General features: G+C 39.2%; 4 protein-coding genes and 2 long non-coding RNA genes across 22 annotated transcripts, besides 12 other annotated features; 2 read left to right on the top strand and 4 right to left on the bottom strand.

Moving 5' to 3' along the window:
- SERPINB8 (serpin family B member 8) lies at positions 17,549-67,247 on the bottom strand. Of its 10 annotated transcripts, NM_001348367.2 has the most exons (8): positions 67,158-67,247; positions 58,852-59,029; positions 57,390-57,527; positions 55,490-55,607; positions 53,607-53,749; positions 52,083-52,235; positions 32,448-32,509; positions 17,549-18,418 (listed from the first exon to the last, which is right to left on the bottom strand). In NM_001348367.2, the coding sequence occupies exons 2-7, from the start codon at positions 59,017-59,019 to the stop codon at positions 32,450-32,452; spliced, it is 780 nt and encodes a 259-aa protein (NP_001335296.1). In that variant the 5' UTR covers positions 59,020-59,029; positions 67,158-67,247; the 3' UTR covers positions 17,549-18,418; positions 32,448-32,449. The 10 variants fall into 10 exon arrangements, 9 of the variants coding, with proteins under 9 accessions (NP_001335296.1, NP_001353127.1, NP_942130.1 ...); NM_001366198.1 differs by lacking the exons at positions 17,549-18,418; positions 32,448-32,509 and adding an exon at positions 47,954-50,454 and having other exon boundaries at positions 67,080-67,247; NM_198833.2 differs by lacking the exons at positions 17,549-18,418; positions 32,448-32,509 and adding an exon at positions 47,954-50,454 and having other exon boundaries at positions 67,141-67,247.
- Positions 66,546-66,765: a silencer, noted in NCBI's record as "silent region_9534". NCBI's record gives its function as "represses an Ori minimal core promoter by ATAC-STARR-seq in GM12878 lymphoblastoid cells {active_cell/tissue: GM12878}" and the evidence as "EXISTENCE:reporter gene assay evidence [ECO:0000049][PMID:35858748]".
- Positions 66,546-66,895: a biological region, named in NCBI's record as "Sharpr-MPRA regulatory region 9998".
- Positions 66,579-66,873: an enhancer, noted in NCBI's record as "tiled region #9998; HepG2 Activating DNase matched - State 4:PromP, and K562 Activating non-DNase unmatched - State 3:PromF". NCBI's record gives its function as "activates a minimal TATA promoter and a strong SV40 promoter by Sharpr-MPRA in HepG2 and K562 cells {active_cell/tissue: HepG2 | K562}" and the evidence as "EXISTENCE:reporter gene assay evidence [ECO:0000049][PMID:27701403]".
- Positions 66,824-70,963, top strand: LOC105372165 (uncharacterized). The gene is made up of 3 exons (XR_935576.3): positions 66,824-68,005; positions 69,055-69,341; positions 70,460-70,963. It is a non-coding gene; the product is annotated as an uncharacterized LOC105372165 (long non-coding RNA).
- Positions 66,836-66,895: a silencer, noted in NCBI's record as "silent region_9533". NCBI's record gives its function as "represses an Ori minimal core promoter by ATAC-STARR-seq in GM12878 lymphoblastoid cells {active_cell/tissue: GM12878}" and the evidence as "EXISTENCE:reporter gene assay evidence [ECO:0000049][PMID:35858748]".
- Positions 66,906-67,105: a silencer, noted in NCBI's record as "silent region_9532". NCBI's record gives its function as "represses an Ori minimal core promoter by ATAC-STARR-seq in GM12878 lymphoblastoid cells {active_cell/tissue: GM12878}" and the evidence as "EXISTENCE:reporter gene assay evidence [ECO:0000049][PMID:35858748]".
- Positions 67,166-67,335: an enhancer, noted in NCBI's record as "active region_13472". NCBI's record gives its function as "activates an Ori minimal core promoter by ATAC-STARR-seq in GM12878 lymphoblastoid cells {active_cell/tissue: GM12878}" and the evidence as "EXISTENCE:reporter gene assay evidence [ECO:0000049][PMID:35858748]".
- Positions 67,366-67,415: an enhancer, noted in NCBI's record as "active region_13471". NCBI's record gives its function as "activates an Ori minimal core promoter by ATAC-STARR-seq in GM12878 lymphoblastoid cells {active_cell/tissue: GM12878}" and the evidence as "EXISTENCE:reporter gene assay evidence [ECO:0000049][PMID:35858748]".
- On the bottom strand, positions 67,680-88,027 carry HMSD (histocompatibility minor serpin domain containing). Of its 3 annotated transcripts, none has more exons than XM_017025710.2 (5): positions 87,928-88,027; positions 83,801-83,974; positions 82,771-82,920; positions 77,053-77,170; positions 67,680-68,990 (listed from the first exon to the last, which is right to left on the bottom strand). In XM_017025710.2, exons 2-5 carry the CDS (start codon positions 83,870-83,872, stop codon positions 68,677-68,679), a joined length of 654 nt encoding a protein of 217 aa, XP_016881199.1. In that variant the 5' UTR covers positions 83,873-83,974; positions 87,928-88,027; the 3' UTR covers positions 67,680-68,676. The 3 variants fall into 3 exon arrangements, with proteins under 3 accessions (XP_016881199.1, XP_011524232.1, NP_001116838.1); XM_011525930.3 differs by lacking the exon at positions 67,680-68,990 and adding an exon at positions 75,493-75,692; NM_001123366.2 differs by lacking the exon at positions 67,680-68,990 and having other exon boundaries at positions 75,493-77,170.
- Positions 85,738-85,827: an enhancer, noted in NCBI's record as "active region_13470". NCBI's record gives its function as "activates an Ori minimal core promoter by ATAC-STARR-seq in GM12878 lymphoblastoid cells {active_cell/tissue: GM12878}" and the evidence as "EXISTENCE:reporter gene assay evidence [ECO:0000049][PMID:35858748]".
- Positions 87,960-88,189: a silencer, noted in NCBI's record as "silent region_9531". NCBI's record gives its function as "represses an Ori minimal core promoter by ATAC-STARR-seq in GM12878 lymphoblastoid cells {active_cell/tissue: GM12878}" and the evidence as "EXISTENCE:reporter gene assay evidence [ECO:0000049][PMID:35858748]".
- Positions 96,632-97,132: an enhancer, noted in NCBI's record as "H3K27ac-H3K4me1 hESC enhancer chr18:61607430-61607930 (GRCh37/hg19 assembly coordinates)". NCBI's record gives its function as "activates a minimal SCP1, AML or CMV promoter by ChIP-STARR-seq in naive H9 embryonic stem cells {active_cell/tissue: H9 hESC(naive)}" and the evidence as "EXISTENCE:reporter gene assay evidence [ECO:0000049][PMID:30033119]".
- Positions 101,217-129,370, bottom strand: SERPINB10 (serpin family B member 10). 4 transcript variants are annotated; one of them, XM_011526027.2, is made up of 9 exons: positions 129,288-129,370; positions 127,058-127,131; positions 121,650-121,826; positions 119,807-119,872; positions 119,226-119,363; positions 117,423-117,540; positions 107,141-107,283; positions 104,125-104,280; positions 101,217-102,490 (listed from the first exon to the last, which is right to left on the bottom strand). In XM_011526027.2, the coding sequence occupies exons 3-9, from the start codon at positions 121,815-121,817 to the stop codon at positions 102,086-102,088; spliced, it is 1,194 nt and encodes a 397-aa protein (XP_011524329.1). In that variant the 5' UTR covers positions 121,818-121,826; positions 127,058-127,131; positions 129,288-129,370; the 3' UTR covers positions 101,217-102,085. The 4 variants fall into 4 exon arrangements, with proteins under 4 accessions (XP_011524329.1, NP_005015.1, XP_016881282.1 ...); NM_005024.3 differs by lacking the exon at positions 127,058-127,131; XM_017025793.2 differs by lacking the exon at positions 127,058-127,131 and having other exon boundaries at positions 107,225-107,283.
- A 4,069-nt stretch (positions 129,371-133,439) lies between these two features.
- On the bottom strand, positions 133,440-149,623 carry SERPINB2 (serpin family B member 2). 3 transcript variants are annotated; one of them, NM_001143818.2, is made up of 9 exons: positions 149,558-149,623; positions 147,233-147,490; positions 145,716-145,892; positions 141,945-142,064; positions 140,109-140,237; positions 139,484-139,601; positions 135,446-135,588; positions 134,760-134,924; positions 133,440-134,427 (listed from the first exon to the last, which is right to left on the bottom strand). In NM_001143818.2, the coding sequence occupies exons 3-9, from the start codon at positions 145,881-145,883 to the stop codon at positions 134,023-134,025; spliced, it is 1,248 nt and encodes a 415-aa protein (NP_001137290.1). In that variant the 5' UTR covers positions 145,884-145,892; positions 147,233-147,490; positions 149,558-149,623; the 3' UTR covers positions 133,440-134,022. The 3 variants fall into 3 exon arrangements, with proteins under 3 accessions (NP_001137290.1, XP_024306960.1, NP_002566.1); XM_024451192.2 differs by having other exon boundaries at positions 146,428-149,623; NM_002575.3 differs by lacking the exon at positions 147,233-147,490.
- On the top strand, positions 142,792-152,042 carry LOC124904356 (uncharacterized). Its single transcript, XR_007066466.1, has 3 exons — positions 142,792-142,875; positions 144,609-144,707; positions 151,871-152,042. It is a non-coding gene; the product is annotated as an uncharacterized LOC124904356 (long non-coding RNA).
- Positions 166,978-168,177: an enhancer, noted in NCBI's record as "BRD4-independent group 4 enhancer chr18:61536385-61537584 (GRCh37/hg19 assembly coordinates)". NCBI's record gives its function as "activates an origin of replication core promoter dependent on BRD2, P300/CBP, MED14 and CDK7 cofactors, and independent of BRD4, by STARR-seq in HCT116 cells {active_cell/tissue: HCT116}" and the evidence as "EXISTENCE:reporter gene assay evidence [ECO:0000049][PMID:35650434]".
- Positions 188,992-189,101: an enhancer, noted in NCBI's record as "active region_13469". NCBI's record gives its function as "activates an Ori minimal core promoter by ATAC-STARR-seq in GM12878 lymphoblastoid cells {active_cell/tissue: GM12878}" and the evidence as "EXISTENCE:reporter gene assay evidence [ECO:0000049][PMID:35858748]".

The following is a 217,843-nucleotide window of genomic DNA, read 5'->3' as shown; positions in this document are numbered from 1 at the left end:
AAACCCGGAGGAAGTGGGTACTTCTTATATTACAAAGATACAATGGCAATCTGTCTGCATGTGATTTTTTTAAAAAACATGGGACCTCTGGATTCTAATTTCTAAAGTTTGAGTAACTTTGGACAAGTCACTATCAGTCACTAAATGTCTGCAAATCTTAGCATAAGAGACACAAAGTTCTTGGAAGTAAAGAGAGGTATTGTGTAGACAGGGACTATCTCTCTGATATATGGCCAGAGACAAAAAATGATGAAAAGCCCAGCCCTGGGAAGGTCTGAGGGAAAAACCAAGCAGAAAGAACAATACAGAACAAGCTCATTTCTTGGAAGATCAGCAGGTTAGTGGGCCCCAGAATAGAGGGATGGAAATGATCAGATGGGACACTGAAGAAGTAAGCAGCTCAGACCACACAGTTCTTATAGACCATACAAAGAATTGGAATTTGATTCTAAGTTTAAAATGGGAGCCATTGGAAGGTTGGAAGCAGGAGAATCATGTGATTTGATTTCAGCTTTTAAATTTTCACTCTGGAGGCAGGGAAGCTGGTCAGGAGACTATTGCAGTAGGACAATATTGCAGAACATGAAAGTGGCTTGGTCTTAGCTGCCGTGGCATAATGAATAACCAAGTATGAGGTGCACAGTTAAAAACAAATTTGAAATGTGTTTTGAAATGAAATGTGTTTTGAATTAAGTTGCATGCTATGACAAATATTATCATTTAATTCTCATTTTTTAGATTACAGAAGCTTAGCATTTTTTTTTTTTTTTAGACGGAGTCTCGCTCTGTCACCCAAGCTGGAGTGCAGTGGTGTGATCTCGGGTCACTGCAACCTCTGTCTTCCAGGTTCAAGTGATTCTCCTGCCTCAGCCTCTCAAGTAGCTGAGACTACAGGTGCGAGCCCCCACACGCGGCTAATTTTTGTATTTTTATTAGAGACGGGGTTTCATCATGTTGGCCAGGCTGGTCTTGAACTCCTGACCTCAGGTGATCTGCTTGCCTCAGTCTCCCAAAGTGTTGGGATTACAGGCGTGAGCCACTGCACCCAGCCTGAAGCTTAGATATTAAGTGATTTGTCCAATGTCACACAACCATTTGGTTGCAGATTTAGAATACAAACCTAGTTGCCGTGGCTTCATATCTGTTATACCTGTTACTCTAGAATAACACTTAATAGCACCAACTTAACATTATTATGAGACCATGGGCCACTTTTAAGAGTTACAGAATTTTTGAGTTGGTAGGAACTTCAAAGATTATCTCCTTCCACACTCTCGCTTTACAGATAAGGAAACCAAGGGAAGTTTTGTATGTTTGTTTTTTGTTTTGTTTTTGTTTTTTCCAAGTTAACTGACTTTCTAAAGCTTGCTCAACAAGTAACGGACAGGGATGGCAACAAGTTCAAGTATCTTGATTCTTAGAGGGATGTTATTTCCACAACAGCATAGCAAGTCCATTATTTGGTGCTTTCTATGACAGGAAATAAAGACATATTTTGAAAGTATGGAGAGAATTTTGCCTACTTCACAGTTATATCCAAATTTATCTTGTTCTTCAAAATAATGGCATTTGCGGCAACCTGAATGGAATTGGAGACTATCATTCTAAGTGAAGTAACTCAGTAATGGAAATCCAAACATATGTTCTCACTCATAAGCAGATGCTAATCCATAAAGACGCAAAGACATAAAAATGATACAATGGGCTTTGGGGACTCGGGGGAAAGGGTGAGATGGGGGTAAGGGATAAAAGCCTACAAACTGGGTTACAGTGTATCCTGCTCGGGCGATGACTGCACCAAAATCTCACAAATTACCACTGAAGAACTTACTCATGTAACCAAACACCACCTGTTCCCCAAAAACCTATGGAAATAAATAATAAAATAAAATAAAATAAAATAAAATAGAGAAGTTGATTTGGCTCACAGAAAAAAATGGATATTTTACATGGTTTCTATGTATATAATTAGACATTTGTTCCTTAAAAAATAAAGATATTTAAGACACTAAAACAAATAAATAAATTTATCTGGTTCTTTATTAAATATCTATTGAACATCTATTTTCGGGCACTATAATAGATTATAAAGATTTCAAAATTAATGTTATAGCCCTCTAGGAGATTGTAATCAAGTGGGAAAGACAAAAATAATGCAAAAATATATTTCAATATAACATGGTAAAAGCCAAAACACAGAAATAAAGATAGTCATGAAAACACAGAGAATGGAGCGATAACTAATCGTATCTAGAAGAGTGAGGAAAGATCCAAAAGTGAAATTTTTTCCAAACCTTGGCCAATAAGCTAGGTGATGATTGGCTTTGATTTTACCCCACGAGTAATGGATGCTAGGCAGACAAGAATGAGATTTTCCCTCTTCTTGATATTTTCAAGATATAAAAAAGGGAGAAAGTATTTCCCAAAAATTAAGGAAGTAGAAGAACTGAGCTTGTCCGTGAAGGCTCTCCTCTCTGATCATATTGGAAGAAGGTCATAACAACATTCTCAGGTTATGTGATGGTAGCTCATTCTAAATCTTTATCAAAAAATGCATTACATTTGTGGTTCGCATCTCCAAAGCTGTGTCATTTCACAGCCGCTACATGCTTTCATGCTATGCATGGAAAAGAAACTCAAGGGTATCCATGGAGCAGTGCTACTATTACTGTTTGGTTTCTTTTCTCCATCTACCTCCTCTCCCAGGATAAGCTCACCCTCCTCTCATTACTCCAACCACTATCTACATGGCTAAATCTCAAATTCATGTCTTCAGGCTAGACCTACCAGAGCAAGAAGGACAATTTCCATGTGGATGGTGTTGAGGGATGTCTCTTTTTCTTGATTGCAATTTACAAAGCAGATATCCAGAGCTGGTTCAGAAGAAAAACCTAGCGGCTGAGTCAGAATGTTCAAAATTAAGAGATTAGATCAAAATAACAAAAAAAAAGTACTAAATGTAAAATAAAGAGCACTGATGACCTCTGCTTTGTGGATCCCATTATACCACATACAGTCTTCTAATATAACACCAGCCATATTTTACTGGGTTTTCTATTTCACATATGTCTCTTTCTTGTTAGAAAATTAGCTCATTAAGAGGAAGGAATATCTCTTGCTCATTTTACATTTCTGGTGCTTAGACCAGGGCCTGGTACAGAAGCACTCAACAACAACAAAAAAACTACATGAATGAGTAAATAAATTAAAAACCATCCTGAGGTATTTGGGGCCTTCATGGTATCTATTACATCTTAGCAGAATAATAGAATCTCTGAAGCATAGCAAGAGAGGGTTGTTAAAGCCCTCCAGGTGTAACCCCACTCATCAAACAACCCTCTTCTTATCTGTGTCATCTGAAGACTTAGGGTGATAGAAGACTCACTGTCTTCTAAGGCCATTTACTAATCTTTGAAAGGCTTAAATGAGAAAGTTGTTTGTTTTAACAAGCTGACAACTCTGGCTTCCTCCCATACATTCTAGCTGCATCCTTAGGGCTTTCAGTGAGTAAATACAATCCCTCAGAAGATGCTTTGCTATCGATTTGAGAGCCTTGTCTAGGCCATATTTGATTTCAGACTGAACTTGTTACAAGCTTTAAGTCTTTTCATTCACAAATCCTAATAAAAGATTATTAAAAAACCAATTGAAATTGCTCAGCACAGCAATATCGAAGTGATGGGTTCTTTCTTGAGGTCTTACCTTCTTTTAATCAAGAAGAAAGAAAAGAACTATAGACTGTTGACAGTAACCATGTGTTATCTACTTTCCGCACACTTCTTTTCTTCATCTAATTTAATTCTTCTAATCAAATCATGGTATTATCATTTTCCCTTTACAGGGAAGCTAATAGGCATTGTTTAAAAGCCAACTGTTCCTGGTTCAAAGATATAATGACCTACATTTGATGTTATGTTGACTCAACTGAAGGACTGTCATAAATTAATGTATGAATTTTAAAACTAAATACATTCTTTAAATTGCAGAGAAATTACCTCCCTCTAGGTAGGTACCATAGATTTTGGAATTAAAGGAATCATGGCTTTATTTCCTGGCTTTACTTCTTCATAGCTAGGTAACCTAAAGCAGGCCTCGTAACTTCTCTGGGATTCAGTGTTCTAATTTGTGAAATTATAGTAGTAACATAGACTATGTAAGGCTAAAGTGAGGATAAAATGGAATCACATATGTCAAGGTGGCAGCACTATGCCCAGCACATGACAGTGGTGATGATGATGAAGAGAACATTGAGATTCAATTAAATTGAAAATATTGCTGCTGGGAGGACCTTTAACAGTTCCCTAATCAAACTCAAACTGACATCAGATCCAGAGGGAGCAAGGGTTTTATTCAAGATCATAGAGCAAGTTAGCTTCCTGCCACCATTCCTAGGTCTACTCTCCTCTCTGCAGTCCAGACAAAGCCCTCCAGGTCTAGCATTTCCTCGACAGGATAGGACAGAAATGAGCAGCCCAGGCATCCTTGGTGTTCAGCTTTCCTCTAGCCCGTGTGAGGGGTGCAGGAGAGAGAGAGAGCACAGTCTAGTTCTCTGCACAGGCTCTTTCTCTGGGGTTTCTTCCCTTCACATTTAATTGCTAAGGACAGTCACATAAAAAATAAATAAATCTTCATTTCTGTGGGGTCCATCTGCTCCCACCACTCACCTGCACATGAAAGATGCCTGCTCGTGAATGCATCTCAATTTCAAATGAACAGTCAAAAAAAATGCTCCCGTCAAGGCTGCCTCACAGTGGGTACAAACCTCTGCAACAGCGCTCCTCCTGAGGCAGCAAGTTCATCCTGTCCATTAGTGAGGAGGATAAGAAGGGCCTGTCAGGGCTGCCTCCCCAGGACACAGGGCCCTCGGGCAGACAGATGCGCTGAGTGTGAAAAGAAATTTTCAAAAGCCTTCCTCGCTCCCAGCCTGGGGCAGAGCAAACAGGGCTGGGACCATCAAAGCCAGCTGCTTGCCTACAGGCTGACACCCCAGCTACTGGGGTTTAATTTCACATTCTTACTCTCTCCCGCTCCAGTTACTTTTGGTGATTATTTTTATCGTGGTATATTTGTAAAATTATTTTTCTTGGATCTTCCCTCTAACACCCATGTGCTGTGGTGATACAGGATCAAAAAGATAGGTTCCTATCTAATCAGGAAAGAGTAAGGAATTATTAAAATTGTCAGGGGAGGGCTAGGGACACTGAATTCTATTTCTTAGATGTTTCCACTTTTCATGATCCCTCTGTCCAATTTTTCCAATCTAAAGAGCAGAGTGATGGGTGCAAATCATTTCTCTATCCTCCCCTCTTTCTTCCCTCAGAAGTGGAGGACAATAATAAGAGGTGGAGAGGGTGATGTAATTTTAGATTCAAAAGAGGGTGGTTTTTAAGTCTTCATAGCCAGTACTACACAGATTGCTGCCATATAATGGAATTCTTCCAAGTATTTTGGGAGGAATCAGCCTTCTGTTCACACGTCAACACATATTTGATATTATCAAATTATTTTATAACTTTCAATGTGCTTCCATGTTTATCTCATTTTAAATCTTACAATGACAGCATCAGATGGGTGTAATTATTCGTTACTTGTTAACAACAGATAAGCCAGAGTATTCAGGGAAAAGGAAGGAGAACAGTTTGCATCGCTCCATTAAGCCTTGGGACATTGTCAGAATAATTGTCAAATAATTCTTTTCAACTAGATTCTCTGTCAAACTGCCTGATACCTGAGCCCAAGGATGGGAGTGAGGGAGGGGAGTGCAGAGAAGGGAGGAGGAACAAGAACCTGCTTGTGGCCCCCAGCTCACAAAAATGAACTCAACTCCAGAGGAAGCTAAATGACTAAATGTGATCCTCCTTAGAGCAATTATCACTCAGACCAAGGAGAGACCAGAAATGGGGAACCGGGGCTTCCAGAGAGTTGATGTCCCCAAGATCATGGCATAAACACTTATGTCGCCATCAAGATCCGATCTCATCAGCAACCCTAGCAGGCCTCCCTGTGAGCCAAATCTCCTCAGCCTTTCTAGGAATCAGTTTTCTCATCTATAATATGAGATGCTTAGACCTCACTGTCTTTCAAATCCTTTTTGACACCAATGTTAAGTGGTTCTAGGACAAATCACAGCATCTACTCAGAATGTATTATTTTAGAGATTTAAATGGACACATAAGCCGTAAAGGGAGTTCTTCATGTTGCTTTTCACTAGTCACATTTTTGACTAGCACTGGGGTTAATATCTCAGTTTTAACCTTTTTTGCACTCCAAGCAGAAAATGCCTTAGATTGGAGGAATGGGTATTATGAGGGGGACTGTCACTTTCCACCATCAGCAGCAGATCTGGGGAAGGAGTCACGCATTATTTGCAGAATAATGGACCTTTCTGATTCACACACCCTCTAGTCAGCTGGTCTGCTCACCAGGGAAAGCAGATCAATGCAGATTTGGGAAATCAAGGAAAAACAAGATGGTGACACTGGAAAGAAAATGAATAAATGACAAGTAAAAAGAGAAAAGAAAGGATATTCCAATATTGGCACCATGCTTCTCCGCATATGTAATGCCTTCAGTGCACCCTCCAAGAAAGGTATGGATATCTCTCCTTTACACATAAAAGAACTAAAGTTCAGAGAGTTTATGTCACCTGCCTAAGGCCATTCAGTGAGCAAATGGGTGAAGTAGAACTTAAAACCAATCTGTCTGACTAAATCCAAAACATCACACTGTGTTCCTGTCAGTCATAGTCAGCTTTGTAAATTTGTGTTGTGTTGGATAAAATATATGTTAATGGTTATGCTTTGTTTTACACTGTAATTCATTAAAATACTTTGCAATTGAAATAAGCTAAAGACCTTGAAGTTTCAAAGTCTACTAAGTAACATCATTAACATGGAGGTAGGTGATAAAAATCTTTCCCAAGTTCCATTATAAAATAGACTTCCCTCCTAATCACAGGTAGCAAAAATGATCTTAAATCATGTTATACTTTATATTTGGGAGAGTTTTATTATTTTGTATTGAATATTTATGGGGTTTTTTAAATTTTCACTTGGGGAGGTGGGCAGTTCCCAGCATCCATTTCTCTTTATTTTTCTTATTACACCTATGCCATTTCCAATCTTTAGTGTTACGGTGGACATGTGACCCATGGCCCACCTATCAGGACAGAGGATTCACCCATCTATATAGATAGGTTTAGGGATTGGTGTTTGATTCAGTCACGAACAATTGGCTGCATACGGCTTTTTCTGAGACTATTGGAAAAGAAGCATGTTCTCAAATCTGTAGACTTTAACCTGTAAATACATGAGCCCAGAACGGTTAGGGGCCACCAGATAATATCTGAGAATAAAGCTACTCAATGTAAGGCAGAGCGAAAAAATGGAGAAGCACCCAACTCTGAAAAAATCAATAGCAACGACTGAAACTATCAATTTTCCTTTTTGCCAGTGTCTGTTTTCTGTTATTAGTGAGTAAAAGAGAACTCACTGGTCCAATTTCATTGTATAGTCCAGATTAATAAAGATTTTTAGCAAAGCAGATTTAGTGTGAAGATAAATGAATGTTTTAGCACAAAACATCACAATTAAAACCTCATGGATTTTACTTCATCACATAATTTCGTCTCTTTGGTAAGCATCACACAAGAAAGAAAATGTCAGGAACAACATTATTTTCATTATTTTGCCACTGATAAGTCTTAAGTAATACCAAGGTAGGAGACTGGCAGGACTTGTTTTCTGGTCACAACCCTGCTGACCAAAACAGGATCTGGTCCACCCAGGATGATGTGAAGAAACTGGCAGGAACCAGCAGATCGTGACAAAAGCCATCCCTAGCTGCCCTCACAGCTCATTAGTGTAAGATACTCTCACCAGCACCATAAGAGTTTACAAATGCCATGACAATGCCCCGAAAGTTACCACCCCTTTCCATGGCAATGGCCCAGAAGTTACTGACTGCTTTCCCTGAAAGTTCTACATAACCCACTCCTCAATTTGCATTAACCCACTCCTTAATTTGCATGTAATTATAAGAGGGTATAAATGAGTATAAACACAGTTGCCAAGAGCCCATACATTGCCAACTCTGGGTGCACTGACTGTGAGTTAGCCCTGCCCTGCAAGAAGCAGTACCATTCCAAAGAAGATTAGGCTTGCCCTTGAATTCTTTCCTGGGTGAAAATAAGAACCCTTCCAGGGTAATCCCCAATTTTGGGGCTCACCTGTCTTACACCAGTACCACAAAGTGCCAACCTTTTTTACCAATCAGATTAAATTTTTCCTCAATTCCCTCTTTGTGAGAATGCCTTTCTTCACTAGGAAATGGGGACCTTCTCTACATTTCTTCAAATCCAAAGCATCAGTTTGGCTGGTATCCGTCCAAGAAGGGAAAATGAAAAGCGTGTTCAGTGCCTGAGGATCCTGTGCTCATTGAAGCACATGCTGCTAGCAGTTTTTTCAGGTGTTAGAGTGACTGAAGACCTCACTATAATTTCTGGACTGAAAATGGTTTCTCTAGATGCTAGAGAGAAAGAGTGGCCTTTCTTCCTCAGTATGATGCTCAAATATTGTCACTCCATGCCCAGATAGGCAGAGCTTCAAATGCCAAAGCATTCTGGAAGCTCAGTGTCCTTCACTTAGGCACACACAGCCATTCCTTGAGGCATGCCCAAGCTGCCAGGGTGACTGGGCTAGGGGGAATCTGACCATGAGCCACAGATTGTGTCCAGAGCTAAGCCTTCCCTATGACCATGGAAAGCCAGAGAGTGCAAGAGAGGGGGAGTTATTAAGGTAAAGAGGTCAGTTCCAGTTACCATCATTGATCAAAGACACAGCTGGGATTTTCCAGCGACCTGAGGCTGTGAGTGTGTGGGTGGGGGAAGGCTCAGAGGTGCTGAACAATCAAAAGACCCTCCTTCCCAGTAGTCCCTGATAGACTACCACACATTCTCGTACTAGTCTAACATATATATTTTTCTAAAGTAATAGGTTTTAGGACTAATTCAAGTTTTTCTTATAACATCCAGAGCAGGATCTATTTTCTGTGTAGAGTTTGCTTTCTATTTCATTCTACTTTGGTTCTCCCCAGCATTAACCTCTGCATCTTGTACTACTTTGTTCTTGTCACCAATCACACTTCCCTGTTTTAGAACAGCATTGACATTTTGTGTGTGCACGGTGCATAAAAGAGTACCTAACCCACTTTCTGCCCTGTGGTATCTCCAGAAATAATACATCTGCCAACCACTCTAAGATATTAATAGCACTCAAAAATGTTTCCCTGTATGCAACTCCAGCCTTGCTATTTATTGTCAGATAGGTATTCAAAATTTCACAGGCCACACAGTCTTTCCTCACTGTCAGGGAAGGACTGGCCCGCCATGAATTGCTCCGATTCTGAATGAGAAGCAGTGAGACCCAAAGCAGCAAGCCCCAGGAACAGGTGACCTTGATCAGAATAATAGAAAATCCACATGCTATAGAATAGGGCAGGGAAAGCAACTCCTCCACACCAAGGTTCTATTGGGCCCCGAGACAAATGCCTCTGCTGTGACATAAACAGTTGTAAAATATCATGCAGAACTTCTAGTTCCACATTTTGGGAGCACACTGAGAAAGAAGGACATGACAGCCGGGTAGTACCCACCAGTCGGAGGCAATCAGACACCCCGGAGCGTCAGGAGGAACTGTAGGGCACTGAAAACGGGAAGAAAATGAAAACTTGGGAGGGCTGGGCACACACACGAGAAAGCGAGGAAGGAAAATGGGTTTCACAAGGAAACCTAGGAGGAGAACTGGCTATCACCCTGGACCCCATTTCTCCAGCTGCTGCACGGAAGTGACAGAATGGCAAGAGTGACCTGGGTGACATGCAGGGATGGGTGCAAAAGCCACCCTCGGTTCAGATGAATGGATCTCGGGTCCCACATGCTGTCAGGACTCTGTGACTCAGTGACGAGTGCCCTCAGGATGATGCCTCCCCAAGCAGCTGGCACTGAGGGGTGACTGTGGTGACATGAAAAGGGGGAGGGAGGGGGGCATGTTTAAGTCACATCAAAAGTTGAGCCTGGGGCTGGGCGCGTGGCTCACGCCTGTAATCCCAGAATTTCGGGAGGCGGAGGTGGGCGGATCACTTGAGGTCAGGAGTTCAAAACCAGTCTGGCCAACATGGTGAGACCCCCGCCCCTCCATCTCCACTAAAAAAAAAAAAAAAATAGCTGTGTGTGTGTGTGTGGTGGTGCAGGCCTGTAATCTTAGCTACTCGGGAGGCTAAGTGGGGCAGGAGACTCGCTTGAACCCAGGAGGCGGAGGTTGCAGTGAGCCGAGATCGTGCCATTGCACTCCAGCCTGGGTGACTCTGTCAAAAAAAAAAAAAAAAAAAAAAAAAAGTTGGGCCTGGAAGAGCTGTTGAGTGAATGTGTTGGGAGAATGAGAAGGAAATGAGGTGTGGCAGGCCTGGCTGACGCCAGGTGGTGGGACACGCCAGTGCCTCCCGTGCTGCCTGAGGGAGAGGCTCTGGCCCCTGGGAGAAGCGCTAGGCCCGGCTGGGATGTCTGGGGCTGTCCCTGAAAGGAGATAGTAACTGTTTGGTTTGTTTGTTTGTTTTGTTTTTAGTGTGGGGCGTTTTTTGTTTGTTTTTAGTGAAACTGTCAATTCTGAGAGAAGCCGTGAGGGAAGCGGAATCTGCTCCTCCAGATGGAAGCGGAGCCGGAGGGACCGCGCGGTGGGAAGCCAGGGTGGGCACCGCGGGCAGAGGCGGGGGTGAGCTGAACCACCGCAAAAGCGGGAGGAGACCCGGGCACCTCGTCTGCCGGCCGGTGCACCGGGGGTCTGCCTTTGACTTGAAGCCTAAAAGGGGGTGAATTTGGGACTCCAAGAGCGGAGATATTTTGTCCAGTCATGCAGGGCGGTCAGCTTAGGCTTGAAATTGGAAGACTGGGGCAGGAGGGAGAGTGGCCCCAAACTCCTTACTCATAAGGGATGAGAGTTAAAAATGGACACGGCGTCAGGATCCCCGTGGCTTAATGCTCATATCCTAGTGAGCCGTCTGTAATGACATTTTTGACGTGGATTATGGCAGTGTTACAACCCTGCTCAGAGGCCGCTTACTGAGTACACCTGGGCTTAACGGGCTCTTCCGGAGACATTAATTCAGACGTGAGAATTAGACTCACGTGTTCATCGCTTCCCCGCTTTTCTGCTAACATCAAATGCAGACTCATGTATTCAGACCCTGCCTTCTACAGCACTCAGACTTAGAAAGTAAACGCATACTTCTGCAGATATATAACAATTTAAAATATCTTATTTTACATTTTTTATATTAAAATTCATTTGGATGCAAACATTAAAATTAACAAATAGAGACAGAAGTGACATGGAACAGCTTAAAATACAAAGATATAAACACTTTTCATCAAGATAAACATTGCCTTAGTGAAACTGGCCCGATTGTCCGTCAGAACTAATGTTTACCGGGTTTTTTTTTGAATAAACATAAAAATTAAACGTCCCATTCTTAAAACTTGAGAAAGCTGTATCTCCATCTGTCTTACCTAAGTTTCTTTCTCGGGAAAACAAACATCAGGCCTCCCAGATAGTATCAAGGAGCTGAAACTCACCAGATCTCTGAACAATGAGAGGCCAGACCCTTCACCCACCGTGACTCTGAAACAGACCACCTGTTTCCTGTTGAGCAGCCCCTCTTCCTTATCCCTTCCCAATTTCTTTTCCTACACATAGGTACATTTCTTCCCTACTATATAAAACCCTGATTTTCGTTGGTCAGGTGGATGGATTTAAGACTGATCTTCCATCCTCTAGGTCGCAGCACCCAAAGCCTTTTTCCCTAACAATACTCATTGTCTCAGTGATTGGCTTTTGGTGCAGAAAGCAATGAGACCTCTACCGACGGGATCTGTACTGAGCCCCTAGCGTCTGGGTAATATATAATAAGTAACTTCCAAGGAATTAAAATGTCATTGCTTAGTACCTGATTTTGGAGGGTTGGGGGTCAGTGGCAAGGGAGATTTCTAGTGAGGATACCAGAGTAAACCATGTTGGTTTGATTGGCAGTAACATACGTTTAAAATGAGAGCTGAGTGAGCTACAAGCTTCAGCAGCATGTTTAACGCATTCTTTATTTACATGTTGTAAATGAAAAGTTACTGCATAACACTTTTTAAAAAGAAAAAAAAAACTTTTATTCTTGAAATGCCCAATTTTAGTTATGGATCATACTAAGTACAAGCAAAGGCTATTTTAGCTGTTCTTAAAACCAAATGCAAAATATACTGGAATAATTTAAATCCTGTTATAAACAAAAGAGATAAGATATAATGACAACTCTAAAATAGCAGGAAAAATTAACTCATTTTAAAATTAGTTGTTAGCAGGTATAATGAAAGAAGATAAATTTAAACAATTAGGAACTGATGAAGACTGTAAAAATTGCTATTTAGAAAGAATAAGTGAGAAAATGCTTGGGAAACATGGATATATATCAAGCAATAGATCTGAATGACAAATACCCTAGGCTATTAAGGAAATTAGTCAAGCAACTTAATTAACTTACAATGATTTTTTCAAAGCTCATGGTAGTTTGGATACTGGCAACATGGTACCCACCTTCAGTAAAAGGTTAGGAGAAATTAACTCAAATATTACCAGTGGTAATTTTCCCACTAATCATAGTCATCATTAGTAAAATTATAAGGTTAGAAACTCAGCACAAGATAAAAAGATTATGGCACCAGAGCCGTAATAACCCTGAGCATGTTAAAATGAAATAAAGCACTCAGTGTGGTGATTCCTCAGGGATCTAGAACTAGAAATACCATTTGACCCAGCCGTCCCATTACTGGGTATATACCCAAAGGACTATAAATCATGCTGCTATAAAGACACATGCACACGTATGTTTACTGCAGCACTATTCACAATAGCAAAGACTTGGAACCAACCCAAATGTCCAACAATGATAGACTGGATTAAGAAAATGTGACACATATACACCATGGAATACTATACAGCCATAAAAAATGATGAGTTCATGTCCTTTGTAGGGACGTGGATGAAATTGGAAATCATCATTCTCAGTAAACTATCGCAAGGACAAAAAACCAAACACCGCATATTCTCACTCATAGGTGGGAATTGAACAATGAGAACACATGGACACAGGAAGGGGAACATCACACTCTGGGGACTGTTGTGGGGTGGGGGGAGGGGGGAGGGATAGCATTAGGTTATATACCTAATGCTAAATGACGAGTTAATGGGTGCAGCACACCAGCATGACACATGTATACATATGTAACTAACCTGCACATTGTGCACATGTACCCTAAAACTTAAAGTATAATAATAATAAAATTTAAAAAAAAGCACACATAACAAAACAATATTCAATATTCCCTCAACATCATTAAGATAGAGGGAAGGAAAATAAAATTTACACTGGCTAGTGAATATGTATTTTTTATAATTTTAGAATGTAAGCACTCAAACATTTACTTACCAAATCACTCTTAATTTGTTTAGAAGTTCAGCTATGTAAATTGAAATGTGTCCTTGGCAAGGGAAGACTAATCATTACCTTCATGTAAAAGAAGTCTCTAGTGAAGGGTCACAATAGTTGACCAGAGAGCTAATTTCCATTAGTGTATACCATTCACTAATGATATCAAGACTGAACATTGTGACATTTGGTTATACCTCAATAGTGAGAGCAATTTTAGGATTTAAAGTTTCATTGCACTGGGAATTTGTGGTTAACATTGGTATGAGTACAAAAAGGGTGTATCTAAAACCTCACAGCCAGGGAAAAACAGCTTTAAATAGGAAAATTGGAAACAAGTATTTGAAAGGAAATAAAATCTTTAATGAAGATAAATGGGTAGATAAAAGCAAGTAATCAGTGGAAGGATATTCCTGAGCAATGCTAATGAATTATTCACTAGAATGGAGCCCACGGGCTGCTGGGAGCTGTCCTCTCCCCACTCCACGGTTCCCGGCAAAGGCAATGACTATACCAGAACTGTCTTCATGCACACTGGGCCAGGCCTTGAGGGGACTCTGACTGTGGCGGATTTGGGATAACTACCTTAATATTGTTGAAAACGACAGCAGCTAGTATTAACATTCTTGGGCAGAATATAAAATAGACACAGACGCCATGGAGGAATAAAGACAGAGCCACCTTGTATAATAGTAAATCACATTCTTGTGAGGTTTTTGTCAGATTCAAGACTAAGAGTAGCTTTCTTCTCACTTCCAAACAATTAAAGGAAAAAGACCATTTCTCTATCAAAAAAAAAAAATCTAAATGTATCGATACCTCTAATATCAGACAAACATTTTAGTTTCATTGAGTTTCTGTTTTGTTTTTCAGTTGTAAAATACATATGGTTTCCTAAAAGATCTACTTATCAAGATGAGTGTAAAGGTTAAATTACCTGAGCTATCCCATGGTAAAGTTGTTCACAGACTTTGAAGTTATATGCACCAGTTATCATCCCCATCATTCTCATTAGATCATGTTTGTACAACTCTCCCCCAAAGTATTAACATATACATGGACCATTTAAGAAACATTTACCTCCCAATAGTGTACTACTGTAGTGAGTCAGGAATACGGTGATAAATAAAACAGTTCTCTGCCCTGAGAATTTATACTCTTGGGTAGAAGGTGATATTTTAGTGCAATGTGACAATGATTCTGATTTTTTTAAAATATGGTTGTACATGGGAAATACACTTATTCCATTCCTGGGTCAAAGAAGTCTTCCTGGAGGAGGTGATATCTAGGACAAGAACTAAAGGATGTGTAAAACTTAGGAAAGTAAGAGAAGGTTTTGATGGGCGAGGACAACTAGGCAGAATAAATGACATGTTCAAACACCTGGAAGAGACATTTATACCAGATTTTTGGAACTCAGCACAGTTCAGTTTAGGTAAAATTTTAAAATGTCATCCTGTGTTTACAGAGAGATGAAACTGGAGGGCTTGATAGAAACCACGTTTTCAATGACTTTATACAACCTGCAACAGAATTTGGACTTTTGCTGGTGGTCAACAGCAGCTGTTAAGGATTTTAAGCAGACCATACTATGATCATATTAGCATTATTAAGGCTTGTATTGAGGATTTAGAATAAGATTATTGATTACTATAGTAATCAATATTGACCACTGCAGCAATCCAGATGAAATATACTAGTAAAATGATCTAAGGGAGAAGGAGTCTGCAAACTTTCACTGCCCATGAAGTTTTACTATAACACAGACACATCCATTTCTGTATTATCTGTGGCTGTTTTAGTGAGACAATGACAGAGCCAAGGAGTCACAGCAGAGACTGGCCTGCAAAGCCTTAAACATTTACTATATGGCACTGACCAGAAACATTGCCACCCCTTGATCTAAAAAAAAAAATTATAGAGAAGGAGAAAGTATTTCAGAAATATCAAGCAGTTAAAATGAATCATTTGTGGCTGGTTAAATGTGGAGTAGGAAGAAAGATAAGTCTAAGATGTCTACTATGGATTGAATGAACAGGTGATTAATAAGCTAGATCTGATATGCCTTCTTTAAAAATGCTCAACTAATATGAAATAATCATGCTACTTGTGATCGCAGCTTAGTGGAATACAAGTAACAACATACTGCAATGTATTAAACCTACAAAATTGTCAGTCTATATGGTTCAACACGTAGATGAAATAGGCCACATTTTATCTGGAATCAAAATTGAAATGAAGATTATCTTCCAAGTAAAGTTAAACTTGCCCCTTCAAATCTGATTTTTTTTTCTTGAATGACTTCCATACTTGTTTCTCTGTGCCATTAACTATGCATGTTGGACAAACTCAAGTCTCACTTTTCTCATTTGCAAAATAACTGCTTTTATTATATCTAATATCTAAAAGTTCAAACATTAATAAATCCAGATAGTATGATTTTCAATTAATTTACAACAAAGTAAAAATATAGTTGAGGTGGCTGTAAATTTGAGTAATAAAACGTCAAGAGACAGAACCCTCTTGTTAGGGAATTATTACTGGGCTTAAAAGGAAGGTTCCAGACTAGATGCTTGGGAGGCATGTATCCAGTCAAGTCCAAAACTGGACTAGATACACACTATGTTTAGTTAGTTATAACTTTTAAAAGTCAACAAGGTAAAAATCTCCTTAATGGCCAACTTTCTGTAATTTCTAATACTTCTGATGCCGTGATGATTCACCTCTATTGAGAAACTCAGTGCAATTACTGATTTGTTTGTCTTTCTTTAATATATAGAACCAATCAGTCTGGTTGGCCTGTCAGTTGACTAATGAGTATATTGGAAAGATTGAGATGGGTCAACTGAAATATATGCCTAAGTCAGCTGCTTTGATTTTTGGTGTCTAGAGATACAGCTTTCTGAACGTTCCTTTTGTCCTGCCTTTTTCTTCTCATATCCTGGTATAATGAGGGGGAAAGAGAGGATCTTTTGTGGTATCACACATTTGGTTGATTATAAGAACACTATACGTCATATAAAAGAAGAAATCGGGAGAACGAAAGTTGTATATATAGTATGTAGTATCAGTGTTGCATTGTCTATTACTTCAGTATTTAGGCATTTGTATTTAAGATCGAAAGTATAAATATTGTGAGTCACGATCAATTTTGCTTTAAATCATTTGGGCAGGTCCAGGGCCCAGGCACATTGGCAGCTAAGGCACCTGTTAAGGGAGATGATAAATTGAGTCCTTAAGTCCTTGGCAGAGGAGCTGACTTAGAGATAAGAGATAAGAAAATTAGTTTGCAATAGAATCTCTAATGATTAGTTGGGATGGAAATCAGAAGGTCTTCTCACAGTCTGATTACATTGTTTTTTATTATCTTGGCAACTTATTTGGAACAGCAGCATATTTTGCAACTTTCTCCCCTCAGTCCCTTCAGTAACATATTTTGGTTGAGTGAACAGTAAATAACAAGAAGAACTAGGGACAATTAACTATTATTGTAGCCCTATGACTAATGAAAATCCGTACATTGCACTTTGGGGAAGAATGTACTTATTAACATGCCTGTGGGGGGTAGGTTAATGTTGCTATTTTAACTTTGCTTGAAAGAAACTAGAGTAACTTACCCAAGGTTATCCAGCTGTCAGAATTACAAAAGCAGAGTTCTTCCCAGCAAAGGCCCCAAGCCACCTTGTGAAGCAAGTCAGGAATACCTGCAGCACCCTCTGGCCATGCCCCAGATTCTAAACACAGAATCCATCTCTGCACAATGAAGATCCTTAGTTAGCTAACTGTTGTACATAGTTACTAGGAAAGCTGAATACTCCCAAAGCTTTTCACATTTTCTTTCTTTCTTTCTTTCTTTCTTTCTTTCCTTTTCTTTCTTGCTTTCTTTTTTCCTTCCTTCCTTCCTTCCTTTCTTTCTTTCTTTATTTATTTATTTCTTCTTTCTTTCTTTCTTTCTTTCTTTCTTTCTTTCTTTCTTTCTTTCTTACTTTTTTAGGAATTTTGAACCCAATAAAACCTTCAGGACTGGAAGGAGATAGTTTTAATGGTGAGGTGACAATTGATGAGGTTGATACGGGAGTTCATGGGCCATCAAATCACACTGTCACTTATCTTTATTAATTCAACTAAAATGTACTGACCACTTACTGGGTAGATCAGTGTTGCTGTGGCATAAATCTTAACAGCGTAGTGTAGTATTAAACATGGGGTAGATACTGAAGGCTTTTCTTATATAACGTGAAAGAGAGTGGTTTATCCTATAGCTACTGGTTAGCTACTGGAAAGTTGTGAACAGATGTATTGTTCAATTAGATTTCTGTGATTGGTTCTGGCAATAATCTGGAGGATGGAGTCGAGGAGAAGTGGGAGCAAGAATGAAGAAGTAACAGCCTTTTTCCAGGAGAGAAATGATGAGGACTTGAATTAGAGCACTGGCCCTAGGTACAGAGAGATGAAGACAGATTATGAGATGTATCAGTACACACAGTACAAGTAGGCAAGGAAGACAGAAGTGACTGGATGCAGGAGGCAAGAGTAAGGAGAAGTCTAAGATGACTGCTGGGCTTCTGGCTTGGAGAACTGACTGGATGATGGTGCTGTTCAGACAGACTGGAATCACAGGAGGTAAATCAGATGAAGGCTGTATGGGGTGCAGCAGATGCAGGAATGGAAAATGTCTTTATTTTGAAAGAAAGTTAAGTGTGAAATGCCTGCAGACATCTGAAGGACAATTTCCAGTAGGCAGTTTTCTATACAGCTCCAGACCTGAAGATGAAATCTGTACCAGCACAAAGATTGTGACAGTCATGATGTAGTTGGCACTCATGCATCTGGGCCGCCCTTGATCTTCACCCAGCTGGTGTTTGATCATAAATGGAGGTTAGAATCCTTAGAACTAAAAAAAAATGAGAGACATTCATTTTCTCTTTGACTTTGTTTGTTTTTAATATTTTTCTTAAAGCCCTGAAGTATTCTGATGATCTTAGCAAGAACCAGGAAAATATGCACTTCAATATCAAGGTGTGTCTAATAAACGTTGGAACGCTTTCATAAAACCAGAAAAATAGGAAGTGTAATTCATAGATGTTTTCCCTGTATTCCCTTTGTTTCCAATGGTTTCTCTGAGTATTTTTAATATTTGCCCTCTGCCTCATAAGAGTCGTTAAAATTTATCTGCAAAACAGTAAACAAAAGTAAAGAATTAAAATGGTCATAATGATGATGAGACTTTATATGTGTAAATCACTAAACACAATGTCTTTAGCTCATAATTATTCAATAAATATTTTTTCTACCCACTTTAATAGATCTACATGTTTACAAAATCTTCTGCAGAATAAAACTAGATGAGTAATATTAATCAAATTACTAGTTGTAAAAAATCAATTCTAAGCATTCCAATTCACTTTGCATTGATTTGCTCTTGAAAACACTTTTAAGGGTTTCCTTCTGGTTCTTTTGTTTCCATTCAAAGCACCAAGAGACTTGCATGCAATAACTGAGGCTTTTTATTTTTAATTACAGAAGATTTGTTTGTTCAGGAATGTGTCTTCTGAAATAAACCTAAAGTTGATCATTGTTACATTGTGAAAAAATAAAATTAAAAACCAAGAATGTTAGCTGAATTCTGATAGATCCATTCCAAGTTAACCTGAAAGTACTTCTTTAAAATAAAAAAGTTGTCATTTGTCTAGAATATATGAGAAGGAAAGCTCACTCATTCAATTCATACAGGCTAATGGCGACACCAAGTGGTATCATATTGGAAATGTTTTTAGTCTGTTTTTGAACTTCTGAAAGAAATTCTAACCTGGGACAATTGTGATTGTGACCAGCATGGTTTGTAATGTAGCTCTAAATAGGGTGGAGTTTTAAAATTATTATTATAACTAGTATTTCTCTAATAAAATTTTTGTCTCCAGCCAAAATAAGAGTCAAAAAAATTCCATATGCACAGTCATGATTAGTAGATAAATGAGCAAAAGTCATTTTACTTATCCTTTTTGGAAAGAAGGTAGGAGGCTGATGGTGTGCAATGTGATTCAGCACTCTGCAGAGGCTGCTGCTATCTCTAATGATCAGGGTTTCCATAGGGAAGTTCAATCCAGTGAGTTCAAATCTTTCTTTGCTCCTTATTAGGTGTTTGATTTGGGGTCCATTATCTCAAATCTCTCAGTAATAAGTTTTTTTCCATATATAAAATGGAGGGTGATATTAACACATTGGGGCTTTGTGAAGATTCAACTAGTTCATGTACAGGAAGTATTAATACAGTGCCTAGCATTGTAGAACATACTGAAAAATTGTGCTTCTTTTTGTTAACTTCATCATCATCATCAAGTCAATCAGATTGACCTATGGATCTCTATACACAAAGTTTGTCTCTCTTCCTTGATGGAATACAATAAAATTTATACCTGATTCCTACCCTCATAGGAAACGCTTGTTTTAGAATCAGTATTTTTGTACCTGAGTATTTTTAAAGCAGTTTTAAAATTACACTAGAATTCATATAGAAAGAAATCATCCTTGGCCTAATCCTGACTCTATTCCTGGAGGTCTATTTGTAACCAAGTCAAGAGAAGAGCAGGGGAACAGGAAGCTTCTGCTCAAATGTCCTCACGTCACCGAAAAATGGAGTGTGATATAACTGTATTTACTTTGTAAAATGATGAGCCTAATATCAATTTAAAGAATAGGTTCAGGAAGGGACAGTCTAGTCTTCAGACTAAAGCAGTAGAGCTAGTTAGGCCTTGGGAAGAGGGAAAATGTGTGTGGAGCTGTGAACAGACAGGTTTTTTATTGGCTATGGGAACACCAGAGAGGTGGAAATCAAGGATGATGCTGCTATTTCTCTTTTCATACCTTGGCAGAAGAAGATCTACAAATCTAGAAGGAAGTGCAAAAACAATTCTCTGTTACTACTTCTAATAATGCAAATCTTAGGGCTTAGAGCAAGGTTTAGAACATATCATGGAAAATGAGGGATTTGAAACTTCAGCAGCTCTTCAACAGTGGTCTCACAGTTCCCATTTGTCTTCCATACCCATAATTCAGGACTTCCACCAACAAGATGTATGCTCCTGGATGAAATCTGAAAATATTAACTGCTGTCATGTTTAAGGACCTGTGCTTAGTGTTGAGCAAGCCATATAAACTCTCTGAGTTTCGATTCCATAAAATAAGGGAGGCATTTAGCATATTCCTAAACTGTCTCCCTATTCAAATATTGAATCTTTGTGACTTTCCCATAAACCGCTTTTTAATCACTGACTTCCCTTAGAATAAAAAAGTTTATCTCTTCCTCCCATGTTGATTTTTCTCTCTACCTAAACAAAAACAAAAATAAACAAATAAAAAACAAACAAAAAACAAAAATGAAAAACCTTACTGCAATCTACCCTGCATTGAAGAATTATATCATAGGTAGGTCCTGGGTTTTATGGAATAAACATAATTTTAAACCTGTTGTCTCCCAAAACACACTTGTGTTGTGCCCTAATTTGGGATTTGGGAAAAACGGTCTCAGTAGAGATAGCTAGAAAGCTTTCTTTCTGCACCTGCTGAAAACCATGTGAACCATTGGATAAGCAAAGCCTTTCCCAGATGAAGGACTTGACTGAGCACTTCAGTCACCAGTGTGCTTCTCAGAAAGGGATACTGGGTCAGCTCTCCCCTCAGCCCTCAGGCCCAGACTCCCAGCCCTCTTTCTGGGAAGGAATTGTCAGGTCATGGACACTTTCCAGGGGGGAAAAGTGTCTAGGGTCTGTCTAGTATAAATAAGCTTTCTAACATACAGTAGCAGCAAAGCAACTTGAGCCACTGAGCCCTGTGGCAGGCGTTTCCTCCAAGCCTTGGTTCTCTAATTGAATGTCACTCTTTTTATTAGGAGGAGAAGGAGATTGCCTAGAGACATTGCTTAACACTTAAGTAGGCTCGCCTAAACCCCTTTCTCTGACACAAGCAGCAGCCCTGGAGAACTGTTAGCAAAGGGCTTCATTCTAATGAGAGAAACTTCAAAGGCCCCAAATGAGGAAAGAAGTGTCGCTGGAAAATGTTGAAATGACAAATAGCGGTATTTCCACTGACAAAAGATGAAGATGAAACAAATGTTAGAACAGAAAACATGATTTTATTTTGCCATGCTCTCACTGGAAACTATCATCAAAGCCCTTAACTGAAATGAAAAAGGTATCGACATAACAAGCACACCAGAGTGAAGTTAGATTTCTAACAACGAAAGTCATCTTTGAAATAAGAAAAGCTTACAAAGTAATGAAAAATCTCAATGCAGAAAGGAAAGCATATGGCCCAAAATAGTGTTGTGCTGCGGATTTGTTAGGAACGTCAAGCTGGAAGCCACTTAGGGATCATCTAGGCAAACCCTTTTATGTTTCAAAGGAGAATTTGAGCCCAAAGGATTTTAAGTAACTTGCTCAAGGTCATATAACTAGTTAGTGACTTCGGAATTGTTAGCAACTGCCTTCCCTACCTCCGTGGAGCCAGTTCCTGAAGTCTATCTACAAATCCACCCTTGCCCGGTTACTGAGACAGCCCTGGTCAGGGCTGAAGTTGAAGTTCACCAAATGCTGGACCCTGGTATTTGTCCACCCCCACAACTGGGCAGGCCGATGCTCTCTGAAGTTAGGTCTGTCTGACACATGACAACAGCCACAGGGACAAAAACTTTTTGCCCATTATGCTTCTAGAATATGGTATGTTCTGGAAGAATAATGGGCAAAAAGAATGGAGGGCTGGCGAAGGCATGGTGCATCCTAAAACCTGGAGCCTACAGAATTAAACATTATAGATAGGAGAAAAGATAAAAAGGCCCAAAAGGTAAAATTTATTATTTTAAAAAAATGTGCTTAATAGGAGAGGGCCTGAGGCTGACTCAAGAGGCGAGATATTCAGATTGCTAGCCTTTCAGAAACTGGCTAAAGGATTTGAATCTGGGTAGCTCAATTTGCCTTCCAGATATACAGGTCTCACATTTTTTCAAGAATAAGTAGGAATTTTTAAAAACGGCATGGAGCCTGAAGAGATGAACAATCTTCGATCAAAGGAAAAGAAGCAGCATGCAAAATACTCAGAAAAAAGATAATCTGAAAATGATGTCCCGTAGAATCCAAAGATAATGTGTGGAAACTGTTTGGAATATGCAACAAAAACAAGATATATTATTTATGAAACAGGATGATCACAGTGAAAGGAGTCTGGCATGAAAAGACTGAGAGAGTTGGCATGAGGAAGGATTGCTGATAGGATGCTCAGCCCACACTCTCTCTTCTGAGGTCTTCAGCGTTCCCAGCCATTCCCAGGGCCCTTTCATCCATCTAGAATTCTCTCCCAAGCTTCATACCCAGCTATGAGGCTACCTTTGTGAAATTTAAATGTATACATTGCAGGAACCTCAATTGTAACAGGTTCAAAATGGAACCCTTGGTCCCCATCTCACCCAAAGCCTTCAGCAAGAAAGGCACCTCTTTTCAGTCCTTTGCTTATCCCAAATCCTTGTATAATTTATCTGCCCTCACTATTCCCATACCTATCCTGGTACATTCTGTCCAACATGAGAACCTATGATTCCTCCTTGAAATATGTCTCTAACAATTTCCTTTTCTGCATACACTACTCCACTACTTTCAATTAATATCCCTCATCTCTTGCCAAGAACTATTAAAATGATATTCTCACTGGGCTTCTTGTTTCTATTTTTGCCTCCTTTTATTTTATTCTCCATATAGTAGTCCAAATTACCTTTAGACACTGCAAATTTAAGTGTTTCTCTCCTGAACTCAAAACTCTTTAAAAGGTGCCAATAGCATGAATTATGAATATAAGTCTTTTTCCTGGCCTAACTTAACAACTTTGATGTTCCAAATCTACCGGCCTCATTAGTTTCTTTTGCTACCATTCCCCTTCTGTTTCATAACTCTGCTTCCACATAGACACTGTTTCTGTTCTCCTTCAATAAGCATCATCTTTCACCATCAGGATTTTGCACATGCTCTTCCTTCTTTCCGGAACACCTTTCCCCATTAACATAGCCTTACCCAAAATTTAGATCTTAAATGGTACTTTCTCAAAGAGGGTTTCCCTCACTGCCAATCTAAATATGTCTCCCAGGTTACCTTTTCATGGCATTCTTTGCTTCCTTTCTTAACACTTAGTTAGGACAGTTAATAATTATATTGTTTTGCATCTCTTTTGCTTATTATTATAACCTACACTACCACAATAGGAAATGGCACAAGGAGACAATCCATAAATAGCAATCTGTTGGCATGTGAAATTAGATAAAGAACATAAGCTTGCCTCCTTTACCTCTAAATATCCTATTGTAATGACTGTAAGAATGGAAAAGGAAACATACCAAAGAAAATTGGAGAGATAGGAGGGTATTCCATGGTAGCTGGAAGGTTTGGAGATAGGAGGGTATTCCATGGTAGCTGGAAGGTTTTGGGTTGATTTCCGAAAGTAATAATGTATATGGCTATTGATGGATAAATCAGGGTGGAGGAACTTGCTCAGTACACATAAAGAAGAATGCCAGGCACTGGGGGGAATCAGAATTCTCAGAGAGGCTCATGAGCCAGTGGACACTGACTGGAGCGGGGGGAAGAAAGAGACAGAACCACAATGGATCCATGGCTCCCATCTTTCTGTTGGCAGAGTAATCGGCAACCCAGAATTACTCCCTAAAGAAAAAAAAAATTGTGAACTTCTTTGGAAAGTAATTCTTAAAAGCTGCCCTGAGAGAAAAGGAGATTTGAATGTGGCTGATAGAGCCCAATAGTAGAACTCTTCTAATTCTGAAATTCAAGGGAGTGAAGGCAGAGGAAGGGGAGTGGAAGTAGCTAGAAGGGGCCACCCCTCCGGGCTTCTTTGCCTGCGCAACATGCAGGTCGACATATTTGTCCATAAAAAGCAGGCTGCCCAATTAGTCACACTTTCTGAGACACGTGTCCCATGTATTCAGCAGTAGAGATTACGTAAACCAGCTACCTACCTCAATAATCAAAATTATCATTACTAGATATGAATGGACAATCAAAATTTACAAGGAGCTGTGGAGAACATCATTAGTTTGCAATGCAAGAACCAAGATTGACACTCAGAAGAGCTGACTCCGAAAGAAACATTTCAGACAGGAATATTAAAAATTTTGATAGGATTTTTAGCTAACTCAAGAAGTCATTACACACACACGCACACACACACACACACACATACATACACAGATATTAAAAAGGAATAACCAAAAGGCAAGATAGTGTTCGTGAAGTTTAGAACATTGTTGAAAAAAATAAACCAGAAGAGCTACGAGAAAAAGTTCAGAAAATATCTCAGGATTTAAGAATGGAAAACAGAAAAGTTGAGATGTAAAAGATCAATTCAGAGGGCCCAGCATTTGATGTGTATACTTTCTAGACAGTAAGATGGGAAGGAAATAAATAATTAAATAAATTGTACCATATTTCATAAATGCTAAAATGACCTCATCTCTAAAATGCATTATTATTTCACATATTACTAAGGAAATAAAAGCTCTGGCAATTGAATTATGATGCCACATTTTCATCCACTTGAATTGTTATTTTAAAATATGTAAAGAGTTCTTTTAGATATGTTCAGACATATATTTTATTATATATTAGTCTTGATCATATATAAAATTAAATATTTGTAAAATAATTTCAAAACATATTCAGTCTGACTCTTTTAAATAGTTACGGGTCTTAAGGTCATATATGCTCATTTTTCACCCCAATATTGCTTATTGTACCATCAGGAACTTTAGGACATGGGCATTATGAAACACTTCTAACTGTCACCAAACATAATACTATTAACTCAGATTTTCTTCCAAGCTTCTGAAACCATTTCTGCAAGTTTTGATGTTGGCATTATTTCATATGGTATGTATAGTTAATACAATAGCCCAGCTTCCACTTGTAAGGAGGGTGGCTGCCTTTCTTAGTCCCTATAAAGCATGGGCATTGCTTTGCAAGAAAACAGTAAATTTCACTCATTCATCCAAATATAAGTATTTGCTTCCCTAATATCAACTATTGCATCACCATTCCATTTCAGTAATTTTCAGCATTCACAATAAATTTTCGACTTCAAATAACAATACATTGTTTCAAAATTAATGGCAGCTCTACTCAACAAATACAGCACCAACATGAACTTGCGGTGACAACAATATAGGCACCAATGATGAAATACACACTTGTATGGACACTGATAATTACATCAAGATCTTAATTTCAGAAGCATGAAGATATACAAAAATAGATCTTAATATGGGCCTTAAGCACAGTGGAATATTCAGCTTTTTATTAAATTTCTATTTTTTATGTTCATCTGTCCAACATTGAAAGAGGCATATTAAAGTTTGAATTTTATCTTCACTATGAATCATACCCTTTTCTATACCAAATGACAGCATTTCTGCTTTTTTATTTATTTCATTGAAGTCTACTTTTTTATATTAATAGCTTGACACCTGATGTCTTTTTGTTTAAATTTACTTGATACATCTTTGCCTATCATTTCACATTTATATTTCTTGTCACTTTATTTGAGATAAGCTAACTGAAAACCACATTTGGCAAAACACTGCTGTTCATTTCCAATCTAAAAGATTTTTGTCTTTTAGTAGGGAAATTACACTTAGTTTGATTATAAAATTTACATAATTTAGATTCATCTCCCTTAGCTGATTTTAGTTCTTGTCACATCATTTTATACCATGATTTCTTCATTCTTTTGTTAAATTTCTTTTTATTGTGAAATATATCATGCTCATAAAACAATGTGTGTGTGTATATATACATATATATATATATATGTTAATAGTAAGTTGAATAAACATCTAATACCCACTACCCAGCTTAAGAAACAGAAGATCATAAATGACTTTGAAGTTCTTATTGATCTAATGGATCACATTCATTCCTTCCCCCAGATTTAATACTATCTTGTATTTTGTGTTAATAATTATTTTTTATGCCTTTGCCATATATATGCACCTTAAAAAAACATAATGATCAGTTTACCTATTCCTGGATTTTATACAAAGGGAATTGACACCTGCTATTTTTGCTCTGCATGATGTTTTGTGTTGGTAGCTGTTATTAATTAATTTTCCATAATGTGTGGTATTCCATCCAAAGCTGTACAACCTCCCAACAGTATTAGTAACATTGTGTTCTATATGAATAGTGCTGACCATGGGAACAGCGCACCAGAACTGAGCAAGATGATGACTGTGATTCTACTGTATGAGTGCAATATCATTTGTTCCTTTGAATAATTCATTATTTATTATTTCTATTTATTTTTCTTGCTATGAGTATGATTTTGCATGTCTTCTGAACATATATGCAAGAGCTTCTTTAGGGTTTCTAACTAGGAGTAGAATATCTTAGCTTTACTAAGTAATGCGAGATCATTTTCCTAAGTGGTTTTACCAATGCCTGTTCCCACCAGCCATGTGCAAGGACTGTTATTGATGTTTGCCAAGATTTGGTATCAACAGACTTTTAAAATTTAGAGTCCGTTCTCTAATTTCTATTTTAGTTTGTTTTCTCTTATTAATGAGATTGAACATCTTTTCATATGTTTATTGGCCTTTTATTATTTTATCTTTTGTGAAGTAGCTGTTCAGATCTTTGTCTATTTTTCAATGTGGTTGTTTGCCTTTTTCTCACAGATTCTTTCATGGAAATACTTCATATTTAAGATAATTATCTTTTTATGGTTAAATGTGCTAAACTATCATCTCTTAGTTTCTGTTTGTATTTTTATAATTTTTATGATATATTTTTAAAGTAATTTAAATACATGTATTTTAATGTTGATTTTTTCAATTGTTTCCTCTTATTGTTTTGTCACAAATATATGACAAAAATCCTTCACTTCACTAAGGTTATAAATTATTTTGCCATACTTTCTGGTAGAACTTTAATTTTTTCAACAGTTAACTTATTAGCCCATTTATACCTAGTGTCCCATTATCGGAATGCTAAGCTTGTGGGCATTATTGATATCCAACTGCTCAAGGTCATCATCAAGGTCTGATTCTTCACAAAAAAACTTTTGCAGCTTCCGGCATAAATGGGTTGTCAGCAATTCTTTGGTTTTCATCTTTTACATAAGAAAAATCAGTTTTCCCAGCACACTACACTGGGCGATCATTTCCCTGCGGATCTCTAATGCCAGTTCTTTATCATCTCACATTTCCACATATGAAGAGAACTATGCTTCTGAGCTCAGCTCTCTATTCTGTGCCATTGATCTGTTTGTCTATCCCTGTGTACACACCATGCTACATCACTAGAGTTTTATAATAAGTTTTAATGTCTGCTAAAGCAAATCTTCTCAACTTGATCTTTTTCTTTAGAAGTGTCTTGGTTATTTTGGCCCTTTGCTTATTTATGTAAATTTTTAAATACATTTTTCAAGTTCCACAGAACACATTGCTAGGATTTGGACTAGAATTACATTGCATCAATAAGACAAGTGAGGGAGAACTGACAACTTTTCAACTCAAGGTCTTTCTATGAATGACATGAAATAGCTCCATTTATTTTGGTCATCTTTAATGACATTCTATAGCATTTGATAATTTTCAACATAACAATCTTGCTTATTTTTTGTTAATTATCATTCCTAAGAATCTTAAGGTTTTTGAGCTAGTGCAAATTTAATGACATTCTCTAACTATTGCTATTTAGATGCATAAAAATGCAAATTGCTCTTGTATAATAATGATAGTTACTAACTGTATGCTGCGTTCTACTGTACCAGGTCCTGAGCTAACCTCTTTATATACTGATTAAATCCTCTCGACAACTCTATGAGCTAGGTCCTGTTATTATAACCACGTCTCAGATTAGGAGACTGAAGCACTGAGAGGGTTCGTTAATTCACCCTTCTACGAGCTCTAGCAAGTGCAAGACTGGAGTTTGAACCCCAGAATCTGACCAGTGTTTAGGCTCTAGTGTATGGCCTATCGTGATTTGCATCTGCTATGCTCAAATTGTTTTTGAATTATATTTGAATAACTTAAATTTTAAATAATTATATTTGAATAATAGAGAATTTAATAATTCTCTATTATTTGTGATGCAGTCCTATAATCATATAATCTAGGAATACGGTTTTGTTTTGTTATTCAAATTATTATGCTTTTGTATATTGTTCTGGCCAAAACCTAGGGTTCACTACTGAATAAGAGTAATGGGCCAGGCATGGTGGCTCACATCTGCAATCCTAGCACTTTGGGAGGCCAAGGCAGACAGATCACCTGAGCTCAGGAGTTCGAGACCAGCCTGGCCAACATAGTAAAACCCTGTCTCTAGTAAAAATTAAAAAAAAAAAAATTAGCCCGCGTGGTGGCAGGGGCCTGTAATCCCAGCTACTCAAGAGGTTGAGGCAGGAGAATCACTTGAACCTGGGAGGTGGAAGTTGCAGTGAGCCGAGATCATGCCATTGCACTCCAGCCTGAGTGACAGAGCGAGACTCTGTGTCAAAAAAATAAAAAGGTACTGGAAATCCCCTCTCTCCTTTGTTTATTAAGAATTTTTCTCCTGAATACGTGTTAAAGCTTAATGAATGTTTTTTCCACACCTCTTGAAGTAATTGAGCAATTCTTTCATTTTGTTTAACCTGTCAACTTGGTAAAGCATAAAAATTCATTTTTAAATGTTGCACCAACCTTACATTTTATGATACAAAATACTTTTCATATAATAGTCTTATAATAACTTTGGGTTTGATTTGTCATAATTAATTAATTAATTAAAAATTAAGTAACAAAATATTAAGAACATACCTATTATCCAACAGTTTAGACTGGCTTTTGATGTTCTGTTCTTGTACAGTTCATATCTGATTTTGGTATTGATATGGGTTGGGTCTGTGTTCCCGCCCAAATCTCATGTCAACTTGTAATCCCCAGTGTTGGAGGTGGGGCCTGGTGGGAGGTGATTGGATCACAAGGACAGATTTCCTTCTTGGTGCTGTTCTCATGAGAGTGAGTGACTTACCATGAGATCTGATTGTATAAAAGGGCATAGCACCTCTCCCTTTCTCTCTTCCTCCTGCTCCAACCATGTAAGACATGCCTGCTTCCTCTTCACCTTTCGCCATGATTTTAAGTTTCTGGAAGCCTCCCCAGAAGCAGAATCCTGTACAACCTGTAGAACCATGAGCCAATTAAGCCTCTTTTCTTTATAAATTGCCAGTCTCAGGTATTTATAATACCAGTGAGAGAACGGACTAATACAGGTATCAAAGTTATATTAGCTTTATAAAATTAGTTGAAGAGTACGCTTTTATTTTTAAAATAATGGCAAGATATTCTTTTTGTAAATGTAGATCATCTCTTTCTTTTCGTTTGCTGAAATTTACTTGTAAAATCATCTGAAACTGGTGTTTTCTCTATGGGAGAACGTTAAATTTTTGATTTAATTTTTTAAATGTTTATAGGCTCATTCAGGTTGTTTTTTTCCTTACAAATTTGGTTTTGTAAATTATACATCTTCTTGAAGACTTTTCTGTTTCTCTTAGGTTTTCAAATATATTGACATAAAGTTGTTTATGGTATTATTTTATTATATTGTAATCTCTGCTGCATCTATAATTATGTCTCCTTTTTCATTTTTACTCTTTTTTATCTGTGCCATCTTGTATTTTTTTCATTGCAGTTAATCTTTCTGGAGGTTATTTTACTTTTTCAAAGAATCAAGTTTTCATTTTTTAGATCCTCTCTATTATATTGTTTGTCTGCTGTTTCATAAGTATCTTCTTTTATTTTTAGTATTTTCTTTCCTCTGAGTCATTTGGGTTTATTCTACTTACACATTTCTAATTAAGTTGGATGCATAGGTTTTTTTCAGCCTTGTTTTTTCTAATACAGACATCAAAATCTACAAATTCCCATGAAGTTCCATTTTAGCTGTACCCCAAAAGTTTTTATTTTACTTTATTTTGTCATTGAATTAGAACTTATACAAAGTACTCTAGTCATAAGTATATACCTAGTGATTTTCAAAATAATAGCTAATAATTTTAATCCATGTAACTATCACCAGATCAAGACATAGAGTATTTCCAGACTCCTAGTCAATTACCCCACGCTACTTCCATCGTCTCTGACTGCCATAATACAATACCACAGACTGGGTGGCTTAAATAAGAGAAATTTGGTTTGCATTCTTGAGGCTGGCAGTTTGCAATTAGGGTGCCAGCATGTCTGGGTTCTAGAGAGGACCCTCTTCCTGGGTTGTGGACAGCTGCCATCTCTGTGTCCTCATGTGGCATTTCCTCGGTGTGTTAGTCTCTCTTCTTTTAAGGGCATTAATCCCACATGAGGGTTCCCATTCTCAAGACCTCATATAACTCAAATTACCTCCCAAAGGCCCCATCTCTGAAAAACATCAAATTGGGGGTTAGAGCTTCAACATATGAATTTGAAACAAAAACATTCAATCCATAACACTTGGCCACAGAATATACCTATGTACTAAGGCAGCCTTAACTTTCCCTCAGCTTGACTATCTTTAAATAGGTTTCTTCTTGCCTCTAGGTGCCTGATCTCCCTCTCATCCCAGCACTCACGGAATCCAGATGACATAACCACATGGCCATTTTATCAGAGCACTGACTTTAGAAAACTTGTCATTGTCGATGATTTCTCTGTTCCTTGGACATGTAAATCTTTTTAAAAGCCTCTTGACAATTTTTCAATGCAGGACTCTTTCCTAAGGACCTGGGAGCTGTTTCAAAAATCATCAAGGAAGATAGCATCTTATTTCCCTGTTTCTGTGGGAGGGTGGGAGAATAATATCAGCGGGCACCTTGCTTGAAGTTGTAAAATTACCTCCTGCCATGAAGATATGAGAAAATTTATTTTTCCTTTAGGTAAGGCCAAGTAGAAAACCCACATGTCCTAATACCTCTCCCCACCCCAGTTCTCAAAAACTCTCCAGCCCTTTGTTTTAGTGAAGTTGAGCACAGACTGAGATCTGATCTCTCTCCCCTATAGTAATAGCATTGAATAAACACTTCCTTACAGGCTATCTTAGTCTGTTCAGGCTGCTAAACAAAAGACCATAAATTTGGTGGCTTATAAACAACATAAATTTATTTCGTACAATTTTAGAGGCTGGGAAGTCCAAAATCAAAGTACCATTATATTTGATGTCTGGTAAGGGCTTATTCTCTGCTTTATAGATGGCACCTTCTCACTGTGTACTCACATGGCAGAGGGGCAAGGTAGTTCTCTGGGGCCCCTTTTATGAGGACATCAATCCCATTTATGAGGGCTTTTTCCTCAGGACCTAATCACCTCCCAAAGGTCCCACCTCTTAATACTGATACATTGGATGTTGGGTTTCAACATATAAATTTTGGTGGAAGACGGCATTCAGGTTATAGGACATGCTTAACTTTGCTTAGTGCAACGTTTGCTTCAACACTATTAGGCTTTTGTAGATATGGCCAATTTTTTGAGTGTCTTTACTAATTTATTCCCAAGAAAAATGTAGGAGAATTCCAGTTGTTCTACATCGTTGCCCACTCTTGATGTTGTCAGTGGTTTTAATTTTACCTACTTTGGTAGAGTTGTGGTGGTATTTCACTGTGCATTTCATATGAATGTCTTGATAACTACCATAACCAAATCCTTTTATATTTCCTTCTTGGACATTTGAATGTCTTCTTTTGTATTTATTCAGGTGTTTTGTGGGACCCAAAGAAGCTCGCAGGTTGCAATTAGTTATCACACATCCTCCTGTGGCACTTCCACAGTGCTTGTCTTTTATGACATTGCCTCTTTTAGAGAGTTTCAGCCAATTATTTGGTAGAATATCCCTCAATTCAATGCCGTCTGATGTTTCTGTACTTACACTCAGGTGCTGATAATGTTGGCAAGAATGTCACAGAAGAAGCTTGTGCTTCTCAGTGTATCCTGTTAGGAGGCACAAGATGAGAGTTTGTTACATTCTTGGAGATAATGACACTAAACAACAGAAGCATTCCTTTAAAGTTTCTGTAGAGAAAAATGTTCAGTGTGGCACCATTGCTAGATAAAATGAATGTAAATAAATAAGTGAAGTAAAAATAAATAAAAATCAGCAAGCTTTCAAATTTCCAAATATTCTGAAATATTAAAATATACTTTTTATTTAAAATAATATACATAGCTCTTAAAAGTGATCTTATCATAATCTTTTAAATGTTAAAATATCACAGTTTATAAATAGGTATATGCCAAACCATGAATAACCACAGATTAGTAAGTGAATTTTAGAAGTAGCCAATTTGGAAATAATTCAAAATATAGTTATTGTAATTATTTAATTGCCATAAATTTCTCAAGTTCTCTAGGGCTTTTTTCCTCTTCTCTATACCGCTTTTATTTTATATCAATTCAACTTACTGAGAGGAATTTTCAAGGCTTTTTTTCTTTTCAGCAAGCCTGTTAGCCATGCTAAGCAAATACTGAGTGCCAGGTTTTTTAACTTAATGACAAGTGGCTGGAAACTCTGGTGAATGTCTTCCTCTATATTTAAGAAAATTTATCTGTTGAGAAAAACACTTTAAAATTACCACTATTGTCTTCCGGTCTCCAAAAAAGATATAGGCAAAACAGTTTTCTCAAATACTCCATAAAATTTTTCCTTTAAAAAGAGATTATTTTATTTTAAACAAGAAATCAATACCCACTAGGAAAGCAATACCATGTCAGAGTGAGAAAGAGAGTGTGTATATCCTCCAGAGGCCAAATAGAATGTAATTTTAAAATGTGCAATGGTTAATTCTGTTTATCAATTTTTCTGGGCCACAGGATGCCCAGACATTTGGAACATCATTATGCTAGGTATGTCTGTGAGGGTGTTTCTGGGTGAGACTGACATTTTGCAATGGTACACCAAGTAAAGCTGACTGCCCTCCTTAATGTGGGTGGCCCCCCTCCAGTCAACCAAAGGCCTGCATACAACAAAATGTCTGAGTAAGAGGAAATTTCACCTGCCTGACACTGGAATTGGAGCATCAGTCTCCTCCTGCCCTCTGACTGGAACTTACACCACCAGCTCTCCAGGTTCTCAGGCCTTCACATTCAGGCTGGAACTACTCCACCAGCTTTCTTGAATCTCCAGCTTGCTTACTGCAGATCTTAGCACTTCTCAGTTTCCGTAATTGCATGAGCCAATTTCTCATAACAAATACACACACACACACACACACACACACACACACACACACATTTGTCCCTCAATATCCAATGGAGTTTGGTTCTAGGACCTCCCACAGATACTAATACCCCCCGGTGCTCAAGTCTCTGATATAAAATGCCATGGAATTTGCACATAATCTATGCCTTTACTTCAACATCACTGCCTCAGCGGCTTCCCCAGTCCCTACCCTGGAGATGGTCCCCACTTCACTCTTTCCCACCTGCACTTCCTCAGACTAACCCATCAATCACTGCATTGTCATTACTCCTGTGATTGGCAGCTCCTCTACCAGGCAAACTCTCTAAAATCAGTCCCGGTGGCCCCAACTCAGCATCAGGAACAGTGCTGGGTAAAAGGGGGCTCGACAACGTGGAACTGAATAAAAGAATTAGGAGGGACAAGAAGTGCTTGCACTTAGAAGTGGATTTGGAGCGCTAGTTTTAGCAGGACCTTTCCTGAGAAGACTGAGGCCAGGTGTCAGTAGGCAGGTGCCTGAGAAGAGAATGCGAGGAGAGGAGATGGAAATGCGGTCAGACGGCCAAGAACGCAGGACTCCCGGGCACTGGTGGCTGAGCGTGCCGGGGGCTTCCATTCGGGCCTGCAGACACCCACAGACCTTATTATCCCGGCCCCGCCGGCTTGGGGGCCTTCTGCCTTCCTTCTCAAAGGGCACGACCGCAGGCGGCGGCGACCACAGACGGCGGCGACTGCAGGCGGCGGTGGGGCACGAGTCGGCACCGAGGGCGGACCCGCGGTCGGGGTGAGTCCCTACCTCCTGGGAGAGGCTGGGGCCGCGTGGGGGACCCGGGGCGGGGTCGGCCGACGCCCCTTCCCCAGCACCCGCCCTCCCCGGCTTCTCCAAGGCCTCACCCCGCCGCGGGAAGAGCAGGTGACCGCACGCGAGGGCCCCGCGGGGGACCCAGGGCTGGCTTGAGCGCACTGGCCTCCTGCTCTTGCAAGGAGGACTCCAAAACGATTCTGAAAGGGAAAGTGTCTTGAAATTAACTGGAGGCCGAAACCCAGGGGAAGCTGGTGGTGCAAAGGACTCATCCACGCTTTGGGCTGTTACATAGAGAGGATTTTGGAGGAGGGGCAAGAGAAGTTGGGACCCTGGGCTTTTCTGTTTCAAGCAAGCAAAGGGAGGGTGGCGGACTCCTATTTCAGAGTAGGGAGGAGCCTTGGGTCTTTATTTCTTACATGTATCAGGGACTCACCTGAAAAGAAAATGATGTGTGCCACAAGTAATTAGTAGCATTCCTGACCCCATATACAGAGCCAGGCGTCCTAACTCCTGACACCTAAGCTCTTTTCCACCCCTGGCGCTGGAGCCACGGTGCTAAGTGTGAGTGGTTCTGTCCCTGGGCTGCACATGACAGAAACACGTGCAGACTGCGTGGCTCAGACACAGAGTGGCTGGGGACACTGCTACGTCCTCTATCGGGGGGTTCAGAGGCAGGGCGGGCTTCAGGCTGACTCAGCAGCCCGTGATGTCATCAGAGACTCACATTCTCCCTCACTCACTGCCCCAACTTCATCCTCAGGTTGGTCACAAGGGGCCTCCGCAACTGGAAGCATTTCACGTCCAGGACAAGATGTCCAGAGGAAGAGAACAGAACAAATGACTTACTGAAGTAGAAAGCGTTTCCCAGACCTGTCCCCCAGTAGATGCCCTTCAAAGTAGCCAGAATCCGTGCATTCTAACTTGAGCCTGGATTAGGGTGGGGCAAGCAGGTGTCTAGGGTACAAAAGTTGAGAAAGCACGGGTCGGGCGCGGTGGCTCACGCCTGTAACCCCAGCACTTTCGGAGGCTGAGGCAGGCGGATCACCTGAGGTCAGGGGTTCGAGACCAGCCTGGACAACGTGATTAAACCCTGTCTCTACTAAAAATACAAAAATTAGCGACTGTGGTGGGCGCCTATAATCGCAGCTACTTGGGAGGCTGAGGCATGAGAATTGCTTGAACCCAGGAGGCGGAGGTTGCAGTGAGCAGAGATTGCTCCATTGCACTCCAGCCTGGGCAACAAGAGCAGAACTCTGTCTCTAAGTAAATAAATAAATAAATAAATAAATAAACAAACAAACAAACAGAAAAGAAAAGAAAGCAGAATCCTTAAATCGAGTGCCTCCTTACAGTAGTGCCTTAGGTCCCCACTCTGATTTTTTAAATGATGGTTTCATTGAGATATAATTCACATACTAAAAAGCACCCTTTTAATACGTGCAATGCAGTGATTTTTAGTATATTCACAGACTCGTGACACTATCACCACTAATTCTAGGACATTATAAAAAAATTCACTTCCTTAGTACTCATTCTTGATTCCGTTAAAAAACAGAGATTGTCAGACTGGTTAAAAGTAAGACCCAAACATATACTGTCTACAAGAAATTCACCTTGCATTTACACAAATAGGTTAAAAGTAAATGAAGGTAAAATGTGCAACATACTATTCTAATCAAAAGAAAGCTGGGGTGACTATAATAACATCTAACAAAGTATATCTCAGAGTGGAGAATATTACTGGAGATGAAGAAGGTTATTTCATCATGATAAAGGAGGTCAAATCCTACATAGCAATCCTACATTTTTATTCCTCTGCTAGTAAGAGAGATTCGAAATACATGAAGTAAAACCAAATGTAACCATGAAGATAAAAAGTCCACAATTGTTAGAGAGAGCTGCCAGGTGTTGAGGTGGTCCATTAAGACACTGAGCCAAATGGGAGAGTGACAGTCAGGCTTTTATTCATTTGTGGGGGCAGGGGAGAGAGGGAGATTGGAGCTGGAGTCTGGAGGAAGGGGAAGAGCTAGTAATGGAAAAGCACCGAGTATTGAGTCAGAGTGGAGAAAAGTATCTCCAGGCCCCCTAATAAGGAGGTCTTGGCAGTGTCCCAACAGAGCCCCTGCCCCATAAGGAGGCCTCTGAATGGAGGGGCCAGAGCTAGAAATGCAGGTAGGCACAGGGCATGGCTGGCCCAGGGGGTCCTAAGCCTTTGATGGTGCCTCCCTCCCGAGATCACAAAGCACTAGCTATGAAGTCTGGTGGGAGAAGGGCAGATTTCACCCAAGAGTAGAATATCTGTAATTGCATATGGTTGGGCCTGAAAGATTCCATTTAGGATTTTGTCCTGAAGTTGTACTCTTCAACTTCACCTCTTAATTTTTCAGGATCCTTGAAAGAAGCAAAGACTACCCTATCATGGTCCTAAATAAATGGAATTTGCGGGATTATGACAATAACCCGGTAATTAGTCTGAGCCAGCAATGGACCAAGTTCATCATTGAAATGTTTCCAAATAGGATGATAAGGACTTCTTGGAAGATTAAACATAGCCATGAGCCCCCAACAATGCCAATCCAGGATAAGATGTTTCAAAGGTCAGCAGAGTCTGCTTTAGAGAGCCGGACTCTTCCACTTTGTCAGATTCATTGATCCAGGTGCACCACGAGGTGTTGACAGTGGCACAGACTCTCCTTGGCTGGCCAGCTGGAAGTCCAGGGCTATGCAGCTGCTCAAATACTCAAACCAAAGAGCTGAGGCTGATCTGTTGTGTCTCCAAAACTAAGGTAGTGTTGTTAATGACCTCAGTGATGGTAAGAGACAGGTGCACAACCTTTTCTCACTGAGGGACCTGAGCAGTGGGAAAAACCACCCAGAGCATACACATGAGCAAAGAGGGTCAGCAGTGCTTCTCACCCGGTAAGCCCTCCAAGTAACCAGGGTAGGCTTGGTTCTGGAGCTCATGCCTTACTCAGCCTGGTGCAACATGCTCCTTGGGAGAGGTTGCTTGGAATATTTGAAAAACTCTTATTAATGCCCCATTCGTGCAGATTACAAGGCTATCAAAAAGGAAGGTAAAGGCCTGGTGTTTAGAAAAGAAAGAATACTCTAAAGGTATACATCGGGTTGGGAGTGTAAGAGTCATTGACTACCATAAGGTTCAACCCCCTAGAAGTCCTTCTTGGTAGGCAGTAGGCAGAGTCCCTGAGTGGAACTGAAGAGTCTGTACAAGGAGGGGACAAGTGGAGGAGAGGAGAAGGTCACCACCATCAAGGCCAAAATAGCCCAGTAACAGACCCAGGCTCCTCTTCCCAGTTGCTCCCATGTGGAACAGCATTGAGTTGACAACTAGGAAGTCATTTCGTTCCTACAGTACCAGGGTCCACATATCAGGTAACACATTGGGTCCGGGTGTGTTAGGGCACCTGAGATGCCAGAAAGCTCCATAGTTGAAGAAATGTCCACTCATGCTATTCAGTGGCATGGCAGCCAAAGATTTACATATGGGGTCAAGGAGTGAGTGGCATATCCAACTACTAGTCAAGTTCAGCATGATGGCAGCTGCCTGAGTCAGGCCTACGAATGAATTTTGTAAGGCCAGAGTCACACAGACTACCCATGAGAGAGAGGAGAGAGGTTAGATCCCACTTCTTGCCCCGTATCTGAGTTCACAGGACCAAAGGTTCTCATGTCTTATTAGTTCAGGAGACTCCTCATTGACTGTGACATGGGCAGTCTGTCCCGTGCCATGAGCAAGAATAGTGCTCTTAATTCATTCTTAGAATGGTGAACCTAAATATTCTGGCTTGGCTTCTCCTGGGGTTCCATCAAAGTTTCTATTTGATATTTGATATGTATCCCATGGGGCTACACGGAGTAAAGCAGCAGGGCCACCTTAGGGAAAATGTTGAGACATTGAATTGATGGTTATTATCTTTGAAGTCCTTGTAGGCAAAATTCAGGCACTGCAACCAGGGAGTAAATGGAGAAGCAAGTTCATGCCTCCCAATCTGTGCTGTTTAGTAGCCTTCCTGATCTCCCACTGATTTTGGTCTTCAGGAAGGGCTCAAAAAGGATGGAGGGAACTTGCATGATCCACCATGGAAACTGATTTGCCAATAATTTTAAAAGAGGGGTGTGCAACTGAGGGAAAGAGACAGATAGCCCAATCAATCACACAGCACAAATGAGAAGTGCACTTAGAGAATTGCCGCAGTGAGACCCCAAATTGCACACCTGAGACATGTAGCCAGGCTGGGATTATATTGTCCATTTCCATCAGCCACTTCAACCTGTTCTTTTCCTGTTAAAATATGCGATCATTGCTGTGGCTTGTAGATGATACAGAGCATGGAGAATCCATCATGCCTCATAATTTGACCCATGTATAGTTTGGGCTGCAAATGTATCGTTTGGGCCATTATTAGATACAATGTATTCAGGAAGCCAGAGAAATAAACAAATATGGTTTTGGAGGGACTGAAGAGTGTTGCCTGAGTCAGGGAAACACATGGGGATGACTAGTCCAAATACAGAGAACTCATCAACTACATTTAGGATCCAGCAGAATGCTCTGGATGGGATGAGGGGACTAGTGTGATCAACCTGCAAAGAACATCCTGGCCTTTTTGACCAGAAGGATCTGTCCCTGAGCAGAATGTTTAGCCTTGCTCAGGGTCTGGCGGGTGGATTATCTTTTTCATGCTGTGTTGGCATCTTTTGAAGATAATAGTTCATGCATACAGATCCAGGCTAGGATGGCATCTTGATTCCCAGGGCCCTTCCTCTCATGGATCAGAGGCAATGAGTTGAATATCTGTTATCTCTGGGGCAGATGACAAATCATTCTCCATGTTTAGCTGACATGCACGGTCTGCTCATTGCCTTGATTGGCTCATTGCCTTTGTCAGCATAGGGAGCTCTCTGGTGAGCACCCACAAGGATAACAAAGAGCTTATTAGGAGTAGAATTGAATTTTATCCGAATGTCTCATCCCAAGAGAGGGATGTGTTTTACATGTCAGCACAATTTTGCCAGTAGCTCAATCAAATGTTCAGACCATTAACTACAGCCCATGAGTCAGTGAAAATATAGCAGGGCTCCTTTGTTGAGGGAGCCTGGGTAGCCAACCATACTTTATAAAGCTTTGCACATTTATGCTGAACTTGCCAAGGGATAGATCTATCTCAGGTTGTATGACAGCTGCACCTCATTCCAGCATAGTAAATGTTAATCAAGAGACACCGTCAGTGAACCAGGCTTATGTGTGGCCCAGAAGGTCCTTGTATCTGAGTTCCCATTGGCCAAGTGAAGGCAGTGGCTCATTGGACGACATGCCTGGGAGGGGGACAACACTCCTGAGTCCTTGCCATTGAGTTGAAGGCCCCAGCTGGGCTGGGTTTTACCTGCTTCTGTGTAGAACATTTTCATTCACTAGAGAATACTCTTAAGCCACACCCACCTGGATATTTGAGGCCTCTGCTCACTCATAACATGATTGGAATTTGGGATCATAAAACTATGTCACAGCCGTGAGTCACGTACTCATGCATATCTACCTAGGCCCAATAACAGGACAATAATTGTTTCTCAAAGTGTATGTGCCTTTTGGCTGACTCCCTTTCAGCTGACTCCAGGATCTTATAAGTTGAAAAACCCAACAAGTGTCTGATGTTATTTTTCTACTATGAGCGATAGTAAAGGAACTGAAATGTTGTTGAGACCTGTAAGTCGAATGGCAAATGTGGATCCATGGGGTCCAGGGGAAGGGAGGGTACTTGGATGGCTGTGGTAGCCTGTTGAATGGGCCCCATTGAAACATAGCAGCCTTTTCTAGTAACCTCTTAGTTGGGTCCCATCAAAATCCCCACAAGGGAAATGTGACAGTAACAGTAGATGAATAAGCCCACAAATCACTGGGCATCCTTTTTATTTGCTGGGGCAGAGACAGCCAAAAGCTTGGCAGTCATCTCCTCTAAACGAGATGTTGTGCCACTTGCCCAGATTACAACCAGGAAATTCACTTGGGGTCTCTGTCTGTTAATGGTGTAGTTGGGTTGCTGCGTGAAAGTCATCAGTCCTCAAGCACCTAGTCCTTATTTGGCAATGTCTTTGTTTGGGTTCACAAGGAGGATGTCATCAATAGAGTGCAAGGCTAGTGCTTCCTCCAGGCAAGCAACTCTCCCCAGAGCATAACCTATTCATTGATGGCAGCTATGTGGGGAATTTAGGTCACTTTGTGAAAGGACATTAAAGGTGGATTGCAACCCATTCCACATAAAGGCAAGTTGATCCTGGACTTCTCCGTGTGGGAGGATGCTGAAAAAGGCATTGATGATATCAACTGTCCCATACCAAGTTCCCTCCAGTAGCCTCTGTAAGAATCAAAATGTCAGATACTGCCAATGCAAAGAATGGCACCACAGGCTTGAGCCACCTGTAATAGACAGAGGATCACCAGGTACCTGAGGCCATGTGCGCAGGCCAGACAGAGCTACTGTATGGAGGAACAGTTTCTCAGGAACTTTGCCTCAAGCTTAGCAATTGAAACCAGCCCAATTGTCCCATAAAACTAATATTTATGGTTTATTTTGAAAAAGCATATAAATTAACCCTCATAGTCTTAAAACTCAAGAAAATTACAGTTATCTGAGTTCCTTTCTCAGGAAGCCAACCATCAGTGCTTGCAGATATTATCAAGCAGCTAAAACCCACCAGGTCTACACATCTGGACAATGAGAAACCCGACCCCTCACCCATCATGATGGCCTACGCAACCACCTGCTTCCTGTTGACCAATTCCTCTTCCTTACTTCTCCCTAATTCCTGTTTCCCCACACATGGTTACATTTCTTCCCTGCTATATAAATTCCTAATTTTAGCTGGTCAGGGAGATGGATTTGAGACTTATCTCCCATCTCCTCAGCTGTAGCACCCAATTAAAGTTTTCATTCGTCTTTGCAATACTCATTGTCTCACTGATTGGCTTTCTGTGCAGTGAACAGAAGGACCTAGATGGAATTCCTGATGTTTTAGTGACATAATGACAGCAGTTATTTTTTTCCTCTCTAAAGCAGGTGGGGATACAATGGCCTAGGCGACAGTAATTGGGTACACTCACAGCCTTTCCCATGTCCCACTAAGATGACCCTAAGTGCAGCAATTTCCATCAGGGATTGAGGGTGAAGGCCAGTAGGGGCACATATAGACAATACATCTATACCAAGAACACATGCAGTCATGGGAGCCATAACGTAAAGGCCTCTAGGGGCCCAAAGGTCCCTTCCCAGAGACAGAGCAGGTGGTGGTGGTCTCAGACCCTAAACCAGAGAACATTATCTGTTTCCCCCTCATCCTGGTGCCAGGGATTGTGGGGATCAGAGGTAGCAGTGCACAGATGTTCAGCATGGCCAAGAAGGACATTTCCTCCCACCTCCTCACTGAACTCTGACATTGGCTAGGGCTTCTAGTCATCCCTGGGGACAGAGGGACCTCAGCCTAACCCCTAGTCTTGTTAATTTGTAAAAGTCTAGCTGTCTGGGGAGAGGATCGTGAGGCTCTTCAAGTCATCTCCAGAGTCACTGGGAGGGATGACAACAAGCATAATGCTTGAATCAGTCATAGGGGCTATCACCATGCAAACCCTCGTGAGCTGCCTGCTGGGCCCCCCATGGTCTGGTATCTTGGTGAGGAACTCTTCAGTCTCCTCCTTTGAGAGCCCCTTTATTGAATCATCAGGCTCAGAGAGCAATTTGGGAATGTCATTGCCTAGATCGTCCAGTAGAGGGCGCCGGATAGTCATCTTTGCCTCCCTGCTTCTGCAATCTGTTTTCTTGGAAGCAGCCACTCTTTCCATGCCTTAGGCATTTGTTAAAATAGCTGGATTGTGTCTGGGACGGACTGAGCTGGCCTTATGAGGTTTACCTGGGCTTGATAACCAGCAGTAGTGGCATAAAAATTCTTGAAATCTGAGTCTGGTGAACAGTCTTATCCTCTGCTTCCCCCAGCCCCTCATTGTAGACCCAGAGGACCCCCAGGGTGACTTGCGGGGCTACTATAGCCTCTGCGAAGGGCATCCAGAAGTGTTTTTCAATGGCATGGGTCTTGTTACAGTGTACCAAACCTGCCAGATCTGTCGGAGCCCAAGTAGTACCCAGCTGAGGACCAATGATCCCCCTCGGAACCGAAAAGCTTCTGTAAACAACACATTAGCACACTCTAAGGGTGCCCTGCGGGGTCCACTGGCACCTCCCAGACACCCCGTGGCATGGCTGGCAAGTGTTCTGCGGTACCCTCAGACTCTTGCAGATGAACCACCAGCACCTCTACTGTGCCCTGAAGGACTTTTAGGCTTTTTGTTTTTCCAAAAAGGCATTGTGCTTAATTGACCACTCAGCTCCTTTGTCAAATTGAGAGAGAGAGAGAGAGAGAAAGAGAGAGGGGGCATGTATGTGAGTACTTTCAGGTGTTAAGGTGTTGAATTAGGACAACTAGCCCCACTGAAAGTAACAGTCAAGCTTTTATTTGCTTACTGTGATAAGAAGAGGCTACCCAGGACATGGTGCCATTATTTTCCCCATGGAACAGCACCAGGAAGGGTCAGATGACAAGCAGCAGAGGTGGGAGAATTGTCTCATTGCCTAGAAGTCCCAAACGCAAGGTTCCTGCCATTTTGTGGACCCAGGAGCCAAGGGGAGGGACAGGAGGGATGGGATGGGGGAAGGATGGACTAGAAGTGGAAAAGTACTGAGTGCTGAGCTTGAGTGCAAGAGAGTGTCTTCAAGGCTCCTGATAAGAAAGTCTCTTCAGAGGCTCCTGAACAGTGTCTCAGCGAAGGCCTCTGCTCCCCTCATAAGGAGGGCTCTGAGTGAAGCTGTCTGAGCTCGGAATGTAGAGATGCATAAAGGCATGGCCTGGCTCAAGGGCCTGAGTCCTTGACTGCAGCTCCCACTGGACACTTCAATGCCCTGGCTGTGCACCAAATCTGTGAGCAGGGCAGCTTCCCCCCACCTCCCCCATGCAGCCTGCCTTGTAGTTGCCTATGGTCAGGCCTATGGGATCACATATGGGATTTTGACCTAGAGCTGGACCTGTCAACAATTATAGTTGGACATGTCAACACTCATCTCTCAACAATTGCTAGAACAGGCAGACACAACATTGGTAATTATATAGAAGACCTGAACAACACTATCACCAACTTCATGGAATTCACATTTACAGAGCACTACACCCCAAAACAGCAGAATATACATTCTTTTCAAGTGATCATGGAGCATTTCCTGAGATAGACCATATTTAGGGGCATAAAATAAATCTCAATATCTTAAAAGAATACAAGTCATTAAAAACATGTTATCTGACTATGGTGAGATTCAATTAGAAGTCAATAACATAAAATCTTTGGAAATCATCAAAACTGGAAACTAAAAATTACACTTTCAAATAATTCATGAGTCAAAAAAGAAATCAAAAGGAAAATCAGAATGTATTTTGAACTGAATAAAAATGCAAAGGATATCAAAATTTATTGATGCCACTAAATCAATACTTAGGGAAATTTTTTATGGTGGTAAACACCTATATTAAAAACCAAGAAAAGTTTCAAGTCAATTACCTGTTTCACCTTAAAAAAACTAAAAAAATACCCAAAATGTAGAGAGCCAGCAAAGGGATCATGACCAACTCAGCATTCCACTGGAGGCTATATGATCAAACAGCAAACTGTTTATCATGAATGCAGGATGTGGGTAAACTCACACTGCACCTGCCGCCAAGAGGTTTGCTGAGGGTCATCACTCCCTGGCACCAGGCTCCTTGAAGTTATCTACTGGAAAATCTAGCGCCTATTGTTCAAAGGATGCAGTGTCACAAGCCTGCTGTGAACCAAACGGCCGACTGACAATTACCCGACAATCACCCCCACTTTTTTTGCTATCTCTTTTACCTAATAAATACGGAGGACTGAAAAAGTTTAGGGCCCTTGCCTACTAGAGGCAAGGTGCCCCCGACCCCTTCTTCCAAATATACTCTTTTGTCTTTGTCTTTTATTCCCGCGTTCATCCTACTTTGTTCAGTGCATCAGGGATCGTGGTCGGTTACATCAAAAAGTGAAAAAATTAAATGTGAAGTAATCAGAAAAAGGAAATAATAAAGATCAGAGCAGAAATCAATGTTGTGGACAGAAAAACAATAGTGAAAATCAATGAAACCAAAAGCTGGTTCTGAGAAACAGCAATAAAATTTATCAACACCTAGTCATACTGATCAGAAAAGAGAAAAAGGCACAAGCTACTAATCTCAGAAATGAGAGCGATGGTATTACTACAGATTTTACAGCTATTAAAAGAAAAATAAGAGACTATTATAAACAACTTTACAACAGTAAATTTGATGACTAGAAAATGAACAAATTCCTTGAAAGACACAAGCTACCAAAGCTAACTCAAGAAGAAATATGTAATTTGAATAGTTCACTATCTATTAATGAAAATAGAGTTGCAATATAAAGCCACTCCAGTCTCGGATGGTTTCACCAAACATTAAAGGAAGAAATAATACCAATTATACAACATCTGTTCCAGAAAATTGCAAAGGTAGGTATGTTTCTCAACTCATTCTTTGAGACCAGAATTACCTAAAACCAAAGTGAGACAAAGATATTACAAAATAGGAATAGTACAGACTAATGTCTCTCATGAATGGAGATGAGCAATTCTAAAAATATTTTAACAAATTGCATCCAATACTAGACAAAATAGGAAATACATCATGACCAAGTGGAGTTTCTCCCAGTAACGCAAGATTGTTTCAACATTCAAAAATTAATCCCAATATTAACAAAACCATATGATCATCTAAAAGAAACAAAAAAGCATTTGACAGAATCCAACATCTATTCCTGATATAAACACAACAAACTACGAATAAAAGAGACCTTCTTCACCTGTTAAAGGGCACCTATGAAAAGCCTACAGCTAATATCACGTTTAATGATGGGAGCCTTCGTGCTTTCCCCTAAGATCAGGAACCAGACAAGGATGTCTGTTTTCACTACTTCTAATCAAGTCAGTGCAATAAGGCAAAGAAAAAAAAAAAGCTATCTAAATGTGAAAGAAAGAGGAAATTTTGTCTTTATTAGCAGACATGGAACTAGAAACACAGCTACTAGAACTAAGTGATTTTAGCAAGTTTGCAAGATATAAGGCTGAGATACAAAAAAAAACCTGTATTATATTTCCATATACTAGCAACAATTAATCAGAAATTGAAATTAAAAAGCAACACCACTTATAATAGCACAAAATAGAATATACTTAAGGATAAATCTGACAAAATTTGTGCCAGACTTGTATACTGAAAACTACAAAACTATGCTGAGATTAATCAATAAAAACCTAAAAGAATGAGAAACATGCCTTGTTCACGGGTTGGAAGACTCAATATTGCTAGTATGTCTATTCTCTCCAAATTGATATTTAGAATTCACACAGTCCTAATCAAAATTGCAGCAGGCTTTGTACAAGTCAACAAGCAAATTATAAAATTCACAGGGAAAGATAGAGGACTGAAAGCAGATAAAACAACTTTGAAAAATAAAGTTGGAAAACTTATGTCACTTAAGTGTTTTCAAAACTTATTATTAAGCTACAGTAATTCAGACAATGTGGAATTGACATCAAGATAGACAAGCAGATCAATGGAATCCAATAGAATCCAGAAATAGAACCACATATCCATGATCAACTGATTTTTGACAAAGATGCAAAGGCAATTCAGTGGAAAATGGATAGCATTTTCATCATATGCAAAACATGAACTCAAAATTGATCATAGGCCAAAAAGGAAAATTAAATCCGGTAACACTTCTGGAAGAAACATAGGAGATCCTTGTGACTTTGGATTAGGCAAAGCATTCCTTCAATATGACAACAAAAGCATTAAGCATAAACAAAGAAACAAAATGATAAAATGGACTTCATCAAAATTAAGAACTGCTTTTTAAAGGCACTGTTATAGAAATGGTGGGAATTGAACAATGAGAACACATGGACACAGGAAGGGGAACATCACACCCGGGGCCTGTTGTGGGGTGGGGGGGAGGGATGAGGGATAGCATTAGGAGATACACCTAAAGTTAAATGACGAGTTAATGGGTGCAGCACACCAACATGGCACATGTATACATATGTAACAAACCTGCACATTGTGCACATGTACCCTAAAACTTAAAGTATAGTAAAAAAATAAAGTGTGCAAAATAAAGATTGAAAAAAAAAAGAAATGAAAATTGAAGCCATGAGCTGGGAGAAAAATGTTTTCAGATCACATATATGATAAAAGATTTGGTAGCCATATCACGAGATTTCTCAAAATACAATAAGAAAACAAAAGGCCAGGTGCGGTGGCTCATACCTGTAATCCCAGAATTTTGGGAGGCCAAGGAGGGCAGATGACCTGAGGTCAGGAGTTCAAAACCAGCCTGGCCAACATGGGGAAACCCTGTATCTACTAAAAATACAAAAATTAGCCGGCTGTGGTGGCACACGCCTGTAGTCCCAGCTACTCAGGGGTCTGAGGCACGAGAATTGCTTGAACCCAGGAGGCGGAGGTTGCAGTGAGCCGAGATCGTGCCCCTGCCCTGCAGCCTGGCAACAGAGAAATACTCTGTCTCAAAAAGAAAAAAAAAAAAAAAAACACGAAAACAAAATAAAGCAAGAAGCAATAAAATATCGATGAGACATTTAAAAAGACATTTCATCAAAGAACATATATGGATAGCAAATAAGCACATTTTGGTTTTTTTTTTTTTTTTTTTTTTTTTTTGAGACAGAGTCTCGCTCTGTCGCCCAGGCTGGAGTGCAGTGGCGGGATCTCGGCTCACTGCAAGCTCCGCCTCCCGGGTTCACGCCATTCTCCTGCCTCAGCCTCCCGAGTAGCTGGGACTACAGGCGCCCACCACTACGCCCAGCTAATTTTTTGTATTTTTAGTAGAGACGGGGTTTCACCGTTTTAGCCGGGATGGTCTCGATCTCCTTACCTCGTGATCCGCCCGCCTCGGCCTCCCAAAGTGCTGGGATTACAGGCGTGAGCCACCGCGCCCGGCCTAAGCACATTTTTTTAAATGCTGAACATAATTAGGCATTAGGGAAATGCAACCAAAAGCCGGTACACGCTGAAAGTAACAACACTGGTAGTACCAAGTATTGGTGAGAAGAGAGAAAAACCAGAACTCTCCTAGGCTTTACTGGGAATGTTAAATGATACAACCACTTTCAAAGGCAATTTGGCAGATCCTTAAAAAGTTAAACTTACACCTTCCATATGACCCAGCCATTCTACTTCTATGTATCTATATACAAAAGAAATGAAGACATATGTCCATACAAAGATGTATATATATAAATATTCATAAAAACTTTATTTTCAATAGCAAAAATCTTGGTAACAACGTAAATGTTCATCAACAGGTAAATTTGTTCATCAACAAATCATGGTATACCTATACAAAAAAATGTTACTTACCAATAAAAGGGATGAACTATTGATACATACAATAACATAAATGAATCTCAAAATAATTGTACTGAGTGACAGGAGTCATACTACAAAGCATAGATGATGTATGGTTCCATGTATGTAAATTTCTTTAAAAATGCAAATTAATCTATAGTGACAGAAAGAAGATTGGTAGTTGCCTGAGCAGATCAGTGGTTGGGATGGGACGGGGAGAGGGAGAAGGAAGAGTGAGAAATTACAAAGATGCAAGAAGGAATTTGGGAGTATGATAGATAGGTTCATTATCTTGAATATAGCGATGGTTTGTTTCATGGAAAATGTGTCAGAACTTATTGTAGAGGTTAAATATGTGAAATGTATTCTGTGTCAATTAAAGTGTTCTTCAAATTAGAGGTGGAAGTGAGAACAAAACTCACAGATGTATACCTTTCAGTCCTGTGGATTAATTTTGCCCAAACCTGCTTTGGAAAACATGATCCCTAAATGAATGTGGCCTAACAGATATATCCTGGCTTGGTCAAATTTAAGTAAGAGCTGTAATATGAATGGTTCATGTAACTGTTAACTGTCAGTCAAAAACAGAGTCAGGATTAACCACTGTTCAGTCCAACTCATTAAAGAAATAATAAAGCAGGCAGCAGTCAGTGGTGGTATAAACAGTGACATAAGTGAGAGTACAAACCAGTGTAACTTTCTAGGGACCAATTTGGAAGAAGTCTCAAAATGTGCTCAACTTTTATCTCAACAGTACTATTGTTAGGAATTTTAAAAAATATATTAAGGATGTGAGCAAATATTTAGTATATCCAAAACAGCATAATATATATTATTAGCAATCTATTATTTGTTAATAGAAATAATTTTAATTACTCAAACTGTCTAAAATTAGATTCAATTATAGAAATCCAGCCACACAGTGGAATACTATGCACATCAAATTGATGACCTGGAAAGATCTTAAGGGAGGTTTTTCATAAGGGAAGAAATAAGCTACTGAAGGATATGATTAACTTGTAGTAAAATGCTTATAAATTTCTATTTGCATACACATAATAGGGAAGGATGTATATCACTATTAACAGCAGTGATTGCTGTGTGTTGGAATTGTGGGTGACTTCAATTTTTTTGGAGACTTTGCTGTAGTTTCCAAATTGCTGCCACAACGCAATTTTATTTTTAGGCAGAAAAAAATTAATGTATATGGAGGTTCTTTCTTAACTAAGGGGTGTGCTTGAGCTGTGTCTGAGCACATATGATTAGTTAGAGGACTCAGTGGTGTGTTGCGTAAGTTCCTTTGGTATTTTGTGTGTTTCAGAGGGAAAAGGAATGGAAAGAACAGCATAGCAAGCTTCAGATATTTGCCTCCTAGCTCAGTCCTAAAGTGCATTGCTGAGTCCCTGAACTTGTATCTCAGGCTTATGGAAAGATGAGAAGGAGCTGTCTTCATTACAAACTGTGTGAGACAGGGGGCATGCAGGGCTGTCTATGTGACAGTGACAGAAGCAGATCACTATTTCAGCTGCACATGAGACACAGGGTGGCTGCAGCTTTACTCTATAGGGTTTGCCCTTGGCTTTGTGTGCAGTGTCACCTGGGCACTAGTCCCCTGTTCAGCCTGGCAGTGGTGGTGGGCAGAGCCGGGCGGATGGAAGAGGGCTGGCTCCTGAAGCCCTGAGATGCTCCATAAGATCCCCTGAAACAATGGGCACAGACTTAGGTGAAGGCAGAGGCAATGGCAGGCACCCCAAACACTCCAAAACCAGCATAGCCTTCCCAGGCCCAAATTTCATGCATCTGCGGCCTCAGTTATTCTCAATGGCTCTGGAACTTTCAGCAAAGACTTTCACACACTATCCAGTGCACACGCTTTATTTTGGCATTCAAGCCACTGCACCAACTAGGTCACAGGGAATGTTAATTAAGGCAAGATAGGTAGAAGGAAAGGAGGGTATGTACAGCAATTGCTCCTCTTTACGGAGAAGAGAACCTGCCACAGAACAAGATGCAGTTGGTTTTGTGGTGCCTGATGAAGAAAAGAAAAGGGTGGTCTGCACAGAATCTTGGCTCCATTCTGCTGCACCGGGAATTCCTGACCACAGCAGTGGCTGCGGCAGCCTCTGTGCCTTCCTCATTGACCTCCACGAAGCACTTGTGGGCAACCTTGGACAGAGGCACATTCTTCTCAGTTGACATTCCAGAAAAGTCTGCCTTGGCTTCGTCAAAAGCATCGATCATTCCTAATCTTCGAAGGAAAGGCTCCAAGTCATAACTCTCCTCCAGCTTTAATCTGGGAAGGAAAACTTGAACCTTACTTTTTGTCAACTTTTCTGAATTTGTCCAGGCTTTGAATTTCTCATATGTAAGTGCTTTTTCCACCTAGGATAAGAAAGACTCAAACCTTAAAATTTAGATGACAATAGCCTGATACCCACACACCCATTTATTACCCCTCCCCCAATGACATGCAATTAGATGGTGAGTTCTGGTCCAAGAAAATCTACAGATATTTTCTTTTATAAACACACCAAGATTTTCTCCCAAATTTTCATCTTTTCACAGTTTTATGGAGACAAGTGTAAAAGAGCTAGTAAACACCTGAGACAGGCAGAAATTTTTAATAAAAACAATTTGTACCTAACTCCTTTCAAATGTTAAAAACATTTTTTAACAGTTTAGAAAATTCTAACCAATTCATTACATTAATCTTCATGCAATACATACTACTGTGAGTGGGAGAGATTGTTTGACAAAAGACAAAGAGCATGGCTCAGAACTCTGCTTCTGAGTCTAATGAGGGGACTATTCAGGGTTAAATCAGAGGGCAACTCAGAGTAAAAGAGAGGGAATTGTGTTTCATCTGAAGATGAAGGGAGGCATGAGAAGGGAGCATGAGACGAGAAATGGGGAATGCAAGAAGACTTCATCAGCATCCTTGTTTGTCCTCTGCCTGTCCTGGAGTTAGCTTCAAATTCTTCAAGATCCATCACTCTTTCTATTTATCAATAAGGTAGAAAGAAAAAAGGGAGAAAGGCCTTCCACTAGCATCTCCCCTTCCCTTTAACAACTGGAGCCCAGGTGGGTACTCCTCTCCAACGAGCATTGTTTTGATTTTGACTCTATTTCTAGACTCTCCTAATTTTCTCATAAGTGGCCACAACAGATGTCATCCCTGACTTAGGGCAGTAGCTTTCTGATTCCAAAGGGAAGCCAGGAAAATCAAGCAGCCCACCCTCAACATCCTGTGCATTGGTGTGCCAGAGCTGACCCCTATCAATTGTTAAACCCTCAGTAGACTAAAGTCGGCCATGGTGGGAGTATTTACCATGTCATGAGAATCAGCAAACTTTATAAATGAAGGCTTCTCCCACCTCCCAGAGCTGGTTTACAAGTGCACTATTAGTCTTGCACCTCCTACCTTGCAAGTTTACCACTTCCCTTCCTGGACTCTGTTCCTTTTCTGTCACAGTAAGACTTTTCTCTCCTCTTGTATAAGGTAAATTTCCCACCTGTACTTTAGACTTTTGCTATTCATAGTGTGGTTCCAAGCATCTGTATCACTTGGAATCTTGTTACAAATGCAACATCTCAGGCCACACTCCATTGAATCAAAATCTGCACTTTAACAAGATCACTAGAATCATATATGTGCATTAGTGTTTGAGAATCACTGCCAAGATTGATCCCTACCCTTCTTCCAGGACTTTTGTGCAATAATCATTGGGCTTTCAAATAGACCTTCCATGCAGAATAAAGAATAATATTCCAAATAATAATATATTTAGAACTCTCTCTTCTTAGCTTCATCAAAACTTGTCCACTCATATATGTATACACTCAACAGAAATGCATGAACATGTTCATCAAAAGACACACAATGATGTTCACCCAGCACTGCCTGTAATAACCCCAACTGGAAACTCCTCAAATGCCAATTGGTAGATGAACATAAAGAAATGAGCTCAGCTGGACTCCACAGATACTCAGGCTCATTGCCTGGAGCTTACCACGGCGAGGTCCGTGTTGTCATCGGGAAGCAGAATGACCATGCTCAGCTCCTCTTCCACATAGGGCAGCTCCAGGACCTGGGTGTGTACCTCATCCGCATACCCCATTTTAAACTTAGCTTCCTTAAACATCATCTGCACTGTCTTTTTTTCCTAACGGAAAAATTAAAGTTCGATTACTGAAAAGTGGGTATAATTTACTAAAAATAGGATATATCTAACTCACAGAAACTCTAGGTGTGTATAATTACTGTTTCTGCACATTTATGCTGATAGATATAAAATCTTCATTAGTACATCTTAGTATTGAATAGAACAAGCTATTGTTCCAGCAGATCAAATATTACCAGGTGAGAAAAAAAAAACAGTTTGGTAAATGGAGAAGGACACAAAAATTGACATTATCCTTGGAAGAAGCTGTGTTTGCTTTTTTGAGAACATTCACAGAGAAGCTTTCTCATGGAAGCTTCCAACTAAAAATTCTTTATCGAAGTTAAGATAAATATTCAGGCCCTTGGGCTGAAGGATCTGGTTAGAAAAGATGTACGGTCCAAACTCTGGAAAGTTGCCTTGTTGTAGAATTGGTTTTATGGCCTTGGCTTTCTTAGGAAGGGGACCTTGAAGAGATGTGTAAGGTCTGCTGTTTTTAAAGCCTGCATCAAATATATTTTTAACTTTCATATCTTTGTGCAATATGAGAGTATCATATTTGATGGATGTCAAATCCCAAGCTAACAACTATTGATACCAGCCATTTTAATATTCAAAAGGGAAGGTAAAGTTAGGCTTTACATCTGCTAACTTTTTTTTCTTGTGCTCAGGATTGTATAACTTTGACTTTTAAGGCAATAAATAGGCATAGTTGCCACTGATATTGCAAAAAGGTATCTAACTAAATACAGAGAGTAATAGCATCATGCAAACATAATTCCAAGGCTTAGAAGAAATTCTCCTCCAATCCAAATCATATGACCAGAGATGGAAGGTAGATTTGATCAAAGATGGAAAAACAAAACTATCAATACCAAAATTATTTTTGTTTCTCTCTTCCTTCCGCCATTAAAGATACACAGGAGGCATTAAATTCATTCAGAAAAGAAGCCAGGCACAGTGGCTCCTGCCTGTAATTCCAGAACTTTGGGAGGATAAGGCAGGTGTATCACTTGAGGCCAGGAGTTTGAGACCAACCTGGGCAATATGACAAAACCTTATCTCTACAAAAAATACAAAAATTAGCCAGGCCTGGTGGTGTGCACCTGTAGTCACAGCTACTTGGGAAGCTAAGGTTGGGGAATCATTTGAGCCTGGGAGGTCGAGGCTGCAGTGAGCTGAGATTACACCACTGCACTCCAGCCTGGGTGACAAAAAGAGACCCTGTCTCAAAGAAAATAAAATAATATAATATAATTCAGAAATAGATTAAAATCAAGATCATGTCAAATAAATTATTCATTTTTCCAAGAGAATATTTCCTGTAATATTACTTTAAGAAAGTAGCAGTATATCTGAAAAATCTTTCCCTACCTCGTTGGTTTTAAAGAGCATTCCCCTTGTGTACTTTCTGTCAAATTGCTCATTCCACTTTCCCTTGAAATAAATGGCATTCACAAGGACCAGCTTTGTCAGGGGATCGACTGTCCCAGCATCCAGTACCTCTGAAATCTTACCTATAAAGAATATGAGAGTTTATTGCAATTTGTGGGGAAATAAGCATTCTTTTACAAAAATCCCTTTGACACATAAGGCAGAGGCTTGGTTGAGAGACAGGCTGGAGTTCTGTCTTTCTGGGCCCCTGATGAATTAGGCGATGGTGTTTAGCAGTGTGGCATACACAGTGTAACATTTGTGCTTAAGAAAAAAATCTTGAAGTAGGAAGGGCAACTATCATTTTGCCCTCAATTTATGGATGTAGAAATTCAGGACCAGAGCATTTGCCAGACTTTTGCTGAGTGCACACAGGTGACAAGTGGCTGAGTTGAGAACATCACCCCAGAGTCTTGATTCTGACTATGGGGCAGTCAACCTTGGCACTATCATATCCAAGCCTCACCGCTATTGTCATTTTAAGCCAGATAATTCTTTGTTATGGGGGCTGTCTTGTGCATTGTAGGATGTTTAGCCAGCAGCATTTCTTCCCATTTTGACAACCAAGATTGTCTTCAGCCATTATCCAATGGCACCTGGAGGGCAAAGCTACCCCTGGTTGAGGATCATTGCTCTATGCATATATTCAAACCTCATCAGACAAGGAAAGCTTTCCAAAGGATGAGAGAACACAGATCTGTCAATGGGAGAAGGCAGCCTCTCTGAAGGGGGTGAATGGGGCAAAGGAATTAGGGGGGTAGAATAGAGGGGCCCAAATTGAGTTGTCCAATGAGAGGGTAACAAGGTCATCTCCAAGGTCCCCTTCAGCTCTAATATTCTGGGGGAAATGTGGGTGGTCAGCCTAAGGGAAGGAAGGGCATAAGCAGCCCTGGAAGAGCAGTGACAGGTATAGGGCAGTGGGGGGAAGGTGTGGAGAAACTTCTAGGTTCCTCAGGTGACAGTACTGTTGAACAACTGGAAAGACCACTAGGCAGATGATGTATGAAAACACAAAAGGCTCTTCCCTTCCCATGGTAATTATTGTATTGGCTTTCAGTAGAATCAGGGGCATTACTTCTGCTGGACACACAGTGGTTGCGACATAGGATGGAATGGATGCAATAATGAGTGCTAGGTTGGCCCTTGAAATAAGTGACTTAATTCCTCCACCGTTTACAAGTATCGAAATTACTTGTTAGGTATTTAGGATGCTTTAAAGTATGACTCCCCCTTTTTCCTACTGAAGTAAAGAACTGGCAGAAATATTTCTGGTGGGATGGAATGTGGTCTGGGCAGGGAACACTGCAGGCTCCATGTCGCTGCACCTCCAGAATAGGGAACAAATTCAGAAAAGGCCACACTCTGAGAGCAAATGTAGCCATGGCCAAGTTAAAAAGGAAGGAGAAGGCTGCAGATCAAACTACTGAGCTGTCCCATTACCACGCGGAGGAGATAACATGAGAGCATGAAATGTTGCCCTCTCTAAGCCGCAACTTAATTGAATGCCATTCTGTCTCCGAGCATGGAAGGGCCTCTCAGATAGAAGATTAACAGAATTCCAAGGAGGAGCCATTTTCCAGGGATTTTCCAGCACGGTCCACAGGGGAGGAGGTCAGAGATTCAACATTAGTTTTAGAAATCAGTACTTCATGATCTGATAAGAAATGACAGAGTTGCATTGCTGGCCTGTAAACTCAGCAAACACATACAAACAGGCCTGTGGTATGCAGGTCACAGTGGCAACACCCTGGGAAGTCCCATCCCAGTCAATCTAAGCCTCGTTGTATAGTAATTCCAAATCAACAGAAATGAAACTGTCTCACCTTCAGTCTTCTCTGCCACCCAGTCATTTATATGCTTCCTGCACTCTTCAGTGTCTTCAGCAAAGGACAACTCCTCCAGCTCTGCCTGATAGAACTTCTGACAGTATTCTTTAAAGTCCTGCAAACACAAAACACTGAGTTTAGTCTCATTTGGTAAAGGTTCCCACAAATGCAAAAGCATTTTGTTTTCTCTTACTGCATTTCTACAATAAGTGCTTGGACAGGTCACACTCCACTTCAAGGTGCATGCGTGCAATTAACAAAAATGTATGGGCCACCTATTCTTGCCTGGTACTGGGCAAGGTGCTTGGCTTGAGGAGGTCCACAGCCTGAGAAGAGGCAGCTGAGACACCCAGACACTTACAGGACATCATGAGCTGCCACTATCCACAAAACATCACAGGAGCATCCTTGTCAAACGCTCTCCACTGACTTTAATATTGCTTCCCTCACTAGGCAGTCTAACACACTTTTACTCATTTTGCATCACCAGCACCAACTACAGTATTGTGGTTTTGGTTAAACGAGAGGCTTTATAAGGGAACTAGATTGTTAAGAAATCGTGTTGAACTGCAAAGAAGGAAATAGCATTTTAGATCTGGGTCATATGGTTGGTTGGAAGAATACAGAGCAAGGAAGGCCCCATGGGAATGGAGCGTGATAGGCCTGGATCATAGGGTGTGTGTGCAACTGGGTTCATACGTGTGCATGCGTGTGAACATCTGTGTGCATGAGTGCACATGTGTACATGTGAGTGCTTGGGCACCTGCATGTGTGTGGATTGCATGCATGTTTGTGTGTGTGTGTACATGTGTATGTGTGTTTGTGTGTATCAGGGAGGGGATTAAGGGAAACAGTGGCAGGGGAAGAGCCTTGAAATGTAAGTTGGGGTCCAATCAGAAAAGTCCTGTACCCAACACATTAAAACCCAGATAACTTACCTCACAAAAACCTGGCTTTGGATATAATAGGCCTGGAAACTGGCTCCCAGCCTCTGTCCATTCCCTGTTCTCAAATATTTTAATTTCAGCCAAAGAAAGAGGATATAGAGGGAAGGAGGAGCCAAGCCACCAGGAAAAGTAGAGGTTGGCTCCCTGTGTCCCAAGTATTACAACAGTAGTAGATCAGGCTGATGTTCAAAAATGAAATGGATTCATCAGGAGATTCCTGGGATCCAGAGTCACCTTCTGAGGTAGATAAACCCAGAGCAGGCAAATTCCGGGAACAGCACCCAGCAGCTACCAGGACAGGGATGTATTTGAGCCTTAGAGGAGTCCTCTCAGAACCTCCAGCCAATAGGATGGCCAAGCTTGCTGCAATCAGTTCACTAATTTTAAGACAACATCACCCTGCATATCAGGTGGCATGATTTTTGAACCTCACTGATTGCATTATGCCAGGCTGGACTAGGGAACCTTGGAATTATATGCTGAAGTAAATAGAAACTGCTTAGATTTAAAACCTCAATTTTATGAACAGATTTTCATTTTAGAAAGACGATTGTGTCAGTTGTAGGTGCAATTCAGAAGAGGGCGGGCAAATTTAAGAGAATTTGAGAGGCTACCTCAGCAGGAGGCAGCCGAATAACCACACTTGGGACTGGGGAGGAGCTCTGTACAGCGTGTTGAATGATGTGGTCACTCAGGGACAGGGAATTAAGGGGGAGAAGCAGGGCTGCGTGCAGGAGAATTGACATATTGGGATTGATAACAGGGATGGGTGTATCAGTAACAATTTACAAAGGACGTAATTCAGAAGTCATCATAAAATCTAAAATTGTAATTTCAGAAGTGTAATTCCAAGCACGTTTTAAGTCAGTACAGTTATACTTTATTATCTGCTCTTCTGTAGTCTAACTTACTTTCAATTTCTTTGTCATCAATATGTGAATACTACTTACTGGAAGGAAATCACACGTCTTTTCTCCAAAGAGTCTGTTGGCAGTTCTAAGCAAGTACTGAGTGCCAGTTCTGTTAACTTCACTGAGAAGTGACTGGAAACCTCGGTGAATATCTCCGTCTTTGTATAAACAAAGTGCCTGGGAACAGAAACCAACACTGACTTTTAACGCTGCCATTATACTCTCCCAAAGAGCTTTCTCCAAACAAACCTCTGTACTAAAAAAACCACACAGGATCCTACTTTAAAAAGGTTTGGCCTAATTGTCTAGCACAGGGTTTCTCAACGTGGGCAATGCAGCATTGACATTTGGGGCCAGGACACTTCCTTGTCTCATATAAGCATTGTAGGATTTTTGCAGCACTTCTGGCTTCCATCCACTAGATGTCAGTAGCACCTCTCAGTTATGGGATCTAAAACTCCAGGTCTTCGCAAGGGTCCCCAGGAAGGAAAAATTCACCCACCGACCCCTACCTCCCACCCACCAGGTGAGAACCACTAGTCTAGCAAATTTATTCATGCCAGCAAGGCAGTGTGCGATAATTCAGGGGGAAGGCAGAACAGAAAAAAGTAAGTAACTGGGATGAATTACAACTCGGGTAATACAAACAAAAGCAGCAATAAAACTAAAAATGTTTCATCTGCAATTTTACAGAAGTTCTCCAGACCATATTATAAATTAAATGTCAAGTCAGAGTGAGAATTAAGGTTATTCCTATATCTCTCGATCACCCCCAGTCCAAAGCCTCACTCCTCCAATCAGTTGAAAGAAACAACCACAGAAGGATGTCAACTGGGGTCCCTGGGTGCATTTTAGGAGACTGTCTATACACTCCTGATATTGGTGGCAAAATGATATCCATTTGGCAATTATCTGGGACATCTTCACCAATAGTCAGAGAACTGTTCCTAAAGCATTATCCCACACCTCGTTTGTAGATAAGGTCATACATCACCATTTTGAATCAAACAGATTATATATTCCTCAAATCACTCCAGAAGATATAAGTCCACACTTGTGTTACATTCCTCTTCTAGGATGCATAATCATGCACTAAAATAACCCACTTAACAAAAAGTTAATCTACGCACCCACATGTCTATTAAAAATATAATGTTAGCAAAAGTTTAAAATGTAACAAAATTGGAATATTTTGCTTTCTTGTGGGACAGAATTATACTTTATCCTACTTATCAAAGATGTGAATTTGCCAGACTGTATTGATGATCTGATCTAGAGAAAATAACTCTATGGCTTGACTTCTCCCATAAACATCAGAGGAGATGATCTGTCCAACACATTTCACCTTTCTACCCCTTTCTGCTCTTCTCCACTGCCGAGCTGCTCCTCCTTCTACCTCCAGCTCCACAGGCCTCAGCTAGAGCAAAAGTACAGAAAGACAGCTGTATGGAAGCACAAGGGAAACACACTGTTCTCCTTCCTTTGTGACAAGCACACATACCTGGGACATCTGGGCTGCAGTGCTTCCCTTTGCCCCCATGAAGACCATGGCCAGGGCAGAGGAGATGCTCATGGGAGAGAAGAATACGTTTCTTGAGTTGTCCTCTTCCCCCAATATTTTAAATAAGCTGATGGCAAAAGTGCCATTTGCTTCACAGAGGTCATCCATCAGAGAAGGTCTGCATCAAAGGCACAGCAGGGAAAAGCACATAAGCCAATGACTCCGGTAGCCACGCAGTCATTCATCCCCCAGTCAGTGGACGCTGAGGTGGTAGGTGGAAGAACCACCCTCCAAAGACTTCCACTCCTAATTCCCAAAACCTGTGACTACATGATCTGCCCTGGCAATAAGGACTTTGCAAATGGTATTCAGTTAAGTATTTTGAGATCTGAGATTATCCTGAGTTATCCCAGTGGGCTTAATGGAATCACGAGCGTCCTTAAAAGAGAGAGGCAGGAGGGGCAGAGTCAGAGACAGAGACATGAGGACGGAAGCAGAGGTCAGAGGGATAGGGGCCACTGATGAAGGAATGCAACCTCCTCGAGAAGCCAGAAAAGGCAAGGAACAGATTTTCTTCTAGAGACTCCAGAAAATAACATTGCTATGCTGTACCATTTTGGACTTAGGACTTCCAGAACCATAAGATAATAAATGTGTGTCATTTTTCAGCCACTAAATTTGTGGTAAAGTGTTATCACACCAATAGGAAACAAAAACACTGGTTTATTCATAAAATAGCCAATCTCAGGGCCTATGACTTGTATCCCTCTTAGCAACAGGGGCACAGACACCCTGCAACACCTGCTTACTTCCTCCCTTGGTATAGCAGCAGCCAAAAGGTCTTTGTGCGGACGGGTGTGGTGCCTCACACCTGTAATCCCAGCACTTTGGAAAGCCAAGGCAGGCAGATCACTTGAGGTCAGCAGTTCGAGACCAGCCTGGCCAACAAGGTGAAACCCCATCTCTATTGAAAATTCAAAAATTATCCAGGCATGGTGGCGGGCACCTGTAATCCCAGCTACTTGGAAGGCTGAGGCAGGAGAATCACTTGAGCCCCAGGAGGTGGAGGCTGCAGAGAGCCGAGATCACGCCACTGCACTCCAGCCTGGGCAACAGAGTGAGACTCCATCTCAGGAAAAAAAAAAAAAGATCTTGGTGCCAGGCACTGTTTTCAGCACTTTCCATTATCACCCAATAACACATTGAGGTCAGTATAGTTATTGCCCCACTTTAGAGATGAGAAGACTGAGTGAGGTTTAGTAACTCATTCCAGAACCCTCAGGTAGTCATAAACGCCTGGCACCCACAGTTTGATTCCAGAGCCTGAATTCTTAATCATTACACAAAATCCCCCTATTGCTGCTAATTATCTTTCAGTTTAATGTCTCCAATATAATCTATAAAGAATGTTCTAAAACTTATATATGTAATTCTTTATCAATAAAAACTGTATTTCTGTCATCACTTCCTGTGAAAACAGCTAGATACATTTCACCAAATTTGGAGGGTTTGTTTGAGATAGGCTGGCCTGAAATATGAGGCTACTGGAAAGACAAAAAAAAAAAAAATTACTTTTTAAAGTGACTCCAAAAAGATGCCCCATTTTCCCCAAGAGTTGCTGAAACTGGGTTACGGAGTTGCAAAGAAAGTCCATAGGCATGGATATAAAATATGAAGCCCTAATCTTGTCATCGAGGGAGCACTTTTAATTAGATGCATTGATTTTTGGATCCTCCTGGCTAAGAGGGTCTTAACATTCCCCTCAGCTTGAATTAACTTTAGACAACCTAAACTTGACTAAATAAACAAACTAAACAGGCTTCCTCCTGCCTCTAGGCCCTTTCTTCCTTTTTCTTAAAGCATTTTATTTAGAGAACTTGTCATTGTAAATTCTTTATCAGCCCCTTTGAGATGTAAATCTTTTAAAAAAGCTTCTTGCTAGTTTTACATCCCAGGACAGTCTCTCAAAGACCTGGAAGCCATCCTTTTGAAATGTAATCATCAAGAAAGATAGCATCCCTATCAACCAGTTCTGTGGAAGGTAGGAGCCTAATCTAGGGGGGCACCTTGCTTAAAGTGCTAAAAAGCTATTACAGTTTACTATTATTATAATTTTAGTGCATTATTATAAGTCCTACATTGTTGTTTATATCTATTAAACCCTATAAAAACGTGGGCTATTTCATAAAATATTGCAGTTCACCAACTCATCTCAATTTCCCTCAGCCTTTTTGTTCTTACAATTGAGAACATTTGGGAAAATAAAAGGACAAATCATTATCTATAATCTCATGATCCTACAGATATTTTTTCTATTATATTATCCTTTTTTTCATAAACATGTATAATTTTAACTGAAAAATGTAGTCAAACAAGAAAAATATGCTCCAGTTTGGAAAATTAGCAAATGAGCAAAATGAAAAGTCCTGGAAACTCTATCTAGAGATATAAATTATCGTGCATGTGTTCATTTCTATAAACAGATGGAGCCTCATCCAGTTTCCCAGCGGCCTACAAAGTGCCTGTTGCAGCAGCTCTGAAACTGTATGCCCTTAGTGGGGGTCTTGGACAGGTCTTCTGGGTCTCTTAGAGCACAGGAGGAAAGGGGAATTGAGTGGCTGAGACAAGGAAGTGGGGAACAACTGTATTAACCAAAGTATCTTCACTGTTGGATGTTTTGCTTCCTCCTAAGATATTTCGCTTCCTCCTAAGATATTTTTCAACAGAAGGGTGTCTCTTACTTAAACAAAAAAGTGAGCTTATATATTTTTTTAAAGTGTAAAGGCAACACTCTAAATATAGAACAACAGTCTAAAGCAGTGCAAATTCTTTAAAGTTTAAAATAAATGTTAGTGCAGTTCAGAAAAAAACAAGTAGGGTTAGGGTTATGGTTAGGGTTCAGAAAACTAAGTAAAATAAATGTGAACCAAGAAAACACAATCATGACATAATTTGCACAACAGTACTCTATACTTAAGAGGTTGTTTATTATGGAACAAAATATTCCTGTTTCTCACTATCCTCACATCATAAGACCTCTCCAGAGCTTATACTAGGGTCTGCAGATGTTGGAAGGCAGAGTAGTATGTGCAGGCAAGTCCCGGGGTCCTCCACAACCTCATCTTTCACTCGAGGACATTTCAGAGACTGGGAGGCAGGAAGGAATATTCAGACTTCATAGAACTGGGCCAACCAGAAGGTGGCACCAAAGAAACTTAAAGATGGAGAGAATTGGGTAAACTGGGTAAGACAGAGACACAAATAAATTTGGATTTGATCCAACCTTAGCATAAGAGCTTTGGACTCAGGGTGAAGCAAGCATGAACTTAGGTTGGGGTGTGTGTGTGTGTGTGTGTGTGTGTGTAGGTGTGTTTAATCATCCTGTCTGAACTATTGAATCAATAGTTTCAATAGTTCTGAATGAACTGAACTATTGCATCAATCTCATCTTTACATTTTAACTGCTCTTAGTTGCAAACTGCTACTTCTGATTTCTTCCATCTTTCCTCTTCCTTCATCTCATGTCCCCACTTCCATTCCTTTTCAACACTCAGGTGCTGGTCAGTATGTGGTATTTCCCATCAATATCTACCCTGCAGCCACAATACATGTGCACACACTCACACACAAGTGCACCCCCTTGGCCTCTGCTCAGGTCAGAAGTCAGGCAGGGGAGAAAACCAGGTAACAGAATGACTCTTCCCCCTGTCTTCCTGGTGTTCCAATCTCATTTGGACTTTATAGCTTTTGAAAGGGTTGGAACTTTAAACAAAATGGACTTTACCCAATATTTCTAAAAAGCAATTAATTTTAATACAAAATAATACTTTAGGTGCCAATGCCACAATTAGATTGTGTTATAAAAACACAGGAATCAGAAGTTTTTATTTCCAGCCAACCAAATAAATTGGCATTAAACTAGTTTTTCCTTTTCAGGCAAACAAACAAAGACAGAGGCAATTAAATACTGTCCACAGGACTCACAGAAAAAGTGAGAGTCAGCCTCAAAAGCAAGCCTTACGTTTCCAAGTATATGATATTGTCCTCCTCCTGGGAGCCCCAAATACCTACGAACTACCTCCTCCACTCCCCCATCCCCATACAACATCCAAAAGTGAGTTTATTCAAAGAGCATTTATGTAGAATGTTCACTACCTGTTTTGGGAGGAGAAAATGAAAAATAAATGCGTTAATCACTGCCCAGAAGCTTACACCCTAAAGAAGACACACATATGGAAATGCGTAGTTTCAAGCCAGTCAGGTGCTCTATAACAGGATAATTTTGAAAGTGCTATGGAAATCCTCAGAAAAAAACAAGTAAATAAATAAATAATAAGAAGAAAACCTCTACAGAATCCTGGAAAGACTTTCCAGAGAAGCTGGCTTTAAAAGCTGGGCAGGCCAAGGTAATTTATAGATTCAATGCCATCCCCATCAAGCTACCAATGACTTTCTTCACAGAATTGGAAAAAACTACTTTAAAGTTCATATGGAACCAAAAAAGAGCCCACATTGCCAAGACAATCCTAAGCAAAAAGAACAAAGCTGGAGGCATCACATTACCTGACTTCAAACTACACTACAAGGCTTCAGTAACCAAAACAGCATGGTACTGGTACCAAAACAGAGATATAGACCAATGGAGCAGAACAGAGGCCTCAGAAATAATACCACACATCTACAACCATCTGATCTTTGACAAACCGGACAAAAACAAGAAATGGAGAACGGATTCCCTATTTAATAAATGGTGCTGGGAAAACTGGCATATGTAGAAAGCTGAAACTGGATCCCTTCCTTACACCTTATACAAAAATTAATTCAAGATGGATTGAAGACTTAAATGTTAGACCTAAAACCATAAAAACCCTAGAAGAAAACCTAGGCAATACCATTCAGGACATAGCCATGGGCAAGGACTTCATGACTAAAACACCAAAAGCAATGGCAACAAAAGCCAAAGTAGACAAATGGGATCTAATTAAACTAAAGAGCTTCTGCACAGCAAAAGAAACTACCATCAGAGTAAACAGGCAACCTACAGAATGGGAGAAAATTTTTGCAATCTACCCATCTGACAAAGGGCTAATATCCAGAATCTACAAAGAACTCAAACAAATTTACAAGAAAAAAACAAACAACCCCATCAAAAAGTGGGCAATGGATATGAACAGACACTTCTCAAAGGAAGACATTTATGCAGGCAACAGACACGTGAAAAAACGTTCATCATCACTGGTCATCAGAGAAATGCAAATCAAAACCACAATGAGATACCATCTCACACCAGTTAGAATGGTGATCATTAAAAAGTCAGGAAACAACAGGTGCTGGAGAGGATGTGGAGAAAAAGGAACACTTTTAAACTCTTGGTAGGACTGTAAACTAGTTCAACCATTATGGAAGACAGTGTGGCGATTCCTCAAGGATCTAGAACTAGAAATACCATTTGACCCAGCCACCCCATTACTGGGTATACACCCAAAGGATTATAAATCATGCTACTACAAAGACACATGCACATGTATGTTTATTGCGGCACTATTCACAATAGCAAAGACTTGGAACCAACCCAAATGTCCATCAATGATAGACTGGATTAAGAAAATGTGGCATATATACACCATGGAATACTATGCAGCCATAAAAAAACGATGAGTTCATGTCCTTTGTAGGGACATGGATGAAGCTGGAAACCATCATTCTCAGCAAACTACCACAAAGACAGAAACCCAAACACCACATGTTCTCACTCATAGGTGGGAACTGAACAATGAAAACACTTGGACATAGGGTGGGGAAAATCACACACCGGGGCCTGTGGGGTGGGCGGGGGGGATGTGAGAGGAATAGCATTAGGAGAAATACCTAATGTAAATGACTAGTTGATGGGTGCGGCAAACCAACATGGCTCATGTATACCTATGTATCAAACTTGCATATTGTGCACTTTTACCCTAGAGCTTAAAGTATAATAATAAAAAAGAAACAACCCAAATGTCCATCAAAAACAGAATGGATAAATGGATTGTAGTATATTAGTATAATGGAATACAGAACAATAAAAACTGAAAGAACCATATCTATAAGTTCTTTAGTTTTTGACATGGACAATTCCCACAAATAATGTATTAAAGGATTAAGCCACAGAGTAATACAGTATTATTCCATATACGTAAAGTTCAAAACCAGGCTAAACTAAATCATTCTGGATGCATGTGTAGACAGTAAAACTATGTCGTTATTATCATGAAACTCAGGAAGGTGGTGATACAGAGGGGAGGGAAGCGGATGTGATGAGGGAGGAGGGTGTGATCAGTAGGGAAACACGGCCTCCAGCGATGACAATATTCCAGTTATTAAACTGGGTGATGGGTTGTACTGCTGTTCTTTATAATTCAATACACATTTTAAATGTTCTTTTGTATTTATTCAATAGGTAATGAAACTTATTAAAACCACATATCAAAAAAAAAAAGAAAAAAGAAAAGCCGGGCAGGCATTCCGTAGGTGGTGAAATGGGGGATGCAAATAATAGGCTGAGGAATTAGCAGGTGCCAAGAATGTGGCAGGAAGACAAAGGGCATGGTTTGTGTGGTGCCCCTGGGGTGGGTTTCTATGGTTTCCTGTGAGCCACGTGGTAGTGAGATAGGACGGACCCTTATGCCACATTTAGGAGTTTGAACTTGAGATTATGGTCTGGAAAGCCATGCATGGTTTTTAAACAAACGTCTCATATGAGTGCATTGGGGCTTTAGAAAGATAACCCGGCTCAGTATTTGGTATGAAAAGAGGCTGGGGAGCTGGCGCGTAGGCCACCACCATGGGCCAGGGACTGCTGAAAGCAGAGGGATTGTCTGCAATAGAGAAGTGGGGGCTGGAATTGCCAGGCAGTGACTGCTCACATAGGGACAGAGCACAGGAGGGCCCAGTCCCGAGGCGCCTAGCTGTTATAAATTCATACTCAGGGTGGGTCGTGAACCACTGGAATTTTAAATGAGGAGTCAGGCTGGAATGGGGAATATGACTTGTTCCATTTGAGATGCGTGGAACACACCATACCAGGTGAACCTGTAACAAAGACAGCCAAGGATGTTTGTAAACAGTTAGGGACGGGGATGAGTAGACTGTCTAGAGCCAGAGACCTGGAGCCATCAGCATCCCGATTCCGAGAGGTTCCATGAGAATGGATGAAACTACACAGAACATCTAGTGGAGGCACAAGGGAAGAAATCCACCTATTTCTGTGGAATTTCCAATATCTGGAGGTAGTAAAAGGAAGAGACAGAGGAGGGCGAGGGGAGAGCGCGCGCGCGAAACGGAGACTGAGACCCAGCCATCAGGGTGTGCTGGGAGAACTGGGGAGACGAGTCTGCCCCTGCGAGTGGACCCAGGGAAGAGGGCGCGGTCTACGCAGAGCCCGAGGCAGGGAAGCGGGAGGGGCCCGGAGAGCAGCCCTGGGTGAGGCCCTTTGGAATGGAGAGGTCTCAGGAGTGAAGCAGCAGCCAGAGGACTGAGAGTGTCTGGAAAGTGAGGAATTGGTTAAAGTAACGCCGGTGGCTGCAACAGAGAGGGGCGTAGGTGAAGAAGCACCCCCAACCCCATCCCATTTGAGAGGAAGCAGACAATGAAGAAGAGAATATGAAAGATACAGAAAGATGAAGGCAGGGGTGGAAAGAACGGAGGGGGGGGACAGGAAGGGAAGGAGAAGGTGCAACCAATAGGCTGTAAGCACAGGGGCAAGCTTGGGCGCCAGGGGAGCAGGGACTCGGCGCCTCCCCGATCTGCCCCAGGCGCCACGGAAATTCCAGGCCCCGCCACCCGCACTCCCGGAGCCTCCTCCGCAGCGGCGGCTCCTCCCACTCGCCCTCCCGGGGCTCCCGCCCAAGCTTCCGGCGCTTCCAAACTCACTGCTCGCGTCACCCCCCGCTCCCATCCGGCAGCAAATCACAGCGCAGCAAATCGCAAGCCTAGAAACAGACGCTCCCTCTCCAGGGGCAGCTTCCTATTCAGGGCGGGTCTGGGCGCACCTGTTCTCGGGACCCGGCCCTCGGCCTTCGCCGGGTCTCGCGGTGGGGCTTGGGACCCCGGCTGGTGCCAGGGCGACCCCCACAGCCCCGCGACTCTCTTTCCCGGCCGCCTCCCGCCGTCATTCTCCTAGTTCCTGCCCGCCTTTGCCTCGCTCTGATTCCTGCTCTGGCCTTCCTCCCTTCCCCTCTCTCACGCACTCCAGGGAAGAGGTGGCCTCCGCGGGAACCTGGGCACCTCCGTGCCTGCCCCGCCCGGTACCTGGCAGAGGCCCCCACCTCCTGCTGCTGCTGCTGCTGCCGCCGCCGCCGCCGCCGCTGCTGCTTTGACTATTCCTCCTTTGTAGATGCTTCACGTCCGCCTTGATTGAGGGCAAGGCTTCCGGCAGATGACTCAGAACCGTTCGATTGCTCTGGCTTGTGCAATCCCTGATTCTTTGGGCCTGTGTGGATGTCTGTGGGCACCGGAGAGAGGGCCAGTGCCTGGTCCTTGGAGGGTGGTTTTTATAAAAAGTGTACACATTGGCTATTGTCCTTTTTTCACCGTTGATTCACGTTTGACTCCACTGTAGTTAGACGTCCACCCAAACATTCTCTGAAATTGCTCCTGATAAGGATACTAATCATTTTCTAATTGCCTTGGCCAAAAAATACATCCCAGGTCTTATTTCATTTTGTTTGTTGGCGACATTTAGCCCTTTCTTCTTTGACCTTCCCAGGATTTCCAGAGCACCCTTCCCTTCTTTCCTGACTCCTTTGCTTGGTATCCTGATTCCTTTCCTACCATTCTAAGCCCTCTTCTTTTCATTATAATATGATCTTCTTGTATGACCTCCACTATATCCATAGGTTCATGTTTCAACTTTTAACTTATTTCTTCAAAATCTCTAACCTGTCTCGAGCCGTAGATGTTACCTGTGTACTACTGGACATCTCTCAGAAACCTGGGTGTGTCCCTCCGCAGTTCTTTTAACTAAATGATCAACAGTCCTGTTACTTCTATCACTTTTGTGTTCCTCCTGTCCATACTCTGTCACCTCTATCATGTCTCATGTCTCTCCTAAACAATTAATTTTCCTACCTACAGTTCTGATCCATGCCAACCTATTGCCTACTCTGAAGTTCAGGTAAACATTCCAATTCTAATTATTTTATACCTCAGTTTAAAATCCTTTATAACATCCTCTTATCCAAAAAGATAAATTAGAAACTATTGAGCAAGGAGTGTAAGCCTCTTCACGTCTTGATTTCTCCCTTCTTTTCTTTAGAGCCATAGCAAATTATTTACATTCCTTCATATCCTCTGTTCATATACATGGGGTTCCTGGCATGCAAGCTTGTCTTTCAAAATTCAGTTCAAATAATGTCTCCTGCAGGAAGCTCTCACAGAGCTCTCCAGTTTGGGAATTCTGCTTTTAAAGATGCACATTCCCACTCTGCACCCCAAACCAATTAAGTAAAGATCTCTTGGAGGAGGGAACCCAGCAGCAGTATTTTGTAAAACTCGCTCAGTGATTTCCCTGTGGAATCCTAAAAGTAACTGTTCCCAAGAACTCTCCTCAATAAGTCTTGGTGCAGGATTCACCCCCATCTTTTCTCCATGACTTTGAAACCCCTCTCTCTAGTGGCTACAGACTCACATTTGAACTGTGCCCAAACTTACCGGCTCTGCCAGTTGAAAATGCCAAGGTCACTTCCCCATTGTGCATCAATTTCTCCTTGTTGGTCAGAACTAGATCCAGACTTTGGGCCCCACTTTGTCCATCCACTCCTTTTCCTCTTTGACCAGCAAAACAGATTAAAAGATGAAAAATGCTTGTTTTCCTCCGTGAAACTTCCAGCAAATGCCTGGTGGTTTGAAGTCCTTTACAAAGGATATAATTTGGCCCCTGGGAGTTTGGTTGTAAACACAGATATCCCATGTAGGAAACACAGTGCGTGCAGGTGCAAAGAGGCACAAGATAGCACCATGAAAACCATGACGTATCCAGGCCTGCAGTGGTACAGATAGTGTGGATGAGGCACTGCAAGACAACGTCTGATGTGTCCACAGGGCCATGTCGTGAAGGCCATGTGGACGCTGTTGGTGGTGTTTCTTCGTTCCCTTGTGGACTATGGGGAAACACAAAAGGATTTTAAGCTGGGGAGAAACATAATCATATTTGTATTTACGAAGGTCCCTCTGGCTGCAACATGGAGTATATTGTAGGAGGGTACCATTGCCTGCAGTGAGGCGTTAAGGACGCAGCATGGATGAGAGATGAGGAAAGCTGAAATGAAACAGAGGCAGGAGAAATGGAGAGGAGGACATGGCCTTGAGGAATTTCCAGGACATAAATTTGGCATCACTTCTTGGACCATGAGAGGAAGAGGGAGCAGGAAGAATCAAAGATGAATCCAAGAATGAACAAATCTAATTTTTGAAATAATGCAATGAAAAGTAGAACTGGTCTGTTTTCCTAGGTAAGGAATTTGTCTGCAAGTCGATATTCACGAGGATTAATTGTATTTATTTTCTGAGTATGGACAATTTAAATGCTGGGCCCTGAAGGGAAACCCATCTCTCAGAATAACTAAAGCCCAATTTCAGAGTGAGCCTGAACAGGCTCCCCACTCCACCCTGGCCCACTGGGGACACAACAGGTAACTGATAAGGTTCCAGAGTATATAATTCAGTGCCTCAGAAACTGTCCTCAGCCTCATCTTCTGTCTTCTTGCCTCATACCTAACTTCACATCTCTTCAGTCAGTACTAGGGAGTATCTGCTGGTTCTCAACTCCCGACTCAACCTTGACCTAGTTTTGTCTGACTCCCTCGGCTCCTGACTTTGTGGACCTCAGGAAGGGCACACTCCTAGGCTAGTCTCAGGTTGAGCTACCACCGTCTCCAAATTAGACTTCCACTTGTCAAGAAGGAAGTAGAGTCCAGGCATAATTGGAGCTTCCTGGGGTGATTCGAGGTCTCTGTACTCCTTGCTGTAAAATGCACAAATACTCCACCTTAAAGAATCTCACGGGGCAGGGCACAGTGGCTCATGCCTGTAATCCCAGCACTTTTGGAGGCCGAGGCGGGCGGATCACCTGAGGTCAGGAGTTCCAGACCAGCCTGGCCAACGTGGTGAAACCCCGTCTCTGCTAAAAATACAAAAATGAGCCAGGCGTGGTGGCAGGTGCCTGTAACCCCAGCTACTAGGGGGCACTGAAGCAGGAGAACTGCTTGAACCTCGGGAGGTTGCAGTGAGTTGAGATTGTGCCACTGCACTCCAGCCTGGGCAACAGAGCGAGACTGTCTCAAACAAACAAACAAAAAACAAAGAGTCTCACCGGAGTTCCAAAATATCCTTCAGTGACTGACCATATACTCTAGCAAAAGTTACTTCATATATGCCCGGCCACAGCTCTCAATCTCCCATGAGATTCCCAGCAATCTTCCCTGGTTTTGAGAAAGTGTAAAAAAACACAAAAAGCAAAAACAAAACACACTTGCTTCAGCTAATTAATGCTAGAGAAACAAACATAGCATCATAAAATGTAAGCATTTGAAAGAACCATATTGTTGACGCTGTTCCTTATATTTTGCAGGAGAGGATGGTGAAATAGAGGTAGTTTGTGTGATTTGCCCAGAGTCCCATGAAGAATTCACAGAAGAATTGAGACTACAGTCAGTATGGCCACATTCCCAGAGAACTGCTTTTTCTGCCATACCCTGTGGTAATAATATTGTCACAAGACAATTGGACAGTGTTTCACATATTCAGTGATGGAAGAAGAGTTTAATTGAAATAAATAAATGTCAGGAAAAATTAATTCGATTGTGATAACACTTAAGGAATGGAGTGTTCACTCTCTAGGAGAAGTTGGGCTAAATGATGAAATGGAGTGTCCGTGTATGTGATCTGTGGTGCTGTTTTGCTGTAGTTAATTCCTATTTTTAACTTGAAATGTGTTCTGACTGCGTTAGTGCCAATTTTTTTGAGACCGGTGTACCTATCCTATCAGGTACATTCGATTTACACAAGTACATTCTCTTTTCAGTTCTCCCACCACTTCTCTTTATTCAAACAATTAAAACCTTCTTGAATATTATTTGGTTAGTCCTTTGAGTTAATGAATCAATTTTACAGGATCTGCTTCTGTCATTTTTCATTAACATTCCCCAGACAAATTTGTACTGCTTACTAACAGCACAATCCTAAATTCAAAAGATTACTGAGTTATAAAGTGGATGTCTGGACAATCCAAAACATAATGGCTGTGGTTTGGGTGTGGATTTTTGTCTCCACGAAAACCCACACTGCGATTCAGTCCCTGCTGTGCCAGTGTTCCACTTAGGGAGAGGTGTCTGCGTCATGTGGGTGGATCCCTTGTGAAAGCCTTGGTCCTGTTCTCCTGGTAGTCAGTGAGGTACAATTAGCTCTCATGGAATGGATTAATTCCTCCAAGAGTGGGTTGTTATAAAGTAAGGTTTCTCCCCATGTTTGGTCCCTCTTCGCATGTGCCTGCATCCCCTTTGACCTTTCCCTCATTGAACCTGCAGGTTCAATGAAGGTTCACTGCAACCTCCGCCTCCTGAGGTTCAATGTCTTTTGACATAGCACAAAAGCCCTCTCCAGAAGCCTGGGGATGCCAGTGCCATACCTCTTGTATATTCTGCAGAATATGAGCCAAATAAGCCTTCTTTCTTTATAAACTACCCAGCCTCAGGTATTCCTATATAGCAACACAAAACAGACTAAGACAATGCTTATATGAAAATGTCTAGATTGTTACCAAGACAAATGTAAGCAATGAAACATACATGTTGTAGAGCCTCTGCTGATCAAGGGTATGGAGAACCCAGTGGACCTTAATGTGAAAAGCATTACATTAATATGCCTGGTATTGTATTTCAAGGAACTTATAAAAGAAAAAAAGGCTCCTGATATGGCATTGCCTGGAAACTGCCATTAGTCCCTCATTAGTGAATCGTCAGTCTCTCCATTAATTTGAAGGGGGTTAAGGGGAAGTATTAAGTGACAAAGAATTTGGAGGGAATTAGAAAGATCTCTTTGGTTTCTAAACGTATCTTTTCGTGCTTTGATTGAATGTGTTGCAGATAGGAAAGTTGAATAGGAGATCCCTGATAGCCTCTCAGATTTTAGCTTATCAATAGAGTTACCATTGATTGTTGAAACAGTGTGAGTTCCTGCCACTTGTTCTAGTGTCCTGTCTGGTTCAGCATTAATCTCAGAATTTTCAGTTTTTAATGGAGTAGTTTTTCTAATAGCTGCACACCCTCAAGCCAGAATGTGTTTGCTAGATCCACACTGTGGACTTCAGTCTCCTGCCACACTCTTTCATAATAGTGGGAGAGATGCTTATTCAGTTACATCAGGCAGTGTTCACTTTGCAAACAAACTACATCAGAGATTTGAAGAGAAGAGAATTAATACAAAGAATTATTAAGTAATAGATTTTTTAAAAATACTGTAATGGCAGCAGATGTAGAAGGTACAAAAGAGAAATTGTCACTTCATGTCTTGGGGTAAGTGGAAAAAAAAAGAACTAAGGACTTAGGAAAAGACATAGGTCATAGACTGTATTATGTCCTCACAAAATTTTTATGTAAAAGCCCTAACCCCTAAGATGATAGTTTCTGGAGATAGGGCCTTTGGGAGTTGATTGGGGTAAAATAAAGTCAGGAGGGTTGGGCCCTCTTGAAGAAATTAGTGGCATTAAAAGAAGAAGAGATAAATTGCTCTCCCTGCCATGTGAACATAGCTAAAAGGTGGCCTTCTGCAAACCAGGAATAGAGCCCTCTTCAGAAACCAAATCTCCTGGCAGCCTGATCTTGGACTTCCCAGCCTCTAAAACTCTGAGAAATGTCAGTTGCTTAAACTGCCCAGTCTATGGTATTTTATTTTTATTTTTTGAATCAGTGTCTCACTCTGTTGCCCAAGCTGAAGTGCAGTGGCATGATCTTGGTTCACTGCAGCCTCTGCCTCCTGGGTTCAAGCGATTCTCCTGGCTCAGCCTCCTGAGTAGCTGGGACTATAGGCAGGTGCCACCATGCCCAGTTAATTTTTTTGTTTTTGTTTTCAGTTTTGTATTTTCAGTAGAGATGGGGTTTCACCATGTTGGCCAGGATGGTCTCTAACTCCTGACCTCCGGTGATCTGCCCACCTTGGCTTCCCAAAGTGCTGGGATTATAGGCATGAGCCACCACACCCAGCCTATGGTATTTTATTATACCCACCTGAGCAAACTAACATGACTGAATGTCCCAAGGCTGATATTCAGAGCTCTTTGAAGGTGTGGCTGCCACAGGAACATGCAGTCTGCAGTGGCTATGAAACTTGTCAGATGGCCAAAGCTGGCTTACGAGAAGCCATATGTCCTTGCTGGAGGGTGTGGGCAGGCTGGGGCTGGACCATAGAAGCAAATGCCTGGTAGGGATATAGTTGCCAGAGGTTGCATCTTGACCAAATGCAGAAATGGCCATTGTGTGGAGAAAGCATTCCCTGAGAATGTGGCTACAGATGACCAAGTGAGCTGCTGGGTGCCTACACTGAATAATCCTAAGAAGATCAGAATCCAGAAAGTGCATTTCTACTTCTATCTTCTTACAGTGTCTCTCCAGCTCCCTCTATTGGCAAAGCTGAACACTGGGCCAGTCAGTCAAGTTCTTGTTACAGGATCCAGGTTTACTATCACAAAGTCCACAAAGGTAGATTTAGAGCTGATAGACAATAAATTGATATCTGGCACAGCAATGAATGGAGTTCTCAGGCAAGCCTGTCATTAAATCTGGATGATAACTACTGAATCTGTCTCTTTTCCTGATCCTCTCCAGAATCCTTCATCTCAAGGACAATATCTAAGGAATTCACTGGTAAAACATTTTATGCTTGGTCACAAGCAGCTAGAGAAAGCAAACTACTTCCGGCCTGGTGCGGTGGCTCATGTCTGTAATCTCAGCACTTTGGGAGGCCGAGGTGGTGGATCACGAGGACAGGAGTTCAAGACCAGCCTGGCCAACATGGTGAAACCCCGTCTCTACTAAAAATACAAAAATTGGTCGGGAGGCTGGGGCAGGAGACATGCTTGAACCCAGGAGGTGGAGGTTGCAATGAGCTGAGATTGCACCACTGCACTCCAGCCTGGGTGACAGAGCGATACTCTGTCTTGGAAGGAAGGAAGCAAGGAAAGAAGGAAGGAAGGAAGCAAGGAAGGAAGGAAGGAAGCAAGGAAGGAAGGAAGGAAGGAAGCAAGGAAGGAAGCAATGAAGGAAGGAAGGGAGAGAGAGAGAAAGAAAGAAGAGAGAGAGAAGAAAGAAAGGAAAGAAAGAAAGAAAGAAAGAAAGAAAGAAAGAAAGAAAGAAAGAAAGAAAGAAAGAAAGAGAAAGAAAAGAAAGAAAGAAAGAAAACTACATCTGAAGTCAACACTAGTATTGGTGGGAGAGGAATTTTATGCTGCATTCCCCAACAGCCACTAGATACGCCAATCAGGTGTGCATGGTCCATGCTATGATCTGTGAGTATCAGATCAACGTCAGCTTGTTCAGCAAGCCCTCAGGACTGGAAACCTCCCTCAAGTCCTCTGCCCCCTCCATCTCCTTCAACACAGAAGCTTCAGCTCAGGAAAGGAAAGGCCACCTTTCACATGCAGAAGCGCATCAGCTTCTGGAGGGGTACTTCATGAAGGTACTGCCTCCATCTTCTCAGTCTCCAAACCATCCCTTGCTTTGGACCTCTCCTTTTCAACTGTGGCCCTGCAGCCCTCTTTGAGAAGAGGGATGCAAGAGCCTTAGAGTTCCCACTTATTGAAGCATAGGAGGAGTGAAGGCTCTCAGGACCTCCATTCAGGACTCCTGGAGGGGGTAGCAATGCTTGCAGAGTTCATAGCGCCCAGATGCACCTGACCTTAGCTCCATATCCCAGGATGCTCATCCCTGGATCCAGGATGATGTGCTTTTGGTGCCAGAAGTTTCTGAGTTCCACTTTTCAGATGGGATAACACAGCCAAAGAAATCAGACTTCATCTTAAAGGGAGACAGGTTTCTGGTCCCTACTCTTCCTGCACTGTGCTGACAGCTGCCCTTCTGGTAGGAGCTGATATAGGTAAGTTTCACAATAACAAGAGGAAGAGATTACTCATGGCTTTTCTGGATGTACCAGGCTTGTTTGAGTAATTTTCCAGTGTTTGGCATTACCAGACATTGGATCCACATTCTACCTCGTTGCTAGCTACAAGAACTTGTTCAAGCTACTTAACTTCTGAGTCTCAGATTCCTCATGGGTTTATTATCACTAAGGATTAAATAATCTATGCAAAATGTCCAATGCAAAGAAGGTATTCAGTAAACATATCTGAGGAGGTCAGATCAACTTTTTTTCCTAGAATTCAATTCTAAATGGAACTCACTTTGTGGATACTTACAAGAAACACTACATAGTGTAAGGGAAATGTCTTAGTGCAATTTCACAAAACACATGGAATTATTATTTGGGAGGCTGGACCTTTCACGGAATTGTAGCTGTTTTGATTGTCTCATATTCACCTTGTTGGTGAAGGAGGGATCTCCCCCATTAAATAGTAGGAGATAACTAGACACATGGCATGACACACTGGACAGATGAAATTGGCGGCAGTTTATTAGTCACAACTGCTCACAGGGAGGGAGGTCACCACATGCCATGCGGGGTCACAGGAGAGTTGCATTTGGGAATAGAGTGAACCAGTAGGGGCTGTGGAAGGCAGGCTTTGCAGTAACAAGAGGAAGAGGCGATTCCTGGCTCCTCCAGATGTGACAGGCTTGTTTGAATAATTTTCCAGGCTGGAGGGAAGTGAGCCACGTTGAGACCCAGGGAGGGTACAGCTGACTGCCTGGTAAGGGAACTTAGAAGGGGGAAGAGCCTTCCTGCTCAGTGGGTGAATAGGGTGCACATATCTGACAAGAGCAGGGGACTTCATGGCCAGGCCTCTGAGGCCCTGAGAAGCCCATAGATGTCAAGGCAGCACATGAGCTTTCAGGCTTTACAAGACAGAAATAAAATAGTGAATGATAACTCTTCAAAGAGAATATGACAAACAAAATTTCACAAGACCCTCTAGGAACAATATGCATATTGTTATCTCTATGTTTTATGATTTACATGGCTAAAGTCTGATTATATTATATTTCTATAACAGATAAAACCATTATCATTCATTTTCATAATTCATATTGAAATGATTTGATTATCCTCATTCCAGGAAAGAAAAAAAAAAAACACCCTCCTGCTTGGATACTTAGAGGTTACTCCATTTACACTCCCCACTCCCACCTCTTACTCCACTTGACTGGACTATCCACAAGGCAGTGCAAAGAGGTGTGTGTTTCCCTGAAGAAGAGGGTGCCACCCTGTTGCTCCTGGCTGTAACACTCAGAGGCTCTCTCTGCAGTGGAAGAATCATATGGGCTGATTATTCCCCACCTTTCAGACTTCTTTCCAAGTCCAAGTGTTGGGCAGAGGAGGAAGAGGAATGAGAGTAGCAAACCCGGCAACCTCTGATACTCCCTCTTTCCTCTCTCAGCCCACATATAATGTGGATGTCTCCTTGTAATCTTCAGTCTCATTCTCTCCCTGAAGCTAAGTAGCTGGCTTTGGTACAAAGGGAAAAGTTGGCCAGTTATGGAAAGAAAATATGGGTTGTGTCAGTGAAGTTCTGAGGGCTCAGGGTCTTTCTGGCTGCAAGGGGGTTGATGGAATGTCTTTTTAGCTGTGCCCTAGAAAACAATATAACTCTCCCTGTTCAATCTAAATCATCAGTGTGTTCCCTTATCACTGATCACAGCAGTTGCATTTCAAGCCTGTAAACCATACAGTATGGCAATACCAGTGAGGGAGACAGCTAGAAATTTTTAAATTCAAATTTTAACGCTATTTGTGAAAAGAAAAACTACCTAATATTAACAAGCAAAAAAACCTGGAAGAGATTATTTCATCTAGAGAGACATCACAGATACTTGATAAGGGAAAAGCTAAAGCTAGAGAAAAGGTCTACGAGTTGGCAATATTTCCAAAGAAAGGTTTTAATGTTTGCATAGTTGTTTAGAGAAAAAAGGACTCCTTTTTATATTTGACAGTTTTGTAAAGAACTGACTATAAAACTGTTTAAAATATTATCGAAATAGAATAACAATATATTTTCACCTTTAGTTTTATCAGCAACCCAGGAGTTTACACGTGTTGTGGACTTCTCTGTATCATTCACAAAGTCTAGCTGTTTTATCGTTGCTTGGTAGAATTTGCCACAGGAATCTGTAAAACCCTAGGAAAAACCAAAAACATAATTTCACAGCTACAGAAACAACTAATATCACTGGCTTACTTCTTCATTGTGCCACATCAGAAAATCAATAATTTTATGATTTACCATATATAATTTGCAAATAAAGATGAGGAATTAACCTAAAGTCCAAATTCTTTTCAGCTATTCCTAATCTTAGCTTATAAACTAAGCAACGCGGTGGGCTGCATATCAAGTGATTTTCATCAACTGCTGGATCCTTCATGAGAGTGGCAGTACACCCATCAATGAGATAATTTAAAACACTGAGAAATCTCCAAGAAGACATAGAAATCCTTAATAGGTAAGTACCTAATAGTGGACCATCAAGACACATAAGGCAACAACTAATAGAACTGAAAGGAGAAATAGATGAATCCACTATTATAACTGGAGACTTCAATATCCCTCTATCAGGAATGAACAGATCCAGCAAGCAGAAAATTAGTAAAGAACATAGTTGAACTCAAAAACAACATCAAGTAACTAGATATAATTGATATCTATTGACTACTTCATCCAACAAGAGTAGAATCTATATTCTTCTCAAGCTTACATGAAACATTTACCAAAAGAGACCACATTCTGGGCCACAAAGCACAACTTAGCATATTTAAAATAATAGAAATCATGCAACGTCTGCTCTCAGACAATAACGAATTAAACTAGAAATCAATAAGAGAAAGATGGCTGAAAATTCCAAAAGTACTCGGAGATTCAATAACACACGAATCACAGAAGAAATCTCAAGTGATATTAAAAACAGTTTGAACTAAATGAAAGTGAAAACACACTGACAACACTAAATGCTGGTGAAAACGTGGAGCAACAGGAACTCTCATTCATTGCTGGTGGGAATACAATATTGTATAGTCACTTTGGAAGACAGTGTGGAAGTTTTTTATAAAACTAAAAATATGATCCAGCAATCATGACCCTTACCATTTACCCAAAGGAGCTGATAAAACCTGCACACAAATATTCATAACAGCTTTATTCCTAACCGGCCAAGGTAGAAACAAGAAAGCTGTCCCCCATGACTGTACTAGGGGATGTTAATCACAGGAGGGACTATGCATGTACCTTTTGCTCAATTTTTCTGTGAACCTAAAATTGCTTTAGAAAATAAATTCTTTTTTTTTCTTTTTTACAAATGGTGACTATAGAAGCTGTCACTCCTGTAAATTATTAAATTTGTTGAGTGAGGATTAACACAGCAAGTGCTATATTTGCCTCTACATTTTAGAACAACAGACTATAAATATGAGTCTGTTGTTCCATAAATTACATGGGAAACATATACAATCCTAGACCAGCAGTGTCCATCGGAACTTTCTGGGATGATGAAAATGTTGTAAATCTGCAATGTCCAGAGCGGTGCCACATAGGCTATTGAGCACTTGAAATATATTAATAGCTAGTTGGACTGAGGAACTGAATAATTAATTTCATGGAAACCTTATACTCATGTACATAATGCATAGCATTATGGGTGTTTCAAACTATGATCAACTTTCCAAAAAAGTTCAAACTATATTTAGTTAATATATTCTGTAGAATTATAATGATCTTAACAGAAACCTACACTATGCCACATAAAAGCAGAACATTTGGTGGAAATTAAATGAGCTGAAACAACTAATTTATGAACCATGCATTATAGAATTGTTTCCCAATCTTTCTCTCAAACTGCTCACAGCTAAATATTTAATTTCCCTTTCCATAATTTTGCTTTTACTTTGGAATTTTATACTTCTGTATCAGTATGGCATGGAGAGGAAATGTGACTGTAGTTAGGAACACAAGTTCTGCAACTTACTAGTTGTGTGACCTTCAAATATTTGCTTCCTCTGTTTATGCCTCCATGTTCTCTCCTGTAGAACAAGGAAGCAGTAATAGCTACACCTCACAAGATAACTGTGAAGTCCTGATGAAATATCACCTTTTCATGTAACGTTTTTGAATTCTCAGTACCACGTAACTGATCGATGTACACTATTTCACTTAATCCTCCCATAATTCATGCTTTTCCAAAATTGCTGCCTCTGCCTATTTTTCAGTGGTTTGGAAATTATTTAAATCTCTCAGTGTAAGAAAATAATCTGAAGGCAAACTGATGAATCACATATTGATGACTTCTTGCACGCCTAGGTGATCTTTCCATCTGTTAAACGTGTTTTTAAATAACTGTCTGCTATTTTAAGTTACTATTTGACAAAGTGTGGCAAATCAAACAAAAAGAACATGTAATTATATATTGCTATTGGTATGGGATTCTTGAAAATAAGAATAAATAATAAATTAATCTGAAATGGTTTACAAATATTTCTCATCTTTTTAATTTATATTCCAATATCAAAATAACATTTTAAATATCAATGCTTTTCTTTCAAAATATCCACCACGAATTGATATTTGGTTGTTAACATTTTGGTTGTCTTTATATAGAAAACTAGTAAGCTAGTAAAAAGATGGCAATAAACTAAATAGTGCTAAGACTAGTAAAATAAGTGAAGTTGTAAAATCACAATATCATATACAAATCTTATAAATATTTCACTTTTATGTCTTACCACCTTCACTTTATACCAATCTGTTTGCAAACAATTAATTTAGAGTCGAAAGCAAGTTTGAAAAAATACATATCACAGTAAGAGAGATATCCTCTACAAAAATAATTCTTATAAGTCAATAAGAAAAAGACATACAACCCCATAGAAAAATGTGTAAGAGGATATGTAAATAGGCAATTCACAGAAGAGATAGAAATTCTCAATACACATAAAAGTGTTTAATCCCATTTATAATCAAAAGTTTTTATTTTTTTTTTTTGTTGCTTCTCTTGTTTTGTATTAACCCTTCCCTATCGCATATGTTGTAAATATTCCATCTCAGATTCTTTTTTAAAAACTTTATTTTAGGTTCACGGATACCTAAGCAAGTTTGTTATATAGGCAAATTTCATGTTTCAGGGGTTTAGTATACAGATTATTTCATCAACCATGTAATAAGCCTAGTACCCGATAGGTAGTTGTTCAATCCTCACCCTCCCCACACCCTTCTCCCTCAAGTAAGCCCCCATATCTGTTATTCCTTTCCTTGTGACCATATGTACTGGATGTTTACCTCCAACTTATAAGTGAGAACATGTGGTATTTGGTTTCCTACTCCCGTATTAGTTTGCTTATGATTAATAGCCTCCAGTTCCATCTCTGTGGCTGCAAAGGACATGATCTCATTCTGTTTTATGGCTGCATCGTATTTCGTGGTGTATATGTACCACATTTTTTTAATCCAGTCTACTATTGATGGGCATTTAGGTTGATTCCATGTTTTTGCCATTGTGAATAGTGCTGCAATGAACATATGTGTCTTTATGGTAGAATGATTTCTATTCCTTCAGGTATGTACTCAATAATGGGATTGCTGGGTCAAATGGCAATTCTCTTTTAATTTTCTTGAGAAATCACCAAAGTCCTTTCCACAGTGGCTGAACTAATTTACATTCCCACCAGCCGCATGGAAGTGTTCTCTTTTCTGTGCAGCTTCACCAGCATCTGTTTTTTGACATTTTAATAACAGCCATTCTGAATGGTGTGAGATGGTATCTCATCATGGTTTTGATTTGAATTTCTCTAATGATTAGTGATGTTGGCAATGTTTTCCTAGGCTTGTTGGCCACGCATATGTCATCTTTTGAAAAGTGTCTGTCCATGTCCTTTGGCCACTTTTTAATGGAGTTGTGTTGTTTGGTTTTTGCTTGTAAATTTAAGTTTGTTTTTTTTTTAATAGATTCTGGATATTAGACCTCTATCAGAGGCATAGTTTGCAAATATTTTCTCCATTTCTATAGGTTGTCTGTTTACACTGTTGATAGTTTCTTTTGCCCTGCAGAACTTTTCAGTTTACTTATGTCCCATATCTCAATTTTTGTTTCCGTTGCAATTGCTTTTGGCATCTTTGTCATAAAATATTTGCCAAATCCTGTGTCCAGAATGTTATTTCCTAGGAGGGCGTAGAGCAATCTTACTTCTCCCAGGAACCACAACTGTGGCCTCTACTGGGGCTGTGGCTTTGGTGCTGGTCTGCTACAGGGCCCAAGGCTTGTAGAGGTCCCCCTGGACTCCAGAATTACCCCTGGAAAACGTCCAGGTGGCACTCTGCCCCAGTCTAAAAGCACAGTGGGGAAATGCGGTGGGGACAGGAGGATTCTCCCATTCCCAATCTTGCATAGGTCCCTGTGGACAGTGTGAATCCCACTAGGAACTCTCATTCACTCATCCTTCCCCATTTTGTAGGGGTCCTCCTGACCGCACTGATCCCAGACAGGCTGGTGCCCAGATTCATTCCTGTCTGCTCTGTGTGTTCCCCTGCTGCCTAGATGGATCTCGACATGGTTTCTCAGATGATCGGCTTTCAGGGTCAGTGTTCACTACCCCTTTTGTTTCCTCTCGGTGACGCCAGCATCAGGAGCTCCTTTTAGTCGGCCATCTTGGCCCCACCCTTCCAAAAGTTTTAAAGGTTAACATTATGCAGTTCTGCTGATGGTGGGTGGAACTGAGGATCCTATAAATACCCCCTGCAGAATGTAAATGGCTACAAAACTGTGGAGAGCAATTTGGCAATATTTATGAAAACCTCAAAGCTTCATTCCCTTCCTCCCTTCTACAAATCCATTTTAGATAGTAACTCATACACATATGCACAAAACTGTGTAAAGAAATACTCCTGTCTGTAATGGGCCAGAGTAAATAAGCTTAAATACTCGTCAATGCAAGAAAGGTCTATTATACCATGGTACAGCCATACTTAGGAATACCAGACAAGGGTTAAAAAGAGTAATACAGATCCACATATACTGAGATGGAAGGAATTTAGGACATATTTTTAAGGAAAAGCTAACAAAGTATAAAACAATATGCATAGTACAATAACATTACATAGGAGAAAAACTCATGAAGCAAAGTTTTTATATGTGAAGGAGGAAACATCAAATCTATGAAAGCTCTAACGTTAAAAAGGGGAGTTGTGGCATAAGAAAGAAGCTGATGACATCTCTTGGTTTATATGTGTTGTTTGTGTTTTTAAATAACAAGAAATTACTTCGGTACTTTTCTTTTCAAAAACTAGAAAAGTCATGAAAGCATTGTCAGCGAATGCAACCAGTGTAATTAGCCAAAATTAGTTTTAAAAGATTTTCATTGCTGAAACATCTAGTCAAACTATTTAATGCATACATTATAGTGTCATCATGCATAGAAAATTAAAAATATCTGCAAAGCAATTACGAGAAACAGTCATTTTCACCACATCTTTGTTTTGGCTGATTCATTTTCAACTGTGTTACGCTCTGTGTCAGTTCTTTTATGAAGATTATCTCATTAAAGCTTCACAAAATTCTGAACGGTATTTGCTATATAGCCTGTGCTACAGATGATCAAACTGAATCACAAGATGCGTGTGAGATTCGTGCGTGGAGTTCTGAGTTCAGGACCACCTGCAGGAATTCATAGCCCATATTCATTCTCCTACTTCCCACCACATTGCTATCTTTATTTTCCTAATAAACAAGTATGACTTACTGTGAGGAAATCATAAGACTTTTCTCCAAAGAGCCCGTTGGCAGTTCTAAGCACATATTCAGTGTCAGTTCTGTTAATTGCAACAAGAAGTGACTGAAAACCTCGATGAATATCTCCATCTTCACCTCCGATTTTACTAAAACAAAGTGCCTGAAAATAAAATAATAATAAACATACACATTCTCAGTATTCTGTGACTTCAAAATATAGGCACAACAGTAAACTCAGCAATATGAGATTTACAGATGCTTACTACAGCTTAAAAGATGATCAATCTAATAAAAGATAGAGAGTGTCTCAAAAGCAACCCTGTCTGCCTACCTATGCCTCTTCTCAGGCCTCCCTATAAGCACATCCTAAAAGAAACGAATGTTATCTAAGTATTGGTATAAGTGGATATGCCTTTTGCAAACCCTAACAAAATGACTCGGATTTCTTGTGCTATTTATGATACTTGGTCTAAAAACGCAGCTGCCAACCATGTGTCCTGTCTCTGCATACACATGGTGCTCCTGACACTAAAAGATGGAGTCTCTCTCCCCTTCTTCAGAATCTGGGCTGGCCATGTGACTTGCTCTAAACAGCAGAATGCAGAACTGGCTCTGTTCCAGGCTTAGCCCTTAAAAAGTCTGGCAGCTTCCACTTTCCCTCTCTTGTAACCCAGCTACCGTGGTCGAGAAGCCCAAGCTATCCTGAGGAAAGACCACATAAAAGGAGGAATGGAAAGACTTGCTTTTAGGGAACTGAGGGCCCATCCACTAGCCAGAACCAAGGCCCAGACATGGGAGTGGTATCTTCTTGGACCTTCTAGCCCAGTTGCCTGCAGAAGCACCCACATGAGTGACCCCAGGTCACCAAGAAGGTCAGGCCTTGAAAACATGCTCCATCCTGCCAATTCTCCATCCACATCCTGTGAGACTACCAGAGTTGTCTGTTAAAGGAGGAATTTCTTCAAGACTTGAAATGCAGAAGTCCAGCTCAACTGATAAATTGATAGCACTTATTGTTGTCTTGAAGTGGCTTTACGTACCTGAGACATCTGAGCTGCAGTGTTTCCCTTTGCCCCCATGAAAACCATGGCCAAGGCTGATGATATGCTCATGGGGAAAAAAATAAGTTGTTTGAGTTGTTTTCCCCTAGCTTTTTCAAAAGGTTTAATGCAAATGTGCCATTTGCTTCTGATAGAGCATCCATGACGGTGAGCCTGAAACAATGGATTTTTAAACAATATTACATTAATATAGGCTTACATGTGTATTTACTTTTCACTCTATTTATTACTAGTTAAATGGATACTTGTTTTCATTGAACAAATAGGTACACACACAAAAACTACACTAGGGCTTTTCTTACAAGATGTCATTTAATCCATACAAGCTGATGAGATAGGTGCTGTGAGTGAATGTCTGCACTTTACAAGCAAAGAAATTGAGCCTTCACTGTTTAAGTCTGTTGTGCCTGAGATCACTCAACTACAAACAGAAAAGTAGGCATTAGAAACCAGGTCTTTGTGGTTCCAGGGCTCCTCTTAATCACCATGGTATAAGGACTTATAACAAAAGCAGCAGCAGAAAGCAAGAAAGTTACTTGCTTAAAACATGAAATTTGTAAGAAGAAAAACTATTGATTTCCAATACTGGTAAAATAGGTATTCCCTCCTATATTCCATATGTGATTATGTAAATTGGGACACCAATATTTTCAGAATGTAACTTAGAATTATGTTTTTATAAATGGAGGAAGGAACACAGGGATGGTGGAAGGGTAGGAAAAAGAAAATGCCATGAAAATATTTATACCTTTAGGATGAAAAATTCCATTTCAAAGAATTTCACTAAAGATAAAGCTCACAAGTACTGATAAAAACAGTATGCAGAAAGATGACTACTGAAGCACTTTATATGCTACAGAGAAAATATTTAAATACCCAGCAACAGAGAACCAGTTAGATTCTGTCAAATCCATGATTGAATATAAATGGAGATATTAAAAATTACAGTCATGCCATGAGAAAATACAATATTAAGTATAAATTAAGAATAAAGTTACATGTAAGTATAATTCATAGATAAAAAGACTACAGGGAAACACTGAACATCACATATTTCTGGATAATGAGTAATTCTAATTTTATTTATATCCTTTGCTATTTTCCCTACAATGTGCCTATATTTGTTTCAGTGTCATTTGGTCATTGTGCTTTTATGAAATTAATGGACTTGCATGTAGTTGAAAAGTGAGATAACACTAGGCGAGATCTTTTTTTTTTATTATTATACTTTAAGTTTTAGGGTACATGTGCACATTGTGCAGGTTAGTTATGTATACATGTGCCATGCTGGTGCACTGCACCCACTAACTCGTCATCTAGCATTAGGTATATCTCCCAATGCTATCCCTCCCCCCTCCCCCCACCCCACCACAGTCCCCAGAGTGTGATATTCCCCTTCCTGTGTCCATGTGATCTCATTGTTCAATTCCCACCTATGAGTGAGAATATGCGGTGTTTGGTTTTTTGTTCTTGCGATAGTTTACTGAGAATGATGATTTCCAATTTCATCCATGTCCCTACAAAGGACATGAACTCATCATTTTTTATGGCTGCATAGTATTCCATGGTGTTACACAAATCAACCAGTGTCTTCCCACTACTCCCAACTCCCCAGAAACAATCAAACCTCAGTGCACCCTTTCTCTTGGTATTTACTTTCATATTTAGAAATAATTGTGTATATGACTATTTTTAACCCCACAATTTTTGACATTATAAATTGCCTTCCTAATTTAGGGCTGATGATTAATTTTCTTTTATCACTTACCGTACTTCACTTCCTCTCTCCAAGTGTTTGCCTTATTGCAACTAAATAGTATTCGCTGCTAAGCCAATTAATCAATAATGGATGCATTGCTTTTTTTACACGTCTGTTTTTCCTTATGTCACTATTGCCTTCCCCTCTTTTCTTGTTTTCACTTTTTAAAAATCTATGGCAAATTCCCCTCCCACCAAATATTCTACAGATCACTCAAGCTCTTTCAGTAATTTCTTCGTATGCTCAACCACATATGAGTAATCTATCACTCCCATTTCTCATCTCCCACAGTTTCCCCCCTGCTGGTGAGTGCAGGTTTATTTAGTCTGTAAGATTTTCATTCCCGAAGCAGAATTTTCATAAACAGAGACCAATTTTTTCTATTATTATACCTTATTTAGTCAATGATCAATTAATTTCTTGTTAATTTGGTAAACAAATTGTTTTCCTTAAACTTTAAAGCACACTGCTAACACAGCAAATACGTTATTTTAAACATTTAAGCATTGATGATAAAGCTTAATGTATCAGATGTTTTAAAGATGTAATCACTTTAAAGAACAAACTTACAAAATTAACAACTATATCATTAATATAAGCATTTGTACAATAATAAACTGAATAAATCAACACTTATAAATCTGTTAAACTAGATTCTCCTAAGACTTTCAAACATGTTTTAAAATACAACTGTACAACAGTGATTATAAAACTTATTTCTAGCACCCCACTAGTAATACTGTGGGTTTTATACACTTTATCTTCACTCTATCTTTTTATATTTCCTAGGGTGATGGTAATGCTTATTTTAATACTTTTCTGGGGTTAAATTAATAACAGACCATCTCCTATTCACAAAAACAATAGGATGGGGCTGCCAGATTGATGGTTGGGACATGGGCTCTGACTGACCTGACACTGCTACTTTTCAGGTCATACTGCTTTTTAAAGCCAAACAAATGTAAGGACCATTTTGCAGTTTGGTCCTACATTGGGATTTTGCAAAGACAACTATTAAATTTGCTTTTTTCTTTTTTTTGCCAAATGCCTTTCCTTGAAATGAAATACTATTTGAGGTTCTCGTGCATCTGATTTGCGTAACACAGAGTTCTATCCACAAGTTGGCTTTCAAAGTCTCCTGGTTTAATATTTAGGCCTTCAGGTTGGTTTTTGTAACCACTGTGCCTGTCAACCTAGGTGCCTATAGTCACTATTCCTACACAGCAGTCGTATATGAATCATCACACAGCATTTCTTGTAAACATTATTGAAATTATTTCCTGCCTCCTTTAAACTCATCTTACATTTTTTTTTTTTTTTTTTTTTTTTTTTGAGAGAGAGTCTCGCTTTGTCCCTCAGGCTGGAGTGCAGTGGTGCAATCTTGGCTCACTGCAACCTCTGCCTCCCAGGTTCAAGCGATTCTTCTGCCTCAGCCTCCTGAGTAGCTGGGACTACAGGCCCATGTCACGACACCCGGCTAATTTTTGTATTTTTAGTAGAGACTGGGTTTCACCATATTGGCCAGGCTGGGTCTCGAACTCCTGACCTCGTGATCCGCCCCCCTCAGCCTCCCAAAGTGCTGGGATTACAAGCGTGAGCCACCGCGCCTGGCCCATTTTACTTGTTTTATCTGAATTTACTAAAGGACTCTTTCTTGGCTTTGTTGTAACATGTATTTCAATTAACACATACTGGTTTTTGTTCTTGAGCAAATTCTCACAACTTGTCTACTGGGAATCTCTGTAAATTGGTTACTTTCTTTTTACACTATCCCAACACTTTTGCTTTCTGGCAACAGTATCGTCCTCATTTTGATTTTTTTCCAGTCCAAAAACATACTATCAACGCCTCTCCTGGTTTCTTTTAAAGGAGGAGGAATGTCAAGTACAAATTCTGAATACTGAGAGCATACGAGTTTCGGTACCGACAAATAAATACTGCTGCTGTTGTTTTTCCTGGAGGTCCCAGGCCTCACAGCCCCTTCCAGCGCCCAACATAAACTTCACCAGGGTGGGAGGCCTCATTGTACCTACTTCCAGCTCCTGCAGGATGAGTGGAGCCCAGGCAGGACTTTCACCCCCCAGCTCCGCGCCCATTCGCCCTGGCCTCCCCTCCCCGCGCCTGGACCCATAGGGCACACAGCCAAGTGCAGCCAAGTCCCTGCCCTTAGGGAGCCCCCGCCAGAGACCGAGTAAAGAAGGACAGCCCCAGGGAAAGGTCTGGAGCAACAGGTGCGCTGAGCACTTCACTGGGCTTCCCTTTCGTAGGTTCCCGCCCTTTTCCTGGGCTCAAGAGCAGGTAACGAGAATCCAGCGTGTGGGAACCACTCCCAAAGTCAAACACCTACCCCAGTTCTCCGCGCAGCTGCCCAGGAGCGAAGTGAGACCGGGTCGGAGAGGCGGGAATAGAGATGTCTGAGCGGCGCCGGGTGTTAGTTCCCAGTGAATGGGGAGGCGGGCGGAGTCGGGCCCAGCCAGGCACCACCTAGCGGGCGCCTGGGCAGGAGGGCGGGGCGGGTCCCGCAGGCCGCGGGGATCTCCTGATGTGCAGGAAGTGGCCAATCTCTGTGCAGGAAAAAGCCCCAACTGTCCGGGAGTTTTCAGTCAAGAAGCGATAATGCGCTTTGGCTATTTGGGGTTTTTCGTGGTTCCATACAAATTATAGGGTTTTTTTTTTTTTCTATTTCTGTGAAGAATGACATTGGTATTTTGACAGGGATTGCATTCAATCTGTAAATTGTTTGGGTAGCATTGTACTTTTAACATTAATTATTCCAACCTATGAGCATGAATATGTGTCCATTTTCTGTGTGTGTTCTTCACGTTTTTCTCATCAGTGTTTTATAGTTGTCCTTGTAGAAGTCTTTCACTTTTTTAATTAAATTGATTACTAGGTATTTTATACATCATATTTCTTATAGCTATTGTAAGTGGGATTTCTTTCTTGATTTCTTTTTCAGACTGTTCACTGTAGATGTATAGACATCTTACGGATATTTTATATCCATTTTGTATTCTGCAACTTTACTGATTCATTTATTAGTTCTAGTAGTTTTTGAGGGGAGTCTTTTGGTTTTTCCGATTATAAGATTATACCATTGGTGAGCAAAGCTAATTTTACATCTTTCTTTCCAGTTTGGGTGTCCTTTGTTTCTTTTTCTTGCCTAATTGCCCCGGCCAGGACTTCCAGTCAGATACTGAATAAAGGGGGTGAAACTGGGCATCCTTGTCTTGTTGCAGATCTTATAGGAAAGGTTTTCAATTTTTCCCTGTTCAGTATGATATTAGCAGTGGGTTTTTCATTTTGGTTTTTATTGTTTTGAGGTATATTCCTTCTATACCCAATGTGTTAAGGATTTTTATCATAAAGAGATGTAGGATTTTACTGAATACATTTTCGGCATCTATTGAAATGATCGTGCAGTTTTTGTTGTTGGTTCTTTTAATGCAATGTATCGCATTTATTGATTTGTGTATATTGAATCATACTTGCATACCCGGGTGAATCTCACTTGATCGTGGTGAGTGATCTGTTTAATGTGTTGTTGAATTGGAGTTGCTAGCAATTTTTTGAGGATTTTTTCTGTTTTTTACCTGTTGATATGACGGATTCCTTTGATTTTCAAATGTTGAATTAGTCTTGTACACCTGCAATCAATCTTACTTAGTCACAATGTATAATCCAACTATTTTACACATAGTTTGATTTCATTTGTGAATATGTTGTTCAGGATTTTGCATCTATACTAATGAAAGATATTGGTCTTTAAGTTTCTTTTCTTCTAATGTCTTTGTCTGGTTTTGTTATCAGAGTAATTCCAGCCCTATAGAATGAATTAGAAAGTAGTTCTTCTGCTTCTATCTTCTGAAAGAGATTTAGAGAATTGGAGTAAACGTTTTCTTAATTTGTTTTTAGAATTTACCAGTGAGCCCATCTGGGTCTGGTAATTATTTTAGATGGCTATTAATTATTGATTAATTTTTTTAGTAGATATAGGCCTATTCAAATGTTCTATTTCCTGTTGTGTGACTTTTGGCGGATTGTGTCTTTCAAGAAATTGATCCACGTCATGTAGTTTATCAAATTTGTGGGCACAGAGCTGTCCTGAGTATTCCTTTATGATTTTTTACTGTACATGGGATTTTTAGCATTTCACCACTTTCATTTCTGATATTAGTAATTTAGGCTTTTCTTTTTGCTTAGCCTGGGTACAGTCTCATCAATTCATTGGTCTTTTAAAAGAACTAGCTTTTGTTTTCATTGATTTTCTCTCTGGATTTCATTCATTTCTGCCCCCATTTTTATTATTTATTTTGTTTTGCTTAGTTGGGTTTAATTTACTCTTCTTTTTCTGATATTCTAAAGTAGAAGCTGTGGTGATTGATTTTAGAGTTTTTAAAACAAAGTTTCTACTTTTTTAACGTATCCATTCAATGCCATGAATTTTTCTGGAGAGGTGACTCACATTGTCCAGTAAGCCAAGAAATGTTAAGTGTCTAAATAGTAAACTCTAACCTTGGGTGAGTAAAATATGTAAACTAGTGGATTAAATCATCTGTGATTGAATCCATTACTTAACTCACTACATTAGTTAAGCAAATATTTACCTTCACTCCTTCATCTTTAACCTCTTCACTTTTTTGAAGTCTTATCTCATAATTATACTCAATATCTTATATATTTTTAAAAACACACTTTCTTTACTTTTGTATATGATTTTACTTACATAAATTTCAAGAAAATGCAAACTGATCTATAGTGACATACGGTAGATCAATAGTTGCATGGAACATGGAACTGAGGAGAGGGCAGAGAGAGGTGGGTGAGAGGCAGTATAAAGGAGAAGGGGATACTTTGGTGTGATGGATATGTTCACTATCTAGTTTGTTTTTACAGGTGTGTACGTGTATATATACATATATCCAAATGTATCAGATTATATATTTTATTTTTCATTAATTAATTTTTTATTACTGTTAATTATTATACTTTAAGTTCTGTGGTACATGTGCAGAACGTGCAGGTTTGTTACGTAGGTATACACATGCCATGGTGGTTTACTGTACCCATCAATCTGCCATCTACATTAGGTATTTCTCCTAATGCTACCCTCCCCTAGACCCCACCCCCATGACAGGCCCCAGTGTGTGATGTTCCCCTCCCTGTGTCCATGTGTTCTCATTGTTCAACTCCCACTTATGAGTGAGAACATGCGGTGTTTGGTTTTCTGTTCTTGTGTTAGTTTCCCGAGAAAGATGGTTTCCAGCTTCATCCATGTCCCTGCAAAGGACATGAACTGCATAGTATTCCATGGTGTATATGTGCCACATTTTCTTTATCCAGTCTATCATTGATGGGCATTTGAGTTGGTTCCAAGTCTTTGCTATTGTGAACAGTGCCACAATAATCATACGTGTGCTTGTGTCTTTATAGTAGAATGATTTATAATCCTTTGGGTATATACCCAGTAATGGGATTGCTGGATCATATGGTATTTCTGGTTCCAGATCCTTGAGAAATTACCACACCGTCTTCCACAATGGTTGAACTAATTTACACTCCCACCAACAGTGTAAAAGTATTCCTATTTCTCCACATCCTCTCTAGCACCTGTTGTTTCCTGACTTTTTAATGATCGTCATTCCAACTGGCGTGAGATGGTATCTCATTGTGGTTTTGATTTGCATTTCTCTAATGACCAGCGATGATGAGCTTTTTTCATATGTTTGTCGGCCGCATAAATGTCTTCTTTTAAGAAGTGTCTGTTCATATCCTTCGCCCACTTTTTTTATGGTGTTGTTTGTTTTTTTCTTGTAAATTTGTTTAAGTTCTTCTTACAGTCTGGATATTAGCCCTTTGTCAGATGGATAGATTGCCAAAATTTTTCTCCCATTCTGTAGGTTGCCTGTTCATTCTGATGATAGTTTCTTTTGCTGTGCTGAAGCTGGATCCCATTTGTCAATTTTGGCTTTTGTTGCCATTGCTTTTGGTGTTTTATTCATGACGTCTTTGCCCATGCCTATGTCCTGAATGGTATTGCCTAGGTTTTCTTCTAGGATTTTCATGGTTTTAGGTCTTACATTTAATACTTTATTACATCTTGAGTTAATTTTTGTATAAGATGTAAGGAAGGGGTCCAGTTGCGGTTTTCTGCATATGGCTAGCCAGTTTTCCCAACACCATTTATTAAATAGGGAATCCTTCCCCCATTGCTTGTTTTTGTCGGGTTTGTCAAAAATCAGATGGTTATAGATGTGTGGTGTTATTTCTGAGGCTTCTGTTCTGTTCCATTGGTCTATATACCTGTTTTGGCACCAGTACCATGCTGTTTTGGTTACTGTAGTCTTGTAGTATAGTTTGAGTCAGGTAGCGTAATGCCTCCAGCTTTGTTCTTTTTGCTTAGGATTCTCTTGGCTATGTGGGGTCTTTTTTGGTTCCATATGAAATTTAAAGTAGTTTTTTTTTTCTAATTATGTGAAGAAAGTCGCTGGTAGCTTGATAGGGGTAGCATTGAATCTATAAATTACTCTGGGCAGAATGGCCACTTTCACCATATTGATTCTTCCTATCCATAAGCATGGAATGTTTTTCCATTTGTTTGTGTCCTCTCTTATTTCCTTGAGCAGTGGTTTGTAGTTCTCCTTGAAGAGGTCCTTCACATTCCTTGTAAGTTGTATTCCTAGGTATTTTATTCTCTTTATAGCAATTGTGAATGGGAGTTCACTCATGATTTGGCTCCCTGTTTGTCTATTATTGGTGTATAGGAATGCTTGTGATTTTTGCACATTGATTTTGTATCCTGAGACTTTGCTGAAGTTGCTTATCAGCTTAAGGAGATTTGGGGCTGAGACAATGGGGTTTTCTAAATATACAATCATGTCATCTGCAAACAGGGACAATTTGACTTCCTCTCATCCTATTTGAATATGCTTTATTTCTTTCTCTTGCCTGATTGCCCTGGCCAGAACTTCCAATAATATGTTGAATAGGAGTGGTGAGAGAGGGCGTCTTTATCTTGTGCCGGTTTTCAAAGGGAATGCATCCAGCTTTTGCCCATTCAGTATGATATTGGCTGTGGGTTTGTCATAAATAGCTCTTATTATTTTGAGATACATTCCATCAATACCTAGTTTATTGGGAGTCTTCATTTTTTATACCTTGGAAATAAAACTCTGCCTTTTCATTTTTCCATTCTCCATCAAGCTTCTTTATAAAAAGTGTATACACAGAGTGTTGTCTTTTTTTCACGTTTGATTCTCTCCTGACCCCACTGCAGTTAGAAGTCCACCCCAACATTCTCTGAAATTCCTCCTGATAAGGTCACCACTCCTTTTTTAACTGCCATGGCCAAAAGATATGCCCCAGGTCTTATCTCATTTTGTTTGTTGGCGACTTTTAGCCCTTTCGTCTTCGGCCTTCCAAGGATGTCCAGAGCCCCCTTCCTTTCTTGCTCAACTCCTTTGCTTGGTATCCAGATTCCTTTCCTCCGATTCTAGGCCCTCTACTTTTCATTATAATATGATCTTGTCATGATCTTATCATATGACCTTAACTGTATCCATAGGTTCAAGTTTCAAATTTTACTTATTTCATCCATATCGCTAACCTGGCTCTTGAGCTGTAGACGTTACCTGTGTACAACTGGACATCTCTCAGAAACCTGGGTGCATCCCTTCCCAGTTCTCTTCACTAAATGATCAACAGCTCTGCCATTTCTATCACCTTCATGCTGCTTCAATCCGCTCTTTCTCACCTTCATCACATCTCATTTCTCTCCTAAACAATTAATTTCCTTACAGTTCTCCTGATCAATGCCAACTTATTCTCTCCTCTGAAGTCCATATAAACATTCCTGGACTTTTTTTGGTTGGTAGGCTGTTAATTATAGCCTCAATTTCAGAGCCTGTTATTGGTCTATTCAGGGATTCGTCTTCTTCCTGGTTTAGTCTTGGGAGGGTGTATGTGTCCAGGAATGTATCCATTTCTTCTAGATTTTCTAGTTTATTTGCGTAGAGGTGTTTATAATATTCTCTTATGGTGGTTTGTATTTCTGTGGGATCAGCGGTGATATCCCCTCTATCATTTTTTATTGCATCTATTTGATTCTTCTCTCTTTTCTTCTTTATTTGTCTTGCTAGTGGACTATCAGTTTTGTTGATCTTTTCAAAAAACCAGCTCCTGGATTCATTTATTTTTTGAAGGGTTTTTTGTGTCTCTATTTCCTTCAGTTCTGCTCTGATCTTAGTTATTTCTTGCCTTCTGCTAGCTTTTGAATGTGTTTGCTCTTGCTTCTCTAGTTCTTTTAATTGTGATTTTAGGGTGTCAATTTTAGATCTTTCCTGCTTTCTCTTGTGGGCATTTAGTGCTATAAATTTCCCTCTACACACTGCTTTAAATGTGTGCCAGAGATTCTGGTATGTTGTGTCTTTGCTCTCATTGGTTTGAAAGAACCTATTTATTTCTGCTTTCATTTCATTATGCACCCAGATGTCATTCAGGAGCAGGTTGTTCTGTTTCCATGTAGTTGAGCAGTTTTGAGTGAGTTTCTTAATCCTGAGTTCTAGTTTGATTGCACTGTGGTCTGAGAGACAGTTTGTTATAATTTCCGTTCTTTTACATTTGCTGAGGAGTGCTTTATTTCCAACTATGTGGTCAATTTTGGAATAATTGTGATGTGGTGCTGAGAAGAATGTATATTCTGTTGATTTGGGGTGGAGAGTTCTGTAGATGTGTATTAGGTCTGCTTGGTGCAGAGCTGAGTTCAATTCCTGGATATCCTTGTTAACTTTCTGTCTCGTTGATCTGTCTAATATTGACAGTGGGGTGTTAAATCTCTCATTATTATTGTGTGGGAGTCTAAGTCTCTTTGTAGGTCTCTAAGGACTTGCTTTATGAATCTGGTTGCTCCTGTATTGGGTGCATATATATTTAGGATAGGTAGCTCCTCTTGTTGAATTGATCCCTTTACCATTATGTAATGGCCTTCTTTGTCTCTTCTGATCTTTGTTGGTATAAAGTCTCTTTTATCAGAGACTAGGATTGCAACCCCTTCTTTTTTTGTTGTTTTGCATTTGCTTGGTAGATCTTCCTCCATCCCTTTATTTTGAGCCTATGTGTGTCTCTGCACATGAGATGGCTCTTCTGAATATAGCACACTGATGGGTCTTCACTCTTTATACAATTTGCTAGTCTGTGTCTTTTAATTGGAGCATTTAGCCCATTTACATTTAAGGTTAATACTGTTATGTGTTAATTTGATCCTGTCATTATAATATTAGCTGGTTATTTTGCTCGTTAGTTGATGCAGTTCCTTCCTAGCATCGATGGTCTTTACAATTTGGCATGTTTTTGCAGTGGCTGGTACTGGTTGTTCCTTTCCATGTTTAGTGCTTCCTTCAGGAGCTCTTGTAAGGCAGGCCTGGTGGTGACAAAATCGCTCAGCATTTGCTTGTCTGTAAAGGATTTTATTTCTCCTGCACTTATGAAGCTTAGTTTGGCTGGATATGAAATTCTGGGTTGAAAATTATTTTCTTTAAGAATGTTGACTATTGGCCCCTACTCTCTTCTGGCTTGTAGAGTTTCTGCCAAGAGATCCACTGTTAGTCTGATGGGCTTCCCTTTGTGGGTAACCCAACCTTTCTCTCTGGCTGCCCTTAACATGTTTTCCTTCATTTCTACTTTGGTGAATCTGACAATTATGTGTCTTGGAGTTGCTCTTCTCGAGGAGTATATTTGTGGCATTCTCTGTATTTCCTGAATTTGATTGTTGGCCTGCCTTACTAGGTTGGGGAAGTTCTCCTGGATAATATCCTGCAGAGTGTTTTCCAACTTGGTTCCATTTTCCCTGTCACTTTCAGGTACACCAATCAGATGTAGATTTGGTCTTTTCACATAGTCCTATATTTCTTGGAGGCTTTGTTTGTTTTTTCTTACTGTTTTTTTCTCTAAACTTCTCTTTTCGCTTCATTTCATTCATTCGATCTTCAATCACTTATACCCTTTCTTCCAGTTGATCAAATCAGCATGTCTCATGTGCATGTGTCATGTAGTTCTCGTGCCATGATTTTCAGCTCCATTAGGTCATTTAAGGTTTTCTCTACGCTGTTTATTCTAGTTAGCCATTCGTCTAATCTTTTTTCAAGGTTTTTAGCTTCTTTGCGATGGGTTTGAACATCCTCCTTTAGCTCGGAGAAGTTTGTTATTACCGATCATCTGAAGCCTTCTTCTCTCAACTTATCAAAGTCATTCTCCGTCCAGCTTTGTTCCCTTGCTGGCGAGGAGCTGCATTCCTTTGGAGGAGGAGAGGCACTCTAATTTTTAGAATTTTCAGCTTTTCTGCTCTGGTTTCTCCCTATCTTTGTGGTTTTAGCTACCTTTGGTCTTTGATGATGGTGACGTGCAGGTGGGGTTTTGGTATAGATGTCCTTTCTCTTTGTTAGTTTTCCTTCTAACAGTGAAGACCCTCAGCTGCAGGTCTGTTGGAGTTTGCTGGAGGTCCACTCCAGACCCTGTTTGCCTGGGTACCACCAGCAGAGGCTGCCAAACAGCAAATATTGCAGAATGGCAAATGCTGCTGCCTGATCTTGCCTCTGAAAGCTTTATCTCAGACGGGCACCAGGCCGTATGAGGTGTCAGTTGGCCTCTACTGGGAGGTGCCTCCCAGTTAGGCTATTTGGGGGTCAGGAATCCACTTGAGGAGGCAGTCTGTCCGTTCTCAGATCTCAAACTCCGTGTTGGGAGAACCACTACTCTCTTCAAAGCTGTCAGACAGGGATGTTTAAGTCTGCAGAAGTTTCTGCTGCCTTTGGTCATCTATGCCCTGCCCCTAGAGGTGGAGTCTACAGAGACAGTCAGGGCTCCTTGAGCTGTGGTGGGCTCTTCCCAGTTTGAGCCTCCTGGTGGCTTTGTTTACCTACTCAAGCCTCAGCAATGGCGGGCACCCCTCCCCCAGCCTCGCTACCACCTTGCAGTTCGATTTCAGACTGCTGTGCTAGCAGCGAGCGAGCCTCCGTGGGCGTGGGACCCTCCCAGCCAGTCGCGGGATATAATCTCCTAGTGTGCCATTTGCTAAGACCATTGGAAAAGTGCAGTATTAGGATGGGAGTGACCCGATTTTCCAGGTGCCGTCTGTCACGGCTTCCCTTCGCTAGGAAAGGGAATTCCCTGACCAATTGCGCTTCCCGGGTGAGGTGATGCCCCACCCTGCTTCAGCTTACACTCAGTGGGCTGCACCAACTGTCCTGCACCCACTGTCCAACAAGCCTCAGTGAGATAAACCCGGAACCTCAGTTGAAAATGCAGAAATCACCCATCTTCTGCGTTGCTCACACTAGGAGCTGTAGACTGGAGCTGTTCCTATTGGACCATCTTGGAACCTGATCTCTCCTAAGTTTTGTATTTTTAGTAGAGACAGGATTTCACCATGTTGGCCAGGATAGTCCCAGTCTCTTGACCTTATGATCCACCGGCCTCCGCCTCCCAAAGTGCTAGGATTACAGGCGTGAGCCACCACGCCCGGCCATATCTTCAAATATCTTAGTGGAGGGTCAAGCACTGAGGCTGGAACATATTTTTCCGGCACTCAGCAACCCGCGCCTCAGCTTACAGACTGGTAACAACCAAGTGGTGAAGAAGATTCCTTATCTCTAGTGGCTTCCATTCCCTGAACTGAAATAATAGATCTGGAATTGAAGAAAATTCACAGTCCATCAATATAAATGCAAATTGCTTTTTTCTCCCCCTTACTGGAATTTCATGGAAAAATTCTGAATAAATTTACCTCTCTTGTTCCCACAGTTAAGAATCAAAATAATTCATTTTTGAGGGAAAAGGACTCAGCGATGCAATGAGGCCATGCTCTCCTGCTCCACTCTAGATTTCTATTGTACTGTTTTAAAAAGAGAAAAAGTGATTGTATTTTTTAAACCACAGACCATCTTTTACATTTAGATGCTTAGATATTTTCTAAATCCTTCCCACATCAAATCTTTTCATCCCTTGAAATCCCTTCTTCACTAAATAACAGATTTGGGAAACAATATAAACAAACCATTTACTAGTTGTCCATAACTTCATTTATTAGACTTTTATTGTACTGAGCACTGCAACAGGCCATAAGGAAGTTAAGAAACAAAACTAAATAAAATATGTACCTTCTTTTTCTCTGTATCTCAGATGAATGGGAAAGACAGGTTGTATTTACAATAGAGTGGACAGCGGCTTTAATGGAGCAGGTACACAGCAGTATGAGAAGAGAATGATGGAAACAGTAGCTCTGGGGACTCGGGATGAATCCACAGTAGCATCAGTTGAGCTGAGTCTTATAGGATGAGTGACTTTACAGATGGAGAGTGGAGAAAGAATATGTTAGGCAGAGGGGACATATTTCTAAAATGTGGTTGTGAAAAGGTTTGTAGCAGGTGAAGAATGGGTATATTTTGAGGGTGGAATAGAAGGTGTATACTGGGGAGTGGCACATGGTGACATTGAATGAGGTTAAACCCAGTCAGTAGGTCAAGCCTAAACTGGGAAAGATTCTGTCTGCCATTCTAAGAAATTTGGGGCTTATTCTTTGAGCAATGGAAAACCATTATAGAATTAAAACCAGAGAAGTGGCATGATAGCATGATTTATTGATTTCTCTCTCTCTCTCTCTCTCTCTCTCTCTGTCTGATTTACTTTAATGTCAATACTTAGGATGCAGGAGGAGACCAGAACACAAGTATTTTGGGCCTAAGCCCAGACAGTAGCAATGCTGATGCCAAGAACTCATTAGAAGGCAGAAATCACAGGAGCTAATGACCAAGTTGATTTTGGGGGAGAGGGCAAGGAAAAGAGCAGATTACTATATGACTTAGTTTTTTAACATACATAATTGGATAAATGATGACCTTATTAACAGAGAGAGAGAACATGGGGGAAAGGAGTAGCAAGTAAAAATGCCTGGAGACAGAAGTAAAGACTAAGGTATGGTGTAGAGGCACCAAGTGAAGTTTCAGGAGACACAAATTGGCCCAGGCAGCTTGCATATAAATAAGACATTGGTCTGATGAAAGAAGCCTAGATGATGATGCCAATATTTATTTATTTAGAGATAAGGTCTTTACTCTGTCTTCCAGGCTGGAGTGCAGTGGCACAATCATGGCTCACTGCAGCTTTGGCCTCCTAGGCCTAAGTGATCCTCCCTCAGCCTCCCAAGTAGCTGGGATCACAGACATGCACCACCATGCCCGGCTAATTTTTTTTTCTCTTTTGTAGAAACAGGGTCTCACTATGTTGCCCAGGCTGATCTCGAACTCCTGAGCTCAAGTGACCCTCTCACCTTTGCCTCCCAAAGCGCTGTGATTACAGAAATGAGCCACCATGCCCAGCAATGCCAACATTTAAGATATGGCTTCAGAAAGAGGACATAGCAAAAAGGATGTAAAAAAGGAGAAGATACAGAAAAAGCTGGACAAAGAAAAAGAAGGAGGTGAATAGTATCAGCAGCTGCTACTAGAGGAAAAGGAACATTAAGATTGAAGAGAGCCCACTTCTCAGTATTCTAGTCACTACTTACCTTAGTGAGAGTGGTTGGGATAAAAATCAAATTGAATTGGATTGAGATATAAAAGGGAAAAGTGAAGACAGCCCTCTTCGACTACTCTTTCAAGAAACCTAGCCATGAGGAACTAGAGAGAGCATGCTGTCTACAGATAGAGGGAAGCTGGAACAAGGATAGTATGGTAAGGACAGATGGCATTTACCATGTCTTTTGCCTTCTGAATAGTGACAATCAGAAACAGCAGGTAAAATACTAGGAAATTAGGGAAATGTCTTTGATTTAATGAAAAACCTAAACTAAAAAATGTATGGAAGAGCTGTTTAAAAAGGAGGATGGACAGGACCTGGGGATTGTTGGGTAGGAGGGTGAGGAAGGAGAAAGCTGGCATGATTTGCAGACTTACTGACTTGGACAAGCCAGTGAATGGCAGTGACAATAAGCAAGATTGGGGAAAGAGGAAACTGAATGAATTTGGAAGAGAAAATGAATTTCGTTTTTGACATGCTAAGGTTATATGGAAAGTTCAGGGGAAGTTTGGGAGGCAAAGGTGGGAAGGTCACTTGAGCTCAGGAGTTCGAGACCAGCCTGGGCAACATAATGAGACCCTTTCTCTACAAAAAAAGAAAAACTTAGTGGTCCTCAACAAATCGATATAGTTGAAGTCACGGGAATGGAGTGATTTTCCAGAGGGTGTGTGAAGAGCACCAGAGCCCTAAGAACGCCAAAATATAAGCGGTCAATAGAGGAAAAAAGAGCCGGAAAAAGACACTTGGAGAGGCAAGAGAGGCACAGAAAGAACTAGATAAGAGAGTTACTGAAAACAACAAATAAAAGGAGGAGGACTTTTGAGGAGGAAGTTGAGCAGTTTGGGGAGATGACCAGGTTCATATGGGATCACAGAGTGCGTGGCCATAGTTAAGTGGCAGTAAAAGTGCCTAGATTCGAGCGGGTGTAGAATCTTGTGGGTTGGGGGTTAGCCGGGCATCTAGGAGGAACTGAAAGCTGCAGATGTGTGGACAGATGATGGTGCAGGTACCGATGACCAGGAAGCTGAGCCAGATGCTGAAATCCGGAGATGTCGGGAAAAGAGCAGAGGCTCCCGTGTGGTCTAGGAGCTGAGTCAGACGGAGAAATACAGGGCTCGGAGTCCCTGAAAGCAACAGGTAACTTCAGGCCCTAAAATTGGGGTAGCCCCGGCCTCGAGGTGATCCCTGCCCGAGCCTAGCGCCGGTTCTGGGCCAGGGCGCGTGGGGTGTAGGAGCGATGGGCGATGCTACCCGTAGCTCCGTGGAGAGATGGGGCCGGTGAGGCATCCCTAGGGCCACCCCCCCCAACTCCGGGGGGAGTTCCTTCCTCCGGGCTCTGAGCACCAGCTGATGGCGCCCTCCTGAGCCCCTGCCTCCCCACACCGTGTTCTTCCCTTCCGCGCTGGCCTTGCGGGAACTCGCCCGCCCCTGCTAGGGCTCCGCCCCACGGGCGGGCGTGGGTTTCACTCGGAAGCTCTTTCAAGGATTCTGCGCCGCTTGCATTCTGCGGGGCTGGACTGTGTCCGCGGAAGCTCCCCCATCCCCTCAGCCAACCCCGTGCTCCCCTCGAGGGCTCCTGGGAGGACTGGGCTGGCAGCGGGGGTGGGGGTCGCAGGATGCCACGGGTAGGAGGTCATGGGGGGAGGATCACCTTGATGTCCACTTCGGGGAGAGAAGGGTCAAGGGACACCTCATACACCCTAAGGAGACCATCTATTAGTTCCCGCCATAGCGCCCCGTTTATTTCCGTCACCTCACCGATCACCAGCTGTAATTAGAATTAGGTGTTGTTGAGGCTGTGGTTCGCTCTCCACGTCCACTAGAATTAGTCACCAGGAGGTGGCAGCCGAGGCACACCGCGTTCCCCCGCCCTGGACCAGTGTTAGAGGCGACGCGCTCAGGCCTTCTGTGCGGACCCGGAAGGAAGGTCAGGTCCCGGGGCCCGAAAGGAAGAGGCAGCAGCCGAGGATGGGCGCCCAGGAGGAGGAACGCGCGCTGCATTGCGCTCGCCGGGGCTAAGGCTACTGGGGGATGTTGGTATTGAGTATTTCAGCCATCCATAATGACTATTTTTAATAAAACTTTTATTTTGGAATAATTTTAGATTGGCAGAAGAGGTGCAGAGATAATACAGCTAATTCTCATATACTCCAGTACAGTTTCCCCAAGTGATAACATCTTACATGACCACGGTACATTTGTCAAAACTAGGGCACCAACATTGAGAGATTGCTACTAGCTAAACTTCAAATTTCATTTGGATTTCACTAGTTTTTTAAGCTAATGTCAATATAAGTATTTTTTAAATAGCAGAAAAAGGGGGTTTAGTTTTACAATCATAATTTATGAGCCACCAAAATGATTTTTTTGAGACAGGGTCTTGCTCTGTTGCCCAGGTTGGAGTGCACTGGTGTGATCTTGGCTCACTGCAGTCTCAACCTCCTGGGCTCAAGCAATCCTCCTACCTCAGCCTCCTGAGTAGCTGGGAACACAGGTGTGCACCACCATGCCGGGCTAAATTTTTGATCAAAACGATATTCTTGAGAAACTTCGTATTTATCAATATCATATCACCTTTATAAAGATTTTTTTTCATTTAATGATGTATATGAAATATATGATAACAAGTATCATGGATATTGCAAGTGATCAAGAATTGTAAGGCATTCAGTTGAATAGCATAGTACTTCTGAAATGTAAATGAAAGTCACATTAGACAAAATGTTAACGTGTTAAAAATAAAAATCGTCATTCTCTCCAGCTGTACAGATATGACAGGATCATTAGAATGCATTATTTCAAGATCTATTTACTTATATTCAAATGTGAAAAAGGTTTAGACTACAAACTCATTTTTGTGAAAATTGTGCTTTTCCATCTCATGGTACATTTTTCACACTGTAAGATGGTCTTGTTTGTTGAGAGATATGCAGGATTTAGGGGGAGCATAATCTTCCATAAAAAAGAATGGTGTTGGTTTTATTGTGCCTGATGAAGAAGAGGAATGGGTGATTTGCATTGAATTCAATGGATGGGACTCTAATTCGTATATCTATCTCACTCCCACTGCCAGCTGCAGCTTCAGTACCTTGTTCATTTATTTCCACAAAAGCCTTATGGAAAACATTGGACAAAAATAGGTTTCTTGCTGAAGACATTCCTGAGAAATCAGCTTTGCTTTGGCTGAAGGCATCACTCATCCCCATACTGCTCAGGGTTGACTTGAGATCATAACTGTCTTCCAGCTTGAACTTGGGAAGGTGTAGCTGCACTTCATACAACTCCATCATGTCTGCACTGGTCCACTCATTCAGCTTCTCATAGGTGATGGCCTTTTCCAGCTGCCCATTTGGAACCAAGAAAGAAAGAATCAGTAATTCCAAAGTGGAATGAAAAACAGTAGTAGAGAGAGCACCCTAGGAATTACATAGGTGAATTATGATCACTCCCGTTACTCAGGGTGACAACACACACACATCTGGAAATCCTTTGGTTGTATAATGTTGACCTTCAAAATCTTTTTTCTGCAGATTAATTGCTATCCGGATATAGGAGAATTAGAGTTTAATTCAAAATGGAAGTACTTCTGCTATAGTATGCAAGACATCAGCTATACACTCAAATACATAAATATAAATATACATTTAGATGTTAGCTATACAAAAGCATATACTCTAGTTCAAGTTGTAAGCCAAGGCACAAAAAATCTTGTTTATCGACATGGGAGACAGCTCTTTGAAAACAAAATTTGGAATAAAATAACACGTCTATACTCTAATCAAAACAACGTGAGATTAATAATTATAGACTAAGTCAAAAAAGAAAGAAAAGATAAGAAAATCCTCCAAATCTCAAAAGTAATTATTTTACAGTGAGTTTAAGGATGCTTTCCCTCTTCTTTATATTTTAAATTTTTAAAATGATAAATATGTGTGTACATACTATATATGTATGTATATATGTATACACAAAAATACACATGTATATATGTGTATGTTTGATTTTTTAAATGACATGTTTGTTTCAATGCACATGCATCTTCTAGACGGAAGTTTTGGCTGTCAATGGCATACCTGTAAACCACTTACATTAATAACATGACAGTATCTTCAGCTCAGGAAATTGCACTTCTAGGTTTTTATCTTACAAGGGCTTGACTCTGATGGTTATTTGTCCACACTGGTTTTATTTTCACTATCCTCTCCAGTTTCACAAATTTTATGACATAATTTGGAAATATTTTCTACATACTAGTAGGATCGTGGAAACTTATAAGTATTAAGAGTCTGACACATGTGAAAAATTAGACACTGTGCAAAGAAAGACAGGCCATCCGTTGCATGAGACTCATGTTCAGTTTAGGCATGCAAATTGCTCAGAAGCATGGTTTGACAAAAGTTGTGTCCAGATTAATAGAAATTTAGCTGGTAAACAGCTTAAATAATTCTTGAAGACAGTATTGATAGAGACTTTTTCTCCTGAAGGTTGCTTACTTGATAAAAATGTTCAACAAATAAGTTTTGGAAGACAGCTTGATGTCTGCGTACGTGTGTGTATACTAATGCAAATGGTTAAAATATTAATTTCAAATTACATAGGTCCTACCAGAGGGAAACCTAGACTGATTGAAAGATGGTTATGATCAATCCACACAGTTCTGTGACTGACAAGGTATATTTGTATCTGTTGTACATGTGGCTATGTGTGTGATGACCCCAGGCTGGAGCTGTCTATACATTGCCTAACCTTTCTGAGGAACAGTAATATTAATTTTATAGAGTGTTGTAAAGTTTAAATAATATTGTGAAGGTGAAGTGCCTAGAACTCAAGGTACATTGGTGACCTTTCTCTATAGGAATTAAATAATAGGGAGAACATTCTTCCTGAGGACAATTGGGAGAAACCTTGGCCAAGCAGTTCTTTTCTTAGTAAACACTGGAAACACCCTCACATCAGACACACTGATGTTATTTACCTGTTCCAGCCCATTAATGTCTTCTGGCAGTAGTATAAGCAGGCTGAGGTCACGGCTTTTGTAGTAGAGTTGAAGGCCCACTGCTTTTGGCTTTTCTATGTGAAAAATGTGAAGCTTTTTCTTCATAAACATCATTTGCACTGGTTTGCTTGTAGTCTAAAAAAAACAAAAAAACAAAAAAACAGGTAACAAGGTCATTGAAGAAGTATTCCACCAACTCCTTAATTCTCTACCATCATTGGCTCTCAGTTGGTGAAACTGCTGATTCTCTGCTAAATGCTGAATAAAGTTATCCAGACCTTCCTTTATGGAAATATCTGTTCCACTGAAAAGTATCAGCAATAGCAGATATGTGAGTTTCTGTTTCTAACACAACTGTGGTAACCTCTATAAATCACAGCAACATGTATTAAATCAAACTCTTAATATATGATCTTGTGTAAATTATGGAAATGCCAATAATCCAAAAACTAAGGCATATTTTACATGAAAATATTTGAGAAAGTATTTTAGTATTATAAAAATTGACATTCACTAAGAGAATGCAAAGACAAGCAATAGATGAGCAGAAAATATTTGCAAAACATATGAGACAATAATAAAAACTCAACAAATAATAAAAAACTCAACAATAATAAAACAAACAAGCCAGTTTTTTTAAATGGGCAAAAGATCTAAGAAACACCTCACAAAGAAGACATACAGCACATGAAAAATGCTCAATCATATGTCACTAGGAGATTGCAAATTACACACGGCTACTAGAATGGCTAAAATATGAAACACCAAATGCTGATGACGATATGAAGCAACAGGCACTGTCATTTACTGCTGGTGGGAACGCACAGTGGCACAGCCACTTTGGAAAACAGTTGGGCAGTTTCTTACTAAGTTAACCTAGTCTTACCATACGATGCAGCAATTTTGTTCCTAGGTATTTACTCAAATGTGTTAAAAACAGTGTCCACAGAAAAACTTGCACACAGTGTAGTATTTATAGAAAATTTATTTATTATTGCCAAAAAATTGGAAGGAACTAAGATGTGCTTCAATAGGTGAATGGATAACAAACTGTGGTACAATTGTACCCTAAAATATTATTCAGCAATAAAACAAAAAGATCTATGAAGCCCTGAAAAGACATGGAGGAACATTAAATTCATAGTGAATGGAGCCAGCCTCAAAAGGCTACGTGCTGTATGATTACAACTATGTGACATTCCAGAAAAGCCAAAACTGTACAAACAAAAAAAGATCAGTGGCTGTCAGGAATTTAGGGGGAATGGATGAACAGGTGAAGCACAGGGCACTTTTAGGGCAGTGAAACTATTCGGAATGCCATTGTAATGGTGGCTACGTGATATTGAACATTTTCAAAATCCATAGAACAGTACGACATCAAGAGTGGACCCAAATGTAAACTATAGATTTTAGTTAATAATGATGTATCAATATTAGATCATCAATTATAACAAATATGCCACACTAATGTAAGATGTTAATAATAAGGGAAACTGTGTGTGTGTTGAAGGGGGGACATATGAGAGCCCTATACTTCGTGCACAATTTTTTCTGTAAACCTAAAAATGCTCTAAAAATCAAGCTTATTTTAAAATAAGACCAATTGCCAAATGAAAGCAAAACAAACACCCCTGCAACTTAGATGTTGTAGACATATGTTACTTTTCCATTCTATGTCGAACTGTCCATCACAAAGCCCCACCGTATGCTAAGGTGGTGGCCATACGACAAGGGCTGTTTACTGCGAGTACTCTAGCATACTGTGGTTGTTTCCAGAGAGAGCCCATGAATGGCCCCAACCAGAGCCCTCCTAGAACTAATGGCAAACACTTTCTCTGTCTACTAGAGTTGTGAAGCTTGAAGACTGAATATGAGGCAACCATATTCCCTGATCATTATTAGAGAATGAGAGTAGCAACTAGAGAGAAAAAGAGAAAGAGACAGCATGAGAATGAACTGGGATTATGTGTTGAGACTCTAAATACCCCAATCACTCACTCCTGGACTTCCCAGTTTTTTGTCACCTCAGCTAATTCCAATACAATTCCCATTTTGCCAGAGCTAGTTTGGAATACTTTTCTATCACTTGCAACTGAAAATTTCCAGTGAATATATAAACCCAGGTAACTATCCAGCTCACTTCTCGTTAACCTACTCGATTATGTGTTCAGTTTCTTCCCCATCCTCACCCCACTGATTGAGAAATACCTATTGCACACATTCATTACAGCCATAGTTCCACAGCAGCACTGTTTGTGGCCTATCCCTAGACTAAACAACTGTAACAAACCTTGGTCAACTAGTTCCTTTCCTAGGAATTTGGAATGGGATTTTCCAACTGGTCTCTAGAATGGCGAAGGTCCTGTGAGTAGCTATGTTCTGTCATTGTGAACTGGGAAGCAGAGAAAGTTAGACCACAACCTGAGAGAAGAATGATGGTAGAAACAGAGTTGAAAAAATAGAGGAAAAAATCCTGACAACATTTAAGTCCTTGTTTCCAATCAGGTCCCAAGGCCCAGCCACACTCCAGCCCATTCACGAGAGTCAAATCTATAACCTTACTTTAGTCTCCGTTTTTATTGCTTTTACTTATGTAAGGGTAAGAATTTGGTAGAAGTTAGTACTGGTTTAGCAGGGCAGGTACAGAACTTGCAGTGAGGACTCTTAGGTTCTTGTTCTGGACTGCTTCTAACTCAGGCATGCCTCCAGTCACTTGGCCACACTATATTTCTCACCTAGGAAATAAATATGAAAACTACCCTACCCAGCTCACATGGGTGGCAAGGACTGAGTGATTGTATATTCAGAGAAAAACAAGGACAGGGGAATTTCAATGAATTCCCCATGGAACTGAAGGCTTTTAGCCCAGCCATCACTTCCCTGGTAAGAGCCATAGTTCACTAGAACATACAATCTAAAAGAAGAGTGAATTTATAAGAGAATCACTTGTACAATGCCATGTGAAAATCCAAACTGATCTTTAAAAATTTCCTACCTCGTTTATTCTAAAAGGCTTTTCTGTGGTGTTTTGCACTAAGAATTGATGTTCCCAGATTCCTTTAAAGTATAGGGCGTTCACCAGAATCATCCTGGTTGTGGAATCCACAGAGTCATCAGGCAGGAGATTCTGGATTTTACCTGTAAGAACAAAAGGCAGGTTGCAAATGACTTGTAGAAATATGTATATTTTAACTAAAGACAACCAGGCTTCTATTTTTTCTGGAACTATAAAAGTTTTCTTTAAAAGTCCTGGTTTTTGATTTTCTGGAAATGGACAAGTACTATTCCTGTCCAGAATAGCTGCTGTGAATAAATAGAGAAACCCTGAAGAAATAATATGCTGGACTGTCAGTAAGCATTATTCCACATAAAGTACAAATTTGCATTTTAATTATAAAAACTTCCCTGTAATATAAGTTGATTTGTAACCCTATTTCTTTTTTTTTTTCTTTTTTTTTTTTTTTTTTTTTGCACTTTAGCTAAAGATTTTTTATTTCCAGAAAATTACAACTACTTGACTAACAACTCTTTGCACCTACTGATTTAGGTTGGACAACTTGTGAAACATAGTGGTAAAAAAGGAAGTTACTTCTCTACTTCAAGGTTTCCAAGTTTGTGGTAGAAATCTAAAGAACATTTCTCTTAGCACTACCTCTGGGCAAGACACTTGTGCTAAAATGTCCTTCTTTTTCTCTGTACCTTTATGTCATTGTTAATATACTCTATTCATCATTTCCCCTCCTCTACTCTTAGAGTATAAATCAAGATCTGTAAAATTGCTCAATAACAGGACTTAACTGCCCTGGAGGAAGAAGGGATTTTTCTTTCCTTTTTGAAATTCAGAGGGGGAAATGGTGGCATTTAAACTCCTGCCAAAAATTTTAAATTTCTAACAAAAAAATAAAATAAATACTCTTGAAAATTAATTCATATGAACCTTTATTTTCCTTCAAAATTTACTGGCTAAAATGATGGAAAAAATATATACATATATGGAGATTAAGAGAAGGTGGAAAGCTGTAATTAGATAGGGTTTGAGTTTTGGCATTTCGTATTTGTAGCTGTTGGAAAGACTTTCTGTAGGACTCTCTGGTATTTGGTATCCAAGAGATACTATGGTTCATATGTTCATCCATAATCATACTAAAAAGAGCCAAGTATTGTCACAAAAGCAGGTTTAGCTGGGTTTCTCACCAAATTGATTTACATGTGAACATGGAAAGTTCACATAGGCCACCGAAATTGAAATCTCCTTAAGCTGATAAGCAACTTCAGCAAAGTCTCAGGATACAAAATCAATGTACAAAAATCACAAGCATTCTTATACACCAACAACAGACAGAGAGCCAAATCATGAGTGAACTCCCATTCACAATTGCTTCAAAGAGAATAAAATACCTAGGAATCCAACTTACAAGGGATGTCAAGGACCTCTTCAAGGAGAACTACAAACCACTGCTCAAGGAAATAAAAGAGGATACAAACAAATGGAAGAACATTCCATGTTCATGGGTAGGAAGAATCAATATCGTGAAAACGGCCATACTGCCCAAGGTCATTTACAGATTCAATGTACCCCTATTTCGAGGGGACTGAAATACTTCCTTCTTTTTCACTTCTGTTTGTAGCCACAAACCGTGAGCTGCTCTGATTAACATCTGAAAGGCTGTGCCAATGTTTTCCTGTTGCCCAAAATATTGCTGTGTGCAATTGCTTCTATCAGATTGTTATAGTTACAACTTAAACTGATATTTGGCTATCAACCCCGAATACATTCTCTCCAAACTCTCTAATAAAGCACCTTGAACGATTTATAAAAATACGTCAAATATATATCTCTCGAATCAGGTATTATAGGTTTGCTCTAGAGGCACATGTTTGATAACTGAGGTAGATAAAACTGGATTGAGAAGAACCTCTTGGCCAACCCAGCTTCACTCTGCAACAGACACTACTCAGAATAAAGGGCTGATCTTTTAAACTGCCAAAATACAGACATGGGAAAGCTGTTAAAATTATAAGAGACAGCTTGTGGCACTTAATTTAAAAAATAATTTTCCAGGAAAATATTAATAGAATCTCAAGAAATAGTAGAAAATCTGAAAAAAAAAATTAAACATGATTGAAATTGTACAACTCTCAAGTGATTACCTCCCGTGGAAACAGCATCAACCCCAGACATGTAGACAGGTAAATTCTTTTCAACCTTCAAGTAAATGATAAATCTCTACACTATTCACACAGTTTCAAAGCACAAAATAGAAAATTCTCTGATTACTTTTATCAAGCTGGCATATACCTAGTATAAAAATGACAAGAAAGCACAAAATTCCCATCCGTAAACCCATTTCTCTTGTGAATATAAACAAATAAACCCTAAATTACATTTTAGTAAATAAATCTAATTAATATACATTAGGAATGCAAGAAACATATATTAGGAAATCTATTAATGTAGCGTGTTGCTGATATGGCCTGAATATTTGTGTTCCTCCAAAATTCATATGTTGGAACCTAATGTTCAGTGTGATAGAATTAACAGGTGGGGCCTTTGGGAAAGGATTAGATCAGGAGGGCTCTGCCCTCATGAATAGGATTAGTGTCCTTATAAAGGGATTGAGGGAGCCTGTTTGCCCCCTCCACTATGCGATGACAATGAGAAGGTGTCACTTTGGAATTATAGAGCAAGCCCTAGCCACACGCTGAATCTCCTGGCACCTTGATTGCGGACTTCCCAGCTTCCAGAACTGTGAGCAATAAGTTTCTATTATTTATAAATTACCCAGTCTAAGATGTTTTGTTATAGCAGCTGTAATGGACTGAGACAATTGCTTTGATGACTGATAGGAGAAAAAAATCATAACATCATCTGCAAAAATACTTTTGATCTTCAACCTTCATTTCTAATTTTAAAATGATGACTTTGTAAATTAAAATGAAGAATACTTCTATAATATTAAAAATAATATTTTTCTTCAACAAACCCATAATAATGCTAACCCAGAAACATTAGTGGTATTTATGGCCTGCTATGACTACCGTTATTTAACATTTTTCTCAAAATACTAAGTAAAGCAAAAAAAATTAGATGAGATATTATATAAAAGGAAGAGACAAAATTATTATTTGCAAATAATAAGGAAAGCAAGGAGAATCAACTAAAAAACAATGAAAACTAATAAGAAGTTCTTTTAGGTGCTGTTACACTATTACGCTAAAAATTATCTTCTTATCTTCTAACAATAAACAATTAGAAAATGATATAATTACATCCTAGTGATACACCACATTTATAATAATTATGCTTATAAAATATCGTTAAATGATAACATCTTATATACACCACTGATCCAAACCAGGAAGTTAACATTAATAGAATATTATTGACAGGTCATATTTAAATTTCATCAGTTGTTTTAATAAAGTCCTTTTTTTCTGGGTTAGAAATCAATACAAGACCTTGCATTGCATTTAGTTGTAATTTCTTCTTATTCACCTTTAATCTGGAACAGTTTCTCACTCATTCATTGTCTTTCATGACCTTGACACCTTTAAGAAAGACTTCCCATTTGTTTTGTAGAATTCTCCTGAATTCCCAGTTTAGGTTTGTCTGATGTTTAATCAAGATAATATTCAAGTTATGCATTTTTGTGAGAGTATCACCGTGGTGGGTTGAATTGTGTCCCCCAAAAACACGTGTCCCACTTCTAACCCGTAGTACCTGTGAATGTGACCTTATTTAGAAATACAGTCTCTGCAGATGAAATAAAGTTAAGATGATGTCATATTGGATTAAGATGAGACCCAATCCAATGACTAGTCTCTCTGTAAGGAGGGGGGAATTTGGACATAGGCACACAGAGAGGAGAGTGCCATGAGAAGATGCAGAGACAAAAGAGAGATACAGATAACAAGAGGAAGCCATGTACCAATGCAGGCAAAGATTGGAGTGATGTATCAACCAGCAAATGAGTGCCAAGGATTGTCAACAACCACCAGAAGCTATGAGAAGCTCATGCAAGTTTCTTCTCTAGAGCCTTCAGAGAGAGCACAGCCTTGCTGACAGCCTGATTTTGACACCTAGCCCCCAAAACTGTGAGAGAATACATTTTTGTTGTTTTTAACCACTCTGTTTACCTTAATGTGTTATGACAGCCCTAGGAAACTAATACAACCACCAAAGTCATGCTGTGTTCTTCTCAATGAATCATGTAAGGAAGTGCATGATGCCCATATGTCCTATTACTGGTGCTATTAATTTGAACACTGATTTTTCCAATGTAAAAGGACTGGCTGGTTTTTTTATTTTTTGGTATCATGTGGGAAGATACTTTGAGAGCGTGTAATATACTGTTTCCCATCAGGCTTTTGTCCACTAATTTTAGTATCCATTTATAATTCCTATCTAAAACAATTACTACTGTGGTTACTATTGCAGATGGTGGTTTTCTATTTCCATCATTCTTCTGTATTCATTAACTAGAATTCTACTGTGAGAAAGAGCCTTCCCTTCTTCATTTATTTGGATCTTCAATTATTTGTTTATATCAGTATAGACTCATGGGTATTTGCTTTATTCTATGGGTTATAATCCATTACTATCATTATTTATTTTGTTGCACAAATTGCTCCAGATTTTGCCATTGGAAGCCTCCCCTGTTGGCTCCTGTGTCCTTCTGACATATTCCCAAGTATTTTGAGCATTTCCTTACATTCTGTCACCACAAAAAGTCCTTATCTTGTACTTCGCTTGTCCCAGCTCTGTTACCACCATTTTGTCCAGGAGCTCTGCTTTCTTTTTTTGAAAGAAGGAGTTTAGAAATCAAGATCTTGGTGTCAGATATGCTGATTACTATTGGGATGTCATTGCTTCCAGATCCTCTCAGCAAATGGGGCTAGGAAATGTATGCATTATACACACATCTGTATCTATTTCTACATTTATCTATTGAATTATCTTTCTGCATATATATTGAAGACTAGAAGGTCATATTGATACTTTCACTTCCAATCTAATAACACAGGGTTCATTGTAGCCTTTGTCTTTGCCTTATTTGTAATTTCTTTCCTGGCTCTCATGATTTCCAATATATTTCCTTATTTGCTTAATCCTAGAACAAACATAAAGTAGTTTCAGGATTGCAAATCCATTCTTCTATTAAAAACAAATTTAAAAACTAGGGTACAATATTTGTGTACTTTTTTTCAGCCTTAAAATATATAGTCGAAGTATACTTACTTTTTTTAACCTTTGAATTTATAGTCAAAAATGCTGTTTTACAAGGTTACTTAATGTTTTAGACCATATGTTTGTTTAAAAGAATGTATCTGAAACAGTGCTACAAGCCAAGATGCCATTAAAGGACTGGAAAATTTGAAGAATCCCGAAAGAGAAAATACAGATGGATTAGACTGATAGAGGAAACCACAGCATACACACACAAAAGGCATCACAGATGACTTCTTGGGAGGTTGGGGTGTTGCTCAGGGAGTTAGAAACTCAAAGGCCATGCATTCATGGAGCTTGTTGGGGGCAGGGAACATCAATGAGATTAATGAAATAATTCCATTTATTGCAGTGGCTCCTAACTTTGACTGCAAATTAGAATCTCCTAAAGACTTAAAAATACTGATGCTTGAACCTCACTCCAAGATATCTGAATTAGTTCATCTGGAGTTAGGCTTAGTAATCAGTAAATTCAACTTAATATGTTGCCACGATTGAGAGTCACTGGTTTACAGAAATTGTGTTTATTGACTTTCTATACCTCCCTGGGTACCAGCAATGGGCTACAAATACATTAGCTTACTGTCTAGAGTAATGAGTGAGGACACCGTATGTCACAGTGGAGTTAGAACAGTGTTCCCAAGGTACTAGGAATTCCCAAGAAAAACTGGAAGCTTCCCATGCCCAGAAGGCAAGTTATAAACACAGCACATCAATGTCAGCCCAACAGTGACCATAGACAAGTTATTGTGATCTGTATTATAAACTAAGACTGGTAAACTGGGGTTGCCAAACAAAAAGACACACAGAAAACCAAAAGGATTAAACAGGTAAGAAAATCCACCCTATGAGAGAGAAGCACCAACATCAACATGCACTAACAGGAAGCAGAATTAATACAGCAAAAAGACTTAACAATAAGCAAAATTTACATATTCAGATAAAGCTGACTGATCTCACTAATGAAAAAGAAATAACCAATAACCATAAGTCTTGAAGAGAAAAGAAATAATTGTCAAAGCAGAACATAAATAACTGTGGAAATAAAACTCTTGAATAGATTGAATAGTTGAATGAACACGGCTGGAGCAAAATCATGAGCTGGAAAAGGATAACAGAAGGGCAAAGCAATGAAAAGTAAATATAAATGGAAAATCAAAGCAGATAGGATAGATTGTGAAATTTCAAATTTGTTTATTGGAAGTACTGAAGGCAAGAAGGGACAGAATGAAAAGAAGAAAATCATGAAATAAATAATATACACAATTTTGTTTACCTAAAGGCCTTTATATTTAGATTTAAAATAATTGCCAGCAAAGTTATAAAGTAAATAAATAAAAATAAAAAGACCCCTGCCTAGAACATAATGTTGAAACCTCAGAACACCAAAAAAGAAAGAAAAGTATTCTAAAATCTTCTGGGGAAGGTTCAGGGTGCAGGTTTGTTGTTTTTATTAATGATGCTGGATGCTACTATCTAAAGGAAAAATGAAGACCTTGGAGAAGACCTGTTGAAAGCTCAAGGAAAGAAGTATCTTTGAGATGGTTCAGGTAGAACCTAGTCATGCCAAACACCCTAGCAACTTTCCCTTAAGGACATATGGAACTCTGCCTCGACAAAGTCTAAGTTCCTAAAGAACTAATTAATTCCTTATTTTATTTCATGTTGAATGCTTCCAAATAGCAGATATTTGTGTCCAAAATAGAAAATACAGAAGGATTACAGCTTTCTCCCTCTCTAGACAATTCTGCTTCTGAGGAATAGAGTGAGGAGGGTCAGCTGGAGGAATGAAATAATGGGATGTGGCAAACAAGGCTCAGTAAAAGATTCGAACTGTGTCCACCATGAGCTTATTTTTTGGTGCCTCTCATTTGACCAGTGGTATGATAACAGAGAATTTTTTAAAGTGTGGATGTCCCATACTGTGGCCATATAGTACTATAATCTGCAGTCTGCCCTTTCTTCCATAAAGTAAAAGATTATTTGCTCAGTTCTTCTTCAGAAATGAAACTTCTAGACTTATGCTGTCTAATATGGTGGCCACTAGATTCATGTGGCTACTTAAATTTAAATTAATTGAAATGAAATAAGTTGAAAATTCAGTTCCTCAGTCACATTAGCCACATTTCAAATCACCTGTGTTCACATGGGAATAGAAGCTACTCCACTGGACAGTGCAGATTTATGGCACGTCTCCATCATCATAGGAAGATCTTCTGGACAGCTCTGTAATTCAGACACCTGGATTTTGTTATGTACCTTCAGTGCATCAGTCTAAGCTGGGGAAGCAAGGCAAGGACCAACCCCTAAGAGCCATGCTTATGTGGCACCAGACAACAGCTGTCTTCTTGGCTCTAAAAGGCTTTGCTAGGATGCAAAGCTAGCAGATTAGTTGCCCCAGCCTTCCAATCTGTAGGATCCCTACCTGATTTCCAAACAACATAACAGTCACCAGGCTAGGAATCTAAAACATAACATTTTGCCCAACTCCAGCACCATTCTTACTCCTACTCCTGCTATGTTGAATTTGTGTTTAGGTCATAACATACTTTTGCCTGTACAATCAAATGTGGTCTCACACAAGCTACAAAAGTGCAAGTACCTAGTAACTGCTAGCTAATCTATAATTCTAAACAAAACAAACTTATTTTCAGATGAATGCAAATCAGGATGGAAGTTAAATATCATAGTCACTCTTGCTTCACCACGGCTTTTGAGTCATGGGCTCAATGTAAAAGGAACTGAGCACTTAGGGCTGCCAATGTTATCAATTCATTCCAATAAACATTAATGTTCTGAACAACTGCTATGAGCAGGCCTGTTATGTGTGATTTAAAGCTGAAGGCAGAGTTATCGCACATAGAGTCCTTGAGTCTAGCAGGGGACATAGATGTATAAGCAGTTAGTTTTGATAACAGTGTGGTAAGTGTCAAAGTAAAGGTTTGCATAAATGTCTGGGAGCAAAGAGGAGGATGTTTAGCCTGAATGAAGCCCTGAGAAGTTATTTGGGGGCAAAGGAGGGGTTGGGGGTGGCAGGGCAGGGAACGGTATTTCAGATAGAAGAAATGGCATGAGTACAGGGCCATTAAGTAGCACAGGGAGTTCGGGACATTCTATGACATGTAGAATCCCTGAAATATAAATTTTAATCCAGGGAGTGACAAGAGTTTAAGTGGAGAGACAAGCAAGGCTCCACAGTCATATTGGCCCTTATATGTCTGGTTAAGGGCTTTGTGTTGATCCCATAGGTCATGGGGCAGCATGAATCAGTTTTGAGTAGAGAAGTGACATGGCCTATCTGGTCTAATTTGTATTCTAGGCAGGTAATTTGGGTGGTAAATGGAGGTTAGATTTGAAGGGAACAAGATTAGAGGCAAATTATTGCATTTGTGCAGATAAAAGATAGCGAAGAAAGAAAGGCTGTGGAGGAAAGGAATTGAAAGGAAAAGTGAACTCTGAGAAACATTTAAGAGGAAGCAAAGGAAAGGGTAGAATTTAGAGTATGTCTCAGATTACTGTTCTGGGCAAGTGTGTGATTGGTGTACCCATTCACCAAGATGGAGAATACATGAGGAAGACAAGGTCTGGGAAAACCATTCTGAATGTGATTTCAGGTATGGTGAATTTGAAATGCATGGGACCCTTGGCAAATATGTCTAGCAGGTGTTTGTTATGAGCCCTGAAGTTCAGAGGAGAAGACAGCAAAACATTCCATGTGCTTAGACACAAAGCAAAGGCATCATCATTAATATTCATTAATGACAAATGATGAATTAATCTTCATTAAGTCATGAATGATTAATTAATCTTCATTAATGATGATGCCTTTGTATTTCTTCATAAGATATAATATAATATCAATTGAAATGTTGATTTAAAAGGCAGCATGGTGTGTAGAAATCAGTTCAGACTTTGGAACTAAGCTGACTTATATTCGAAATCCTATTGCTGAAGCTTTAAACTGTGTAATCATAGATAATTTCTCTAAAATCTCAGCTTCCTTATTTCTAAAATAAGGATAACAATAAAAGACTGTTAAATTGCCTGGGAGAATCCTTCTACTACTTCCTTTTAGAAATAAAACCCTGAAATTTAGGTGACAAATGGCAACCCAGCTGAAAACTCCATTTTGCAGGTCTTTCTTCTAGCAAGTATGGTGACTGGAATTGACTGGAATGTGGTTGGTCACTCTTGCCTGGAATTAGGGGCTTTTTGATCCTAAAACTAGGAAAGTCACAGGCAAACCAGAATGCACTGGTCACCCTAGCAGAAAGTGTGCTATGGACTAAGTTTAGACCAGTGGGAGATGAGTGGAATTAACATGTGAAACTTCCAGGGCATCCCCTTAAAGACAAATTAGCTTTTGCTGAAATTTCTTTTCCCCACTTCCTGCTGCTACTACAACTGGCTATTGTAAGAACCATCTTGCACCTAGAGATGGAAGCCATGTATTGAGGATGGCAGTGCTGAACACCAGCCTGGATCTCTGGATGGCCTTGGGAGGCAAAATGCTCTCTCTAAGCCAGGATGCCTAACTACCTTTGAACTATTATTTGAGAGAAAGACATACTTGTGTCTTATTAAGCCACTATATTTTGGGTCTCTTCTTTAGAGTAGTTTAATCCATACTCTAACTGATACTTGAACTTACTTTGAAAAGTATTTAAGATTCTATAGCACATTTAATGCCACATTTCTGTTATTAGTAGATATTTTTCCTTAAAAACCATGCATGTGGCAGTATTTTCAATTTCCTTTTTGCATTTTTCTGCTTTTTACCCTTGGGCTCTTCTTTGGAATTAGTGGGAGATGATAATTTTCTTGTCTATTTGGTAAAGTGATGGCCTGACTTACTTGTTTTAGATAAGACTTATTAGGAAGGCAGTGAATCTAAAAATTACGTACATGAATAGAAATAAATGTTCTGAATATTTACAATGTGTCCACACTTCTATTTAAGGAGTATACATACTTACATATGACACAAACTAAAATAAATACAAGGATGTTTGGGAAAAGCACGCTGCCAAACCCCTTGGTGAAAGCTTACCCTCGGTCTGTCTTTCAACCCAAGAGTTGATGTCCTTTCTGATTTGATCAGAAGCTTCCACAAAGTTAACAGGCTGAGGTTCTGCACCAAAATATGTTTTCATGTCTTCTAAATATTTCTGAAAGACATAGATAAAAATCCCCTTTTGTAGAGTTTGTTCAAAATTGAGAAATCAAATCTATTTAGATTATCAAAAGAACTAGGTAGGCGGGCAATTGCACACTCCCACACCATCACTCCATCCTCTCTTTCCTGACTCCCAGTTTTGGTCAAAAACTAAACACCTCACTCTTCAAACTTAGCAGGGCACTGGCTAGCTATGCAGAGCTCCAGCTGTGGAAGGAAGTACGGATGCCCACATTTTTGGGGCTTCCACATCCTCTTCCTTTCTATTTTTATCCATGCCTTGAAATGAGGCTAGAATGGAAAGGGACTACAAATAACAAGAGTGACCCCAGTGGCCAAGAGGTACTGGGCATTGTACTTGACTTTTTATGGTAGGTATGAAACCAAAGTGAGGCTTGTGATACTGGTAGCTTCCTTCTGTGGATTCTAAACAACAAGAATCTTGTGGAGGACCCTTGAAGAAAATGATATCCTGCCATGAAAATGGATTTCTAAGCAGAGTTGAATGTTATATTAGGCATTCTGAGGCAAAAAAAAAAAAAATGAGGCCTTCACCTCCTCCTGGTCCTCTGATGTTCACCCAGTGGCAGTCATCACATGTAGGCTATGACTGAGTTTGCTGTTATGGAGGCATCTGCCTTGGGAACACAATTTATTCTTCAAGACATTGTAGTATTCCTTCAATTTGCTTACTTTATGCAGGGCTTGTAGGAGAAAAAGTGATGAGTTAATTCTGTTGCCAGGAAGTGGCTTGAAGATTATGAAGTCTAAATTCTGTGGAATTTAAAATCTAATAAAAGGAAAACTTAAATATTTTTGAGGGACCACTGCCTGTCTTAATTCAGGGCTTGTGGACATATAAAAATATGTTTGTCTCTATCTCTGTGTCCCTCTTGTTTCTAAGTGCCCACTGAGTCAATCATGTCTCCTACTTCTGCATCAAACGAGAGTCCATGAGCCTACAAGAAAGGAAACTGTCTTTAAGATTCCATTTGGATGATTTTATGTCTTTAGTAATAACAAAGCTCAATTCCTGAACTCCCCAGAATTCACTAGATTTGAACAGAGATAGCATTGCTTGAAATCACAAGGTAGCTTTATTTTATCTTATTGCTATTCTTCTACCCTATCTAATTTCCTTGCTCTTTGCCCACTGGACACACGGGTCCTCCTGCCCAAAGAGATGTTGGACAATGAAGGAAATTATTGACCTGGGTTGTCATGTGACCCTCTTAACAGAGGACAGAGTCATCATGGTCTGCATTGGTGGGGTTTCAACCCTTAGTAAAGAGGAGAGGTTGATATTATTTCATGTTTCATGTTCCCAAAGTCTGTAAAGTCTTGATGTGAAAACTCCTCACTTCTCTCATCCCAAGGTCAGTTTTGCTCTCAAGTAGACAGTCTCCAGCCAAGTCTCCATATGTATTTGTAGGCCATTCTCAGGGGCTACCTCTTTATTCTAGACAGAAATATCTGATTCCTAGATCTGATTTGAGACCTGTTATTGGTTTCCTTTACCACTAGACACTCATTGGTTGGTCTAATTGATTGTTTGCAGGGAAGTACTGACCACATGAAGATTGTCCCTGGATCCCTAAAGAAATATACAGAGTTTACTGATTGGTCTCACATTGCTCTTTCTTTTCCATTAGCTTAAAATAAGACATTTGCACTTACATTGTGAAATGCATACGTTTTCTCTCCATATATCGCATTGGCTGTTTTAAGTAAGTAGTCATCGTTGGGCTTGAGGATTTCTGAGATAAGTGTTTGGAAATCAGAGTGTATTTCTTCCGAGTTGCTCAAGTTGAATTCCTTTAAAAGAGAAGGAACTAGTCAAATAAAATGTTGAACAAGAGTTACGTACATGTTAGCAAACTAAAGCTAAATAAAATTATTTGGGGAATTGCAAACAAAAGTTGAAAATGTTCCTAAAGTGGATAAAAATGTTTTCTTTAGTGTTAGTGCAAAAGAATGAAATGTTATTGAGGCCATAATTTTCTTCACATTTAGTTTGCAAAAGCAGGCAAGGAAAAGTTTGAAACTAGAGAAATTTTTAGAGAGATTAAAAGGGCGTGGGGACAAGAGATCTTTCAAAAGGTGTAGATATTTTGTATTCCAAAAAAAGTTTCTGTAACTTTAATATATGTTTCTAAGAAAAATTACCTGCTAAAAGTTGCTTCAGTTATCACTAAAATACATGTGCTAAAAGTACTTTTTCCTTAATTATGAAATATATATTAAAGGATAAGATATACCATTTTCCTTTTTTTTTCACTTTCAGGGTCACATTTGACTCCCTGGTCTCTGTTAAATTGAAGCACCTGTAATTTCAATAAAAATACAAATGAATAGACTGCAGAGAAGTAATTATATAAATCATACATCATCTGTAAATACAAGTCAGTCATTCCTATAATTGCAGAACATATAATTAGTTAAACAAAGGGGCTCTGACTTGACTTAATGTGTGTAATAAAATAAGTCAAGAACTGCTCTTAAATAAATTTTCTAAAGTCGAATTTAAGTTGCTAGTCTCTTTATTTTCCTATGTTTTGTAACTAGAATGATGTTAGGAAAACCTTGAGGTAAAATTCTCTTATTTTCCGTATTTCCTTTTTACTCATGGTTGTTTTAAGAAGAATGCTAGGTGTCCAACTGAGACCATCATTTAGACAGTTTAGGTAAAAGCCATAATTATGTGGAAAATTAAGGAATTTTAGTTGTTTTTTTTCTAGTTAAATGCTCAGTTCCTATTGTCTACCACCACTTGACATATTTAGGCGCAATGTTTGTGTTTACCCCAGCATTTCACTGGAAAGTTAACAGGAAAGATGTAGATACTCTTCTTTCCTTGGAATTGTACAACAATAGAACAGAAGGCAATACTTTTATCTGCCAAGTCCTGGACCCGGCTGACAATAAGAAATACGGTATACTGCTTCAACGGTTGCATTGACCCATGTTAACAGAACAAGGGCCACCTGCCATACATAAAGGGGTGCACAGTTAATTCATGAGGCCCATTTGCAACTAAAAGTGTTAACATCCGAAACAAGGACAAGCAACACCCAGCAATATATTTATATGAAATAGATTCACATTGGAATCCACTTAAGATTGTCTATCACATTAATGATTAAGACTTTTGAGCTAATGAACCTGTCATTAACAAGTTGTGAACAAGGATTTTGTTGTTGCTGTTGTTGTTTTTAAACCACCTGATATCTTGTGAACTACAAGAGTAAGGATGTTATCCCAAGTCCAGACTAATATAGCATGTGTTCTGCCCACTTCCCTCAGAATTACCAACCGTGTTCATATCCATACTTTCTGAGGAAGTCACCTTCTTGGGTGAAAATTCTGTCATTTGGCCTTTTGGTTTTGCAAGATTTAGGGCCGAGTTTACTCCTTCTGTTTTTTTTTTTTTTTATTTAAAATCACATTTATATATACATATTGTTGCATATATATATGTATTCATATATATTTTTACACACACATATGGCTATTTTGCTATCTATGACTACATATATATATTTACATACGCACAATGTTTTGAGGATGCTTATTGCAAAAATAGTTCTGTATATAATAGTATTATATTGTTATTGTAATGATCTTAATGGGCTCCTTAGATTCATTCAGATAACCAGGGACTAAACAAAGAGAGAATCAAACAAAGCATGAGAAACAGAATTCTTTTATTTTTCTTTTTTGTGTCTTCAAGAAAATCCTTATGTGATTATAAAGATGCTGAATAATTCTATTATTTAAAGTTTGACCAATTACTTTTTGAAATAATATCATCAAAATAAAATTGGTTTTGGTGTTGAACAAAAATTGATAACCTTATCCTTTCTCCATTTTATTTTGCTAAAGGACACAGGTTCTCAAATGGTTTTCCTAGCAACAGTTTGCAAATTGATTCTCTTTACCAAGATTTGTTTTATGGTATAGAATGTTTTAATGTATGTCTTGTTTTAGAGAATGTTATTGTGAAATGTAAATTATTGAGTTGTCAAGAGAAAACTGAAGTTAAAAGGCAATGAAAGCACTTAGCTTACAAGAAACAGAAGATAGTTGACCTTTTCCACTCACCTGGGCCATTTGGGCTGCAGTGGTACCTTTGGCGCCCAAATACACTATGGTCAAGGAAGTTGAGATGCTCCAGGAAGAAAAGAAGATATTTTTACCCTGAGCAGATTCAGCTAGCTTTTTGCTCAACTCCAGGGCAAACTGGTTGATTGATGTTGCTAGAGAGTCCATTGAGGAAACCTAAGAAAAATAAAGCAAAAATTAGAGAGCATATTAATATTTATTTCCACTTCACCTTTGAAAAAATATGTATTCATAGTTGCATACATATCCATATACATTGTCATATGAGCTGAATAGACTTTAGCAAAATTCTAGTCCAATAATAGTATTTTATATATTAAAACACTGAAGTTTAGAGAATTTACGGGAATTGCCTCAAATTTTAGTGCTAATGTGCATTAGAGAATAAATGGATGCTGGTCAGTTAAAAGCTGAGTCCCATAACATAGTTTTTGCCACTCTCTTGACATTTTTCACACCACCAGTTTTGTTTCCATGTGTTTGTATCTAGTTTTTCCAACTCCAGCATAAGCTTATTGAGAGCAAAATATTCTTTTTATGCTGCTTCGTGCACCCAACAGCACCTAGCTAAGGATTTTGCACAAAATGGGTGCTTGTAAATATTTATTACTCATTTACGATATTCACGGTTTGGGCTGTAACTACCATTTTTAATTTATGCAAACATGGAATCATGCACAACTAATTGGAAAATGCTTGTAGAGAAATTGAGAAGTTAAGACTGTTTGTCTTTATTCTCACTCATTTGAGACCCTCTGAAACTAGTCTTCTGGAACAAGAGTACTCAGTTTTCCTCATCTTTTTTGATATTATACTCAACATCTAAATGTCATCTCTAATGGAAGCAACCAAACAGCTGGCCAGCCTACCACACCTGCATGTACCTGGCCTGAAAATGACAGGTGCCCCAATCCACAGCAAATGTGCACCACCACCACTCCATCACAAACACTCACAGCTTGGACCACTGAGGCAACTGCAGACATTATTGATGAAGACTACAACTGAGGAAACTGCATGGATATTATGCTACCAAGTCCACCCTAAACCAAAGCCAATATACCATACCCAAGCAATACCATAATATTTTAATTTAAAAGCCTTTTAAAACTAGGTTTCTATAGTTAATTCCATCTATTTTGATTTTATGGCAAAATAATTTCTCGAATAAGTTAAACGATTTAACCAAGTGCTAAGGGAATCTGTTACTGCTAGACCAGCCTTACAAGAAATCCTTAAGGAAGTTTTAAAAATGGAAACAAAAGAATGATACCTGTTACTTAAGTACGTAGCACACACACTTTATAAAGCAACCACACAATAGAAACCACAAAGCAACCAGCTAATAACTTCGCAATAGGATCAACACCTCACATATCAATATTAACCTTGAATGTAAATGGGCTAAACACCATATTTAAAAAGCACAGAGTGGCAAGTTGGATTAAAAAACAAGACCCATTAATGTGCTGTCTTTAAGAGACCCATTTCACATGTAATAACACCCATAGGCTTAAACTAAGTGGTTGGAGGAAGGGCTATCACACAAATTGAAAACAAAATAGAGCAGTGGGTGCTATTCTTATATCAGATACAACAGGCTTTAAGCCAACAAAAGTAAAAAGTGACAAAGAAGGGTATTATATAATGGCAAAAGGTTCAATTCAACAAGAAGACTTAACTGACTTAACTATACTAAACGTATATGCACCCAACATTGGAGCACTCAGATTCATAAGACAAGTACTCTTCAACCTACAAAAAGACTTAGACAGACACACAACAATAGTGGGGGACTTTAACACCCCATTGACAGCATTAGACAGATCATTGAGGGAGAAAACTAACAAAGAAAAACTTGACCAATTGAACTTATTAATAAACATCTACAGAATACTCCAGCCATCAACCACAAAATATACATTCTTCTCATCTGCACGCGGAATATACTCCAAGATTGATTACATGCTCAGCCATAAAGCAAGTCTCAACAAATTTTTAAAAACTGAAATTGTACCAACTATACTCTCAGACCACAGTGCAATAAAAATAGAAATCAATGCCAAGAAGATTTCTCAAAACCACAGAATTACTTGGAAATTAAACAACGTGCTACTGAATGACTTTTTGGTAAACAATGAAATTACCGCAGAAATCAACGTCTTTGAAATAGACACAGAGACATAACATACCAAAGTCTCTAAGATGCAGCGAAAAGCAGTGTTAGGAGGAAAGTTTATAGCACTAAATGCCTACCTTAAAAAGTTAGAAATATTTCATATTAACTATCGAACATCAGACCTAGACGAACTAGAGAAACAAGAACAAACTAATGCTAAAACTTCCAAAAGAAAAAAACATAAGTAAAATCAGCAAAACTGAATGAAATCGAGACCCAAAAATCCATACAAAGAATCAACAAAACCAAAAGTTGGTTTTTTGAAAGTATAAACATGATTGATAGACTGCAGGCTAGATTAACAAAGAAAAAAAGAGGAGATATAAATAAGCACAATCAGAAATAACAAAAGTGACATTACAACTGATCCTGGAGAAATACAAATGATCCTCAGAGACTACTATGACTACCTCTATGCACACAAACTAGATAATCTAGAGAAAATGAATAAATTCCTGAAAACACACAACCTCTCAAGATTAAATTAGGAAAATATTGAGACCATGAACAGATCAATATCATGTTTCAAAATTGAATCAATTATAAAATCCTACCAACCAAAAAACGCCCTGGAACAAGTAGATTCACAGCTGAATTCTACCAGATGTACAAAGACAAGCTGGCATCAATGCTGATGAAATAATTTCAAAAAATTAAAGAGGAGGGACTCCTCTCTAACTCATTCTACAAAGCCAGCATCATCCTGATACCAAAACCTGGAAAAAACACAATAGAAGAAGAAACCTATAGGCAAATATCTCTGATGAGCATAGATGCAAAAATGCTCAATAAAATCCTAGCAAGCTGAATCCAGCAGCATATCAAAAAGTTAATTTACCACCATCAAGTAGGCTTTGTTCCTGGAGTACTATATTGGTTCAACATACAGAAGTCAGTAAATGTGATTTACCACACAATTAAAAACAAAAAACATCTGATCATCTCAATAGAGGTGGAGAAAGCTTTCAATAAAATCCAATATCCATTCATGATAAAAACCCTCAACAGACTAGGTGTTGAAGGAATATACCTCAAAATAATAAGAGCTATCTGTAACAAACCCACAGCCAATATCATACTGAATAGGCAAAAGCTGGAAGCATTCCCCTTGAGAACTGGAACAAGACAAGAATGCCTACTCTTTACCACTCCTATTCAACATAGTACTAGAAGTCCTGGCCAGAGCAATGAGACAAGAGAAAGACATAAAAGGCACCCAAATAGGAAAAGAAGAAGTCAAACTATCTCTCTTCATTGACTATATAATTCTATACTTACAAAACCCTAAAGACTCCACCAAAAGCCTCCTGGAACCGAAAAATGGCTTCAGTAAAGCTTCAGAACACAAAATCGACGTACAAAAATCAGTACCATTTCTATATACCAATAACATTCAAACAGGGAGCCAACTCAAGACTACAATTCCATTTATGATAGCCAAAAAATAAAATAAAATAAAATACCCAGGAATACACCTGATGAAGAAATTGAAAGATCTCTACAAAGTGAGGTAAAAAAAAACACTGCTAAAAATCATAAATAATACAAACAAATGGAAAAACATTCCATGCTCATGGACAGGAAACATCAGTATTGTTAAAATGGCCATACTGCCGAAGGCAAACCTCGGATGGAATGCTATTTCCATCAAACTACCAACGTCATTTTTCACAGAATTGGAAAAACTATTCTAAATTTCATATGGAACAAGAAAAGAGCCCCAATATCCAAAGCAACCCTAAGCAAAAAGAACAAACCTGGAAGCATCACTTTACCCAACTTCAAACTACACTATAAGCCTGCAGTAACCAAAACAGCCTGGTGCTGGCACAAAAACAGACACATAGGCCAATGGAACAGAATAGAGAACTTAGAAATAAAGCTGCACACCTACAGACATCTAACCTTTACCAAAGTAAACAAAAACAAGCAATTGGGAAAGGACTCTATTCAATAAATGATGCTGGGATAGCTGGTTAACCATATCCAGAAAAATGAAAGTAGACCCTACTTTTCAACATGTACAAAAATTAACTAAAGATAGACTAAAGACTTGAATGTAAGATCTCAGACTATCAGAATCCTAGAAAAAAAAAAATCCAGGAAACGCCATTCTGGATATCAGTGTTGGGGGAAGTATTCATGACTAAGTCTTCAAAAGCAATTGCAACAAAAAACAAAGTGAGACCTAATTAAACTGAAGAGCTTCTGCACAGCAAAAGAAACTATCAACAGAGTAAACAGACAACTACAGAATGGAAGAAAATATTTGCAAACTATTCCACTGACAAAAGTTTAATATCCATTATGTACAAGGAACTTAATTCAACAAGCAAAAAACAACCCCATTAAAAAATGCCAAAGGACATGAACAGACACTTCTCAAAAGAAGACATACAAGTGGGCAACAAACATGAAAAAATGCTCAACATCATTAATCATTAGAGAAATGCAAGTCCAAACCATAATGAATACTACCTTGTATATGTCAGAATGGCTATTATTAAGAAGTCAAAAAACAAGAGATGCTGATGACGCTGTGGAGAAAAGGGTACACTGTTGATGGAAATGTAAATTAGATCAGCTACTATGGAAAGCAGATTGGAGATTTCCCAAGGAAGTTAGAACTACCCTTCAACCCAGCAATCCCATTACTGGGTATACATTCAAAAGAAAATAAATCATTCTACCAAAGAGACACACACACACACACACACAAGTGTTCATCACAGCACTATTCACAATAGCAAAGACATGAAATCAACCTAGGTGCCTATCAGTGTTGGATTGGATAAGGAATACCTGGTACATACACACCATGGAATACTATGCAACCGAAAGAAGGAATTAAATCATGTCTCTTGCTGCAACATGGATGCACTAGAGGCTGTTATCCTAAGCAAATTATGACAGGAACAAAATACCACATGTTCTCATTTATAAGTGGGACATAAGCATTGGGTACTCATAGACTTAAAGATGGCAAAAATAGACACTGGGGACTACTAGAATGGGGAGGCAGAGAATGGAGAAAAGATTGAAAAACTAACTATTGGGTACTATGCTCACTACCTAGGTGATGGACTCAATCAAACCTCAACCTCAGCATCACACATTATACCCTTCTAACAAACCTGCATATGTACCCTCTGAGTCAAAAGTAAAAACTGAAATTATTTAAAAAATAAAATAATTCAAATTCTTATACCTAGGAAATCTCATTAATGCCAAAGTTGTGTAGAGTTAGGTCTTGCATGAACGTCACCTGGCCTTCTGAGAAACCTAGAATGAGAGCTTTGGAAAACGTCAGGAATTCTCTATACTCAAATAACTTAATCATGAGAGAGGCATGTGTAGACAAAGTTTTGGTTTCATCATAACTTGGAGTTAATAGTGATACTGTGGGAATCCCCCCTAGCCATAAACTTACACTTAACCAAACAGCTTCCCCACCTCTAAATCATGCCCTAGGTGTGGCTCCTGTCTACTCCAAAAGCTTATGATAATCCCAGGCTGACATTATTTGATTAAATAGAAAACAAAAAAGACTGTAGATCTGTAGTAATTCTACACTCTCATAAAATATTGAATATTTGCCTGTGACTTTCTTCCTCAACAGATCAAATGCCATCTTCAAAATAACTCTGTATTTCCTTTAAGGCTCTTACTCATTCAAATAACATTTTGTTACCTGCATACAGTATATATCAAGCTTTGTATTTTTAAAACTCATGAATTAAATTTACACGGAAAATGTTTGGTTTTTGGCCAAACCACACTCTTCATGAAATGGGGAGAAAGTACCATTTCAGAGGCTGGGGTTTTTCTACCTCAGTGTATGGTTATTCCAGTGTTTATTTACTTGTAACATGTTCCTGAAAACAATAATTCTCTATTATAAAAGCTAATTTCTCATGTAAGCTTAATATTTAGTTGTACTCATCTTCATTAATTCCCTTATTAATATCATTATTTGTATATCAGATGTTACCCAGAACATACAAGAGAAACAATTCTTTATTTTCTTTTTTTAAAGAAATCTAATGAAGTACTAAGCCATCCATTAGTGATATTTAACCCAACAATGAAAAATACTTTCTGAAGGGTGTAGAATTGTGAGGTGAAATTTTACAGGAAATAATTATTCCATACAAATGTTGGACAATTATATTTTCAGAGAAGACTGCAAATGTGTAGGTCAGAAGTCTACCAGGTTATTTTCAAAATTAATTGCTCTTTTGCAGTTTTCAAGAGCTATAAACTGATCATCTATGAGCTTAACCTGTAGACAGGCTCAGAGGAGAAGCCAAAGAGAATTAAGAAAGCAAGAAAAGGATAGTGTCATTCATCAAAATGTCTCATCATAGACATTTCATCATCGCATGCCCCTAGCACATCAGTGTTGGAAAGACCCTTAGAATCTCCCTAACCCAGCTCCCCCATTTTGTCTGCTAAGAAACTGAAGCTGAGAGAGGTTGATTGAGCAAAGGATGCACAGCAGAGTCAAAACTGCAACTGTGTTATCTTGACTGTGAATACAGTTGCTCTTGCCATTGTATCTCATTGTGTTTAAGATTTTAGTGGCTAAAGAGAGAGATTACATGATGGAGAACCATCAGGAGGAGAAAGAAGATCTGGAGAGTGGGGAGGATTCTTGTCCCGTTTTCCATGAGACACTCCCAAGGGCCTCTTGCCTTTCTGATGATACTGATAATATTACCTCCTCATGGAGTTGTGCATATCAGAGAATGACAGCTTCCCCAATCCCCAGCACCTCTCTATTCACCTAAGGCCTTTTTTAGAAACAGGTAATAGTTTGGGGTGGTTTATGAAGAGCACCTAGTATGATGTGGGGGATTAGGAACATTTATTATTCCACAGAAGAGAAGAAAGCTAATGGCCCATGAAATGGTGGCCAGGAGAGGAGAGTGGGGTTTTGGGTTTGTGGGGGTAACAGTTAAAGAGTCAAACCATGAATTCCATATATTAATGAATAGGATCCAAATTCAGGGTGCCAAGCTCACATTTCCTAAAGAGTTGAAGGGTTTTGGCTCAACCGTCCTGAGAGAATATTTTATTTATCTCTGCCTATGTTGACAGATACATAAATGTGACTGGAGGAAACTCCACTGATGATTTCACAATTCCCAGTAAAACAAGGAGCAAATTCCACTCCACAATTCCTAGAAAAACAATTTCTCTAACTTTTTTTGGGAATGAATGTTCTTTCTCCCATATCCCTTTTTCTAGTACAAACTTCAAACCAGCTCAGGTTACTCTCTGACTTATACAGACAAATTCTTAAGGGATTGGGCCTTATCTATTATTTCTGGACTTTTTTGGGGGAAGGGGTCTTCATTATTTGTTACCTAGCTGGGCACTTCAACCAAGAAGAAAAACATAAATAAAATCATTAACCAAAGAAATATTTACAATACCTTGTTTTCTCCCACTGGAGCAGAATTGGCAATTTGCTCCTGTAGTAAGAGATTGTGGCTGAAGAGTTGAGAAACTTTCAACTGAAGAAATTAAAAAAAAAAAAAAAATTTTAGCACCTCCCTGTTCTTAGCTCCACCCTTTGATTCAGTTTCACAAGCATGTATACTCTTTCTTTCAGGCTTATTTTTGTCAGAAGTCTCAATAAAAAGACAGAAAGAGACAGTTAAGGGTTTGCCTGAGTTGTTTAGTTACTCACATTTTCCATCTCTGTACACATGAGAGACCTGGATTCTGACAAATTGTAACTCATCCTTTTTTTGCTTAATCCTTTCTCTAGTCTGCCAACAGAGAATATTTGGCATGGTTTTCCCAGGTAGTATTTTTTTTATAAAACACAAATAGAAAGCTTCAAATTAGTGGAATAATAATGATCAATGAAACTGAAAATATTACTGAATTATTAATTTGTGTTGTGTCTGTTTTGTTTTTTCTAGAAATAGGGTCTCACTCTGTCACCCAGACTGAAGGGCAGTGGTGCAATAATATTTCCCAGCAGCTTCTAGCTCCTGGGCTCAAGTGATCCTCCCACCTCTGGCCTCTCAAAGTGCTGGGATTTCAGGCACAACCCATCATGCCTGGCCTTTATTGTAAGCCTGTTAAAAATGGCTCTCAGATACTATGTGAAAGGCACCCCGGAAGATTTTCTGTTCTCATTTAGAGCATTGGTGTAGAACCCAGAGCATCACTTGAATGACTGGGATGTCTGTTTTCCCCACTAGCAGGGACAAGGGTTTTGGATCAAAATTTTAGACACCATTATTGGGTCGGATGTTAGTTCATCATTTTCTGGTTCTCTTTTATTTTTCCCAAGGAATGCTTTTTCACTCCTTATTTATTACAAAAGAAAAATAACAGGCCATTTGTTTCATTTGCATGTGTATGGAGGAAGGCGGGGAGGGTCATGGGGAGAGGGATTGGAACAGGAAGACATCTCCAGGAGGGATTAAGACAAAGAAGGAGCCTCTCTATTTATAAACTATTTTATATATTTTTCTCACGTAGTTCCTGTTTTTCTCTTCACAGAGGCATACTTATTTTCTGGCAAGATGGCTCAGACTTTAATATTTGAATGTTGATATGGAACCCAGAGCAAAGTGGTACTCTGGATTTCACTAGGGAATGAGATGTGTGCTAGAAAGTTCCATGATGCCTGCCCAACTTTGCACTGAGCAGATATGATTATCCAAGGATGCCTCCAGGACTGCTATTAGAAAAAGCATCATATGGAGCCTCCAGATAGAAGGACTGCTCGCCTTGACTGACAGCAGTCCACCACAGTGACTTGGGCTGCAACACCACCCAGCATGAAAACTTGCTTGTGTTGCTTATGTTATAGTAAAGGCATCAATGTAGATTTTGCGGATTTATGCAACAAATGGTTTCATCTTCCCTAAAGTCAAAGATTAAGTTTTATTCATTTTTTCCCTCAAAACCTTCTCCAGATTTCTTCCTCACTTCTTGATTAAACCCCCTATGTATTAGGCCATTCTTGCATTGCTGTAAGGAAATGCCCAAGACTGGGTAATTTGTAAAGAAAAGAGGTTTAACTGGCTCACAGTTCTGCAGGCTGTATAGGAAGCATAGTGATGGCATCTGCTCAGCTTCTGGGGAGGCCTCAGGAAGCTTATAATCATGGCAGAAGGCAAAGGGGGGGGCAGGCATACCATATGATAGAAGCAGGAACAAGAGAGAGAGAGGGTTGGGGGAGTTGCCACACACCTTTAAGTGACCAGATCTCATGAGAACTCACTATCATGAAGGCAGCACCAAGCCATAAGGGATCAGCCTCTAGGATCCAAACACCTCCCACCAAGCCCTACTTCCAGTATTGGGGATTACAGTTCAACATGAGATTTGGTCAGGGACAAATATCCAAACTATATCACCCTACGTATAGGTATACTGCCTACAATAGTAAAATCATAGCTGTACATTATTTTGTTGCCTGTTGGGGGACTAGGAAAGAGAAAGGGGTAATCATGTACAAAGTTAATAATACAGTATTATTAGAACAATTTTGTTTGTTTGTTGTTTTTATTTATGACCCTGTGTGTATACTGCAATATGCACATATATTACTAGTAAAGACAGAGAAATAGGAGCTAAATGAATAGGGAACAGGAGTGGAAGGAAGACTTTTCACTCTAGTCTTTTTTATGATATTTGATGTTTGGGCCATGTGAATTTATTAGGTACTCAAAAAATTTGGAAACAGAGAGAGGAGCATCAGATGCATCAATATTATCTTAGTAGGAATCCAGAAGAAGAGAGTAGATCAACTGGCGCCAAGCAATTGAGTAGATAATTGCTGTCTTAGTCGGTTCAGGTTGCTATGACAGAATACCATAGATTGTGTGGCATAAACTACAAACATGTATTTCTCATGGTTCTGGAGACTGGTAATCTGAGAGGGGTGTTTCCACATGGTTAGGTTCTAGTGAGGGCCTCTTCCTGATTCACAGATGACTGCTTTCTTGTTATATCCTCACATGACAGATAGAAAAAGATCTGGTGCCTAGAGCTCCTTATGAGGGCAGTAATTCCATCATGGATTCTGCCCTCATGACCTCATCTAACCCTAATTATCTTCCAAAGGAACCACCTCCAAGTACCATCACACTTGGGATTAAAGTTTCAACATATTAATTTTGGGAAGATATATTGAGCCCATAGTGAGGGCTGAGGTTTCCCAGAACTGAAATGAGATATAAGTTTCCAGATAGAAAATTCTTCTGCTGAACAGGATAAGCTTTTTAAAATATGATTTAAAAAATATCCTTAATGTAATGAAATATCAAAAAAATCAAAAACAAAAAAATGAAAATTATAAGGGGCAAGAATTATCTTAACATCAACTTTCCTATCAACAATTTTGGGTACCAAAAAGACAATAAAATCATACCCTCAAAGTGCTGAAAAGCACTTGGAACCCAGAATTGTATATCTATACTCTAACTCAATAATGAGAGTGAAATATGGATATTTTAAGACTCATGATAATTCACAAAGTTACCACCTACCACCTTGCAGAGTTATTAAAGCACATAGAGAAATGAAATTAAAAGTAAGTAGAAGAATGCAAGAAACAGCAACTCTTAATTTTCAGGAATGTCTGATTAGAAGAAATACACCATTATTCAAGCCTTAAAAAGTTAACTGAGTAATTTTCTGGGATTCGTGTTTGACCAGCTTAGAGTGAGACAGTTTTATTACTGACAAAGATAAGATAGATCATAATCACTAATATTTATTAAATATTATATATGCCAAGTATTCTTTTAATTGCTGGATATATATGAACTCATTTAGTCATTATAGCAATATGATAAAAACAGTTTTTTCTTTAGTTTTCACTGAGAGAAAACTGAAGCACAAAGAAGCACCATGGTTGGCCTGTGTTGAAGCTACTTGTAAGTGTTACAACTGGGATTTGGAGGCAGAGAGTCTAAGTCTTGAGGCCACTTTTTTAGCTACCATGTTCTAGTGCATCAAGCATCCCTGCCTGCCATCAAAGGGAGTGTGCTGCATTTCCAGGATCCAGCCGCACTTCTGCAGCCAGACTCTGTTGTTCAGGCCCCCAACCTACAATTTGCCTTATTTCTCAGGTCTTCAATTATGTTCTCCTCTGCCTCTGACTCATTCAAAAGCATTACTGCTATTAGAAACAAACACACTTAGAAAGAGCCATCTTATGTTTCCCCTCCTGCTCTTGCACCCAACCCATCTCCCATCTTCACTGCTTGCAACTCTGAGCTCAATGACTGAGGCCTTCTTCTGTGTCTGGACCACTGGACTTGGTCATTAATCCTGGTGTCCTTAATGTTTAGACAGTGGTTTCCCCAAAGGACTCTAACCTAGACTATTCTGAATTGCTATGTCTTTGCTGCTGTGAGAAAGCAGCTCTAACCCATTTTTCATACAACCCCATCCCACTGACCCTCAACATTGGGTCTTTTTGAATGAAGGTTGTTATGTCCTTGGCTCCTTCATCCTGTCTATTTTTTCTGAGTTCTCACAAGTGAGTCATAATGCTCAACTCCTAGGAGTCAAGGTCTATGATCTGCAGACCTAATGAAATGACAACAAATGTATTGTTGTTTGGAAGCAGGTTTATTTATTATATACTTGCAATTGAATATAAGATACAGACATATATATGTGTTATGTATTTCTAGAAATGCACATAACATATATTTGCCTATTGTTTAATGTTTTTTCCAGATATTTATTACAGAAGGGCATGGAGGGATACCTACTTATTCTTCATTATGAGAACAATTAAAGGCATTTATTAGATAGGAAATTAACAGATCATCTGCTTCTATAACTTTATTAGCTACATTAAATAGGCAGTGAGCAATAATTTAAAAACTCACCATTATATAAAATAATAAATAACAAAGTAAAAGTTAATGTTATAAAAATAAACTGATAGTAAGGAAAATCTAAATGGGCATGATCCCATTTTAGAAGACCAAATGATTAATAGGGTTGTCATGTTATAATAGACAATTGTCTAATTATTTCTGTGTTTTTATTTAGTGGGTAGCAGAAGTTGTTCAGAAGAGCAGAAATATGTAGAAAACATCTCTAAATTTTTGGCAATTTGAAATAGCAATTCTGAGGCACACAGCTCATCTACAAAAATCTTTTGCAGAAGCAGCACGCTTAGTTTTAGGGTGAGGAAAATCTGCCGAAAAATAAAATGCAGTTGGTTATCTTATGCATAATAAGAAAAAGAAAAGGATGATCTGCCACAAACTGTGGGCCTCCATGTCCAGTTCTCCCTGTCATAACACCTCCTGTGCCAGCGGCTGCTTCAGTGCCCTCCTCATTCACATCCACCATGGCTTGGTGGAACACTTCAGAAAGAAACAGGTCATTCCTCTCCGACATCCCTGAGAAATTGGCCCGTCCCTTGTTGAAGGCGTCCTCCATGCCCATGCTTCTCAGAATGGATCTGAGTTCATAATGCTCTTCTAATTTGAACTGGGGTATGTATACCTCAACTTCATCTTCAGCCATTTTGTCTTTGCTGGTCCACTTGTTGAGTTTGTCATAGGTTATTTCACTTTCCAGCTGCAAAGCAAAACAAAACAAAACAAACAAAAGAAAATACAGCAAGTATTAGAAAGAAGGAAAACAACTTTAAGTCTAATATTAAAAATCAGTGACTTTACTATATTGTGGGTGATATAGAAAGTTAACAGATTGGTCAGATTTTTACAAGAAGGTAACACGTATGACATAGTTAAGGCTTTGAATGAAATGTAGAGGCATGCCATATTTACTATCAACTGTTTCATATATTTCCATGAGAAATTACCACACCATTTGTAAGGAGTATATATTCATCTCATCTCACGAAAGGTAGGTATAGCCCCAGAAACTTAAATATCTGAATGTCTTACCAGCTCCAAGCCAGTGGACACATCGGCAATTTCATCTGGAAGCAACAAGAACATGCTAACATCTCCAGCATATGGGAGTTCTAGAATCTGAGCCTTTAGGTCTTCTATGTATCCAATGTTTAGCTTTTCACGCAAGTACATCATCTGTACAGGTGTGCGCTGAGCCTAATATTATTAAAAGGTAAAATATGGAAGTCGATTATAAGATATCAAGAGATTTACAATTAGACATAAAGGAGGATTGGTTCTACTTTAGTGTAGGATAAATGTGATTTTTTTAAATCAACAAAATAAATTATTTGTACATCCTTACAGTGGGTACTCTGATGTTATTAGCTTGTTCAACTTTATACCCATTATTTAGTAAGATGGACAACAATGGTAATGACAACCATAATTCTAAAACACTTGTTTAGTTCTTACTATGGGCCAGGAACCGTGCCATGTCTCAATATTTACAGCCCTTTGAAATAAGTGGTAGAGCCAACGTTGGAGTCTGGGCATGTATAATTAAAAAGCCACAGTCTTCCCCTTTACCTATACTGTTTCTAAAGAGTCAATCAACTGTCCAACATGCATAACTTCTAACTAGCAAGTCTATAATGAGCGGTCTCTAATTTTTCTGTCTATATCTTGTCAAAAGCCCTAAAATATATGCTAGGAAGATGTATTTTGTTGTCTCATACCGAGTTTACACGGAAAGGATAAAGCCCATTTAGTTTCTTCTCAAATGGAGTTTTCCACTTTCCTTTGAAGTAGACAGCATTCACCAGGACCATCCTGGTATCCCCATCTACAGAACCTTCAGGTAACAAGTTTGGGATTTTGCCTACAGAAAACATAACATATATTTAGGTTTCATAATCAAGAACTGTGAAATTACTTACTGAATCTTCTGAGTAGCCATCAAACTAAATTCTTCAAATTGCAGAGTTGTTAATCTTCAAGCTAAAGTTTTTTAGGTTTATTTAAAGCAAAATTAAAATTGAAACAAATTTCCCAAAAGCTTGCAAAATCCAAGAAAAAATGAAGAAATAATGCATTTAAAATTTAGACCGCCTATCAAGTTTGGAATGGAGATTTTCACTCCCTTTTATATTCTTTTCTCAAAGCTTGGCAGTTGAAAGTTATTCAAATCAGAGGGAAGTGAAAGAGAGGTTCTTAGGGAATATAATAGTGCCTTTCCAAAATATATCATGTACTGCTAGATCTGGTCTAGATAGTCTGAGGATCTGACTTACTCATTTATTCAAAAACGTTTTGTAAAAAATATACTAGACCTAAATTAAGAGTAGTGCAGATACAAGAGATGAGAAAGGAAGAATTATCCTGGATGAGCCTAGAACACTGGGGGAGACATTCAAAATCAGTTGTGAAACCCTGTGTGATAACTTCTGTAATTGAGCTAAATAATATATTGAGTACTATGATCATACAGAGAAGGGAGTGAAGGAGTAAGCCCGAGAAGATTGACAGAAACAATGACAAATGAGTGTGGTCATTTAAAAAAATGAAATTGGTTTAAGAAGCAGTTTGTTTATAGTTAGTACTCGCTCTGCAGTATTCCAAGCATCAAAATATATTATTTTGATACTCTATTAGGTGGGTTTTATTAGTGTCATTTTATGCAAAAGGACACCACCAGGTTAGCAGTCTTCCCAACGTTACAATGCTGGTAAGCTTGTAAAAATTCTGCCTCCACAGTCAAAACTACTGACAAATACAAGACTCTTAACAAATTAATAGGTCAATGTGGTTTTGAAGTAGGAGGTGGGACCTGACTCTGGAGGCAGGTTTTAGACACCAGGCCAAATTGAGGGCTAGCTAAAATGGGGACCAGGGACAGGATGGAAGCAGTGTACCATGTCAGTTTACCATTGTGATGGCAACACCTTGGAGTTACCACCTCTTTCTGTGGCAATGACCTGATGACCCAAAAGTTATTCCCCGTTCCCTAGAAATTTCTGCGTAAACTGCCCCTTAATCTACATGTAATTAAAAGTAGGTATAAATATGACCCCCAAACTGCCCTGAGCTGTGCCTCTCAGCACAGTGCCTGGGGTAGCCCTTCTCTGCAGGAGGAATCATGGAGCTGTAATACTGCCACTTCAATAAAGCTGTTTTCTTCTACCCTACCTCCAGCTCACCCTTGAATACTTTCCTGGGTGAAGCCAAGAACCCTTGAAGGCTAAGCCCCACTTTGGAGCTTGCCTGCCTTGCATCAGTTTCATCTTCAATGTATTCATTTAATATATACATTCAATATATTTCCCAAGCTATTAAAATTTTTGGTTAGTATTGGGGTATAGTAATGTTGTGATGTATATGATAAAACTAGTATTTGATCATAGCATGATGAAACAGACAATTCTCTCCAATTCTTACAAAAGCTGGTAAAACAATCTGCCAAAATAGCTGCTTGGCATTTTGGCAAAATAACTGATTGACTTACAGCCATTTAGCACAATGTCTAAAGAGAAAAACAATTCATGCCATTCTTTAAAGAAGGCAAAACTTCCATGTGTCTCTTTAATTTTGCTCTCCATTTTTACTTGAACTTTTGATTTAAATCATCTTTCTCTGCTTCCTTTGTGTCAGTGGTCTGTCAATATTTTAGAACAGTATTTCACAAATCCACAATGAAAATGAAGAACTAAAAGGAAATCAATTATTTTCAGATAAACAAATAAATATATATTTTTTGAAATCCCATAGCACTTAGTTTATGTGCATTTTCCATTGTGGTAATTAATAAAGCAAGACACCAAACTATTTCTTGAAACAATGTCTTAAACATAAGAGTTAAATGAAAATCCTTAAAAAAATAAGTTATAAAATTTTTAAACATCCGATTGAGGAATTCTGGAGTTAGACTAAGGATCAGAAGAAGAAGCAACCCTGGCTTTACCGCTACCAGTGGGATCTTAGGGGAGCCGGCTAATCCCCTGGGAACAGGATGCTCCAACCACAAATTGGTAAGATGGATAGGAGCTCTCTTAGGACATTTTCAATCCTAACAGATCATAAATGAATGAAATACTTACACAATTCTGAATTCATAATCATCTCTGTTTCTTAGAAATACATTTATATGTTATTATTCAGCAATTGTTTACTTAAGGCCTACAACTCTACCTGGAAATTCAGAAGAATGAAGGATTTTCACTGTCAGCAAAAAACTGTGCAAATTTTTGTGGGGGCATAGGATAAGTGTGACATACTGGACCTACCCAAAAATAATTAGAGCCTGAGAGGAAAAGCAAAACAAACTAACAAAAATCAGTTCCATAATTGTTTAAGGCCATATATGGCTAACACTAATGTGACTTGTGAAGCTGAAAAAGCAGATGAGGAGATGAGAAGAAGAAAAGATCAGGAAGTAATTGGGAGTCACTTCCAGGAAAGAGTAAGACTTTGGCTGCAATTTAAACTGCAACTTAAATCCTGTAGTTGAGGCATCCTCAGAAACAAAGTCTAGAGGCAGCAATGAGTGTTTAAGGAGCTCCAAGGGCCAGTGGTAGCCAAGCACAGTCAACTGGATTACTGAGAACTCAGAAGTCAAGGTAAAGAATGAGACCTTCTCCTGAGGACAGTAGGAGGTCACTGACAGTTTTTAGTGTGGGAATAGCATAATAAGTGTACTGCATCACCTCTTTAATTTCACCTCCTTCCCTTGGCCCTCCACACTGCAGTCAGACCAGACTCTATTCTTCTCCTTAGGGTTACCTCTGGACCTTTGCATATTCTGTGCACTCTGTCTGGAAATCTCCCCCCAGGCATGCACCCTCCACCTGGCCAGCTCCAGCCTGTCTTCCCAATTACAATTTAATCATTTTTAAATCCAGTCAGATGCCTTTCCTGTGTACTCCCACATAGCACCTGTACTTCTCAATGAAAGCACTGACTACTACTCTATAGCAATTGCCAACATGACTGAATCCCTCCTCTATAGGCTCTATGGTGGCAGGATTTACCATTTTTATCTTTATCTCCACATATAGTTTCTGGAATATGGTGTGTGGTGGATAAATATTTGTTGACTAAGTGAATGAACTTAATAGAACTTAATGAATGAATGAATTCAATGAATAAATGACTTAATAAACTAAATTACAATGAATAAATGATTCAATTAAATAATTTATTCATTGTAAAATATACAGAGGGAGGCAGGAGCCTGTGAAACAATTAAAAGCATGAGTTAAAATGGTAGACGTGACTTAGATAATCAAGGAGGGATGAAGCAGAGACCAAAAAAACTTGACAATGGATTGGCTTTGAATGGTGAAAGAGAAGAAAGAGTGAAAATAATTTTATGATTCTTCCCTCCTCCACTGCCTGTATTCTTTATAGCTCACACCATTTACTAAGCTCAGGGTCAAGCCTTGTTTTCTTTTTGTCCACAGTGGGCATAGACTCACAATTATTTCAATGCTGATATTTCCTATTTTGAAAGCTTCTGCCTCCTTTCATATTCTATCCTCAAGCAATATCCAAAATCAAATATTTAAGTACTAAACATATGTCTTCTATTAGTAGGCCTCAATTATTTCTTCTCAGTTAAAACACCACTGAGCTAATCAGGAATAAATTCACATCCACCAAAGTAACTGCAGTTGGACAAATTGTAAAGGGGTGAGGGCTAACTAAGTTCATGGATGGAAAAAGATAGATCAGAGTTTTCTAACTGGAAAGAAGTAAATAAAATATTTTCTTGGATTTACCTTTGGTTTGAGTCTTGACCCAGGAATTAATCTTTTTTCTAGCTTCTTCTGCACATTCTAGGAAGTCTACTGCCTGGGGTTCTGAGGAGTAATATTTCTGACAGAGTCGAATATATTCCTTTAAAGCAAGAAAATGACAAAGGCTACATAAAATACATACCAAACAAGCCATGGCATAATGGTGAATTATGGTCTTCCCATTGAAATTAGGAGACCTGGGGTAGGGTGGGAGTGGAGGTTGGCTATGGAAGGCAGGTGCTGAAGGGGGAAAGAGTGCAGACCCCTTTGTCCACGCTTACTCCCCAACTCTATCCACCCTCTTGTACTCCTTGCATTATAGAGACAGAATAAAAGGAAAGAGGTTTGACTTGGGGGATAGTGTCTCTGGAAAACAGTTGCATTTGTTTTCCTGATTTATGACTCTGAGATTGGGACATTTGCAATGGGAAGAGGAGGAAGCCCCAGAGGGTACAGGAAGGGCAGCTGTTACGCAAGGCCAGCCCTAGGGAGCTGGTGTGGAATTCCAACTCTGCTTTTATGAACTGTTGAATTGTAGAGAACTGCTTTGAAAGTGACTTCATTACTTGTTTGGGATCCAGCCATTTCAATTACAGGTTTCACTTACTTCCCGGAAGCTCGCAGACTTCTCACCAAACAGCTTATTGACACTTTCCAGTAAATAATTCCCTGTGGATGCATTGATTGCAGAGCTGAGAGAGCGGAAGGATGAATGGATTTTATCTGCAGCTTGTGCCTTGAAAAGAAAGAAGGAATTCTTTATATATAACACAGAACTACTAAACAAGATAGTTCTTAAGCCATGGTAATAGTTTTTGAATACAATCATGAAATGCTATATTAATACATACTTTATTTTTGGTACATTAGAGGAATCTTTGAGAAAATCATTTCGATAAGGATGTGGTACATTAAAACTAATAAGGTGAATTTTAATTTCTTTCCAATTTTGCTCTGTCTATGGATTGGATTTAACCAGGTGACCAACAGCCTAGAAGAAAGGCCCCTTCTCAGTTTCCTAAACTTCAAAGTCTCTAAGGAATTTTTGTTGTATTTATAAGATGGATAAGTTCTGGGGATCTAATGTACAGTATAATGACTATAGTTAATAAGATTGTGTTCATTAATAGTTATAGTTAATAAAACTGTTTACTTGAAATTTGTGAAGAATATATTTTTTAAGTGTCCTCACTATACATACACACATACATACAAATGGTGGGTAATTGTAGTGATGGATGTGCTCATTAATTTGACTGTAATCATTTCACAATGTATAGGTATAGCAAGTCATCACACTGTACATCTTGAACATGTACAATTTTTATTTGTCCATTATACCTCAGTAAAGCTGGCAGGGAGGAAATGTTGCCTTAGTAATGATCTTACAAAGTTCATATAGCTTCTCTAGATACCTATTTTATGGGGCAAACTATGCAGTGGAAAACATGGGTTTTAGAAAACCACAAAAGTGAATGGTTATTTCAGTTCTCAAACTGAAGTTTGTAAGCACCATGTCAGACACAGGGCTTGGTCACAGCAGCAGCCTGTCCTAGGGCAGGGGACAGAGCCCTCCTGATGGACTGCCAGGTACCACAGAACACCTGGCGGAATCTCCACATGATCAGGATCCTGTCCACCTCCTCTAGCCCATAATTCCCTGGGCAATGGGTAGAAGGAGCTTCAGAGTGCCCAGGAAGAGAGCTTTGGGAGATACCTCTTCATAATCTACCTCATAAGCATGACTGTGGAAGTTGGTTGCCAACAGGAGCAGTCTATACTCAGTTTTTATAATTTAACTGGATAGCTGACATTTAAGGAAATGGAGTACTGAGGAAAGGTGTTACTCCCCGAGATAGCTGATTGATAAATAGATAAGATAGACAGATGACAGAGAAGATAGATGATAAATAGATGATTCATAAAATATATAGATAGATAGGATTGATAGATGTATGATAGGTAAGATAGATGAGAGAGATCAATGATAGATGATAGATTAGATAGATAGAAGGAAAGTTACCTGAAGGTCAGTGATTTCTCATGCAATCATTGGGCCCAGCCTTCTGCCATTTCTCAATCAATTGTCAGTCCCTACCCTCTCTCCTCTGGAAATCCTTATCCATACACGTGTATTCTAGGAGTCTCTACTGTGGATTTATGATAAATTACACATACCTCACCAATGACAGAGAGGCATGAGAGAATTTAGAAGTAAATAGGCTTGGCCTAAAACTCATGAAGTCTGGATTCTGTCCTGGCTCGTCTCTCGTTATGGGTATCATCTTAGGACATGTTTTTCTTAATGACTCTGAGTCTTAGTTTTCTTTCTGTGAATGGGGGAGGGTATATTCGCTTCCTTCCCAGTCTGACACTGTGGCTTTAAGACAGGAAGATTGCAAAAATAAACCACAAAAGAAATTTGGACCAGTAAGTCAGATACCTGCAAAATCGCATCAGGATAACTACCCTTCTGGATCTGCTGCATGAACCCACAGCTGGTAAAGTTCTCTGGAGTCATGGGGGTAACTGCATTGGCTCCCACTTCATTAAACTGAAGCACCTGCAATCAGAATTAGAGAAAACGGTTACACTTGCCCACGGATTTACTGAACTTTTAAAACAGATGGCTATCAGGTGGCTCTAAAATGGTCCTAGATCTTTTCCCTTCCCTTATACATGGGGAACAACCATAGATACTCAATACTCTTTCTGTGTAATATAAAAGTATCAGCCAACCTAAATTTCCCTTATAGAAAACAGCATGAGGTGTTTTAGATTAATTTATATCCTGGCCATTTTGGAAAACAAATTGTTATTATGAAATGATTTAAAACCTCTTCCCCAAATTATCTAAATTATATCCAACCAATAAATGGTCTTGAAAAAAAAATGCCAGTATTTTAAAGAAAGTCACAAGATTAACTCAGAACCTTGTGTGTCTCTCTCTTTTCAGTGGCCTTATACACAAAATACTTTCAATCTGTCAAAAACTACAAGCCAGAGTCAGCTAAGGCATAAAACAGGTCATGCAATATTAACAGGGTTCACCTAAAATATTTACACATACCATATTCATACACAGAGAAATTTATGTCCATGTGAGGGACAAGTTGGTCTGATGACACTGTGAATCTCTTCGTATAGTAAGTAGGCAGTTTTGGCTGACACGGGGAAGCTGGCAGCAAGGACTGTCCCCTCTGAAGCTTCCTCAGATCCCCTTCCCACAACACTGCTGCCTGCCCGCCTTGGTCTGCCAGTCTTAATACCTGCAAGCTGGCCCTGCCTCCCAGCCACCCACCCCATCCCACCTCCTTGGGAACCCTTGGTCCTGCAGCACCTCCCTATGGGGTCCCTGAGGAGAAGCTGATCTGGTAAGTGGCTTGATGGTTGGGGTTCTGCTAATGAAGTTAATTAAGGCAGCCTTGTCCAGCAAGTTGGTGAATTTCTGGGCTAGAAGGAGAGGTGTTAGGGTTTGTGAGGTCTTTTTCTGCTCTTTGAGTCATACATCGTAAGTCCTGCCTAGTACTCTCTGAAAAGAAGTGGTGCAACTCCACCCTCACGTAAAAGAAGAAGATTTCCTACGACAGCTTGGCTGGTTTTCCTCTCTTCCAAGGAAATTGACCCTTAAATCAGGGTTCTTTGGGCTAGCACTAAAGCCTTCCTGAATCAGTGTTAAAGTCACTCAGGGAGATGTCCCTGCAAAAGTGGGACTGTGAGCTGCCCCTAGTCCACACAAAGGCCACAGAGAAAATAGTGAGGCAGTTTGGCCTGGATGGGTCTGTTGCCTCACTGTAAGGAAAAGAGCTTATATCCTAATTCCCACAGACCTATGCCATCCAGGAGCTTATATCTTTTATGTATTCTTTTCTTTCACTACAAATGTACCACTTCTAACAGCTACAGCAATTCTCAACTGTGTGGCCTCTTCTTGCCCTGATTCCCTCATCTGTAAAATGAGTACGGTAATCATCGTACCTACCTCATAATATTTTGTCTTATGTGAGTAAATTTATAAGAAGTTCTTAGAAAGATGCCTGGCTAAGGCACTAATAAGTATTGGTTGTTATTATAGCAACTGCTACTAAGTGCCTTACATAGTACCTCTAATCTTCACAACTTTCTTGCATGCTACACATTTTTATTCCCATTTTGTAGATGAGAAAACTGAGATGCAAATGGTTTCAATGTCCTCACACACATGTAGTAAGGAACAAAGCCATGACTCAAACACAGATACGTCTGTCCCCAAAGTCTGTGCTGCTTTCTCCAGCCAATAAATGTCTTTTTCTTTTTATCTGGGAAGCAATCATATTAACATTTGAATTTCAAAATCTACACATGCAACAGAGTTGTCAAAAGACGATATATATAGAGTCTCAAAAAAAAAAAGACTATATAGAATCCTCGCATAGTCCCAAAGGCTTAAAGCACTTCTTAGACACAGAAAAGCTGTCTTGTGTCCAGAGCAATCAGTTTATTTTCCTCTAGTACCAAAATCAAGATTTTTACTTTAACAACCCAGAGCACTTCATTTAGCATTTGCTCCCAAAATATATTGCTACTGATTCCTTTACATTTAAAAAACAAAAAAACCTAGGCCGGGTGCACTGGCTCACGCCTATAATCCCAGCACTTTGGGAGGCCGAGGCAGGTGGATCACAAGGTCAGGAGTTTGAGACCAGCCTGGCCAAAATGGTGAAACCCCATCTCTACTAATACAAAAATTAGATGGGCATCGTGGCAGGCGCCTGTAATCCCAGCTACTCGGGAGGCTGAGGCAGGAGAATGGCTTGAACCTGGGAGTTGGAGGTTGTAGTGAGCCAAGATCGCACCACTGCACTCCAGCCTGGGTGATAGGGCGAGACTCCATCTCAAAAAAAAGAAAGGAAAAAAGAAAAAAACCTAAGACCTGATGTTTCTAAAGCTTTTGTGCCAATTTACTATCTTTATTCTTTCAAGGCAAAAAATAAAAAATAATGGGGAAAGAATATTGCAAAAGACTACTTGTGTCAGGGAGTTGAGCAATTGAGTTTTGTTGTAAGTCTCAATGTTTAAACTGTCACAAACACAGAGATTGATTCACCCATCCCTTGTCTTCCTGCAGCAATATTGGCCAATGCTCTCTCTGTGAAACTTCAAACTTCAAATGAGGCCCACCTTACATGGGTCACCATGTGCATGGAAAGAATGTATTTACACTCAGGTACATTCTCGTGGGAAACTGGAAACCAGCCGGCGGCATCTTGGTGTGACTGCATGCACAATGCATGCGTGTCCTTAAAGCATTTAATGTTAATGTTTGTATGTGTGAATGCAAAGGAATTTTAATGATATCATGGCCACATCGAGGTCACTAACCTTGGAAGTAACATGATCACAAGAATTTTGTATGTGCTGAGTGACTATTACAGTAACGATTGCAGTGTATAATTGAAGTAGTCCGGCATAATTTCAAGGGCCCAGACTCCGTGGAAAGAGTTTCCTGACTGAGTCCACGTCCATTCACCAAGGAAGGCAGGCAGTGGCCTTGCAGAAATCCCTCACAATGATGTTGTGCATCCCATCTACCTTGGTTTTCAGGGCTGGCCATAATAATGCCAGGTCTCATTCTGCTACCGTGACCTCACAGGCATGATCTTCTGCAGCTACAACACTATCCATGCATCCTGTGGGTATAGTGAGCACCACCCTGGTATGTTTTTTTTTTTTTCCCTTTGTGATACTCTCTTAACATTATTAGAAGGAATTCTTCATAGGAATAGGGAACAAACACCACAGTGGCACAGTAATGGGAAGGAGCCCAGGCTAGGAGTTAGGAGACAGTGGGGGCTTCTCTGACACCACCAGGGCTCTCATCTGTAAAATGATATCTGTCTTAAAACTGAATGAGATAATGGGTACAAAACACTAACTTTGAAAAATAAGAATATTATATTATTAAAATATAAGATGTGGTCACTCATAACTGTGTCCAGCCTTGCAGGCTATTCAACTCCCATATGCCTTCAACAGCTACAGTTGAGGGATTCGGGGGCTTGGCTGTCTTATAGATTTGAATCTAAGGAATTTGTGTTGTAAGGATCAGTGCTTCATTACCTGTGATGATTGCTGACCTCCTGAGTTAAAATGTCTTTAGCATAAAACAAGAGCAGTTCTCCAATTCCATTCAGGAACTACTCGGCCCAAATGTGGAGCTTCAGCTCAAACTCACCTTGGCCATCTGGTCTTCGGTGCTGCCCCTGGAGCCCATGTAGACCATGGCCATGGTGGACGAGATGCTCCATGGGGAGAGGAAGAGGTTCTGGGTGGGGCTTGCTTTTGCCAGATGCTTGAATAAATTGAGGGCAAAGAGTGTGTTTGCCACACAAAGATCCTCCATTGTTTCAATCTAGAAGCAAAGAGAGGAAGAAAAAAACAGCTCTGAAACATAAGGTAACATTTTGGGTGAGGTCAGCAACAGTAGGACAGGCTGCATTCTGTGTAGGGACAGATTCCCTGTCTGTTCTTCCTCATGGAACAACATGAGGCAGGTCAGGGACAGCTTCATGGACATACCACCTGTGCAGCCGTAAAAAGCCCCTTGTTTAGCCAAATGCCCTCCTATCGCCATCTTGAAATTCTTGATAATTTTAAACAAAAGGCCCACATTTTCATTGTGCACCAGACGCTGTAAATTACATAGCCAGTCCTGAGATACATGAAGTGTTTTGTATGATGAGCAGCGACACTTTGTGGCATTCCATAGAATAACAATGACAATATATAGGGACAGGAGTAGGAATTGAAGCCAGATAGGCAGACCCTAGGATCATGCTCTCAACTTCTATGCTGCCCCCACAAGCACAACGCACACATCCACACCACACACACTGCCACACAGGAAGATATACACATATTGAAATATATGCCACCTGCATACATACCTTGTTGCATCTGGTAAGACGGTCAATCTTCTTTCTGCTTTCCTGCTTCTAAAGTGACTTTGACTCATTGTTTGAAGGTTTGGAGTTTCACCCAGCCCCTATCCCAGAACCCCTTCCCTATATGCACCACACATACCACAGCCTTACTAAAAAAGACTTCCTATACTGGGGTGTTCATTACTGGGAGGACTAGAAGACCCCCTTCTTCTGCCACCCCACCAGGTAGAAAGTCAATGCCAGGCAAGATTGCAGGGATAATCCTTAATCCCAGGCCTATGAAACTCATGTATACACCAAGGTATGAACCATCTGAGACCTTCCCTGACCTCAGGCTCTGCAGGCAACTGAATGCATGCTCACACCCAAGGTGTGTGTGTTTTTTGGTCCTGACCAATGATCGTCTTTCCAGCTGTATGTTTTGCTTTCATCATAGCTTGCAACATACCCGATAATTATCAAAATATGTAAATATACCAAACAATGCTGATACTGATCATCCCTCAGGAAACCTTCTTATGACAGTGCCTTCCCCGAACTGGGGAGGGGCTGGAAGTACCCAGGAGGAAGCATGTCCTCTGGCTCTGGTCTTGGCTGTGTACACCTGTGGTCTCACACAGCATTGCTCTCCAACAAGGACCATTGGTCGCTTCTTTCTTGCGTGAACCCTTGATTCATGAACTCTTTTTTTTTAAGAAAGTGATTGGAATTTATTTGTATTAAAATGTCTCATTTGGAATACAACCAGACTATTTTATCAAGACAAAAATAGTAAATTAAATAAAACGTATCCCTAAAACTCTCTCACCTCCTCTCCTCGTTTAATCTTTGCAGAATCTGTATGAGGTAGAGGTGATTCTCCCTATTTTATAGATTATATCCTGATGCTCAGAAACATTAAGTAACTTGTATAAGGTCACACAGCTGGTAGGTAGTGGAGCAGGGATTCAAGCCCAGGTCTGTCTAAGGAAGCCCACTCTTTCCAATGTTCCACATCGCTTCACTCGGTGGTGCATAGCTTCACTATGAAGTGTAAGAGCTTAAGCAAGTTGTAGTGCAAGAAATGCTAGAAAGAGGAAGTCAAAAGAAAAAAGTAGTAAACCTGTAATTCTACTAGAAGGCTTATTAGGAAGTAAAAACAAAAAGTCACTTTTTTTTTCTCTTGCTTCATCATAGATACTAGATTACATTGGATGGCTCAAAAATTTGTTCCTCTTCCTCTTAAAATTGTCTTCATAATTAAATAGATTTATTGTACAGATTTTTAAAATTAATTATCTCAATATCTTTTGGAAACAAACTGAGTATTAATAACACAAATAAAATATTTCTCGATCCCCATGTGAGAAATGTAAATAAGAGATCAGAGCCACAAACATAAATTTAGACTTCTCCCATACCTAAATACGTGATTCTTTGTAACAATTCATACCGGATTCTTTGTAACAATCCACATAGTAACTTTGATAGTAAAAATATTTAACTCTAAAGACAAACTAACAGAAAGTTCTGTTAATACTAAGTTAGAATTTAAGGTAACTTGATAAAGAAAAAAATTAATAAGAACAGAAGCAAATTTTCCTGGATGCATTTACTTCTTTCAAAAAAGATAGTTTCAATTATATTTTTAAATAAGGTGTAATTAATTACATTTAATGTAAAAATAATATTTGATGTCTGTATGGCAGTCACCAAATTCCTTCAGCTCCCTTTTCAATTTGCATAATTACCTGTCCAGTAAGGCTTAGTAATTTCTGTAATATGAATGAAAATATGAAAATAGAGATTGCACAGCTGGTCCATTTCAGAAGCCTAGACTGGATCACAGACTTCTGATTCCAAGTCTAATGCTTTCCTACAAACTTTTCAAATAAGGTCTGAGAGTTTCATAATTTTAGAAATCTATGAAGGCACCCATATGCAGTGTTTCCTGACTCTCAGATAAGGCCATACTTTATGTTTGAATGAAAATCTTTCAAAACAAGGCAAAATTGAAGTCATGGGGTATTGTGAAATACCACAGCCTCCTGGAACAGGTATACCTGTTGTGAATTTTTTAACATTATAGTAATTTATATGATCTCATTAACTTCCAAATAGTATGCTCTTAATTAAGGTTTAATAGTATTACTGGGATGAATTAATGGGAGTAATATGCAGGGTTGGGCTTCCTGGTGGTGTGTGTGTTGGTTCCTGCAACACAAGTTGACAAATGCACCACTGAAACTTGGCACAGGGAAGGAAGAATTTGGGAGGAGTCACCAGGCACACGGCCATTGTCTCTCACCCTGTTGGCCCTGGATGTTAGATTGGAGTTTGCTGTAGCATTTAAAACAAATTTTGTTTACAATTAGACAGTGGAAATATTTTGAAATTGACCACAAAAATTAATGAGAACTAAGAGAAAACAACAGTTTCAAGGGAATATCTCATCAAATACTGCTACATCTCCCCCAACAGAATTAAAAGCAATTTCTCCTAGTTGATGGCTTTCATAATGAATAAGTATCTTTTTATGGGATATTAAGTTATTTACTGAACCATACTTCAGTCAACCCTGCAACTACTTTGGCTGATTATTCTCTTTCACTAAATTGACCCATTATTGAACTAAACTCAATAAACATATTGTTGTACTAGATTGACCCAGCCCAAATTGCTACTTAATTTTTGCAGTTCCTGCTTTTTCATTTAAGGTGCAAATGAAGTCTTCTTTTCCTATTATTTATATACAATGTAGAGATTACATTCAATTGCTTAAATGAAAATATTTTAATGTATCTAGTTGTTTCCATCAAATTTAGTGTCAAAACAGTAGCTAGTAGAGAACATATATAATCTAATCTGTTCAATAAAATTGGCATCACAATCTGAATGTACATTTTGTTTTGGTTAATGCTACAAAGGTATTTGTTGGCTTCTGAGATTCAAAATTAAACCTTATAAATTTAATTCAAATCTTGAAATAAAATATTTTCAATTCAACAACTAAACAAGAAAACACCACTTAAATTTTACTCGCCCTCTACAAACACCCCACATCCAAATTTTCAATCTATTAATACCAGCATGAGGGAAGAGAAAACATGAAACCCTATTTCCCATAGACATGGCATGGAAATCATTGAAATACCTGGTTGTTCTCTGGTTATTCTCTGAGTTGCTGTCTGACGGGCAATGCTCCTCTGAGAGTTGTTACAGTTCAGACATGGTAATGACTGGTTTTATACAGCTTTGCCCCTCCCACATGGCATTTTTTTTTCTCCCTCTGTCTTTTGATCTGTGTCCTTTGAGTGATTCAACATTTTACTCAGGAAGACATCATTAGAATAGAAATACTTGTTTGTAAAGGCATGGTTTAAGAAATTTTGGGGGAGGATGAGGTCACTCTGAAACTTAAGAATTTGTCAATATCTACACATGCCTGTGAAAGTTAGCTAAAATCTGTCAGCCCCAGTTTCAAGATTTCCCCCACTATACTTGTGCTCAAGGATAGTATCAAATTCTACAATACTTCTTCTAGCTTTGGACAACCATGGCCTGTGGGCTTCTTCCAATATATAAATATAATGAGATTTACTCTCTCTTTTGAGCCTAGGGAGACCCAAGCGATGCTTAGGGCATGGGAGGGAAGAAAAAATCCATTTTCTGTCTTAGAAATTCTCTATTTTAATCTGTCTTACATTGTCTCAAGCTGTAATTTTCGAAATAACTCGGATTCTACCCTAATATCCTGACACAAGAAGAATTTTTCATCTTCTCTTGATTATAAAATAGATCTTATGGCCGGGTGTGGTGGCTCATGCATGTAATCCCAGCACTTTGGGAGGCCGAGGCGGGAGGATCACTTGAGGTCAGGAGTTTGAGACCAGCCTGGCCAGCATGGTGAAACCCTGTCACTACTAAAAATACAAAAATTAGCTGCACGTGGTGGCACACATCTCCAGTTCCAGCTACTTGAGAGGCTGAGGCAGAAGAATCACTTGAACCTGGGAGGTGGAGGTTGCATTGAGCTGAGACTGTGCCACTGCACTCCAGCCTGGGTGACAGAGTGAGACTCCATCTCAAAAACAAAAAATAAAATAAAAAGAAAACAGATCTTATCCTTTATTAGGAGCCATTGCCCTTTTACACGTGTTAAGTGCCCCTTTGTCCTTAGTGCTCTTCTCCCGTGAGTGCTGAGGAGTCTGGTGGTGAGCTAAGTCCCTTCTTTCTTTTCAGCCTCTGTCCAAGAAGACCCCTCTGGTAATGTCTATGTGACCAACCATCTGTTTAACTGTTTTTTGTTTTTGTTTTTGTTTTTTTGAGATCGAGTTTCACTCTTGTTGCCCAGGCTGGGGTGCAATGGCGTGATCTCTGCTCACTGCAACTCCCGCCTCTTGGGTTCAAGTGATCCTCCTGCCTCAGCCTCCTGAATAGCTGGGATTACAGGTGCCCACCACTACGACTGGCTAATTTTTGGTATTTTTAGTAGAGACGGGGTTTCACCATGTTGGCCAGGCTGGTCTCAAACTCCTGACCTCAGGCAATCCGCCCACCTCGGCCTCCCAAAGTGCTGGGATTACAGGTGTGAGCCACCGGGCCTGGCCTGTTTAACTGTTTTTTAACCACACATTGACAGCTCAACAAGTTGGGACAGATATCAATGTACCTAGAACTTCCACCACCCTTTCCTTCACTCACTTTTCAGGTGCTACTCTTTCTCACCGTATTATTTTCATTCCAGTTATTCTCAAGAGGAATGTCATGCTTCTTTCTCCCCACTGACTCACCTGTGAGGTTTGATTCACACCCCATAACTTCCATGGAGTCCATTCTGACTCTTACAACCCTCAGTGAACTTCTACGTAGAACTGCAACTTTCAGAGTTCAGGATGTGGTATAGGAATCTTATATATTCTGACAGTATCATCTGAGTTAGGATCTATCCACAAATATATACTTGGTTTCCCTTGAGCAGCAAGAACAGTGGTGAGCATCAAGCAAATTCTTACCAAATATTTTTAATGGGTGGAGTAACATGCTAAAACTCTCTAGAGAGGCCCTATACTGTGGTGAACAAGGATATGAATACTGAGAGACTCAGAAAAGTCTCAGACTCAGAATCTTCTTTTTGCCATTTACTAGTTGTATAATCTTGCACGTATTTCTCAACTACTCTAACTTCTAATTTTCTAATAATTCTATACAGCTGGTACTGTTGATTGCCTACCCCAATCAATGCCTTTCTGCTACCCTTCTTCCTAATTTTCTTCGGGTATTATTCAGAGAGCCCTTGATCTCAGGAAAGGAAAGCCTAGCTGCCAGTCTTGTAGGGGGTGTGTGTGTGTTGGGCAGGGTGGGGGTGGGTTGGAAATGGGTGGACATATAAACCCAATTCTGGACAAAGCGTTTTGGGAGAAATCCACTGGGGAATGTTTGGCAAAAGGTTTTCTTTCCTTAACAGAAGAAAGCATGAAGAAAGAACCTCCATATCTATACCATCCCTTCCTACCCAACTTTGAGCATGGTTGTGCGAGGATGTGATGCCAGAAGATGCCACAGTCACAGTCATATTTCAACCATATAGGAAGACTGAGAAATTTGCAGCGATCCCAAACAAGAGCTCTGACATTGGCCAGTGCTAGAAACCACCTACCTCTAGTTTTTGTTCTTGCTGTTGCTGAGATATTATAATAAACAAGTCTGTATTGTTTAAGCAGCATTCGACGCTATGGGTTCTCTGTCATTTGCAGCCAAAAGCATTCTAAATAATACAGGCTGCTGTGAATAATCAACGAGATGATGCCTGCCAAGTCCTTAGCAGATTCTCGTTGGTAGTGAGTGCCGCATAATATTAGCTGATATATAATAGGGTGACTCTTAGTGTCCGGTTTGGGAGCTGCCTTTCTGCCTAGATTAGAGCAATTTATGAGCTCTAGTATAAGAAGACTAGACTTTCACACCTCAAACAACTAGAGAGACTTGTAAAAGATAATATGTAACTTAAACCCAAATTGAGTGGTGCTAATAGTAAGTATCATAGAAAGAAGGGAAACGATTGATAATGTGTGTTAGGGTCTTGAGCAAAGAGCTGAGATAAATGAAAAATAGACAATAGAGAGAGGAAGGCACTAATATTATAGAAGTGGGAAGCAAAGATCATCGAATAGCTTCCTGAGGTCTGTCTGGATCCGAGTTGGTGTTATAGAGGAGGAAAGGAGAAAAGGAACAGATCTTATAGAGGAGGAAAGGAGAAAAGGAACAGATCTTATAGAGGAGCCTTTGATCTCAGGCTGAGTTGGGATCTAAGCTAAAGGCAGTCTACTGTAAACTCTGGAGAAGGGAAGTGACTTGTAAAAAGTGGTGTTTTATGAAGAAAAATCTGAAAATTCAGAAGAGAAAGAATCTAAAGGGTGAGAAATGTATTAGGAGACTATAGCAGTCACCCAGCCAGTAGGTCAACTAGAAAAAAAGCACAGTCACTAAAGAGTGTTCCTTACCAATAGAAAATACATCAGATTAAGCTTTCTCAAATAACCTGAAATAATACAGGCAACAATTGCAGAGCAGGTCACTCCTACGGAATATGAGATTAATGAAACAGAAAGTGTCTTATTTTCTAGGAAAATGTATACAAGATAATCATAAGGGGGAAATGAAAGGAAATAAAATTATATGGACAGTATGATATTAATTATATAAATACAATACATGCAGAAGAAATATTACTTAACATAATATTTCTTCAAAACATAAACAGGATTTATGTCTAAGTGGTAACTTTATAGATTTACCATTGTCTTTCTTTGTACCTTAAAAAAGTCCCACATTTTCCATAATAGGCATGCATTACTTTTAAAATCAGAAATAATTTACCAAAGTTTCTGTATTGAGGTGTTTTTTCTCTCCTGACTATCACTACAATGAATCATATATAAAGGAGAAATAATTTCCAAAAGAAGACAATAACTTTATAAGTAATAAAGTTCTAATATCTAATCTGAGACTTGCATACACTGTGCTTTTTCTTTGAAACATCTAACCAACTGTGATTGCATAACCTGTGTAGTTTACTCTTCAGTGCCTATCTTCCCTGCTGGATGGTAACAACCATGAACTCCAAGACTATAATGGTTTTCCCCAGTGGCTAGGACAGGCATTTGGCTCATATTAGGTGTTCACTTAGTGTTTGCTGAATGACTTACTCATGTTTGGCACATTGTAATGCATTTCTATCCTCTTCACTTTGAAGAGCAAACAGTGATACTTCCATAATTACCTATTTTACATGATTTGTGGATATATGGGGAATGTACAAATTAGGAAAATGCATCATTTCTGTATCAGCAGTAATATCACCACTGAAATTATCTCAAACATGATATGAATGTAGGTCAAAAGAAAGTCCTATTTTAATATAAAATTCTATATAATAACCTTATTTTTAATGACTTCCAGTTAGACATATTGAAACTATGTTAATTTATAGCAAAGATCATTAGTATTAATTAGCCTTAGTAGTTAGATAGCATGATTTATTCCAGAAATTTAAGTAGTTGTTGCTGTGAGCCGAACCAAATGGAGGTGAAGGCAGTCACCTCCATGGTGTGAATTTGGGACATCTTGGCTAAAACATTCTCCAATATACACTTTTTGAAATCTCTTTATCAGAGAATAAATTAGCAACAACACTTTGTTTGTTAACGGCTTTGGGAGAAATATTACATGTATCTAAATTCCTGTGAAGCGGGTTTTACAGAGAAAGGGGTGGTCCAGGAAGGAGTTTCGGGGTGTGTGACGAGGATAGGAGAATGAGAAGGCTTTGAATAAGCATAGGCTTAGGCCACCGGGAGGCAAGGTCCCGAGAGACAGGGCAAAGAAAACAAACCTCACCTATTTTAAGAAGTGGCCCTGGGCCAGCTATGAGTGTGAGAAAGTCTGCACATGAAGTCAGCTTTGTTAGGGAGTGTAACACCTCTGTCGAAGTACTTATCTTGTTACCAAGTGACAACCGCAACACAGATGCCAAGTTGATAGGCTATCTGAACAAAAATCCAGTGTTCTGTCATTCAGCTATTTGAGAAAGCTGATAAACTTCTTAAGACCTGTCATGACAAAAGCATGCAAGATTGCATGTCCAGAGCAGCCTCAGAACACTGTGAGTCATGAATTCACTCCTTGTACACACTGGTAAAACTCCGGGCTTACAATGGTGTGTTTCCTTGGAGGGCCTAATATATAATATTAGACTCATATAACCTTGATTCCATGCATCACTCACCTCTCCATTATCCTTGTGGATTAATTATGATTAAATGAATTATTCATATTACTTAACAAGTCTTAATTTAGTCTCTCTCTTATCTAGCATGTTCCTAGTGCATCTCAGCCAGTGTTCTAGGCCTAGGGGAAGTAGCCTATTCAGTGTTAATTGCCATAGCACGTATGTACTCAGATGACAAACAAATAACTAAATAACTAAATAAGATACATTCTAAATTCAGATGTCAATTATTTTTGTTTTATCTTCTTATGACTTTTTGTATCTTTTTTTTATTAAGGGTGGCTAAAAGAGCAGAAACAGATTGACACTTTCTACTAAAATACATATATGCATGCCCTGCAGGCAGATTTCATTTGATCCTATATAAAATAATGTGGGGAATCCCTTGATTTCTAGGAAGGAAATGGCAAGGAGAAACTAAAGGAACTTTGTGGTAGTCATGCATTTTATCTTAGGGTTGGACCAGATAATTTGCGTTGCTTTCTAATCATGACACCCTTATTTAGACTTGTAGAAAAATGAGGAGGAGGCAGAAAAAATTATTGCTCAGTTCTTCCCCTGTTGATTAGTCATAATACACTGAGTGTATGGGCAGGAAGATGAGAATGTGAATCGGATGTGAGTGGTGGGTGGGGGAAAAAGAAAGAGACAACAAAGACTCCCGCAACTCTATCTCCAGCCATGACCCCTCCCCTCATTATGGCTGCACCCATGTCCATGGTCCGAAGCTGGACACATCATGTTTCCATCATTTTCCCAGACCTGTTTGTCCTCATTCACTTCCCATTTGCCTGTTATTTATTCAAGCTAATATCGAAGCAACATCCTTGCATCTTTTGTCCTTATCAATTTCCACATCTACAATTTAACAATCATTTTAGCTTCAACATATTTTTTGAGTCAATGTGCTCCTCTTTTTTTCTAAAATTATCGCCCTGGCTCCGGTCTTCATCATCTTAGCCCTGGGTTCTGTGTTTCTGGTGTCTTGTCCCTTAATCCATAAATTTAATCTGATCCAGCAATGACTCTTCTTAAAATCTTTCAATGAGTCTCCATTAAATACAGGATATATCTTAGCTAGGTTCATATGTGTCCAAGGCCATCAGTTATCTGGCACCTCTCTAATCACGATAACCACTCTAGATGAAGTTTTTATCATAATATCTGGCACATAGGTACATAAAAATTGTTAGCATTAAGGATTACTATTTCTTTACCTTTATTAATATACTTAGAACATTGTGTCCAATTCATGCTTTTACTGTTTGTTTCCTCAATTCTCTTGAGAGCAGAAAATGTACATTTTATTTTTTATATACACAGCACTTAGTAGACTATGTGTTCACTTGGGGATGCCCGACTTAATATTTTTTGAACTCAACTGAAAACAAACTTTTGTACTTCAATTTTGATCTTCCCCAGCACTACTGAGACAGCCTCAAAGTATGGCCTTCCTGCTTTCCCCGCTTTGCTATGAGGATAGAAAACCATCTTCCAGGACAGGGAGCAGTTAAGGCTGAGTCTCATGAACTGGATTTTGGGTAAATGTTAGGATCCTGGGACTAGGAGCTTAGGGGACTTTAGGGGCAGGTGCTGGGGTGGATCCATAGGCAACGAAACAGAAACTTTGAACTTGACTGATTGCAATAGGCACAGAGTGCATCAGGCCAGCAGCAAGAGAACTCTGTCCCCACTCCTGGATTAGGGTAAGGCCTCACCAGAGATAGGATTACAAAAGTTCTAAACTGTGAGTACGTATTAAGTACTAAGGAAGAAGACAAAGAGAAAGAGAAGATGGTAAGGGTTAAAAGCAACAAAAGGAGAAGTCACAAGGGGGGAAGGCTACTCCACTTATCCTAATGTTCTAAGTTTTATATTAGATACTTGGCTATAAACAGAAGAAAATAAACCTTTTAATGACAAAAAAATTCCCAACTTTGGAAAGTGCTGCTAAACACTGTGCTCTAGCTCATAGATTGCATATGATTTGCAAGAACATTGGCTTCAGAGTGAGAGATAATTTAAATGATTTATTTGACATGTAAGTAACTAGGCTAATGAAATCAAATAAGGATAAGGAATATACTGGATTTCCTTCAGGTCAGGACTTGTGATGGCCTATTTTTTTTTTTCCTGACATTTGCTTCTAGATACTGAATCTAACCCTTCAAAGCTTTTGCTAAGATGAAGCCCGAGTCAAAGGAATTAGTACCTCCAAAAGCATGTTATTTCTCAGTGATGTTTTACTCTTATTCCCCTTCCAACACTATTTCAATCACATTTCTGGATAATTTCAATATCCAAACCCGTATGCTTGTTTCTTTTAGTATGAAAACATCGCTCACTATTCTATGGGCAAAGCTCAGAAGAGTATGATAATTTAACCTTTCTATAGCACTGCCTTCTTAGTGTCCAATGTCTCTTTGACTCAGAACTGACTACATATTATATTAGTCTCATGCCTCACCAAGCTCTGCTAAGAAACCCAAACACGTGGAGAGATAGGTAATAAATGCATCCCATTTACTCAAGAAAGGTGATAGACTTTCCCCAGCGCTCAAGTATGCATATCTTTGTGATCTTCTCCTAGAGTTATAAATGTTTGAACACTCTTAACTCCATGACAAATTCCTGTTTTCCTGGACTTGAGCACATAAAACCCATTTGAAACATTTTTTGGAAGACTTCAGCATCCATAAAGAACCTTTGGTCATCACATTTCCTAATGAAGAGTCATGACCCCTTGGGCCTTATCTCTGACTCATACTGAAATCACATTGCGTGATTTTTGATATGGCATCATAATGTTGAAGTAAGATCCTGTTTCTTCTTCTCAATGTGGAAAGATAAGCACAAATCCTGCAAGCCCAAAATTTCTTATATAGTTGTTTAAAATATAATCATGCTTATGAGTTCCAGTAGCTCTGATTAAAATAATGAAGTAGGAGAGATTTGAAAAAAGTCATACACCATATATATTTTATATATATATATAAAAAGTCATACACCATATATATTTTATATATATATATAAAACTAAAGCATTGTTATTATAAATGAAATAATGCAGGTGAAATGTTAGGCAGAATGTGTAATCAGAATAAGCCCTTGATATTATTATTATTATAGAGGTATTATTGATAATTACCTACACGTGAGTGTTAAACTGAAATCTGATAATAGCCATGTAATCTTAGGTAGGTCGCTTAACTTCTTCAGACTTCCCCTTCTTTACATTGTAATGCCCCCATTATAATGTCTTTCAATGTACATTATCTTATTTAATCATTTCAACAATTGTTTGAATGAGATAAATGTTGTACAGCTGAAGAAGCAGACATGTAGAGTGGTCAAGGGAGTTGCCTCATTATTAATGAATTGTGACAGAGTATATTCGACCCAGATGTTTTAGGCCAATGCTCTTTCCACTGATAATACCTTGCTTGCTCATTCCAATTTTACTATGTGTGATTCCATTTCTGTGATTGCTTAAGGAGCTGTTAGAACCTCAAAGACAGAGATAATCGCTCTTCCTGATTTTGATTTTGATCTTGATTTCCCCAGGGCCTAGCGTTGTCATTAGAAAATGGTAAGTCCTCAAGACATTTGCCAAATTGAATCTTCTCTTAGTCACGCTGCCTCTGATCAGACATTATCTGACATCCCACCCCTACTTGTGCCTGGGTTTTGCCTGAGATTGGGTGCTGCCAGAAAGTGGAGTTAAGTCTTTGATTGGTATCTCAGTAAATCTCATATACAGGAAGGAGGAACTAGAAAGAGGATAAGATTATAAATGTTAAAGAAGTAGTAGTCAATCATTTTGAGTGAGACAGTGGATATTTGGTAATATTTTATGGGTGGTGCAGTGATGTTTTGCACGTAGACAAAATTATTAAATGATCTCATTTTATCATGGTCCCAGAGTAACCTTGTCTGAGGTTTGCAATTTGTCTGAGGATGGTATTTTGTTTATGTGGTTTATGTCTTCTAGGTAAGTACCATGGTCTAACTGTGTCAGTCCAGCTTACAAATATCAGCAGATGCTGCTCTTTTTTTTTTTTTCTCTCAACTGACAAACAGCATTTTGTTTCTGGAGCAACGAACTTCACATGCATTCAAGAATTGCGTAATGTGCTCAAAAGATTACAAAAGATGATATCTCATCTTCTTGGGTTCAAGCAGACTTGTTTAATTAATTTCTATTAAGGAAAGGGTCAACTCCAAGTATTACTATATTTGGTTGGTTGGTTGGTTGGTTGGTTGGTTAGACGGGAGGAAGATGATCATATTTAATACATGAGTTTTGTTCTACACTGTTATTGTTGCAATTTGTCTTTAAATTTTAATTAAAACCAGACATGCATATTATTTTTCTTCTCATTTCTCACTCCTTTAAAAAGACAAATTTTAAAACTACTTCAGCTAATTTTTTTTTCTTTTTTGGTATTTAACTCTATATCTCTAAAGAACATGATTATATTGCTACTTCTTAAAGAGCTCTAGGCATTGACTATTTCTCATACACATGTGAACGTTTCCCATCCTGTCATATTTCAAATATACCTGTAGTAATGCCAAACTTCGATCAATATTTTCAGTTTACATTATCATGATTATGTGCATGGAATTCACTGCTGGGCCATATTCTATAATTTTACTTTCTGCACATTTTGTTTTCCTAGCATTATCTCAGATTTTTAAAAAATTTGTTTACTGTTATATATACTTATCACCAACTTGACCACAAAGCCTCTCCTAGCTGGACAAGCATTATTTTAATGCATTCAAACACTTGAAATATCTAATCAATTTCATTTTCTTAAAATAATCACACTCAGAGCCTCTGACGGGCTCCAGACTGAAGGGGGTTGCTCTTTAGGCCCCTGAAGATCTGACTGCTAAAGAAAACGCAGAATCCTGAGGTGGATCCCTTTACCTGTCTCTTGGGTCGGCTTCTCTTTTCCCTACATCTTTTTATCATCCTCTTCATGGTTCCCTGACTCATTTTTAAGCAGCACATGCTCCAGGAGCTACTTGAGAAAAAAAAAAAAAGGCATGGGGAGAAAGCTTTCTGAGATCATAAATGTCTGAAAATGCTTCATCTCTCTCTTTCACCAAATTGGTAATTTGGTGATGTATACAATCCTAGATTTAAAAATATTATTGCTCCAAATTTGAAGACCTTTACCATCATACTCTAGCCTCTAGTCTTGCTGTTAGAAGTCCAATGTCATCTTAATTTCTGATCTTTGATCTGTGACTTACTTTTGGTCTCTGAAAGCTTACAAACCCTCTGTCTCCAACGTCCTGAAATTTCACAGTGATGTGCCTTGGGGTGGGCTTACATTTATCCACTTTACTGGCACTTAGTAAGACCTTTTAGCCTGGAAGCTTGTGTCATTTAGTCTCAGGGAACTTTCTTGAATTATTTCCTTTTGTCTTTTTAATTTTTTTATGTTTCTAATATACTATTTAATGCATAGAAGGTACTATTTCTATTAACTTCCATTTACTATGGATTTCTCCCAAAGAAAGAAATCAGCTTTTCCATCCTTACCTGAAGTAAACACTCTTCTGAATTTATATTCATTATTCTCTAGTTTTATTTTTATATCTTTATCCATGAAAGTATGCCCAGATAGTATATTGTTTAGTATTGTTTGTGTGTAAACTTTATAAAAATTGACATTACCTTATAAATATTCTAGAGAGGGTGCCAGCCAACTTGTTTGGTAAAAGGGTCAGATAGTAAATATCTCAGTCTTTGTTGCCACCACTTATGCCTGCCTTGTGATAGGCAAGCAGACATGAACAAGTTGGTATAGCTGTGTTCTAACTCAATTTCACCTACAAAATACTTGTGGTGGGCCATATGCTATAGGATACGGACTCTTCTAGAGAAACTCTGAACATGCGCATGGGAAATGCAAGAGTTTCTCTAGTGTATATAGAAAAGAATGCCAAATTATTTACTAAAATGTTACAAGTCCTCTAGAGAATTCTACATTATATTTTCAAAATTCAGCCAGTTGTTTCTTGTAGGTATATTTCACTTTCTCTTTACTACTCCATTGAAATAATTAAAGTATCATAATTTATTCATTTTTTCCTGTCAATACATATTTAGGCTGTTTCTAGTTATTGTTTTCTGACATGCTTTTTAAAATATATATTCCCATCAACAATATACAAAGACATTTCTAATACACACCTCTCCAGCACTTAATTTTGTCAAATGTCTTAATTTTTGACAAGCCATTATAGTATGTATAAGGTGGCATGTCCTGATTTGCAATTTTCAGAATGTTGAAGAGATTGAACAGCTCTTAATATTTCATAATATCATGATGATGTATATTTCCTATTCTGTGAAATTTTTACTTAAAATTTTTGGAGAAGATTTGAAAGGCTTTTTTTGTTGTTATTTGTCTTTTTATTGACTTATGGGACTTCTTTATATGTACTGGATATTTAAGCTTTGCTAGCTATATAGGTTGCACAAATATTCTAATTTGCCATTTTTAACCTTCATTTAAGATGACTTTTGATGCTGTCACATTCATCTTACTTAGCATTTTTTTTTTTTTTTTTTTTTTTTTTTTGAGACGGAGTCTCGCTCTGTCGCCCAGGCTGGAGTGCAGTGGCGGGATCTCGGCTCACTGCAACCTCCGCCTCCCGGGTTCACGCCATTCTCCTGCCTCAGCCTCCCAAGTAGCTGGGACTACAGGCGCCCGCCACTACGCCCGGCTAATTTTTTGTATTTTTAGTAGAGACGGGGTTTCACCGTTTTAGCCGGGATGGTCTCGATCTCCTGACCTCGTGATCCGCCCGCCTCGGCCTCCCAAAGTGCTGGGATTACAGGCGTGAGCCACCGCGCCCGTCCGCTTAGCATTTTATGTCTTTAAAAAAATGTCTTCTTGGCCAGGTGTGGTGGCTCACGCCTGTAGCAAAATCCTAGCAATTTGGGAGATCAAGGCTGGTGGATCACTTGAGGTCACAGGATTCGAGACAAGCCTGGCCAACGTGGTGAAACCTTTTCTTTACTAAAAATACAAAAGTTAGAGCGTGGTGGCAGGCGTCTGTAATCCAAGCTACTTGGGAGGCTGAGGTGGAAGAATCACTCGAACCCGGCAGGCAGAGTTTGCAATGAGTTGACAATGGGCCACTGGACTCCAGCCTGGGCAACAGAGACAGACTCCATCTTAAAAAAAAAAAAAAAAAAAAAAAAACTTTTCTATCCCAAACTCAGAAAAATATTTTGTATTAAGTTACAAAACTTTTGCCTCTAAAGAGGACTAGGGATGCTTATCAATTATATACTGGGTAAAGAAAATTTGGTTTATATATATATACCATGGAATACAATGCAGCCATAAAAAAGAATGAGATCATGTCTTTTGCGGGGACATTGATGGAGCTGGAGGCCATTATCCTTAGCAAACTAACACAGAAACAGAAAACCAAATACTTCATATTCTCACTTATATGTGGGAGTTAAATGATGAGATCATATGGACACATAGAAGGGAACAACACGTTGGAGCCTCTCAGAGGGTGGAAGGTGGGAAGAGGTAGAGGGTCAGAAAAAATAACTAATAGGTACTAGGCTTCATACCTGGGTGATGAAATAATCTGTATGACAAACCCCCATGACACAAGTTTGCCTGTGTAACACACCTGCACTTGTATCCCTGAACTTAAAAGTTAAAACAATTAAAAAAATTAAATTTAAAATAGAGGATGAGGGATACTTGAAAAAATTATAAATTCTAGGTATGGGGTAAGCAATATAGAAGATGAGTTGGGATTATTCTGTCATACCAGAAAGCAAAGAGGCCATTGAAGGCAACTAAAATCTTGTCAAGAGGACCTAGGAGCCAATTGAAAAAGTTCCCAGTGGCCAAAATTGAGGAACTTTGAGCATGAAAGACAATAATAACGGTAGTGAATTTTAAAATTTTAAATATATTACAGTCCATGACTTAAAAATGATACTTACAGGGGAAAAAATATAAAACTCCATTAGTCAAATTCAGTTGATACTATAGACCAGATTATTATTCTGGAAACTGGTAAATGATATAAATTATTAAAATATTCATCACACTTTTCCTTGAGGAGGAAGAGTTTTTCTTCCTAGAAATATAACTAGTAAATGAAGAAGAACTGACAAAATTAAACCATCACTATTTTGCAATTTGTAATAAAGTAAAGGGTCTACATCATACCTTCAATTATTGCTAAGTCCATTAGGCTAAAAGGCTAAAAAGAAATTTCATAATGTCAGGTTGACCACACATGATTTCAATGTTGAATCTTAATATCACAAAAGGAAAGCCAACCAGATATTAATGTCTCAAATTGGACATGTATAATCCCCCTCCCCGATGAAGTATTTTTGACCAAAAAAAGAAAGAAAGAAAGGGAGGAAGGAATTTAAGAAAGGAAGGAAGGAGGGAAGGAGGAAAGGAGGGAGGGAAGAAGGGAGGGAGGGAGGGAGGGAGGGAGGGAGGAGATCTGAATCTAATTAAGTCTTTTTCTCACTGCTAGTTTATAGGAAATGCAAGGGAAGAGAGGAATATGTTAAATAACACCACAAGGATGGAATCAACAAAACAATGGAAATTTGTGGGAAAATATTTAGGACAAACTATTCATTTTCTTCAAAAAATTATATTGAGAGGACAAAAAGAAGGGGGAAATATCTAGATCAAAATAAATAAAACCTATATCAAAAATGCAATTTGTGGATCTTATTTGGATTCTGATTTGAATAAAGCAACTACAAAAAGACATAATTAAAAATCAAGTGGACAAATTTGAACAATGGCTTTTTGATACTATAGATTGTTTTTTAGTTACAATAAAGAATTTGTGTTATAATTTTAAAGAGTCCTTACATTTAGTGAGATGTATTGAAATATTTGTGGATAAAATGAAGTGATTCCTAGGATTTGCTTCAAAATAATCAAAGTTGAGGGAGAAAGAAAGCAGTTGTATAGGTAAAACAAGAGAGGTTATGGGGTAATAATTACTGAAGTTAGTTAAGGAGTACCTTGAGGTTAATTAAACTATTATCTCTTCTTTTGTCTCCATTTGGAAGTTTCCATAATAAAAAGTAAAAAATACCTATCCATTAATAAAATAAAATGTCATTTTCAATCACTCCATGGTCTAATGGGAGTCCGTTGGCAGAGGATGAGTGGTCTGCTCCATGCGTTCATTCAGGTCCCCAAGTATATTATTTTGTGTTACCCAACAAAAGAGCCCAAGACAAAGCTGTCATTCTAATGGTTATTTTAGATTCCAATTCCACAGTGTCAAGAGTGAAAGAAGATCAGAAGTGATGCCAAAGAAGGAAAACTGATATCAAGTGGTTCCTTACCTAGGTGACTACTGCTTGAAAAACCAGCCAAATGTTCACACACACAGGACATCTTAGAGAAGCAGCATGGGAATAGAGAACCCTGGAGGAGTCTTTTGCATAAAAAGAAGAGAAGACTTTATCTACAGGTTTATTCTAGTGTCCTGCCCCTCACTGGTCCATATTTGTTGTGTGGAACACTAACTCTTCCACCCTTCTAGGCTGTGTTTCCTAGCCCCTCTGGCAGCTCCTTGGAGAAACATCTTCAACCTAAAAAAATATTTTGATGTCATACTTCCATTTTATACATGCTCCTTAAATGCTTCTGCAGTCTACTCATTTTAGAATGGGACACCAAAAAGGCAAATTGGCAGTTCTGCTTGGAAGGGAACCTAGGAAGAAGGGAGAAAAGTGTTGAATGTAGAATGATCTAGCTGGGCTGTTTCTTTGGGAAATCCCCATTGTTCTTATTTTTGGATCTCTGAGAAGGTTATTCCAATCTTGTCCCTGGAGAATGATGGCTGCCAGATTTCTGGAGCCCAGTAAGGCCTATGTAAGAATTCAGAATTTAAACTTTTACTTACTCCTCCTTTTTCAGTATGCCAACCCTGATCCCATCTCTGTCTGTTGCACTGCAATCTGGAGTGTCACCCTCTATTTAACTCTCCCTGGAGAATCAAGCTCCATCACCTGCCTTCCTGCAGGGGAGGGTCGCTAAGCTGACTGTGTGGAGTGTGCGAGGGGATCTGACAGTCCAACTGCTTCTCCAAAAGAATGCCAATTTTTTGTTTTTAACTTGTTTTCAACCCTTCATTCCTGAGGTACTTGATACTGATTCTTCAGTTTTAAAAATATTCCATGGGTAAATTGAATTTATTTTCTACTTTCCAAATAGCTTCCTTTCTAGCATCAAACTTTTTTGGTTCTACCATTCATAATAACCAATCTACAGCATTCAAAAAGGGATGACTGTTGCATACTCTTCAATTCCCTTTATCTTCCTAGGTTAATGCTTTAAAACAACAGTAGCAACAATAAGAAAACTTTGCTAATTATTCTCTCGTTTTAGAAGGGACCTGAGGTTAAATGAGTGTCTTTAATTTGCCATCTTTAGCCAGATGTTTCCCTAAGTTCCTTGTAGTAGCCCTCCCATGACAATGATATCCCAGTTGACTGACCCCCATTGTGACTAATAGAAATTTCCAACATTGTAGAAGAGACATTGTAATATTTGGGGGGCCTTTTTGTGGCTACCATATTTTACCACAGTCCCTTCTTGTATGAGTTGTGTCATGACTCTTTAATGATGCATATCTAAGTCAAGTGATTTACTTGTGACTTTCCAAAATGTTTTTCAAGCTTAAATTGTAGGGTCAGCTCTAATTCTTGCCTTATTTTATATTTGCTCTTTCCTGCACCCACACCCAAACCCCTACTCCTCAGCCTCTCTCCACAAAGCCCCGCAACACTCACCACCTCCAAAAGATATCGGTTCCAAGTGAACAAAAGAAGACCGCAAAGTCTTGGAACCTGGGACCTGCAAACCTGGAACAATTGCACTGAGTAGGAAAGCGGGCACAACCCTGCTTTCAGCTGGGAATGCTTTCTCTTCCTCCTGGCTTCATCTGCTAGGCCAAGGAATCTTTGGACTGAGAACTTTCTCAGGCCACCACATTGCAACTCTGGCTTGGAAGCTTATTCTTCCTGCAGTGCAAAACGTCAGCAAATTGGCCGGGCGCGGTGGCTCGCGCCTGTAATCCCAGCACTTTTGGAGGCTGAGGTGGGCAAATCACCTGAGGTCGGGAGTTCGCGATCAGCCTGATCAACATGGAGAAACCCCATCTCTACTAAAAATACAAAACTTAGCCAGGTGTGGTGGTACATGCCTGTAATCCCAGCTACTTGGGAGGCTGAGGCAGGAGAATCGCTTGAACCCAGGAGGCGGAGGTTGTGGTGAGCTGAGATCGTGTCATTGCACTCAAGCCTGGGCACCAAGAGAGAAACTCTGTCTCAAAAAAAAAAAAAAAAATCAGCAAATTATGTTTTCTAATACTCTGGGGCTGAGCTTCTTAAAAATTAATGTGCATACAAATGTTGGGGAGATCTTATTAATATGAGATTCTGATGAACCAGGTCTTTCGTGAGACCTGAGATTCTGCATTTTTGTTGTTGTTGCTGTTGTTTTTGTTGTTTTGAGAGAGTCTTGTTCTGTCGCCCAGACGGGAGTGCAGTGGCATGATCTCAGCTCACTGCAACCTCCACCCCTCCAGGTTCAAACGATTCTCCTTCCTCAGCTTCCTGAGTAGCTGGGACTACAGGTGTGCACCCCCACGCCTGGCTAATTTTTGTATTTTTAGTAGAGATGAGGTTTCACAGTGTTGGCCAGGCTGATCTTGAACTCCTGACCTCAAGTGATCTGTCCTCCTCGGCTTCCCAAAGTGCTGGGATTACAAGCGTGAGCTACTGTGCCCAGCCAGATTCTGCGTTTCTAACAAGCTCCTGGAAGGTGATAGATCACCATTCGGCCAGATGCTGCTGGTCTGAGGATCACACTTTGAGTAGTAAGTCTCTACCGTGTGTGTGTGTGTGTGTGTGTGTGTGTGTGTGTGTGTGTGTGTGTATTCTTTCTCTTCATCCTATCTACAACTTTCCACACTGTCAGGGTATAGTGGACACTGTTGGTGCCTTGTCTATGTGCCTCTGTCTGCTTTGTTGCTGTCTTGCACCTGCAACATTCAGCATATTTCCATTGGGTGCTAGAGCCATGTCTCTGGTATGTGAGTTGGAAGTGCCGGGTGTATTACGTCTCCCATGGTAAGCCCATAGCCAATAGTTGACTGGTGTGGGAATTCACAACCCCAACTCTTTTATTCTGGTATGGTACAAAATCTCAAAGATATTACCCCCTAGAGCTCTCAGAGGGATCAGTCCAAGTCTGAGACTTCACCCAAAATCACCCTCATTCGGCTTCATTTCCTTTCCTGTGCTGCTTCCTTTACACCCTTTCTGGTTTCTTCTGGGGGCACTTCCTTCATTAAGAACTTCTACATGAATCCTGGGCTTAAGCTGGCTTTCAGGAGAATTCAACCTAAAACAGACAGCCTCCTCCTAAGTTGTTTTTGGATCTAAAGGAACCTAACGAGAGTGACTCTCGCAGAAAAATTCTAAATTAAGTGACTGCATACTGATGTTTCCCAGCACCCAGTGAGTGCCCTGACACACAGTAAGTGATTCATCAACTTAGGCTGAATCATTGATTGCATGATTGAATCAAATTTCTTGATAGAGTTGACTTAAAACCTTACCTGACTTTCTGATTATGGGGCTAGAGCAATACCTGAGCCCTCATCATACCTAAATACCAGGCTGGACAGGGCTGGCTCCTTTGCTCCCTTACCTCAAAACCACCCAAATGTATTTTCGGATCTCTAGGTGGAATAGAAGGTTCAGTAACAAATGTCCCCACTCCTCCTCCTTTAACCATAGGATCTGTGCTCAAGGCATCAACTGCTGGCCCCCCAACTCCTTCCCTTTGGCTTGCCCTCTACCTTCCGGGAAAGAGCAGCAGAGCGTCAATAATTGCCACATCAAAACAGAGCTGCTGACCCAGGACTCCTCTTTAATACTGTATCCTTCTAACCTTGGGGAAAGACCGGAAGCTCATTCCACACGCAAACCACATTTCCTGCCTATTTGTCATGACAGCACATCACGCGACTGCTGTGTCATGTGGCAAAATGGCAGTGCACGCATTCTTGCAACATTTTTGGAATGCAGGCCCAGCAAGTACACATGTAGGAAGCCTCATCATTCTAAGAACAATGCGTTTACACAGGGCATTTCGAAAAAAACATTTACAAAATCTTATTTTTTATGGTTTCCTCCAAATGATTGCAAAGTTTAAGAAGCAATGGAAGGGAAAGTGAATGTGCACTGTGGTGCATACGGACAATACAAAATAACAGAATTATAGATGCAGTTGATATTGGACACACACAAATATAAACTATAAAAAGGGAAAACAAAAGTTTTGCTCAAGTCGCAACTTCCAATCCCAAGGAGAGGTTTGAGGCATCTTATTTTGGCTTTCAAAGGAGTTAAATTAATGACAAAGTATGTTTGTCTAAAACTGTTTTCTATCCACTTGGGTGGCAAGGGAGTTTCTATTTTACACCTTGCGTTGCTGTCTGCCTCTGCTGATTCTGCAGTTTCCTTTTGTTTCCTAGTTTCTTGTAGCATTGGCCCATTCTAGTTCATTTCTGCTTATTGTTTCAGGCTTTATTTATTTATTTATTATTTATTTTGCTGGAGCCTGTCTCTGTCACCCAGGCTGGAGTGAGATGGTGCGATCTCATCTCACTGCAACCTCCGCCTCCCAGGTTCAAGCAATTCTCCTGCCTCAGACTCGTGAGCAGCTGGGACTACAGGTGCACTACAGCCCACAACAGCCCGGCTAATTTTTGTTTTTTTTTTTAGTAGAGACGGGGTTTCACCATGTTGGCTAGGCTGGTTTGAACTCCTGACCACAAGTGATCCGCCCGCTTTGGCATCCTAAAGGGCTGGGATTACAGGCGTGAGCCACCATACCCAGCCTGCTACAGGCTTTTATAATAGATTATGAAACCTTGTTGTGTAGAAGTGAAAACTAACGCTCTTCCTTGCTTCTAATATAACAAAGCACTTTGAGTATGGGAAAAAAATTGCATCTTGGGATCATTAATAACATGGTTATTACATCTGGCTATAGTTTCACTCTCAAATAATAAAAACCTCAAATAAACCTGGTCTCCCTAATTAGTCACATCCGAAGCTATGGCATGACCCTTATGAATACAACACAAGTACGTGAAAGTCATTGCTTTTTCCACTATCGATGGATTAATGTAAATTTGGAAATCTTGGTAATTTTGCACATAGTTTTCTTCTGAGGTTACCTGTTCTTTCCTTTTCTAAAGCTTTCTGTCTCTGGATCTTTCTTTGATATCTATTTCCCAAGAGATGAAGCTATCTGAGTTCTACTGCTAACCCCAACGGAAACATGCAGGTTACAATGCACCTTGTCTGGATAGTCCAGCAAACCAGAAATAATCGAAAAGCAATTCCAATCTTTGCTTCCATCTCTTGGAAGAAAGAGGGTTTCCAGTTGAGGCCTCCATGACACCACATCAAAAATCCCTTTGCAACTCTTTTCCAATTCTATCAACAACAGCCCTGTGCCTGGACCTTTGCCTCTCCCTCTTGCCTTTGCTCTTCGATGTCTCTCTCTGCTCCCTACTCTCACACGCCCTCTCAGACACCTAAACCCCTTGCTTTACAAAAATTCCTCAGGCCTCTTCCTTTTCCTCCTTTTTATTAGCTCTTAATTAGATCTGTTAACTTACCCTCTGGGTTATACACATTACTCAGTTTCTCCTGCCTAGAAACTAATCCATGAAGCAAGAAACCTCCCCCACATAATAGAAGCAAAGAGAATAGAGAGAGGCAGACCTGTGGTGGAGATTGTGAACACTAATTCATTAACTTAATTTAATGTGTTCATTTAACTTAATGAAAAGCCGTTCATAATTTTTAATTCAATTTAAAATGAAGATTTACATTATATTAATTAAAAAGTATTATGTTATTTTCATAAAACTCAAACATGAGCACAAACAGCTATGCAAAATATTTGCCTCTCCCAATTCCTTACCCCACCCAGTTACTCTCAGCTTGTTTCAACACATTTCTAGCTTTCTGACTCCCAGTTTCTGGTTTCATGTCCCAGGTTTAATGATTGCTTTTGAGACCCTTTGGCTATGACAATTCTAAAATTTCTCTTTCTGTTTCTTTTTTTCTCTTTTTGATAAAGACTTTTCCATCTAGCTTTTAGTTTGTCTTGCTTCTTTGTTTTGATGTTACCATTGCCTGGGATGAGAACTTCACAAAACCCCTCACCACATACACTTGCTTCCCTCACCCCAAATTTAAACAGATAGTGGTATACCTGTCTGACTTGTTCACTACACTATAATTCTACAGTGGAAGTTAAATCATGTTTCTCTCTGCTTTGAGCAATGTAAGTATTCTGCAGATGTTGGCTGAATTAAATGTAATGGAATTATCTTTCACAGTATGAAATTGACCTCCCCACCTACTCAATGCCATCCTCATCATTCTCCGCACCTTCGCTGTGAACTCTGCAGGATTCATTCCAGCTCTTCCTTCCTCCTCCCTCCCCTTCACAGCCCTCTTCTATCAATGCTGGGCTGAGGTAACCACCTACTTCGCACGCCCTTATTTTTGTACTTATATGTAGACAGTGTGTTTAATAGTGAAAAGAACACAAGCTTTGAGTCGATTCATAAAATCATAGTGATGAATAACATTCTACGTGCATAATGACAATTCTGAAATTGCACATTACTATATGCGTTCATGGTACTAAGCAATTTAGCTATATTATCTAATTTAATTTGTATGATAACCATATGTATTAGTACTATGATTGCCCCATTTCATAGAGGAGAAAAACAGAGCTTAAGGATAGTAGAGCACTTGCTCAAGGTTGCACAGCTAGTTAGTCAGGATGTCAAGGCCCCATTCTTATCAACTGTATCTTAACAAAATCCCAATCAACTTTTAACGTCTACTCCAACTTACCTGGATAACTTTGGACAATTTATTAAGCTCTCTCATATCTTTATATGTAAAATGGGCTTTAATATGATCTATCATTTAGTTTTTGTGTGAAATTAAATGCAATAATACATAAAGCATTTATTCATATTTAGTATTGGGCACATGGAAGTGGCTCCATAAATGCAGTCATATCCCTATTTTCCCCATCATCATCATAATTTATGACATTAATTAAACTTTTTTTTTTTATTATACTCTAAGTTTTAGGGTACATGTGCACATTGTGCAGGTTAGTTACATATGTATACATGTGCCATGCTGGTGCACTGCACCCACTAACGTGTCATCTAGCATTAGGTATATCTCCCAATGCTATCCCTCCCCCCTCCCCCGACCCCACCACAGTCCCCAGAGTGTGATATTCCCCTTCCTGTGTCCATGTGATCTCATTGTTCAATTCCCACCTATGAGTGAGAATATGCGGTGTTTGGTTTTTTGTTCTTGCGATAGTTTACTGAGAATGATGGTTTCCAATTTCATCCATGTCCCTACAAAGGACATGAACTCATCATTTTTTATGGCTGCATAGTATTCCATGGTGTATATGTGCCACATTTTCTTAATCCAGTCTATCATTGTTGGACATTTGGGTTGGTTCCAAGTCTTTGCTATTGTGAATAGTGCCGCAATAAACATACATGTGCATGTGTCTTTATAGCAGCATGATTTATAGTCCTTTGGGTATATACCCAGTAATGGGATGGCTGGGTCAAATGGTATTTCTAGTTCTAGATCCCTGAGGAATCGCCACACTGACTTCCACAATGGTTGAACTAGTTTACAGTCCCACCAACAGTGTAAAAGTGTTCCTATTTCTCCACATCCTCTCCAGCACCTGTTGTTTCCTGACTTTTTAATGATTGCCATTCTAACTGGTGTGAGATGATATCTCATAGTGGTTTTGATTTGCATTTCTCTGATGGCCAGTGATGATGAGCATTTCTTCATGTGTTTTTTGGCTGTATAAATGTCTTCTTTTGAGAAGTGTCTGTTCATGTCCTTTGCCCACTTTTTGATGGGGTTGTTTGTTTTTTTCTTGTAAATTTGTTTGAGTTCATTGTAGATTCTGGATATTAGCCCTTTGTCAGATGAGTAGGTTGCGAAAATTTTCTCCCATGTTGTAGGTTGCCTGTTCACTCTGATGGTAGTTTCTTTTGCTGTGCAGAAGCTCTTTAGTTTAATTAGATCCCATTTGTCAATTTTGGCTTTTGTTGCCATTGCTTTTGGTGTTTTGGACATGAAGTCCTTGCCCACGCCTATGTCCTGAATGGTAATGCCTAGGTTTTCTTCTAGGGTTTTTATGGTTTTAGGTCCAACGTTTAAATCTTTAATCCATCTTGAATTGATTTTTGTATAAGGTGTAAGGAAGGGATCCAGTTTCAGCTTTCTACATATGGCTAGCCAGTTTTCCCAGCACCATTTATTAAATAGGGAATCCTTTCCCCATTGCTTGTTTTTCTCAGGTTTGTCAAAGATCAGATAGTTGTAGATATGCGGCATTATTTCTGAGGGCTCTGTTCTGTTCCATTGATCTATATCTCTGTTTTGGTACCAGTACCATGCTGTTTTGGTTACTGTAGCCTTGTAGTATAGTTTGAAGTCAGGTAGTGTGATGCCTCCAGCTTTGTTCTTTTGGCTTAGGATTGACTTGGCTATGCGGGCTCTTTTTTGGTTCCATATGAACTTTAAAGTAGTTTTTTCCAATTCTGTGAAGAAAGTCATTGGTAGCTTGATGGGGATGGCATTGAATCTGTAAATTACCTTGGGCAGTATGGCCATTTGCACAATATTGATTCTTCCTACCCATGAGCATGGAATGTTCTTCCATTTGTTTGTGTCCTCTTTTATTTCCTTGAGCAGTGGTTTGTAGTTCTCCTTGAAGAGGTCCTTCACATCCCTTGTAAGTTGGATTCCTAGGTATTTTATTCTCTTTGAAGCAATTGTGAATGGGAGTTCACCCATGATTTGGCTCTCTGTTTGTCTGTTGTTGGTGTATAAGAATGCTTGTGATTTTTGTACATTGATTTTGTATCCTGAGACTTTGCTGAAGTTGCTTATCAGCTTAAGGAGATTTTGGGCTGAGACGATGGGGTTTTCTAGATAAACAATCATGTCGTCTGCAAACAGGGACAATTTGACTTCCTCTTTTCCTAATTGAATACCCTTTATTTCCTTCTCCTGCCTGATTGCCCTGGCCAGAACTTCCAACACTATGTTGAATAGGAGCGGTGAGAAAGGGCATCCCTGTCTTGTGCCAGTTTTCAAAGGGAATGCTTCCAGTTTTTGCCCATTCAGTATGATATTGGCTGTGGGTTTGTCATAGATAGCTCTTATTATTTTGAAATACGTCCCATCAATACCTAATTTATTGAGAGTTTTTAGCATGAAGGGTTGTTGAATTTTGTCAAAGGCTTTTTCTGCATCTATTGAGATAATCATGTGGTTTTTGTCTTTGGCTCTGTTTATATGCTGGATTACATTTATTGATTTGCGTATATTGAACCAGCCTTGCATCCCAGGGATGAAGCCCACTTGATCATGGTGGATAAGCTTTTTGATGTGCTGCTGGATTCGGTTTGCCAGTATTTTATTGAGGATTTTTGCATCAATGTTCATCAAGGACATTGGTCTAAAATTCTCTTTTTTGGTTGTGTCTCTGCCCGGCTTTGGTATCAGAATGATGCTGGCCTCATAAAATGAGTTAGGGAGGATTCCCTCTTTTTCTATTGATTGGAATAGTTTCAGAAGGAATGGTACCAGTTCCTCCTTGTACCTCTGGTAGAATTCGGCTGTGAATCCATCTGGTCCTGGACTCTTTTTGGTTGGTAAACTATTGATTATTGCCACAATTTCAGAGCCTGTTATTGGTCTATTCAGAGATTCAACTTCTTCTTGGTTTAGTCTTGGGAGAGTGTATGTGTCGAGGAATGTATCCATTTCTTCTAGCTTTTCTAGTTTATTTGCGTAGAGGTGTTTGTAGTATTCTCTGATGGTAGTTTGTATTTCTGTGGGATCGGTGGTGATATCCCCTTTATCATTTTTTATTGTGTCTATTTGATTCTTCTCTCTTTTTTTCTTTATTAGTCTTGCTAGCGGTCTATCAATTTTGTTGATCCTTTCAAAAAACCAGCTCCTGGATTCATTGATTTTTTGAAGGGTTTTTTGTGTCTCTATTTCCTTCAGTTCTGCTCTGATTTTAGTTATTTCTTGCCTTCTGCTAGCTTTTGAATGTGTTTGCTCTTGCTTTTCTAGTTCTTTTAATTGTGATGTTAGGGTGTCAATTTTGGATCTTTCCTGCTTTCTCTTGTAGACATTTAGTGCTATAAATTTCCCTCTACACACTGCTTTGAATGCTTCCCAGAGATTCTGGTATGTGGTGTCTTTGTTCTCGTTGGTTTCAAAGAACATCTTTATTTCTGCCTTCATTTCGTTATGTACCCAGTAGTCATTCAGGAGCAGGTTGTTCAGTTTCCATGTAGTTGAGCGGCTTTGAGTGAGATTCTTAATCCTGAGTTCTAGTTTGATTGCACTGTGGTCTGAGAGATAGTTTGTTATAATTTCTGTTCTTTTACATTTGCTGAGGAGAGCTTTACTTCCAACTATGTGGTCAATTTTGGATAAGGTGTGGTGTGGTGCTGAAAAAAATGTATATTCTGTTGATTTGGGGTGGAGAGTTCTGTAGATGTCTATTAGGTCTGCTTGGTGCAGAGCTGAGTTCAATTCCTGGGTATCCTTGTTGACTTTCTGTCTCGTTGATCTGTCTAATGTTGACAGTGGGGTGTTAAAGTCTCCCATTATTAGACATTAATTAAACTTTTAAGTGACCATCTGCCTGCTTATTTTAATCTCCTAAAAAGATTGTTAATTTTGTATTTATCTCTGTATTTTTAGTGTACTTGAAACATTGTAGGTACCCCAAAAATGGATTCCTGATTAAACAATTGACTAAGTTGCAATAGTCAGAACTAGTAAAGTTTTCAGTTTACAAGTGGTAGGATTATATATCCTATTGAAAGTGTATAGTAGTGGGAAAGCGTTTTCCTTCCTGCATTATATTCTGAAGAGTGGGTTTATTATGGTTTGCATAAAGTCACTTTTTAAAGTGGGCATCTCTGTGTATGTCTGTGTACACAAACTTACTATAATAATCAGGAGTGAACAATATATGTGTGTATTTGTCTACAAACTCCAATTTACATGATTTACACTAAAAAATAATTGAGGCATATGTTTTCTGCTAAAAGCTTCAACAGTTTTAGACATGTGAAAACAGAACAATAAAGCAACAGTGTCATAGATAGCCACCTTGTAATGAACAGGTTAATCCAAACTTACATATAATTATAACATTATAAATAGGCTTTATTATGTCCACTTAACTCTTCTGGTTAGTTTCTAGGTAATATTATCTCAAGTCACTACAATAGCAGATTCAAGAGATTTGTTGAAATCCAGGTACTGGTTCCTCTTGTAATACCTCTTAACGCCACAACTGTTTCATATGTTACCTGTTGTTGGGCATTTAGGTTATTTCCCAACATTCAAAATATTGCTTGGGTAAACATGTGGGAACATAGTCATTACATCTTTCACAGGAGATACATAGAAATGAAGATCCTGAATTAAAAGGTATAAATTTTTTAAATTTCCGCATACATATTTTCAAATTTCCTTTCAGAAATATTGTATGAACACGCATATTTATGGCCAGTATTGTTATAATTAAAAATTACTTAATAGTTAAAATATATCATCTCATTGTTTTAGCTACATTTATTGTGTTACTAAAGAATATAAAGATTTTTCACATTTATTAACCACTTGTTTGTCTTTGGTAAATTACTCGGTCATATCCATTGAACATTTCTTTCCTTTTTTCTACCAAATTTTTAAAAAATACTGATACGCAGGAACTCTTTTTAGGTAAAGAATATTAACCATTTGTGTGTTGTTTTTGGTGGTAAATATCATTCTCTCAGGTTTTAATTTTCCCTTAATTTTGTTCTTAAAAAAATATTCTCAAGGAGGAGACAGAGCAATATGGCCAAATAGAAGCTTTCACTATCATTCTTCCCACAAGAAACCAAATTCAACAACTATCCACACCAAAAAGCACCTTTATAAGAATCAAAAATCAGGCAAGCCATCACAGCATCTGGTTTCAACTCTATATCACTGAAAGTGGAAGGGAAGAGGGTAGGAAAAACAGTCTTGAATTACTGATGCCACCCTTCCCCATCCCCCAGCAGGGGCCACATGGCAGGAGAGACTCTGTGCTCTTGGAAGGGGAGAACATAGCAATTGTGAGGCTTTGCATTGGAATTCAGTGTTACCGACACTGAGCAGAACTTAGCTGATGCCCACAGAGGGAGCATTTAGACCAGCCTGAGCCAGGGAGGAATCACCCATCTCAGTGGTTGGAACCTGAGTTCTGGAAAGCCTCACCATTGCAGGCTAAAGTGCTGTGAAGTCCTAAATAAACTCGAAAAGCAGTCTCAGCCTCAAGGACTGCAATTCCTGGGAAAGTCCTGGAATTGTGCTGGGCTCAGAACCAGTGGATGTGGGGTGCCCATGACCTAGTGAGACACTGGCCAGGATGGCCAATGGAGTGCTTGCATCACCTCTTCCCCAATCCTAGGCAGTTAAGATTTAAGTTCTGGGAGAGCCTCCTTCCCTCTGCTTGAGGAGAAAACAGCAAAGAGTAAAGAGGACTTTGTTTTGCAACTTGGAAACCAGCTCAGCCACAACAGGGCACCATCCAGAGTTCTGAGGTCCCTATTCCAGACCCTAGTTCCTTGATGACATTTCTAGACACACCCTGAGCCAGAAGGGAACCGGCTTCCTTGAAGCGAAGGACCCAGTCCTGGCAGGACTTATCAGCTGCTGACTAAAGAGCCCTTGGGCCCTGAATAATCAGCAGAAATACCCAAGTGTTACTTGTCTTGAGCCTTGGGTGGGAACCTGGGCCTGTGCTGGCTTCAGGTGTGACCCAGCACATTCCCAGCTGTATATGGGAAGAGATTCCTTCTGCTGGAGAAAAGAAGAAGTAAAAGTTAAAAAGACTTTGTCTTGCACCTTAGGTACCAACTTGGCCACAGTGGGGTAAAGCACCATGCAGGCTTTTGGGGTCCCCAATTCTAGGCCTTGGACCTTCAATATCATTTCTGGACCTGCCCTAGGCCAGAGAGGAGCCCATTTCCCTGACAGGAAAGTCCCAGTCCTGAAAGCACTTACCACAAGCTGACTGAAAAGCTCTTGGGCTTGAATAAACATTAGTGATAGCCTGGCAGGACTTGCTGTGAGCCTAGGGCAGTGATGGCCATGGGGAGAGGCTCCTCTGCTTGTGGAAAGGGGAAGAAAGAGTGAGAAGGACTTTATCTTGTGGTTTGAGTGCCAGCTCAGCCACAGTAGACTAGAGCACCAGGTAGATTCCTAAGATTTCCGACTCCAGGCCCTGGTTCCCACATGGCATATCTGGACCCACCCAGAGCCAGGGGTAACTCACCACCCTGAAAGGAAGTATATAAGTCTATCTGGCTTTGCCACCTGCTGATTGTGGAGCCCTAGTGCCTTGAGCAAATGCAGATGGAAGCCAGGCAGTAGTTACTGCGGGCCTTGGGCAAGACACAGTCTTGTGTGAGCTTTAGGTCTGACTCAGCACAGTCCCAGTGGTAGTGGCAATAGGGGTGCTGGTGTCACTTCTCCCCCAGCTCCAGGCAGCTCAGCACAGAGAGTAAGACTCTGTTTGGGAGAAAGTAAGGGAAGAAAACAAGAGTCTCTGCCTGGTAACCCAGAGAATTCTTCCAGATCTTATTGAAGACCACCAAGATGGTACCTCTGTGAATCTGCAAGAGCCACAGTGTTACTGGACTTGAGGTTATGCCCTAATGCAGTTATAGCTGCAATGACCAAAAACTTAGGTTACAACACCCAAATCCCTTTGAATATCTGAAAAGCCTTCCCAAGAAGGACTAGTACAAACAAGCCCAAAACTGCAAAGTCTATAATAAATACTTAACTCTTCAATGCCTAGACACTGATGACCATTCACAAGCATCAAGATCATCCAGAAAAACATGAACTCACCAAGCAAACTAAATAAGGCACCAGGGAGCAATCCTGGAGAAACAGAGCTATGTGACCTTTCAGACAGAGAATCCGAAATAGCTGTTTGGGATAACTCAATGAGATTCAAGATAACACAGAGAAGGAATTCAGAATGCTATCAGATAAATTTAACAAAGAGATTGAAATAAGTTTTAAAAATCAACCAAAGATTCTGGAATTGAAGAATGCAATTGACATACTGAAAAATGCATCAGAGCTTCTTACAAGCAGAACTGGCCAAGAAGAAGAAAGAATTAGTGAGATTGAAGACAGGTTATTTGAAAACATGAAGTCAGAGGAGACAAAAGAAAAAGAATGAAAAAGAATGAAGTATACCTGCTAGATATAGAAAATAGCCTCAAAAGAGCAAATCTAAGAGTTATTGGCCTTAAAGAGGAGGTAGAGAGAGAGATTGGGGTAGAGAGTTCATTCAAAGTTATAATAACTTCCCAAAACTAGATAAAGATATCAATATTCAAGTGCAATAAGGTTACAGAACACCAAGCAGACAACCCAAATAAGACTGCCTCAAGATATTTAATAATCAAGCTCCTAAGAGTCAAGGACAAAGAAAGGATACTAAAAGCAGCAAGAGAAAGGAATCAGATAGTATACAATGGAGCTCCAACAAGTCTGACAGAAGACTTTTCAATGGAAACCTTACAGGCCAACAGAGAGTGGCATGACATATTTAAACTGCTAAAGGAAAAAATATATATATCCTAGAATAGTATATTAAGTGAAAATATCCTTCAAATATGAAGAATAAATAAAGTCTTTCCCAGACCAAAAAAAAAAAAAAAAAAAAAAAGAAGCAGCAGCAGCAGCTGAGGGATTTCATCATCACTAGCCCTACCCTACAAGAAATGCTAAGGGACGTTCTTCAATCTGAAAGAAAAGGATGGTAATGAACAATAAGAAATCACCTAAGGGTACAAAACTCACTAATAATAGTAAGTACACAGAAAAACACAGAGTATTGTAACACTGTAAGTGTGGTGTGTAAACTATTCATATTTTGAGTAGAAAGACTGAAAGACAAACCTATCTAAAATAATAGCTACAACAACTTTTAAGTCATAGAACATAAAATAAGATGCAAATAGAGGCAATAAAAAGTTAAAAAGTGGGGGGACAAAATTAAAGTGTAGATTTTTTGTTAGTTTTCTTCTTTACTTATTTGTTAATTAGGTTGTTCATGCAATCAGTATTAGGTTGTCATCACTTTAAAACAATGGGTTATAGATATTATTTGCAAGCCTTATGGTAACCTCAAATTTTAAAAAAACCTACAACAGGCACACAAAAAATCAAAGGCAATAAATTAAAACATATCACCAGAGAAAATCACCTTTGTTAAAAGGAAGACAGGATAGAAGGAAAGAGGGAAGAGAAGACCACAAAACAACCATAACACAAATAATGAAATGGCAAGAGTAAGTCCTTCCTTACTTATGAATAACATTTAATGTAAATGAACTAAGATCTCTAATCTGAAGACATAGATTGGCTGAATGGACCAAAAAAAAAATAAAGACTCAGCTATCTGTTGCCTACAAGAAACACTCTTCACATTTAAAGACACACATAGACTGAAAATAAAAGGATGGAAAAAGATATTCCATGCAAATGGAAACCAGAAAATAGGAGGAGTGGCTATACTTATATCAGACAAAATAGATGTAAAGACAAAAACTAATAAAAGAGACAAAGATGGTCATTATAGAATGATAAAGGGGTCGATTAAGCAAGAAGATAGTACAGCTATAAATATATGACACCCAACACTGGAGCACCCAGATACATACAGCAAATGTTATTAGAGCTAAAGAGAGAGAGATCCCAATATAATACCAATATAAGAATAGCTGGTGACTTCAATACCCCACTTTCAGCATTGCACAGATCATTCAGACAGAAAAACAAGAGATATTGGACTTAATCTGCATGATAGACCAAATGTACATAATAGATATTTACAGAACATTTCATCCAATGACTACAGAACACACATCCTTCTCAGCACTTGGATCATTCTCGAGGATAGATCATATGCTAGATCACAAAATGTCTTTTTAAAAAATTGAAATTATATCAAGTATTTACTCTGATCACAATGGAATAAAATTAGAAATTACTAACAAGAAATTTTGGAAATTATACAAATATATTGAAATTAAACAATAGGCTCTGAATGATCAGTGGGTCAATGAAGAAATTAAGAAGGAAATTAATAAATTTCTTGAACAAATGATTCTGGAAACACAGCATATGAAAAGCTATGGGATACAGCAAAAGCAGTACTACAAGGCAAGTTTATAGCAATAAGCACCTACATCAAAAAAGTAGAAAGAATTTCAAATAAATAACCTAATAATGCACCTTAAAGAACTAGAAAATCAAGAAAAAACCAAACCCCAAATTAGTAAAAGATAAATAATAAAAATCAGAGCATAAATAAATAAAATTGAAATAAAGAAAATAACACAAAAGATCAATGAAATAAAAAGTTGGTTTCTTTGAAAAGATAAACAAAGTAAACAAATCTTTAGCCAGGCTAACTACAAGAGACAAGACTCAAATAAATAAAATCAGAGACGAAAAAGGAGACATTATAACTGATACCACAGAAACTCAAAGGATTATCAGTGGCGACTATGAGCAACTATATGCCAATAAATTGTAAAACCTAGAAGAAAGGAATAAATTACTAGATAAATACAACCTACCAAGATTAAACCATGAAGAGATAAAAAACCTGACCAGACCAATAACAAGTAACAAGATTGAAGCCATAATAAAAAATCTCCCAGTAAAGTAAAGCCCGGGACCCGATGGCTTTACTGCTGAATTTTATCAATCCTTTAAAGAAGAAATAATACCAATTCTACTCAAAGTATTCCAAAAAATAGAGGAGGAGGAAATACTTCCAAACTCATTCTACGAGGCCAGTATTACCCTGATACCAAAACCAGACAAAGACATATCAAAAAAAGAAAACCACAGGCTAATATGCCTGAGGAGCACTGATGCAAAGTTCTCAACAAATTGCTAGCAAGCTGAATTCAACAACACATTAAAAAGATCATTCATCATGATCAAGTGGGATTTATCCCAAGGAAGCAAGGATAGTTCAGTATGTGCAAATCAATCAATGTGATACATAATATCAACATAATGAAGGACAAAAACCATATGATCATTTACATTGATGCTGGAAAAGCATTTGATAAAATTCGACATCACTTCATGATAAAAATCCTCAAAAACCTGGGTATAGAATAAAAGCCATATACAACAGACCCACAGCTAGTATCATACTGAATTAGGAAAAACTGAAACCTTTCCTCTAAGATCTACAACAAGACAAGGATGCCAACTTTCACCACTGTTATTCAACATATTACTGGCTATCCTTGCTAGAGCAATCAGACAAGAGAAAGAAATAAAGGGCATCCACATTGGAAAGGAAGAAGTCAAATTGTATTGCTATTGTTTGCAGATGCTATGATCTTACACTGGAAAAACCTAAAGGCCTCATCAACAATCTATTAGAACTGATAAACAAATAAAGTAAAGTTGCAGGATACAAAATCAACATACAAAAATAAGTAGCATTTCTATATGCCAACAGCAAACAATTTGAAAAATAAACCAAGAAAGTAGGCTGGGCACGGTGGCTCACATCTGTAATCCCAGCCCTTTGAGAGGCCGAGGCCGGCAGACCACCTCAGGTTAGGATTTCAAGACCAGCCTGGCCAACATGGTGAAACCCCGTTTCTAACAACAACAACAAAAAAAAAAGCCAGACATGTTGGTGCATGCCTGTAATCCCAGCTACTCGGGAGGCTGAGGCAGGAGAATCACTTGAACCCGGAAGGCGGAGGTTGCAGTGAGCCAAGCTTGCACCACTGCACTACAGCCTGAGTGACAGAGCAAGACTCAGCCTTGAAAAAAAAAAGAAAGCAATCCCATTTATAATAGCTCCCAATAAAATTAAGTACCTAAGAATTAACTACAGAAGTGAAAGATTTCTACATAAAAACTATAAAACATTGATTCAAGAAATTAAAGGGGACACACAAAATAATGGAAAGATATTCCATGTTTATGGATATAAAGAATTAATAAGAATTAATACCATTAAAATGTCCATACTACCCAAAACAATCTATAGATTCAATGCAATCTCTCTCAGACTACCAATAAAATCCTTCACAGAAATGGAGAAAACAATCCTAAAATTTATATGAAACCACAAAAGACCCGGAATACCCAAAGTTATCCTGAGCAAATAGAACAAAACTTGTAGGAGTCACATTATCTGATTTCAAATTATACGACAAAGCTATAGTAACCAAAACAGCATGATACTGGCATAAAAACAGACACATAGACCAATGGAACAGAATAGAGAGCCCAGAAACAAATCCGCACACTTACAGTGAACTCATTCTTGACAAAAGTGCCAAGAATACACACTGGGGGAAAGAGTCTCTTCAGTAAATGGTGGTGGAAAAACTGGATATCCATATGCAGAAGAATGAAACTAGGCCCCTCTCTCTTGCCATATACAAAAATTAGTTCAAAATGAATTAAAGATTGAAATATAAGACCTCTAACTATGGAACTACTGAAAGAAAGCTTTGGGGAAATTCTCTAGGACATTGGACTGGGTAATAACCAGATTTCTTGAGTAATAACCCCAAAGCACTGGCAACCAAAGCAAAGATTTCTTGATTAATAACCCCAAAGCACTGGCAACCAAAGCAAAAATGGACAAATAAGATGACATCAAATTTAAAAGCTTCTCCACAGCAAAGGGAACAATCAACAATGTCAGAATAGACATTTCTCAAAAGAAGACATACAAATGGCAAACAGGTATATGAAAAGGTACTCAACATAAATGATATCATAGAAATTCAAATCAAAAGTAAAATAATATATCCATCTCACCTCAGTTAAAATGGCTTTTATCCAAAAGACAGGGAATAGCAAATGCTGGTGAGGATGTGGACAAAAAGGAGCCCTTATATACTATTGGTGGGAGTGTAAAATAGTTCAACTACTATGGAGAACAGTTTGGAGTTTCCTTTAAAAATTAAACATAGAGCTACCCTATGATCCAGCAATCCCACTGCTGGTATATACCAAAAGAGAAGAAATTAATATATCAAAGAGATATCTGCACTCCCATGTTTATTGTAGCACTTTTCACAATAGCCAAGATTTGGAAACAACCTAAGTGTCCATCAACAGATAAATGAATAAAGAAAATGTGGCCAGGCACATAGGCTCATGCCTGTAATTGCAGCACTTTGGGAGGCCAAGGTGGGTGGATCACTTGAAACCAGGTGTTTGAGACTAGCCTGGGCAATGTGGCGTAACTCTGTCACTGCAAAAAAATACAAAAATTTGCCAGGCATAGTGGCGTCTGCCTGCAATCTTAGCTACCAGGGAGGCTGAGGTGGGAGGATCACTTAAGCCCAGGAGATGGAACTTGCAGTGAGTGGAGATCAGGCTGGAGACTCTTGGGCCAAGATCAGAGCTAGAGTCTGTCTCAAAAAAAAAAAAAAGAAAAAAGAAAAAAGAAAATGTGGTACATATATACAATGGAGTACTATTCAGTCATAAGAAATGAGAGTCTGTCATTTGCAACGACATGGGTGGAACTGGAGATCATTATGTTAAGTGAAATAAACCAGACACAGAAAGACAAACTTTACATGTTCTCATTTATTTGTGGGAGCCAACAATGAAAACAATTGAACTCATGAGAGAGGGAGAGAGTAGAAAGATGGTTACCAGAGGCTGGGAAGGTTAGTGAGGTTGGAAGAGTAAAGATGGTTAATCGGTACAAAAATATAGTTAGAATAAATAAGATTTAGTATTTGATAGCACAACAGGGTGACTACATTCAATAATAATTTATTGTACATTAAAAAATAACTAAAAGAGTATATTTGGATTGTTCGCAACACAAAGATGGATACCCATTTATGTTGATGTGGTTATTATGCATTTATGCCTTTATCAAAATATCTCATGTCCCCATAAATATATATACCTAGTACATACCCACAAAAAATTAAAAATTAAAAACATTTTAAAGTTTTCCCCTTATTTTTAGGTATGGGTTTTCTTCATTTTGTGAAAGGGTGGCCTGCCTTTCCACACCTGTGGGTATTTTTTGTCTGGTGGGACGAGAGACTGAGAAAAGAAATAAGACACAGAGACAAAGTATAGAGAAAGAACAGTGGGCCTAGGAGACCGGTGTTTAGTATACAGAGGACTTGTACCGGACTGGTCTCTGAGTTTTTTTAGTATTTATTGATTATCATTTTTACTATTTTAGTAAAGGGAATGTGGCAGGAGAACAGGGTGATAGTGGGGAGAAGTTTAGCAAGAAAACATGTGAGTAAAGGAATCTGTGTTACAAATAAGTTTAAGGGAAGGTACTATGTCTGGATGTGTATGTAGGCCAGATTTATGTTTCTCTTTATTTAAACATTTTAGTGTAGTAAAGAGTAACAGAGTAGTATTGTCGCCAGTATATTTTGCCTCTAGTCACAGGGCGGTTTTTTTTTTCTGTCTCAGAATAGAACGAATGTATGATCGGCTTTTATACCGAGACATTTTGTTCCTAGGGGCATGCAGGAGACAGAGGCCTTCCTCTTATCTCAACCGCAGGAGACCTTCCTCTTCTACTAATCCTCCTCAGTACAGACCCTTTACGGGTGTCAGGGTGGGGGACGGTCAGGTCTTTCCCTTCCTACGAGGCCATATCTCAGGCTGTCTCAGTGGGGAGAAACCTTGGACAATACCTAGGCTTGCTTGGGCAGAGGTCCTTGCGGCTTTCCACAGTGTATTGTGCCCCTGGTTAATCGAGAATGGAGAATGGCGATGACTTTTACCAAGCATACTGCCTGTAAACATATTGTTAACAAGGCACATCCCGCACAGCCCTAGATCCCTTAAACCTTGATTTCATACAACAAATGTTTCTGTGAGCACAGGGTTGGGGCTAAAGTTACAGATTAACAGCATCTCATGGCAAAACAATTGTTCAGGGTACAGACCAAAATGGAGTTTCTTATGTCTTCCTTTTCTACATAGACACAGTAACAGTCTGATCTCTGTTACAGCTTCTACAGAAAATCTAATTACGCTATTTCAAACAATAGGACAATTCTGCCCATGGTTTCCAGAACAGGGAACTTTAGATCGAAAAGATTGGGAAAAAATTGGCAAAGAATTAAAACAAGCAAATAGGGAAGGTAAAATCATCCCACTTACGGTATGGAATGATTGGGCCATTATTAAAGCAACTTTAGAACCGTTTCAAACAGAAGATAGTGTTTCAGTCTCTGATGCCCCTAAAAGCTGTGTAATACATTGTGAAGAAGAAGCAAGGACAGAGTTCAAGAAAGGAACGGAAAGTTCACATTTTAAAAATGTAGCAGAGTCTGTAATGGCTCGGTCAACGCAAAATGTTGACTACAATCAATTACAGGAGGTAATATATCCTGAATCATCAAAATTAAAGGAAGGAGGTCCAGAATTATTAGGGCCATCAGAGCTTAAACCACAAGGGCCATCAACTCCTCCTCCCGCAGTTCAAATGCCTGTAACATTACAACCTCAAATGCAGGTTAAACAAGTGCAAACCGTTGGGTCCCTTTCCTGGCCAGCATCAGTTTTAAAGTTACCGGGAACTGCTATGCCTCAAGATCTCCCTGTTTTCTGGTGTGATCTCAGCTCACTGCATCCTCTGCCTCTCAGTTCAAGTGATTCTCCCTGCCTCAGCCTCCTGAGTAGCTGGGATTACAGATGCCTGCCACCACATCTGGCTAATTTTTTTTTTTTTTTTTTTTAGTAGAGATGGGATTTCACCATGTGGGTGAGGCTGGTCTCAAACTCCTGACCTTAGGTGATCTGCCCGCCTCGGCCTCCCAAAGTGCTGAGATTATATGGGTGAGCCACCGTGCCCGGGCAAGACCTATTGTTTTCATAAAAAGAAGAAATATGTTATCAAATATCTCATTACTCCCAGCACAAGCCCTGTTTTATCACTCACAATCAACATATAGCAACCGTTTGCCTAATTCTTCCCTACCTTTGGATTCCTAGCTCACCCTTTGACCTTGTCTCCTATTGATGCTTCCCTGGTGCTAACAGTGGCTTCTCTCCATTAGATACAATAGTTTCTGACAATCTATATATGATTAGTGCATACCTTGCATTATTCTTGAAAGACAGCATTAGAAATGGATTCCACCTAAATATACTGTCAATAGGAATAATCTCCTATACTAGACTAGACGATGTCTAAAATCTTACCATCAATGCGGCCACAGTCTACTGTCTCTGCTAATCCACGTCTAAATCTAGGACATGACTGTGCGGGGCTTAGTATTACATTCTAAGAGAGTTATCCTGTTCAGCACACAGATTAAGGCCACACCACTGTAAGAGGGGAAGCAATTTCAATGAACATGTCAATCACTGGAAAGTGAAGGAGGTGCTAAAACAGAAAATACAGTTCAGAGGTAACTATGAGTGAGGGGGGAGGGAACTGTATTTCTCTCTAGGTCCAGCGTTGAAGACATTTAAATGCCTGGATTTTTGATTGTGTGTACTAGGTATTAAGAGTCACCCTGACTGTGGAGGAGGGCCCGAGATCAGGATGGGACATGTTCAAGCCCCAGAGTGCAAGCATATTTTGTAAGATATCATCCAGTTTTACATTGTTCTGTTTGGTTGACTCCACATCCTTTAGTTAAGTCTCCTTAAACAATTTCTATTTTGTCTCATCATACCTCAGAGAATTAAAAGGAAAATGAAGTTTGGCAAACAAGAATTATTTTCTATTATCAACCCTAAAGAAGCCGAATTTTATTTTTATTAAGGAAATACAGTACTTCCATACTTGATTCTCAAAGAGCATTTTCTGATTTTTTTCATTGTGTTATCCGACTACAGTCCCCTTGTTTAAAACCTTAAAATATTCTATTATTTTCTGTTGTAACATTTATTATAATAATAGTGGTAGAGTTCATGGTGTTATTTTCTTTATTTCCCTCATTGGCTTGGTAACTATACGCTATCAGAGACCAAGTCTTCTTTCATTTCCTGCAGCATTTCAGTATTCTCAACTGATGTCAATAAATAATTAAGTCCCGCATATTGTGTAAAGCAGGATTTCTCAACATCAGCACTGTTGACATTTTGGGCTGGGTAATTATTTGTTGTGGGGCTGTCCTTTACATTGTAGCATGTTCAGCCACATCTCTGGCTTCTAACCACCGGATGGCAGTAGCAGCCCTTCCCTACAATTCTGACCATCAAAGATGTCTCTAGACACAGAGCCAGATGTCGCCCAGGGGCAAAATCACCCTTAGTTGAGAACCATGATCAAGAATATTGCAGCATTCAAAATGCTTTCAGGTTAAAAAATAAAGAATACTGCATCATTCAAAATTCTTTCACAAAAAAAGATGATTGTTAAAAGTTGAATGATAGTAGTGATAAATAAAAATCTGGCTTAAATTGATTGAATCATGTAATTTTCAAACATTTATTTTGGCAATTTCCAAAAGCCTCAAAATAGATGGAAGAAAGGGAAGTAGCATTAATAGATCATACCTACTAGGCACTAGGCACTTACCTTACAGTGATTCATCTAATGATCCACAAAATGTAATGAAATAAGTTAATATCAGGACTCCAGAGAAGGGTCTGTTTTCTGAGGTATTCTCCACAAAATGTAATGAAATAAGTTAATATCAGGACTCCAGAGAAGGCTCTGTTTTCTGAGGCATTCTCCACTGACCATTCACCATTAGTGTAATAATTTTTAAAATAGCATAATAGTTAAGCCCATGGGCTATAGTGGTAGCTAGAGGGTTCCAGGCCTGGTGTTGCCATCTGTTAGCTGTGGGACTAGGGCAAGTTATAAGCACTCTGTGAGCTTCAATTTCCTCACCCATGAAGATGGATTTAATTATAGTACTCCCTTCATAGGTTTTGTGAGAATTAAGTGACATAATGCATACAAAGTGTTTAAAACATTGCCCAAACCTTAGTACCCAATAAATATTGCTTCTAAAAATAAAATTAACTTTACATCAAAAGGAGCACACCAATTGCAAGCACCTAAATAGTAAGACATAACCCGATTTCAGAGACTTTAAAAATACCTTAAGCATTTATCTGATAACTCATGTTGTTGTCCATCTTTTCATGTGCTTATTGGCCATCTGTATATTTTCTTATGTAAGGTGTCTGCTAGAATATTTTGCATGTGTTTTAACTGAATGTTTTTCTTTGAGTTTATTATTTTGAATATAAGACCTTTATCTGCTATATGTGTACAAATATTTTCTCCCAATTTCTGATTCACCTTTTTGTTTACTAGGAAGAGCAAATGTTTTTACTTTTGATAAACTCCAATTATCCTTTTTTTCATTTATTATCTGTGCAATTCATATTTTAAGGAATCCTTGCCCAGCCAGATCTCACAAAGATTTTCTCCCGTATTTTCTGCTAGCAGTTCTAACTTTTTACATTTAGGACTATGATCCCTTTCAAGTTAAACAAAATGTGGTGTATCCAGACAGTGGAATACTACTCAGCAGTAAAAAGGAGTAAGTTACTGATACACACAATTTAATCTCAAAATTATTAGTCTGAGTAAAAGCAGCCAGACACAACAGAGTAGATGCTGCATAATTCCATTCATAAAAACTTTTAGAAAATACAAACTCATGCATAGTGACAGAAAGCTGATTATTGGTTGTCTGTGGATGGGGATGGAGGCAGAGTGGACTTCAAAAGGGGATGAGGAAACTTTAGGAGGTGATGGAAGTGTGGCATCTTGATTGTACTGCTATGTTTACAACCGTCAAACTAATAAAATGGCTTACTATAAATATGTGCAGTTTATTTGATGTAACTTATACCTCAATAAAGTTTTTAAAACCCATTTAAGATCAAGGAGATAAAGAATTTTGCTCAAGCTAGTTGGTGCAGAATTAAGATCCTATATTCACATCATGCCAACCCCAGCACTTGTCTGACTTCACGGCACCTTAATGTTCCACAAACGGTATCTAATGTTGGCTCTCAGTGGGTAACAAGCAACTCCTGTCCTCTAGAGGTCAGGCTTGTCCAGGAAAATAATTCCAGAAACTGGTAAATACACTTGCTCACTTGAAAGTAGCCTTACACTATGTTGGAGGAAATACTTTGTGTGTGTGTGTGTGTGTGTGTGTGTGTGTAATTTGCATAAAAAAATTAGTGTGGTTTAGTATGAGACCCTATCCCCACATAAAAAAACCCCACATTTCCCTAGAGTAAGGATGATGAGAGTTAGCATTTTATGGAAAGATAACCTGTTCAAGGAGTCTGAAAAGGACCTTAAATCAGGAAAACCTGGTTCTATGCAGATTTTAAGCCAGAAGCACTGTAGCAAAACCCAGGTACCCTGAGCTATATCGGTTATTTTCTTCCAGAAGTGAAAGTTGGAACAATTTAATAAAGAGCAATAACTTATTACGGATCTATTAAATGCCTGGGCTTGTAGTAGGTGCCTTACACGTGTCAGCATACTAATCCTGACAACAACCGTCTGAGGCTAACGCTAGCCCTACTACTTTCACTGGGGAGGAAGCAGTTGTCAGAGAGGCAAATAACGTCTTCATGTTCCCAGTCAGTGGAGCCTTGTTGCCTCCAAAACCTAATTCACCACTGCGAGATATTACATTTTTATTTTAACAAGACTAAGCCCTAACTGAAATGTATAGTTCATTAATATAAGCAATTTTCAGCCATGGTTGAAGTTTTTGGCCAAAGACCTTCTTTCAATGGAACTGAAGAGATAATATTTTGTCATTGTTCTTATATGTTATACTTAAATCTAAGTGTCCAAATGTCATACTAGTTTACATTTTGTCACTCTTCAAAATGTTATCTCTTTTACTACTAATCATCTTGACAGCACTAATGATACATCTTAACCTGAATTTTACACTAAACTTTAGAAAAGAAGCATTTACCCATATTGATATAAATTCTTCTAAAATCGTTTCCATGGAATGATAATATTCCATCTTGTCAATTCATCATAATTCACTAACCCATATTCCTCTTTTTGTTTTGGATACTTTGCTTGTTTTCTTGGTCTTTGCTAGTAAAAATGAATAAATAAAACAAAAACGTAAAATGGCATGATTATTTCATGTAAAGCTGTTTTCAGTTGTAAATTCAGACGTGATAAAAACGAATAACATTTTAAGCCCCTTTACACTTCTTGACACAATTATTTCCAACATGTTTTACTTACAAAAATATTTATGATGCATCATTAAGAGATAGAAACAGTTCATAAAATATCATCTTTGTATTGGTCACAGGGTTTTTAAAGGCTACTCATATCACACTCGGGGTCAAACAGTCACTGGCTATGTTATTTAATGACTGCATTGGAGACAGTGATGACAAGTTGCTTGAATTTGTAAATGAAAACAATCTAAGAGGAAAAGTTTGGAATACACATTCAGGATATACCAAATCTGGAAATGTTAAATTTAATAGGTACAGATTTTTTTGAAGCCCTCAGAACTGTATAAGGATGATTTAGAGAGAGAATGCAAGCATATAAAAATAAGACAATAGACTTGAGGGTGTGAGTACACCCGAGGGGAACTTCTGGCCCAGACTAGAAAGGGATTATCCATGGCTCTAATTCAGGCTACTTAGAGAAAGGGGTGGGTGTAAGTGATAGCAAGAAATGTCTATGATTTCCATCCTAAAGATGTTAGGAAGCCTAAGGTAAGAGATGGAATTTGGAACCAGTTGAGACCCCAGTGTCACCCAGATAGACCCGAAGGGTAGGCTTATCAAGAACTACATCCCTGGACTTCGGGATGTCGGCTTCTTTGTTCTGCATGAAGCCAGAAGGATGCTGAATTGCTGATTTGCTTTATAAATCTGTAAGGACCTCAAGAATGTAAAAATGACATGCATATTCCACATAATTTAGGATCACAGTGCCCAGGGAATCTGATCATAATGTCTAATTCTTCCCTGGCCACTCTATAAACAGTATTTTCTAGTCAAGAAAAGCTCCTACCTGAGTCAGCCAAGCCTCCAAAATCCTGACTTCTGAGCTGAGGGTCTTGGCCTCAATGATCTTGATCTCCTTTTTTATTTCTTTTTTAAAAATCTCAAAAAAGAGATTTGTGTTGCTAGTTTCATTCCATCTTCTCTGAGGCAAAAATGATATCACAGTTAACTAAAAATTTAGGAACAAAGACCAAAAATATAACTCCAAGGACAGTGGTTGCCATAAAGCTTCCCTGATAACATGGTTTGGGGGACAACTCTTATATCTCAAAGCACCTAGGAAATGACTACCTAAATGAGTAAGATTCAGATTTAGGCATTTATTTGTCAATAACTGATTAATTATACCTCTAACTGTCTATCACCTCTGGGACTCATTGAATGCCCCTCTTAGGACTGGGCTGAGGGATTTCTTTTACTATGTAAGTACTCAGAGCTGAAATTCAGCTGGTTTGTACAGTACAGCAGACTCAAAGCAAAATTCTTACAATACTTTCATACCAGTAAATTGCTGATGCACCATTCTCCAAATCCCCCCCTGCTCCTGTCCCTGTCCCTTCCTTGGGAGGCCCAGTCACCTCTCCATCCAGTAATTTTACTGTGTGTCACAGGAAGGGGCCTCCATCATGCTCCAATGCTGCATCTGGAGTCGTTCTGATGGATTGACGCCCACTGGCAAAATAATTAAACAATTCAATTAAACAATTTGAATACCACCTCTCTTCACTTCTATTTTATTCAGTCACTTATTTTAAGCTCTTTAAAGGTATCATTACTTTGGCCTTTAACTCAAAATTAGAACTAAGTGTGGGAAGTCACTGGAAAATCTAAAATAGCTGTTTTAGTCATTTTTTCTGCCACAATACACAGGAGAGTTTGTGTGTTCATCACACACTGAGGGGCTACAGCATGGATAAAGTGGGCTGTGGTTCATGCCCAGCTGCAATTCAATCATTTTTTTGATTATTATTTTCAATTATTATTTCTTCTTGTTACTGATATCTGTTAACTGTAGGCATCACAATTCCTATTTACCTCCTTTGGTTCAGGTGAGTAGTTTGTGTCTTTCTGAAAAGTGATGTCATTCCGTTCTGGAGATAAGTAAAGAGGCAATTCTGTGAGTTGCTCCTGAATTTGTCCTTTACAGCATGACACATTTATATTTCCTGCAGTTTGGTCCCTTCCCATAATATCAGAATAGCCATAACAAAGTGCAATGAAAATATAACGAAGTATGATGTGCTTCCAAACCAAAAAGGAAATTTTTACACTTGCCTTTTGGAGATTAACCAAACTGACACTCACTGGGAACATAATCAGTGATAGATCATATTGACAGTGCAGCAGAAAAGAGCCATTCCTAGCTCACTTGTCTACTTGATGATTAAATGGTATTTTGAAGGCATATTCACAATCCACAATTGTTTTTATTTTAAAATTCTTCTGCTTGAAAACTGCCTAACAAATGACCAAATTCAACATTAACAAATTCCATAATCCTGAGCACCTTGGGAAACACCAATAAATTAATTGAACAAAAAATTCAGTAATGACTAATTTTCTTTACCAGAGATTTAAATATTCACATTTAGAAAGTATTTGTAATAGCATTTCTCTCTACTGCATGTCTGGGTAGAGCAGTGGTTCTCAACCAGGGATGATTTTGACCCCCAAGGTGTGGTAGCAATGTCTGGAAGCCTTTTTGATGGTCCCAGCTTGGAAGGGCAGAGGAGGGAGTGGTGTTGTTTTCATCTAGTGGATGGACACAATGGGCATTGCCAAATACCTTTCGGTTCACAGGACAGCCCACCACAACAAAGAATCATTGGCACAAAATGTCAGTCATACTGAGATTGAGAAAACCTGATACAGAACAGGCAACCTCTTTAAGGATAATCCCTTGAAAACTACAAAAGCAAAAAAGTAAACACTAGGGGTCAGTACGAAGTCATGAAATGTTGCTTCCGAAGCACTCTCCAACCTGTCAAAGAGTCCACATTGATTCTAAAACTTTTCTTGTATAGATTATAAGAAACAAGTAAATGTACTGATGTTAGGAATCAGGGCTTTTCACTATGGGGGAACAGAGATACACATAGGAAATGGGGCAAGGTGAGAATGAACCCTGTGGGATTGGATTTGATTTGTAGATAGTGTAGATACATTAATATATTATATTGTGTTATATATCACATCTTATCCTATCTTATCTTATTCTGGCATGTTGATTTCCTATATCTGTTCAAAGAAAAGCCTTAGAAATGAGGACTCTAATAAACAAGGAACAATTCTGGACCCCAAATCTTGTTTTTAGATGATACCATTCTCTATTTAAAGGAACTAGAGCTTCTCAGAGAACTGGCTGATTCCAGAATGAGACAGGATGAGCCTGGGATATCTCGTTGGGTAAGAGAGTAAGGAAGCACTCAAAGCATGATGGAGACCCCTCAAAAGAACACAGTCCTTTGAAGGGGCTTCCAAATTTGGGCAATTTGTGCATGATAAAAAAAATTAAAAAGCTAATAGACATAATATATTGAATTAATTTAAAAGGTACATATTAATGAGAGAGAAAAAAGCTATAAATTTATGAGAATGTTAGCTAAATAAAATAGAAGAAGGGATAGAATGTTAAGGTAGGATTTCTTTTTTTTTTTTTTCTTTGAGACGGAGTCTCACTCTGTCACCCAGCTGGAGTGCAGTAGCACGATCTCAGCTCACTGCAACCTCTGCCTCCCGGGCTCAAGCGATTCTCGTGCCTCAGCCTCCTGAGTAGCTGGGATTACAGGCACACACCACCGCGCCCAGCTAATTTTTGTATTTTTAGTAGAGATGGGGTTTCACCATGTTGCTCAGGCTAGTGTTGAACTCTTGACCTCAGGTGATCCACCTGCCTCAGCCTCGCAAAGTGCTGGGATTACAGGCGTCAGCCACTGCGCCCGGCCAAGATATGATTTTTAATCCCAAATAGATTTGCTGCTCCTTCGGCAAGGATTATCAACAGACGACAGAACCACTAGGTGGAATGTTGTTGGGGGAGAGTACTACACTGTCTCAAAACCCCATGGATTACTTATTAATGAAAAAGGGAAAATTTTTCTTTTAAAACAGAAAGATCGGCCAGTCATCCCTGCACTGGGTCGTCAAACAGCTCTATCAAGAACGGACGACCTGACATCATGTGTCCCTGATTTAATACACTGAGGATGACACATCACCCATGTAATCATCTTGCCAAAATGTTTAACCTGAATCTCATTATGAGGCAACAATCAGATAACTCTAGGATGTGGAGCTTTATACAAGACTGCTGTCCAAACGTTTCAAAAAAGATCAAGACCAGGAAAAACAAAAGAAAACCAAAAAGTCAGGGACAGAATCAGGTCAAAGTGATTAGTGAAATATATAACCAAATGCAATGTGAAAATCTTTGTTGGATCCCGAATTCTCCCAAAATAACTGCAAGTGGAGTTTTTAAAACAATATAGAAAATTTAAGTATGTACTATATTTTATATGAAACATTTAATTAAGGCTTATTTTCTCAAGCGTAATAAAGGTATTGTGGTATGAAGGAAATGTTCTTATTCTCAAGAGAGGCATATTACGGTATTTAGGGAAAGTATCATGGTGCATGCAACTTTCATTCAAATTGTTCAGGAGACAGATGACAGATAGATAATAGATATAAACCATATGTAACAAAATATTAACAATTGCTGAATCTGGATGAAGTTTGCGCAAGTGTTTACTATACAGTTCTTTCAACTACTCTGCAATTTTAAAACTTCCAAAATAAAGAAAATGTAAAGTTTTTACACCATTCAATGGCGATTTTTTAAAATGAAGAAAGATTTTAATTTTCATTACCACCATTACTAGAATGATATTTTTTTCTTAAGCTCTATAAGCTTTGGAAGAACTTTAGTGTCTACATAAATGCATTTTAACATAGAAGGCAGTGCTTTGCCTCCACCCTATTCTGCCAAAGATGAATGGCCTTAAGTTTTAAAATATAAAATAAGATTTTCAAACTCCTGACATTTAAGGAAGTTTCAAATGCTCCATTTGAGACACATGGCTTTTCCAGTCATTTTCATGGGTAGTTCATGGCTTGAACAATGACAATCTGCAGTGACTTACCCGAAGGAAGGAGACAGAATGTCCAAAGAAGCTCCAGAAGGGGTCCAGGCACACCTGCAGCCGCTGAGCCAGGATTTATGTTCAACTAAAGCTACCAACTCAGAGAACTTTCAAATTAGCTGATTAACAGGATCAACTGCTTGCTATGCATCAGTCCCTTTCCACATAGGGGAAGCAATTTTATGCTAATCTTCACACTGCACAAGGCAGAATTCTGATGTTCACCCAAATTAGGGTCCCATTTCTAATTCATTTATTTTTCTCAGGGAAGTTTCTCTGAGATTTCACTCTGAGAAGATTCCATCTTTGATTTATTTCCTAATACACTTTAATTTTCCTTCGTAATGCTTATGATTGTATAATATACATATAATTGTGTACACATTTCCGTATTTGCTATTAAAAATGTTTCTAAGTTCTCCAAGGGCAGGGGCCAGGTCTTTTTTGTTCTCACCATGTATTCAGTACCCAGCCCTGTGCTGGGACCTGTGCCTAGCACCCAAAAGGCATAAATAAATATCTGTTGACTGAATGACTTTGGGGGTTGGTCAGGCTGCTCCCAAAGGGGTGTGTTTGAGACCTCAGGTGAGCAGAGACATTAATTTAAAGGTGAAGGGGCTCTCAAACTCCCATATGTGGAAGCCACCTTCAGACATAGCCACAGGATGCAAGTGAAATTGCTGAAATGTAGGGATAGGCTCCAAAAGACAAAGGATCAATAATAAAATTCTATATGATTTTACTCAATATTCAAATGTACATCTCCGCTCTTCCTTAGGAATTCACTGCTTTCTATATTTGTTCATTGTTCCTCAGCCAGGTTTTCACAGAAGCTACAACTGCAAAGTAGACCAATGTGTTCTGCAGAAAACTGGCAGTCTTTAAAAATTATCAGAAAACAAACCAGCAAGCCAACATATATTAAATGCAGGAATAAAACTCTATCAATGTTAAGGTTTTTCTCCTAGAAATGTATACATAATTAACATTTTGGGGCTTACGACTGCCTAAAAAAGTAGCAGAGAACTATTAATAAAAGAACTGAGGCAGCCAATTGTATTTAATTCCACTGCTGTTTAGTAATGTAAATGATATCATACATTTTAGTATATATAATATTGTCATATACATATATATGTACTTATAGTATTCATTTTTTAGAGTATATGATGGAATACACAGAGATTATGTTCCACAAAAATTATCAAAATGTTCAGATGCACTGCCACCTGTATGGGCTTGAGAACTATGAACACAAATGTATATGTACGCCCTTCAAGACTTCTTAGCCTGGGATCCACGAACAATTTAAAGAGGTCTGGGAAACTATGTGAAAAGTTGTATGTGAATGTGTATGTGTGCCTTTTATAGGTGGAAAGGTTGGTAGCCTCCACAAGATTGTAAAAAGGAGTCTGTGAGTTTAAAAAGTCCATTGGAATCAAGAACATTCCTCTAATGCATAGCTACACGTATTTACGCTAAGTGTGTGTTTAAAGGTTTAAGCACTTTGCTACATCAATGTGTAGAAGCACTATTTAAGTCATGGAAACTCTTTGAACAAAATATATTGCTGCTCATTGAAATAAAATCATTGTGTCTTTTTGTTACCCTTGAAACAGAAACATTTTAAAATTTTATTATGTACTTGTATTTCAGTCCACCATTGTACAGAAGATGGCTGAGTTTTTTTATGATTTGGTAAATTTGAAGAATCCTCAGGTTCAGGTGCACTAAAGAATTCCCAGAGTAGGCCATTTTTGGGGTGAAAGGTCTCTGCCTGTTTATTCTTTGAGCCTAAGACCATTAAAAACAAACAAACAAACCCTGCTACATTTCTGGATCTGGCATTTTCAGGTATCAAATAAATAAAATCCATAGTTTATATTCAGTGGGACTACTATGATACACAGAAGGAAAATAAGTTAACAGCATAAAGTTTTTGTTTCGTTTTGTGAATGAAAATGAAAAGTGTATACACATTCTGGCTTAAAGCCCACAGGATTACTTTTGACACCCTTTCAATTCTCTGTGTGTATGATGTGAGCAGGGGGAAAAGAGTCCTAACAAGATATTTTGCACAGAAGCGGTTTCTCTTATTCTGACCTAGATGCTACAACAATACTTCATTAAAGAGAAATCCAGTCTTTAGCTAGTGTTGTCATTCATTTTTCCTAATCTTCCCTAATGTTGTCTGAGTCCAGATTGTGTTTATGGGCAAGGGTGACCACGCCCTACTACTAGGTGATAGACACCTGAAAGATATGATTAAAAACAGGACTACCCTCTGGGCATGGTGGCACATGCCTCTAGTCTTAGCTACTTGGGAGGCTAAGGCAGGAGGATCACTTGAGCCCAGAAGTGCAAGGCCACAGTGAGCTACGATCATGCCACTGCACCACAGAAGCCTGGTAACAGAGGGAGGTCCTGTCTTTAAAAAACAAAAACAAAGCAAAACAAAACCAGGACTACAGAGATTAGAGCCTGAATAAAAATAAATTGTGCGGCCAGGCGCGATGGCTCACACCTGTAATCCCAGCACTTTGGGAGGCCAAGGCGGGCAGATCACAAGGTCAGGAGTTGGAGACCAGCCTGAACAACAGAAACATCGTCTCTACTAAAAAAAAAAAAAAAAAAAAAAAATTAGCTGGGCATGGCGGTGCACACCTGTAATGCCAGCTACTCAGGAGGCTGAGGCAGGAGAATTGCTTGAACCTGGGAGGCAGAGGCTGCGGTGAGCCGAGATCGCACCACTGCACTCCAGACTGGGTGACAGAGTAAGATTCCATCTCAATAAAAGAAATAATAATAATAATAAATTGTGTGTTTGAAAATTCTCTCTCCTCGAATAGCTTGAACCCAGGAGGTGGAGGTTGCAGTGAGCCAAGATCGCGCCACTGCACTCCAGCCTGGGTGACAGAGTGAGACTCCGTCTCAAAAAAGAAAAAAAATTAAAAAAAAAAGAAAAAACAAAATTATCTCTCCTCTCAGTTCCTATATTTTCTAAAAATAGCATATAAGCTGTAACTGAAATGATTTTTCACACAGAAAAAGTATATCTCTTCAGCTAAAATGGAAGTGGTCATAATTACAAAGAAATAGACCACTTTAAGTATAGCCTTTGTGGATAAATGCTTTGAGAAAAGAAGTTTTTACTGGGTTTTCCCACTGATTCCTCTTGTCATACACCTGATTCCACTCAATTCGCTAACTTGGCAAAGGATATGACAATATTGTACTAATATAATATATATAATGTACACATTACACAATAATTTATATAATATACTATAGCAATAGGTAACATCACAAGACTGAATATATGGATTCTTACAGATTCTACTAGAGCATTTTATTAAAAAGAACCACACAAAAATTAAACCATTTATAAACCAGGAATTATCTCTGAAATCTGTATGCTAAAGGATTCATACTGTAGTTTCAAACCTCTTTCCTCACTTCATTAATTAGCATTTTATTAATTCACTGAGAGTTACAACATAATGAAAAGAACATTGTAACTTAAATAAAGGTCCCTAGTCAGTTTGGAAATTAAACGTAAATGCCTGGGTTCTCTCTAAAAGTGAAGATGACAGGCCACCAACCAAGTGCTTTCACCTCCTCAGCGGAGCTGTACAACCCCGGGGTATTTGCTTGTTTCACCCTTCTTATTTTACTTCCTCTGTGTCTCTTCAAAAGACTTACCCAGTTTTAGAAAACTGGTGCCAGCCTCTGATCTAAGCAAATCATGACACAGATGGAATTGTTAATTAAAATCAAAAGCTAATAAATACCATTCCTTTTATTTTTGGTTGATTTTATTATCATTACTGCTTATTCTTATATTCTTATTTATTACCTATACTAGAATTGGTCATTAGTATAATGGTAGAATATGTGGCATGGGTTGTTACGATTCCATATCACAGTTACAGGAGTGGAGGGATGATTTCTAGAAAATTCTATGCTTCATTAGGATAAATGTGAGGTTGTAATAAAAGCCCATCGCTTTTATGACTCTGTTTAAAAACAATCCTAAATAGACTACTTGTTTCTAGACAATGTACAGTTATTTATTTCTCAGATTGTATTATTCCCTCATACAGAAATATATGATTTTCTGCTTCGAATTTTTAATTATTCTCTAAAATTAACTACCAGGGTTTACTCTTGATCCTTCAGGAGTCTCTTGGTCTTTAATAGCACCAGGTGAAGCTTGTGTTAAGGGTTCAATTTAATGATCGGTTTATTATGTTGGCATCTGTTCTCCCCTCATTCCTTCTTCTCAGTCTTTAAATGTCAAGATCAAAGAGATTAATTCATAAAATATTTCATCTCAAATTTTATCTTTCATCTTATGCCAAAGTTTTCTTAAAACTGAGACACTCACAATGATTCAGCATACATCTGCCAGAACAGAGTTGCACCCAGAACTGCCCTCAGGCAGCCTCTGGGCGTTACCCCAGCAATAACAGCTGTTTCAGGGAGCTGAGTCTTTCCTTCAGGTGCGATGAAGTCTCCCGGTGCCATGTTGAAGGCTGAGATCCTTGGGTGGTGCCATGTTCCCTAGGAATACTCAAACTACAGGATGTGACTGACTGACTTCCCGACAAACTTCATTCATACTTTTATCTGTCATTGTACAGACCCAGGTACAGTTATACATTCAGAGAGTGAGTCGGGTGCATACAAGATGCAGCACCTATAAAGAGGTCAATGTTGATAAGGCATTTTTATCAAGTGCAACATAAGGAATTTCTTTGAACCACAGGCATGAACTAAAAACATCATGCTGTTATTCTACTTCATAGCTGCTTTTGCCTGGCTGTGTATTTTGTACACATTTTAAACTCTTTTGAAATGTATCTTTTTTTTTTTCTTTTTCTTTGAGAAGGAGTCTCGGTCTGTCGCCCAGGCTGGAGTGCAGTGGCGTGATCTCAGCTCACTGCAAGCTCCGCCTCCCGGGTTCCAGTCATTCTCCAGCCTCAGCCTCCCAAGTAGCTGGCTATGCAGGCGCCCACCACCACGTCCGGCTAATTTTTTGATTTTTTTAGTAGAGACGGGGTTTCACCATGTCAGCCAGGATGGTCTCGATCTCCTGACCTCGTTATTCGCCCGCCTCAGCCTCCCAAAGTGCTGGGATTACAGGAATGAACCACCGCGCCTGGCCAAAATATATCTTTTTTTATTTGAAGTAAAGACATTTTTCCTTAATCTATGCTATCTATCACACACCACTATTAGTTTTTAAAGAAGCATTTATGTTCAAAAAATCAGTGTTTGTTAGGAGTAATACTAAATAATATTTAGCTTTCTAAATTCTCTGTTTTGCTTTTTTAATGATTGATTTGGGGGTCTGTTCTTTTGCCTTTTACAGATTCTCTCTCTCTTTTAATAGCTGGATACGTTCCTTCTGTTTTACTTTACTTGCCCTCATTAGGCAAATTTAATTTACAGAATTCTATTTGCAATTTTAGTCTTTGGACATTAAGAAATTTGGTGTATTCATGTGTGGTGGTTAGCTTATGCGACTTTTGGCATGTCCTGTGTGCAACATTCTTATCTATGCCTGTTTTCAGGAAACAGAAACTGCAGTCTAAGTTTTGATTACATTGCATTTCCTTCTAGCAAATGGATTCCGTGCTGTTTAAAACAAAATATATTAATCAAAGATGTTAAACTACTTATATACTCAGCAATGATTTTGTGATTAAAGTTACACTCTACCAGGTTACAGTGAAAGAAAATTTTCTTATTCTTATGTAAAGCAAAATTTCAGTTTGGAAGATAGGTCTATAAGGGAATTAGTGATATTTGAGTAGACACAGAACAATTTCTTTTTCCTCCAAGGAGAAGCAGAAAAAAAAAACAAGGCAAAGCAAAGGAAAATGGAAGAGTGGAGGATGGCAGAAGGAGGATAAAAGATGAAGAGTATGAAAAGGTACTGAGAGGGGTGAAGTGAACCAGAGTTTAGAGGCAGAAGGCAGAGGAACTCGAGGAATAAAATAATGAATGTAAAGACAAAATTACAACCCACGCTGTCCAATTACCATTGAAAAGCAAGTCCAAGGCCAGGCGCAGTGGCTCATGTCTGTAATCCCAAAACTTTGGGAGGCCGAGGCAGGTGGATCACCTGAGGTCTGGAGTTCAAGACCAGCCTGGCCAACATGGTGAAGCACCATCTCTATTAAAAATACAAAAACTAGCCAGGCGTGGTGGCAGGCATCTGTAATTCCAGCTACTTGGGAGGCTGAGTCACAAGAATCACTTGAACCTTTGAGGCAGAGGTTGCAATAAGCTAAGATTGCACCACTGCACTCCAGCCTGGGCAACAGAGTGAGACTCTGTCTCAAAAAAAAGGAAAGAAAAGCAAGTCCAGGAAAAATGTCAGAATGGTTTGAATTTCAGAAGAGAAAAAACTTACTAATGGAATAAGACAGCTGATCAGTTAAGTGGTGGCATAGCCCATGTAGAATTCAGATAGAAGATAATCAGTGGATTCATTCAGGGACAAATCTATGCATTTAGGGAATTCATTTATGAATGAAGTACTAAAATTATTTCAAAATCTCTTCTTATTGACAACATTTATGTTTTTGTGACTAGAACCAAAGGCACCACATAAAAAGTCATGGCCAATTAACTTTCATGATTCTACTTGTTGGGAGTAGAAAGGACTGGCATCCTATGAACAACGACGTTCCTTTCAGCAGAACTGGCTGCTTCACCCTCTGGAAACATGAAGGGTGCCCTGGCAATGAAGAGCCTTTGGGAGGAGTATCTAATTTTTCACATCATTCAGTTCTTGGGAATCTGCTTATTCTTTTTCCTTGTTTATTTTGTTTATATTAGAGAAAGAAGGGCTTTGTGCTCAGTCTCTGTGTGTTCCATTTGAACTAACCATTAGGCTCCCAGAATTTTATTTTTGCAGGAAGTAGTTTCTATAATTATATGAGTCTCATTTCCCCCAATAACATTTTTCTTTTTTCCTTATTTTCCTACAGACTTGACCAGGGACATAAGTGTAAATTTTTTTAAAAAAAAAAGAAAGAAAGAAAAAATTTTATCAGCATTAAAATGAAAAAATCAAAAAGTTGCAATATTTCAACGTATTATATACTTTCCCCTTGCTCCCCACTCCTATTTTTTTTATTTTTATATTTTTGATTTCTTGGCTTGATCAGCATTAATTGTCGTCTTGTATCTCTTTGGCTGCTTCTGGAAGTACTTAATTTGGAAACTATGGTGACTCAGATATCAGCTTAAGCACTAGGGGGAATTTACAACAAATTCTGGGACTGTTTTATTAGAGTCTATCAAGTCACTTGTATAGCATGGGGCATGCAAAGTTACTCAATGAGAAATACTCTAGGCAACTAGTAAACGTTTAATAGTACAACATTACCAATACTTCCTAAGTAGTCACACAATACAGATTATTGTTTAGTTATGTCAAAATATAATTGCTATATCCCATCGAAAGCCATTAAAATCTAAATATGAGGTAGAGGAAATTGACAAACAATCTCATTGCATTGCACAGGCATCATCAGAATGATTCACCTGACCAAAGTGACCAATGAAATGGATTAAAGGAAGTGGTTAACATTAAATTTATTGTAGCAGTAAATTTAAAGCCAAATGGTAAAAAAAAAAAAAAAAAAACTTCTTTAAAGTTCTGATAGGAGCAAAGAGATTGAACTAGTTGTGCATTGAACTGTGACCACCTCCTGCCCCCACAACTCACTTAAAAGGAGAGATATAATTCGAATTTTTAAAATCTGGGGCAAATACTCAAAACTATTTCTCTGAATCAATCCCATCAGATAAAATCAGAAATGCAGAATGAAGCAAGATGATATCCCAAGGGTAAGTAAGTAATTGTCATTAGATAATTAAGCCTGAAAACAATATGACACAGGAATAAAATTCTTCCCATAGAGATAGAAAGCAAAGAGGAAAAAGAGGAGAGACACAGGAAAAGAAGGGATGACCCGAAGAAGATTCTCTGGACTCCTTGCACAGTGCTCCTAGACAGGTGCACATTTTGGCAGCGTATAATTATAAAGTTAACAACTTAGCCAGCATTTTCTTTTATGAGAAAGAAACTTTTGATTCTCCTAACAACCTTGTGAAGGAGGCAATGTTGAATGTCTGTTTTGCGGAGGAGGAAAATCACCTCTGGGAGGTCACTGCCTTCCTCAAGTTTGTCAATTACTAAATGCACCGATTCAGGATTTCAACTTGGATCTGCAGACACTAAATCCAGCGCTTTTCCCATCATGTTTTCAGTGGGATCCCCTGAGAGGAACCACGAGTACCTGGAGGCAAAGGGTAAACAGAGCTGGATGATAAGAAGGTAGGAATTGAGAAGAGGAGAGGAGCAAAAGCAAAAAAAGAATGAGCATAAAATAAAAACACATTTTGCCCCCTAAGTGATTTCAAGTATGGAACTTCTTTGTAAACTTGACAATGTTTCACAAATGTATTTGTAAATCGTGTCCAGTCTTATACAAGGAAAACAAGGGCAACCACTCCCCTGCCTTTTTTTTCTGTTTCATCTTCTGCTATAGGAGCCCTGGCTCTGGGCCTCAAAATGAAGATGGGGGAATTGGTGAATAGAACAGGGCAGGATTGTGGTTAAGAGTGGAGGTCTTTTATCCAAACTTCTGAGTTTGAAAATTCAGTCTGACCCTTTCTACTTGTGTGTTACATTATAAACCTAAGTCTCCGTTTCCTAGCTTTGAAATGAAAAAAAGTTAGTGCCTCTCAGGATTTGGGTGAGAATTAAATCGGGTCATTTGTGTGACCTTTGCAGAGTGCCTGGTAGACACCATACACCCGGTGAGGGCTAGCTTAGGTAAACAAGCTTTTGTGAACCAACTTGGTAATCTAATCACACAATAGTATTGTTTTATTGGAAAAGCCATTCTAAATTTTGACAACCTATAAATGAGGTTCTGAGTAAGTTGTAAACTGCCTAAGAAATTGTGTTGATCTTAATTTTTAAATAAATGCAATTATTAGTATGCTATAATTTTAACCCTTGGAAACTGAACCAAGGAAAAATGGGAGGGATACCTACATGAGACAGTGGAAAGAAAAACACTGCTGAGAAGCACAGTTTAGACCGAGAGTGGTCGCTCATGCCTGTAATCCAAGCACTTTGGGAGGCTGAGGCCAGAGGATCACTTGAGCCCAGGGGTTTGAGACCTGTCTGGGTAACATGGCAAATCCCCGTCTCTACGAAAAAATACAAAAATATCCAGGTATGGTGGCATGCCTGTGGTGCCAGCCACTTGGGAAAGAGATTGCCCTATTTCTCGTCCACTCTTCACATACTGTCTTTTCTGGCTTTTCTTCATTCCGTTTGTCCTTAGTGGAAGGAGGTTCATGTTTGCAGTGACTCATTTAGACTCTTTTGGGGATGGAATTTATTGGGAGATAGGCATTTAGACATTAACCAATGCAGCATCAAGCAAAAAAAAAAAAAACTATTTGCATGGAATTTACATTAACCATATACCAGTGAGTAACCACCTGCAACTCATACTCATTTCAGAAACCAGGGATGACTGTTTTCATTTAGAGTGGTGAATCAATGTTAGGCATTCTAACAGGAAAAAATTAGTTGGTCATAAAGATCTATACTCATCTCCCTGCCCTAATCTTCCCCCTTTAGGATCATTGTATCAAACTGTACTCACACTTGAGGATTTACCTACTTTTCAGAGATCTTAACATTGCTCTAAAGTGTTCCATTTTCATGACTCAACCCAAGGATATTTAAGTACACCCAGAGTGTTGAGAATATAATTATGTAGGTAGTATGAGTTTGTGGCAAAATTGTGCTCAGATTCCAATTCTGCCACCAACAAATTTAGTGTTCCTATAATAACCATGGGAAAGAAGCCTTCAATAGTAATAATCTAACATTAATAATCATTAATTACCAATAATAACTCAAATATCACTTTGTAAAAGAGGTTTTCCCTGATCGTCCTGTGTAAAATAGATGCTTTCCAACCCTGTCACTATCCCATGTCCATCTTTTATTTTCATAGCATCTAGCGATGATATTATTTCTACATTTGTTTATTTGCTCATATATAAATGTGTTTATTTACATATAAGAGCTGAGATTTTGATTTTTCAGCCATGGTCTTAGTGACTCTGGGCAGATGTTTTAACACCAAGTCTAGAGTGGGCTGAGAAGCCAGAAACAGGCCTCTAAGATGTCACAGACACTAACTTGCTATGAAAACTTGAGCAAATCATAGAGTTGCCAGGTCTGCAGGTTTCTTTCTCTGCCAAATGAGCTAGCAGTGCCGGCCCAGCCTGCCTCGCAGGATCAGCGAGGATCTTGCCACCAAAGATGGAGACAGGGTGGAGGGGAGAATGAGATGTTCCCAGCAGGAGAGAAACAGGTGTGAGCAATGCAGAACCCAGGAGAAGCACAAAAAGCGGAATAAATGAAAGGAAGGCAGGGATTTAAAGAAAGCTGCTGAGGAATGGTGAGGTTGGTCTAGATCACCACTTCCCAATGCAAGAACACACAATGTGGCACAGCTGGGGCTACATGAGACTCAGGAAAGTGTCAGAGAAGCAAGAAAGGAGCAAAGATGAGCATTGCATCTGCATGTTGCAGCCTTGAGTGTTGATGGAAATAGATTCAGTTGGTTGGCAACAGGTCCGAAGGAGATGCCAATACGTAACATGTCAAAAATGCATGTAGAACAACAACAAAAACCTGTGAGGACCAAAAGAGAAAAGCACATGACTATGTTTTGAACACCTAAACTTTAAAAAGTACAAGCAACAAATTCTAATATGTGGGCATTTACTTTATTTGGGGGTTCTGCTTATTTTTGTAAATGGACAGGACACCACAGGAAGTAGGAGTGTATGCGGTTACTTTAACCTCAAGCTTTCTGCATGTGTCATTCTCAAGCACAGAGCCTTTCTCTTGTAACTACAGCTGCGGAGGCTCAGTGGTTTATCTGTTCCAAGTGGATGTCTTTGCTGGGTAGGACAATGACCACACTCAGGTGATCCTCCACGTTGGGCATCTCAAGCACTTGTAAAGGAGGGTCCTTAATGGAGCCTCCTTTTAAAGCTAAATGGAGCATGTATCATCTCCACAGGTCTGCTCTGAGACTACAAAAGTAAAAACAGTGAAATAATAAAGCCAATCTCTTTCTTTTGCTATTTAGGACATAGAAAATTTATGTTTATTTTCATCCTCCAAAATTGCCTACAGTTGGTGGCAAAAGAAAACCATCCATCCGTCTTTAGAAATACCTACGATTGAACGTTATTTTGATGACATAAAGAGGGGAGGAACCTAAACAAAGCTGCTACTAAAGTCCAAAGTATTCAAGTTCCCCAATATATTAATTTCATTCAGGTGTACTTTTTTGACTTCCAGATGCAGTTAATTCACTTCAAAGGGCTGGGAAATACCCACACCATAAGATCTTACCAGGATAACCATTTTTAAAGGACAAATAGGTCCTTTCAAGAGCATAATTTAGAAGTCTCTCCAGCTCGAGTAAAATCTGACTAATCTTAACTAGTCAGCAGCATTGAGCTGATTCTGATAATTTCTGGAGTTACAAAATAGCTAAGAATGTGACAAAGCACTAGGTGAGCTCTCATAATTGGACTACTTTAAGGAAATTTTGTTATGACCATAATGATACTTTATGTTTTTATCTTTGAAATGCTAGTTAACAGGTATATACACCTGCATTGTGTATATAAGCCAAATGGATGAGATTTTTCTGTGAAATAAAATATTCTGTTTTGTTAGCTGCTTTCTCTAGCAAATCTATTTGCTGTGGGGTATGCTTACCCCTTTGAGCATCTCTTTATGAATCCTGCTAAAATAGCCCATTTTCTACATACTGTGATTCCCCAACCGGGCTGATCCTTGGAAGGACCTAAGGGGCTCTTTGAAAATATGTATACTCAAGTTCATCATGCAAATCAGAGTCCCCAGGAAGGTGGCCCTAGAATCTGTATTTTCAAAAATCACAGCCATAACATCTATATAATTTATTGTTCATTTTATAACCTCAAAATGTGAATGTGATGGTAATATTCTTTGTAAGGGCATTACTACATACTTCCAGATATGACTAATGTGTTTGGCTAGAGGTTTATGTTTCTCCTTAATTTACTACTTATTTTATATGAAAAGTATTTATTCAGAAATAGAAAGTCTATTCTTACAGTTGACAAGAACAAATTTTAAATTTACTTGTAATTTCAAGCATTCCTTGGTGGGCTGGAATAAATGCATTTGATAGCACAGTGGCTTAGTTATTATATACAGATCAATTCTTTCTTGTTAAATAACATGTCTTATTTTGGTTGTGGCCTGATATTTGGGACATTTTTGACACTTAGAAAAGTTGGGAAGGCTGAGGGTGCTAAGTAGAAGGGCAGTAAGCCTAGAACCTTCCACCTTGACTGTGCATTTTGTTCACCAGTTCAGCTTGGCTTTGTAGGGAGATCAAACTCATTTTAGAAGTGACCTGCCTGGTGCAGCAAACCACCATGGCACATGTATACCTAGGTAGCAAACCTGCACATTCTGCACATGTATCCCAGAACTTAAAGTATAATTTTAAAAGAAGTGATTTGCCTGTTAGTTCCTCAGTTGTCTCTTGCTGTTATTTTCTATTGCCTGACCTTATTTCCAGTTAGCAAGAGGTAAGTGGCTTGATAATAGTTTAAGTGGTCTTAACCAAGACTTATTTTAAATACTTTCAAAGTCTATATTTCATAGCATTTTTCAATTGTACAACTGCATTGCTAAAATAGAATTTCTATTTTTATACAGGGTAAAAAACAGTGGAAAATTTTAAAGAAAGGTTCAACAAAAAAATAAATATTTTATAAATCAAAATCTGCTTTTTATTGCAAATGTAGCTAGGATAGCCACTTGGAAATTAATTTGCTTCCCTAAGGCCAGAAATAATTTAGCAGTTCTTAAGGACAAAAATTTTGAGGATTACTTTTAAGAGATAAACAAATTAAGCCATGAGACTACATGAGACCACCTCATCCAACGTGAAAGCCATTGCTTTTGTTTGGTCTTTCTGAAGTGCATTTTTCTGGTTCTCTCTGAAGGAGATGGCATTAACCAACACCAGCTGATTGGGAGATATGAGGCTGTGGGGTGATAAGAGATCCTAGATTTCACCCGTGGGAAGTGAAACAAAGCAAGACCATACTTAATCAACAATTGAATATGAATTATTTTCACTGGTTTTGTTTTGACTTTAGATCTATTTTTAACTGGCATATATAATTAACACCAGATATCTTCATATGAACCAAAAACAAGACTTTTGAGCAAATATGTAAAGCATTCCCAATTATATAATGGACAAGGAATGTGGAAGATGCAGAAGAAAAGAAAGTGAGTGTATAGCCTATTTATCTATTTTATAGAAACATGCAAAATTGTGGATGAAATTTTCTTGTCATACTGTTAATAAATGTTATACTGTTAATGTGTCTTTGTTTTTCTACCTTCAGTAAAATCCTTGACTAATAATAATGACATGGAGCAAAAACTCAAATGTAAAATAAAAGACAAAATCTTCTGAGAAAATCTAGCATATTTTCTTACATGTACATTTGCATGTACCCTATGACCCAGCAATTCCACTAGTAGATATTTATTTAACAGGAGTGAAAGAATATGTACTCAAAAAGCCTTTTACAGGAATATTCACAGCAGCATTATTCATAATAGCTAAAGAAATACCTGAGACTGGGTAATTTATAAAGAAAAGAGATTAATTGGCTTACAGTTCTGAAGGCTGTACAGGAAGCACAGTGGCTTCTGCTTCTAGGGAGGCCTCAGGAATCTTCCAGTCATGGCAGAAGACAAAGAGGGAGTGAGGCGTCTCACATGGCAGGAGCAGAAGCAAGAGAGAGAGATGGGGGAGGTTCTACTCACTTTTAAATGATCAGATTTCATGAGAACTCACTATCGTGAGAATAGCACCAAGGAGATAGTGCTAAACCATTCATGAGAAACTGCCTCCATGATCCAATCACCTCCCCCCAGGCTGCACCTCCAACGCTGGGGATTACAATTCTACGTGACATTTGGTGGAGACACAGATCAAAACCATATCATAAACTCTGAAAAATTCATGCTTCAGCTGGGTCTGCCTAAAGTATGATTGAAGTTGTTACAAGCTAGCAACTGAAAGTTAGAATCCTAAACTCTTTTGTATTTTATATGAAACAAAATGCATGTATAAAATATATTTTATATTCTATATTAGCATGTATTTATCTATCTGTAATATCTTTTTTATTTTCCCATAGTTTTGCGTGCATTTATCTATCTGTAATATCTTTTTTATTTTGCCACAGTTTTGATAGCACAGACAATTCTAGAGTAGATTAAATAAAGACAGAAAGAAAAGGTTTCGACTTTATTTATGGAAACATGTTTTATTCTAACTTACCAAGAGAAGTGGATGAGCTGCTTCTGCAAAAATTCCACTTGCCATGTGGGCTTGATTGCAGCTGGACTTACTGATTTCAGAGAGGAAAGCTTGAATACGTGAATAGACTCTTCTATCTTGATCACATAAGATAGTGTTAGAAAATACTTGAAAATGGGAATTGTGGTATCTGGTACTTTAGTATTAACTGAAGTTGACAAAAAAGGAACCAAATACTATTAATTCCACTATTTGTACATATTTATTTTATATGAAAAGTATTTATTCAGAAATAGAAACTCTAATTTTACACTTGACAAGAACTCATTTTATATTTACCTATAATTTCAAGCACTTCTTGGTGAGCTAGAATGAACATGCTTGATAGCACAGTGACTTAGTTATTATATACAGATCCATTCTTTCTTATTAAGTAGCATGTCTTATTTTGGTTGTGGTCTGTTATTTGGTACAATTTCTGGACACTAAAAATAGAGGTTGGGAAGGCTGAGGGTGATGGAAGGGTGGTAAACCTGGAGTCTTTTGTCCTTACTGTGAATTTCATTGACCAGTTCTACTTTACTTCTGAAAGAGATAATGACCATTTTACAGGTGGCCTGACTGCTAGCTCCTCTCTATATTGTCTATTGCTGTTATTTCTCATTACCTGACTTTATTTCCAGTTTGCAATAAATAACTTAAATTCTTGCTTTTCACCAAAATGTGCAGCCTGACAATCTGAGTGAACGTGGAGAGCAGGCATCAGAGCAACATGTTACAATCATAAAGGAGTAAAGGGTGACTTGGCACATCCCTGCCCAAGTCAGAATTCATCCTATCTTCCCCACCAGCTGGCCCAGAGCAAACAATACTGACGTATTAATTTTAGTACAGTTGACATCAGGAAAATGTATTTGCTGTGTGTTTTAATACGTAAGAATTATGAGCCATAAAATCTGGTCTTAGCAGCCCCACCATGGATGATACTGGGGAAGCCCACATCTTTTATGAAGTGACAGATGGCTGTAGACAAATGAAGGTATACATTATACATTTCCCCCAGAAATGAACATATATCAATAAAACTCATAAAGTCAAACCATCTTCATATAGTTACAATTTCAAAATATGATATATTTATCTCTTTGTGGTTGACATTCCCATATTCATCTACATTTTTTGATCCTTGTATTTGTTGAAAACTCACTATCATCTAGGGACTGTTTGAAGCAATTCTACCCTCTGGGTGGCTTTTGGGATTGCGTTATGAAATGTCTGTGAGAATAATCTCCCTTTTGCACTTACTGCTCATGGGAGAGAATAGCTCTTTTTCTTCAAGACACATTGTGTCCAGCTTAACTATTTGAGTTTTTTAATTGTCACCTCTTATTTCCAAATCTTAACATGATTAATTCTTTCAAAGAAGCATGGTAGGAGTTTGTGTATGTATCTACATTCTAGATGCAAAGGATGTATGGAACAAATACTGTTTATCTCCATAAACATTTAATCCTCATGGACTGAAGATGGACTGCTGTAATAGAAGTAAAAATGAAAACAGAAACAATACCTCCTCATTGGAAGAACTTGAAGTTCTTGTTAATTCATCCAAGTGGAGCACCTGCAATGGAAAACAAAGAACGATTTTCAAAGGCTTTGCAAATGTTATGCCAAAAGACCAGATAGTGACACAGCAGGCCATTTTCTTGTCATAAATGATACACTTTTTACATTTTTATGAATTTTCTGTTATTCATTCCACCTGTCTTTTTTTCTGTTTCTTACTTTTGTTCCTCATCTTTAAAAAATCATATTATTTGAAAGAAGAAAGGTGAGTTTGAAAATAAAACCTTTCAAGTGCTCTTAGGCAGTGTTCTGAGTGTCGGAAAGTTAAGAATGGGGGGTAGGCATTAACTCTTATATATGTATATTCACCATTACAACCCTTGCGTTAGAAAGCAAACTAAAGGTTTAAAAAGACTTTAAAATAAATTCAGGCTTGCTTAATTGTATTTCACATTGACCTCAGAATTATATGCTGGGTATAAAAAAAACAGGACAGAAGAAAAAGTACTTGCTATATTATTCCATTTATTTGAAATTTTAGAATAGGCAACCCAATCTATGATGGTATAGAAAAAGCAAACTGAAGGTTTAAAAAGATGTTTTAAAACCAATTCAGGCTTGCTTATTTGTGTTTCACTTAAATTTGTTCATCTGTGCTTTGCTAGTTGTGAAACATAGTAGGAACCTCATAAATATTTGTTGAATGAAGGATGAATAAATAGTGAATGGATAAATGAATGCATTTTAATATCATTTGCAGGTAGTTAATATTATTTATTGTTCTCTGGCCATATACAAATAATGATTTGAATTCACATAATTGGTAATTATTTTCAGGTTGCCTTCACAAATATTATCTGATTTGCTCTGCACAGTATCCCTTTGAGACTCCAGGAGCTGGTACTATTTTTCTTCACTACTATTAACATGTTTCCTGTAGTACTGTAGTCACAAGGCAACTTGATATGGTTTGGATCTCTGTCGCCACCCAGATCTCACGTTAAATTGTAATCCCCAGTGTTGGAGATAGGGCCTGGGGAGAGGTGATTGGATCGACCATGGGAGTGGATTTTCCCCTTTGGTTTTGTTCTTGTGATGGAGTTCTAATGAGATCTGGTTGTTTAAAAGTGTGTTGCCCCTTCCCCTCCACCCTCTCTTCCTTCTGCTCTGGCCATGCGAAGTGCTGACTTCCCCTTTGCCTCCCACCATAATTGAAGCCATGCAGATGCTGCCATGCTTCCTGTACAGCCTGCAGAACTGTGAGCCAATTAAACCTTTTTTAAAAAATAAATTGCCCAGTCTCAGGTATTTCTTTTTCTTTTCTTTTTTTTTTTTTTTTTGAAATGGAGTCTTGCTCTGTCGCCCAGGCTGGAGTGCAGTGGCGCGATCTCAGCTCACTGCAACCTCCAACTCCTGGGTTCAAGTGATTCTCCTGCCTCAGCCTCCCGAGTACCTGGGATTACAGGTGCCCACCACCTCGCCAGGCTAAGTTTTGTATTTTTAGTAGGAGACGAGGTTTCCCCATGTTGGGCCAGGCTGGTCTCGAACTCCTCAGGTGATCCGCCAGCCTTGGCCTCCCAAAGTGCTAGGATTACAGGTGTGAGCTACCACGCCCGGCCCAGTCTCAGGTATTTCTTTACAGCAGTGTGAGAATGGACTAATACACAACTACTTGGCTTACTTGAGGTATAACCATAATTTCCTAAGGTCTCTATCAGATAACAGCTAAATCAAAAACCTGCAGATCTCTTCAGATATTTAAACGCTGAGTGCTTTTATTATGTTTTGTGTGGTTTTTAAAAGTAGAAATGAAATACACAGGCAGCAGATACAGAACAGATATAATAACCGATATTAAAACAAGGAAGAGAGCTTGCTGTGCATGTGCTTTGAAGAGCAAGAAAATTATAATGGAGCAATGATTATAGAGAGGTAGACTCCAGCTCAATGTGAGGAACAACTTTCTAACCTTTAGAGCTGTCTGAATGTTTTTGAAAGGCTCGTGTTAGAAGACACAACGCTGCTCCATAATCTAGGGAATGCATGAATGGCGCCCCCTGGTGTTGCTTCCATCATCATCCTCATTATCATCATTTCCATTACCGCCATCATCAAAAGAAAAGTGCAATTATTAAGCCTGCAATTCTAAGCATTTGGCTCAATCTCTGAATGTTTTGGGGGAAGAATCATTAAGAGGAAAAATATGAGAATTCTTCTTCATTTTTGTATGGGAAGAAGAGAAGGAAAAGTTTGATTTGATTCTGTTCTTACTCGGTCAGCTTGGCTGTCAGAGACAAATAATTATTTCCACTCCAGACTCTCTGTCTGACTTGTGCCCGCAGCACTGCAGCCCACACCATATCTCTGGTTGCAAAACCTGAGGCAGCACAAGTGCAGCCAAGGCGGCCAGCCAGTCTCTCACGTTGAAGAAAGCGGGTGAGGACAGAGGGATTCTACCCTATGCATCCACATCCCAAGATGATTGTAAAGATTCCCACAGCTTCCTCATTCTCAACTATGTCTCCATCTCCACATATATATACTTACCAAACACATATTATGGGTGAGTCACTCAGGAGCTATTCTTCTAATGCACGCAAAGAGAAAAAAATGGAACACAACAGCCTTAACATTTAATTTTTCTTTCTTTTCTTTTCTTTTTTTTTTTTTTGAGACGAAGTCTTGCTTTTGTCCCCCAGGCTGGAGTGCGATGGCACAATCTCGGCTCACTGCAACCTCTGCCTCCCAGATTCAAGCGACTCTCTTTCCTCAGCCTCCTGAGTAGCTGGGATTATAGGCGCCTGCCACCATGCCCGGCTAATTTTTGTATTTTTAGTAAAGACGGGGTTTCACCATGTTGGCCAGGCTGATCTCGAACTCCTGACCTCAAGTGATCCACCTGCCTCAGCCTCCCAAAGTGCTGGGATTATAGGCGTGAGCCACCAGGCCTGGCCAATTTTTCTTGTTTTTAAAAATAACATTAAATTCCGTGTTAGACTACAGCTTCTCAATTAACTTCCAGTTTAAAACCCAAATTGGGAGAAGGCTTGTTCCATTAGTTAATTATCCCCTCTAAAATAGAGAGATAATTAAGGCAAATGGAAAGATCCCTACTAAGAAATATTTTCTCCACTCACCTAAAATTCTCAATTGAGTTGCAGTACTATTTACCCTTAGAAGATTGTAAATTCTTTCATTAGATTATAAGCCTCTTGGGGACAGAAGCCTTATGAAATATTCTTTATGTGATCTATAGTCATTTGTTTATTCATCCAGCAATTATTGAGTCAATGGGCAAAAATAGTTTTGTAAAGCCTCCTTAGCGCTGGGTGCTAGAGGCACTGGTCATTTACTATGCACAGAGCACAATTCAGCACAATCCTGAATATTGTATACTTATCATCTGACTTGAGTTATCCACTTGTGTCTTAAAACACATTAATTTCAGTCCACCTGGCACCTAGATTGTGTTTTGAGAAAACAGATCACATAAGAGGAAGTAGAAGAAAGGAGGTTAAAGGGGCCCGAATTTTAGGAAGCATCTTGGGATGCTGACTTACACCAGGATGGCACTTGGTAGCTAAGAATGTACAGGAAGGGATGGAGGTGGGGACTCCCAATTTTCCATGGGCCTGGTTGGCATCATTGAGTGTGTCTCCTCCTTCCAGCCTCGGCTATCCCTTCTTCGACTGCTCCACAGAAGAGAGCTATGGACACTGTTTTTTTTTTTTTTTTCCTGAGACGGAGTCTCGCTGTGTTGCGCAGGCTGAGGTGTAGTGGCATGATCTCGGCTCACTGCAAGCTCCGCCTCCCGGGTTCACGCCATTCTCCTGCCTCAGTCTCCCGAGTAGCTGGAACTACAGGTGCCCACCACCACGCCTGGCTAATTTTTTTGTATTTTTAGTAGAGACGGGGTTTCACCATGTTAGCCAGGATGGTCCCAATCTTCTGACCTTGTGATCCACCCACCTCGGCCTCCCAAAGTGCTGGGATTACAGGCGTGAGCCGCCGCGCCCGGCCTATGGACACTCTTACCTTTTACACCCTTTTTTGAGGGAGGCAATTTCCTAGGAAACTTTAGGCGAGAGTGGACCTTCTCTTGTGTTTACAGAGTCCAGCATCTATAAAATCTCCATATCATGACAGTGTTTGAAATTGTAACCTGATTGTCCTCTAGACATGACTGAAAGTGTGTTGTGATGCACCTTCTCCATGTGAGATGCACTGTTGCCTCTGGCTCCAAAAAGCCCCACAGCCAAGGAGACAGGAGAGTCAAGGGACAAAAGAAGAGATTCTCAGTTGCGTGGCCATAGCTAATTTCTTTAAAGGCATCAAAGCAGAATTGTGCATTTGCTGCACTGAAAGAGCCTCTTTCTCTACCTGCATCTGGAATACAAAGGCAAACGTCAACAACAACCATAAAAATATAAATTGAAACACCACTATTTAACAGTTTATTTCAAATTAGGGCAAGACTTTTATTTTGTCAACATAAGTGCTCAGCGAGGGGCTTTGGGGAAGCAAAAATAATGCAGATTTTATAACCAAATACATTTCCTACTCTGCCATATTCTAATTTTATGGCCAGTTACCTAAGATCTTTTGGCTTCTATTTCCTTTTCTCGAAAAGTGCTTAAATAACAGCTTCCTTATAGGATTAGTGCAATGATTAAATCATGTGATGTTTATGGGGTTCCCAGGACAGTGCCTGCAAATGGTGGTCGAGTAATGCCATTTTGTTACTATTGCTGTTGTTATTGTTAGCTTAGTTTAGTTCCCTTTGTCAGGGTAATAACAAAAAAGACAATGTTATAATTTTGATCCCAATAGGCACATGACCTCACTGCATCTTGCAGAAGTACACAAAAGGGGCTGAAGGAGAGGGTAAGTATGCACCAGCCAAAGCCAATTCCCATCCCCATTTCCCATTGGAAAAACATCTCAAAGTACACATCCTTTCACAGTGGGTTGGCAGTGCCATCAACATAAATAAAGGAGTATACTATTTTATCTGTATTTTTAAGGTGGGGAAAAATATAACTAAGTGTATTATCATCCTATAGAATGAATATTCTACTTTCTTCTTTGGAGTCTTCTTCAAATATTTACTGAGAGACAGAGTTTCCTGTTCTAAGGTTTTTGGAACTGGCAGAGCTCACCTGGGCTTAATGCCTTCTCAAGTGGTTGCTCACAGCCACAATAGGGTTTTGGAACTCTGAGTCTCTTCAAAGGAGCTAACATAAAGCCATGTAAGAGAATTCCAGGAAGAACATTCCTTCATTCCTGCCTTCCTTCCTCCATTCACTAAACCCTCCCTTGCACTGGGAACTGTCTGGAGGAATAAGGCTGGAGAACAACTCGGGAAGTTCAGCATTGCTGCTGCTGCCTGGCACCTGCACTGAAGTCAGTTGCAGGTGGAATCAGGTAATGGGAGCCCATGCGCTGTGTTCTGCATCTCCCTTCCTTGCCTGAGGCTGCCGTGTTAAAAAACCATGGTGGGGTCTACAGCCTCTTGGGATTAGTGCTGGGACTAGGATGAAGGGACACCCTAGGGTGTCCTCGCTCCACTGTGTGGACTCTGTCCTTGCAGGACCCTGAGATGCTGAGAGTGAGCGTCTCTTTAAGAATGAGCCACATTTTGTGTAACATTTAAGGAGGCACTAACACTCAAGGCCATACGAGTACAGGGCTGGTACCTGAAAGTCAGCGTCTCCTTAACTTTTGCACCATAGCAGCCTCCTTTGCCTCACCCTATTCCTGCCCCTGCTTGAGACACCTGGTCAGGTCTTTGGATACAGCAGGTAGCAAGTCTTTTGGTGGCTGTATTGTTTGTTGTCTTATATCACATCACAGATGCTCCAGAGAGCTCCTAGAGTATCAGAATTAAAGTGATTCTGCCCTCTGCTATTGATGCAAATGGAGCACCTCAGTCAAGCAAAGTCAAAAAGTCTGAGGAAAACTGAGAAAAATGCCTTGTTCATCCTGCAGATTTTAAAAGGGGGAAGACTCATTATGAAAAGATTCCTTTAAAAAAACTTGAAAAGGAAAACTTGTGGTTGCTGGGTTTGGATGAGAATATTAATGGAAAAGTCATAATCCTTTCTTCTGAAAGATTTAATTTACGTTTGTCTTGCCAGCATCCGGAGGCCCTGCAGCAACTCTTTCAGCCTAGGGATGTGATTCCAATAAAACTGCCTTAAGAATTCCTACACAGACAAGAGTCAGCTTAAATAATTTGACTGGCTGGCTGGTTGACATTTCACAGAGACCAGAAATTTTACCACTTGTTTGGAAAGCTAACACTCTCATCATATCAACACAGAAATAAAAGCCTCTAAGACACCATGTATCTCTGTTGCCTAGTTGTCCCAGGACTAGAATGTCACACAACTGGGAAGAAATGGGAGAGGGGAAAAAGTGGGGGTCAGATGGGGATAAAGTCACAAGAAAATAGAAATAAAGGTAAAGGCGTGGCCCTGTTTCTAAGAGCTTGCAAGATACTGACTTATTGGTTTTTCCTCCTCACTCAACTGTTTGAGAAGCCTGCCCCCTGCTAAGTCATATGGATCATTATAATTAGATCCACAGAATCTAAGAAGCATGTTTGCTCTGCTGTAGGGATGATCAGTTGAAATGCCCAATCATAGATCCTTATAATGGAAAGCTTAAATCAGACAAATTTAAGTTCTAATACAAA

Source organism: Homo sapiens, chromosome 18 (assembly GCF_000001405.40).
Source record: "Homo sapiens chromosome 18, GRCh38.p14 Primary Assembly".
Taxonomy (NCBI): domain Eukaryota; kingdom Metazoa; phylum Chordata; class Mammalia; order Primates; family Hominidae; genus Homo; species Homo sapiens.
This window is presented reverse-complemented; position numbering and strand designations above follow the sequence as displayed.

Coding starts and splice junctions, on each gene's coding strand:
- SERPINB10 (XM_011526027.2), bottom strand. CDS start 121,817: ATGGACTCTCTAGCAACATCAATCAACCAGTTTGCCCTGGAGTTGAGC. Junction 117,541..119,225: donor AAACGTATGCATTTCACAAT/GTAAGTGCAAAT, acceptor TATGTCTTTCAG/AAATATTTAGAAGACATGAA. Junction 102,491..104,124: donor ACATTAATGGGCTGGAACAG/GTAAATAACATC, acceptor CCAAATGGGCAG/CTGGAAAAGGCCATCACCTA.
- SERPINB8 (NM_001366198.1), bottom strand. CDS start 59,019: ATGGATGACCTCTGTGAAGCAAATGGCACTTTTGCCATCAGCTTATTT. Junction 57,528..58,851: donor CTGCAGCCCAGATGTCCCAG/GTATGTGTGCTT, acceptor TTCTGTTCCCAG/GCACTTTGTTTATACAAAGA. Junction 55,608..57,389: donor AGACGTGTGATTTCCTTCCA/GTAAGTAGTATT, acceptor TTGTGTTTGCAG/GACTTTAAAGAATACTGTCA.
- SERPINB2 (XM_024451192.2), bottom strand. CDS start 145,883: ATGGAGGATCTTTGTGTGGCAAACACACTCTTTGCCCTCAATTTATTC. Junction 134,925..135,445: donor ATCCTTTCCGTGTAAACTCG/GTATGAGACAAC, acceptor TAATAATATTAG/GCTCAGCGCACACCTGTACA. Junction 134,428..134,759: donor TGTCCACTGGCTTGGAGCTG/GTAAGACATTCA, acceptor TTTGCTTTGCAG/CTGGAAAGTGAAATAACCTA.
- HMSD (XM_017025710.2), bottom strand. CDS start 83,872: ATGAGCATATCATCAGCCTTGGCCATGGTTTTCATGGGGGCAAAGGGA. Junction 82,921..83,800: donor CTGCAGCTCAGATGTCTCAG/GTACGTAAAGCC, acceptor TTTTATTTTCAG/GCACTTTGTTTTAGTAAAAT. Junction 77,171..82,770: donor AGTCTTATGATTTCCTCACA/GTAAGTCATACT, acceptor GGTTTTTCCTAG/GGTTTTACAGATTCCTGTGG.